Genomic DNA, 288,358 nt, shown 5'->3' with positions numbered 1-288,358 from the left:
CTTTCATATAAGCCTAAGGTGTTATGTCTAAAAAGTAATAACAGGAGAGGTAGGCTGGGGTGGAGGTGGGAAACGAAGGCTTGGGGCATGATACAGTTGAGCGCTGCAGAGATGTCCAGGTACAGCTGCCCAGAGGCAGTTTGCAACTGTGGGACCAAAGCTCTACAGAGAGGCCACTAGGAGATGAAGATCTGGTAATTTGTCCTGCCCATCCTATAAATTGACTTATAATTCAGAATCTGACAACTTTTCATTCCCTGATGCTGCTACCCTAGTCCAAGAAAGCATCACCTTCTGTCCTGATTGCCATGGATGCCTCTTAACTGGCTTGGCTGCCAAAGTCCTCACAAAGGCCTGCACAGCCCCACCTGGTGGTGCTGACCCCAGCTCTGTACCAGCCTTTCATTCCCAGACTCATCTTGCCCACTCAGCTCCTGGCTGTACCACAAACCTGCCTGGGTCATCCCTCTTCTGAGCCTTTGCCTCACTGCCTGGAGCACTCTCCTTCTTCCTGAGCCTCATGGTTCACTCCCTTCCCTTCTGTAGGACTTTGCTCTGTGTCCTTTTCTCCTTGAGGCCTTCTCCAACCCTTCTTTTTAAAATGACCTTGGTCCCACCCTTCACTGGAGCCCCCTCCCCTGCTTGGTTTTCCTCCTCAGCCCTCATCTCCATCTGACATTCTGTATGTTAGTTTTGTTTGTTTGCTTAGCTGTGCATGGACTGCCTCCTGCTTCTCAAAGCTCCATGAGGACATTAATGTATGTGTGTGTGTGAGCGTGTGCGAATGCACATGCATGGTGTGTGCATGTGCCTGTGTTCGTGCAAGCACTAAGAAAAGTGCCAGGCACACAGTAGGTAGTTAGGCAGTATTTGCTGAATGAATGCTAAATGACTGAGCCTGCGCAGACTATTAATACAGCTGTGAGATTACCAAGGGCAAGAATATGGGGGGGAAGGGCACCATGAACAACCTTGAGCTCACAGAGGCCACGTGGACCAGGGCCACACAGCTGAGCTGGAGGATAAACACATCTTCTGACTCCTCTCCCAGTCTTTGGCCAAAACCCCAAGCAGCCTCATCTCCCAGCAACCGGGATATAGTGAGAGAGACCCAGAGGCCGAAGCAGAGGACCACATTAACCTTAAGGAGCACATGTCAGATCCTAGGTGACCTTGGAAAAAGTAGAGGATTATTTTTCAATCTGTAGCAATAGATGCTGCTAAGGATCTGGTGATTCTGCTTGTGGGAGCCAAGATATAGATTATTATTTAATCATCACTCTGGCCCTATTATACCTTCTGGAGAAATGAAGGCTGATCTCTCCAGATGTGACTCGTAACCAGAACATTAGTTAATTTATGGGAACATTTTAATAGCGTACTAAACTGCTCCCTGGCAGCATCAAAAACCCCATATACTTTCTCCAGGAGCTTTAGCTGCCGCCAGAACTGAATACCACAAGTTAGTTTTGCTTCATGATGTCGTGACTATCCTGTTTCACCTGGCTTTTCCCTGAGACTCTTCTGGTTATTTGCCTGGAAATCTGACTGTACAGTGAAGGTGGCATGTGTCTTGAATTATGAAATGTAGCCAACTGTCCCCTGTCCAAAACCACAATATTGTTTCACAAGACATCAGCCCACCATTGAGTCCCTGGAAAACTTGTTCATTGAAAGAGAGATGTGCAGTGAATTGTCTGTGGCACTCCAAACACAGCTGTCAGACTCAGTGTTCAGCCAACCAGCAAGATCCCACTGTAAACATCTTGCTGATTGGCTCTGCAGTCAGGCAGTAAATTGGAAAACCAAAAAGTAGGGCCAGATAGGTGGGAAATAATTGTCCACTCAGTAGAGAATCTACACTTGAGAAGACCTCCCAAGAACATCATTAGAAGAATGGCTAAATCCTTGCAATCTTCAACAGCACTTGCATGTACCAGCCTTCATATGTGAGATAGTCAAGCAGCCTGAGGAGCTGAAAGTCAGAGCAGAGCTGGGACTGGAAGGGAAAGAGAATTGGAAGAGAAAGGAAACAAATACACAGCCATTTCAAGCTCCCCAAAGGGATTGATTCTGGAAAAAAAGAGTGATAACAAGGAATGCCTGGAAATGCAAACCAGTGGAAGGCTATGTGACAACAGATTACCCCAATCCTGGAGAGCTGGAGCCCACTCCCTCAGGCCAGTGAAGACCTTTGCTGATCTTCATATTGCCTCTGCCTGGGTCTCCCCTCCCCCACTCCACCTGCCTTTGCCCTTCCACCTGGCTAAATTTCATTCCCTACCCAGTCTCAACTTAAAGTTTTCTTCCTCAGAGAAACTGTCTCAAATTTTGTTCCCTGTACCTCCCCTTTTATGACATTCAGCATATTTGTTACTTCTCTGGCAACTGCTAGAGTCTAAGATCCATTAGAGCAGAGGTCCCCTCCCATGTCCAGGGATGTGCCAAGCTCCTACTACAAAGGAGAGGCCCGATAAGTAAATGTTTGAGTTGATTTGAATGAAGGCTTAGGATTCACTTGAATATATTCAGTAAATGCCATCATCAGATGATGTGATTTCAGAACAGAAAAATAAAATAGGAAAAAAAATCTGCACTCCATTTTGGAAGTGCTTCTAAGCTTTGCAACTTTTATTTGCTTTGGTTAACTTTTGAATGTCGTCCTCATTCAGGGGATTAGGATCCAGAATATATGCCAGGTTGGCTTCCCTTCAAAAGCTACTGAGCAAAACCCCATGATGCACAAAGATTTCTTGCTCTGTAACAAACCCACCCCAAAGCTCACTGACTAAAGCAATAATGGCACCTTCTTTGTCATTGTTTGGCAGGTATCGAGTGAGGTATTGAGTCGGGACTTTGTTGAGCAATTCTCTTCCACAAGGCACTGGCTGGGTCACTGACTCAGCTGACCTCAGCTAGCAGGTAGGCAGGGTTGGCAGTGCCTTAGTGTCCCTCCATGTGGTCTCCCTCTTTCCACACATCACTCCCCCTGTGACAGTCTAGCCTAAGCTTCTCTGTATTCATGGAGTCTGGCTGAAAAGAGAAAGAGGGAAAATGAAAGCTGTCTGACTTCCTTTAAGATAGAACAAGAAATAGCTGTGCCATTGCTACTGATTCCATTATTCCAAGTAAGTTACAAGAGCATTCGAGATTCACGGGAAAGGAAATGGACTCCTGGCTTCATGGATGGAGCAGCATGAGCACCCAAGGGGAGAAGGAAGTGGTGGCTGCCATATTTGGAGTCTCCATCCCACCCCACCACACATTGTCATGCAGCTAAGAAATTCTCTACAAGTAAACGTTCCCCTTTCCTACCCCTAAATTTAAGGCCAAATCTAGGTACTGTTTTGATTTGGGAGAGTGATTGTTTTATTTTTCTATTTGCCTTTAAACTGTCCCTACTTTAGGTTGAATCTGGAATGTCCCCCAACAGCCCGTGTGGAAGGTTTGGTCCCCAGCCAGTGGTGTTATGGGGAGGTGGTAGAACTTTTAAGAGGTGAGCCCTAGAGGGAGTTCAGTGAATCATTAGGGGTATTCCCTCATTTAGGGGATCATGGGACCCTAGTGTCTTGATTTCACATCCCAGTCATGAGGTGAGCAGCTTTGCTCTACCACACTCTTCCTGATGTGATGTGCTTTCCACAGCCCAAAAGCAATGGGGCCAACCAGTCATAGACAAAAAGTTCCAAAACTGTGAGTCGAAACAAACCTTTTCTCTTTATAAGTTGAGTATCTCAGGTATTTGTTGCAGTAATGGAAAGCTGACTAACATAGTCCTGAAGGAAAAATCAAGGTGATATTCAAAAGGCAAAAGTTAAAACAAAAATAAATGAATCTGTGTCAGATACTAAAGTTAAAAGTTCTTGCCTCTGACTTCCAGCTGTTCTGGTCTGGTGTGAGGATTCCCTGCAGTATTTCTAAATTATTGGTATTAATACGTTGCATTTGAGTTCTTAAGAGAGAGAGAGAGAAAAAACAAATAACAACAACAACAACAACAAAATAAGGCCTAAATCACATTTGAGTCAGGGATTGCATTCTCTACCCAGATTATTTTGTATTTCTAACCTGTTTGTGTTACTCAGTTAACAAGACTCTACATAGACTTCTGGCCCCCAGAGATCATGTAACATGGGCACCCTAAACATTAAACCAACGTGTACCTGAACAGATGGAAGTGCAATATGGTCCTGCGTGCGGGTCAGGCCGCTCTCCACCACTTAACAAAGCCTGAGATAACCAACTTGTAAAGATTAAAGTTTTTACTTTGGCTTACAGTTTTGAGGGACAAATATAAGTATTATCTAAGCCATGATCATTTGGCTCCATTATTTTCGGGCTTGTGGTGTGTGTGGTAGAACAAGTGTTTATAGAGCAAAGCTGTTATGGTTTATATATAAGGTGTTCCCCAGAAGCTCATGTGTGAGTTAATACGAAAATTTTCAGAGATGAAATGACTAGATTATGAGTGGTGTATCCTAATCAGTGGATTAATCCACTGATATGGATTAATTGGGAGGTAGTTTCCTGTAGGCAGGTGGTGTATAGGTAGAGGAGGAGGTGTGTCACTGATGTGTACTTCTGGAATTTACATTTTGTCCCTGGTGAGCAGAGCTCTCTCTCTGCTTTTTGGCTGTCACATCCTGAGCTGCTTTCCTGTACCACACCCTTCTGCCATGATGTTCTGTCCCACCTTGGGCCCAGAGCTAGGGAGTCATTGAACATGGACTGAATCTCTGAACCCTGAGCCAAAATAAACTTTCCTCCTCTGACATTGTGCTTGTCAGGTATTTTGATCAGAGTGATGCGACACTGCCTAAAACAGAATCTGTTCACCTTATGTGTAAGAGCAAAAAAGAGGAAGAGGGAGGAGGTGGTATCCCACTATTCCCTTCAAGGCTGTGCCCCCAATAACTTGAAGACCTCCCTCTAGGTATCACCTCTTAAAGGGGCCATTACCTCCCAATAGTGTCCCACTGGGGACCAAGCCTCTAACATATGACCCTTGAGGGAAACTAAAGATCCAAACTACATCAGTGCTTCTAGATCCCAGTCCCCTGAAGTGCAGGGAATCATACTCCCCAGAATTGTTTCCTGAAAATTACTTCAAATCACAGGTTGGAAAGGCCTACATTATCCAGCAGCATTTCCCAGCATCTCAGTCCCTTCTGGGTCCATAATCAGCACCTCCCTAGCAACAGACATACAACTCAGGGTGCCTTGGAAAGCTCCTACGTCCTGGGTTTAAGATTCACCATTGTAGTTTACTAATTGTGTGATCTCAAGTTCATTGTCCTTTTTTTCCCTCCATCTGTAAAATAGAGAAAATAATATGGACTCCTTGTAGAACTAAAGCAAGAATCAAATAAGAAAACAAATGTAAAAAGTACTTTGTAAACTGTAAAGCACTTCAACTCCTGATATTTTGTTCAATTTAAATATCTCTCAGCATGCATGTGCTTTTAGGATTAGACGGATGACCCCACATTTGCTTCTTGTGCACCAGTCACCATGCTAAACTCTAAATAGTAACTCATCTATTCTTCACAATAATGATGGAATGTATTGTTATTGTTTCCATTTTATAGATGGGAAAACAGGCATAATGAAGTCAAGTGACTGGTCCATGCATCCCAAGTAGAAAATGGTAGTACCTGAATTCTAATCCAGGGAGTCTGACTTCAGAGTTCATGGTCCTAACCACTGATTCAACACCATTTCATTATTCTAGATACTGTACTTGGTCTAGCAAAAGGGCACTCTGATAATTAGAGTGATTGGAATTAACATATGAACAGAGAGATAAAGGAGCTCTCTCTATATGGAACCAAGTCAGTCACAGCTGACAACAATCACTTCCATTGATCACACAGAAAAATCCTTCTGCAGAATGAAGACACCACACCAGGTATATTGGTGAGGGAGGTTACTTATTGTAACAAACATTCCAAATAAGGCTTTTGTTTGTTTGTTTGGCTGTGTAACAGTCCAACACCAATAATACTATTTAAGCAACTCACCTCAAAGCAACAACTTCAAGAGCCATTTCTATCTTTTTAATATTGAAAAGGTTGAATAACTTTCTGTTGGGTCATTCCACCTGGCACTCTAGATTTGGTTTAGATATACAGTTGAATAAAAGGCGAAGGAGATGTGGGCAGAGAACCAAAATTGGAACTCTTCATTCTCCTCTTTTTGCACTAAGGATGTCTGACCCCAAGAGAGCAAGAAGTTAATAGCTGGACATCTCCTTTCTTGACAACAGTTTGCCAGCTCTTTCCTCTTGCTCCCAAATTCAGGACCCCATCTTCTAATTGCCAATGGAGGAGAGTGGTGGGGTAGATAAGTCTAAATCAAACACCTCAATTGATTCTGAATCTGTAGAAGCAAAGACACAAAATGATCTCATTACTTCCATTTCTTTTTAACAAACTGCACTGACCTGGTTTCTTATAAAGTAGATGGCGTACATAAAAAACTAAATGTGATAAACCTACAGCAAGAGGCTGGGTAAACCCGCTGAGAAACCCAGAGGCAAATGAGGTTAATGAGAGCCTCTCAGCGATGTTGCAACCACCAATAAGCCCTTCCCTGGATCCAGGAGGAAATCTGTGGATTAGAAAGCTTCTGGGATGAGCTCCTCAATACCTTCCTGCTCCAACGCTAATAGCAAAGCTCTGTCTTCTGCCAGACTCAACAACACCAGAGCTTAGCTCAAATAATACAAACAAATCTAGTATCATCTCAAAGATATCAGTAATATCAAAGTGTTTCCAAGGAAAAATATAAATCGTAGTCAACGCTCACTAATTTAGGGGCTTTCTCAAGTGCCAAACAGCTCTGAGGCCATTTGTTTCTTTTTCTCCCCTATTTTACATCCCCCAAATGGACCAAGGGCATTTTTTTTCCACCTGTGATTCAGTGTTGATTCATTTCTTTGCTATTTCATGCAATTGTCCTTGCTGTTCTCTTTGGCTGAAGCTTATCTACATACCCCATCATTTTTTTTTTTTGAGGTTTAGACTTTCCTCATTCATTCCCAAATGGCAGTTATTGTATAAATGGCTTGCTTTATGAGACCAAGTTTGAATTATTGGCTATATTAATTAAACTGGACTCAAGGAAAAATGTGACTCACTCTAGCTGACGAATTGTTCAGTTGGGTTCCAGGCTCCATTCCCTTCCTTCCTCCATTCCTTTAAGATTTTGTGTTGGATGATGGCATCATTAATTATCCCCTTGAGACACTTTGAGACTGAAAGGGAGCACAACCAATAATTAACAAGCACTAGTTGAGCTACAACAGGTGTAAAAGCAAGAGGACCCTGGTACTGCAAGGTATAAGGTCCTCCAGATATTGTGTATCCTGAGGCAAAATATGGGTGTCTTTTGTCCTGGCCTGAATGGCCAAGGCCCAGTCAGGACTTTTAAGCCAGGTCAGTCAGACTGTGAGATTGTCCTGAAAATATTTTTATATTTATGCAAAGTTTTGACTTTCTAAGCATAGGAAACAAAAATTTGGTTTATAGGAAAAGCCTAGGAAGTTAAAGAGTTAGACCTGAGGCCATCCACTCCCATTCCTAAGATAATAAAACTTCTTTCTCCCAGGAGCCAAATATTTACATTCTGGAATAGGGACTTTACTCTTTCTCTTCCTAAAAGAATTTATTTCACTCAAATGATGATAGTTGACTGGGAAGCATAGACTTTGTCCCCTCTCTTGTGAAAGAGGGTGGGAAGGACAACTGTCCTCCTACGTAAGTTGACAGATGCATAACTTGAAGGTCCTCTTCTGTGGTGGAAGAAAACCCTTTTTGTGTATATGAAGAGATCGTCATAGGGATCACACAGAATCTGTAGATCAGTTTGGAAAGTACATATTCATCTTCACAATATTAAGCTTTTCTATCAGTGAACAGAGATGACTTTTTATTTATTTCAGAAATTCAGCAATGTTTTGTAGTTTTCTGTGTACGTAAGTCTTGTCCCTTTTTGATTAAATTTGTTCCTAAGTATTTTATTCCTTTTAATATTTGTAGGTGGCATTAGATTCTTCATTTGCTTTTTGAGTTGTTCATTGCTATAAAAATGCCACTGATATTTGTATGCTGGTTTTGAATTCTCCATCCTTGCTGAGCTCAGTTATTGACTCTCATAGGTTTGGGAGGGGGACTCTTTAGGTTTTAAAAATCTCTCAGACCATATCACCTTCAGATTGAGATTGTTTTACTTCTTTAGTTCCAGTCTGGATGCCTTTTATTTCTATTTCTTACCATAATGCTGTCTGAAACCTCCAGTGTGGGTTGAACAGAGGTGGTGGGAACAAACGTCTTTGTCTTCCCTGATCACTGAATGAAACTTTCAGTCCCTCTCTATTAAGTCTTTTAGCTATGAGAATTTCATAGTTGAGGGAATTCTCTAATATTTCTAGTTTGCTAAGTGTGTGTACTTTCTTTTTAATCATAAAATGATGTTGGATTTGTCAAATCATATATTTATCTATTGAGATTGTCATGTTTTCATTATTATCATATATTACATTAATTGATATTCATGACAGAGGAAACATTTGAGTCCAACTTGGAAGGAAGGAAAGGACTGTAGAAATGAAGTGGAGGTTGAGGGGTAAGGGCAGGCAGGGCCTTGCACCAGGGCATAAGGTGATTGATTGGTGGTTTAATAGCAGAACAGTGTCCGAGCAGGCTCCCCTAAGACAGGGATTTGAATACAACAGTTAATTTGGAAAATGACCCCCAGAAACTCAGCAAAATAGTGGGAGAGTGAGAGAGAAAAAGAAGAAAATCAACTTTGTGTGTCATAGGAGCAGGTTACTGCTGTGGATAGTTGGTGCTTTGTCCCACTGGGGGTCTGGAAGGCTGTTGAAAGGACCCCACACAGTGCTCATTCACATGGGGGTAGAGAAGTTGGAGTTTCTGTTTACCTCACTGTCATCATTGTGGGCTATTCTTAGTGGCAACAATGCTGGTATTCTGGTCTGCTTTTTGTGTAGGCCCATCATGCTCTTGGTTGGAAAATTCCTCAACAGAGTCACGATTTCAGCAGAAAGCCACTGATGTTGATGGGGACATTGAGTGCCAAAGGTTACACACTGTAAGAAACTGTGCAAAAAAAAATTGGGGCATATTTATAGGACAGTAAGTTACACAGTTAGGCAGGAACAAGGACATGTATAGAATTGGGCCACATGTAACTTTAAGGGCTTAGTAAATTATGTAAATAATTGCCTGGAGTAGGACCAGACACACTGGGGTTCTCTTGATAGTTTAAAAGTGGGAGCCATTACTCAAATCCAACTGATTGTAAGGATGTAAATCCAAGGTTGCCAAAACTCTCAACTCTCAATGCTTCAGAAACTGGAAATCCATAGTGTGTGTGTGTGTGTGTGTGTGTGTGTGTGTGAGAGAGAGAGAGAGAGAGAGAGAGAGAGAGAGAGAGAGAGAGAGAGAATAAATGCCTCAATGTTTCAATGTGAACAACTAATTCATACCTTAAGGAGTCTGATAACCAAACCAAGTCTACAGACAGTGAATAAACAGCAGCAGTAAAAGTGGGAGAGTGTAAGAAATATCTAATAAGGTTGAACTGGGGCATATTTTTAAAAAAATTGATTTCCAGACTTGGAAATTTGTGCTTAAATTGGTTTTCACTGGAAGGCCAATGAGTAATTTTGAACAGAAAATGAGAATGATAAAAGCTCTATTGGGAAAAAAAAGATTAATATGGTGATGGAGTGGAGAATGGGTAGAAGAGGGGGTGTGGAGAGGGATGGAAGGCTGATTACTTAAGAATCTATCTCTATATTTTAAATAAAAGATCATGAAAACCTTGGTAGGATTTGGGTAGAAACTTAAAACAGGCATTCAGGGAAAGGAGGATGAAGCACAATGAAATGTAGATGCATTGGTACAAAAAAATCCATTACACTCTTGCTGGAGAAAACATTCAGAGGTCCTAAGTCATCCCGAAAGTCTGAGAGCTGGGTGAGAAAAAAATAAGTAGGGTGTGAAGTGCTAACCTGCTTTGGTTTTGTGCCCCCTGCACAGCCATGTGTGTGGAAAGGTGAGCGTCACCCACACAGATTACCAAAATAGTAAGGGACCAAGCTGCCTAATGATGAGCCAAGAGTCAAAGAACTGAACGAAGTGACTGATCTAAGAGAGAATTGATCACGATAAGGTCAGGAAGAAGCTTCATACAATTCGGCACTATGCACAGTCCCACTCTCCCATTATCTTGATGGGATCCCTGAAATTTAGAAAGACCAAAAGGGTCTGGGCAGGGTCCAGACCAGCTGCGAGGAGTCCTCCATTTTCCTTCTGTCTCCCAGGGTTCTCAGACCCAGAGCTTACAACACTGAAACCTCACCTCAACTTTCAGTTCAACAAGCAGCCTCCTAGCCTTGTTCACTCTCCTCTTCCTCATGCTGTTGTCTTCTCTCCAGATCAACTGCTACGTGCTCTCCACCCTGTTCTTTCATTCTGGTCTAGATCACAGGATGAACCCACTGATGCAGACCCTGCTCCACCCACCTCAAGTCCACCTGTAGCTGCAGAGGACAGTCCTGTGCACTGTGTCCAATCTAGTACCCCTCCTTCTCTCTTCTGCCTGGGGCTTTCTCCTGGGCCATAGGAACTTGTTCAATCCATGCACACAGCATTCTGTGTGGTCACAGGATTAAAATCCCTAGGAGAAACTCTCTACCAATGAGTGATAGATGCCCGGGGAAAAGTGCCCAGTTTCAAAACACTAGTCCTGCTGTGCATTTCTCACATTTCTTTGGAGGGTCTTCAGCAGGAGGCAGCAAGCACAGTTGCCAAGAGCAGTAATTCTCTTTAACACAACTTCTGTTGGCTTTTCTCCCTTCGCTGTTTGACTTCCTATTACGTGTTCTATCTGTCAGCAGATCTTTGAGTTATTAGGTTGCACTTTTAAATTATACTTGAGTGCTTACTAATGCTTTTTGGAGAAATACCCTTTACTATAAAGGAGTGAAAGTAGTACTGATGATTTGGGACACAATTATAGACCAATATAGGAGATACTTTGAGACACAGAGTACCTATAAATAACCCTGAAGTACACCACTTAAACTCGGCACACTGAGTTTTTGCTCAGTGTGAAGGTGAGAAATGCACAACCATATTCAAATTTACAACCAAAGTGAAACAAATTTGAATTCAGCTTCCTTGCCTGAGCAGGCTGCCTCATTCATTATGCAAAAATATTAACTCCTTTTTCTCTATGAGGATCAAATTTGAACTGCAAATCATGAGTGCTATAGAGATTGAGGAAAGTCAAAATTGGCACACTAGGGACAATCATTGATTGATGACCTGCTATGAACAAAAATAGTTAAGAAATATTCAAAATGTGTCTATGAGCCCTAAAGTTGAATTTAAATGGAAAAAATTTAAAAATCCAAAATCACTTGCTAATTCTCAGTGTTTTCACAAAGAACATCAAATGTAATGTGCAGATAAATCACATTTATACTTAATGTACATTATACCCAGAATAGAATGGTACAGAAACCATCAGAGGATTGGCAAGTACATCATTTATCTTTACACAAATTTCTTTTCATGTAATTTCTATCATCTTTTTACCTGCTGGATTTTTATAACTTATCAAGCTATTGCACTCCATTTGTTTATTAAGCATCTGTCATATTAAAGAAGATACAATGTCAGATAAAGAGAGAATGCAGAGGCAAATTAGAGAGTGTCCTGGCCCTCCAGAAGCTCATGGATTAACAGGACAGTGAGCTAACATAAAGGAGCTTTCCATAAAATGCATATGAATCCGAGATCTTACCCAACATCGAGATTATTAACAATGCAAGGATACAAGGACACAAGCATTCAAGAAGCACAGACAAAGCAGAGGGAGGTGTGTGACATTCTCTGTGGCTCCCCAAGTCCTTCTTCCCATTTTCTCTCTCCATTATCTATGCTATGGCCTAGCATAGATAATGGAGAGAGAAAATGATCACAGCCCAGCTGTCCCAGGTCTTTCCTCTCCAGAGAAATAGAGCATGCACCCTAATATCTGCAAAACCTGACAGAAATTAGTAACTATTCTTAAAGGGTCAAGTAGTGACAAGTATGGAATTCAGGGGATGGTAGAGCATAGAAAACTACTGTCATCAATTTTCATAATGCACATGTTAAATTATATTGAAGTATGGCTTCTACCTAAGACCAGCACATGTGGGGAATCCCTGAGACAAGTTGTGTTCATTAATCGAAGATTTGAACCAACCATATGGAGATATGAAAGTCCAAAGTGTTTGGGGACAGGAGGCTTGGACAGGCAATTATGAGACTAGAGTGCTGTTAGAGTATATGACATTCCTTAAGCAACATCTTTTGGGGCGGGGGGGTATTAGGGATTAAACTCAGAGGCACTCGACCACTGAGCCACCTCCCCAGCCCTATTTTGTATTTTATTTAGAGGCAGGTCTCACTGAGTTGCTTAGTGCCTTGCTGTTACTGAGGCTGGCTTTGAACTTGCAGTACTTCTGTCTCAGCTTCCTGAGCTGCGGGGATTACAGGCTTCCACCACTGTGCCTGGCATTAAGTAATATCTTTAAGAGGTTTGTTTCTCCTCCTTCACTGTCCCTGCTTTTGGTCTCCTTCTTCCTTTTCTCCTTCTTCTTCCTCATTCACTCAAAGTCCTTGGCAGGAGCAGCAGATTTCTGGGAACTTCAGTCCTGATACAGCAGAGCCAGACCTGACCCAGCAGCATCTCCAGCAGGACAGGCTTATGAGCACCAGTGAGAGGATGCACACAGTTCCTGAATTCTGGTTTCACTTCTTCTTTCTTTATCCAGACCACCCCTACCCCACATCCAAACCTCCTCCATTTTTCCTTTGCATTTCCAACCCTTCCAAAACCTATGAAACGTCACTGTATTGAGATGTGTGGTGTTATGGGGCTTGGGGATTTTTTTTTTTTCTAACTGAGCCTAGTTGGCATGGGGCAAGGGATCAGAAATTCAGTTTTGGACTTGGTAATTTTGAGAAGTCTATTAGAAATGCAAGAGTTGATGTCAAGTAAGAAGTTGGATATATGAGTCTGGAAAAGACAAAGTTACCCTCTTTTCTTGGCTGGAACTATACTTTTTTTTCTGAGCTGGAATTATACTTTCTTTGCATTTTATGTGGTTATATAATGAGATGACTAAGTGAGTTAGTGTAGATCAAGAAGTCATCCACAGACTGAGCCATGGATATTCCAACATTAAGAGAAGAAAATTCAGCAAAAAGCCTGAAGAAGAACTGAAAGTAAGATTGAAGGAAACCATGGAAGTATGTGATTCTGGAGGTCTGTGCTTTCTTATTTAATCTGGCTTTTAAGTTCTGTTTTGTTTTTGAACATTGAAAAAATACTAACACTCTCATACTATCCTGAAAAATTATCTACTCTTCAAGGACCATGGAGCCCAGGCTGGGAACCACCATCAAGATGTACTGGGAAAGTGTCTGTGTGAGTCTATATTTTCGCCTCTATCACAAATTTATCCTGTAACAGAGAATATTCATTTGGCTTCCCTTTGCCTCAGTTTTTCTCAGATATAAAATGAAGAGACCTTTTCCACTTATCTACCCATAATGAATGTTGTAGAAGTATTTTTTAAATGATCATTTTTAAAGCAAATATTATTTAAAATAATTTTTGGACCAAGGTTTGCCACTTATAAACTGAGGTGGCCACTCACAGGCTGTAAAGTACTTTGGAGTATTACAGTCACTGTGTCCAAATGCCAGAATTTTCATGACTGAATTTAATTTATTAAACTTTCTTTTCATTTTTCTTACCTGTAACACACAAATAATGTCACTGACAGATGGAGGGCAACGAGAAAAAAAAATCATGTTTGCCATGAAGTTAATTCCATCCTCCCACTCCAAGTTCTTAAAAAATCTAGTAAGCAAATGACCGTATTTTAACATCAAGTGATTTCTAAATATAGAGATGATGAAAAGCCTGAATTGTTATAACGGGAGAAGGCATTGAACCATGAAATTGCGAACAATGTTCTCAGGAAGAGAATGCTAAAACAACCAGAACCTCAATTTGTCTGTTAAACTCAACCCAGGTCATGCCTAACAAGCAGGATCAAATGCTAGACAAAGAAATGGCACCAGTTACCCTGCGTTGTTACCCTGTTTGATTCTTAGTGTTCACTTCAATTGTACTGTTTGTTTTGAGGGGTTGGATGATTAACACCCCTGCTTTTCACTGTGTGTCTATTGTCCTTCCAGAGGAGATCTTTGTTACTAGGTCACTTTTTGGAGGTGTCTCACTTTCTTTGGTTCAACTTGGCAAACCCTGCTTGAAGAATCTTTGGAAACAAGGGGTCCAAGAAGATTTTATTTCCTTGCCCCTAAGGTGTGAGTAATCTAGGACTTGTTGCCTGCCCTGGGAAAGCCACTTACTGGAACAGCTCATATTTTATCGCTTATGCTCATATTGTGGGTGCCCCCAAGAGACTGGGACAGTGCGGGAGGGCTGTGTCAGTTTGCTAGAGTTGCTGTAACAAAGGATCATAAATAGTCTTAAATTATATAACTTCATTTCTCAGAGCTCTGGAGGCTCAAAGTCCAGGATCAAGGTGTAGTTGTTTCTTCTAAAGGCCTCCACTTGAAGATGGACACCTCTCACCATGTCCCCAGAAGATCTCTCCTCTGTGTGTTCACCCCTAACTTTTTTTTCAGTCCCTAACTTCCCTTTTAATCCAGTCAAACTGGACTAGGATCCATCCTAAATCTAATTTAAATTCCTTTAAAGGTCCTATCTCTAAATACAGTCCCATTCTTAGCTATTGGTTTAGAGCTTTAAACTGAATGTTGGGGGGATATATTTTAGGCCCAACCTAGCTGGAAACTGGTGAAATAAGATGTCATCAAGACCTTTAAAATATTGGGTGGTTTATAGACAGAGGCAAAAGAGAACTGTTTAGAAGGTAAAATTCTAGGAGTCCCGGCGTGTGCCGTCATATGAATTACTGAGTCAGTCTCAGAACCAGGTGTTCTTGTGAAGACAAGATGAACTGACCCTCACACACACAACCCTCTGTGTCCTTCCTGGGCTTACTGATTGCCTAGTACTCTCAGGGAAAAGTCTACTCTTCCAGATTGAGCCACCTATTTCTTCATCCATGGTCCTCTCACCTCTCCAGAAGCTATTGATGAATTTGGCAGAATTCAGCCTACGGAACCTGGAAATTCCCCTCTCCTGTGATTTTTCAGTGGGGGCTAGATGGTGGCCACCATACTTTCAGCTTTGGCCCGGGGCTGAGGAGCCCGCAGGGACTGCGTCTTTGAGCCTGCTCCCAGCGGAGCGTGCACCGAGCTCGGAGAGCTTGGAGCGGCCGGGCTCTGGCTCCCGGAGCTGCTTTGGCCCAGGGCTGGGGAACCTGCGGTGACTTCTTCTCGGTCCGGGTCCTGCTGGGTGCTGTGGGGGCCAGGGGGTCAGAGTGGAGCTGCCGCCTGCGCCCAGAGCAGGCCAAGTGACCCGCCGGCGTGGTATCACGACACCCCAACTGCAGCTGGAGCCGAAGAGAGTAGCCACCCAAGCCTAGAACAAGACCAGCGACCCGACGGCGCGGTAGCCAAGTCACCCCATTTGGAGTAGGGGCTGTACAGAGCCGCCATCTGAGCCTGCAAGGTAGGCAGACCTGTGACCCACTGGCAGGACAGGCCCGGTAGCCTGCCAGTGTGGTGGACACGTAGCACCGAGGCAGTCACGTCACACTGGTTGGAGTGGGGGTGGAGCAGAGCCACCGCCCGTGTCCGGAAAAGGCCCAGCAACTCGTTGGAGAAGCAGTCAGGTATCCCCATTGGGAGTGGGGGCTGAGCAGAACTGCCACCGGAGCCTGCAAGGTAGGCAGACCTGCGACCCACCGGCGGAACAGGCCTAGAGGCCTGCCAGCGTGGTAGACACGTCACACCAATTGGAGTAGGGGCCGAGCAGAGCCGCCGCCCACATCCGGATCAGGACCAACGACCCGAGGGCGTGGTAGTTACGTCACCACAATTGGAGTGGGGGCAGAGCAGAGCCGCCACCCGCGCCCGCAGGGTGGGCAGACCTGCAACCGACCAGAGTGGTAGACAGATCACCCTAATTAGAGGAGAAGCACAGCCACTACCCGCCCTGCAAGGGAGATTTTCCAACTATACAAGAGCAATATAAATAAATAGGGGGAAACTTTCAAAAACACAACAGTTTCGCCAAGCAGAAAGAAACGCGAGCAGTATGAAAAGACAAGGAAAGAAAGGACCACAAGCAATGCAGGTCAACTCAACTTTAGAAGAAGTAATAGCTGCAACAGATGGAATGTCAGATAAAGAGTTCAGGATATACATGCTTCAGATGATCTGGAGTCTCAAGGAAGACATGAGACAGCAAAATCAGACAATAAAAGATCACTTTGACAAGGAGCTACATAAACAAATCCAGGAAGTAAAAGATCAATTACACAGGGAGATAGAGGTAATAAAAAACAAACAAATAGAAATCCTAGAAATGCAGGAAGCAATAAACCAACTTAAAAACTCAATTGAGAATACTACCAGCAGAGTAGATCACTTAGAAGATAGAACATCAGACAATGAAGACAAAGTATTTCGATTTGAAAAGAACATAGACAGCTCAGCAAGACTGCTAAGAAACCATGAGCAGAACATCCAAGAAATAGGGGATAACATTAAAAGACCAAACTTAAGAGTCATTGGGATACAGGAAGGCACAGAGCTCCAAACCAAAGGAATAAACAATCTATTCAATGAAATAATACGAGAAAACTTCCCAGACTTGAAGAATGAGACAGAATCCCAAATCCTAGAAGCCTACAGGACGCTGAATGTGCAAAATCCTAAGAGATCCACACCTAGACACATTATAATGAAGATGCCCAACATACAGAATAAGGAGAGAATTTTAAAAGCTACAAGAGAAAGGAAGCAGATTACATTTAGGGGTAAACCAATCAGGATAACAGCTGATCTCTCAACACAGACTCTGAAAGCTAGAAGATCCTGGAATAACATATTTCAAACACTGAAAGAAAATGGGTTCCAACCAAGAATCATGTATCCGGCGAAATTAAGCTTCAGGATGGAAGATGAAATTAAAACCTTCCACGATAAACAAAAGTTAAAAGAATTCGCAGCTAGAAAACCATCTCTTCAAAAAATCCTTGGCAAAATATTACAGGAAGAGGAAATGGAAAATAACAATGAAAACCAACAGTGGGAGGTAGGACAGTAAAGGGGGGAAAGTAATCAAAGAGGAAAATAAATCAGGTTTAGTAACATTAATAAACAAATATGGCTGGAAGAACAAACCATATCTCAATAATAACCCTAAATGTTAATGGCTTAAACTCACCAATTAAGAGACACAGGCTAGTTGAATGGATCACAAAACAAGACCCAACAATATGCTGCCTACAGGAGACGCATTTGATAGGAAAAGATATACATAGACTGAAGGTGAAAGGTTGGGAAAAATCACACCACTCATATGGACTGCGGAAACAAGCAGGAGTGTCCATACTCATATCTAATAAAATAGATTTCAAGCCAAAGTTAATCAAAAGGGATAAAGAGGGACACTACATACTGCTCAAGGGAACCATACACCAACAAGACATAACAATCATAAATATATATGCCCCAAACAATGGTGCAGCTATGTTCATCAAGCAAACTCTTCTCAAGTTCAAGAGTCTAATAGACCATCATACAATAATCATGGGAGACTTCAACACACCTCTCTCACCACGGCACAGATCTTCCAAACAAAAGTTGAATAAGGAAACTATAGAAATCAATAACACAATTAACAACCTAGACTTAATTGACATATATAGAATATACCACCCAACATCAAGCAGTTACACTTTTTTCTCAGCAGCACATGGATCCTTCTCAAAAATAGATCATATATTATGTCACAGGGCAACTCTTAGACAATATAAAGGAGTAGAGATAATACCATGCATCTTATCTGATCATAATGGAATGAAACTGAAAATCAACGATAAAAGAAGGAAGGAAAAATCATGCATCACTTGTAGAATGAACAATAGGTTACTGAATGATCAATGGGTTTTAGAAGACATCAAGGAGGAAATTAAAAACTTCTTAGAGTTAAATGAAAACACAGACACAACATATCGGAATCTATGGGACACATTGAAAGCAGTTCTAAGAGGAAAATTCATTGCTTGGAGTTCATTCCTTAAAAAAAGAAAAAACCAACAAATAAATGATCTCATACTTCATCTCAAAATCCTAGAAAAAGAAGAGCAAAACAACAGCAAAAGAAGTAGAAGGCAAGAAATAATTAAAATCAGAGCTGAAATTAATGAAATCGAAACAAAAGAAACAATTGAAAAAATTGACAAAACTAAAAGTTGGTTATTTGAAAAAATAAATAAAATCGACAGACCCTTAGCCATGCTAACGAAGAGAAGAAGAGAGAGAACTCAAATTACTAGCATACGGGATGAAAAAGGCAATATCACAACAGACACTTCAGAAATACAGAAGATAATCAGAAATTATTTTGAATCCTTATACTCCAATAAAATAGAAGATAGTGAAGGCATAGATAAATTTCTTAAGTCATATGCTCTGCCCAGATTGAGTCAGGAGGATATAGACAACCTAAACAGACCAATAACAATAGAGGAAATAGAAGAAACCATCAAAATACTACCAACTAAGAAAAGCCCAGGACCGGATGGGTATACAGCAGAGTTTTACAAAACCTTTAAAGAGGAATTAACACCAATACTTTTCAAGCTATTTCAGGGAATAGAAAAAGAGGGAGAACTTCCAAATACATTCTAGAGGCCAACATCACCCTGATGCCTAAACCAGACAAAGACACTTCAAAGAAAGAAAACTACAGACCAATTTCTCTAATGAACCTAGATGCAAAAATCCTCAATAAAATTCCGGCGAATCGGATTCAAAAACATATCAAAAAAATTATACACCACGATCAAGTAGGATTCATCCCTGGGATGCAAGGCTGGTTCAATATACGGAAATCAATTAATGTTATTCACCACATCAATAGACCTAAAAATAAGAACCATATGATCATCTCGATAGATGCAGAAAAAGCATTTGACAAAGTACAGCATCCCTTTATGTTCAGAACTCTAGAAAAATTAGGGATAACAGGATCATACCTCAACATTGTAAAAGCAATCCATGATAAGCCACAGGCCAGCATCATTCTGAATGGAGAAAAATTGAAGGCATTCCCTCTAAGATCTGGTACAAGACAGGGATGCCCTCTCTCACCACTTCTGTTCAACATAGTCCTCAAAACACTGGCCAGAGCAATTAGACAGACGAAAGAAATTAAAGGCATAAAAATAGGAAAAGAAGAACTTAAATTATCACTATTTGCAGATGACATGATTCTATACCTAGCAGACCCAAAAGGGTCTACAAAGAAACTATTAGAGCTAATAAATGAATTCAGCAAAGTGGCAGGATATAAAATCAACACGCATAAATCAAAGGCATTCCTGTATATCAGCGACAAATCGTCTGAAACGGAAATGAGGACAACTACTCCATTCACAATATCCCCCCAAAAAATAAAATACTTGGGAATCAACCTAACAAAAGAGGTGTAAGACTTATACAATGAAAACTACAGAACCCTAAAGAGAGATATAGAAGAAGACCTTAGAAGATGGAAAAATATACCCTGTTCATGGATAGGCAGAACTAACATCATCAAAATGGCGATATTACCAAAAGTTCTCTATAAGTTCAATGCAATGCCAATCAAAATCCCAACAGCATTTCTTGTAGAAATAGATAAAACAATCATGAAATTCATATGGAATAATAAAAGACCCAGAATAGCAAAAACAATGCTAAGCAGGAAGTGTGAGTCAGGCGGTATAGCGATACCAGACTTCAAACTATACTACAGAGCAATAGTAACAAAAACAGCATGGTACTGGTACCAAAACAGGCAGGTGGACCAATGGTACAGAATAGAGGACACAGTAACCAATCCAGAAAACTACAACTATCTTATATTTGATAAAGGGGCTAAAAGCATGCAATGGAGGAAGGATAGCATCTTCAACAAATGGTGCTGGGAAAACTGGAAATCCATTTGCAACAAAATGAAACTGAATTCCTTTCTCTGGCCATGCACAAAAGTTAACTCAAAATGGATCAAGGAGCTTGATATTAAATCAGAGACATGGCGTCTGATAGAAGAAAAAGTTGGCTATGATCTACATACTGTGGGGTCGGGCTCCAAATTCCTCAATAGGACACCCATAGCGCAAGAGTTAACATCTAGAATCAACAAATGGGACTTACTCAAACTAAAAAGTTTTTTCTCAGCAAAAGAAACAATAAGAGAGATAAACAGGGAGCCTACATCCTGGGAACAAATCTTTACTCCACACACTTCAGATAGAGCCCTAATATCCAGAGTATACAAAGAACTCAAAAAATTAGACAATAAGATAACAAATAACCCAATCAACAAATGGGCCAAGGACCTGAACAGACACTTCTCAGAGGAGGACATACAATCAATCAATAAGTACATGAAAAAATGCTCACCATTGCTAGCAGTCAGAGAAATGCAAATCAAAACCACCCTAAGATACCATCTCCAATAAGATTGGCAGCCATTATGAAGTCCAACAACAACAAGTGCTGGAGAGGATGCGGGGAAAAGGGTACACTTGTTCATTGTTGGTGGGACTGCAAATTGGTGCAGCCAATTTGGAAAGCAGTATGGAGATTTCTTGGAAAGCTGAGAATGGAACCACCATTTGACCCAGCTATTCCCCTTCTGGGTCTATTCCCTAAAGACCAAAAAAGAGCATGCTACAGGGACACTGCTACATCGATGTTCATAGCAGCACAATTCACGATAGCAAGATTGTGGAACCAACCTAGATGCCCTTCAATAGATGAATGGATAAAAAAAATGTGGCATTTATACACAATGGAGTATTACTCTGCATTAAAAAATGACAAAATCATAGAATTTGGAGGGAAATGGTTGGCATTAGAGTAGATTATGCTAAGTGAAGCTAGCCAATCCTTGAAAAACAAATGCCAAATGACTTCTTTGATATAAGGGGAGTAACCAAGGACAGGGTAGGGACGAAGAGCTTGAGAAGAAGATTAACATTAAACAGGGATGAGAGGTGGGAGGGAAAGGGAGTGAGAAGGGAAATCGCATGGAAATGGAAGGTGATCCTCAGGGTTATACAAAATTACATATAAGAGGAAATGAGGGGTAAGAGAAGAATAATACAAATGGAAGAAATGATTTACAGTAGAGGGGGTAGAGAGAGAAAAGGGGAGGGGAGGGGAGGGGAGGGGGGATAGTAGAGAATAGGATAGACAGCAGAATACATCAGACACTAGAATGGCAATATGTAAATCAATGGAAGTGTAACTGATGTGATACAGCAATCTGTATATGGGGTAAAAGTGGGAGTTCATAACCCACTTGAATCAAACTGTGAAATATGATATATTAAGAACTATGTAATGTTTTGAACGACCAACAATAAAAAAAAAATCTATTACCTAGCTTTCTTTTCTTTTCAGTTTCTGCCATTCTCAACTCCTTAGAATAGGTTTTTCAACTTATTTTTAAAATTTTTTTGTAGTTGTAGATGGGTAACATGCCTTTATTTCATTTATTTTACTTATTAAGGATTAAATTCAGTGCCTCACACATGCTAGGCAAGAGCTCTGTCACTGAGCTACAGCCCCAGCCCTCAGCCCTTTCTTTAAAAGGTGCCTTTTCATGCATACTCTTTGAGGTAAGTCATACTAACTACTGTACCAAATAAGCCCCAAATGCCTGCGACTTATCATGTTAGAAGTACCTGGAAGGAGGTGGCCTCCCACATGGTCCTTCAAAGATTTATATGTCTTCCATTCTGTAGTTCTGTCCTCCAGATCTCAGAGACATCTATATCCACATGGGGTCAGGGGGGGTGCGGCAGGGAGAAGATTCACAGGTAACAGGCTTTTAGGAGTAAGGAAGTCCAAAGTGGCATTCTTCAGACCAGTCACATTTCATCTACTAGAGCTGTCTTATGGGCACATCTAACAGTGAGAGAGGCTGGGAAATATCAGCGATGACTGAGGAAGAGGAGGACATGGTATTCATGAGCACATGTAGGAAACTCTACCACTTATTTCCTAATATACTCCCAAGAACTTGGACACTTTATTTATATTAAATAAATATCAAAAAACAACAAAAAATATGAATATTCAATTCTTGATATAACTTGTTGGGAGTGCTCAGACATGATCTCAGAGCAAATCCTTTAGGGGTGCTTTTTAAAGTGCTAATTTCTTATCACTGGGAATTGAAATTTTCCAAAATATTTGAGCTATGTCTTTCTCATTATGGATCCTCAATTATCAGTACAACTACTATTGTTTTTTAATACCTAAAGGAATAATCCCTATTTGGATTTCACCAAAAATACAAATCAAATCAAATAATTAATTTTTAAAAACCCCTATTGTAAGTGTTCCACTTGGTAATTTTAGAAAAATCCAAAGTGACTTCTTCCCCAGCTGCTTATTAACAATTATAAAGGAGCCCAAAGTGTCCTAACATCTGGAGAAGAGCCCATATAATAAAGTCCCCTGATTGGGCTTTGGCTATCAGAGTGCCTTCTCCACAAACTAAAACCCCAGCTTTCTTGTAACAATCAGTGGTTACGTTGCTAAGCCCTTCAACTTATCCCACTTGAGCAAAGACTCTTTCTTACATGGCTGCATTTCTGAACTGACCATCATGTATTCAAACTTGGCATGAGCAGGAAGGTTGCCTGAGATTGTGACCCTCAAAAGGCTTCCTGGGGAGAAAAAAAGGTTCCTGCCAGGCTGAGTCTGGTCATTGGGAAGTGGCTAAATCCAGGGTCCACAGATTTCTAGAATGTCCAAGCAAAAGAGGCCTCAGGCACTGTGCTGAGTGTTTCACAAGCTCCCTGTGTTAGTGGGGTGGAAACTGAGGCTCCCAAAAGGGAAAGTGGCTTCTCCAGAATCACAACACTATTACCCACTCATATTTTCTGAGAAGACAACCTTTGGATGACACAGACCTAGACTCAACCTCCAGCTCCCCACTCTCTACTTATATGGTCCTGGACCTCAAGTTTCTTAACCTCTTTAGACCTGCAAAAATTTGCACCTGCAGAATCTTGATTTTATTATCTAAAATTTATAATAATGGCTCTTTTAGGTCAAGATTTTTTAAATGATTAAATAAAATCAGCACCATATGAAACACAGCCTGGCGCCGTTACCCATGAAGGGAAGCTATGATTATTAAAATAGGTAACAGAACCAGAATTAGAACTTCGTGTGTCTGATATCCAGGTCCAGTCTCTTTCTGCTATGATATTCATTAGAAACAGAGCACTTGATCTATACTGAACAGATAAATGCAAGCAGTAATTCCACCAATCTCTCAATGATTACACAGGTTCAGAGGATGGTGGGGCCCTGGTGAGCATCACTGCCTTGATCCCCAGACACATCCCTGCAATATATCGTATGTAACTCAATGTTTCTTTTACACAAGTTTCAGAAGTCCTATTGCAAGGGGTCCTAGTGAGGGAAGATATTTTCAGCAGCATCTGAGCATACACTGAGACCCAAAGAAATGGAAGAAATGGAGACAGAGGAAGCTTTGTTTCCTAGGTATCTACACCCTTCTTTGTTCAGATAGACAAAAATCTAATGCAAATTCAAGACCAAAAAATTAGACAGCACTTTTACTGCACTGGCAATAGTGGAATGATTTTTTTTTATTAATATTAATCAAAAATTATATTAATGAGTTTCCTGGGCTCAAATAGCCAAGAGAAGTTATAAAGAAAGTAGTTCTATAGCAATGGGGTTCTCATCCTTAGCTGAACATGGAATCATCTGGCAGATTTATAAGATACCATCCACTGCTTCCACCTAAACTCACTAAATCTAAATCATTGCCTGATCTTACTGTTTTTTAAGTGCTGGCATATGATTCTAATAAGCAGGCTACTATTCTAAAATTGGGACTCTAACAATGAGAAATAATTTTAGAGGTCTAACACTGCATTTCACATAAAAGAGCATTTTGAATCCATATTAGTTTCCTATTGCTGCTTTAACAAAGGGCCATAAATTTAGTAGCCTACAGCAACACAAGTTCATTATCTTACAGTTCAGTGTGTCAGAAGTCCAAAATGGGTCTTACTAAACTAAAATAAGGTGTTGGCAAGGCTGTGCTGCTTGTGGAGGTTCTAGGCAAGAATCCATTTACCTTTTCTATCTTCTAGAGGTTCCCTGAATTCCTTGGCTCTTGATCCCTTTCTGTATCTTCAAAGCCAGCAGCATATCTTTCTCTTTGCTTCCATTGTCACATTTCCCTCTTAGACTCTCATCAGGACACTTATAATTACACTGTGCCTATCCAGATAACCCAGGGTAATCTCTCCAACTTAAGGTCCTGAATATAATCACATCTGCAAGATCCCTTTTGCCCTCTAAGGCAAATTGTTCACAGATTCTGAGCATTAGGATATGGACATTTTGGGGTAGCCCACTATTCTCTTTACCACAGGATTTTTTTAAGAACTGGAGAAATTATAGTAGGGATAATCAAAATGAAATCACCTTCAGCCACATAAATGGGTCAATTTTTAAAATGGCCTAGGCCCCTGAAAATGAGGCTTCTAGGATTTTATCTTATCAACTGGAATATAGTGGAGAAATTTCAGGCAAGAATTCCATGATGACTCTCTGCTATACCCTACTTCTCTTATCCAATAAAGCTTATTCCCAGTAGATGTTGAATTTTCCTGCAGGCCACCTAACAAGGGACTTAAAGTTTTTTAAATTAGATTTAGGGGAAAACCAGAAAATTGTGTTTTTTACTCTTTTATCAAGTAAAATCATCATTTACAATGAGAGAGAGAGAGAGAGAGAGAGAGAGAGAGAGAGAGAAGGCCCTAACTATGTTAAAGAACAGCCACTCATTTCTTTCCTTAGCTGGTATATATACACACACATTGTCCTCCCACTGAAATCCTCTTAAAGAAGGAAAGGGAAACTTGTTATTCTCCTTATCATCATCCATAGGAATAAAACCTGCCAACAGGTGTCATGATGCAGAAATCCTTTTGAAAATTCTCCAGGATGATGATTCCATTTTTTCCCACCACTTCTAATTGCTCTCTAGATGAGGGATTCTCTTCCTCATAGAGTCCCACCTTGGATTACTTGCAATTGCAAAGGAGATACTTTGATAGATTACAGATTGTTTTCAGTAGTTGACCTAGACATAACATCACCACTTCCTGATTATATTGATATGTGTTTCTATTATTTGCTTATTTGTGCCTCCAGGAACAATTCTTTTTTGTTGTTTTACTGTAAACAACATTGCAAGGTCTCTGTATTAAATCATAATTATTTACCCATGCAGTTCATGCACCTTTGTCCCTGGGGAATCTGGTGACGTGAATTTACAGGAACATCAGGGTATTTCTCACCAACAGTTTCCTGTTATTGATATGCTTTTGTTTAGTTGTGATCTTTTTATTTTTTTTACTCATTCAATTTCTCAAGGGAAAAATAAACAGGCACGTGACAATTATCACAGTCATGGGATCTCTTCTGGGGACCTCACAAATATGTTTTCATCAAGGACTGGGTTCTCTGGCAAGGCCAACGGCTGTGGAATTGTGTAGAGGGACAATTGGTTATCATTCATTTGTTCTCTCAGTTTTCCCACGTGTGCTCTAGATAGCTATCTCAGTGAATGCACATGACATTATGTAGAAGAAATTGCATGTCTTGAAAGGGGTATTTACTTTATTTAAGAATAATTTTTTTAAAATACAAGAGATTTATCAATGGGACATAATTGATTTTTCTAAATTCTGAAATGCAGAAATTCGAGGTTTGTTTTTTTCATCTGCCAACTAACTACATTGATTAGAACTCTCATGAGCCTATGGGTTCTTGGCAACTAAGACAGAAGACAGTATTACATAATTACTAAACTGAGACTTTTCAAAACTCAGAAAGATACGCAATGTACCTAAATTTTTCCATCTTTCTTACTCAAACACACATTGTGATTTTCAAGGAAAAATGAAAATTTTTATCCTCAAAAGCACTCAGGAATTCATAGCTGTTTCTATAAATCCTCCTTTCTCTAACAATATGCTATTCAATGTGAGCTAAAGACTGACATCAGCCAATAACTTTCTAGCACTGTGCTCCCTACCGGGTAGCCACCAGTTGCCTGTGGCTATTTAAACTTAAATTAATTAAGTAACAGCAAAACTTCCATTTCTTTGTCATGCTACCCACATTTCAAGTACTCAGTGGGCACTGTAACTAGAGGCTATCTTAGGGACAGCACCTTTATGAAATATTCCCAGCATTACGCCAAATTCTTCATCATAATGATGCATTAAAATCCAGTAAATAGAAAGTCAATCCCTGCGGAGATGAACATTTTGTGGAAGAAATTGTGACTTACTTTTTATTATGTTTGAAAACTTTTTTTATTTTTATATTTCCTACAATGTCAGTGACCCTCTTATACTTAACATCTCTTCTCATTTCTCTGCCCCGTTTTGCTTTTGTCCCTGTTAGAAACAAGTTCATAAAGCATAATAGATCAGGTAAATCTGAAAAATGAATCAAGACTGTAAACATTTTTATGAAGCCACAGTGTATCTTGCATGAATGGTGCTCACTAGAGCCATCTGATGGTTTGCCTAATGCTTATTCATTTTCCTCTCCTCCCCTCCTTTTAAAACATCGAAGGGGTACAGGTTCAGGAGGTCAGGTGGGCATCCTGGCACCCAAATATGGAGAGTTTTTAAAAATTTTTGTTTTAAAATTTCGAAAATTCAGTTTTTGGAAATTCCCTTTATGAACTGTTTACCTTTAGCATCAAGCCCCTTCTTTCCATAATCTCCCAAATGTTATTACTCTGTTCCCCATCCTCCGACTCAGCTCCAGCCTGGTAGTTCCTTAAATATGGAAAAAAGAGAAGTGGAGAACATTCTTCAGCTCAGATTTTGAGTCCTGGATCTTCCACTTACCATGAGCCACATGAGCTCAGGCAAGCTACTTCACTTCTCTGAGCAATAGATTCTCAGGCATACAAAATGTGGGATGCTACTAAGAACACCCACTCCATAGGGATACTGTGAAGGCCCAGGAAGGTGACAGACGTTGACAGCACCATGGTGGTTATAAAGTACAATAGAAAGGCAAGCGGTTATTATCATCAGTTATTCTACATTCTTGGTCACATGTCATCTCTGAAGACCAAAGCACCAAGGAGTCACAGGGAAGGAGAAACTGAATCCCAACGTATAATAAAGTTCCAGGAATACCAGACTTTTTAACTCATCAACTCTCGGATACTCTATCAACATTGTTTTAGAGACCAGGAATCAACACTCAACATCTAAATGCTTGCCCAAGACACACAAGTCTTGGCCAGTTAGGTCCAATGACTGCACATTGAAATCCCTTATTAGAAACATCCATAATCTAATTATTAAAGTCATCTAATCTGAGAACTGTTTTCAAAACTCTGTTGAATAAAAAATAATACAACATGTATACATCACAAAATATGCAAAGTCTCAGCATAACAAAAAGGAACAGAGAAAAACATTTAACCAAAGAGACTATTTTTAATTTATAACATTTGGTTTTGTTTTCTCACTTAAGCTGCACTACAAGATTCTTTTCCAAGCAAAGAGAAAAAATAGATTTTTTTCTATCCCTTTTATACCTAGATAACTCAGATTTGGTTCTAAGGAGAAGGATTTCCCTGTTGAGGAAAGAATGTTTTATTTTCAAATAAATGGTTTGCAAGTGGTTTGCAAAATGAATCTCCAGCCAAGACTCTACCAGCCAAAGCAGATCATGCAGCAAAATCTCAGACCAGGCTTCCAGCAAGTTTCTGCTGCTCTTTTCTAGTGTTTAGAGACTTACATTGTCAGGGTGATAGTCAATCCCTGACATCTTCATGGAGCCATGTTCTCTGTTAAATCTTCATAGAGCCAAGTTCTCTGTAAAATTGCTCAGCAGTTTTTTTTTTCTATTTTTCAGTATAACATATCTTATCTGGAAGTAATTAATCTTGCTAGTCCTCAGTTTCTTCACCTGCAAATTGCCTATCTCACAAAGGACATTGTGAAAACTGCATGTACCAGCACAGAGCTTGGCACCTGGTGGATGTGCAATAAATAGATATCACTCCAATTAACAAGCTTTTGCTGAATGGGAAAGACCCAGCTAGCATAGGGATAAATAAAGTGGTCTCTGTTCTAGAATTGATTATACACAAACAAAACACAAACAACTATAATCCAAGTAAGAATGTGCCAATTGCCCTAGAAGGTAACAAATTTCTGTGGAAACAACAAGAAGAAGAGAGTGTTTGGCGCTAGAAAGCTCTGATGCTTTTATGGAGGAGGTGACAATGGCTCTGCTTTTTAAAGGATCATAAAAATGTCTGTGATGCAAATGAAGGAAAGCATTTTAAGTAGATAAACAGAAAGAACAAAACATAGGAGGCAAAGTGAGGGGTTTTAGGAAATAGGGTTTTGGGAATTTAAAAAGGGCTGTGCACAAGAGGAACTAAGAGAGGTCAGTCTGGAAGGGGGGGGTGCATGGGCAAGGATGTAACAGCCTGGAATGCCACGTGGAGTTTACACTTTGTGACCTTGCATAGGACCTCTTGTTTTCCCTATTGTGGCATTCATAAAACAACCATGTTCCTACAGAACACCAGAGAATTTGGATGAGACTGCCTTTGACTGTCAGCCACAGTCGGGAGCTGCCCAAATGGTCAAGGGATCAATATCTCAGCACATCTGTGACCCATTTGTGGCACACCTGAATCCCATGGCACATGGGAGTGGGAGGAGGAATCTCTGCTCTAATCAAGCTTTTGAACTGGGATGTTTTAGTCCGTTGTCAACATTCCAAACCATAAGCACACAAGTCAACTGAGGTCCAGAACTCAATGGATGTCTACAGGGGAAAAGATACCATTATGCATGGGACTTTGTTTAGTCTTCTATTTACAAAGCTAATTGTTTAAATGAAGGTGACTGACTTAATAATATATTTGACTACACAGAAGTAGCACTTATTTATATCCAATTTTCTAATGGGAAATGCAGGAGTTATGAAATTAAGACATGCTCATATCTGAATGGCCTGAATCAAATCATCACTTTTCCAGAATAAGAAAGTTACAGAAGCAAACTTGGTCATTATCCAAACTGCACTGCAAATTTTTGCTTAAGTTTGATTCTTTGGCTATAACATATAGTCTCGATTTTTCTGACATTTCTCTTTAGGGAAACTTTAAATATTTACATAAAACTGAAACGTATAAAGAAAAAAGTCTTTTACACAGCCTGAAAGAAACATCCAAGTTTTGCTTTTCCAATCCTTCACGTGTTGAGTAAATCTCTGCCTGCCTATGATGTTTAAAGGTTTTCCAGAATCCCTATTGATATTCAGTAATTTCACCTCTTCTTTTTGTCATGTTCTGCTGGCACCCCATGGGAAGGCCTGTCATACACAAATTTAATGAGTAAAAATAGAAAGCAGAGCTGGACTCCAAAATTAAAGCAGACAGTTGTATTTTACTTTTGTCTGTATGTCATCTTTAATGAATATAATGAAAACTAAATTAAAATATTTTTAATACAGAAAATACATATGTATCATGTTTTTGGTGTTGGGATTAAGAAAAGATAAATTCTTACTTAGATGATGCTGTCCTTCATTATTTTATCTCAGACATCAAAGATGCTTTTGAATGACCTGACTATTAGAAAAAGACTTAACTATGAATTGTCAGATTATCTCAGCAAAAATGTTAGATATACTAGATAAAATACAAGATGTATTCATGTATGTATGTATATATATTCATATGTAAATGTGCATAATAAGGATGCACTAGAGGCAGCTTCCACTGGCTCAGGAAAGCCGGGTTATCTATCTCATCCTCAATCCAAGTCCAGCAAGATCAGGCTGATAACTAAAAATTGTCCTTAGTAAAACATTTGTACCAAGGCAATCAGCAGAGAGCTGATTATTACACATTTACCTGCACACACTGAGTGTAAGCATATGTATATACATCTGTGCATACAATTTATTTGCGCTGAAGGTTAAATAGGATGAGAACAGATGAAGAATATAAGAGTTTTTATTATCAAGAAAACAACATGAACAATGACAAGGAGGGTGGCAGAGTACAGCATGTCCTCTGGGAACACGGAATCATTGGCTCTGGCCAGGATGAAAAGCATGTGAGGAAGAGGGTAGTAGGTGGTTCTGGAAAGGTTCCTGGGGACAGAAGGTAAAACACTTTTAACCTTTGCTAAGAATTTTATTAGTAACTGGTGCTCCACGGAAAACTTCCACAAGCAATAGAAATAACATCATCTAATCTGTGTTTTGTGGAAGTGAAGAAGTAAAACCAGTTAGGGATCTATTTCCACGTTCATATCAGTCTATGTCAGTCCATGTCAGAGATGGCAGTAGCAGGGAGAGAGAGGAAGGCACAGAGTTGAGAGTGATTTTAACCTTCAGTCAACAAGATTTAACATAGAGAATAAGGGAGGAAAAGCAATAAGAAATAAGAAAAACATCATAGAGAATGCAAGAGACCACTAGCTTTGAAAGGGAGTTTAAAAATCAGTTTGGATGTAATTAAGGACTAATATGCATTGGGGGTATTTAGACATCTACTCTAGATCACACAATTGTGTGATCCTCTTCTTAACACCATAGTAGTTAACACCACCAACATCTAACTCTACCTACCTAAAGGTCTCAAGTAGGAGTTGATCCCTTGTTGACAGTCCAGAGGGGCTGGGTGTTTGCAGTACTAGATGTATGAATGAATCAGAAATTCTGTCAGCACTAAATTTGTGGAATTGGAAAGAGCTGTTTTGTTTTCTTCTGCTTTTCAAAATCAATGTACCATGAAATCCCAGGCAAATAAGAAAGGAAATGGAAACAGGCAAAAGCTGGTGAATTTGTGACTGGAGGTTCCAGGAAGGCTTAAACGTATTGGTGTATGAATCACTAGTCAGATTGAAAGGAGAACAGGATGTAGTCAGGGAGCAAAATATCTAAAGTAGTGATTTCTGAAGGTAGAACAAGTTTGAGCGGTTATGGTCCAAAGTAGACCATGGACTTACTGGTAAAGAGAAGGTGAGAAGGCTTTAACAAAGTTCATGAGATACACCTTTAAGTGCTTCCCCTTCTAGCCATGCTGAGAGTTTCTCACTTTATGCTCTGGGACTTCTCCAACATTGTGAAGTTGGATACAGATGACAACAAGCCCAACCTGTTAATATAGGAGAGTTTGCCACTAAGGAGCCTCCCTTGTAATAGGTAACAGAGTTAATGGGTATGTGCTCCACTCTGTCACCTTCCAGGAGTACTGTTCTGAAATACACTTCATAAGGTTTCCATCAAGACCAGTGGATGGACTACCTGCTGCTCCAAGCTGTGGACAGTGTGATAATATGTTCTAATATTGCCTTTTCCTCATTCCTATTTTCTTTTCTTCTTCCCCCTACTCCCTGGAATCACTTCCCTAATGAATATTTGCATCCAAGACTGTACCACTCTGCTTTGCGGGGAACACAGGCAATTGCATAGGTTGTAGGACAAAATATTATGCCAAATAACCACTTGTTTTTATGGTGATAGTTTTGCCTTCCCTAATATTAAGATTTCCGGGCTGGGGTTGTGGCTTAGCAGTAGAGCGCCTGCCTCACGTGTGTGAGACCCTAGGTTCGATCCTCAGCACCACAGAAAAATAAATAAGTGAAATAAAGGTATTGCATCCAACTACAACTAAAAATTTTTAAAAAATTAAGAAAAGATTTCCAGTGTAAGATATTCTCTTTAATGAATGGTAGGACAAGTCACTGAAACTAGTATTTCTGCTGACAACTTAGTCCACAAAATATGTCACTGGCAACAACCCATTAAAAGCTAAATAATCAGAGACAATGTGAATAAAGTGCATTTTCATTCTTCCATATATAAGTGGGCTTTTAAATTATGATTGTTAACACATATTAATTGTACAAATTAATGGGTTTGACTGTTACATTCCCATACATGAATGCATTGTGCTTTGATCATATGTACCCTCCCTAGTGCCCTCTCTTGCACTCTTCCCTCTTTTACTTCCAAGTGTTCTTCCTTTTTTTTTTTTAGTTTCTACATGAGAGAAATAACTATAGTTTACAACTTATATTTTGCAAAGAACTGAAAAAGAGAAATTCATAGACTCTAAACACAAAGAAATAATAAATATTTGAGGAGAAAGAAAAGTGTCCTGATTTGATTATATATATTGGAATTATCACACTGTATGCCATCAATATGCATATTGTGTCAATTAAATTTTTTTAAAAATAGAATAGAAGACACAGAGACAAACCCACATAAATACAATTATCTCATACTAGACAAAGGTGCCAAAAATATACATTGGAGAAAAAGATAGCCTCTTCAACAATTGGTGCTGGGAGAACTGGAAATCCATGCGCAGCAAAAAGAAACTAAACCCCTATCTCTCATCATGCATGAAACTCAACTCAAATGGATCAAGGACCTAGGAATTAGACCAGAGACCTTGTGCCTAATATAGGGAAAAAGTAGGCCCAAATCTTCATCATGTCAGATAGGCCCTGACTTCCTCAACAAGATTCCTAAAGCTCAAGAAGTAAAACCAAGAATTAATATATGGAATGGACTCAAACTAAAAAGCTTCTTCTTAGCAAAAGAAGCAATCAATGAGGTAAAGAGAGAGTCTACATTTTGGGAGCAAATTTTTGCCACATGCACATCAGATAGAGCACTAATATCCAGAATATATAAAGAACCCCAAAAACTTAACACCAAAAACCAAACAACCCAATCAATAAATGGGCTAAGGAACTAAACAGACACTTCTCAGAAGAATATATATATATATTCAATCAACAAATATATAAAAAAATGTTCAACATCTCTAGTAATTAGAGAAATGCAAATCAAAACTATTCCAAGATTTCACCTCATGCCAGTCAGAATGGCAGTTTTCAAAAATACAGACAACAATAAGTTTTCGCGAGGATGTAGGGGAAAAAGCACACTCATACAATGCTGGTGGGACTGCAAATTGCTGCAACCAATCTGGAAAGCAGTATGGAGATTCCTTAGAAAACTTGGAATGGTTAACTTTTGTGCATGGCGAGAGAAAGGGATTCAGTTTCATTTTGTTGCAAATGGATTTCCAGTTTTCCCAGCACCATTTGTTGAAGATGCTATCCTTCCTCCATTGCATGCTTTTAGCCCCTTTATCAAATATAAGAAAGTTGTAGTTTTGTGGGTTGGTTTCTGTGTCCTCTATTCTGTACCATTGGTCCACCCGCCTGTTTTGGTACCAGTACCATGCTGTTTTTGTTACTATTGCTCTGTAGTATAGTTTGAAGTCTGGTATCGCTATACCACCTGATTCACACTTCCTGCTTAGCATTGTTTTTGCTATTCTGGGTCTTTTATTATTCCATATGAATTTCATGATTGTTTTATCTATTTCTACAAGAAATGCTGTTGGGATTTTGATTGGCATTGCATTGAACTTATAGAGAACTTTTGGTAATATCGCCATTTTGATGATGTTAGTTCTGCCTATCCATGAACAGGGTATATTTTTCCATCTTCTAAGATCTTCAATTTCTCTCTTTAGGGTTCTGTAGTTTTCATTGTATAAGTCTTTCACCTCTTTTGTTAGGTTGATTCCCAAGTATTTTATTGTTTTTGAGGATATTATGAATGGAGTGGTTGTCCTCATTTCCATTTCAGAGGATTTGTCGCTGATATAGAGGAATGCCTTTGATTTATGCATGTTGATTTTATATCCTGCCACTTTGCTGAATTCATTTATTAGCTCTAATAGTTTCTTTGTTGACCCTTTTGGGTCTGCTAGGTATAGAATCATGTCATCTGCAAATAGTGATAATTTAAGTTCTTCTTTTCCTATTTTTATGCCTTTAATTTCTTTTGTCTGTCTAATTGCTCTGGCCAGTGTTTTGAGAACTATGTTGAACAGAAGTGGTGAGAGAGGGCATCCCTGTCTTGTTCCAGATTCTTGATATCAAATCAGAGACACGGCATCTGATAGAAGAAAAAGTTGGCTATGACCTACATACTGTGGGGTCAGGCTCCAAATTCCTCAATAGGACACCCATAGCACAAGAGTTAACATCTAGAATCAACAAATGGGACTTACTCAAACTAAAAAGTTTTTTCTCAGCAAAAGAAACAATAAGAGAGGTAAACAGGGAGCCTACATCATGGGAACAAATCTTTACTCCACACACTTCAGATAGAGCCCTAATATCCAGAGTATACAAAGAACTCAAAAAATTAGACAATAAGATAACAAATAACCCAATCAACAAATGGGCCAAGGACCTGAACAGACAGTTCTCAGAGGAGGACATACAATCAATCAACAAGTACATGGAAAAATGCTCACCATCTCTAGCAGTCAGAGAAATGCAAATCAAAACCACCCTAAGATACCATCTCACTCCAGTAAGATTGGCAGCCATTATGAAGTCAAACAACAACAAGTGCTGGCAAGGATGTGGGGAAAAGGGTACACTTGTTCATTGTTGGTGGGACTGCAAATTGGTGCGGCCAATTTGGAAAGCAGTATGGAGATTTCTTGGAAAGCTGAGAATGGAACCACCATTTGACCCAGCTATTCCCCTTCTCGGTCTATTCCCTAAAGACCTAAAAAGAGCATGCTACAGGGACACTGCTACATCGATGTTCATAGCAGCACAATTCACAATAGCAAGACTGTGGAACCAACCTAGATGCCCTTCAATAGACGAATGGGTAAAAAAAATGTGGCATTTATACACAATGGAGTATTACTCTGCATTAAAAAATGACAAAATCATAGAATTTGGAGGGAAATGGATGGCATTAGAGCAGATTATGCTAAGTGAAGCTAGCCAAGCCCTAAAAAACAAATGCCAAATGTCTTCTTTGATATAAGGAGAGTAACTAAGAACAGACTAGGGAAGAAGAGCACGAGAAGAAGACCAACATTAAACAAGGATGAGAGGTGGGAGGGAAAGGGAGAGAGAAGGGAAATTGCATGGAAATGCAAGGAGACCCTCAGGGTTATACAAAATTACATACAAGAGGAAGTGAGGGGAAAGGGAAAAATAATACAAGGGGGAGGAATGAATTACAGTAGAGGGGGTAGAGAGAGAAGAGGGGAGGGGAGGGGCGGGGAGAGGTGATAGTAGAGAATAGGATAGACAACAGAATACAACAGACATGAGTATGTCAATATGTTAATCAATGGAAGTGTAACTGATGTGATTCTGCAATCTGCATACGGGGTAAAAATGGGAGTTCATAACCCACTTGAATCAAAGTGTGAAATATGATATATCAAGAACTATGTAATGTTTTGAACAACCAACAATAAAAAAAAAAGAAAACTTGGAATGGAATCACCATCTGACCCAGCCATCCCACTCCTCGAATAATACCTAAAGGACTTAAAATCAGTATATCATAGTAAGGCAGCCACACCAATATTTATGGCAGCTCAATTCACAATAGCTAAACTGTGGAACCAACCTAGATGCCCTTCAATAGATGAGTGGATAAAGAAACTGTGGTATATATACACAATGGACTATTACTCAGCATTAAAAGAGAATAAAATTATGGCATTTGCAGGTAAATGGATGGAGTTGGAGAATATCATGCTAAGTGAATTAAGCCAATTCCAAAAAACCAAAGGCCGAATGTTCTGATAAGTGGATGCTGATTCATAATGGGGGACACACATGGGAAAATGGAGGAACTTTGGGCAAAGGGGAGGGAGGGAGAGGGAGAGGATATGGGGCTAGATGGACATCATTACCCTAGGTACATGTATGACTGCACATATGGTGCAACGCTACATCGTGTACAACCAGAGAAATGAAAAATACTGCAATTGTGTACAATGATCAAAATAATTCTGCTGTCATATATACCTAATTAAAATAAATTAATTAATTTTTTAAAAATCTAAAAAATTTTAAAAATTAAGTTACAAGTATTACTCTTCAAATTTGTCTAATGTAACATTTTCCATTATTTTATTTTCAATCTCTTATGTCATTTTGTTTTAAGGTATGACTTTTGAAAGCAGTTAGATTTGTCTTTTTGTCATCTAATCTAATAACTTTTATTTCTAATAGAGGAAGAGGGAATCCATTTGCACTGTTTATAATTAATAATTAATGATATATTTATTTCTCCTGGTATCTTTTAAAGAAAATTATACAACAGAAGGTAGAAATAATTTTAAAAATGTACAGTAAAGTTCCTTTATTCATTCTCCTTTCTTCAGTAAGTTCTGAAGTTATTGGTTATATTTCATTTTTTTGTGCCTACCCTTATGTATGTTTTAAAAACTAATTGAATTATTCTTACTCCTTCAGAACAAATGAAAAGAGTTGAACATGGTTTAACTATTCTTTTAACGTTAACAGCAATTGTGATATTGTTGGGAAATTTAGTTTAACCTCTTTTAAACAAATGTACACATACAAGCATACAAGTAATGATCATTTTCATATATTTTTAATCATTTTTCAACTTAAAAATTTTGATTTTTATATTCCCAGTTGTATTTTTAATTCCACTTATTTTTCTTTGAAATTTCTTTGCCTTTTGTTGAAGTAGGTACAACAACAATTGTTTCACAGAGGACCTAAAGGTGGTTAATTCTTTCAGTCTTCATTTTCATATCTGAAAATGTCATTAGTTTCCTTTCATTCTTGAATGATAATTCATGTGAGTATGAAAGTCTTGTTGGTAGGCATTTTCCCTTTACAGTGAAGATATTATTCCAGTTTTTAGTGGCCTCTATTGTTGCCAATAAGAAATATGGTATCAAATCACTATTCCAAACCAATTGCTGTTCCTTTGAGTGTAACCTGTCATTTGTCTCTGGAAACTTAAATATTTTTCTCTCTCTCTCTTTTTTTTTTTTTTTTTTTTTTTGGTACCAGGAATTGAATCCAGGGGCGTTTAACCACTGAGCCACATCTCCAGACCTTTTATTTATTTATTTATTTTTTTAATTTTGAGGCAGGGTCTCATTAGGTTGCTTACAGTCTCGCTAAATTGGTGAAGCTGGCTTAGAACCTGTGATCTTCCTGCCTCAGTCTCCTGAGCTGCTGCGATTACAGGACTGCCCCACATCACCCAGCTATCTCTAATATTCTAATATTCTGTAGTTTCACCATGAAGTATTTAAATGTGAGCCTATGTATTTCTATTTTTACCTGAAGTAGATTTTCTGAGAGCTCATGTCTTTTTGATTCAGATTTTGACTCTTTATTTACTGCTTCTCTGTATCCCTACTTGATCTCTTCTAGCATGTCAATAAAGAAAAGGCTGAAAGACTTCCGTGTGGTTTTCCATTGCTTATTAAGGTTTTTATTGTCTTTATATGCTTCGTATGACTGAATTTCCAAGAACCATTATTTCAAGAATAATTCTGTTTCTGTAGCTGGGCTCATCTTCTGAATGGTTTACATTTTTAGATTTTCAAATTTTTTAACTAATTATCTTTCATAATTCTCTCAGCACATTTTTTTTCTCTTTGCATGCATGTGTATATTTCTGCATAAAAGTTTTAGTCTATTCAAAGTCCTTGAATTCTATAAAATTAATTTAATTTTTAGAAAGTTTGTGTTCCAACTGTTGATTTTGATTGGATAATTTTGATTGTTGTCTTTCTTCACATGTTTTTGGAATTCGGTATGCAGCCATATTTTTAAGAGAAAACTTTCAGATTATATTTTAGTGATTTGTTTTGCTTTGTTTTCTCTTTCTTTCCTCCTTTGAGTGACACTCCCTAGTAGTGATTTTGTACTTGACTCCATTGGGTACCACCAGCCCTGCACAGAAGCCAAAAGGCTGGGAACTTACACAGGGATGTGTTTCATAGCAACTGCAGATCTATTTGGCCAGCAAAGACACCGTTTAGTTCAGGGGGCTATTGGCAGGTTTTCTTGAACAGTAGCTCCTGGCAGGGGTTTAACCTTCTTTCACACATGCAGAAGCTTACCTTGACCTTTCACTCCAAATGAGTCTGATTCTCGGTCCCCACCTCACACGGTTGTTTTATTTTTTATTTATTTTTACTTTGCCTCATTATCCTTACAGAAGATAAATCTCTAGTTTCAACTCAGAGTTTAGCAGGTTCATAGCTTTAGCCTTCCTCTCCACAATCAAGTGTCTTTCATTTTATGAAAATTATTCATGGGGACATTTATCTTGCTTTCTTATGTCATGATATCTTTTTTTTATTTTCCCAATATATGTGTTTATAACAGAAGAGATTACTTAACCATGAACTTATTGAGCCCTTTTAATGATAGTTTTTGCCACTTTTATATTCAACAACAAATAAGCATATTCACGTTTTTTTTTTTTCAAGAAGTAACATATTCCTCTTACATCTTAGTGCTACTAAGGGAAAAAATGTGAACTGGGAGCTCAGTTTAAATTGTAGAAGATAACTTTATTTGGATTTTTGAATGTTTTTCTTCTGTTAAAGTTTTTGTTATCTCTGGAGACATTTCTTAAATGTTGGTGGCAATGTGGTTACACAGCAATTTTGGTTCTGGACTATTAAGTTATAAATATATCACATTTAAAAAAACATTCAAACACAAAATTTTAAAAACTGTTCTCTTAATACACTGTTTATGGAGTAAATACTAGGCTGAAAATTATAAGTATAAAGTTAATGACTAGTTTAGAAAGCCACAAAAATATATGCCAAATCTCCAATTAAACTGAAGGATAGGAAATTCAAAATATGTCTATCATTTGGCCAAACTTTTTCTAATACACCATTCCTTTGGCAAAACTCCAATTGGGGAAAATTTGAATGTACTCAAAAGAAATATGAAAAGTCTTTATTTATCTTTCTATTTGATAACAAACATATTTCAAGATTTTACTTTTTTATTTTTTCTTCTTTCACATTTTTTTCTAAAGTTAAACAAACACTCCAAATCAAAGAGCAGAATTTGGAGCAAATGACGCCTATTTTTTTTTCAATGAAGAACTTTATTCTCCCCTAGGATTTCTGCTTTCTTTATTCTGCTTGGCTGCACACTCTCCTTCTCCCTAATCTGGAATCTTGTTAAAGAAGACTCTGTAATTTTTCATGCATATCCAATCAAAATTAACAAAGCCTGTTGAAGATGACTGAGAGTATCAGGAATCCACATGTCTGTGGTCATGAAGCATTCCTGACATTCCTTCAGTACTCCTGAATATTAGGCCACCCCATGGGAGTGCACCTCCTGTTTGGGGTTGTTCCTTAATGAGTCTGCTAACCCAGTACCACATTTCTACAGTTACTATAGCTGTGCAGTGTAAAAGGGCCCACCTACAGTTCTTTGCCTTCCTGATAGATGGACCACTTTCAGCAACCAGAGATTTCTCCAGAGAGAAGATACCTGCCAGAAATCATCAAGCAATTTTAGATGTGCTGTTTAGATCCCTAGAGCCCTGGGGTAAAGATCTTTGTCCCAGACCATCTAACCTGTTGTTAAGATCCGAAAGCTATTATATTTAGAAGAGTTTTAAGGACTATAAAATTTTCTCAACATGAAAGAGCATTTATCCAGCTCTGGATATAATAAACAGCCCTGCCAGTTATGAATATGAGGTCATCTCACTCCATAAAAAATAGCCCAATAGCTCAGATATCCTCACTGTTTCATTCCTGGAATCTAGTTACCTTGGCAAAGTTCAGAGAACACTTTGTCACTTGCCATTTTGTGTCTGCTACATTAGTATACATGGTTGTAATTGAATTCATCAATATACTGAACTTTCCTTATGTCTTTGGAAACAGAGATATCACATAATGAAATCAAGATGCATTTAAAGAGGTCCACAGTGATTTTTTTTAAGGGGGTAGGGGTGGTAGTTAATGTAGCTTAGGAAAAGTATCTCATCACACAAAAATCTCCACAGGAGGACAGCCCTTAGAGTCATCCCTGCTCCGTGGGACTTAGGTCTCAGATTTGAAGGTTGTACATTTGACTCTGCTGTCCCTGAAATGCTGCCAGGCTTTAGAGGACTGGGTCCCATTCTCAATTCAGAGTAAACCAAGGATTTAGTTAAGATGATTTGTGCCACAATTAATAGAAAAAAAAACACAAACCAATTTACAATGATTACAATATAATCTCCATCTGTTGAAGATTAAAAGCTGAGGCAGAGCAGGCTCCCACTCTTTTCCTCTACCGCGGTCTTTGTCTCTGCTCACTTCTCTGTGTGGACTTTGTCCTCAGGCTGGAACAAGATGGCTGCCATGCCACCTTGACTACAACCAATGGAGAATTGCAGCTTTTCTTTCTTATAACCTTTCATAGGACTCCTCATTACCACACTCCTAGTAAATAAGTTTTTCACATTTCATTTGGTAGAGTTAGGCAATTTATTCACCCTCAATTAATATTTGGCAAGTAGAACAGGATTATCATGAGTGGTATGTACACTCATCAGCATTTTCCTCTGAACTGATATTAGGGTCATCTTCCTTGAGAGTGGTTACTTGGGAAAAAATGGGATTTTACTAGAAATTGAGAAGGGGGATATGGTTTCTAGGTAGACAACAAATAGCATCTAAATTGCTGATGTTTTCATCCAGAAAAATAAGGAGAAGTAAAACTATTGAACACCAAGCATTAATTTTTCTGGTCAGTAACAAATTCAGATTTGTAGCCACAGTCTCTACTGAGTTACAGACCTGTGTTGCTAAACATCTCCATCTACATGATCCATAGATTCTTACCATGTCTAAGACATAATTCATCTTGTTTCATTCTCATTCCCCAATCTACATAACCCCAATCATCAAAACATCCTTCTACATTCTCCTGGCATTCAAAATCAAAAATAAAAGCCATCATCACATTCTTGCCACCTTTGATCTACATCCAATTGCTCACCAAATTGGTTCCAACTCTTCAGTATCTGTTAAAAAAAATTTTAAGGACCAGAGTAACACCAGTGGTCCTCAAAACTGGCTACCTGCCTTCCTTTCTGATCTTCTTTCCACATAGACCATTATCACCATTATCACCACCATTTCATTCTTTGCTTCCACTTGCTTTCCACAGAAGAAAATCATGATCATCCATATAGTTCCAAAGATTTTCCACAATCTATCTTGAGCCTTCCTCTACAGCTTCATCTTCAATTCCTCCATCTTCTACACTGATTAGTCATAAAAATTACTTGAAATTGCTCATGTGCCCTGTTCTCAGAAATCTCCACGCCTTAGCCTTTGCTCTTCCCTCTTCCTTGTATTTTCCTTACCTATATTGTTCCTTATCAACCCTATAAAGCTATTAGAGATGCTTCCCTGAGACCTGGTGAGATGTGTGTCTACCTCCCTTCAGAGCTTAATCCCACTCATTTTTCCTCTCTGTAAAATTGTCTTTCTTCTCAACCGTAAGCTTCCTTTTTTCATCTTTATAGATCTAGTATCTGGTTCATAGAGTTGTTAGTAAATTTATTGAATGAATAAATCAGTAAAAAGACATCTTGTAAGAAGCAGGATTTTCACTGCATTCAGAAGTAAGCACTCACTGCTTTTCTAACACGTGAGTAATGTGGGACCAGGTTCATCAGGGATACAAAATGATCTCCCCTGTTCTTTGAGAAGTTTATGCTGTTTGGGTTAGTAATGCACACAAATTACAACTCAAGGTAAATCTTCAAACCCATCTTGCTGCTCTCAAGTCTGTTTTACAAAAGAATTTTTCAATTTTTACCATTTGGACACTTTGGATATTCCATCTAGAGTTTCTTTTACTTGGCTTAAAATTAAACTTAAGTACTCATAATGGAATTGTGGTGCCTTTTCTCTCTCTGGTTCCTGTCTATTTTTTGTCAAGAACCCATGGGTGAGCTATTGCAGTATCCAGGAGATGCACAACCCTGAAAAATATTTTTTGATGATGCCTAAATAGCAAATAGCAATGGATTGCTTGGGCATTTTCCTGTGATCTCAGGAGCTACCTTTAAATATGAAAAGTTATTTCCATTTTCCCTTTTTTTTCTCCTTCAGATTAACAAAAACCCAAGGACCTGAGCTCTAATGAACTACCTATGCAATTTCCTTTTAATTTATTTTTTCCCTCAAATTCAAGATACTATATTTCACTTTCGTGTTTTTTTCCTCAGAAATATTTTTATCTTCTTTATAGTTTAATCCAAACACATCATAGACCTGCTCCCTGGAGATATGGAGCTTGATTTGGCAAAAGACTCTTTCTAAAGGCTTAATCCAAATGGTAAAAGAATAACCTCTAGACATATAAATTACAAATGTGGTTCCTTCCAAATGATGAATTACACAAAGATGCCCCCTCCAGGGAAGAGGCATTGCAAAAAATATATATACTCCAAGTAAATGATCATGAAAAGGCGACTGTTACAGTCTCCACTGGGTTACAGACCTGGTCTATAATGAAACTCCAGTAGCCCCAAGGTGGATGCTTGTCTCAGCCTAGGTTCCCTGGGAAGCCACTTGCCGTAGTTTAGATATTGAATGTCCCTCCAAAGCCTCTGTGTTAAAGGCTTGGTCTCCAGCCTATGGTGCTATTGAGAGTTGTGGAACCTATAAGAGGTGGAACCTAGTGGGAGAAAGTTAGGTGCACCCAAAATATGGAAGTGTGCCCTCGAAGGATAACTTCCAATCCCTTTTTCTCTCCTTCTCCCTTCCTACCCACTCCCCTCTGCTTTCCAGCCACCGTGAGGTGAACAAACCTCCTCTACCATGTGCTACGGTCACGATTCCACCACAGGCCAAGCAACAGCAATGACCATAGACTAAAACCCTTGAAACTGTGAGTCCAAATAAACCTTTCCTCTTTTAAGTTGGTTGTTTCTGGAATTTTATCGCAATGATAGAAAGCAGACTAGCACCCCTACTCTGAGATTGAGATTGGCAAGCAGGTGGTTTATTAGAAAATATTCTTAAGAGTAACACCTGTGAAAGAGAATGGAAGAAAGGGAAGGAGCAAGACGAGCAGAGGTAAAATGTGAGCTGTGATGCAATCTCCACAGGGGCCTCAGGGGACCCTGCTAGAAGTTCAAAGCCAGGGGAAGACCATTCCTAGATGTTCTGAGCTGGAGCATGGGAACTGGGTCTTTAGATTCCCATGTTGGTTAATCTCTGGATGCAGGCAGCTCTGTAGAAAGATTCCCTCCAGCAGACACAATCCTAAAAGGGGAAATGAGGGCATCTGTCTGCTCACAGCACACCCAGAAAATGGGTAAGTCCTTCATTCCTGAAGGGGTCTCTGGGCAGAGTGTGGGAGCTTTCACTGTAGAGCTGTATAATCATAGTCCCTCATTTTAGCTTTGGATGGCCCTCCAGCACTGCCTGTCAATGCTGTCCATATTAGCGTGTTCCTTGCCTCCAAGAGCCATGACTGTCTCTGGGATGTGTCAGCACCACAGCAAGTAAAGACAGCCTCAATATAAACTTGCTCAATACCAAGTGAATACCAAGACCCGCAATAGAAGTACTGCGCAGAGGAACCGCAGCTGAGTGTGGGGAACCTGACTTGCAAACTCAAAACAAATAAATCACAGCCTAAGTGTCTTGGAAACATAAAGGAGAAATGAAACTCAAATCTCAAGTGTCTTGGCCAGGAGGAATTCTAGGGAAAGGCAGGATTTCCCATTTTTCTAGTGGGGAACTGAAGAGACACTCATTCTAAAAAGAAGCCAAAGCTAACCAGGGAGGCTGGAGGGAGGGGAAGGTCTTCACTCAATTGCTGGCTGAGTTGGGTGAGACAGAGACCGAACTGGTCCCAAGGAGGTGCAGCTCAGGGACCAAAGAAAAAAGAAACCCTAGTTGAGGTAGGCTGTCAGATGGGGTAAATTCTGGGTTATTTTTAGAATGAAGAGAGTTCCTGGGCCATGCACGTGAGAAGGAATATAGAAAATGAAGTTTTGTGTCTCAGAGGCTGAGTCTCTAGGCCACAACACCAACATCCACATTGGATATTTAGGACCACAGTAGGAGCCCTGAGAATCAGCCCGGATGCTAACAAGCACTTGAGATTTAGTATTTCATAAAATACTATTTTATGGATTGTGACTCCACCCCAGGTCATGTTTAGTATAAATTACTACCCAAGCATATCCCCAGGCCAACATTTGTCCTTACCTTTCAGATATGAAAACCTCAAATACACAGGAAAGAGCTCTGAGGGATAAAATCAGGATATGTAGGAAAGTAAAGATATGCTTGAATGAAAGGGTAGGTGTGTGATTTCAGCAGGAAAAACACAAAACTAGCGTCAACTGCAGCTCTCAAAAGAAGGGGCCTCTTCCACTAAGAGAAGTCTGTGGGCTCATGCCCACTGCCACGAGAGATCTGCCGTCTCTCTGAGATATGCCTAGATTCTGAAGATGGAAAGAAATGAGGCATGCCCAAATATCGCCATCGCATTCTGCCGTTGTGTCTCTTTTTCCGATGGCACTGGTTTCAAGGATCCAGAGGTTACAGTTCTTGTCTGTACAGAGACATGTGGATGAAAGGCTCTGTCCTGCCTCTCATGGCCACCATTAGCAACAGCCCATTTCTAGCTTTGATCACAAGCACCAGCTAACACAGAATCACACCCTAGTATTGTGAAGATAGCCTTTCACGTCTCGCCAAAGGAAGGCTTGATATGGTGTCTCCGATGACAGTCTTACAAGATCATTGGAGTTTAGAGTTTATACTGAGTTAGTAAATCTCAAAGGAAAAAATCCTGCTGCTCTTGACAAAGTGGAAGAGAGCAAGTTCCTGGAACCTTCTTTAATCATCTATTACTTTTCTCAGTCAATTGTAGACCACACTTGTGAAGTTGAGGAGGAATCCACAGAAGAGAAACGTTCCCATGCACAATTCTCTCTGATGTTCAAGTCACCTTAAAAATAAAAAAGTCACAAATGTCTGGGTCCTTACTACAGGCCAAGCATGTGTTTCTTCCCCCAGACAAGTGGGACACCAAGTTCCTCCCTTCATGGTGTCATGAGAAGACCAAGCATGTGGGCAAATGACACAGGCGCAGCTCCCCTGGACATGCATAATGCTTGGAAAGCAGATCAGAGAGAGATTTAGCCAAGACTTGGAGGCTAGCAAACGTTTCCCTAAGAAATGAACGGTTGGGGTGAATATGAAGAATGACTATGAGATACAAGACAGGAGTCAAGGGGACATAGGCAAGAGGACAAGAGGCACTGAAGCCAGTGTGAGTGATTAGGGAACACTGGATAAGCACAGTGGGAAATAACTTGGATCTGTCCCAAAACCCAAACATGTAGCAAAGCCAGAATGTCAGGCACTGTGACAGGGAAAGAGATTTAAGGTCAAGTGACAGTTATGTTGTCACATGTGCTGTCTTGTATGTCCAAATTGTGTTACATGGGAAGCCAGCAATGTAGTATATATGCTCTTGAGTCTACCCAGCATACTCCCTGGACTCAGCCCTTCCCCTCTCAACCAGAATGGGCAAGATCATTACAGCTCAGATGGGTACAATATAATTTAAGACCCACAAGGTAGAATAATAAGAGTTTTACAACTGAAAGTGATCCCTAGAGATCAATTAGCTATACTCATTTTTTTGGAAGAGAAAAACAAAGTCCTTGAGATTGAATTACTTGTTCAGGCCCCTTGTTAGTTGTGCAACAGACCAGATTCATGTCTCTTGGTACCTAGGAACGTTCTTCCTCTCAAAGTCAGATGCCTCCATGTACTTCCCTGGAAATGCCATGCCGGCTGTCAGGTGTGATTTGGCCATTTGCCCCACCCAATCCCTCCTATTAGAGACTTTTCCTTCTGGCTACAGCTCTTCACCTCCTCCCTTCATTTGGCACCATATAACCTGTATTCTACTTCACTACAGGACAGTGCATTTTGAGAGTTGGAGCCCTAGAATTAATGAGCATTGTCTCTGCTGCTCTACATTCTGACACCCTTCCCACTGTCCTTTCATTTCCAAGTCCTTCTTTCCATGGAAAATTCTTTCATCACCACTACCAACCCTGACCTAGTCACTGATGCTATCTATCCCATCAGGGAACTTCCTAGGACTTTTCTGCTGTAACTATTGGGAAAGTTCTGCAGTATGCCAGACTAGATGGGCGACCTACTCCTGGGAGCCGAGGAGTGCAAACAGAACCCTGACAAGGGAAACGTAGCCCCTGGACACAGCCCAACCTGAAGCCAGCTAGACACACCTCAGTCACAGGAGACAATACAGATGCTCAACTTATGATGGGATCTTATCCTAATAAGCTGAAAATATCTTTAATTTGAAAAAGGGTTGAATATATCTGATCTTCCAAACATCTTAGCTTAGCAATACAGTACACCATAAGAAGTCAGTTGTCTCCCCTCATGATCATGTGGCTGACTGGGAGCTGTGGCTTGCTGCCACTGCCCAGCATCACAAAGAACACCATCCTACCAACTGATAGTCCTGGAAAAAATAAAAAATGGAAATTCAAGGAATAGTTTCTACTGAATGCATACATTTTTACACCATTGTAAAGTTGAAAAATTCTAAGTCAGACTGTTGTAATTTGGAAATGATCTCTTAAATTTCATTAAGGCAAATCTAAAAATTTACTTTTGTCTTGAATTTCAGAATCACAACCCTGGCAAACCATACAATCATATTTTATGTAAAATGGTTTTTATATTGGGTTTCACCTTTTGATGTCACCTTGCCACCAAAAAAAATGTCTTTGAACATACAATGAAAGAGCCGCGGTAGATGAGCTTTTTTTCAAAAGACAAACAGTAAAACTTTGTAGTAATGCAGCCAGAGGCCAGGTTTTAGGCAGCCAGTGTGTTAGAAGTCAGAAGATAAAAAGGTTATGTAGGTCTTAGGACAAAGTCACTGCTGGAGCATGGAAAACCTGTGCAAGCCTCAAACTGCGTAGAGGAGCAGGTCAGCAGAAGAGAAGAAAGGAAGGATCAGGCTCCTGGCATTACATTAAGGAGTCCTCATTAACATTAACTGGAAAACATTAGGAACCCCACGTAGCCACAGATCAATGGTCCTTCTGCAAGCAGGATTTGCCTTCTCACCCTTCATCAGAGGCGAGGTCTGAACCTCAGCGCTGCCACACACTGCCATCCTCAGCAAGTTGCTCTACCTCCACAGGCTGCAGAGTGCCCATCGAGAAATGGATACAAAACTAGTATCTGCCTCATGGGGTTGTTGTGAGAACGGAAAAAATGAAGACAGGTAAAGTAATTAGAAGAGAGTTTGTGCAGATTAAATTCTCAATAAGCGTTAGCTATTACTATAGGAGGTATGCTGTCTTGTTGTTGTTGCCTAAGCAGAAGAAGCCAATTGATAAAAAGGATAAACGGTGACAGAATCCTGGAAAGTAGTGATCACCTCGCCGATTCCCACAGGCCAGCCATACTTCCTATCTCATTATGATACCCACCTGTCCCTCCCTACCCCCCCTTTTAATTTCAGTCCTTTTGAGTGGATTTCCTACTTCTTGCAATTGCACAAACCTAGACAAAAGCATTGTGTCCGCAGAACACAATGCAGCCCAGACCAGATGGCACTACCTGGTCAGCACCCTGGGTTGTTCTGAAGCCATGCCACCCTGTTCCACTCAGGATATGAATCCTCCAGTGTGTCCATGCTGTGTATGCTACCTGCCCATTAGTCACTTAGCAACTGAATCAATGATTAAATTGACTATTACAGTGTTGCATGCTTATGTTTAGATAACCTCTATTTGACTTAATAATGGGCCCCAAAGTGCAAGAATAGTGATGCTGGCAATTTTATTATAGTATATTGTTAAATTATGTCATTTCATTAATTATTAGTTATTGTTGTTAATTTGTTACTCCACACAATTTATAAATTAAACCTTGTCCTACATATGCATTATAGGAAAAAGCAATGTATATATTGGACTCAGTCCTATGAATGACTTCAGGCTTCCACTGGATGTCTTCAAATGTATCCCCAGTTGTTAAGGGGGAGCTACTGTACTCTTTCCTCTCAAAATTCATCTTCTGCAAAATAACTTAAAAGCAAATACCTCTCTGATAGTAGGCACCAACCTCACCCCTATTTTTGGACAGCATGTTGTGCTAACCAGGAATTCTGGTCCAGTGGTGTGTAGGAGGGTAAAAGGGAATCCTTTCAACTTCCACCTTCACAGAGCAGGTAAATCATTTCCTTTACAAGGATCAGGCATCCAGGATTGCCATTCGAATCCAAAGTTGTGTCTCACACTCTCTGCGCTGAGTTCTATTCATAGAAAACCTTGGCCTGGCTCCAGGACCAAGTCACATTGTTTGTGTGGAATGAGGATGTACTCTGCTTTTTCAGAATAACAAGCCCATGTTTTCGAGTCATTAAGGGAAAAACTTCCCACAGCTTAATGGGCAGAGTCCCCTTCATCACACCCAAGGTGTGTCATTCCAAAAATCACAAATAAAATGTGCCCCAAGAAGAAATCCCAAAGCCACACACATTCTAGCTCCCTTGTCAGTAAACAGGGTGCCTGAGAAGACTTGCACAGATTCCCCTGGCTCCCATCCTTCCCCAGGAAATGCACTCCCTCTTGTACATCTTCTCTCCTTCCTTCAAAACACCCAGAATACTAAACAAGGGCAGCAAATTCACCCTCAAAGAAAAGAAAACAGACGCTAGATGAGTTGATAACTTTGGGCCCAGATTTTTTTTTTCAGTTTTCTCCCATCAAACAGTCAAACTTCACTAAGGCAAGTCTAAAAATTTGCATTTGTCCTGAATTTCAGAATTACAATCCTGGCATGACATATAATCTCTGTAACTGCCATCAATCCATGAAGATGGAAATCGATAAAACTGTTACCCCATCAACCACAGTATGTCTCTGAATATTGATCTTACTTGAATAGGAACAATACAGAAAGACGTAGTTAATCGATTCTTTTTACTGCCTGGAAAATGATCACACCAAAAAATAAAGACAAGTATTGACTAAATGTGGTGTTTTACAATGAGTCAAGGATCCTAGGGTTTCCGTCTACTCTGGAAACTCTCCCACCATTCCTGTTGTATTTATCTCACTTGGGCACTGACACTTCCCTCTAATCCTTGTCTTTCTTCTCTGCATGTGTCAGAGTCAGTTCACTTGGGTATCATGGGTCCTGCTGCACCTCTTCCTGCAATAGCAGGTGCTCCAGAGTTTTGGTGAGGTCCTGGCTTCTCCGCTGTGTCTGGGTATTGCCCCCGCAAGCCCATGCAGACTCAGAGATGGGGGAGCAGAGCTTAAAGGGCCTCTAAAGTCTGTCTGCATGTAACTGCTCCCGCAAGCACAGGTCATATAGGAAAGGGACAGCACCATCCCGGGCACATTTCCTAAGAGTGGCAGCTTCTCAAGAATTTTCAGACATGAGGTTGACATGATTGAAAAGATGGCCAAGGAAGAAGCATGGAATGGGTAAATGAAGTATTAATGACCATTGTCTTACAAATTTAATTTGACTTAATTTTAGACCTACAGAAAGTATCAAGAATGAAAGCAGGGGAATCCCATACCCTTCATGCAAATTCCCTAAATATTGACCTTTTTGTCACATTTATTTAACCATTGTCTTTATATAGATAGATAGATATAGATATAGACATGTATAGATATATTATTTTTCTGTGCCTTTGGAGCATAAGCTGCAGCCATTTAGATGATGTTAAAAGGAAGAAGGATTTAAAAATATACTTTAATTGTAGAGTCACTGATGTTAAATAACTGGATTTTGTTTTTTTAAAAAAAAAACCATTTTTACCTTTAAGCAATTCTACCTAATTTTAGGCCTTTGACATCAAATAGTCATATGAGATTTGTAAAAAAATCAATGATCAGACGATGAGACAAGTAAAGCATGACCTCTTCCCTCACCCCACCCTGAGCCCTTGCTTCACATGGCCCCTCCATGGTCCCACTCCCCACTGAGGAGCTTCATCCGACCCCAAGGACACCTGAGGAACACACCTTGTTCTTCTCCCAAAGTGCCAGTGACATAAATAACCTACGTGAGCCCCCATTTCCTAATTCCACACCAGAGGAATTCCTGACTTCCCCCCAAAGCTCCTTCCTGCCCAAATGCTGCTCCCAGTGGTTGTCAAACTACCCCAAAATATGACCGCAGGAGATGAAAGCATGCCTCCCCACATATGCATCTTGTGCGTAAGGACTGCTTCATGCTTATCATTTTGGGAAATAACAGACACAGGAGTGGCTCTGAAAAGTTGCTATTATGTGAGGGAAATTTCCATGGATAAGGTGTATCTCTGTGTGAGGGTGACTTCCTTACTCTCTGTGTAAGGGTCTCTTCCTCTCTGCAGTAGGAAGAAAAGCCTGGCTAAATCACAACAGACTCTTCCATTTAACTTTCTTTCTGGCAGTGCTAGGGATCAAACCCAGAGAGCAGCACATGCTAGGCCAGTGCACCCAGCCACTGAGCCACACCCCAGCCCTCAGCGTGGGCTCTCAATCAACAGGGAAGGCACTGACAGCTCTGCACATACTTTTTATGGTCACCTTCTCCCCTTGCTTCAGCAAACAATGTCATTTAAGCCTGAAGTCAAAGACAACCCTTGAGATCTACTCTAGAGATTTACTAATTTCTGAGGATTACTTTCTATGTACACATGAAGTAGGTGTGTTAATAAACCTCTGTTTGTTTTCCTTGTTAATCTATCTTCTATAAGAGGAAGACCTGGCTATGAAGTATGAGGAGTAGAGAGAAAATTAATTTTCCTCTTCTCTACACATCCTGGTTTTCACCAAAATGGTATGGCCCATATTCACCAATATGTCATTGGCCAGACAGAATTCTGAATAGCTTTGGCTACATTTAAAAAAATGAAATCCACCTACAAGGGAAAGATATCAGCCACCACTGAGGTCTACTCTAAAATGGGCCACAAGACTTGAGGCCAGTCTCCCAAAGAAGAGTTTTCAAGAGGCTTGGAGCAAGATGTGGCACCAAAAGATGATAACAATCACCACACTTTGTCTCAGAGATGCCCTAACAAGGATATCAACCAGCTCAGCCACCTGCACCTCCCAGGCTTCCCTGCATTTTCCAAACCAGTTAATTCAACAAATATTTTGTTTTCCATTTTTGTGAGGCATCCTATGTCCTACCAATAAATTTAAGTCAGTTGTTGTTGTTTTTTTTTTTTACTTGCAACCAAGGAACCATAAACTACCACACATGATTAAACTCTGCAATTATGTGTTTCAGTTTTGTTTATCCAACCTCTGCGTTTTCTCTTTAGGGTTCCTTAGAGACAGAGACCCTGTTTATTACCTCACTGCTCCTGCTGTTACCGTGCACATTGACACATCTACAGTAAGACTCACTGTGCAGAGAGAAAAGGTCTACTAGCTCTAGACATACTGGGCTTTTTCATTTTTAAAACGGAACATTTTGCTTTTATTAATCCATCAGTTCATTTTCAATTCCTCCAGATCCTACTGGAGTCATGAAACAATTTCATGAAAATGGTATTCCAAATCTACTTGTCTCTCATCTCCGATCCAAACAAGAGCTCTGATACATTAAATAACTAGAAAGTAACCCAAGATCCTGGGTTTTCTAGGTTGTTTTCAAACCAAGAACTTATCTGTTGCCAAGACTATCAGGAGTTCCTGAACTGGCCAACATTCCTTGGGTTTCCTTTGAGAGGTGGAATTTTTTTAAAAGGCAGCTTAAAATGCATTATATAAGAAATAAAGGTATGAACAAGTCAAGGGGAAGCCAGAAAGGAAGCGGGCCAAGTCCCAAAATAAAAGGCAGGAATAGAAAACTAAAAATAACACACAGGGAAGTGTGCCACATCTGTAGGGCTCCCTTGCAGTCTCCTGAGACATTGTACCTTTTTTTTTTCTTTCTTCAGGAGCATGCTAATAATTGTTTAGAGATTTAAATAGAACGCTATTATTTGCTCTTTAAAAATAGTCACTTCTTTTGTAGAATTGTGAGAGTTTCAGACGATGTTAATTGAATTTCACTCATTGCTATGTACCTTTTATGGATATAAAAGTTTGGTTAAAAATTGCTTTCCTTTAATCTGTTTATTCATCTTAAATAGAATGCATGAAATATTTTTTTTAATATCTCAATCTTGCAGCAATTAATAGACAACAAAAATTTGTAAAAGACCAATGAAGTTGGCTTTTATAACAATACAAATTATCTACCGATGTCAATTGGAAGGCTTAATGTGTGCAGACGCAGTGACAGAATCTAGTGGCATACACAAAGCACCTGCAAAGATTCTCACATCTTTGCCCAAAGCCATGATACCCATTTTACACAGAGGACTCTGAGGGCAATCAAGGTTGAATGACATACTTGAGGTCAACAGTTATCAATTAACATCTGGCTCCCTCTGACTCACAACTCTAGGGTCCTTGTCCTTCCATGGTACTTTAAGATGATCAAAACTACCTTTAAAATAGGCTAACTAAGGGTAGTTAGCTCAGAGCCATCAATACAATATTTATTACTTCCTTAATCAGTCCTGCTTATTTTGGAATAATCTTATGCTCCTAGGTATAAGATTGATCTTCCACCACTCAATCAAATCTCTAATTATTAGAGATTACAGGCATGCACCACCACACCCGGCTGCTTTTTTTTTTAAGTGATAACTTTATTATAAAGTTTTTCCTAAAACATTCATCCTCAAAGTATTATGACAATTACTTTTCTCCCTTAAGAGAAGTATTTCATGGCAGATTTTAAGAAAATGGGTATCTCTCACTGGGAACTGCCTATATAGAGGTCATCCACGTCAAGTGTTTCATAATTACCTCCAAGTTGTTAATTCCTGTTTTTTCTAGACACAACAAAAACAGGAAATATTTACCAACTTCACAGGTGTCAGGAAATACTTTTAAAACCCTGTGGCTTGAGCCACCTGCTTGAAGCAGATAGCATTTCTGTGCATAGGTGCAGAAGGTATATTGTAATTTAAAATGTGTACATTTATTGTAGAGTCTAGAAGTCCCAGTAAATTTTAAATGGAAATGGTGCTAATGAAAATTGTGGTCTTATTCCTGATTTCAAAATTTCCCCATGAGTTATGTTTGTTGTATTTTATTTACATATTACAAATAATATAAACATTGTTATAAGCTTTATTAGAATAAAGAAGTTTTCTTTAAAAAAATAAAAACTTAAAAAGCACACTTTGATTTGGAAAATTTTATCCACACCAAGAATTCCTAAGCTTTGCTTCTGTTGAACCAAAGCTTTTTATTCCAGAAAAGAGCTACCATTTGTGCAAATGTGCTCTATAAGAAAGTACGATTATCCGTATTTTCTGTTTAAACTCCTATTTCCATATTTAACAGAGCTTCCAAATGATAAAGTACATCTCAAAACAACAGAAATATAGAATTTTAGTAATAATCACTTAAGTAGTAAATCACAAATTTGTTTTCATGCTGCAATTTTAATTTGCACAAATGGTAAGAACTTTATTCTTTTTTCCAATTATAAAGCTATAAATTTTTCATAAAATAGCTAGACATATAAAGAATAGGTATCCCTGTTAACATCTTGACTAACAGTCAAGAATTTGTTTCTTCACAAAAATTAGATCTATTTGTATGGCTTTATAACATTTTTTCCCACTGAATATGCAGTAGAAATTTTCCTCGGCAAACTCCACTGAAGTATCTCACTGAAATCACCATGTATCTTCATGTATCACAGAAAACTCTAGAATGTGTGGGCTGGGGTTGTAGCTCAGTGGTAGAGTGCTTGCATTGCAGGCAGGAGGCACTGGGTTCAATCCTCAGCACCAAATAAATAAATAAATATATTGTGTCCATCTACAACTAAAAAAAAAAAAAAACTAGAATGTTGATATCCATAGAGTGCAATGAATAATCCAGACAGGCAGACCTTCCTCTGGGATATACCTGACACTCACATTCCCACTGGTTGAATTAAAAAACATACTAAGAGTCTGTTCCCTTTATTCCCAAACCTGTTTGTGCCAGTTACATAACTTAATTATATATTATATAGATCAAAAGCTAGCAATTCAATAAGAGTATTGCTGTTCCTACAAAAATGAGGATGAATGTTTTAGGGAAAACTTTATAATAAAGTTATCACTAAAAAAAAAAAAAAAAGCAGCCGGGCGCAATGGTGCACGCCTATAATCCCAGGAGCTCGCTTGAGAGGCTGAGGCAGGAGGATCCCGAGTTGAGAGTCAGCCTCAGCAAAAGCAAGGCCCTAAGCAACTCAGTGAGACCCTGTCTCTAAGTAACATACAAGATAGGGCTGGGGATGTGGCTTTAGCGGTCGAGTGCCCTGAGTTCCATCCCTGATACCTCCAACAAACAAACAAAACAAAACAAAAAACAGCTACTCTCAAATCAGGGGAATGGGGAGTCATGAAAATCTAGAAGTCTGTACCATGATTGAAGTTTAGTTAAGAAAAGAATTGTGTGCTCCATTTAGTTGCCAACTCCAAGAAGCACTTATATTGTCTGTCATAGTTTGGATCCCAAATGTCGCCCAAAAGCCCTTTTGTTGAAGCCTTAGTCCCCAACCTGGCACTATTGGGAGATGGTGGAAACTCTGAAGAGGTCGAACTAGTGAGAGCTGTTCCAACCACCAGCAGAGTACCCTCAAAGGTGATGGCAGGGCTCCAGTCTCTGCCTATTTCTCATCTCGGCCATCAGGCGAATGGTTTATCTATTCTGTATGCTCCCACCACAATGTGCTGCAGTCCCTACCCCCACAAGCCTACAAGGAAAGGATCCATCTGATCATAGACTAAAATCTTCAACAGTAGGAGCCCAAATAAACCTTTTATATTTATGAGTTTATTTATCTCTGTTTTTGCTACAGTAACAAAATGCTGACTAACACATTGTCCCTGTAGCTTTGGAGTGAACAACCTCCACATTAATCACTATACATGCACCTCATCATTTTTACTGACTACACCATATTCAATTCTCAGTTATATTGTCATTTCTTCAACCAATACTGTATTGGTGACTTTTTCAACTTTTTTACATTTTTCCAATACTCTAAACCATTGCAACATTTGTTGTATATACATTTTTGCATACTTTAAAAATTATTTCCTTAGGATAAATTCATAAAAGTAGACTTGTAGGGCAGGGGATATAGCTCAGTTGGTAGAGTGCTTGCCTCTCATGCACAAGGCCCTGGGTTCAATCTCCAGCACCACACACACACACAAAAAAAAAATGACAAATCAAGGTGTATTGTTGCTGCAGAAAGTCTTCATTGTTTCTTACAGATAATCCTGAGCTTAGAATGGTATATCTCTAATCTTAGATGGGGGATAGAAACAAACAAGTGCCCGCCTAGTAAATATGGTTTCCCTCTTGCTGCAAACTAATTGCCCTGCCTCTTTCCCATACAACCTTTTAGAAAAATGCTCACCCACCATGCAGTTCACACCATTCAGTTACGCTTCCATCCCTACTGTGATCACCAGCGAACACTTAAAAACTCTTCAGTTCTACGGTTTTCTCTTGATGTTACATGACATTACTTGTCACTCTTCTTGAATATCTTTCTGTGAGAACACATTACCTGATTTCTTCTTAAGTCTCCAGTTCTTACATCTCCATCTTCCTTTTATGATCTTCTACCTGACCCTGCTATCCCTTTAGTTTAAAGTTTCTTTGACATTTATCAACCCTTTCAGCTGCTTAAATAATTAAAGATCTTCTTTTATTATTTTTTTATTTATATATGACAGCAGAATGCATTACAATTCTTATTACACATATAGAGCACAATTTTTCATATCTCTGGTTGTACACAAAGTATATTCACACCAATTTGTGTCTTCATACATGTACTTGAATGATGATGTTCATCACATTTCACCAACATTTCTAACCCCATGCCCCCTCCCTTCCCCTTCCTCCCCTCTGCCCTATCTAGAGTTTGTCTATTCCTCCCATGCTCCCCCTCCCTACCCCACTATGAATCAGACTCTTTATATCAGAGAAAACATTCAGCATTTGGTTTTGGGGATTGGCTAACTTCACTTAGCATAATCTTCTCTAACTCCATCCATTTACCTGCAAATGCCATGATTTTATTCTCTTTTATTGCTGAGTAATATTTCATTGTGTATATATGCCACATTTTTTATCCATTCATCTATTGAAGGCATCTAGGCTGGTTCCACAGTTTACCTATTGTGAACTGTGCTGCTATAAACATTGATGTGGCTGTGTCCTTGTAGTATGCTGTTTTTAAGTCCTTTGGATATAGACCAAGAGAGGGATAGCTGGGTCAAATGGTGGTTCCATTCTCAGTCTTCTAAGAAATTTCCATACTGCTTTCCAGATTGGCTGCACCAATTTGCAGTCCCACCAGCATGTATGAGTGTACCTTTTTCCCCACATCCTTGCCAACACTTATTGTTGTTTGTCTTCATAATAGCTGCCATCTGACTGGAGTGAGATGAAATCTTAGAGTAATTTTGATTTGCATTTCTCTAATTGCTAGCAATGATGAACATTTTTCATATATTTGTTGATGGATTGTATATCATCTTCTGAAAAATGTCTGTTCAGGTCCTTGGCCCATTTATTGATGGAGTTATTTGTTTTTGTTTTTTTGGTGCTTAGCTTTTTGAGTTCTTTATATATCCTAATTAGTGCTCTATCTGATGTGAGGGGTAAAGATTTTCTCCTAAGATGTAGGCTCTCTATTCACCTCCCATATTGTTTCTTTTGCTGAGAAGAAACTTTTTAGTATTAATCCAACCCATTTATTGATTCTTGATTTTAATTCTTACACCAAAGGAGTCATATTAAGGAATTTGGGGCCTAATCCCACATGATGGAGATTAGGGCCTACTTTTTTTTTTCTATTAGATGCAGGGAATAATTAAGGATATTTAAAACATTAAATGTACAACTGATTAATAAATAAAGCAAAGTATTCTTTTGTAAGGCCAAAAAAATGATTGTCATTCATACTCTTCTAGGTAAACCTAGCTTTCCCTGTATGGATGACTCTTAAAGTATGATCCCTGGATCAACAGCATCTGTATCACCTGAGAACTCGTTAGAATATTCTTAGGCCCCATCCCAAAACCTACTGAACCTGCAGTTTATATTCTAATAAGGCCTCCAGGTGATTCTGATGCATGCAAACATTTAAAAACCACTACTCTATATAATACACCCTTTTAATGTGAGGCATTAGTTTAATGACTAGGATAACTGAGGGAATCAGAAATAATTGAATTCTCCTTTTAAGTAGCTGTGTAATGTTGAATTACATACATGGATCCTTTATTCCTAAGGAGATCAGGGTAAAAGAAAGGACTAAAATGCAGGATAGAAATAGAAGTCCTCCCAAATTGCTTCTCACAAGAAATGAGAACCTAGTTTGGCTACATGGGAATTACCTTACCCCTTTTGCTACCACTGGTGATGTTCCCCAGTACCTGAGGGGAAAGTGCTCCCTTTGTTGCCCTGGACAATCTTATTTGCCAGATTCACTGACTCCAGTGGAGACCCCTACTTTTCACAATCACCTCACATACCAGCAGGCAGGATAGAGGGAGGCAGGGGAACTGGCAGATGAAAGGGAAGGGAATACTGTCTGCTTCTTAAGCAGCCACTGCTCTGGTGAAGGCAGAGGCCTGTTACTTGTGTGCCCTGGAAGGTTCATCTTCTCTCCAGCCCCTTCCTCACTCTCTCTGTTTCCTGGCCTCCATGAGGTGAGCAGCTTTCCTCCAGCCATCCATTCACCCATCCCACTTCCCTTTTGCCCTGCTATCCACCTATCTACCCACCCATTCACCCATAATTCTAGAAATACTGGTGTACCAGCTTGATTTCTCTCCAATGTCAAATGAGGTTGGACCTCATCAGAGACCACCAATCCATGATATTTTGTTTGTTTGTTTTGTTTTAGGGTTTTTGTTTGTTGTTGTTTTGGGTTTTGTTTGTTGTTGTCATTGTTGTATTTTTGGTTTCCTCAGTATTTCCCAGAATGGTCCACTGGAATGCAGAAAGAAAATCTCAGAACTTCTATTTATATTTCTTAACCCATCCGTTTGAAGTTTCTAGTTTGGGTGTGTGAGTGAATCACACACTATATAGCCTTTTGTTACTGGCTTCTTTGACTAAGCGTGTTTTTGAAATTCATCTGTATTATAACGTGAATTCGATGTATTAATACTATCATAAACATGTAATTTAAAAATGACATTCTCAAAAAATCAAAAAGTGTACAATCAGGGACATGGAGAATACAAATATTTTGGAGACCACAGCTATGAAGAATATGTTCAAAAGACCACAAGAGCAATTGAGGATACACAAGTACTCACTTTGGGAGTAAAGAGCAAGAAGAGGCCCAGTCACAGTCTTGTAAAACTGGACATCTAGAAAACATGGCCACAACCCAGTGCAGATGGGGCCCACCTTTGTTCCACGTTATTGTGTGTTATGGTTTGGATATGAGGTGTCCCCAAAAGCTTCTGTGCTAATGCAGGAATTGTTAAGAGGTGAGATGTAGGTGGGGCAATGGCTGGAGGAGGTAGGTCACTGGGTGTGTGCCCTGGAAGGTTTATCCTCTCTCCAGCCCCTTCCTCGCTCTCTCTGTTTCCTAGCCTCCATGAGGTGAGCAGCTGTCCTCCACCATGCCTTTCCAGAATGATGTTTGGCCTCACCTTGGGCCCAGAGCAATAGTCGGCTGTCCATGAACTGAATCTCTGAAATAAAGAGCCAAAATAAACTTTTTCTCCTCTAAGTTGGTCTTGTCAGGTATTTTTGTCACAGTGATGAAAAGCTATCTTATACACTGTCCAAGGTCACACAGTGGTTACTGCTGAGCCAGGAACACAGGCCAGTCATGCCCGAGTCTCCTCTTTTTTTACTGCCCACACAAAGGAACATGGAACTGGAGCCTGAACTTGAAGCCAAGATAGCAGATTCTTTAAGTAACCTCTCTGCCTAAGAGCATGTCCTGAAACTTCATTGCGTATAGGTGAAAGTAAAGATTTCAGTGATTTGTTTTAATTTAATAAGAAAATGAGGAACTTTCACTAATATAACTTTGTATCACATTCATACCATGTTTCTTCCAACCTAAAAAAAAACTGAATGTTTTTCCTTCATACAGACATAACTTTTTTAGCATATTACCAGTTCACTTAAAAGATTTCATCATTTGCCCATAAGGCTGAGTGAAGGTATGCCATACATGGATATAATACTCTCAAACTTCAAACCTGGAGTTACTCTCTTCTTTCACAGGTACAGAATGGTTTGTCTTTTGGCCACATTTTTAAAAATACAACCATTTTGAAAAATATTAGAAACAATACGAAAATAAAACACTGAGTAATGATTGTGAGAACACGAATGAGATACCAAACTGTAGAAAGTGGAAATAGGTTGACATTTTTAGAACTATAACCTTCAGCTAACAACTGCTTGATATTTACTATTGGAGGTTTCCTCACAGAACCTAGAATAAGGTGCAGTAGCTGTTAAATGGCAAGGTTTCTGCCTTCAAAGAAGTTGAAATCCAGGAAGAGAAAACAAAACTAAATATATTCTTACGTTTAGTATTTCAGTGTTGAATGAAGGAGCCATCAGTGACCTGGAAATCATCATTTCAGGTCCTAGATCTATAACTTCCTTATAACATCAGAAGTGATGGTGGTGGTGGTTTAAAAAAACCCACAGGGGTAGAAGTAAAACTCTGTAAAATGGATGAATCATATATAGGAACCTACTCTTTAGAAAGATCTAAAGGATGAGTAGACCAAAGATGTGAGGCAAAGAAATAAATATTCTAACCTCTTGTTTTCATGGAGGATGTTTATCTGTAGCAGAAAATGCAGCTGAAGAGCTTATCATTTAATATGCATGAAAGAGTTCTTATTCATTATATAAATAAGATTTAACAAATTAAAGTCAATTGACATGGAACAGCTGTGTCTTTTCATTTTATTGAACAATAATAAACTTGTCCTTTTACAACAAAACCTAACAGCTTATACTGCTTACATTCAAAGACCCTCCCACACGCACATTCACAACTCTGATGAAAATATAGGTAAATAGGGAAATAAATCTTAAATAAGTTCTTTACTCCAAATAAAACACTTCTGCAAATATTTCCTAGCAACATCTAGTACAACAGTCCTGTTTGTGCTAAGATCCTTCCAAGTGTATTCCTATTTCCACTTATCAATCAAGTTTGAAAACAAATATGAAAATACACTATATTTTAAGTTGATGTTTCCTGCTGAAATTGACTTTTCAGTTCCAAACCTCCTAATCAGTTATTGTCTACTTTAGATTTTAAATACATCTAAGTCATCCCACTTTCTTTTAAGTAAATTCCCTCTGTTGCTCACTTTTTGATATTTTATAAATCCAGAGTGACTAAATTTTTCATTTCTCTTGTACTAATTACTGTTACTATGCAATAGCTATTAATAATATATTTTCCAGCCTCAGATGTTTGAAAGCCTTATAGAGTTACACCTTTATTGCAACTATTTTAAACAAGTGGTTTTATGTTCATTGCCCCCAGAGGGTGATGAATATGAGCATGGAGGATGACTTGTATTAAACATATTTGTTTATAAAAATATATAAATATTTACCTTCATCCCTCCCCACCCCCCAGCAGGCAAAACACTCCCTAGTACTATCTCAGATGAGGCATTCTTTAAACACTGATGGAAATGTATTGTTGATCCTCTGCCCCAGAACCATCCTTCAACCCACCTGAGTGCTGCATTGGCAACAACCCCAATTCAAGGTCAAATACCCACAAGTTTTAAACATCACACATCAGGGGTTTTCTAGTTTGTTTGTTTGTTTCTTTTTAATTTCACCCCCCACCCATCCTATCAATTAAATTAGGTTCTATGAAGCTACCACAAGGAAAAGCTAAATATTATAATCCCCACTCTCACTCCCATCCCTACCTTCTCTTGCTTCTGCCTGTTCCTCCTTTACGTATCCTAACATTAATGTACATCCAAGTCAAACAACCCCCCATGGGGTCACTGTGGTCTTCACCTTTGACTAGCTTTCTCTTTGACCTGGCTCCATATAAGATTATCTAAATTGCATTTTTTAGTTCTTCATTAATACTATACACACACATTTAACAAATCTATATGCATTCAAATATTTAACAAACATCTAAATGTGTTCAATCATATGCATTTTATGGATTTTAAGTAGCCTACTTTCTTTTTTCTGAATCTACCCTGAATCATACTTGACCTCCAAAAATTATTTATCCATATGCTATAATCTAGACAATTTTTTAAATGTTGGCTGAGTGTTGAACAATCATTAAAATAGAAGCTTTTCTTGAAAATCCCACCCAGGATCAGCGTGGATTCAACCATTTCATTACAGGGGACTGAGCAGCATTATCTTTCACAGTTTCTTCTCTGACAGCATTGCCATCTCCAGATGCCAAGTCAAGCTCTGAAATTAGAAGGAATACAGATAATATCCACATGGCTATAACTCAAAGACCAAACACATTTTTTTTGTTTTTATTTAATTTTAATAGAGTCAAGATTCTGTGCTCTATATCAGTACCTCCTATCTAAAATAACACTTTTTGCATTATTTCTGTTTATAAACCTAATATTACCTGACATCTTATACATTATTTTTTTCTTTATTTTTTTCTGTATTATCTCATTCTACCACTATAATTTCAACTCCATGAAGGAGGGACTTTCTTTCATTTGCTCTAACATCCCATCATATACAACAACAATTGGAACATAGTAGGAACTTAATAAATATTTATGGTATGAGCAAATGCTGTAAGGACATATTTCTAAGTAGGATTTTATACTAACTTTAGAGAAGAGGGATTAACTTTGTGGTATGATTCCAGAAGGCAGATCAAAATGTATAATTTTTATATAGCTATTTCTTGCTTTACACACAAGAAAAGTTATAATATTTAGAATTTTCTAAAATGAAACTTTCTGCTACATGTCTTTGCTTCAGTGTGCACATACTGAAATGAAATGCTATAAGAAGATGAGTGTGTCCTAGGAGACAAATGCATATAAATTCATTATATATTTCAGATCTTAATCCCCACTCACCCCAGTAAAAAAATAAATTTTAAAAAGTTACTTGTGAATTCCCAGTCTTAGGATGCTAACAAAATAAACAAATAAAAAAATAAATAAATGGGACAACTAGGGTAAGGAAGCCCATCTGCCAAGAATGTTGGAGAAGACAACCTCAAGCAATTAGGGAATGGAAGGGACCTCTGAGAGAACCTATGCTGGTAAACCTTGGAGTCATTTAATCTATTCTCAAAAGGTGATGCCCTGTAAACTGTAGCATTCAAATCCAGAAAGTCTCATGTAGGAAGTGCACAACTAAGCAGGGGGTCCCTGGGCAACCTGTCCACAATCTTTAGAACTTTCTGTTCTCCATCTTGAACCTAAGGTTTACCAAGATGAATTAATAATCTTTAAATACTCCAGATCAGAAAAAGGAGAAAACCAAATGCTTTTTCCAAAAAATGTCTAATAAAAATCTCAATATTTATTTCTGGTATAAAAGTGAAAATATTTTTGTGCTGTCTATCATGAATGTCCATCAAGCAAAATAGTATCTGTTTCCAAGGCATCTGTATTTTAAATGTTCTACAATAATTATATATATATATATTTGGGGCATGGTGTGATATTTTGAGTGTATAATGATTAAATACAACTAGCAAATCAGTCACCTCTCATGCTAGGTTTTGGTGGTGGAAATATTTAATCTACTCTTTGCAATTTTGAAACATATAGTGCATTATTAATTATAGTCACCATTCTGTGCACAAATATGCTTTAGTGATACATGTCTTTTATTATTTTATTTGTTTAAATATGTGTCATTTTTAAATGGTCAATTTCAATTTAATAAAGCTCCATGAGCCAGGCCATTTATCAACTTGATAACCAAATATGTTCATGGTACCATCTTATTAGGTTATATATTCCTTATATTCTCACAACTGTGTAAGAAATGTACATGACCTATAAGCAGCATGTGAGCATAACTACAAATTCATTCATTTCCAAAATTTGATTTACAGTTAGTATTTCTTATCCTCTCCCAAATCCGTAAAAATACATGCTTGGAATGCTTCCATTTAAATGCTTCCAACGGGTTAAAAAAAAATGTTCTCTATTTTTTTTTTATCTTGGCTCTTAAACCTTATCCAATAAATTCCTCAAAGTACATTTTCTTTGTGAAGTTGGTTGGGAGAGAAATAGTTTTGTCTAGTAAATATATAAAACAGATCACTGAAGAATTTAAAGAACTTTGCATATCTCAGTTGGTTATTTTTATTACAGATTTTTTAGTAATCAATCCTATGTATCCTCCATATAAACTGGGTTAACTTTATGAGAAATTATAGTATATAATCTCAAAATTATTAATGGGATTATTTTAGAAAACAGCAACAGCAACCAAACTCAACTACCACCCACCTTTTCCTGAGTACAATCAAGGAAACAAGATCACTCAAATCAATGTTTTATTCTACTCACTGGCATTTTTTAAGTTTTAAAAACTAGAAATGAGATTACTGTTGCCATGCCAGACCAGAATCAATTCTTACCTGTGCTTGAAACAAATCTCCGGGAAGACTTGGTTGATGAATATGGGAAGAAAGAAAATTTCAGACATTTGCCGGTCACCCTGTCACATATGCCCGACTGGCAGTTGCAGGTTTCTTTGCATTCCATCCCGAAGGTGCCGTAGGGGCAGTCTGAGGGCAGAGGAAGGATTAGAGAGGTACCCGCTCATGTGTGTGTGCATGAGCCTCCATCCAAGCAGCCCTGCGTGATTGCCTGAGGATTTGAACCAACCTCATGAATCTTGAATGTACAATGAAATCCAATTCTTGAAAACCCAGGCTTTGAATCAACTTTTAAATTTACAGCTTTATAAAATTCATGAATTACTTTATAAAATGTGTAAAGTCATAAATTTTATAACTTTGGGTTATAAAAGTGAAATCACACAGTAAGATCGGACAATGGATGTTCCCGGCTTAGTGTAATGATGTAAAGGTTAACTGAAGTCAGCTACACACAGCCGGTCTCCTTGGACCTGTCTTAATTCTGTTTATTTTCTGCTTAGATGTCAACAGACAGATTCTCACAGGTTATCTCTGTAGTAGCTCAGTGAAGATGGGAAATTAAAGGCTGGTAGAGTGCTTGCCTAGCATATACAAAGCCCTGGGTTAAATCCCCAGCTCAAAAAAAAAAAAAAAATTGAATGGACATATACATCAGCTCCCCAGAGTTTAAAACATGTCATGCTGTCTTTGAATCCACTGTATTCACTGACAAGTTACAGTTTTAAATGTGTAGCAAAGGTCTTCAAACTAACCAGGGATAAGAGAACTGTCACCTCAGCTCATCAGGAAGCAATCAACCCCCAAACTGCTTCAACCCTGGTAAAGTTCCTTATCTGTCTGAATAAGCAGTCCAACCAACCTAACTCCTCCAGTTATTAGGAGGGTTCACCAGTAAAATTCTCAGCCAGGCTAAGATGCAAGATGCAAAATGAACAAGAAAGTTTAGCTTTTATAGACTTATCAAGAACTGGAAGCCTTTAGAGCTTCACTGTTTTCATACTTGGACTAAAACACACTGAGATAAAGAAGACAGTCATTTGTTAAGAAGGCACAGTTAAATGACATAAACAGCATCTCAGCTGGTCTGTAAAAGTCAGCAGAATAAATGTAGACTGTATATTCTCCTGGCATGAAAATATAAATGTACAATCACACATAGGTAGAGAAATAAGTTGTGAGGTATCTGGATCTTTAGCAACCCAATAATCCCCAGAATGATCAAGATGGATATTAATAAAATACAATTTTAAATTTTTTTTAGTTGTAGATTGACACAATGTCTTTATTTTATTGATTTATTTTCATGTGGTGCTGAGGATCAAACCCAGTGCCTCACACATGCTACAATTGAGCTACAATTGAGCTACTATTGAGCTACAATTCCAGTCCCATTAAGTACATTTTTATAAAGATTTAGGAGTGCTCTTTTCACCATCCTTCAGATTACAGAGGATCCTGCTTTTGTACACTGTCCTCTTGCTGGGAAGAAATCCTTAAAAGGAATCCTGAGAAAACCTCTAGGAGAAAAGAGCACAGGATTGGACTTTATGCTTGCAGTGAAATCGAAAAATAAAAGTTTAGCCAAATTTTCAGTTACACTTCTAATGTATCCCCTGATATATCCAACAGTGCTGGATGCATAGTAAGTGTTCAATAAATATGTGTTGGCTACCTAATTGTTATCTGAGCAGCCTAATAGCAAGCATTTGAATATTTAGAAAACATTTGGATATGCAGTTGAATTGTATAGTTTTATGGGTATTCTATAGAAAGAGAGATTTCTATAGAAAGGAGATTTCCTACAACAAAATGGAACATCTCTACCTAGAATATCTAAGTCTGACCTGTTCTCGTTATATCCAGCAGAGAGAAAAACAGAATTTGTCAACAATCTGAAGGATGCTAAAAAGAGGAATCCAAAAATAAATTTTTTAAAAATGTGTCTCATTAATATCATCCTCAATCATTCAGTAGAAATGAGAGTGCTAAAAATTCCAAGTACCTTACAGCTTGATTCTTATACTAATTCAATTGTACATGTATCATCACATTTACAAAAGGCATTTCTATGCCAAGAGAAAAAGTAATCCACTGTATATACTGGCTATATCATAAGCATGATTGTGTTAACCACTTCCTCCCTAATTTCCTTATGTGAGGTACTGTTTTCTTGACTGATAAGCACCGTGATTTGCAGAAAATACAGTTCCTACTCAATTGAAAGAAACAGAAGTGTATCTGTTCACCAAAGAAAATATTTACTCAATATTCTATGTCTTACTGGTTATAAGCAAAAATAATCTAAGCACAAAAACAAAATTCTCCCAATAGTCCAAGAATTTATTTTCTAACCTTTCATAGGTTTTACAGATTAATGTATTCACTTATAAATTATTTTCTAAAAGGAAGGAAAATGTATGGATTAGCTTAACTCTGGATGATTATCTCAGAAAAGAATACAATTGGATTAATACATAAGATATGAAAATTTAGAAATTTCTCAGAATTTTGACAAGTTACCTTTATTGTACGTCTGATATTGTTACAACATGAGTTGTGCCTTTGTAAAAGCTCTTAAGGAGATTATGAATGGAGCATTTTTAATCACCATTCTTTTGATTTTAAACATTTTTAAAATTTTAAACATTTCGAACTATAGTCATTAAGTTTTAAATAAACTCTACAAATGCTTAACTGTATCATTTAACTATAATTTCAATCTGATAAAGTTTCCCTTTAAGTCTATAAAACAGCTGATCTTATCCTTTATAGACTTTCAAGTTTTATTTTTCTTTACTGTTATTTTTGCTTTTCTTAGACCATCTGCTATTTTCCTAGTTAACCAAAATCTTTATAAAGTGGGATGAGGTTTGTTTTATACTCCCAGAGATTCCTGCAAGAAGGTGAGCTATTTCTTTAGATGACTTAAACCCTCCTTATCCCATCACACACATTAGCATTCGTCAGAAAGATTCGAACTGGAGCTCTCCTCTCCACCCTGTGGACCCTTTCAAGATCAAAGACTCACTAAATCTGGGGACTAGAAACCACTCCAAGAGGTTATCTGGTGGGACCTCTGTAATCTCTGCCTTGACAGGAGAGAGCACCTAAAAGCATTCATAACAGATTACTTGTTAAATTTCTAAAGTTTTCCAGAAAAAGAGGTAATGCATCTTCCATTGCAACTTTCTTAAATATCCTAATCATAATGGGTACAGTGCTACATTTCATTCCATGTTCCCTGCACACGGGTTTCTATGCTGGGTGTAGTTTTCCTCCCAGGACAACACCTGTAGGGGGACCTGCATCTTCCCTCTTCATCCTGAAGAGCAAAACCACCTCACCTCCCAAACTACCTACAAGCCCTCAGGGAGCCCTGGATGAAGGAAGCAAGGGGTCACTCTTTACCTTTGCAGATACCAAACTCTTCACCAAAATCATCCTCCTCACTGTAAAACTGACACCTCAGCCCCGGGCCACACTTCACGCCATCCATGCCTGAGACCGTGCGGTAGCAGGTTTCTCCCAGCCCTGCAGCGCACACCTGGCAGCAGCCACAGTCGTCCAGCACCATCTTCTTGCAGTGCAAATTGCTTCTGCACTCACTACTGTCACAATGTTCTGGGCAGTCCACGGCATACTTGACACTCCAAGCCACAGCCAGGTGCACAGGTACAAGGAGTGTGGTCAGCAGCAAGAGGCTCCTCATGTTTCTCTGTGGGCTCAGGCTCTGCTCCGAGTTGTGGTCTTTGCTGGTAGCAAGCAGAGTCCAAAGTGGTAGCTGAGTCTCTGCCTACACGTTTATGAGTTTTATACACTGGGTTGCCCGCATGCTTCCCCGTCATCAATTTCCTCAACCCAGCAGCAGCGCTGTCCTCCTGCCAGCCTCTCTTGTTTTAGTTTATGAAATCCAGGATGAAGGCTGGATTAACACACTGCTGCCATCCAGGAATTGAAAAGCCCAAGCTGATGTCATCTGTTATGTTTAGATGGTTGTTTTGCATGAGGGCTGAAAAACTCACTCACATCCGTCTCAAGGGCTCAAGGACGTCTGTGAAGGGGGAATAATAAAGAAGGTTGCACACCCCCCTTCAGGACAGGAATTGTTCTGACACCGGCATATCACTTGGGGTGTAGCTTTGTCTCAGAGTCTCTGTAGTTGGGAGGAAAATGATATCGACATGAATCATCAAGACCGAAGAAGCTTCTGTAAAAGAAAAAAATAATAATAAGCATTTGGTATTTCCCCTCAATAAATAGCTATGAGATCATTTGGAAGAAGAAAGGGTTATATTGTGCCTTTTCAATACTTAGAAGAAAGAAAATATTTTGATAGGGATTTTTTAAAAACCCTCTCTTCCTTCCTCCTGCCCTTCTCCTCCGAATATTATTTCTAAAGCAATTTGTGTCACATATGTCTAAGTCTATCGTGGATGTAGCTGTGTTTCTTAGTAAGATGTGGAACTGCAGCTGAGAATTTCCTTTAAAATCAACACGAAAAGCCACAAGAGAGGTAAAATCTTACTGGTGCTGTTTCTGGCTTACTCCATTCTGGAGAAACTTATCTGTTGGACTTCTCCTGACCCAAAACTCCCTGGAGAGAGGCTCATCCATCACTGAGTCTGCTCGACCAATGATCGAGTCCATCGGGAGCCCTTCCCTCACCTCCTGGCATCTATCAGAGCCCTTGCTAAAAACCGCCAAACAAAGCAGCCAGCCCAAGGAAACAAACGAGCCAGCAGGGCAATGAGAATAAGCTCCAGCAAGTCCCGAGAAAGGAAAAACATTATCCATCAGGAAGCAAGGTCTTCATGCTATGGAAGGTCACAGGGCATAGGTCCCACTGCAGAAAACAGAGGAGGTCTCTTGAAATATTGACTGGACCAGGGCTTTATTGAGCAAGGTTTGCAGCACAGAAAGAGCAAGATGGAAGGAAACAGAGGGGATTTCTTACACCAACCATGTGTTGGATTATAAACCCCCTTTCCCACTTGTCAAAATAGAAACAAACCCATAGCCATCTGGTAAATAAATGAATGACCCAGCAAAGTGGTCTGTTGAAATTAGCTGTGGGAAACCTACGGGACTCAGCTTCCTCTCTTGAGAATTGACAGTATTAGATTAGTCAACCTCTGAGATTCTCCAAAAGACGGGACAGAGAGGCCTGGTCTCTACTTTTGTGAATAAAATATTAGTGGGTGGAGGGAGCAGGAGGAGTGCAGGGAATTGAGGAAGTGGGAAAGAAGGCAAAAGTTTTAGCTTCCAAATTTCCCAAATTTTCCAAGACCATCTATTTTGAAATTCTTTATATTCATCTCTTTATCTTTAAATTCATCTCTCCAGAAACAAACATGTACATAATGGGTGGAACACTGATTGACTGTTTTCAATAGTGGATAATATTTATTGAGCATATATTATGTATCAAACCCTGTTCTCAAACATTTCACATGTTTCACTTGCCCCTCACTACACTATTATAAAGTAATTATTATCATGTCTACTTTTTGAATGAGAGGTTGAGTCAGAAAGAGGTCAAATAATTTGCCCCAATTCTGCCATAATGTCAGAGATTGATCAAACTATCAATTTAATCCCAAAGCCTCACAGTCTATTACTTATTATAATACAATCGAGTTTCCATGGCCAGTATCTCCAATGGTTCACAATTTAGGTTGATCCTAAGAAAGGTTACTTGTTCAAACTTTGTTGAACACCACTTTCTGAGGAGAGAGTGGCTACCTGAAATAGTAGTTAATAATAATACCTACCTAACCTTTGTAGAATTATTACTATGGATGAGACTCTATGCTAAGCACTTTATGTAGATTACACATTTAACCTTTAAAACAACATCCAGAACTAGGTACTATTATTATACCCATCTTTGAGATAAGAAAACTGAGCCCTGGAGAAGTTAAGTAACTCATCCAACAGCACATAGTTAATAAATGGTGAAGCCAAGACTCCAGCCCTGAGATGAATGGGCTTGGAGACTAGAAAAAGGATTTCAAAATCAAATATATACAGATGGCAAACAAGTGGCCCAGATGAGTAAAGTGGTGAGCAATACAAGGTACGATTCACAAGGCATGGAGTGAATTTTGTACACCTGAAGAGCATACAAAGTTTTAAATATTTTCCACTATGGACAAAGGGAAACCAAATTGATACTGCCTTTGGTAAATGACAACTAAATAGAGAAGATGAAAATTGAGAATATGAAATCCATAACAGTAAACCAACCAATGCCTAGATGAAATAACATCAGTAAAGTTCATCAATGACAGAACTATCTCAATTCATAGTATCTAACAACTGAATCATTTTAGGAAAACCTTCAATTCCTTCTAAAACCCAGCAAAATCCCTATGGGATTTTTATCCATTTTTTTTCTATCTTCCTATAACCTCAAGCTCAGATCAACCAATTCCATTAAGAAAATTAGGAATTAATAAAGGGATAGGAAGTCAGCGCATGAATAACCAAGAAGCCAATTTAATTTTCAGCCTCCCCCCAAAATTAAGGTAAAAGCAAAACTTGACCTTGAGCTCATGGTTGACTTGCTTTGTGCTGTGAACTGGCCCATCTCTCAGCTTGCTCTGCCTATACAGCAGTTGTACAATAAAGAATTTAAAAAAAAAAAAAGGACAAGTTTTCAAATTCCAAAAATTTAGCCAGGCTCAGTAGCACATGCCTACAATCTCAAGAGCTTAGGAGGCTGAGACAGGAGGATTGTGAGTTCAAAGCCAGCCTCGGCAACTCAGCAAGGCCCTAAGCACCTCAGCAAGACCCTGCCTTTAAATAAAATACAAAAAAAAAGGGCTGGGGATGTAGCTCAGTGGTTAAGCACCCCAGGTTCAATCCCTGGTACCAAAAAAAAAACTTCCAAAAATGTAAATTCAAGGGGCTGAGGTTGTGACTCAGTGGTAGAGTGCTCACTTAGCATATGTGAGGCACCCGGTTCGATCCTCAGCACCACATACAAATAAAATAAAGATATTATGTCCACTTATAATGAAAAAATAAATGTTTTTTTTTAAATGTAAGTTCAAGCTCTAGTGGGGTTACACCAAACCATCTCTAGATTCACAGGACACAGCAAGTGGTCTTTTGAATTGGGATAGAGAAATGATAAAACCAAATCTCTATTCAACCCAGCATGCCCATACATTTAAAATTCAGTGATTTTTTCCTTAAATTTGGTATTGTGCCAACCAAGAAAATAAGCCTACGTAATTACGCTGATATTTTCTACTTTAATTTGCAAATAGTGATTGACTGCAACCAAATGCCAAGGATTTATTTCTGATAGGCAAAGTTGATCCAGTGGTAAAAGTTCTGGGTAGGTTCCAAACCCTCAGGAGATGGTTCATGGTCAAGCTGATTATATCACATTAACTGTGCCTTCCTAACAACCCATCTCTACCCAATGAGTTTGATTTAAATTGAGTTGCAAAGGCAGCCTGGAAGGCAAACATTTCCAAGGAGCAAGAACAGATGTTTACAAGCAGATTTTTGATATGTGACACCTTTTAGGTATTTCAGTTTAGTTTTTCCTTATGTGTGTGTTTGCATCCAAAAGTCTTCCTGCTCTGACACCAGCTGTGACATTTTGGTATGTGCCTAGTGCAAGGTCTAGCATATTTTAGGAGCTTAATACTTAAGAAATACATATATGTAAACAGCTTTTCTCAAAATCATTTTCAGAGAGCACAAGTTGAAATGGGCTTAAATATGTTCCCCTTCTTTGTCTTTCCACCAAGAGAGGCAAAGGGAGCACCTGCTTCTTAGGAGGGCAGGGTTGACCTGCAGAGCTGAATATTTCTCTGTGGGAAGGAAGTAGAGGTTTTCAGAAATAGCAGAAGCCACTGGGCATTGAACAGAGTCTGAACAAAGATTGTCAGCTCTCACACAACTAACCTACTTGGTCCTCTTGACCTTTGGGGATTGGCAGTACCATGTGCCACCTGAGAAGTTCATGGGAGCCCTAGGAGTCAAGGGACTCTGACAAAATACATCTGTCGGAGGGCAGAGGATCATGGCAGGAACAGTAAGCAGTCAAAGGCTAGGGCCTGGGGAGTTCTAGACACAGCTCTGCCACTAGCAAGCTATGTGATCTTAGGCAAGTCACATGCCACGTACCTTAGCCCTCTTCTCTCTCTCTACCTCAATAATGAATTAAGAGGACCAAATAGTGCAACAGCCAAGAAAGTATCATGACCATTATCATAAGAATCTAATTTTTGAAGATTTTCTGCATTCTTAAGTGAACTTATGTCTTGGAGCAAATATTTCTCCAAAAGAAATACCTTTACAGTTCTCTAAGTTTCAATTTTTTTAATAAAGACAATTTTCAAAACTACAGGCAGTTTCCAAAACCTACATGTGTTCAGAAGAGTCAGTGAAGCGCACCTGTTTGAACCGGGCCTCCTGCCTGGGTACAGGCTCTTGGATTTGTACTAAGAAACAAGTCTACACTTTGGGCAGCTAGGGCACCCTCAGAGTTGCCCTTGGGACCCACAAGTATAGAGGTCTACAGGTGAGTGTGATAAGGACCTGGCATCCACAGTGTCTGCTACAAACCTCAACCCAGAATCTCTGGGCACTCAGAGAATTTTGTCTCCATAGCCACATCTTTGACTCCAGTGGAATCTGGGTAAGTTGCCAGATTCAGGTTTCTTTTTAACCCTGGTCAAATCTAGAAACTTCAACTTTGGGCTACATTGCTAGGAATTTGTTTAGAGCCAGGTGGTTTAGACTCAGGAACACGTGAGGAGCTCTCGAGTTGTCTCCAGATGTCTTTCCCCCTTACCCCAGTTCTGGCAAGCTCAAACATAAAAAGTGTCTCGGCAAGTTTTTCTAACAGCTGGCCCATTTTCAAATTAGGGTTCTGGATTTATGAATCCATCTGCAAGAGATTTCAGTCACGGAGAATCCCTCTACCTTCAAATATTAACCTATATCCAAAAGTGCCATGAACTGCTCTGATACAAAAAGAAAAAGAAGAAGAAACAACATGAATTGCAAAAGGAGCTCTGAACTCAGAACCAGAAGACCCAAGTTGGAATCCCAGTTCCACCATCAGTCCTGGTGAGATACCAATCAGCCTTCCTGATTAACATGAAGCCCTTTTTCTCCAGTAAAATATAAGAAAGAGAAATGCATTCCCTTTTTCAAAAAGATGTTTTGAAGATGGAAGGGGAAATGTATATGTGAAAACATGGTTCGACTCTAAATGACCATGCAGGTGTGAAACACTGTTACTTATTCTATAAGACAATTTATACCTGAAAGAAAACAGGCCAATGTGTATCTGCCTCAAGCGAGACTCACTCATTTCTCCATTCCTCTCACTTTTTACAAAATGATCCAGTTTTTCATTCACTTAATTCACAGAAAACCACAATGACCAAGTTTCAGCATTCTTCCTTAGATAAACTCGCCCACTCCTCTTAGGAGCCTGCCTCGCCCTGTTCCAGTTTGACATGACTAAACACTCACAAAACTCTTTTAGGTTAAAAGAGTTTTTTAAAACGTCGGTTTCCTAAAGTATTAGCTTAGGCATTGGAAATCAGTTAAACCTTAGAACTGTCTAACACAAGAGGACACAGAGTTAATAGGCCATGTTAGAAGTTACTACTAAGAGATTTGGAATTTTTACTAGGAATTTTTAAAAGATGGATTTCTGATTACCGTAAGAATCATAGGAAATGATTCTGCTACTTTGCTTGTCTAATACGTGGCACTTCCTTTGCCTAACCTTCAACTGACCCCTTTTATAAGTAATAAAATATAAATCAGGACCACCCTCAGTAGACTCATCAGCTTGTCTAGCAATGAGAGCATTAGCCTTTTATATGGCATGTGGGCTAAATAAATAATCAAATTTTTTTAAAAAGGCCAAAGTTAGTCACTTGAAAAACAGAAATAGGAAGGATAACTTCCAAGATCCTCATTTAGGACTTTTTAAGGAACTGGCAGTTTCAGTTTCAGCTCTTTAATCTGGTGTCTAAATCTCAACTCCTTTATTCCTGGGATGTTCAGAATGAAGGGCCACACAGTGACTTTCTCAAAAACAAAAGTAACTTGCTTTTTTTTCCTTTTTCTGTCTGCCATGGACTTTAGGAAGTCCCAAAGCCCAAGATCTGAGAGCTTGAGCATACATGACACTTGAGGGTATCATGAAGACAGGGCTCTGTTCAGTGGTTCTCAAAACAGTTCCCCAGATCACCTATATCAGAGCAACCTGGGAGCTTGTCCAAAAGGCCACAGCCAGGGATTCCAATTTGATGGGTCCAGGGTGGGCCTGGGAATGAAAATTTTTTACAAATGTACCAGTTGATTCTGAGAAACTGAAAACTTTAAGAAACCTCTAAACTGGTTTTCCCCTTCACTGTCTTCAAATTAGTAGAGTTAGTACTTAAGAATTCTGAAGATTTTTAACAGGAAAAGCCTATTACCTTTGAGGGATTGCCTAGGATTTTTAATTGTATCATGCACATGAGTTTTTCAGCATGTTTCCCTGATTCTAAGGTATATATCTTCCCATGTCAGTGTCTATGAAGTTCAGATTCAGCCATCATATTGTAGGTGTCATTGACCATGTGCACATTAGAACTTGCAGGTTGGGTACCAAGCATTTGGAAGACTCTCAAGGACCCTAGAAGAGCTATCTTTTGAGAAATGCTACATTACCCATGGTCTTATGACCCAGAGGCCAAGAGTCTGTAAAAAAAGACATGGCATTGGCAAGTGATTCAGAAGGATCAGCTATGAATGTGAATCATTTTAGGAAAATTTTAACAAACTCATTTAATTTACATATTTCCTCTTATGAATCCATGTCCAAACAAGCCTAAAAGAGTGCTTTCAATTAGTAAAAATTCTAGTGATATGAAAGTATTATCTCAGAGTCTAATGGAAAGAATATTTTCCTTGTTTAATGATACACACAGAATACTGGCAACATATTACCTGATGACATCTTAGATTCAATGAAATGTGGTAGTTATCAGTTTGCTTACCAGTAGAATATGTTCTGTTTTATCAATCTTTAATCCCCTAATAGGACACTACATGATGAAATCTAAGACCTTACCCTTCGAAGTTGCCTGACAAACATCATCCTAACTTGGTCTGACTAGAGGTATTTTTGAGGTTAAAAAATACGTGCTGTACAACCCAAGTTTAATATCCCACTCTCCATTCCACAGTGTGCACACACACCCCAGCATATGTTCCAAACAGTGGATCACCAGCCTGCTGGCCACGGTCTTCCAGACAGCATGCTGAGAACGCCTTCCTTTGTAAATATATTTAGGAAGTACTCGCTGAATAAAACACCAAACAATGTTCCCAAGAATAAAAGGAATCCAATGTACTTTTGGATTTCTGTATTCAAAGTGTTCTCAAGATGACAAATCAAAATTTCCACTTTCACGTAGCCTAGTTTAGACTGTTGGTCTGTGGGAGATTTACTATTATTACAAATGCAATGTTGGTGAACATTGACCCAGGCTGTATTTTAACTATTAATGTCTTCACTTTGCTAATTTTAAACAATGAAACTTTAAATAAGGTCATGAATGACCATCTTCTAAGAACCCCATATTCAGGTAAGAACTTGTACTGAAAATAAGAAAAGGTAGGGTCATCAGATCCTATCACGGAACACTTGAAGGACACTGTGAAGGGCCGAGAGGAAACCATTGAGTAAAACCATTTGAAGGGCTAGGTGGCATGCTTGTCAGATGACATCTCCCTAATTGCTGAAAACATACACACATTCACAATCAAAAACCAAAAAAGCAACACGGACAATAAAAATAACATGAGGAATTCACTCTGTCAAACAGTCCTCCGTGGTAAGCTGTTGAATGTGTTCATTTGTGATTGGAAAACAACATAAATCTGCTACAGGAAGACAGACGCCTTTCCCCTTTGAGGGACAGGGCACATTCACATTCAGTTAGGAGAGCTGAAGACCAAGACATAAAGCAAATGCTTTCCTCTGTATACAGTCCTACTTCTAGGGCAATTAGAATATATGGGTAACCAAAGACCCTCAGTACTTGAAAAGAGGAGGTAGGGAGGGCCCCAGAAAACTTCTCAAGTCCTAAGCACTTCAAAGTTCTGAGCCCAGAACTAGAAAAGGTCTGATTTAAGTAGTTCAGGGAGAATTGTTTACTCAACTGCTAAAACAACCAGAGCTTTAAAAATGTTAGATAACTTAGAATTCTATGATTTATTTTTTAACTAAATATTGTCTAAAGCTTTTTAGTTTTTCTTAATCTTGTTCTTCAGCAGTTATACAACGTTCATATTTACAGTTTAATAACTTGAAGATTTCTTTTCGTAGAAAACAGAACAGATCAGATCATAGGCAAATGTGGCCATGTCTTGGTCCATTTGGATTGCTGCAACAAAGTACCATAGACTGGTGACTTATCAGCAACTACAATTTATATATGACAGTTCTGGAGGCTGGAAGTCTACGATCAGGATGGCTAGATTCTGGGAAGAACCTTCTGGGTAGTAGACTACCAACTTCTATTTGTAGACTTACAAGGCAGAAGAGGGAAACTACTCCCATTTGTGAGGGTTCCACCCTTATCCCCTAATTCACCCCAAAACTCTACCTCTTATTATTGTCATATGGGGGTTGGATTTGGGGGAAGCCCAACAGTCATCCCACTGCAGTCCATAATCAATGGCAAATGTAGCCCCGACCTGTTCCTCTCCATTCATCTGCTTTAACTCTTTTCTCCACCCATCAAAATACTTTACCTTTCAAGACTAAAATGCCAGGGGCTCTGTGATCCCTTCAGTGATTTCCTTCAGGCAAGATTCATCCCTCATTTCAACTTTGCATTCTGGGAACCTTCTGGTTCCCAGGAGCAAAAACTACCTTGAGATCCTTGTCATGGTCCTCACAATGCCTGGCTCAGGTGCTACATAAACAAGAAGCTCACAAAGTGACACATTCTCTAGGAAGAAACAGACAAACTTTAGAAAACAGCCCTCCAAATGACGGTGAATGGGATAGCCCTCCAGCGTCCCAGCTTCCTCCCACCTGCCCAAGAGTTCAAGGAGTGATGGTTACAGAATGAGAATGTCCTCTCTCTCCACCCTCTTTAAAAATGAACATGCTAGAGGCCACTGTTACGTTCCATCATTAGCATATTCAAGAATCAGTTTATCTGCTCACTTTCCCTTGTCCTCCCCACCACAGATTCCTGCACCAAGCCCATCACTCCCTGCGACCCCCCTAGCTCCACTGTCAGAAATTAAAGGGGAGTAGAAGCCACAGATTAATTTCACCATACAAAGCATACACCTTGGGGTCAGACCACCTGAGTTTGAATCCTGAGTATAAAACTCATTAACAGTCCAAGCTGAGTACAATGTTTAAATATCTGAGCCTTGATATCCACAGATACAAGAAAGGACACGTGAAAATCCCCACTTTCTAGAGCTGGATCTATGCACTCAGTGCAGCACCTGGTAAGTAGTGACCACTCAAAACATGGCCTTTGGCTGGGACTCCAGTAGACACCCCTGCTGCCCTGGCTCTCCATGACCCTGTGACTCCTGGCTTCCTTAGAGCACCTAAGTGGATGGATACAATGGAAAAGAAGATATAAAAGGTCCCCAAGAAGTGACAGAAGCTCAGACTGTGTCTTCTACCTACTAAACCTTTTGACTCAATTTTCTTAGGGTGGGAGATGGTGGATAAATCTTGAGTTATACAACAAAAATCAATTTTATCTCAAACTGTTAAAGTAGTTTATTTTTATACACATGGCCTTGCGCATGTGGAAAGAGCCTGCAGCATTGATCCAGGGTTCTAGGGGCTCTGGGGACTACAGAATCCAGACAAGAGGCTGAAGGCCAGGAGTGGGCTTTATTTATAACCATCTGACAGTTTCCAAGGGAGTGAAACAACAAGACCTTGTGTGAGATGAGTCATACGGACTCTCAGGATCAGAGAAGTCACAGAGGATCAAAGAACGGATGAGCCTTCCAGCTCACTGCCCCTCTGAAACCAAAAGATGCATTTCACAGAGCTCTCTATAATCTGTTCCAACTAATTTTCAGGGATTGAGTCTAAAGGAAGATTCAGCAGCAGACTTAGTTGCTATAGCCACTTGGATCCCTGACAACGTGGGCTTTGGTGGAATAAAAAAAAAGCCACATTTTCCCACAATACCTTCCCTCAAACAAAATGAATGAAAGCCCAAAGCCTTATTTATGATGGAGGGATGAAAGACATAGTTGAACAATTTGCAAAGCATTCAGAAATAAATACGGACATCATTGAGCAATTTGCAATGCACCACAAATAAGTATTACTAATTTATTCAAGTGTACTTCTGTAACTGTGTTTTTCATACACTTTTCTATTCGTATTCTCTGTCCCATTATGATGACTGCCCACTGAGCCACGGCTGAGGTATAACAGTAATGTCAAACATGCTGGGTGTCATACCGTCCAATATTCATCCAATTTATCTTGCTTTGCAAAGCAATGTAGGTAAGGAATGTACTATTGGTTTGGCCTCATGAGCTGGCATGTGGTTGGTTGATCAAAGGAGGTGCTGGATAGAGGTCTGGGGAATGAGAAATGGACACACATCTGCTCTGGGACCCTTGCTGCCTCCCCTACTATTCTGGCCACCTATCTAGGTATCTGATAAATAAGGGAAAATGGCTCAGTGACCCACGTACACTAGATTTGACAGAGCAGAATCCACTGGGGAGATAGAATTGGTTCCCCTGTGGCCCATCTGCAGCAGTACACAGAAGCCGAATAGAGATAAACTTTGGGTTCCAGCTCCTGCCCTGGTGTGATCAGACTGGACACAAAAGTAACATGAACTTCAGCAGTATCCCACCACCTCATCCATATATTCTTGGGAGATGCTGGTCTTTCTTGGCATAATGGAGGCTGAGGACTGACCTTATAGCTCAGAATATAAGCTAGTTGCAGAATTCCCTATGTAGGGAGCATCAGCCCGTCTGCTAGCATGAACACAGAATGGCCAGGATTGATTAAGGAAAGCACTAAGGCATCCACTGGACACCTCTTCTCTAGGGAGGCCAACATGCTCACCTCTAACAGGTGAACTCTACCAAGTGTAAGCTGCTTCATACAATCACATACCTGCCACCCACACTGCCTGTTTGGGCTGTGTCTATGGCTAGACAAAGAAAGAATTTGGAGTTTCTCATCTGAGTACAAAGGATGGCTTTCTAAGGTATCAAGTAACCATTTATTCCATTTTCCCTCTACACATCACAAATCGAATCTCTCCACTTTGCTACCCTATTCTATTCCCTCCATTCACACTACTTCATCCAGGGTTGCTTTCTTTCTGACTTCTGGATGGGTTTGGCCTGGGAGGCAGGTGCTGCAGAAGATGGAAGGAGGAGAGGGGGACTTCTTCCTGACTCCTTCTTTGCTCTGGCCTTCATCTCAGGCAGGGGCTGTATCATTGTTCATACTTACAGCAGCTGTTGGGAATCCCTGCTCGACAGCACAGCCCTTGCTGGACTGACTCAGCTTGCTGGGCTAACAGCAGCAGCAACAGCTTTCTGCTGAGACATCTCCCTGGGTGCCTTGAGATCCTTAATTATTCATATACCTCTGTGAGAAGTCCTTTTATGAAAGTCTCTTCATTTGAACAACCTGAGTGAGATTCAGTTTCCTAATAGGATCTGGTTGGAACAGGCATCTTTCAGCACTAACATCCTGTGATTCTACACTTGTGGTCCAAGCAGGATGCAAAAGCAACATCCTGAAAGAAGTACAGTATGGGCACTAGAATCTTGACTTCCACACTCAGATGGGTTTTGATCAGGCCGGAACATAATCCCATATGAGCTGTTTCTCTAACTCAGGTCCTTAAACTATAACAGGATCTTGGGATAATAATTAAATCCAATTATGTCAAGTTTACTAAACAGTTGCCTTGAAAAACATATATATTAACATATACATATGTATATATACACATACTGAAATAATATTATGGTGAGGGTTCAGATACAAATTTTGTGTTCCCTATGAAGTAGAAAAAAGAAACAATAATCCCTGTTATAGACTCAAGTGAATTGAATCTTTTCTCTTACTTCAGTTGTCCTCATTGTACTGACTCTTCTATGTATGCTACATGTGGATCTGGTTTAGTGTCCAAGACTTGATTCTCTGTCTGTAAAATGGATTTCAGCAGGGTCTCAGCCTTTATTGCTAAATCACTATGGAGTCTTGTCTTCACTGCAATTCACTTGGCAAAATACTGGCTGCCTTATTTCTTGTTTTCCTATAGGTAGAATAGTCTTTACTCAATAAGTTTAAAATATAGTTCAAGATACCAATCATTGCCTACCTACAGTTGAAAATTGAGAAAAGATATTTCTCTCAGAAAAATCATTTTTAAAATAAAATGTAGGTTTAATATATATTGGTTTTTGACCCAGAGAATTTCTATCAATTTTCTGGTCCTTTTCTCCAAGGGTGATATACATAATCCATCTCACTATGGGTCTCTTCTATCTCTGGGTCTCTTCTGATACATTCTCAAAACAACATTCTAAGAATAAAAGGCTTAAGAATAAACAATGAAGAGTGTTCTAGATGTCTGGGTTGAAAAGCTGAGGTTTCTGTTAGGAGTATTTTCACTCTTTACTAAATTAAAAATTAGTAAAGTTCTCTGCATTGTCTAAAACATTTTGAGCACTTTGATTTGAATCCCACAACAAGCATCTTGGTTTTCATATGGGTTGATTTCTTTTCTGGCCTCTGATACTGCAACCTGATGTCCTATCCTTTACCAAATAAGTCACGAGGACACTTTTATAAGACTCCTGACTCCATATGACATTCTTCTCAAAACAACGTAGGAACACAAGAGAAGTGTCACTCAGGGATGAAGCTTCTTTCTTGACTTCATGCTATCTTACTGCTCGACTTCCTATGTTCTTGTCATTTATTACCCTGGAAATTGTGTTTGTGTGTGTGTGTGTGTGTGTGTGTGTGTGTAAGAGAGTGTTTGTGTACACACATGTGTATAATATAATTTCTCGAATGAAAACCCAATACCATTCCTGCAGTCCTAATTCTTTGTGCTCTTTGCTTCTTCAAAGAGATGTTTAAAACTCAATTTAGTGAGATTGAATGCCCAACTTTAATATATTTCTCTAGTCACCTCTCCACACAGCATACACACATTGGACAGAAATCCATTCACCTTGGCACTTCTAGTGTGACGATTTTATTGTCCCCCAGCAACATCAGCTTAAAGACTGATCTATGATCCAACAATATACTAAATCAAAACATTATCCCAGAGCCAGCTTCAATTACATACCTTAGAGTAAGTGATGCCTGTGTGGTGAGACCTAATAGGAATAAGGAACATTCTCTTATCAAACTGTCTCCATCCCTGTCACCACACCAAATGCCTCATCAGCCTCATCATTGAAGATGCTTCTTCTGAAGCCTCAGAGACTTTTTTAAGTTAAGAAATACTATGTAAAATGAGGGTGCAAAGAAAAATGGAAACACCTTAAAATGCTCTTCAGCAATAAGACTTTGGTGGATATTTGCTAACAATAAATCCTTGCCCATGTTAAGAAACATTAGGTAAAGAGCAGAGATGGAAGGGTCCCCATGACCAATTTCACCTGCTGTGGAATTTGGTATTGATCCTTTCTAATGATTCTAGTACTTGGGGCAAATTTCAAAAAGCATAGAGAGAACTAAAAGACATATACTCAAACTTCATTGTGTTTATAAGAGAGAAATGGGCAGAAGTATATTTTGAAACATGTTCTTTCCTGTTGACACATGTTCAAAGAATGTCTGGAGGAAATACTAAATTAAAATACAGACTGATTCAACTATTGGCATCAAATCACTTACAATGAAATATGGTTGCTATCTTGAATACGAAGGAAAATAAAAGAAGCTTCCCAACATTATAATTTTGTTGATGAAAACAATGAAAACCTTAATTTAGAATCTATTTCATGTTACTTTGATTTTAGCATTGTGAATTCCCTTAGAGACATTTACTCAAAGTGACTCTATTATATCCCTGGTTCCTGAGATCACTGGTGGAAAGAATATAGAGAGGAAAAGACTATAATATTTAAAGTAGTGAATTAGTAACTATAAATGAACAACTATGAATACTCCTCCTATAATGTTTTTAATCTTCCTCATAGAAAGTCAGGTAGCATAGTGGGCAGATAACAACTTATTAAATCTTGACAAAACAAATTATATGCATATATATTATATGGAACAATTCTCATGCCAATTCACAGCAAGTTTATAGATGTGCAATCTTCTCTGCAGGGGAGCTGAATAAGATCTTAAAGTGCAGCATATACCACTCCCATCTTGCTAACAGAAGGTATTTTGTTCAGGTCTCCATTCCTCATAGAAGATGACCCCAATTTAGTTTGATATCTGTGTTTGGACCAGTCCAGTGGGAAATCCCATTCTCTTGCCAGTGACTGACTTGAGGAAGACATTTGATCTTGTTGTGTCCAGTGAGATATGTAAGAAAGAGGTGTCAGTACACATCTCTCACTCCACGAGATTCTATCATATATTTACATGAACACTAGCAAGCAGGGCTGGCCCCTTCTTGAAGAGGTGTGATACCTGGTACCATGAGGTTAGTAAGTATGAGGGCTGAAGATGCACTCTTGCATCATGAAAGCAATGCTGAGACACTGAACTAACCAATCCTGGTAACACCTTATTCTGAGGTTTTTGTCAGATGAAAAATAGATTTCCTCATATTCTAGTCCCTCTATATGAGGTTTTCTGTTACTTGCATCTAAAAGCATTCCTTTCTGGTACAAAGTACATAGGCACAATCCTCAGGAAGCCAACAATCTCATCAATGAGTAAATAAATAAATAAATAGGGAATAAATGAATAGGGAACTATGACAAGTACTGTAATAATATTGAGCAAGATGTTAGTTAAGTCTATCACTTCTAAAGACTTCCTATGCTTTGAAAAGAGAAGAAAGCACTTTTATGTGAAGTACTCAGGAGGCATTCTGTGAAAAAGGTGGGATTTCTGCAAGACCTGATTAGTAATACTTGACCAACATAGAAACAGTGGGTAAAAAAAATCTATTTTTACTTGATAGTAAGGAGATCAGAATACAGAGGTAAAAGAAAAGTTAATGGAGTAATATTATAAAAAGAAGTCAGGGTAGAAAAAAATCCATTCTTGGGTTGATAGCTAAAGTTTTAGGAATGGAGGATTATATACAGTATTCTACCATGAATGGAATTCGGTTCTCTTGATACACCTTAGGAAATGTGCTATGGTCCAGCAAATTTAAGACAATTAGCATAATATACTATAGATATTACATACTATCCCCTTGGGTATTAACATTACCTCTTAGCTTTTAAAGGCTCTGAGAAGTCCTGAAGTCCATAACTAGCCCCAAACTTGGTTTAACTACTACTTTATGTTTCCCAAACTGCTTGAACCATAGAACTTTTTTTTCCCAGGACAACTATTTTCCTCACACTTACAGCTAGTGATCCATAGCACAAACTTTGGAAAAGTTTGGGTGAAAGAGAATAGAAGGGACTTAAAAAGAGAATTTATAGAGCAGGAGGAAGAAATGGAAGTAAAAAAGCCCACAAGATTCATTGGCAATGGATTTATGCCATGAGAAATAAAAACAATTTATCATTAAGACAATAGAGAGAAAGAATTTGATCATGAAAGAAAGAAAAGGGAGGGCTGGGGATGTGGCTCAAGTGGTATCGCGCTCGCCTGGCATGCGTGCAGCCTGGGTTGGATCCTCAGCACCACATACAAACAAAAATGTTGTGTCCGCCAAAAACTAAAAAATAAATATTAAAAAAGTCTCTCTCTTTCTCTCTCTCTCTCTCTCTCTCTCTCTCTCTCTCTCTCTCTCTCTCAAAAAAAAAAAAAAAGAAAAAAGAAAGAAAAGGGAACCATAAGTCAAGGAGCAAACATGTTTAAGTTTTCAATATCTTGCATGAATAGGTAAGTCTATATGCTTGCAAAATTAAATCTTGTGCTATTTGAAATTACCATAGAGATGGATAAATAAATGGATAGATGGGCAGACTGGTGGAAGAGCTTCTATTCTTTCCTTTATGGATATATTCCTTATCGACCAGAAAAAAAGATCAGCAGTTAGATAAAAAGACAGAATTTTGATGATAAGATGAGGAAAAAGTAAATAGATGGTAGAATATAGTGGAGTGAGAGACAGTGTTGGCTCAGGAAAGATGAAGAATGTCTGAGAGGGTTATTGTGGCTAGTGATGTAGATAATGAACAAAAAACGAGTGAAAGAATTTTGAAAGCAAAATGAACTCCCGGCTCTCAAGCTAGTGGCTAGCCGTCTAGGTGCTATGGTTTTCTCCAGAAATACTCTAAACTAGAATCTGAGAAAGAAATTATAAGAGTAATACAGGTTTTGGCAGTTCCGTGGTAAAAGGTTAAGAGGGCAGGGAAACCTGAAGTTGGCATGTGGACCTTGTTAACCTGATTATTTATGCAGACTGAAAAGAAGTTATATGTGTCCAGAAGAGAGTTCTTAGACTTGGCAAAACCACAAGGGAGACAGTTATTTGAAATTCAGGTGAGAACAGAAAGTTTGCACTCTGGATTTTGAAGAGGTGAATTAAGGAGGTTGTCATAGGAAAGAGGGCTTAGTTCAGGATCTAAAAGAAACAGCAGGATGATTGTTGTCACAACCCATCAACAGACTCGTCAATCAACAGTGAGAATTTAGTAGATTATGCTTTTGTTGATAGATCTCTTCTCAGCCTTTGGTCTTCTTATCAGTACTTGCCATGATAGTTGTATCCTTCATGTATCAAACTTAATACTTATTAAGCCTTGCAAAAATGTGAAATGTGCTTTCTTTTTTATGATATAATCACCAAATTATTTTTAATATTATATATAAGTTAAGTCTCTAATAAGGAAAGTTAACTAAAATATTCCATTTGTATTTATGTCAATTTACCTACATTTCACCCACTTATACTCTCATCTTTTTCAATTGATTTATAAGGGCTCTCTATATATTAAAGGTATTACCTTTAAGGGAAAATATTTCAATACAAATGACAAACATTTTATGATGTTTTTAGGTATTGCTTATAGTGTTTTTTTTCTCTTACAGAGGTTTTAAAGTTTTATATGGTATAACTTATTAATGGTTTCCTTTATTCCTTCCCTCTTAAACATTTTTAATTAACCATTTCATTTAATATTTATCATGAGTTTGTTTCCTTATAGAAAACATTTGTTCCAGCTGAATCAGCAGTTAGATAAAAAGACAGAATTTTGATGATAAGATGAGGAAAAAGTAAATAGATGGTAGAATATAGTGGAGTGAGAGACAGTGTTGGCTCAGGAAAGATGAAGAATGTCTGATATTTGTGATAAAAAGTAGGGTAAGGACTTAGAGGTCAGGTGGGGATGTGAAGTGAACATACACACTCATGTATGTTTGTGTGTACTTGTCATATTTCAAACTGCATATCAGTTTCTACTTTAATTCATTCTCAATGAAAAATTATGAAATACCAAATCAACTAATCAATAATATGAGTTCTAGAGTGGCCATAGCAATTACTGTTTCCCTCATTGGTGCCTTTGATTATCCCCTTCAAAATACTTACTATTTTGCCTGATGTGACTTCATTTTATGAACCATTCTGATTAGTTTAAAATTCCACTGCTTTCAACATGATCAACACGTTCCTTTCAAAGACCTGTTTCTATTATAAAGAGACAACATCATGTTTGGCATGGACACATCACAATATCTGAGAAGCTCAAATATAAATAGAAATTGTCCATTATAAGGCGTCCCATTCTCAAATGTGTCCTTCTTTCCTCGGCAATATTTCTTTCCCTTCCCTTCTTGCCTCCACCTGTCTTCTGGCTTTTATCCCCTTGTCCTTCTCTTGTCGTTTTCCCCTTAACTTGGCCTACATATTGATCCATTTCCTCCCTAAAACACCACTAGGTTCATATCGTCCCCTCCTTCCTCTCTGCAAGGCCATTTTCCCAAGAAGCCAGAGTTTGGGAGAGAGGTCAGGGCCAAAACCTTCCCTTTGCAGGTATCCCTGCTCACAGGATTCTCAGGCTTGTAAGGTCTGCAGACCAAGCTCTGACACTGCGCTGGAGGGCATGGCTTATGAATCTGATGAAACAGGTGTCTGAGTTGTTAAAGAAAGGCAGCCCCAAGGAATACCTAGGTGACCTTCAGAGCTTTGTGACAGCGGGTCTATAAGGGTCTTCTGAAAAGCAGGAGGGTCAAAAACAACATCTCTAAGAGCAGTTAACACATTGCAAAGGAGAACCCCGCAAGGGTACCCAGGAGGCGTGAGCAGCCTTGCACTTGCTCAGCCCGGCCCAGCTGCTGCAAAAACCATCCAAAGCAAACACGGCTCTCCCCACAGCAGACTCAACAGAACAAAAAACAACACCCAGATATAAATTAGATCGCGGAGCTCATCATGTTACACAGCCCACTGTCTTCAAATCCAGGATCTTGAATACAATAACAAACGATGCTATTAACTAACACATTGGTCTAAAGCCAAAACCAAATAACTCATTACTATAAACCAACATGATTCTCAGAATTTTCCAGGTCAGCTACAAGAGTTATGAGACTATCTTTTCAATTGAACTAAATCTCACCCATGTCTAATTGCAGGGTGCAGGCTAAATCCTTTTTCCCTTCTGCACAGCCAGCTTGTCTGCTGGAGCATCTAAGCCCTGGGGTCTTCTCAGAGCAGGACAGGCATGTGTTCAGGTTGAAAGAAACATGAAGCCTGAAGCCAACACATGAGGGTTTCAAGGCCACCTGCTAGCCCAGTAATCTTAAACCAGTCTCTGAGCTTCCGTTTCTCTATCCAAAAAACAAAATGACAGCTATCTCCCTGGAAATACAGGTGCAAATGTTTAGGAATTTGTAAAAGGCTATGGGGATTTTAGTGCTTACTATGGAGAAACAAGCAGCTGAGAGATGTTTTTAACCATGCCCCTACCATAAAGCTTTGTCTTTTCCACAGTTTATTTCTTCCCTATAGTTCAAATCACTTATGCATGTCACACACCATCTTTATGTTCCCAACATAATCACTGGGATTATAAAGGAGCTAGTATCATCATATGCACCTGACAACTTGAAAAGATGCACAAGAGGGATCTATCCAGGACACATCAACTGTGATAGAGATGACCTGAAAATTCAATGGCACATTTGGCAGAACCAAGAAGTTTGGTTTATTGTGTCTGTGGCTTTCCTTAAGCTGACTCCTCCTTGTCTCACCTTTTGCTCTTTCTGGCAGGAAGTCACTGATCTGTTTTGGTTTTGTTTATTCCTTTTAATATTCAGAAAGCTTTGCTGTGGCTGCATACTTATAAAACAAAAACAAGCTGCTTATCGAATTCTGTGCTCTGGAAGTGCACTTATTAACATATGAGTTTCTTCAGGTCGGGCAAGGCATTTGTTCCAGATCATACACTATGTATCCTTGGACAAATTAGCCTCTCCCAGCTTATTTCTTCAGTTATAACGTAAATATAATCATTGTCCTGCCTTCCTCACAAACATAGACATGAAGATATAGTGATCATGTAAATAGAATTTTTTGAAGTAACTGAAAGCATTTTACTTATATAAAATGTATAATATACAATATGATGTTATTTAATATTATTCCTACTTTCTTGTCCAAGGAAACAACAATTTGGTAGGAGTCCCTTACGACCTGCCAAGCATAACAACTCTGGATTTTAATTCTTTATGAAATAATAATGGAAGATAGATCGCATATATCTTAAAAAAAAAGAAGAAGAAGAAGAAGAAAGACTGTTAATTCCATGAAAATTTTGGTCAGTGTTTCTAGAAAGTATTGGGATTCTGGTGCCAGATTTATTCAAGTGTATTCATTTTATACTGTCTGTGGATCAGTACCCCATGTGAACAGAACAATGTAGAATCCTAAGTCTGTAGATACTTTTGTAGTGAAGGAGAGCTCTCATTTAATGGCCTGGCAGTGCATTGTTGTCTATTTTTAGGGAGAAGGATGAAATGCAGTTCCTCAACTTTTGAAATATATTATTCTTAAGGCCCTGGAGAGGCACATGGTCATTTTCAGTTAAAATGAGTAAAAGAAAGATTCTGAATTTTAAAAAAATAAATAAATAATGTTGCCAATGTTTCCCCTTTAATAATATTATTAAATCTCCAAAAAATGTAACTAAAATTCAACCAAATTTGGTCATATTAAGAAGAAAAGGCAGGACTAGGAATAAGTTTGCTGCAAAACATATGAGTTGCTCTGGATGACATTCAGACTTTAGCTAAGTCACATTGTAAAGTGACCATGACCTACACAGGGTTCTATGTCTCTTCTTCTTAAACCTATGTCCACATGAAAAATAGTTATTAAATGTGATAGGCACCATTTTATGCCAGGAAAAAACAGTAAGTATTGGTTTAGAACAATGATCATCTTCAAAGTCTGCCTGCAATTTTATTAGGTTCTTATGGCTTGGATATTTTTTATTCTTTCACCATTTATGACATGAGGTCTCTTATCCAGATACTGGAAATGGTTACCTCTAGAAATGAGTTCATTATCATAGTAGCACACATATCCCTCCCCCAAAGCACTAAAAGTGCAGGCCTGAAACTCCCCAAACTGAAATGACACTTTTAATATTTAGGTGTGAAACATCTTACTTCTAGAGCTCTGTGGTGAGAAAATGAAAACTTGCAAAAACAAAATTCAGTCTTCAGAACCTTCTTTGTTCACCAACTGGAAGGAAGTATTTCATCTAGGCTTCTCAAATACGGGGCATTAAAATGACTAGGTATTCTTTGTCTCTGTTTTTCTTAGTAGCTGGGGCTCACCTGATTCCAGAGTGTAAGTATCTCCTATTCCTACCACATGCAAACATTGAGTGAATTTCTAGCAATTATATTGTTACATTATAGATAAACCGATTTTCACAATTCTTTCCCCCCCCCACCATCTTATGTTTTATACTATTGTATATCAGTAAAATCACAGTAACTACTAGGTATAATTGCTATCTTTTAAACTTTGAAAATGTAGTGATTGTAATCAGAAGAATTATATGTAAATGCTTGGATCTTTTTTGTGAAATCTTTTGTTTTGCTTTTGCAGATTTCAGTATGGAAATTATTGGAGGACAGGAAGTACCACCTCATTCCAGGCCCTTTATGGCCTCCATCCAGTACAACGGCTACCATACTTGTGGAGGAGTTCTGATCCATCCACAATGGGTGCTGACAGCAGCCCACTGCCACTCTCGGTGAGTCCTTCCACATTTCCATGTGCCTATTTTTCTTTCAAGTGGGCTAGAAGAGGAGTTTGACTCTCCTGGGTGAGAGATCTGAACTGCCCTTAGCTTTTGTTATGGCTGACCAGCTGGTGGGGTTTTGTTGCCCTCCTGTACAACCATGTTTTCTGTCCTGGGTTTTCCTTTTGGAGATAATGGAAAGTTTGCTGCAAAACATATGGGTTTCTCTGAATGACATTCAGATTTCAGCTAAGTCATAATGTAAAGCAACCATGACCTATGCAAGGTTCCATATCTCTTCATCAGGCAAGATATTAGACAAATCCAAGTCCTCAATCTAATGCCTCAGGAACACAGCAATAATGGAAGCAGCAGTTTTCCTGGCCTCTCTAGACCATACTGCTCAGGAGGAGATCAGAAAGCTAGCTTTCCCTGTCTTCTTCATCTTCCCCATTTTACAAGTGGGAATTAATAATCATGGTACAGTGGTTCCCTCCTTATCTGTGGGGGATATATTTCAAAATATCCCTCAGATACCTGAAACCTCCAAAGATACTGAACCCTATATGTACTATTTTCTTCTATATATTCATACCTATGATAAAGTCAAATTTATAGATTAGACATAGTAAGAGATTAACACAACAATTAAATAGAGAAATTATAACAATATACTATTTAAAAAGTCACTTAAAACTTATGAATTGCTTATTAAGTTTAAAATGTTAATTTTCCAGCAGTTGACCACAAGTAACTGAAACTGCAGAAAGCAAACCTGTGTATCTATGAGGGGAGACAAACATACCCTGTTTCATGGGGTTTTGAGAATTAGATAGCACCAATTTAAGTATTTTAGCATGTTTTACATATTTAATAAGCACAAATCTATTACAGCCAATAATGTTAGTATGAGAAGTCTGATTTTCCAGTGGATATTTGGACTCCTTAGTTACTCAGGCCCGTCACTTAAACCAGACATCTGGGGCCCGCAGTTTGGGAAAAACATCCATAAGAGGTAACAACTATCCTGTGTGTGGGCGGGTGGGGGGAGTTTATAGAGGGTTTGTACAAAGAGAAAAATAGTGAGTTATTTTTCAGGGTTACTTAGAATGAAAGCTTTTCTGAAGACAGAGAATAACCTGCCAAACTTCATTTCACACTAGGATTATCTTGCTTTGGTTGATAAAGCTCAAAACCCATCTTAAGATGCTGCAATCATCTCAGGAGGAAAAGCAGTAGAAAATTAATTTGGTATTTGTTATTTCATTTGTGTTTTGTTGTTTTGTTTTTTCTGATTGATTGCATGTTTGTTTCCTTATGTTTCTTGCCTGGATAAGCTGAAATGGAGCCTCCTCCTTCCTAAGAAGCTTTTCAGCCCTTCACATGGTTTGCTGCCGTGGCTTGCTGTCTAGGCATCAGCTATGTCTAAACAGAATACTTGAACTGATTTGTTTCTCTTCATGCTTTGGGGTGTTGTCTGATGATCCCATGTTAATGGGGCTGTTTGAGCATAGAAGTTTTGAAGCCTGAAAACAGGAGAACTTCTGTTTTATTTCTAAATAGCAAGTCACTGATTTCCAGTTTCATGTGATTCCCTCATTTAAGTGGGGTTCTTGTCTTCATAAAACTCACCCCTATTACTTCTGTCCCTCTTTTCCTGACTCTTACCCCCTTGGGACCAGTGAGGCAAAGAATGACTATTAATAAAAGCATGCACATCTTCAAACATACTTATGGTACATATTCAGATGGACTATAAGCTCTCCCTGCTCAGAGCTTAACTTGTAAATGTTCAACAAATTCTGGATGGAAAAAAGGAAACAAACTGGAGGATTTTTTGTTTTGTTTTGGTTTGGTTTTTGTTAAGCCTGAAACATGATGTGTGAAGAACCATAAAGTGCTATATTGAGTGAATTTTCAGTTTTGTCAAGTGGACTTAACTCAAGAGAAGTGGATTCTCAAATTTGGGGGGGGAGGATTATTTTTTAAAAATTAAGAAAGAGTGGAGAGAAATCCTGGAGTTTAAAAAAGATTGCTAAATATCATTTTAAATGGCTGGCTAGCTAGCATATAAAGAACTCCAAAATATGTAGATCAAGTTTCCTCTACAGGACACTTGGGTGTAAAAATGTAGGCAGATCAGTGCTTACAAAAATATTAAGGCTTATGAAATTCCAAATATTTATGAAATAGTTCAATAGTGGCTGCCCACAAATGTACTCACACGTATCCTGTGGGAATGGTTTACTAACCTTGGGCCTCACTCTCAGCAAAATAGCAAAATGGGCCAAATCTGGGAGTGCTCTGTTCTTACCACCCTCCATTCAGCTCCTTCCTTAGTACTTGAGCCCCTTTATCAGTTCCCTGTCAAATATAAAAGGAAATGGGTAAAAGGTTTTCCGTATATGCTCATCTTCAGCATTTTAACTTACTAGCAACAAAACTCTCACCAGCTGTTGTCCACTGTCCTCCTAGGTATCCTCTAATGCCACCCTTCATTGCATGCTTCTCCCTCTCTCACCTGCTCAGGATGTTATTAGGCAGAACCTTCTACAGGGTCTTACTCCATCTCAAACACTCAAGTCTCTCTCCCCAAGTGAAATGACTTTGGCTTCCAATCAACTGACTCCTGATCCAGGCTGCCTGTGTAGCCTGGAGCCTCCACTTGATATCTATTTGTCAATTTGTCTGAACCTCAAATTCCTCATCATGAAGTGGAGAATCATCACCTACCTCATGGGGCTCTTGTGAGGCACTAGGGAAAATAGCACAGAACACAAGACCTTAATAGACATTATCAAGTATTATTGTATCATTATCTATGCCTTCCATGACAATAATCAAGGGGCTAATCTGATGATCCACTTGTATTCATGAGATGAGACTGGGAAAATCTCAAGTCTCTGAAGCAAGAGAGACCTCCAAGACACAGGAACCCTGCCTTTGCTGCCAGGCCTCTGGAGTGGGTCTAAACATAAGTCCTTCTCAGCATCATGACATGCTGACAGAGGAAATAAGAGGTTTGACGGGGCCTTGGCATGGCACTTAATGAGGAGTTGAGGAAAGAGCACTGGAATTGGAATCATAAAAGCTGGACTGGGGTCCTGATTCCCCCAGTTATGCAATGTGACACTTTAGAACAGTCAGAGAACACCCCTTTACTAGTGAGAAATATACCACTCAACAGTTTTAACAACTCCAAGAAAGGTATTGTTAGGATCAATTGAGACACTGTTTCCACATTGTGAGCAAATGGTGAAAAAACATTATTACAAGCAATACTATGGTTCTGCTCTATGCGTAATTCTGTTTCAGATAAGTTCAGGGTGGGATTCAGGAAGCTCCATTTTAAACAAACAGCTCCAGGTGATTCTGATGCAGCTCTGAAGACCACTCTTGGAGAAATCCTAAACTGTTCAAATAAATGAAACTTGTATTATTAGTTATCCTCTATGTGAATTCCAGGTTTAGCTAAAGAAATGGAGTCCTACAACTCAAGCAATTTCAGGTATCTAACGGACAGAAAAATTGACCTTGTTGGACAGAGTCTACAGTTGAAACGTATCTAGAAATTGAAAATTCAGAGAGCACAATGGTCTGCTTGGGTTGTTTTTGGTTTTAGCCTGTCCCAGTGGAAACAAAAATAATCAAAACATGTCCAAAGCAATAGCTAGTTAAGGAAATGAGTAAAATATGAAAGAAAACAAGAAATTTTCTTGACAGCCCTCCCTTCATCAGAATCCATCTTCCACACTCGGGATTTGTCCTTCACAGCCTTCCTTGTATGAATTGTTTATGCAGATACCCACTTTTCTGTGAGTGTTAATCCTGAGGATTTTATATCATCTTCCCCTCCAAAGTTCTGGGGTTAGTGGGTATGTTGAATTTGAATTTGAATCAGTCCTAAGAAATCCAATCTGTATCCTAAGAGAAATTTCATACCCATCCTGATTTTGCAATAGGCAAACTTTTCAACAAATAGAACTGGAATTCCCAAAATAAACTCTTTTGGTAGAAACCAAGAAGTGGTAATTCCAGGCAGTCACAGGTCTTACATGTACAAAATCCTGCCCACCAGAGTCATGTGCACATTCTCCCAACCTGAAACAGTCATTTCTTCCTTTGTCTGTATGTTTTGGTGCCCTTCTTAATTTTATGAATATTTAGCAATCTTTATGTTTGTGTGTTTTCACTGATTTATTTCTTGATCCCTTTTCAAATAGCAAAGAAATCAATATATGCAAATGAATAAATATAATTATTTTTATAACCTTCCTTGTACCAAAACAGGATTTAAGATGGCTTTCAAAAAGATGCACATTGCAAGGGACTGTATCTGTAGTATACAAAGGCTCTGAGATGTTACCAAAAACTATTTTAAAATCATTTCCATTTTCACCAGTGGCTATAAATATAACTTTATAAAACATACAAGTAAATCAGAAACACTAGTATTAGAATTGTGTCCAATCGGATTTTTTTTTTTCAAAAAGCAAAACAAACAAACAAAAAAAAAAAAAAACCTTTGTTTCTTCATCTGACTCCCTGGCTGTACCCTATAAATCTCCACAATGGAATCACCAATTGCTACTAGTCTTAAGATATCTTCATTTCAAATAGGCAAGTATTTCACCTTGAAAGTTTTTCTTTCTCATCCAAATCATGTTTCTAACTGCGAAGACAGGACTTTTGAGCATATTTGACTGCCATGTATTGGATCTCCTGATGCCTGAGATGAGATGTCAACATAGAGATGATCATGGATAGAGCTGAGTCTTTATCTTAATCATTTAAACACCTAATAATGGAAAGAGGGAAAACTTCTGGAAGCTGGGCTTGGTGGTGCATACTTGTAATCTCAGAAACTTGGAAGTCTAAGGCAGGAGAAGCACAAGTTCAAGGCTAGTCTTAGCAATTAAGTGAGCCCCTGTCTCAAAATAAAAAGAACTGAGAATGTAGTTCAGTGGTACAGGGATACTGGGTTCAATCTCCAGTATTGGGGTAAAAATTTCTATAGATGAATGATAGTGGTGGATAAACAGCTATATATACACATACACACATATTTTATGTATAAATCATTTATATATTTTTAAATGGCTAAAATGAGATATTTTGATATATGTGTATATATTGGCACAATAAAAAATCCCTTATTTTTTTATGTTGGCATAAATCTCAAACCACAAACTCAAGATGTATAATGTCCCTCATTTTTACATAAATGAACACAATTTTTTTTAAATTTTTTTATTGATTATTTAAAGCATTACGTAGCTCATGATATATCATCTTTCATACATTAGACTCAAATTGTGTTTTGAACTCCCATTTTCACCCCAAATATAGATTGCAGAATCACATCTGTTACATATTCACATTTTTACATAATGCCATATTAGTGACTGTTGTATTCTGCTACCTTTCCTATCCCCTACTATCCCCCCTCCCCTCCCCTCCCCTCCCATCTTCCCTGGAAAAGACTACAGTAAACAAAGACGAATGGGGGGAGAGAAACGGAGAGAGAAGGGAAAGCATATGGAAATGGTAGGAGACCTTCAAGGATACATAAAATTATAAGAGGCTATGAGGGGCAAGGGGGAGGGAAAATGAACACAATTTTATTGTTAACTTGCTCTAAGTCAATCAGGAACTCACTAGTTTTTTTTCTCACAATCAGGTCCAAGTTCTGATATTCTTTAACAACGCTGGGGAATTGGACTAGAATGGGGTTGCAGGCATACCATGTGGCTCTTGATGTCTTTCATTCATGATGGGATCCATTGATGCCTCTGCTACTCTACCTAATCCTAAACAGGTTATGTTGGAATATGTGCTTGGTTTTGTGTCTGTGACTCTCTCTGCCATCTCTGCTCCCCATCAGAGGATTCGGAAATCATTCTGTTACTGCCATTCTCTGCTTTCTTTTATAGGTTGGTCAAAGGCCAATTTCCCACAGTGGTTTTAGGAGCACATTCTCTGTCAAAGAATGAGCCCTCCAAACAAACATTCGAGATCGAAAAATTCATACCATTTTCAAGACTTAGATCAAATTCTAAATCAAATGACATCATGCTAGTAAAGGTATGTATCATTGTCTGCATCAATTTCTCCAACATTCTTATACAGTATAGTTCAGTTAATTGAAGGATCTACAAGGAAGCACTCTGATAGTACCCTCCCATGTTTGAGGTAATCATGATAAATTCTGTAAGGATTCATGTTACTCTATTCATCACCTTAAAAGAATGAGTCAGGGATGCAGGTACATGAGGAAAGCCAACTCTGAATCTCCATATGTAAGAGAGGAACATCCCCACAAGCCCAAGGATTCACAATAAAAGCTTTTTCCCAAATGCTTTTCTCATGAACAATTGGAAAATCAACAGTCATTTATACAAGAGCCAACCAAGTGACTTCACGGACTCAGAAGTGAGTTACAGCTTAGTCTAGACCATACTTTGTCTAGTCCAAATTTGGTCTAGACCATACTCAAGGGTCCTATTCAGCAGAAAACAGCCCAGCCCTAAAAGTCATGACCCGCGAATGTTATTTCACAGAAATCCATCCAAGGCAGGGCAAAGGCCACTTGCTTGAGACTGGGCAAAATTCCCTGAGCATCAGTAAATTCCACAGGGAATAGAAAGCATGTTCAGGAAAGTAACAACCACAAATGCAGCTGCAGGCTACCATCAAAGTAGATTCAAGAAGAAGGGATGCCCTTCTAAGACAGAGGGACCACACATTCAATGCACAGGCTAGTAGCAGAATACTGCTGGGAAACAATGATAATTCATTCACTTTTTTTCTGTCTGTCAGCTTCACAGGGCCGCAAACCTCAACAAGCATGTCCAGTTGCTCCACCCAAGATCCAAAAACTATATTAGATCTGGCACCAAATGCCAGGTTACTGGTTGGGGAGCCACTGACTCAAAAGTTTTCAGCATCTCTGATACCCTTCAGGAAGTCACTGTTACCATCATAGATCGAAAACTTTGTAACAGCCAAAGTTATTACAACCACAATCCTATTATAACCAAAGACATGATATGCGCAGGAGACACCAGAGGCAAAAAGGATTCCTGCCAGGTAAGAGTCTCTCATTCAGACAGGCATCTCCAGAGTACTGCAGTCAAGACTATGTGCCTACTAGCACTGAGGAGAGGCCTGGAGAACACAAAGCCACACTTCTAGAAATGTACTCTTCATTTCTACCCTCTGTTCTTTCACATATGCCAATTTGAATGGGAAGAACTTTCCCCAATGCTTAATAAACACTCATTAAATTGTTAATCAGGAAAGTAGACTGTATCTGACAATTTTTACAGGTGTTTTAGTCAGTTATTTCACTGCTGTGACTAAAAGATCTGACCAGAACAATTGTAGAGGAGGAAAAGTTTATTTGAGGGCTCATGGTTTCAGAGGTCTTAGTCCATAGAAGCCCATTACATTCCTCAGGGCTTGAGGTGAGGCTGAACATGGGAGACAACGGTGGAGGGAAGCAGAATACATGTTGATCAGAAAGCAGAGAGAGAGATTCCACTCTCCAGATACAAAATTTATATACCCCAAAGCCACGCTGCCCCAATTCCAGCCACACCCTGCCACTTCAGTTAATCCCTATCAAGGGATTAATTCACTGATTGGGTTAAGACTTTCACAACCTTTTTGCATTGTCTCACACATAAGCTTTTTGGGGACACCTCACATCCAAACCATAACAACAGGCCACTTATGAGGGGTGTTAGCATCCTGAGAACATCCATCAACCCTGAGGTTATGAGTGGTGATTAGAAGATGAAGATAACTCACCCCTCCACTTCAAAAGCAAAACAAACAAAACATCTTTTAAATCAATCAATGTGGAGGTCTTATAAGACTCAAGTGCAAAATGCTCAAATATACAGTATGTGTTTCTTAAATATATTGACTGCCTTAGTCTGCTTGGGCTGCTATAGCAACATAACTGTGAATACCCTGCAACATAACCTGAGTGGCTTATAAATAACAGAAATCTATTTTCACAGTCCTGGGGACTAGAAACTCCAAACCAAGGTGCCAACAGATTTGGGTTTTGGTGAGGGCTGCTTTCTGCTTCCTAGATATCTTATTTTCACTTTAACTACACATGGTGGAAGCAATAGAGGGTGTCTCTCAGGCCTCTTTTAAAAGGTCCTAATCCCATTCATGAGGGCTTCTGCTCCATGACCTATGACTTTCCAAAGACCCCACTTCCTCACACTATCACTCTGAGGGGTGAGAATTTCAACAAGTGAGTTTAAGGACCAGGGGAAGAGGCCATGAACATTGAGACCATCACACTGATTAACAAAAAGGAATAATACTCATTATATTTTTCAAAACCTTTTGTTTATAAAATTGGTAAGAAGAAATTGGATACATGTTTATAAGTGACTAATATGTAGCACAGGTGGATTATTAATTTTTAAAATATTAGAATGCAACATTTACCATATTAATTATTATTGGATGGAGGGTTATGATCTCTTCAAAGATCCCATGTAGCTGTTTTACCCTAAGAACATGAGCCTCCTGACCATGTAATCATGGCTGACCAGTGGACAAGGCCAAGCAGTTTCCATGTGGCCACAGCCTAGGCTGAGGCTGTTCTTCACATTTGAAAGCCAACTCTTAGTCTAAAAGGCCACACCACCCTCTTTATAACTCCCACTTTTCCTGACAGAATTCAGTTGCATGTTTTGTTGTTAGAGTAAGTCCTCAAAAATATTTTTTTTCAGCAATTGTATATATCCATGTGAGAATACAAAATAATAATGAAGAAGACAGTCCTTGCCATCTAGATATTTACCGCACTGTAACACTCTTTTCTGCTGGTCTCAATGTTACCTGGATTTCAGGTCCATGAGCACCAAACTGAAATTCACAACTTAGAAAATTTCTTTTATTTCAGTGAATTATTTCAAACTTCTTGTCCACCCACCCACTCCTCAACAAATAAAACTCAATAGTCACTGATTATCAAGGAATATAGGTATTCATTGACATAGATGGAGAAAAAGAGAGAGACATAGTGAAGACATACAGGCAAAGTCATAGTCATAGAAAAACAGAGACAAAGAGACAAAAACACAGTCCTAGAGAGAGAGAGAACCTATATTGAGTAAGAGGCTATGTCAGGCAATTGCAGGGCCCAGAGAACCCAAATACTCAGATTAGAATATGTTGGGCAAGAATGTTTTCTCTGATATAAGGAGGCTGACTCATAGTGGGGTAGGGAGGGGGAGCATGGGAGGAATAAATGAATTCTAGATAGGGCAGAAGGGTGGGATGGGAAGAGAGGGGCAGGGAATTAGCAAGGTTGGTGGAATGTGATGGACATCATTATCCAAAGTCCACGTATGAAGACACAAATTGGTATCAACATACTTTATATACAACAAGAGATATGAAAAATTGTGCTGTATAAGTGTAATAAGAATTGTAGGGGCTGGGGATGTGGCTCAAGAGGTAGCGTGCTCGCCTGGCATGCGTGCAGCCTGGGTTTGATCCTCAGCACCATATACAAATAGAGATGTTGTGTCCAACGAAAACTAAAAAAAATAAATAAATATTAAAAAATTCTTTCTCTATCTCTCTCTTTAAAAAAAAGAACTGTAATGCATTCCACTGTCATTTTTTAAAAAATCAATTAAAAAAAGAGAATACGTTGGGCAATCAACAATTGGTTAAAAAAAAAAAAAAACTTCAATAGCTTCTCACCACATTTCCTTCTTTCCAGGGTGACTCAGGTGGCCCCTTGGTCTGCAAAGGTATCTTCCATGCCATTGTCTCTGGAGGTCACAAATGTGGCATTGCCAATAAGCCTGGAATCTACACCCTATTAAATAAGAAATATCAGGCTTGGATCAAAAAAAACCTTGCCCCACCTCAAACATATTGAGATTGTAAATAATTTTCTTGGATCTTCCAGTTACTTGCTCTGTTTTGTCATGTGCTCACAGATCAACATTATCTTCAGATGTATGTGGATACAGATACAAAAGAGCTAAGTTGGGGTACATTTCTGTACCTGGAAGACTTATTTTGTAAAGGAATGAAGCTCTTTTTCATGCACATCACTAATGTATTTTTACCATGCTGATTTCATCCTAAATAAAATTTAGAAGATTCTTCATTTGTCTTTTATGGGTATGAAGTAATTTCCAAACCTATTACACCCACACTCCCCAAAGGACAATAAGGTAACTAAACAAGACAGTAATGCTACCACTTTAAACAGGTTTATGTTGTGATTTCTGCTGAATTGTGCTAAATTATTCAGTGTTTTATAATTGTTGTAAGAATACTTAACATGAAATCTACCATTTTAACAGATTTTCAGGTGTACAATAGAGTATTATTAAATATAAGCACAATCATTTACAATAAATCTCCATAAGTTGTTCATCTTGTGAAACTGAAATTTTATACCAGGTGAATAACAACTCCTCATTTTCCTCACCCTCAGTCCCTGGCAACAATTATTCTACTTTAAGCATTTATGAGTTTAGTTATCCTAAGTTGTATTTTTAAAATCATAAAGAGTAAATACAAATACCCAACTCAAGAAATGTCATTATACTCTAGGTCCATGTATGACTGCACATATGGTGCAATTCTATATCATGTACAACCAGAGAAATGAAAATTTGTGCTCAATTTGTGTAAAATGAACTGAAATGCATTCTGGTTGTCATATACAACTATCTAGAACAAATTTTAAAATTTTAAATTACATACAAGAGGAAGTGAGGGGAAAGGGAAAAATAATACAAGGGGGAGAAATGAATTACAGTAGAGGGGGTAGAGAGAGAAGAGGGGAGGGGAGGGGAGGGGAGGGGGGATAGTAGAGGATAGGAAAGGCAGCAGAATACAACAGACACTAGTATGGCAATATGTAAATCAATGGAAGTGTAACTGATGTGATTCTGCAATCTGTATACGGGGTAAAAATGGGAGTTCATAACCCACTTGAATCAAAATGTGAAATATGATATGTCAAGAACTATGTAATGTTTTGAACAACCAACAATAAAAAAATAAAAATAAATTAAAAATCAAGTTTTATACAAATATTTGAGTAGTATTATTTATGTCACATTTTGTTCCAGAAAGTGTTAATGCAATGTACAAAAATACCTGCAACAAAATAAAATGTAGACTTAAAAATAAATTGGTAAAAAAAACAAAATTGGAGACAATATTGGGGCAAAGGGGAAATGAGAGTACGAAAGAGGAGAGGAAGGCAGAAATGCTCATGTGGCACTCAGAGTGCAATTAAGTTTCTTCCTATACATTTGTTAGCAAGATTCACATTTGGTTCTATGCTTTCGCCTATGCAAAAATGAAGAATACAATCAGCTATATGAATTATGGTATCCAGAACAAAATAAAGAAGTATGGCCTCTGGTGCTAGAATTGAGCCTAGAGAGAACTTTCTCCCATAGTCCTTCTAAGAAGGACATTGGGATTAATGTATGCATCATTAAAATATCACATGGTTCCCTATAATATGTACAACTTTTATGTTCAATTTAAAATTAGTACAGAATAATATTTTAAAAAGGAAATTGCTGTGTTTCCCATATCCCTCCCACTGGCACCAGAATTCCCTGACATCCAGACTGCCTTGACCTTCTGTTCAGAAATTAAGATCGAATAGTCTTGAGGTGGGCCTAAAAATCTGCATTGTTTAAAAATAACTCCATTGGAACTTTAGATAGGGCAAAGGGGAGAGAGGGGATGGGAGAGGGCAAGGGATAGGAAAGATGGTGGAATGAGATGGACATCGTTACCCTAAGTACATGTATGAAGACACGAATGGTGTGACTCTGTGTACAACTAGACATGAAAAATTGTGCTCTGTATGTGTACTATGAATTGAAATGCATTCTGCTGTATGTATAACAAATTCGAATAAATAAGTTTTTTAAAAAGAGAAAAAAAATAACTCCAATGATCTTAAGTCAGGGAACAGAAGATGGTGGAGTAGAAAGGAGCTGCATTCCAAGCAGTGCTGTAACTCAGAACCAAACAGCAGGCATACAGCTTCTCAGCGAGGTGATGAAAGAGGGATTTCACTAAAATTCAATAAAAAAGTGGTTTAGGGACTCTGAAATGTGGGTACAATAAGCAAAGAAGAAAGAATACATCAAAGCCAATGTGGCTGCCTCACAGGCACTGCTGATGCAGATTCACCACGAACAAAGGGAGGAGGAACAGATTTAATATGGAAAAGTCTGAGATCAAAAATTCTGCCTAATATTAGCTGATCCAGACGCAGCACTGTGCCCTGGTCTGTCGGGAGCTGCCACAAAGGAACCAAACGCCCTTTAATCTTGAGCGATGAGAATGTAGATATGTGGCAAGTCAGCCATGGGCTGATGTGTGTGTGTGAACTATGAGCAGTGAGCACACGAAGTGGACTGAACTGACATCCCCCTTCTGTTTGGGCGGGCCTCACTCTGGTCTTTTCACTCGCTCTGCCGTGACCCTCACACAACTCGAGATGGGCATGGCCTTCCTAAATGTCAGTCAATCTGCTGACAGCACACATCACTAGCTAGACTCAACCTCTCTGAAACCTGACCCTTTGCCTTATTTTAATGGCTTCTCCCCAATAAAAGGGTTCTGCTCGTGCTTCTCTTTCCCTCTCTTTCCACGGACCCCTGAGGTCAGAGGGGCCGTCACAGACCCAAAGAAAAAGGTATTTCTCTGTCTCTGTGTGATTATTTCATGCCAGCCTAGTTCACCTGGAGTGACCTGAAGTGTTTAGTAATGGGATGAGACATTGGTACTTGAACACTGTGCTCTATATCTCAACTGACTGCAGAGAGCTGAGGCCCACAAATCAAGTCACAGCAGCAACTGAGAAAACTCAGAAGATCAGAAAAAAAAAAAAAAAAACTGCCACACTATCCAGGCAGGCAGGCAGGCATCTAGAGTGTGAAAACCTAGGCTGTGCCTGGTGAAACGGGCACTGAATAGACTGCACCCAGGAGGATTTAAGTTGGGAGGGGAAAGGGGAGCCTAACTTGCTTCTCCTTGCATCTGGTGGCTCACATAATCAGCTGAAGTGACCAGAATCTGAGCAGGTGGAGGTGATCTCGCTCAGGAACTAAGTGTGGGAAGGCTGTGCTCCCGGACTACACTGAGTGGAGGATCAGCCAGGCCTCCCCCGACACCACTGGGTTTCTTGAAAGACTCCTGAGAACCAGACCTGCATCAGAAATTGGCTCCTGTCTAGCCCTAGGGCTGGATCGATTTAATCTCTCCAAAGCAGGCACCACCCAAAAAAAAAGCCCCTGAGACCTGATTAGACCTAAGCCCCACCAGCTGGAACTCCCCTCACAGAATGCTGCAGAAGCCAAATGACAGTATGCCCTAACCCATCCCACCTCGGAATGGTAAGAAGGGAAGCTGAGTCTTACATCAAACAGCTTCAATCTTAGGCCACTCCAACTGGCAGCTCAGAGAACAAAACAAAAACAGGAAGAGGTTAACAATCCCCACCCTTTGTTCTATCAGTACATAACTTAAGAAGAATGGAAAGAAAAACTCGGTGGTCACATAGACAGTGACCACCCAATATAGTCAACTATTTTGACCATCTCAGTGGAGGGTTCCTTCATTCTCAAGTCAAGTCACAGCAGCAACTGTGTACACTAAGATTTTTTTTTTCTTTCCATGTGAGCTTGCACACACATGTGAATTCTTGTTGTGCTGATTGGTTCGGGTACATATATAGATAGACTTATTTGCTTCTTATTCTCTCATTTTTAGCATTTTTAATGTAATCATTTTTCTTAGCATTTATTTTCCTAGCATTTATTTCTCTTGGTCTTATCTTCTCCTGGCAATGGCCAAATTTTATTGTTCTCTCTCTCCCCTACTACTTTGCTTCCTCTATTTTTCCCCTCCTTCTGCGTAAACATCAGCAACTACATCTCTTCTGCATTCTCTCTGTTCACTTCTTGATATTGTAAACTCTTTTCTAACTTCCTAACACATTTTCTTTTCCCCTAATTAACTGTGCTTTTTTTGCTACCTTCCAGAAGTAATTGGTTCATATAACTCCTGCCCCCCACCATTAATGCTAAAACAATCATTACTGCTGTGGATGATACAATTAACACCTGCTGTTTGCTTCAAAGCCAGATCTAGTTAGTTCCTGGTTATTGTTTTTATTGTTGACAATTGCTGAACCCACCATTCCTGTTTATTGGTGGTAATTAATGTTGAAGACGTCACAGTAGGAACTGGGTATTTACTTTAATGCTGCATATTGTTTGCAACAGTTGCTACTATTGTTTATTTTGCTCCATTCTGTGAGATTCTGGGAACCTACAGAGACACTAAAAGTTTACAGGTTAGAGACTCTGTGGATGAACTAAACATTTCCTGACATTACTGAAACTCAAAGAAGTGAGGAGACAAAAACCCCAACCAACAACAAGGACCCAAGGAGAAACCATTAGATGTCACCCCTTGGCATCTACTCATACATCAAAATTAGAGAAAAGTCCCAGAACAAATAAGATAATTTCACACAAACGGACATATGCCAAAAAAAAAAAAAAAGTAGGGAAATCCACGTCAACTAATGCACAAGTTCAAGACCTCTGAAAACATGAGGAAAGAGAAAAACAAATATTCCCCCTAAATCCACAATCCCCCAATAAATGATCTGACTGATATAGAGGTGGATGAAAAACCAAAAAAAATATTACTTAAAAAATTGATTATCAAAATGTTCAATGAATTAAAAAAAGATCTAAGAAAGGAATTAAGAGAGCAATTACAGGAGATGAAAGATCACTTTAATAAAGAGACAGAAATAGTGAAAAGAAGTACTTCTAGAAATGAAAGACATACTGAAATGAAAATCTCACTTGAAGACACCATTAGCAGATTAGAATATGTAAAAACTAGAACCTCAGCCCTTGAAGACAGAATATCAGGCCCTGAAGACAGGGTATATGATCTTGAGTACACAGAATGCAATATAGAGGGGAAAATATAGAATAAGACCATAATATACAAGAACTCTGGGACAACATTAAAAGACTAAACTGAGAATTATTGGGATAAAAGAGAATATGAAGATACAAACTAAAGGCATAAAGAATATTTTCAATTAAATATTTACAGAAAATTTCTTTATCAGAAAGGAGATAGACATCCACATACAGGAAGCTTACAGGGCCCCAAACAAACCTGGTCAAATGAGAAGTTTTCCAAGACATATTCAAAATGCTTAAGATAGAAAATAAGGAAAGAATATTAAAGCCACAAGAGAGAAACATAAGGTCACATTTACAGTTAAATCTATAAGGCTCACTCCTGATTTCTCAGTTCAGACTCTAATATCAAGGAGGTCCTGGAATAAGATATTCCAAGTCCTAATAACTGCCAACCAAGGCTACTATACCCAACAAAGCTCAGTTTTAAATTCGAGAGGGAAATAAAAATGTTCCATGACAAGAATAAACTAAAAGAATTCATTGGGCTGGGGTTGTGACTCAGAGGTAAAAGTGCTCGCCTAGCACACGTGAGGCACTGGGTTCGATCCTCAGCACCACATAAAGTAAAATAAAGACATTTGTCCACCTGTAACTAAAAAAAAATATTTTTGTTTTAAAAAATGAATTCATGAGTACAGCACTACAAAGAATACTCAAAGATAAGCTGCACACAGAGGAACTAGAAAACAATTCCCAAAGCTCCCAAACAGAGGAAGTTCAACAAAAGAATAATCCACTAATGAGAATCAAGACAGAATAAAATGCAGCAAAAATTAAAAAAAAAAGACAGGAAACCACAAACACATATTTATGCTAATGCTGAATGTTAATGGTTTCAACTCCCCAATTAAATGACACATATTAGCAGAATGGATCAAAAACAAGATCCAATTATATGTGATTTACAAGAGATTCATATTATAGGCAAAAACATTCACAGGCTGGAGGTAAATAAATATGGTCAAAAAAAACAAGCAGGGGTAGCTGGAGTAGCTACTCTCATATCAGACAAAGCAGATTTCAAGCAAAAATTAGTCAAAAGAGACAAAGAAGGCCACTGTATCCTACTAAAGTGAAAAAATCCAACAAGAGGATACAATGAAAGTAAACATTTATGCCCCAAATATCAATGCACCCAATTACATAGAAAAAATACTCCTTGACATTAAATCCCACATAGACTATGATGCAATAACAATCAAGGATTTCAGTACACCTTTATCACCAATAGACAGGCCTTCAAAACATAAAATCAATAAAGATATCTCTGACCTAAACAACACTATTAATCAAAGGGATTTAATGAATATCTACTGAATTGTCTACACCAAAACAGCTGAATTTACCTTCTTCTCAGCTGAACATGGAACTTTTTTCCAAATAGATCCTATTCTAGGCCACAAAGTAAATCTTAGCAAATACAAAAAAAATAAATAAAGATAAAAGCCCAAGTATCATATCAGATCATAATTGAATGAAACTAGAAATCTACAGCAAGAAAAATAATAGATAACACAAGGAGATTGAACAATACTCTCTTAAATGAGTAATGGATAAAAGAAATGAGAAAAGAAATTCTTAGAAATGAATGAGAACAGAGATACAATATATCAAAATCTCTGGAACACTAAGAAAGCAGTTCTAAGAGGAAAATTTATAACACTAAGTGCCTACATTAAAAAATTAGAGTGATCCCAAATAAATAAGATTATGCTCTACATCAAGTCCTTAGAAAAAGATGAACTAACTAACCCCAAAGCCAACAGAAGACAGGAAACAATTAAGATCAGATCCAAAATCAATGAAATTGAGAATAAGAAAATAATACACAGGATCAATGCAATGAAGAGTTGGTTCTTTGAAAAGATAAATAAGGTTTATAAACCCTTTAGTCAAACTAACCAAAAGAAAGTTTAGAAGACCCAAATTAATAAGATCAGAGGTGGAAAAGGAGATATCATTACAGACTCTTCAGAAATTCAGAAGATTATCAGAAGCTAGTTTGAAAATTTATACTCTAATAAACTGGAAAATCTGGAAGACATTGACAAATTTCTAAACACTATGACCTTCTCAAATAGAATCAGGAAGATATAGAAAACTTAAACAGACCAATATCAAATAATGAAATTGAAACAGCAATCAAAAGCCTTCCAAAAGAGAAATGCCCAGGACCAGATGAATTCCCAGCTGATTTCTACCAATCTTTTATAAAAGAAATAATACCAGTCTTTCTCAAATTATCTCATGATATTAAAAGGAAAGAAACACTCACAAATACATTTATGAAGCCAGTATAACCCTGATATCAGAACCAGACAAAGACACCTCAAGGAAAGAAAACAATGGACCAATATCCCTGATGAACATAGATGTAAACATCATTAATAAAATGTTATCAAACCACATCCTAAAATGTATCAAACCAACACCATGATCAAGTGGATTTCATTCCTGGGATGCAAGGTGGGTTCAACACATGCAAAACAATAAATATAATTCACAACTTAAACAGAATTAAGGACTAGAATTACCTAATCACCTCAATAGATGCAGAAAAGGCCTCTGATAAAAAAAAAAAAAAAAACCAATACCCATTTGTGTTAAAAATGCTGGAGAAAGGGCTGGAGATATAGCTCAGTTGGTAGAGTGCTTGCCTTACATACACAAGGCCCTGGGTTCAATCTGCAGCAACACACACACACACACACACACACACACACACACACACACGCTGGAGAAGCTAGGGAACAAAGGAATTTACCTCAATGTCATAAAAGCCATTTATGCCACACCCAAAGACAACACCATACTAACTGAAGAAAAACTAAAAATATTTTCTCTAAAATCAGAAAAAGACAAGGCTGTCCATTCTCATGACTCCTTATTCAATGTAGCCCTTGAAACATTATCCAGAGTGATTAAGCAAGAAAAGGAACTCAAAGGGATACAATTAGGAAATGAAGAAATCAGACTATCTCTGTTTGCCAATGATATGATCCTATCTTTAGACAACCCAAAAAAACTCCACCAAGAGACTTTTAGAGCTTATAAACGAGTTTAGCAAAGTAGCACAAAGTAGCATGATACAAGACCAACACCCATAAATCAATAGCTTTCCTATACTCCAACAGTGATTCAGCTAAGAAAGGAATCAGGAAAATACATATATATATATATGGAATTAATCTAGCCAAGGAGGGAAATAAGCTCTACAGTGAAAATTATAGAACACTGAAGAAAGAAACTGAAGAAGACCTTAGGAACTGGTCTTCTTGGATACGCAGAATCCTATCTAAGAAGGATAGGATAGGCAGAATCAACATTGTCAAAATGGCCATATTGCCAAAAGCAATGTACAGATTCAATGCAATTCCCATCAAAATACCAACAATATTCTTCACAGAATTGGAAAAAACAATTCTTAAATTCATTTGGAAGAATAAGAGAACCAAAATAGAAAAAAACAACACTAAGCAAGGAAAGCAAAGTAGTAGGCATCACAATACCTGATCTGAAATTACACTATAGAGCTGTAGTAATAAAAAACAGTATGGCATTAGCATAAAAATATACATGAAGACCAGTGAAATAGAATATTTCAGAAAAATCCACATACCTACAGCCATCTGATATTTGGCAAAGGTGCCAAAAATATATTTGGAGGAAAGACAGTTTTTTCAACAAATGATGCTGGGAAAACTGGATCACTACATGTATAAAAATGAAACTAGATCCCTCTCTCCCCCTGTACAAAACTGGATCGAAATGGATCAAAGACTTAAGAATTAGACCAACAACATTACAACTGCCAGGAGAAAAATTTATTGTATAGATGCTGGCACTGATTTCCTTAACAAGACCCCCAAAGCACAAGAAATAAAAGCAAGAATCAATGAGTGGGATGCCATCAAACTAGAAATCTTCTGCACAGCAAAGGAAATGATTAGGAGCATGAAGAGAGAGTCTACAGAATGGAAGAAAATCCTGGCCAGCTTCTCCTCCACCAGGGCATTGAAATATACAAAGAACTTAACAAAATATACAAAGAACTTAATACCAAAAACCAAATAACTGAATCAATAAATGGGCATAAGAACTAAACAGAAAATTCCCAAAAGAAGAAACACAAATTACCAACAAATATATGAAAAATTTTCAACATCTCTAGCAATCAGGGACTTTGCAAATCAAAACTACACTAAGATTTCATCTCATTCCAGTCAGAAAGGCAATAGTCAAGAATAAAAATAATAATAAATTCTGGTGAGGTTGTGGGGAAAAGAGTACACTTGTACATTGTTGGTGGGACTGCTGACCAATACAACCACTCTGAAAAGCAATATGTAGATTCCTCAAAAAACTAAGGATGGAACCACCACATGACCCAGCTATCCCACTCCTTGATATTTTCCCAAAAGATCTAAAATCGGCATACTTCAGCAATGTAGCCACCTCATGTTTATAGCAGCACAGTTCACAATAGCTACATTATGAAATCAACCCAGATGCCTGTCAATAGATGAATGGGTTAAGAAATACACACACACACACACACACACACACACACACACACACACCACAATGGAATTCTACTCAGCCAGCCATTAAAAAGAATGAAATTATGGCATTTGCTGGTAAATGAATGGAAATGGAGAATATCTGCTAAGTAAAATAAGCCAAATTCAGAAACTCAAAGGTCAAATGTTTTCTCTCATATACAGAAACTAGAGTAAAATAAAAGAAAGGGGTAGGGAAGGACGGATGATTAAAGAACCAATCAAATATAAATTAATAGCTGACTGAAAGGATGTCTAGTAGAGTAGTGGAAGGAAAAGGGGAAAGAGAAGGGAGGGAAGGAGGGAAAATGGCAGGGATCATGAACTGAAATCAATTTCCATGCATGTATGGGTTTCTCAGGATGAACCCAACTACTACATATAGCTATAAAGCTCTAATTAAAAAAAAAACAGTTGATTCTGATAACAGGCAAATCTTGAAAGCCACTGACAATGAGGATCCTTAATAACATCTTACAATAAAAAAACAAACAATATGTGTTAAAGGATTTCTTTTTTGAAATAAAACCTGCATTGTGAACTGATGACATAAGACCAAAGAGCAACTCAAGTGAGATCACTGGAAGATCTGGGCTGTCTTGGACCATCATCATTCAGTGATCAGAGCAGCACAATTTCTAATTGGGTGAGGGAAGGCAGTAGGGAATAAGATTTCTCTTCCTTCATCAGTCAAAAGCCAAAAGAGTAAACCCAGCTTCTATATTTAATTTGGGTTTTAGGGGATAAACAGTGCTTATTTCCAGGTGATGTTATCAAGTTCACTTATGTACATATAGAAATGGATGATTTTGTTTGCTTATTTTTTAATGGTTTTTAGAAACCATTAATCAGCACTATAATGTACTATGAGTAATTAGGGAAGTGCAAGCACTGAGAAAAAAGTACTCTAACAAGAATTAAAGAATTGCTTTAATAATAAAGTAGGATAAGTTTTAAAAATATTCTATCATTATGATTCATTAAAAATATTATGAAAAATACAGATTATGAAATTTTAGACTATATTTTATAAGTAAAGAAAGTGAAAAACTGTAGATTATCTGGGCTTACCAGTAAAAACAAATAAAAATAACTCTTTATCTCTTTCCTGTAAATTTCAAATCCATGAAAGATCATGATAGGTCTATAACGAAAAGGACTGTTGAGATTGCCCTGATCCAGTTGAGGAATATCCTGAAAAGTTGTCACTAAAACCCAAGAACTGGTTTTGATTTTACACTCTATGTTGTTAACATACAATAGTCAAACCTTAGAAGACTGTCAGAAAGGAGACTTCTTTCAACAGCTATGGCAGAACTGGCAACTCTGAAATGGCAGGATAGACAGTATATTTTGACAAACAGCTGATGATGGATCCCATAACTGAAATGCATCCCTCATCCTTTCAGAGAAGTGGTATTTTGTTGAATATACCATTACCAACACAGCCTAAAGAAATATAGTATTTACTTTGGTATTTTAATTCAAAGAGTTCTGTGTTTGAGAGTTCAGTTGATTCCACCTGTGACCCCAAAAGGAAGTTGGGATTCAAACTGAGGCAAATACTCAGATCTTAAACTACAAAGATTTTAGAGGAAAATGATTTATCATTCTGAGTCATCCCATTTTCTATCTTCTTTGTGGCTGTGGAGACAGTGAATTTGCCTTCCTCATAGATATTAAGAAAGGATTCATGCTTTATCTTATGCCTATGCTTTTAATAAAGTGACAGTACTAATCCAAAATATAATACATGAAATAAATCAACATTGATTCAGATAAACCAGTCTCCCAAGTGGCAAAATTAATTAGTTCTCCTTCTCACTTATAGCCTTTATATATCTCATTTCACTCTGAAATGATAAGAAAAGCAGGGCTTCCAGCCTGATTGTTTTAAGAACTCTTGATTAAGAGGATAGTTCCAGGTCAATCAAAGAAAATCTTCCTTTTTGATTAAGCTCATATTTTAGGAAACAATATAAGTATGGGCTGAATTGTGCCCCCCCTCCAAATGCATATGTTGAAGTTCTAACCTTCAGTGTGACTGTATTTGGAAGTGGGGCCTGTAAGGAAGTATTTAAGGTGAAATAAAATCAAAGAGTAAGACGCCGAGTCAATGAGATCAATGAATTATTGGAAGAAACACCAGAAAACTCATTCTCCCTCTCTGTTATGTAAAGAAAGAGAGAAGTTAACCTTTTACAAGCCAGGAAGGCCAGCACCTTGATCTTAGCCTGCCCAGACTCCAGAACTGTGGTAAATGAAGCTCATTGTGTAAGCCACCCAATCTGCAGAATTTTTCAAAACCAGACAAAGCCAACTACAACAATCACATGTGAAGATAAAGAAGATCTGGTGCTCAACCTGCCCCAGGGAAATGGACCCAGATGTCTCCAAACAATGACACCAAGAAGCTATGCATGTGTCATCTGATGAGCTATGAGTACGCAGGGCGTCCTGGATGAACAACAGTTGGGCTCCTAGTATCTTGAATGACTCAGCCCTGCTTTTAAGCTTTCACACATTGACTTCCTGTTGACAAAACAGGATCTACTGTTGACTTCTTCAGTTTTTTTGCTGACTCCCATCAATCAATTCTAGATTGGCAAATGTTCCTCATCACCTCTCCTGCTTGCTATCCTGGGAAAGGATCCCACTCATTTTTCACTTTTAACTGTGAACAACTGTATAACAAAGTGTTAGGATCAGCATGTGAAGTTTACATTGCAGGTTCTCCTGAGAATTTACAAAAAGTAGAACAAAACTATCCTCCGAGAGCTAAAAATTGAACTCTCTATAGACCGGATCAGAGCAGAGGCACATAATATCATTCTGAAGAGACATGGAGGTTCCTGAGCCTGTGAGCCTCGCTGTCATTGGCTTGAAAGCTCACAGATCTCAGGACAAAGTGCCCCTCAGGACAGGAGGAGCATACCAAGGGTGCAGGAAGAAGAAGTCAGCACAGGGAGGGCACCTGCCCGGGGAGGAGGGAGGTTACCCCAGCCAGGGTTCCCGTCCTGTGGCAAGCCATCTTTGTTTTAGCCTGACTGCATCAGACACTCACCCTCCTTATCTAGTCATTTCTAATTCCATGCACCTAGCTACCTTCTATGAGCATTTTGCTCCTGTGACAGTTTCTCATTGAAAGTTAATAAACATTTTGATTCTCTACATCTATGACTGTTTTACCTCTACATTGGGGAAATTCACATTTCTTTTTGAGAGATGAATCCACTTTTAATATGCTGAGAAAAAAAAAATCAAGTTTCAATCCCTTCAGTATTGAAAGTCAAATCCTGAACCCTGATCAATTCACCAAGATCATGAATACTTTTTTTTTTTTTTTTAAAGAGAGAGTGAGAGAGGACAGAGAGAGAGAGAGAGAGAATTTTTAATATTTTTTATTTTTTTTTAGTTCTCGGCGGACACAACATCTTTGTTGGTATGTGGTGCTGAGGATCGAACTCGGGCCGCACGCATGCCAGGCGAGCGCGCTACCGCTTGAGCCACATCCCCAGCCCCATGAATACTTGATTACATAAATCCCAGGAGGTTTTTCAAGAGATTGACAGTCTACTTTTCCCTTAGGGTGTATCCTAGCATTCTTTCTTTGGTGTCTATGCATAAATGTTCCTATTAGTCCTCTAATTATCTAGTAACTCAAAAGTAACAGCACAATCCTTTAGCTGTGGTCTATTTGGCTGACTCGGTAGTGGAAACTACTGGTTTGCTATTCACTCATCTTCTCTTTTTCCTTGTAACAAAAATCTAGTCTTATTTGGGGTCACAAATAACCCACTTCAATCTAATGTATGAAATATGATATGTCAAGAGCTTTGTAATGTTGTGAACAACCAATAAAAAAAATACTGTGAAAAAAAACAAATAAATACCATCAAAAGATAGTATTTTCTAGCCTCTCTCACTGCCACTGTGGTCAACTGGAGAACTAAATGGCTGGGGGCTTCTAGAAAGCTTCTTTAAGGAGAGATGATTCAGCAGGAAGTAGTGTCATTTTCCTTTTCCTCCTTCCTACTATCTGGATTACAGATGTGATAGTCAGACCTCCAGCAATAATGCTGAACCATGAGACAAATTTGAGTAAGAGCCAAGTACTAGTGAAAGAGAAGGAGCCTGATAACTAAGGCACCTTCATGCTAATCCCTTACTCTTTACTAGGGGACTTCTTTTACATAATATATATATATTTACATAATATATATATATATATCTCTCCAAACAACAGTGAATGAAAAAATAAATATATATGTGTATATATACATATATTTATTTAAATATTATATATATATTTTTTTCATTCACTGTTGTTTGGAGATTTCTGTTATATGCCAGTCCTTCCTTATTTGAGATTTTACTTTCCACGGTTCCATTTAGCCATGGTCAATCATAGCCTGAAAATATTAAAATGAAAATTTCAGGAATAAATATTCCATAAGTTTTAAAGTGAATGTTATTCTGAGTTGTGTGATGAAATCTCACAGTTCTGCTCTTTCCTGCCCAGGACATGAATAATCCCTTTGATCAGCATTTCCAACTTGTATATGCTACCTTCCTGGTAGTCACTTAGTAGCTATGTCCAATCAACTATTGATTTTGCTCATACTACAGTGCTTGCATCCAAGAAAGCCTTATTTTACTTAATAATGGCCCCAAAGCACATTATTAAAATAATGCTGGCAGGGCTGGGGCTGTATGTAGCTCAGTGGTAGAGCACTTGCCTAGCATGTGTGAGGCACGGGGTTTGATCCTTAGCACCACATTAAAATAAATGAATAAAATAAAACACTTATTTTTTTAAAAATGATACTGGCAGTTTGAATGTGCCAAAGAAAGGCCGTAAGTTGCTTCCTTTAAGTGGAAAGGTGTAAATTCTCACCTTAAGGAAAGGAAAGTTCTCGCCTTAATGAGGCTGCTGAGATCTACAGTAAGAACAAGCACTCTGTGAAGTTGTGACAAAGGAAAAAGAAATCCATACTGGTTTTGTTGTCCCCACCCACCCCCAGCAAACTGCAAGAGTTACAGCCACAGTGCATGGTGAATACTTAGTTAAGATGAAAAAACACCCAGCTATAATTACTCTCTGTAATTTCAGGCATCCATTGGAGTTCTTGGAATATGTCTCTCAGGGATAAGGGTGACTACTGTATACATCTCTACCTGATCCTAACACTAAATTCAGAAACCTAAAATTTTTATCTTTTAGGTATGTTTCAAACAGTGAAAACCTTTATGTCCTAATGCCCAATTCCTCCCAAATCCTAAATGACTTTAACTTTCCACCTTGACTTATTTAAACAAGTATTGATTTTAAAAAAATAATATTTACATGTTGTTTAATCAATAAGCCATCCTCCCAAGATGATGGAATGAGACGGACATCATTACCCTAGGTACATATAAAATTGTATGTATAGTGAGTCTCTACACTGTGTACAACTAGAGAATTGAAAGGTTGTGCTCCATTTGTGTATGATGAATTGAAATGCATTCTGCCATCATGTACAACTAAGTAGAACAAATAAAAAGTAAATAAATACAGTTTTTTTAAAAAAAGAAAGAAAATAAGCCATCCTCCCTCACTGCTCCATCTATGGCTTCACATGAAGAAAGTGTCAGGTCTACCTGAGAGAATAATTTTATCCTAATCACATACTGCTGTACAGCAAACATTTTTGTTCCTATTATAAAAATAATAAATGGCAGTTAGCAGTCTGCAGTATTTCTTCCTTTTGTGCATATTTTGTGGATCTTTTAGGACTGTTTTTTGTAAAGTTCCATGAAAAGTAATGTTTTCTGGCATTTGAGGTTATTATTTGTTTTATTATTTCACAATCATTTGAAATAATATGGCAGTTTTTCCATTCAAAGTATAAAAGGAACTCTATTGGAAGGTAGTAGGATGCAGTGATATCCTGAAGGTTAAGTTTCATAAGAAATTGAACCAATCCCACATGTGTTCAGACCAATAAACAGCACAAAGAGTGACCATGGTAACAATCAATCAAAACAGACTCCAGGATTCCCACTATTTAGCATCCAGAGACAGACAGACAGAGATTCATTCATTCATTTACTGAGCCAACAATCACTTACCAAGAGCTTCTATCTGCTGATCACTGTAGAGTCTGAGAAGAAAAGAGACAACCTGTCCTAAAGGAATGCATGGTCCTGACATGTCCACATGGACATGCAAATAAACAAAGTTGTTTTGCTTCAATTTTTTTTATATAATGGAGACAAACAATATTATACTGGAAACATGTACATGAAACGGACCCTCATTCAAGTAGAAATCATTCCTGGAGGACAAACAATTTGCCCTAGAGAAAAAGGCCTAATTCCACAATATCCAAGGTAGAGAAAGGGAAACACTGAGATCCCTGGGTTTACTACTCACCTCTGATCAGATAAAAGCAAACAAGAGCTACACAATTGCTATAGTAAAATCATATTAATAAATTTGAGCATGTTGACTCCTTTTAAGAACTCAACTCTCTCCCCCATAGACCCTCCATTATAGAGACATCTGAGGCTAAGCAACAGGAACAGCAGAAGTGTCTCAGGAGGAGACACTCATCAAGGATGATTCAGCTTTTTCCATGAATCAAGAATAATGATTCATCTGAACTTGGTAAAACTTTGAGGACTGGAGGATTAAAAGAACATGTGAACCCCATAACTTGACATTGGAACTCTAGGGTGTACCCATCCCAAACTTTGCCTTGTATGCAATATCTGTTTTCTTAATCATTAAAAACAAAACAAAACCCACAGAGTGGGCTGAGGTATTGGTTTCCATGGATCTCCACCTGCCTCACCTAACAGTGGGGCTAGGGCTATCAGTCTCCTTATTTGCATAGTAAGATCGAACCATGTTAATCTGCATTAATTTCAGGTTTGAGTTGGTCAGACTCGGCAGTATTTACCCACAAGACTATTACTAAACAATTACTCCACAAGAGCTGGAACCCATATCTGTTTTGGAACCACTGTATAGCCAGAACTTAGCACTGGACCTCATAAGACGAAAATAAATAAACATTTGTAAGTGGATGGATGGGTGGGTGAATGAATGAATAGAATAACATATTCGTGAGTGATTGAATGATAAATTAATAAATTTCTACTTCTGGAATGATTTAAGAATATAATAATTATTTGCTTAAAATCACCTTTGAAACTTCTCCATAAAGGCAATGGGTAGGAACACTAGATAGGGCAAAGGGGACGGAGGAGAAAGGAGGAGGCAAGGGGGTAAAAAGATGGTGGAATGAGATGGACATCATTACCCTAAGTACATGTATAATGTCATGAATGGTGTGAATATGCTTTGTATACAACCAGAGATATAAAAAATTGTGCTCTTTACATGTAATATGAATTGTAATGCATTCTGTTGTCATATATAACAAGTTAGATTAGAAAAATTTTTTAAAGAAAGGGGTAGGAATTTTGTGGCATGTAAATTAGATGACCCAGATTTTCCCCAATACTAAATGGTTTTAACTTCCTACCTTACCTTATTTAAATAAGATTTGATTCAGGAAATGTAACATTTCAATATTTTATAATATGCAGAGCCTGGCAGTGCACACCTGTAGACCCCCATAGACTTCGGAGGCTGAGGCAGGAGGACTTAGAATGCAAGTTCAAGATCCCTCAGCAATTTAGTGAGACCCTGTCTCAAATCAAAAATAAAAAGGACTAGGGGATGTAGCTCAGTGATAAATACCCCTGGGTTCAATCCCTAGTACCAAAATATAATAAATAAATAAATAAATAAATAAAGAGATGTTATATAACCAATAAACCTTGATTATTTGACAGGGATGATTTGATAACGCTTGGTGGGAAAAAGTACCACAAAAACATTGAGCATTATTGTTTGTTTGAAAGTTCCAATGAACCATTCTCTCTATAAGACTTGATAAGTACTGTCATTGCTTTCTAATGAGAGTGGAAAAGGTTAGGAAAATAATTAGTACACTTGGTCTGAAAGAGATTACTTGGGGCCGGGATTGTGGCTCAGCAATAGAGTGCTCGCCTAGCACAGGAGGGACCCGGGTTCGATCCTCAACACCACATAAAAATAAAGGCATTGTGTTATGTCCATAAAAAAAAAGAGGTTACTTTCCAAGTTACTTGTTTGGGCCTTGCCAACAGTGTCTAAATACTATAATAGTCAGCTTTTAGAAACATTGAACCCTAAATTATGAATAATTTTTTTCACTTTCTGAAAATACTTTTTCTGTTCAGTGCATTACATGTTTAAAGGACTTAGAGATGTTAATATTTTCCAATTCTGTATACAACAATAAACTTTAAAGGAGTTTGATGAACCTGATGCAGTGTTTTGAATACAGAATTAGTAAGCCTGGGGCTAGATGTTGTTGGGAACACAAAAGATGCCAGATAACTTACCTTTAGCCCAAACCGGGGTTTTCTGATTTTGTTTAAGAATTAGTCATCAAAAGGGTTCAAAGTCTTCAACTTTGCAGAGAAATGATGTTTTGATAACTTTCCCAATAAAGTGTCATTTTATATAGCACTAATAATTATTAGGTCTGAACATACTATTCCTTATCTAGCCTTAGGTCATTGCCACAGAAATATCTGAGGCCAAGAGGATTTCTATCCTACACTGCACTAGGAGCTAAAAAATTCCTAAGATTAAATAGATAGATAGATGATGGACAGATGGATGGATGGAGAGATGGATGGATAGATAGATAGATAGATAGATAGATAGACAGACAGACAGACAGTTAGAGATATGTTAGAAAAATGATCCTTCAATTTTGGAAATGGAATTGTGGTTGGATATATGGGAAGTAGAGAGAGGCAGAAAGGATGAGAGCATGGGAGATCCCAACCAATTACTGTGGCCTGCTATCTTGGTGCAAGCTCCCTCAGAAGCAGACTCCGAGACACAAATTTGAGTGCACTTGGTCTAGTTTCAAGATGATAGCAGAAAATTCATAGAGGAATAGGGGAATGAGAGAGAAAGCATAAAAGCCAACAAAGGGTGCATTTTCATGCCATTCACCACCGTGGGCAACTGGAGCCCGACCCACTGGAGAACTCTAGAAGATAAGACAGAGCACCTCTCAGAGGTTAGCCCACCAAGGGACTAGATATGGGACACTAAGCCACCAACACCCCCCATCATTGTTGGAGAGCTACTCCAGGGTCATTAAGTTTTCAGCACTCCCAGCATGGGCTGGATGTACTCCAGCTAGGGGTAGGGATCCCCTCAGACAGAATTGTGGGATTTTTAGTAAGAAGCTTTAGTTGTACAGAGGTGAATGCCAACTAGATGTGGGAGCCAATGGAGTCTACTATAATGGCTTTACAGATATTCACCCAACCTCCCTCTATGTGCTTTGGACTATGATTTCACCACAAAGGCTTGGCTAAATTACTAGCTCACCCAGATGAATGAATTGAATGAGATGTGAATGGTTTCCATGATTACATTTGTTCTTTTCTAGATAACACATTTGATTGTTACATAGTCTTTAAGATCTTAATCCAGAGCAGAGACTCTCAGACTCTCTATTAGCTCTGGAATAAATATTTTCATACCCTGAAATCATACCCTGCAAATACAATCAGCAAGTAAGCTCTATTTGAAATTTCCAAGACACCTAATGATCTCCTGCCCAGTGGCTGCTTGCATCCAATGACCCTTCTAAAGTCACAGACAATATTTACTGAATAGTGCCAGACATTGGTCTAAGAATTTTACTTATATTAACTCATTACACATTTATATTATTTATATTAAATATTCACAATGAGACCATAATGCTATTATTAGAGTCATTTAATAGAGGAGGTACAGAGGATTGGTAACTAGTCCAAGGTCACACAGCTAGGGAACGTTGAAGAAAATAGGTTCAAACTCAAATAATCCAAATTTAGTGCCCGTTTATCCTGTCTTCTCCTTCTGGGGGCCTGAGAGCACATACTCATGCAGCTTTCTTCACTGCCAAGCACAAGGGGAAGCCTCATGAGATTCTTTCAATTGATTATGCCAGCTACTTTAGAGTCACACCAGTCCCCCCACCTGCAACACACACCTCACAGTCCTCTCTCCCCCTGTACTAAAAGGATGGGAAACTCCAAATTGCATTAGCACATGGCTCCAGAAAATTAATGGCATAGATTATAGAGTTTATACGGAGGCCAAAGAAACAAAAGTGCCACCTCCCCAGATGCAATGAGAAGGAAAGAGCACTGAACTCCAAAAATCGATGAAAATATGGGTTCTGAGCCCATCTCTGCAACTTTGACTGAGTGACCTCAGGCTTCCCATTCCTTCATCTGCCACATGAGTGATTTAGTCTAGAGAGGCTATAAGGCTCCTTACAGCCCTAAAAATCCATGATACTGGATTCAGAAATGCCTTTCAATTATTTTGCTGCTAGATGGAGGCAATATTTTCTTTTGCTCATAGTTGAGCAACTGACATACCCTGCCGCTGGAGTTCCCGCCTTTTCAGATGCACGTCATTTCCAAGCCACAGCCACAGATGGTGGTTGAGTATCAGTATCAGAGACCAAATAGCAGAAGCAGAGCCCTAAAGAGCAAGTCAGTAACCACACGAGGCTCCTCACTCCAGTCTCAGTTTCACAGGTTTGGCAGCCCCCAATTTTTCTTACTTTAGGGGAGCATAAGGAAAAAGTATCTCAGCAAAGTCATTTTTCTTTTTGTAATAATATTTGTTGGTATCTAAGGAAACGAGAACCAGATGACAGGTCCTAAACATAGACCAAACCTAAGTGAAACCAGAGAATGAAACTTGTGTTCAATAGGCTGCCTCTTTTTGGAATTAGCCTTTTTGGAATTAACCTCTTATTATAAAAAAATAATCATAATAACATAGAGAAACCACTATGCTGAGTCCTTAAACCCATCACCTCACTTCCACAATTTTTAATTCATCACCAATTTTGTCTCACCTCCACCCCACCCAGTTCCCCTGCTCTAGGGATTTTGAAGTAAATCCCCACTGTCGGATCATGTCACCTGTAAATAGTTCAATATATAGCTCTAAACGACAAGGACTTTTTCTTTTCTTTCTTTCTTTCTTTTTTTTTTTTGGAAGCATAATTGTGATACCATTATTGTGGTTTTCAGAAATCTTCTTAATTAGCATCTTTTTAAAGAATTAACATTAATTCTTCAATATCAAACAGTATTCAATGTCCAAATTTTCTCAATCATCTCATTTTTTAAACAAGTAAGTTTCAATTCAGTATCCAAATGTAACCTATATATTGAAATTGATTAATATGCGTCTTAAGTCTCTTTGAATATATAGGCTATTTGTTATCATTTTTTTCTCCTCATAGAAACTAAGGCATTTTTCCTATGCTTTCCCAGAGTGGACTTTTGCTATTGGAACCCCATAGTATCATTTGATATGTTCCCCTCTCTGTTCTACCTTCTCAGAGGTGATTGTGGGTTCTAGAGTCTTGATCAGACAGAGGTTTAGTTTGGGGCCAGGGTGTGGTTCGTATTTCTGTGAATTGGCTTTAAACAACTGTCTCTTTTGGTGAGATGGAAGCAGCTAGGTCATTACCTAGACCTATTAATTCAGTAGATGGCTCCTTGTTCTTGGATTTGTCATTGTTTCTAAACCTTTTCTGTGAACAAAGCTAGGGAAGGAGTTTGGTTTTGTTTTTGTTGGGGGTGTTGGTTTTTTAAGAAAACATACTGATACTTCCCACTTGAAATCAGGTCCACAGGATGTTCACTTCATTTCATTCTTATGCTCACATATACTTTCTCTCATGTTGTTAAAGCATAATTATTCATTTGCTTTTTCACAAAATACACATAATATATTTTGTCAAAGATAACATAAATACACCAAAAATACAATTACCGAAAACAACTGAAGGAGTGTTTTTTTCCAAAGATGAACACAATTATTTTTATTTTATTTATTTTATTTATTTATTTTATGTGGTGCTGAGGATTGAACCCAGTGCCTCACATGTGCGAGGCAAATGTTCTACCGCTGAGCTATAACCCCAGCTCTGTGTTTTTTTTGTTTTTGTTTCTGTTTTTGTTTGTTTTGTTTTGTTTGAGAGAGGCTTGTCTGATTATTTTGCAGGATTTTTTTTCTCTTTACAATATATCCCACTAAGGATTTATAGACAAATTCCTGTGACTTACAATCATTTAAGTTTCAGATCAAGAAATGTGGCTCTAATCCACAGATTATCCCTTCCCTTTCTACTAGGTAACTATGTTTATACATAATTAAAATTTATTTTTATTTTATCCTTTTTTAAGATTTTATTAACATTGGTTTTAAATTTGTCTTTTTACTTATACCTGTGTAACAGCATAATTCACATATCTTTACTCATCCTGCCTTATTTTGTTCCTAGTCAACACTAAGACCACAAAGCAGTGTGCAGAGGTGTTCCTCATTTCTTTTTATAGCTCCAGGGTACACATTGTATAAATATATCCATAATTTGTTGAACCAGTCTTCTGCTGATGGACATTTGGGTTGTTTCCAGTCTTTTCCAATTCCAAACAGTGGTAAAATAAACAGAGTGTCTCCTTTGGTTTTTTAATTTATTTTATTATAAATTTCTCAGAGTTGAGGGAGGAATCCTGCCTCAATTTTCAATCCTTGATGTCTTACTTCCTCACCTCTATGTCCTTAGGGTCTGGTACAGTGTCTGGCACATAGTAGATGCCCCTTTTGCTAAGAAAAGAATTCAGTCATTCATGGTTACAATTTACAAGTAAACCTGTTAATTATATGGATGGAAACTGAAAAAAATATATAGATGAGGCTAGTGCAGGCAGTATAAGCTTGCGAATATTTTGCATACTCAAAGACTTTTAGCTATTAAATTGCCATATTGTGATTCTGAACATTTTTAGCTAAAGCATTGTGAGAATGCATTTTATAAACAGATACTCTCTGCTCTGATTTGGGTGTGGTTGAAGAGCTCCCAAAGGATCCATTGTTATTAAAAGCTTGGTCCTCATGGTGGAGCTGTTGGGAGGTGGCTAGAATTTCTGGAAGGCAGGGCCTAGTGAGAAAATCTTAGGACAATGAGGCAGGAGGAGAATAAAGTATTTCTTGTGTGACTTTGGGAGTTCTTCTGAAAGGGTTGTCATAAAAAGAAAAAGAAAGGAGAAGGATTGGCCCCATGTTCGACCTCCCTTCACCCCATCTGCTTTCTGGTTGAAGCCTGTGATCATTGTCCCAACATAAGCTCCCACCAATGCCATCACCACCCACTATCCACCATCCATCATCCACCATAGGGCTCACCAGAGCTGCACCAATGCAGTTCTTGAGCCTCTAAAAACCATCAGGTAAATAAACCTCTTTCCTTTTAAGAAGACTATGACAGGCATTTTATTATAATGACCAAAAGTTGACTAATACACTCAGTGAATCATAGAATCTTTTTTTTAATTTTTTTTAAAGAGAGAGAGAGAGAATTTTAATATTTATTTCTTAGTTATCAGCGGACACAACATCTTTGTTTTTATGTGGTGCTGAGGATGGAACCCGGGCCGCACGCATGCCAGGCGAGCACGCTACCACTTGAGCCACATCCCCAGCCCGAATCATAGAATCTTGGATTCCCTTTCTTGACCAATTTTTTTTTACTGAAGGGATAGAAGTGTCAATCACCAGAATGGAAGAGAGGATAGTGTCTGGTTCCTGGGTATGTGTTTCTCTTTGAGTCCACCGAGCTTTTGAAGATACAAAATATTCATCAAAAGATTAATGATGGGATGTCCTCCCATCCAACTCTGCACTACTTAATAGCACTTTAATTGTTTCATTGTGCTATAAATTATTCATTTCTGTGAAGTTTGCCTTCCCTGTTAGACTGTAAGTTCTTCATGGGCAGAGACTATGTTTATGTCTGTCTGGTTCTTAGCTCTATCCTCCATGCCCCTGAACCTGGCACATGATAGGTATGCAATAAACATTTGCTGGGGGAAAAATGGGTGAATCCTTAACTGGAAACATCTCCTTCATATAAAAACCACAAAGTTACTGTGTAGCAAATCAGATTTAAAACCTTGTGTTTTAGCTGGCTGCTTCTGGGGTTGCTCCTGCAAGAGAAGAGGAGACCCCAGTCGTTACTGCCAGGTTCGGGTGGACTTGGACTTCCGCGCTCAGCTCCACGGACAACCACAGGGAGAAGGCCCTGCATTACTGCTGGGCGGAGGTGGTAGGTCTAGCTCCCACTGGACTTCTATAGATAATTCCAGACCAGGAAGGTTGGGGGGACACATTACTGTTCCCTGTGTTTCCTCTTGGGGCCAGGTAGCTCCCTACCACTTAACAGGAGATGAAGGTCCCAGCCCCCAGCAAAGGACTTGGGAAGACAAAGTCCAGACTGAGTAGAAGTCAATGATCCCCACTTGGTTTTTGCTGACTTGGTGAGGGGTAGTGAGGTACATAGTTTTGGTGGTGTTTCACTGGAGATGAGTAATTTTCATCTAAAAGATTTCTGTCTGGGCTGGGATTGTGGCTCAGTGGTAGAGCGCTCGCCTAGCATGGGTGGGACCTGGGTTGAATTCTCAGCACCACATAAATATAAATAAATAAGTAAATAAAGGCATTGTGTTGTGTCCATCTACAAAAAAAAAAAAAAGATTCTCTCTCTCTCTCTCTCAAAAAAAAAAAAAAAGATTTCTGTCTTGGTGGCTGGGGCTATGGTTCAGTGGTAGAGCGCTTACCTCCCATGTGTGAGGCACTGAGTTCAATCCTCAGTACCACATTAAAAAAAAAAAAAAAAAGATTTCTGTCTTGTGAGGCTGCTCCTTTCCTGGCCCCTTGATTAAAGAGCAGACATTTGATGAAGTTTTTTCATCTCTGCACATTCCTGTTGCCAACTTCTGCTACAATAAGTCTGGAATATATGAGACAGAAAGAAAACCAGAAGAGTTCACCATAAACTGCCATTGGTCCCAAGGTCTGACCCAGACCTGTCTTTTCTCCAACTTTTCATCTTTTTATGTTTGTGTTTCACATAATATCCAGGGAAGGAATAGCTAAAGTACATCTTCTCCAGAAGGAATTTTTTTAAGTGCTATTTGTTCCATTTTCTAGAAGTCTTGCATTGCATTTTTTAATCCCTCTTTGCTAACACTGATATGTTGGGTAACATTTTTATCACTGCAACAGTGAGTATAGATTTATTCATTTGTTAATCTAGTGAGAATTTATTGAGTGCTTACCACATGACCAACACCAAATCAACCCCTGAAAGTACAAGAGCCCACTGCTACAGTCCAGTGGACAAGACGATACGAAATGATGCAGACTCCAACAGAGGTGCAAAGAGGTAAAAAGCGACTCCCTGGGATGAAGTGGAGGCGAGGCAGAGTAGAGTTAGGGCAGAATAGGTGTGAGGTAGATCATGAAGGCATGAACAAGAAGCCAGAGTCAGTTTTCCTTAAGAAAAAATTCATGCAGACTACACTGCCCGGATAGAAAATGCTACACACTTCCTCTTTGGTTGAGCAGAATTGAGTTTTAACCCATACTTGGTTGTTTACAATTGCTCACTATAAGTATCTAAAATAGTCAAATTCATAGACTCAAAAAGTAGAAAGGTGGTTGCCAGTGACTGTATGAGGAGTAAATGGGGATTTACTAATCAACAGGCTTAAAGTTTAAGTCAAGAAAAAAAGAATAAACTTTAATGATCTTCAGTGTAACATGTACCTATAATCAACACCAATGCATTATACACTTAATTTGTTATAAAGGCAGATTTAACCGTCAAGTGATCTTAACCACAATAATTTTTTTAATAATACCCTTTTTATCCAGCCAAAGCAGTTTCTGTCAACAGTTTGTCAATTTCAGGTTCCCTTAGGCATTGCCACAATCATATCCAAAAAAGAAAGGACCATTACATTTCCTTCAACCAATTAGTGGTCCTTTTGGGTCTGCCAGAAGTTTAAAGTCCCAGAAACAATTTACCATGAAGTTTATTTATGTTACTTTTGCCCTGAAAATGAAAATGATAGAATGAAAGTGTGAGAAAGCAAGAAAATAAAAATATTAAGGCTGAAAGGAAGACCTTAAACTAAGGCTCCACACTTAAACTTATCACAAGTGGGAGACCCACATATAAAGAATGTGGGCCTGAAACTGATGGGCTTTGGCCAGAACACCATGTTCTTCTGACAGGCCACAGAGACAGGAGCTATAATCTAGGGCAGGATTTGACTCTCCAATGCCAATCAACACTGCTGTTGCAGACTCTCCTGGACTGGCTCTCCCCTTCCTGTGGGTTATTTGATAACCCTTTGACCCTAAGGCAGGGCCACAAACTCCACTTCTATTAGATTAACTTTATGTCATGCTTTGGGGGTAGAGGAGAAGAATAAAAACTACACAATGGTCACCCAAAGCTGCAGGCTCAACAACTAACTTTCGATGATGGTATTGGAATACTTGTTGAATGCACATACTCATAAGCTCAAAGACTCAAGAGAAGGAAGGTCTATAGTACCTATTCGTATTTTTGTTCACTATGTTCTTTCTTTCTTCCTGTTATTCCAAGATTCTTTCTTTTTATCACTTTCATCCTGTTTGGATAAATTCCTTTAGCCATTATTTTAGATAGGTCTGCTAACAACAAACTCTTAGTTTTTCTTCATTTGAAAATATGTCAATTTCTTCTTCATTCTCGAAAGATATTTGTACTGTATAAAGGATTCTTGGCTGTAAGTTTTCTTTCAGAACTTGAAAAATGTTGCACCACTTCTTTCTGCCTTTCATGGGTTTTGAGGAGAAATATCTGTTGAAATTGTTTTCCTTTCTTGCTGCTTTCAAGATATTAGTTCTTTGCCATTCATTTTAAAAATTTGTAATCTGATGGATTTTGTTGTGGATTTTTCTGGGTTTATTCTGTTTGGGGATTTCTTAGCTTCTTGAATCTATATGTTTATTTTGCCAAATTTGGGGACTTTTCTCTGAGTACTTTTTCAGGCCCACCTTCCTTCTCCTCTTCCTCCAAGACTCTGATGACACAAATATTAGATCTTTTGTTATAGTTCCACAGGTACTGAGGTTTTGCTCTTTCTTCCTCCTAGTCTAATTTCTATTGTTGTTCAGATTGTGAAATTTCTATTGTTCTCTATTCCAATTCACTGATTCTTCCTCTGTCCCCTCCATTCTGCTGGTAAGCCTATCCACTGAGATTTCTGTTTATTTTCCAGTTCAGAAATATCTATTTGATTTTTCTTTATGTTATTTCTTTGCTAAGACTTTCTATTTTTTAATTTTTTTCTTTTTAATATTTTTTTATTTGTCCATGGACCTTTATTTTATTTATTTATACGTGGTGATAGAATCAAACCCAGGGCCTCGCTCATGCCAGGCAAGTGCTCTACCACTGAGCCACAACCCTAGCCCAAGACTTTCTATTTATTAATTTCAACTAGTTTTGTAATTTCTAGTAGAGGTATTTTGGGATGGCTACTTCAAAATCTTTGTCAGATTAATCAAACCTCTTTTTCACCTCAGTGTAAGTATTTTTTTGTCTTTTCTTTTTTCAGCCTGAGATTTTTTAGTTCTTGGTATGATGAGTGATTTTGAATTGAAACCTGGACACTTGGGATATGTGCAGACTTCTTGTGATTTTATTTAGCTCTAAATTATAATACAAAGATGAATATAGAATATATTTCATGATCCTTTTAATTCTACTATAAGGAAAATAACAGTACAAGCACAATAATAAATGGTATTTAGAGTTTGTTCTCATTATTGAGAAACAATAGGAGTGGTGAGAAGTGTGGCAAACTGGACAGTGATTGCTCTCCTCAAAGGTTATAGCTGCCACTTGGCTCCTACTGATTGTAGATGAAGAGGATGGCAGGTCTAAAATGGCCATATATTCGTGATTTTCAGGAAAAGGAGACATTCCGAGTTTTTAAAAAATATTTATTTTTTAGTTGTAGTTAGACACAATACTTTTATTTTATTTATTTTTATGTGGTGCTAAGGATCGAACCCAGGGCCATGCATGTGCTAGGTGAACACTCTACCACTGAGCCACAACCCCAGCCCAACATTCAGATTTTTATGTGTAATATTTTTATGTGTAATATTCCTGTTTTAAAATGATTAAAAATTAATTTAAATTATTTAAAACAATATATTAGTCCACACCAATTTAGGTTGAAACTAAATTCAACAGTGATCAACATGCAGTCTATGTGTTGACAACCCCTTTCTTTAGAGAAATATTTTTTCCTAAAGAGGATTTAGTGCCTGAATTTATTTTTTTGTTGTTATTTTGTTTTGAAAAAAAAGATATAGGTTCCCATGTGAATTGCTTACATGGTCACAAGAGTCAAGATGTGAATCTTCATCATTGCTGGAACTGGAATTGAGTTCCTCCAGTCTAGAGGAAATTCAGCACTGTGGTCTTATAGGTGGAGTAATTTAAGAATAAATTATCCAGCTTTGGGAAAAAATACCAATAAAGGACTTGACTAAGCTTTAGGCTCTTTGCGGGCCTAAAGGCAAGACCACCCAAAATAGCAAGTAGGTAGGTTTTTTTCCCCGGAACAGAACAAGCGTTGACTCAGAATAGTACAGTGACCCATGCTGGAAATGGAAGATCCCAGAACAAGAAATGAGGAATTGGAGAATGGGCCCTAATGAAGATGGGGAAATGTTGCAAGCTGGCCCAATACAATGTGTCCATTACTCATACAGAAGGTTCTAATAGATAAAGACTTGCAGTCTCCAGTTTTGAGATGGAGGGAGCTGCTTCTCTCTATCTCACGACCTCCTATCAGTCAGAATTTTGCCACTAGAACAGATCCTCAGCAAGCAGGGACAAAATATTCAATATCTCCTGGAGGCTCAAGAAATCCCTATTTTCCAGAAATTTAAGCAAGCACATTGCATGAATGGTTCCCTCTTAGGCAAATCCAACAATTATTTTGAAAGCAGTATTAGTATAAACTCACACCATTAATTGAACTACACAGTTTGGACCCCACAGTTTTGCCTACTAGGATTAGGCTCTCTTAATTTTAGTCCTATTCATGCAAGAGCTAAGGGCCCTGAACAGTCTTTCTAAACAATCACAAATCTTAACATGACTCATTTCACCAATGAAAACTTATTTCTTTCATCTTTAAATTATCTAACCAGCACTTCTGTGCTTTAGATAATGATATCTGAAACACTCATTGCAGCCACCTCAGAGTGATGAGAACTCCTGATTAGAGTCCTTCAAATGGTAACTTCCCCTTGAATTGGGTGGCCCCATTCAGGATGTGGATTAATGTTAATATGCACATGCACACACTCACACATACACACAATGCATATGCACAAACATACACATTCATGCATATGTAAGTACAATTGCACACACATGTATACATGCACACACATGCCTGCATGCCTTCCCCCACACAAATACTCATAGAAATATGCATGTACACTCACTGTGACTACACAGGCTTCAGAGTCTTCTTTAAATCTGGATGTCCCCTTAGTCGAGGTCACTTACCCCTTCTATGTTTGTTTCATCTTATCTAAAATTGAGATAATAGTCTATCTTACAAGATTCTTATAAGGTTTAAATGGATGATTATATGCAATGTTTGGAACAAAACCTGGTATGTAGAAAACTCTATAGAAGTGTAAACTGTGGTTATCATTATTAATGTTAATTTTTTAGTTATTTTTTTTATTTTAAAGGAAATAAAAGGTAATATAACAATAAAGGACTTGTTACTCACTACAGAGTTTGGGTGGGCAGAAGAGTTGGTAGAACCTGATCCTGAGAAGTATAAATAAGCTTGATAGAGCTCCCAGTTGTGGGGAAGGGGACATTGGCCCCTTCTCCAGGGCAGCAGGCTAGATCTGAATAGGGACCAAGGTGGGGGATCCTGGGCCTATAATTCCCAAGGGTAACCACATCTAGAAGCAAGTTATTAGTCATGCTTCATGTTGTAATTTCCTTATCTTACCTATGTGTCATTAGTAAAATCTTATTAACAGTCATAGTCCAGCTGAGCAATTCCATGTGAATTAAGAGAAAAAGATAAAGTCTTCATGGTAAGGCCAAAGAAATGAAAAGGGCAGCAACAGCTTGAGGAGTTTGCAGGGAGCACCTACAAACTTTGGCCTGTGGCTAAGCCCATATCCAGGTGACTGCAAAGGCATAGCTGCAGTGGGGACACCTGCCAAACTATCCTCCAGAACATCAGGCTGGACAAGAACCTTGAAAAGAGAGACCAGAGATCCTGCTCTCACCAAGTGGAGGCACTCACACAGTAGCAGATATTCAGTTTACCTGCTAGTGTAATTCTCTTTATATCAGAGGGCTATTTGGTCCACACCATTATACAGTAAACTTAGGTTCAAAGGTAACAGTAGTAACAACAGCTGGTACTAACAACCAGTAAATAACAGTAGTAGCATTTGTGCCAAGTTGGAATGACCTCTGAATCTCAGTTGTGTTTACTAAAGGGGGAAGTAAAATTCTGGGGGAAAAAATGTGTAGTGGACAAGTCCTATTCAGTTAGGCTGTATGAATGGTGTGGAGGAAACTTCTGAAACTGGACACTCAGATGGTGCTACCTGAGGAGAAGACACCAGAAGCCTCCTCCCAGGATCTAGAGGGTTATGATAGAACTTACGTTCTGTAATTACAGAACAAGATCATGTATGTTGTTTCAAAACAATGATAGTCCATTAGGGAAGCAAAGTTCATGATTGTAGAAAAAATGAAAAGCACACCATATAGAAAGATAGCTACTTGCCAGGTGGATCCACAAGAGTTTTAATGGACAAGTTTCTCAGTCTAACCTAAGATTGTCTTTTGGCTACTGCCTTTTGTCATCTCTGACTACAGCTTCAATGTAGAGAAGAAATTGCTCTGAGCCACACAGTTAGTGCCAGCCAGTGGCCCCAGTACAAAGCCTACATGTATCTTGGTGTATTAATGCTGAGGTACTACCCTGACCTTCAAGATAACCCCCAGATCTCATTGGAGGTGAGATGGAAGTCTAATGCCCTTGAAAGCATGGCAGTAATAGATGTGCTGGCTAAATGGTTAGCAACTGACTCTTTGGGGAGAAAACTCCCAATTTGTATTATTTGCCAATTTCCATTGTCAAATAGCCATAGCTAATTCAAGCTACCAACAAGAACATCACTCCATGTGAAGTTGGGAAGATACACTTAGTAGCATACTATTACATGGTACAGATATTATAGATCTAAATAGCTTCAGCAACATACTTATTAGCAAAAAATAAAATAAAATAATTAAGAAGTATAAAATATGAAGCTCCAATACATCACTGGTCAGTGTCTTGTTTTATGAAGAAATATTTACTAAAAGTTAAATTAGTGAAGAGATAGGCTTTTTACAAAGGGGCAAATCAATCAAGGAAGTAACATGAAAAAAGCAAAGTAGTTTTACAGCAATTTCAGAATTTCTCTCTCTGAAAGTCTTAAATCTAAAATGTTCCACAACCTGAAACTTTGGGGGCATCAACATGACATCAGTAGAAAATTCCATACCTGACCTCATGCAACAAGTCACAGTCAAAATGCAATTACACTAAAAATATTTTATAAAATCACTTTTAGGCTGTGTGTATAAGGTTTACAAAAAAGTACAAATGAACTTTATATTTAAGCTTTGGGACAAGATATCTCATTATTTATATGCAAACACTTCAAAATTCAAAAAATCTAAAATCTGAAACACTTCTGATACCAAGAATATTAATAAGGGATATTCAACCTGTATCATGTCAGCATAGGTTTGTAAAATTTTTATCTAATATTTCTGTGTAGATTTATTCAACTTTAATGATTTCTTGAACTGTGACTTCTCCTGTCTACTGAGCCCTCTACAAAATATATCAAAGACTCAACCCATCATAATAAAACATAGTAAGTACCACCTTTATAGTTACCTGTCTCAAAATAATTTCAGTTGTGGGGCAGAGGGTTGATGGCTTAGCACCACTTCACTCTCAGAAAATTCCATGTTAAGTTGCATTCTGCTCCCACAGATCAAAGAAGCAAAAGGACAGATGTGGAAATCAGCAGGATGAACTTGAGAATTAAAGATCAAAGAGATCATTCTGCTTTTGAGGATTTTTTTTCATCAGTGTCCCCAGCAACCAACACAGTCTTCCGCTGTGCACCATAGACAGCAGGTGCTGGTGAATTGATCATCGATTCTCCCAACATTCAGAAGCAAGCTCAGTGCCCTCAGGTGTAGCAAGGGCACCAAAGAAGGAATCTACCCCTTAGAACAATTCAGCTCCCTGCTACAGAGATGCCTTTCACCTTTCCAGAGTTCCAAGGAAGAGCTTCTTAAGAATGTTTATCCTTGGGGCTGGAGTTGTGGCTTAGCGGTAGAACACTTGCCTAGCATGTGTGAAGCCCTGGGTTTGATACTCAGCACCAGATAAAACTAAATAAACAAAATAAAGGTATTGTTTCCATCTACAACTAAAAATAGTTTTTTTTAAAAAAATAATGTTTATCCTATAGAAAACCTTATAAGGAGCTTGTTTAATTATATATCTCACTTCTAAACATTAATGATTTTTTGTTTGGGGGTAGGCTTTTTTGTTTGTATGTTTGGTTTTGTACCAGGTATGGAACCCAGGAGCATCTAACCACTGAACTACACCCCCAGCCCCTTTTTATTTTATTTTACTTATTTATCTTTTGTACTTTAAATAAAAGGTCTCACTAAGTTGCTGAGGCTGGCTTTGAACTCAAGATCCTCCTGCCTCAGCCTCCCAAGCCACTGGGATTACAGGTGTGTGCTACTGCACCCAGCTAAACATTAATTAAGTTTTAAGGAATATCAGTTTACTATCATTTATTTTGTAACAACTGAATGAACAACCATACCAAGATAAGTTTCTCCTTAGACTGATAATGACTTCACCACTGAAAAGTTTAGTTTTTCTGAGTAAAGATTCATGTTAGTTTATAGGATTAATGGCCACAAACTGTAGTCTGCCACTGCTTGGCCCCAAATATTTAAGGGAAATTGTATTTTCCCACCTCTTCAGGATCTATCTTCTCTATCAAAGAGATCTCCTTCCTTGAGCTCCTGGCTATAAATTTCACCTGCTTTAAAAATTTTAGTGAATCTTCTGAGAAAGACATTGACTGCCGATAGCACCAAAAAGGGTAAGCTCCTTACCCACATATATTTCATGTTCCACATAAATCCTCCATTACAAAATATAGAATTCACTAATCCCCCTAATACACAGTTTCACTTTCCACAGTTTCATCCCTCATGGTTAACTGTGGTCAGAAAATATTAAATGGAAAATTCCAGAAAGAAATCAGTCACATAATTTTATTACAGTATATTATTATTGTTCTATTTTATTATTAGTTGTTGTTAATCTCTTACTGTGTCTGCTTTGTAAATTAAATTTTGTCATAGGTTTCAGTGTCATCTGTAGTTTCAGGCATGCACTGGGGATCTTGGAATGTATCCCTGCAGGTAAGGAGGGAATACTATACATAACCTACAGTGAGTCAGAATAACTGGAGGCTCTTCTAGTCACAGTTACTTCTTCTAGAAGTAGCTAGTCTAGGGATCTTTCAATCATCTTCCTTGTAGGCATCCACTAAAGTATCACTTGAGAATAAGAAATTTGGAGGAATGATCTAGCATAAGAAAATTTTTTAAAATTTTGCCCGTTACAAAGGCAGAGATTTGATTCAGTAAGATTTTCTAAAATTTCATAAATGAGATCTAATAGTACAAAAGTAAAGGCAAAAAGGGCAGAACTTCAAGACCCACTTGCCTTTTGAGATTGAGCATAGCTGGAAACAATGACATCCCCAGGAGCAAGCATGAGGCCACCTTTCCACAGTGATGCACGGAATGACTCAGATACATGCTCTGTAACCCAAAGCATCTCAGAAGGACGTGAGTTGCTCTCTAAGGGTAACAGTATTTATACACAATATACACAATATTTTCAAATGTTGTGTATAGCAGGAGGATCAAAACCTTGAAGTTCCCAAAGAAACTCATTTTTATTATATTTCTATTGCATATACAAATAACTCACAAGGAAACACATATGGAACACCTCCACGGTTGGTGGGGATCCTGTTTACATAAATGTATATTCTATCGTGAAGCTTATTTTCACATAATTTTAATCTAGGTGTAGTCTTTTTAATGTAACATTATATAATAAACTAGTCACCAACAAAGTTCATATAATCATTACAACTGTCTTAGGTGGTGGTGGGGATGTCCCTCCTAAAGCAGATGCAGAGACATGGACATGAATATAAAACTTTTCTAGGAAGTGATTGAGAAATGTACTTGTAGAAAATTCAGAAAATAAAATAGGGAAGGGAAGGAAGTCAGTGAAGGATGCACCACTGAACAGGCTAACACTGGCGTGGGCCCCCAGAGCTCAATCCCCACTGGGACTGCTGGGAGATGGTGTAGAACAATGACTTGGAGTTAGCTCCACCAAGGAGTAAAGCAGCTGGGGTATTAATCCACTAACTCCTGTCCATCAACAGATGAGTGATGCTAATCCCCAGCACTTTAAGGCTACCCAGCTTGTCAACTAAGAGGGCTTCAGTAGCTACAGAAAGCTCACAGGCAAAGACTGGCAGATGCTTACAATTTTTTGCTGGTTAGTAAACACAAGAAAAAGGAGACCTGACAGCCTGTGGTTAGTACACAAAGCATTAGGCACAGTAACCATGATATTTCATTCATCACATTACTATGCTACTATTTTTTATACTTCCTTTGAGAATATACTTCAATTTTTACAAAAAAAAAAAAGCCAGTTAGTATAATGTCCATGTAAAACTTAGAACTGGTGCCCGAGAAAAAGACATGAATTAAATTGTTTTTCCATCAAAGCTTTGGAAAGCTCATATATTATTGTTATTGTTCAAAAAGTGTTTACTCACTTCATATCCCTTAAGAAGGATAGAAATGAAAGAAAGAGATGAAGAAAGGAAGAAGGGAGGAAAGAAGGAATACTAGGAAGAACATGAAGCAATTAGAAACACGTGCTATGCTGGTGGGAATGTGAAATTCTGTGGCCTCTATGCAAAACAGCATGGCAGATCAGCAAAAAAATAAAAATAGAATGACCACATGACCCAAGAATTCCATTTCTGTGTATGTATCCAAAAGAATTGAAAGTAGGGACTTGAACAGATATTTATACACCCACATTCACAGCAGAATTACTTGTAATAACCAAAAGGTAGAAGCAACCTAAGCATCCATTGATGCATGAATGGAATATTATTCAGCCTTAAAATGGAAAGAAATTCTGACATACACAACCACACAGAATGAGGACATTGTGTTAAATGAATAAGCCAGTCACAAAGGGACATACGTTTCTACTTATGTGAGGTACCTAACGTAATCAAATTCACAGAAACAGAAGAATGGTGGTTCCCAGGGTCCAGGAGAGAAGGAAAAGGGGTGCTATTGCTTAGTAGGTATAAAGTTTCAGTTTGGGAAGATAAAAAAATTTCTGGAGATGGATCATGGTGATAGTTGAATAACAACATGGATATGTTTAATGACACTGAACCATACACTGCAAATGGTTAAAATGTGTGGCTGTTTGTATGCGTATGATAAATAAAATCCTGCAAACATTTTTAAAAATGACAATAATGGGGCTGTGATTATACCTCCATGATAGACCACTTACCTAGCACACATAAATCTCTGGGTTCAATCCCAGGCATGCGGGGGGGGGGGGGGGGGGGGGGGCGGAGAATTAAATGAATGAGTAACTTTTGCATGTAACAACATGTATAATTACATACATATATGTACATATATATATACGTGTGTGTATATATATGTGTGTATATATATATATATATATATATATATATATATCACATACACATTAATTTCTCCAACATCTGCTATGCTGTGCATACTTGTTTTCTGAAAATAGCATTGAGAGCCTGTGAAAATATCTTACAATAGCCATTCTGGGGCTCTCTGATGCTCTTGTCATCCTTACTGTAAACTCATACACCCAAGGATTTCCTGATGCCAGAATCAAGGCAGCATTAGAGTCAAGAATGCAACAGATTCACTTTAGGTCTTTCTCCAAGACTCAGCTCACTTAACAGCAGTGTGTTTCTAGCAACTGTGGAGAGAAGCCAGCTTAAGAAATAGAAGGGGCTAGCAGCACAGGTGGCCATGTTGAAAGCTGCTCACATGCCTCTTCAAATGCTTTCAGAATCCCAAGGGGGATGTCATCAAGAAAGGCAGCTTGAAGCTGATCTCCTTGGCAGGACTCAAAAGACTCTAGAACAGAGGATTACTTTGGTACTCCATTCCTTTCTCCTTAATACCAACTGAAGCAAGGAAACAGATGCTCTCCTCCACATGATGTGAATTCTTGAAGGTGTAGGGAGTGGGCAAGAGGAAACCCTATGGATGCATTTAGTTACCTGTGTTCCTGTCAAATTGAATCACTTGTTGTTTCTTAGACACTTTCCCAGCTTACTACATTTGTGCATGAGCCTCCTTTCCCAGGAGGGCCTCTGCCCTCTACCCAATCCCTGCATATACAGATCTGCTTCATTCAACACTCATACCGAAGGCCTCTCCTGCACCATTCCTTTCCAAGCGCACAGTGAAAAGTAATTTCTTCTTCCTGAAGTATCCCTAGAATATTACTTCAGCATCTGTCTCATAATAGGAACTCAGTAAATATCTCACAAATCAATGACTAAACCAATGAATAATTAATTGAAATCCTACAAGAAAAGCCCAGCAAGCCCGGAAAGAGATGTGCACCAATCTTCAGTTACTCAAATATCTCTGCTCCAGCCAAAGGTTAATTAGGAAGTGTCTTAGTTCCTCCCCATCTCTGTAGGAACCAGATGCTGCAATGGAATGTCATCACTGCCAAACCTCCACCTCTGCCCTTTGAACATGTGAAACATGGCATACAATAAGCCATGTGGCCTGCTCTCTCTGCATGTTCCCATCCCCATGCCTTATATCGACTTTGAACATGGGAATCCAGGTCCTACCAGGCAGGAAGACTGAGGATCACACATTTCCTTTCTGTTCCCCATAGTTCCAAACAGGCAAAAGAGCCACAAAGTGGAAGTGGAATGACAAGGTCTTCAGATCCCAGGTATACATACATACACACTTAGGTTGGGTTTCAGCCAGAATAGCTCTAGTGTCCATCTATTTCTTATTTTATCTACCCACAGAAGACTTCATGGGGAAAAAAGTTTCTCCCTTAAAAAAACAAAAAGATATTTGAAAAGCATTAGTCTAGCCATGTCCGTATGTCCTTCAGGCAAGCAAGGGAGAGATCAGAATCATACCACCATCTCCTAATACCTGGTCTGAAGCCATAGGTTAATTAGGAAGTGTCTTAGTGGCATCAGGCAAAAAAGTACCAATTGCCAGGGTCCTTGTCTGGCAAGTCCCTTCTTTGACCTTTAGTTTTCTCATTTTCAAAAGAACCAGGACAGTACTATCAAACAGACCTAAGCAGATGACACGTGAAAAGTAATTTGTATCTGCACTGCCCAGTATGAGAGCCACTGCTCTAGGTGAATATTGAACACCTGAAATATGGCTATTGTGACAAGGAACTGGATTTTAAATTGTAATTAATTTTTTTTATTTTAATAGCTGCTTAACAACAGCAACTAGAGGGCACAGCTCTAGAACATGAATTCTAAGTACCCTCAGGCTCTGACATTCTAGAATTCTCTAAATAACCAGCTTCAGCCTCACTGCTCCCACCACCAGGCCTTGGTCATTACAGTGTTCCCCACTACCATCACCACCACTACACACACAAACATACACAATTGAATTCAAAGAACTAAAGTTGGCCTTCCTCAAACCAAACAGTAGGTGTCTCTATTACCCAAAATATCCACCACTACAATTATGTCAGAGGCTCTAGTGAAAGCAGCAGACAAGCCTTGCCAGTGTGCTGTCGCTGGGCTGTAACCAGACCCACGAATCCAGTTCTTCTACAAGAAAATTCCAACTGACAGACTGGTGGGCAGTTTCCCCAGAGGACAGAGAGTCAGGCAGCTCACAGAGCCCCAGGCAGCTGCCCACTCAGTCACCTTGATTGGTTCTCCCTCAGCCTTTGGGACTCAGCATCTATTATTTCTTCAGAAATTCCACATTGTGCCCAAGACAAATCACAAGAAATATGTACATCGGTCTACATTTTCCCAAAACAATGTTCTGCTAAGTAATTTTACAAAGCATTCCTCCAGAGTGATTTCATGTCTAAATACCCTCTACCAAGGGGCAGAAACTGCAGCTGAAAAGTAAAATGAATGGATTGAAATGGGCAAAGCCCATAGGGCAATAAGAGTCAAGACTGGAAGCCATATTTTCTGAAATTCTGTGTCCACTGCAGATACAGGTTGATGGTTTGACCAGCTCCCTCATATAGAGAGATGGCTCAGACATTGCTGTTACATCTACATCTCTGCTGTACAGGCCTCACTGGTACACGTACTCTTGCATAGACATCACTATTCCATAGTCTTGTACAGACCTCACTATTGCATAGAAATTTGCACAGACCTTCCTTTGCATACCCATCACCATTGCAGACATTGCTGTGGTTAAGAGCACATGCTTTGGGCCAGGCATGGTGGCACAGACCTGTAATTCCAACTGCTTAGGAGGCTGAAGAAGGAGAAACACAAATTAAAACTGGACTCAGCAACTTAGCAAGGCCCTAGGCAATTTAGCAAGACCCTGTCTCAAAATAAAAAATAAAAAGGGCTGGAGATAAGGTTCAGTGGTTGAGTGGCTAGGTTCAATCCCTAGTACAAAAAAAGAAAAAAAAAGAAAGAAAGAAAAGAAGGAAGGAAGGAAGGAAGGAAGGAAGGAAGGAAGGAAGGAAGGAAGGAAGGAAAAATAGAGAATAGGCTCTGGAATCAGCCTGTGTTTGCATTCTAGACGACAATTCCCTAACTATAACCAGTAAGTGGACAGATGGGAACACTATAAGAGATCATCACCACAGTGACAGGTCTATATGTGTATATTTATTATTAAAGAAGACAAGTTCTTTAATAATAATAAAATAAAGTCACTCAAAATAGTTTAGAAAAAAAGAAGAAAAGTTCTTTCTTATAGCTCAGCTCTATTTTAAATGCTATTCCATCTTCTTCTTTAAACAAAGGGTGCCATCCTGGACACTTTCCTACACTGACCTCTTCTCATGAATTACCTCATTCATTATTTTCTCAGCTTAGTTGAAACCACATAAGATGTGGTTTTCAGCCTCTGAATATTTATTGCAGTAAAACGTGCAAAAACAGCCAAGGAGCTCTAACTTCCTGCCCAGCAGCTGTGCTTTCAAGTGACTCAGTGCATGACCACAAAAACTGTCTATATTGCTTTCTAGAAGCATTGTAGAAAGTCAAATATGCCTACATATTTCTTCAAATTCACTCAGACCCCCAAAAATCAGCTATCGCACAACTATTAATAAAAAAGACAAAGTTCAAATAATAAACATTAAATGGTAAGCTGGACTTTAAAGATTTGCTTACATTGTAATCCATTTTAATTAATTCAATTCTTTTAGTGTGTGCATATAGAGGAGCATTTGATGAACTGGCCAAGATCAATAAATCTCTATATATAAATGACAAAATATATTACAAGACACTCTTTTGTCTAAAATACAGACAACATAGGTAATGTTTTAAAGACAGAAAATAATACAGGACCTCTTAGAGATCCATCATCCAAACCCATTAAAATTAGTTATCAAATTTTACCAGTTCAGGACTTCTGATAGGTAGATTTATAAAAATCTTATATGTGTTTTCACCAAAAATATATAAATAGATAGATAAATAAATAAAGTACCATAATTGTTTTAAGGGCAGAGGATAAAACTAAATTAAGTCTCAGAGAAACGAGAAGAGAGTACTACCCCCCAGGAACAAGTAGGACCTGACTGCAAAGTTACATTTCTTTGGGCTAAAGCTCTTGCTTCAGGTGCTGAGTGAAGCTGGGAAGGAAGAATTACAAAACTGTAATCCCTGGGAAACAAGCTTTGGGCAGCTACAGCCCATCTTGGATTTGACTCTCTTATAATAGAGTCATAATAAAGATGTAGCCAACTTTACCCTTGAGGACTCATCTGGCAAAAATTATGATTTGGAAGTGATTCCAGGTTGAGTTGATGGGCAAGAAGTGCACTGCGTGCTGACTGTCAACTATGTGCCAGGCAACACTTTTTAGGAACACTTCTCTACCATGACAACCACTTTCCAATCACCTGGAAACTGGGGGAAATGCTCTGGATCAGCCAAGACCAAGTACTTAATAGTCAAGATGATTACTTTACAGGATAGTCCCCTAAACTAGCTTCTATTGTGTCCAGAGATGATAGATGTTAAATTATGAGGCTGGGATGTAGAGCAGGTCTGACTATTTAATGTAAAAATAACCACACTATTATGAGCACAGCCTAGAAACTTATAACCATTAAATCCATTTGGCCAGTAATTTCCATATCCACAGTAGATACTACAAAACCTTTCATTCCTTCACTAGGGATAAAAACCTTGACCCTGTTAATCATATTTTCTAATATTCTCTGTCCCCCTTGCCTGTCTTCTTAATGAGATTCCAGTTATATGACTATTCATTTGACATTGTCCTACAGCTCTTGGATGATCTACTTTGAATTTGGGTTTGTTTGTTGGGACTTTTTGTTTGCTTTGGTTTTTCACTTTTTTTTTTCCTCTTTGAGTTTCGGTTGGAGCACTTTCTACTGACCTGTGTTCAGGTCCTCTGTTTCCTCAGCTGATTGAGTCTACTACTGACTGAGCACATCAAAGTTATTGATTTCTCATCATGTTTTCCTCTCCATTTGGTCCCTTCTTATAGTTTCCATGTCTGTGCTGAAATCCTTTATATGTTCATTCCTGCTACACACCTTTTCCACTAGAGACTTTACTGATCATAACTATTTTAATTCACTTTCTGATAATTCTAACATCCAGATCATATCTGTGCAAGACTGTTGATGGCTTTGTCTCTTAACTGTGCTATTCTTCCTTGTCTCTGTGAATCTTATAATCTTATAATTTGTAATCTTATAATCTTATAATCTTAACTGTGCTATTCTTCCTTGTCTCTGTGAATCTTATAATCTTATAATTTGTAAACTACTAAGGTAGTTTCGTGTCTCGATACATGAGTATCTTTACTTTTTCTAGAACTCTACTGTGAGGAACTGAGTCACTCTACTCTGAAGTTCATTTTGGTTTGCACTTATTCTTGATGCTGTTACCCTCAGTTCACCACAGGCTTTCAGTTTGCAGGGCAGTCCCCAAATGACTACAATTAGGTTCCCTCGCCAAGGCTTCTTGCAAGTTATTTTTTAGTATGTAGCCAAGGTCATGAATATCCTGATTCAATGTATATACTCCAGGTTATATAAATTTGCTTATGAGCATGCATTCACTTAAGTAACCTGTTGGCAATGTGTCTTCTTTATCTGGAATATATATATATATATATATATATATATATATATATATATATATTCTTCTTTATCTGGAATAGATAGATAAATAGATAGATAGATAGATAGATAGATAGATAGATAGATAGATAGATAGATAGATAGATAGATATCCTACAGATATGGCTGGGAGTTAAATGGAACTGATGGGCTAAATGGAACTAATGGAGCAAAGTGGGACTGGAACTGGAGGCTGGGGCTGCTGCTGCTTCTGAAAAAAATAATATCTACTATCCCAACTGCATCTTGCATCTTCTTCCACCTGCCAGGATTCCAAATCTGTTTCCTGGCTCTGAGCCTCCCCACCAACACAATTCCTCTAATGACCATGTGCTTACAGTGGGTGGGGTTACCAGAGTTTTTCTCAGTGTTCTGGTCCACTTCAGCCTTAGGCTTTTCCTATGAGCCTGCACCCCGAAGAGATTATCTCTGTGTGTCTTTGCACCCTCCCCTTGCGGTAAACTGCTGCTGTTACTCAGTTCTTACTAGCCTGGGGTAGGCCATATTCTGTGACCCTGGCTTAGTCTCAGTCTTAGGCCTACACTGTGGGCCTTTGTCTCTCAGGTATGGAAAGACCTCATTGATACTATGCCTCCCCTAATGTCTGTCCACCAGAAGTGAAAGGTTGTGGGTTTCTTTACTCTTCCTCCAATCACAATATGTCTTTACATATACCCTAAAGGTGAGCTGCCCTTTCCTCAACAACATGGGGCTTTTGTTCTGTGAAGAAATAGCATCTGGGGAGAGCTTCATTCCTTTCCTGCAGTAAGGGCTGCCCTCCCCTGCCCCACAACAGAGGCTCTCTCCAGCCTCCTGCCTTACCCCCACTTCAGTCTTTCTGACAGTGAGATCCACAGAGAAAAGCTTGCTGGTGGCATGTATTCCACTTGTGTCTATAGATTCCATAGGTGCTATATTCTCATGCTAACGCTTAAAAACACTCTGCCCTTAAAAATTCACAATTCCCTGGGATCGGCTCCTGTGATCATATCCCTTCTATCATGTTTCACTCCAGGTCAGCAAGACTCATCTCTCCCTGGAGGTGCCTGACTTCTTATATTTCAGGTTGAAATCCTCTGAGAAGTTCAAGATTTTGTAGATTAAACAAATTTTTCTTTGTTGTAAGGGTGGGATCAACACTCTTTCCATCTTTTTTCATCCTAAGCAGAAATCAGAAGACTGATTTATGTTTTTAAAGGATCAGTATGGTGGTTGTTGATGAACCACTGATGTGCGTCAAGGTGGGAACAGAGATCTAGGGGAAGCTACTTCAGCGTCCAAGCAAAAGATATAAGTGACAAGGAGCATGAAAGCAGCAGAAGGTAGTGAGTGGCAAGTGGTTTATTTTGGATACATGTACAACCAACAGAATTTCTTCATAGTTGAATGTTGGATACAAAAAGATAAAAGGGAATTAAAATGTTTTTTCCCTAAGCAACTAAAAGAATAATTTACCATCAGCTAGAATTGGGGGAAACTATGGAAGGAGCAGGTTTGGGGAAGAAAGTCAAGAGTTCAATTTTAGAGATACTACATATTTGTAGTATTTGAAATATTTGGTAGACTTCCAATCAGAAATGTCAAGTAAATAGGAGGTCTAAGATGGAAATATAAATTTAAGGCCACAAGAAGAGATGACAGCATATAAGGATGAGTATAAAGAAATTGCTGTGTCGTGTACAAGTTTTCAACAATTTCCTCCTATGTAAGTACCCAAAGGAATTGAAAGCAGAGACCCAGATTCTTACACAGCATTAATCACAATAGTCAAAGGTGGAAACAATCCAAATGCCATCTACAGATGACTGGTAAGCAAAGGAATATTATTCAGCTATAACAAAGAAGTTTTTTGTTGCTTGTTTGTTTTTTGATACTAGGGATTGAACCAAGGGACACCTAACCACTGAGCCCCATTCCCAGCTCTTTTTATCATTTTTATTGTTATTATTTTTTTAATTTTGAGACAGGGTCTCAATAAATTGCTTAGGGCTTTACTAAGTTGCTGAGGATGGCTTTAAATTTGAAATCCCCCCCGCCTAGCCTCCCTAGTCACCAGGATTACAGGCATGTGCCACCATGCCCAGCAAGAAAGAGGTTCTTTTTTTTTTTCCAAGCCAAACTGTATCCAGCTTTATTAAAGATACTTTTCATAAACAATCATGGTATTTCAGGCAGGACATGGGCAGACAATCGTTAACAGTATACAACAACTTTCAAACTCCCTTCTTGAATGGACTACCAAAATCAGAAAGCCACTATAAAACCCAATGAAGTCTTCATTTGATGCTCTGAATAGGGAAAGTTTAGAGTGAGGGTTGACATTTCACATTTAGCATGTTGTTTAACAACTTTTCACAAGCCGACCCTGACTTTCAGGAAATGAAAGGAAAATGGCAAAAATTATTAATCTGAAGATCCACAATCTAGAAAAGGAACTGCTGCTCTTCTGAGGGACACTATTCTCAATGACGTCACTGGAAAGTCCAGATTGCCCCACACACTGGTAAAACCAACTGTTGGGAATCAGGTCCCAACAGGTTTAGGGGAGTTAAGTCTATGCCGATGGCAGAGAGGGACAGGAGGACATACAGATGAGTTTGAGTTTTTCCATACCACAAGGCATTTGTGCCAAGGTGGCTATGTGTGCCAACATCAGGGAATCCCTTCCTCTTAGGAACAAAGAGGAAGTCTCTCAAAACTAGAAGGGAAAGGTGTCTTCCCCCACAGCAATCCAGCTTTGGAGACATTCTACTAGTGACATTTGCTCTTCTCCCCCCCCCCCCAAACAACAATGAAGTGTTCTGTGTGCTAACAACATAGCTTAAAAAAAAAAAAGTAAAACAAAATTCTGCATTTTTATAAAACTTGATAAAAAATAGTATTTCAAACTGTACAGTCACCAGAAGTACACAGTTATCAAAAATGCACACACTTCACTTGGCATCTCCAGCACCTTCAGCTTTCTGTGCCTGGTCTGTTTTGGCATCTCCATTTTCTGCAGGGTTATTCCCATCCTTGCCAGTGTCAGCTTTTCCCTTTTTCCCTTTGGGTACCTTCTCTCCCTTCTTTGCAGGGGCCTTTTTAGGCTTGGGCTCTAGCTTTGGAGGAGCAGGTTTGGCAGACAACCTTGCAGATCTTCTCTGTGGTTCGTCTTTCACCTTGGCTTTATCTCCTTTAGCATCCCCTTCAGCCTTTCTCTTGGGCATGGTGGCGACGGCGGCGGGACGCAGGCGCTGGACGCAGGGATGCAGCGGCGCGCGGCTTTGGTCGGTCTGGGGGTCGTTCTTGCCTCTTCTTCTTCACACTGCTCAAGAAAGAAGTTCTTATACATGCTACAACAGGAATAAACTTTAAGGACATTGTGTAAATGAAATAAGTCATACCAATGGACAAATACTATTCAATTCCATTTATATGAATATATAGAAAAGACATATTCATAAAGACAGAGAGTATATCAGAGGGTTACCAAGGTCTAAAGGCAGAGAAGGAAGTATGCTTAATGGTTAGAGTTTCTGTTTAAAGTAATGAAAAGTTTTAGAAATGTATAGGAATCATGTTACACAACATTATGAATATAATCAATACCACTAGGTCATACAATTAAAAATGGCTAAAGTGGCAAATTTTATATTTTATGTAAAGTGATATTTTAAAATTTTTGTTACTATTCCCCAAATCATTGAAATGTACATTTTAAATGGGCAGATTGTATAGTATGTGAAGTATATATCAATAAAGTGGTTTTTTAAAAGAAAATGGCCAGGTATGGTGGTCTATGCCAGTAATCCCAGCAGCCGAGGCTGAGGCAGGAGGATCACAAGTTCAAAACAACTTAGCAAGGCCCTAAGCAACTTAGTGAGACTCACAGTAAAAAATAAAAAGGGCTGGGATGTTCCTCAGTGGCTGAGTGCCACTAGGTTCAGTCCCTGATACCAAAGAAAAATTAACTAAAAGAAATGAAATGAGGTATGGTCTTTGTGGTCACAGTAGATACAGGAGCAATGAGAGGCGGTGAGTGGTTTAGATAGTGACAAGAAGATGCAGAACTACATGCTGAGAATCAGGGGAGGCAGCTAGAAAACCCATCAGATAAAAACTTCTGAAAATAGACCACATCTAACTGACCAAACCGTGACCAAAGGATTTGGTGAGAACCCCATAAAAGCTTGTTCTCATAACCAAGTTAAATCTGAATCCACAGTTCAGAAAGTCAAACTAACTGTAATTACCCTCCCCCCAGCCCCACTTTAGGGAGACCCTATTCACACACTGGCCCATCTTTTTTTTTTTTGTGAAGCAGGGATCTAAATGTGTGACCCAGGTTGGCATCAAATTTGAATTTGGGATCCTCCAGCCTCAGCACCCTGCCCCCAGTAATGGTGCACACTCAGCACCACACTCCATCACCAATGGCAGGGGATGGAGCAGCTGCTGTCTCACACCACTAGGCAAGAGAAGTACAGGAGCCCATTGCTTCTCCACTCTCCAATCCAGCCCCTTGTCCTTGGGCCTGGCCTCCCTGTCCCCCAAATCTGTCTTGTTAAAACTCATTATCATCAAATCCTTCCTTTCCATCTCCACTGATGGAATCTGTCAATTCAGACCTTGACAATAATTTCCAGACTAATCACCTTGTGTCTCTCTAGGCTCACCCACTCCTCCATCACTGAACTTTCAGCCTCTCCCCATACTATGAGGCTTCTGCCATCCCCTCTGCTAAGCACCCCATTCTGAATAATCTCTTGCTCTAAGTTAAAACTGGATATTGCTATGAAAACATTGCTCCAAGACAATTTCCAAATTCCCAACTTCCAGCAGATTGCTGTCCCAGAAACCTCTTATGTACAGACACTCAGGAGCTGGCATTGCCTCCATATTGGTACCAGATTGGTCCCTCTTTAATGAAGACAGAATCCTGCGCCCACTTAAAACCCTTTGCTGGCTCCCACTTTGTCCTATGACAGTCCATGGACCTCATTTATCATGGTGCTAAAAGTCTCCATAATGTTTCCAGCTCTCTAGCCCAATCTCCAACTACTTCCCACACTGAGGTTCCTGAAACAGTAAGCTGGCTTTTTATTTCCCCACATAATCTAGGTCCTAAGGGCCAGGATGCACCTCTTCTTCTTCTTTTTTTTTTTTTTGTGTGTGTGTGTGCTGAAGATTGAACCCAGGGCTTTGTGCATGCGATGCAAACACTCTACCAACTGAGCTATATCCCCAGCCCCAGGATTCACGTCTTCATACAGCAGTGAGCCCAGTATATATGAGACACCTAATCAAATATATATTAACTGAAGCACTTTTTTGAAATCATATTATATATCAATTCCATACATACATTAACAAAATTATTCCACATCAGTTCCAAAATGGTATTTATCCTACCATTTTGATAATGCAATATTTACTTTTCAAGCTTATTGTAGTGCCTGGAATACAAGATACCCTCATTAAAGACTGGTGAACTGTGAATTGTTATGTGGGTAAAGGATGGACAAAGGGACAGAAAGACTATGAGAAAATATAAGTAACATTAAGAGAGCTTCCCTTCTGCATGGTGACATTGTGTGTGTGTGTGTGTGTGTGTGTGTGTGTGTGTGTGTGTATACATTGTAATGGTCAATTTTGATTGTCAACTTGATCTGGTATTAAATAAAACATGTTCTCAGATTTTTTTCCTTGTGAATTTTTACATGTATGTGTATATATACAACATAAACAAAATAATAATATTAGCTAACCAGTTTTGTATATAGCAATTACCTTCAAAAAGCAGAGCCTGAGGCACAAACTCAGATGCTGCTATTTTCTTAAGCAGTGTGACCACAGTGAAGCAAGGGCAAACGAGAGGCAGGCAAGAAGTCTCTGCAGGGTGTCCTGCCATGATGGCCTCCTCTGGTGTGAGGTGCAGTGATACTTTATCTCACTGGACCATTTTCTGGGTTCTATTTGAACAACAACCCCAATTTAGTCTACCTAGGGCAGGAAAATGAGAATTTTTTACACTGGTGGTCTCACTGTGTCAGTTTCCTCTCAGGGCATTTCCTGCCCTCTCTTCACTTCTGGTTTATGTGTGGGTACTAGGATGATACTTTGACACCCCACATCCCAGTGGCAATGGGGAAGGTAAGAGGCAGAAATGAGTAATATACTGTGAGGTTCTAGTTATGGCAACATTGGGTAGCATCTATGTGATGCTGGTTGTAACCCAGATGGAGCTGGTTGCTGAAGTAACAGCTCAGAGGGAGTAAGTGGCCCAGGCACATAAAACAGAGATCACCAAAGCTATACTCAAATGTATGTAATACACGTTCTTAGTGCCCTCCCATTATGACTGGCCTCTGTACAATACTACATGGTACCTCCATTTTTGAGAGAATAGGATTCCCTGGTACCTGTGAGGAGTTAGTTAGAGGGTGGTAGACATGCAGGCAGAGTCTCCTCCAGGTTTGTGACCAGTGACAATCTCTAAAAAGACTTGAGGTAAAATAGTAGGAAAAGCTATGATCTCTTCTGCCACCATCAGTCAATGAAATGCCTCATCTCCCTTCTCTGCCACCCAATCCAAAGTTTATCAACTGTAGCCAGCAATTTGGTTGCTCTTGGGTTCTCTCCTCATTTAATGACCCAGACCTTCTTCTACAAGGAACCTAAGTCCTTGCCTTTGTCAGGTCATGGCATTGCAACTGCTCTTTCACCATTGTCCTTGGGCACAGAAGTACCAGTGATACCCAGTGAATGCCCCTGGGTTCCATACACACTCTCCCATGTTCACCCAGCTCGCTTATGCTTCCCTTGTGATAAGCCGGTCCACTGCAATCACCCCATCCCAGTAGTGTAAGTCTGTTCTTTCCCTGCTACTTCACTGGCATGAGAACCCTAAATTGGCCCATTATTCTCACTTCCTGTTCAATAGAGCTCTCAGTGCTTTATTTTGTCCCAACAGAAGAGTCACCAGGACCTCTAAACCCATCAGAACCCAATGTCATAGAGGCAGAAAAAAAAATATGCAGAAGGTTCACAGGGGGTCTTGATGAGAGGAACCACTCCTGTGTCTTCATCCATAGAGATTCCCGTATTCTAGTTTTGGGAGACACATCATCACATGTGAGCCATTGTCTCAACATCTCAAACCCACCAGAAGTTTTTCCTCAGCTGCCACATTTCTTGAGCCTTTTTAGTCCATTCTTCCATTCCATCATGCTGGCTATTTTTGGATGGTGCCCACAATCTAATTTCTAGCACCTGTGAATGTTAGTTCACATAACAAAGAGCAAGATTGTGGGTTGGAATTAATATTATAATCAATTCACTTCAAAATAGGAAGATTATTCTATGCTATTACAAGGGTCTTTAATGCAATCTCAAGGACCCTTAAAAGCGGAAGCAGTAGGCAAAAGAGTCCGTGTCAGGGTAATATGATGTGAGAAAGACTCCACTGGCCATTGCTGGCTTTGAAGGTGTGATGGGGTCATAAACCAAGGAACATGGGCAGCCTTTGAAAGCTGGAAAAGCCCACGGCCTCCAGAAAGGATCTCTGCCTTGCCACACCTTGATTTGTGAGACCCAAATCAGACTTCTGACCTACAGACTGTAAAATAATAAATACACATTGTTGTAAGCCACCAACGAGTTTGTGGTCATTGTTACAGTAGCCATAGGAAACTAACACACTTACCCAATCCTTTGTTAATCCATTTAGATTGTTTTCAACTTTCTTTCATTATGAAAAATAATGCAGTAGAATTTCTTATACCTAAATTTTAATGTATGTTCCAATTTTTTTTCAAGTCATAGACATGACTTGTTAGGTTACACAACCGGTGTAATTTTATATCATGCACAACCACAGAATGGGAAGTTATACTCCATGTATGTATGTTACATCAAAATACATTCTACTGTCATGTATAACTAAAAGAACAAAAAAAAATTTTAAAAAGACCAAAAAACTTAATAGCCCTTTATATGCTACTCTCTTCCACCAAAAAGATAGTAGCAGTTTGAAATACAATCAACACACAAGAATTCCCAACCACAGAAAGTATTCTTTTTGTTTTTTAACCTTTCAAAATTTGTCAGAAAAATATAATACCTAAGAGTTTTAAATTACATTTTTACTGCACAAGGTTTTCTCCAGAAAAATGATGCTTCCCACTGTGTTATAATGCAGCAAGCAGACTCTTGCCAGATATGGGCAAGGACTTCCAGCCTTCAGGAATGTAGGGTAAAGTGTTTATTGTTTATAAATCAACCAGTCTCCAGCATTCTATAAGCAGCACAAAACATGCTAAGACAACTTAAATTTTCAGCTCTGAAATAAGGTCTTATTTGAAAGTGAAAAAGTTTTCAAAGGAGAGCAATGTCCTTTTTGGCAATTTTTTATTGAAACATAATCTTTGTACATCTTTGTGGTTTATAATAATATTATATGTGTATACAATGTGTAATAATCAAATCAGAGTAACGAGCACTTCCGTTCCTTCAAACATTAATTACTTTGTGCGTTAGGAATTTCATACTAGACAGTTTGAAATACATCATAGATTGTTTTAACCAGTTTTTACTCTACTTGGCTATAGAAAATCAGAATTAATTCATCCTGTGTTTTGGTGCCCCTAATTAACTTCCTTCTGTGCGCTTTCAGCCTATAGTGAACACTTTTCTACTTCATTCTATGAAATTCATTTTGTTTCCACAAATGAAAATAAGGGGTATTTGTCTTTCTGTATTTAGGTTACTTCACTTATCATAATGAATGACCTCCAATTCCATCCATGTTGCTCCAAATGACAGGATTCCATTGTTTTTATGGCTGAATAATATTCCATTTGTATTTATAGCACATTTTCTTATCCATTTATCCACTGATGGGCAACTGGGTTGATCCATATTTTAGCTATGTGGCAGTGCTGCAGTAAACATGAGTGCAAATATCCCTTTGGTAAAATATTGTCTTTGGATGCATATCCAATGCTGGAGCATATGGTATTCTACTATTAGTTTTTTAAGAACTCTCCATACTGCTTTCCATAATGACTCTACTAATTTATATTTCTACCAACAATGTATAAGAGTTGTCCTCATCTTTGCCTCCCTTTGTTATTTCTTGTCTTTTTAATGATTGTCATTCTGAGGTAAGACGAAATTTCACTGTAGATTTGTTTTGCATTTTCCTGGTGACTCATGATGTTGAACATGTTTTCATATGATCGCTAGCCATTTGTGTGTCTTCTTTTGACAAGCATCTATTCAGATCCTTAGCCCATTTTTTTTTTGGTCAGACCTTTATTTTATGTATTTATTTATACATGGTGCTGAGAATCAAACCCAGTGCCTCGCACATGCCAGGCAAGCACTCTATCACTGAGCCACAACCCCTTGGCCCATTTTTAATTGAATGGCTTCATTTGAAGAATAGTTTTCATTTTAATATTCTTAAGTTGACATGGTCTCATCACTTCACATTTGCCCTTTAAGGTCGGAGACAACTAAACCCAAAGGAAATGACCTTACTGTGAAACAAGTAAGTAACCATACCACAGATTAAGGTTGTGTTTTCCAGTAATAAAACACCAAAATCTTCAACACCACAGCAAAGAAGGAAAGAGAGAGAGAGAGAGAGAGAACCACATCCTGGGTGTTCATTATATATTATTAAAGTCTATACCTGAAACTGAGTGCTCGCCATAGTGTGGATAACACAGGCAATGAAAATGCCTTCTCTTTTCTCTTTCCTTACTGCCATCTTTCTTCTTCTACTTCCTGGAGGTAAGACATATTTTCATGTGATTTTTAGTTTCATTTGTGAGAAAGTGGGTATCTGATTGGTTTAATTTACATCCTATTAAAAGGAAAAATAAATAATAAATTCCAACCATTTTTAATGCAACCCTTTGTCTTCACTTAAAATCACTTTGGCTTTTTACGAAAATGTATCCTATGTAACCATAGCAAAATATGAAAACATTAACTGTATCTGGTAGCTCTTATAAATCCAGATCAGATCTACAGAGCAAAGTCTTTAAGTGAAAAATTGACAAAGCCATTAAATTAGATATGAATAGTTTACTTATTAACTGGACCTCTCAATCATACAAATATAATTGAATGTCATTGCTCTCAAATAAACCTTAAAACTTTTAATGTCAGTATTTGTTTGTAGATATGTCCATTTCTAGTAGGGAAGCAGGGTCCATGAAGAAAAACATTGGTATAAAATTACCTACTATAATGTGTGTGTGTGAATGCTTAATAAAACTCACAATTAAAATAGTAATATTCTAATTGATTTTCACATATTAACCCATTTAATCTTCTTAACTATTATTATCAGCCATATTTTACATATGAGGAACCAAGACCAGGGAGATTAATTAAGTAAATGTGTTAAGGTTTACCAACTAGCAATTAGTAGGGTTGGGATTTTAACTCAGAGTTCACATTCACATACTATGATATATATAGTTCAGTGATACCTTCAGAGCTGGGATTCCTATTGTGGGATCTATAAGTTCATTCAAAGCCATACTGAGGCATTAAAAATTCTGAGTCTTGACACTGAATGCAAATACTTACTTGAATATGTGTATTTTATTTTATCAGTTTTTCACAACTCTGTATTTAAAAAAAGAGACAATATTTTAAGAAGCAGTGATTAACAAGGGGAAAAAATGTGGATTTTGCACTATGCACAAGTGGGCTAGAACATCACTTTGCCATCACTAGCTGTGTGAACTTGGGATAGTTAATCTGTCTACTTCATCTTTTTTATATACATGGAAATAATAATACTCACTTTCTATTGTAGTATTATATCAAGTGTCTAACACTAACGGGTGTCTGGTATATCTTAAATGTCTTCATTACTGTTACCATAGTTGCTGATTTTTTTCTTTGTTTTTAATATAACTTACTAAACTATCATTCCAAATAATAACCTTTTATGGAATATTGTGAGATTTTTTAAGGCTAATAACACAGTGTTCAGCCTGAGATTGAGATAATCCTGTCCTTAGAAGTGAGAACCTTGAAGGGTAGGGAGTCAGGAGAAGGGGGGTCCTTCCCACGCTGTCCTGACTATGTGTTACTGGGTCTTTTTTTTTTCCTTATGTGAATAGATTTATTTTTTTATTGGTTGTTCACAACATTACAAAGCTCTTGACATATCATATTTCATACATTAGAATCAGTGGGTTATGAACTCCCATTTTTACCCCAAATACAGATTGCAGAATCACATCGGTTACGCATCCACATTTTTACATACTGCCATATTAGTGACTGTTGTATTCTGCTACCTTTCCTATTGTTACTGGGTCTTTAATCTTTTGGTTTCTTGATCTTTAAGAAATTTCTGAAGGGCTGAGGATATAGCTCAGTTGGTAGAGTTCTTGCCTAACACACACAAGGCCCAGGGTTCAATCCCCAGCCCCACAAAAAAACGAAATTGCTGGACCAGCCGGGCATGGTAGCACATGGCTGTAATCCCAGCATTAGGGAGTGAGGCAGGAGAATCATAAATTCAAAGTCAGCCTCAGCAATTTAGCAAGTCCCTAAGCAACTTAGCAGACCCTGTCTCAAAATAAAACATAAAAAGGGCTGGGGATGTGGTTCAGTGATTAAGTTCCTCTGGGTTCAGTCATTGGTACCAAAAAATGAAAAAGAAAGAAATTGCTGGACAATTCTTACCTGTATTTTAAGTAGTGATAAATACAGGAAATAAATATTATGTTAAAAATGTTTTAAATTATTAAGGAACAATTTAAGTTGGAGCTTAAAAATAAAAATCACGTCACTAACAGTTAAAATGTTAAGGACTAGCTCTAAGACACATGACAAATCTGTCCCTCAAAAGCATTTAAACATGATGAATTGTTAAATTTAGTCTAATGTTACTTGTAGATGATCTGCTTCACTCTCATAATGCCTGACCATGATGACTTTTAATTATATCACACCTAACTTGAAATCTCCTCTAGCTCCACCTGCTAAGGATATTATACCACTTTCCAATCTCCTTCAAGGAAAAAACATTCCTCACAGAGACCTCACCACCTTCCTGCCAAAGGCATTTTCTGAGCCCTGCAGCTCCTCCTGTGACTCTCTCCAGGCACTTTCGAGCATTGTCATTCTTTATGTATTTATCCACAGCTTTGTTCTTTGCATGTTTCTACTACTAAAGCTTGTCAATGTCAAGAATGATGTTTCATTCATCTCTGCACCATTTTAACAGTAGTTACTCAAAAATTATTGTGGAATAATTGCATGGAAAAAAAGGGAGTGTGAAGATTGGTTAGAAAAGAGATCCTAGAATGATTCCAAATGATTCAAAATGCAGGTTCCAGACGAGCATGGTGGCACAAACCTGTAATCCCAGCAGCTGAGGCAGAAGAATCCCAAGTTCAAAGCCAGCCTCAGCAATTTAACCAGGCTCTAAGCAACTTAGCAAGACCTGATCTCAAAACTTAAAAAAAGAAAAGAAAAGGGCTGAGGATGTTGCTCAGTGGTTAAGCACATCTGGGTTCAATCCCTGGTACCAAGAGTGAAAAAAAAGAAAAGAAAAGGAGAAAAAAAATGAAATGCAGGTTCTCTGGTACTAAACTAAACTCTCTGGAGATGGGTCTAGAAAATCCACATTTAAAGAAGTACTCAATTATGATTACACTAAAGTTTGAGAACAATAATAGAAAAAGGAGCATTTCTATACATTTATCTTTTTTACCCTAACATGACACAGAGAGAGAAATCAATTTGAACATGTGGCAGTAAAAAAAAAAAAAAAAAAAAAAAAAAAAAGCTTTAGGTCTAAAATAATAGGAATGTATGCTTATGATAAAATTAACACAAAAAACAAGTACTACATTTAATTCAAAAATACTGTCGCATATGAAGTGCTGCAGGGGATGCAATCACAGAGGAGAGTGCTAGAGAAGAAAGTACCCCCCCACCACCTGGACTGCTTGGTCCTCTCTTCATCAAAGTACATGGCTATGAACTCAAAGTACATGGCTATGAATCTATTCATTATAGCCAAGTTTTCTCAGGACAAGGATGACTGTGCAAGGTAAGATTTCACTCTGGATCACTCTTTTAGTTTTTCTAGAATCCTGCGAAGGAATCATAGGAGGAAAAGAAGTATCACCTCATGCAAGACGTTACATGGCTCTTATCAAAGGGCTGGAAATCTGTGCAGGGGCTTTGATCAAAGACAACTGGGTGCTGACAGCTGCTCACTGTGATCTGTAAGTAATCTCAGTCCCTCTCATTCTCAAGGTTGATGCAGGGAAGTGGAAATGGCTATCAAGTCCAAAACCAAAATTTAAGAGGGAGAAGAAAGCAGGCAAGCACATTCAGTGTTATGTCTTATTATAACATTTACCTCTGAGCAAAAGCCAGAATCTGAAGAGTAAGAATGAAATGCCTGACCATTTTCTCATATTATTTGTTATTTTTAAATTATAAATAACAGCATTATTGAATATTTTTAATAGGAAAGTTTAAAAGTAATAACACTTGATCTCATCAACCCCACACAATCACCATCAGTATTTTGGTATATTTTGTCCCAGACTTTTTTCATAAGCATAATTTACAAGGTTGAACAAATTAAATGTCATCTATGATTAGCCGGTCCATATGAAATTACTGCTATTTGTTCAACTTTAAAAAAAAACAGCAATTTCCTATGGCTTAGACAAATAGTTTTCCTAGTCATAATTTGAAAGGCAGAATAGTATTTATCATGTAGATATACTGCTATTTTCTTAACCAGTACCTGTTATTGGTAACAATACCTGTCATTTCCCTTTTCTCTCTTATACAAATTGCATGAACAAAAAAGATAATTAAAAATGAGCTTCTTACAAAGGAGATTCAAACAGATTTACATTATATTGTGTAAAATAAGAATTTGTCAGGGATGAATATCAGCTTAATTTACAGGAGGTGAGGGAGGGATTAGCTACTGATACACTTAAATAATAGGCCTATTTGATGAAAAGATTTGCCCCCCTCTTCTGTAATAGCTATTATTAATTTCATAAACTAGATTTATGGCTAGCTCTAGTTTTGCTTGCTTCTCTATGTGGTGTGTGTGTGTGTGTCCTATGCATGCATGTATTTATAAAAACCTGGCTTTAAATTTTAACTATAAAACCACTGTTCTGGGCCATGTTTGTAGCGCTAAATGGTAGCGTACTTGCCTAGTATATGTGAGGCACTGGGTTTGATCCTTAGCACCCCATAAAAATAAATAATAAAAAATAAAGGTATTGTGTCCATCTGCAACTAAAAACAAATTTTAAAAAATCCAAACCAAGATTCCTTTCTTCATTCCAGCCTCTAAAAAGCATGACTCAGGTCAACCTTTCTTATCTTTAAAGACTTCAGCAAGGCAAACTATTTCCCTAAAGCCCAGAAAAGTAAACCACGTACTTCTGCTTTAGTTCTTGAGTTTATTCATTTCCATTAGGTGTCAACAACCTAGAAGCCAATGGGGGAAGGTTTTATTCCACAAATCTAAAGCAGATGAAGAAACTGTCAGCTGTTCCTTCAGCCTCTAAATGGCAGAGCCCACCTCCCTCTCGTGGGGACCTCCAGCACTGTCCACCCCAGTGGAAGCCCCCACTCCAAGTCGGAGCCCAGCAACCTCTCCAGGTCTCTCCAACCAGTGCTCTTGCCTCTGCCAGAAGGTCTGGGCCTCCATTCCTGTTGTCTCCCTTGGAAAAAAATGCTCACCATCTCTAGCAATCAGAGAAATGCAAATTAAAACCACTCTAAAATACCATCTCATTCCAGTAAGAATGGCAGCCATTATGAAGTCAAACAATAACAAGTGCTGGTGAGGATGTGGGGAAAAGGGTACATTTGTACATTGCTGGTGGGACTGCAAATTGGTTCAGCCAATTTGGAAAGCAATATGGAGATTCCTTGGAAAGCTGGGAATGGAACCACCATTTGACCCAGCTATTCCTCTTCTCGGACTATACCCAAAAGACCTAAAAAGAGCATACAATAGGGACACAGCTACATCAATGTTCATAGCAGCACAATTCACAATAGCTAGACTGTGGAACCAACCCAGATACCCTTCAATAGATGAATGTATAAAAAAAATGTGGCATTTATACACAATGGAATATTACTTAGCACTAGAAAACAACAAAATCATCGCATTTGCAGGGAAATGGATGGCATTAGAGCAGATTATGCTAAGTGAAGCTAGCCAATCCCTAAAAAACAAATGCAGAATGTCTTCTTTGATATAAGGGGGGCGACTCAAAACAGAGCAGGGAGGAAGAGCATGAGAAGAAGATTACCATTAAATAGTGACGAGAGGTGTGTGGGAATGGGAGAGAGAAGAAGGGGAATTGCACAGAAGATGGTAGGAGACCCTCACTGTTATGCAAAATTACATATAAGATGGTGTGAGGGGGAAGAAAAAAGAGAGAGAAATGTGTCACAGTAGATTGGGTAGAAAGAGGGGAGGGGAGGGAAGGGAGGATAGGAAGGGCAGCACAGTATAATAGACACTAGTATGGCCCTATGTATAAACGTGGCTGTATAACCAATGTGATCCTGCAATCTGTACACGTGGAAAAAAAAGATTAAGATTACATACCCCATTTGAATCAAATGTATGATATTTCAAGATCATTGTAATGTTTTGAGCAACTAATAAAAAATTTAAAAAAAAAGAAAAGATGCAGTGAGGTTGAAGCAATGTCCACCAATACACATCTTGAGATTTGAAGTAGAGGCACTAAAACACCCAAGTCTTGCTGTGCTTATTTATAAATAGGGAGACATTTAAAAACATTGATTAAACTTGAAGAAACTAAGTCCACAATTTAACTTTATCCATTGTCATGCATAAGTTATATGTTGTTCTTCTTCTTAGGAAGGAAAATCCTCAAATTATTCTTGGGGCCCACTCTACATCCCCTAAAGAGAAACTTGACCAAGTATTTTCTATTCAAAAGGCAATTCCCTATCCATGCTATGATCCACAGACATTTGAAGGGGATCTTCAACTCCTCCAGGTAAATATGTTTGCAGTTTTGTTCAGTTGTGTTTTTTTTTCCATTAACTATTTTGAAAGAGTGGAAAGGTGGAAAGATCAGTGTAACCTGAAACCAATTTCTATACCCTTGACCTCACAAGGTTAGCTAACACCACGAGTATGAGGTTAAACAGCAAGGCCAGCACTATTGCAACAAGTGTTCCTTCCCCCTGTTGTGGTAGGACCTGGCCATCTAAAGAGTTGATGCTCGTTAATCAAAAAGCACCAGGAGTTAGCATCTGCATATCAGAGAAAACATTATGCCTTTGGTTTTTGGCTTATTTCACTTATTGTCTTATTTCACTTAGAAGCTAACTCACAATAAGGAGGTGGTAGAGAAGAACAAAAATAATTTGGATTAGACAAAGAGGAATGAAGGGAAGGGAGGAGGAATAGGAATAGGAGAGATAGTAGAATGAATCAGACATTACTATCCTATGTTTGATTGTGTAACCCATGTAATTAAACATCATTCTACAATCAGAAAAATGAAAATTAATACTTTCTCTATATATAATATGTCAAAAACATTTTACTATAATATAACTAATAAGAACAAACAAAAGAAAAAAAATTTTTAAAAGCACCAGGAACCCACCCAGAGTCAAACGGATTTGACTGATGCTAGTGAGGGTACAATCCATGCAGAAACAACTAGGGTGGGCACTCAGTTAGAGGATGTAATAAAGGGCTTATTTTAGGATTTGAGCTTGTGTCCAGCAACTTAGGGGAAGTTTCAAGGAAGTAGCAGTGTGCTGTGAATTGCAGGGTGTCAGCAAGAGGGACAATTCTATGATTATGCATCTCAATAAATCTTATCCAAGAGGCAGAAAGAACAGGAAGAAAAAAAGCTAACGTTGTAATTGGTAAAGATGCAACAGTCATGGATTTCATTCAAGAGAGGAGCATTTGTCATTTTTATAATATGAACAATGATGTCACTTCTGGAGGGGGCTGTCTTTTTTTTTTGGATTAAACAAAGGGGAATGAAGGGAAGGGGGCAGGGAATAGGAATAGGAGAGATAGTAGAATAAATGGGACATTACTTTCCTCTGTGCATATTTGACTATATGACCAATGTAATTCTACATCATTCTACAATCAGAAAAATATTGACAGTGGCTGCCTTTTTTTCCCTCCTATTTCATTAGGGTCACCTTGTTTGATAGTGACAATCTGTATTTATGAGCAACCGGAAAAGCAGAGACCCAGTTCTGAGTGCTTAGGTGTTAGTAGCAGCCTGCTTTTTTCTTTTTCAGAAGATAAATAGTAATCAGAACTTCCCCTGAAGGCACTCAATACTAGAGGGAAAGACAGACAGATCACCAGCTCTGATCTTAAGGCACTGATGGCATTTTGCTCATCAGTGACAAAGATAAAGAAGAGGGCTCTATGGGGGTACATGGGGAGAGCAGGGGGTCAGAGAAGTTTCCTAGGCAGCCAGGAAAAAAGTGGGGAGGGCCCCCAAGAAGGAAGAACAACATTATAAGAGGGGTCGCTTGGAGGAAGAGGAGAGAAAAGGGAGTTATGAATTTTGAGAAAAGGAAGTTAGCAGAATATAGACCACAAAGCCAGGCCTTGCAAACCTTGTTAAGAGTCTGAAAGGTATGGGGAAGGAAATGGGAAGGTGTTTTAAGCAGGGTAGCAACATTGTCAGACTTGTTAGAATAATCATTCTGGCTGCTGTGCAGAAATTAGAATAGGAAGACAGCTCTGGAAGATGGAGCATGAACAGAAGGATTACCTGGGCCTTCGTGCACTCTCATCATCAGAAGCACAGAGGGCCCTGGGACTCATGCACCTCTGACAAAACCTCCACGTTCCTTGCCCCCAATACTGACAACCTAGCCCTCCTCAGTATCCACCTGGAGACCATCAGGCCTGGCTTCACCCTCAGGCCTCTGCTCCTCCTCCATGCCCCCAGACACTACTCCCTCTTGGGTAGCAAAGGTAGCTCCCCTCCTGCCCCACCTGGCCTCAGTCCCTTCTGCACTTTTACCCAAAATATTTAATACCCTCTGTTAGACTTTAGGCTGTGTTGTTCCTCTGCCTCCCTCACTGGAGCATAAGCAACTCCATCTCCTGTCTTCTAGCTGAAAGGTAAAGCAACTATGAGCAAAGCTGTGGGAATACTTCAGCTACCCAAAAGAGGAGAAGATGTCAAACCCCACACCAAGTGTCATGTGGCAGGATGGGGAAGCACCAAAAAAGACTCTTGCAAAGTTTCACATGTCTTGAGAGAAGTCAATGTCACCGTGATAGACCGGAAAATATGCAATGATGCAGAGCACTATAATTTCAAACCAGTTATTGAAAACAGTATGATCTGTGCCGGTGGTAGCAAAGGTGAAGATGATTCATGTGAAGTAAGTAAATTAAAAATTTTAACCAGGAAATGAAAGGGTAAAAGAGTACCTAAGAAGAACGAGGTAGAAGTTGTTATTACCTTTCATGTACAAGGCCTGAGGACTACAGCTTGACACTGGTATGGTATCGTGCTACCTGGTGCCTTGTAAAACCCTCTGCTGGAGGGTGTTCCCAGCTTACTAATGATCACTTTCTGTATATGGTTTTAATCATGATGGGTGACAATTTTGCTGCTAGAGAATAGTTAGTTCCGGAGTAAGAACAAAGAACTGTACCAAATTCAACAACACTTTGATATGCCACTTAATTCTCACATAACACCATGAGATAGGCACTATTATCATCTGTTTTAAGATGAAGAAAAAGGTGTAGAAAGTTACTTAATTTCCTAATCCTGATTAGATTACAGTCTTTTTCTCAAAGATAACTTATTTCATTTATTGTAGATTTGCTCTCTTAAGTAAATTGGCTGGAATGAATGATTATATTGTCACAAAAATAGCACTCCTTTGTCACTCAGATATATACAAAGAGTTTCCCCTAAACTTTTTATTCACTCAAGGCTTTATTTCAATATGTTTTTTTAAAAAGTAAAGATTGATTACTATGTTGTATTAAAAATGAAAGTTTTGGGGACTGGGGATGTGGCTCAAGCGGTAGCATGCGCACCTGGCATGCGCGGAGCACTGGGTTCAATCCTCAGCACCACATAAAAATAAAATAAAGATGTTGTGTCCGCCAAAAACTAAAAAATAAATATTAAAAAAACTCTCTCTCTCTCTTTAAAAAAAAACGAAAGATTTTTGGGAAAGAAAAAAAAAGTTACTTGATTTCCCCAAGTTAAATAACCCAGCTATCAGAGGTTGCACCTGGATTTAACCAAGGTTGTCTGTCTCCTGACACCTGCACTGTTCTGCCTCTTACTGTGCCAAGAACAGACTTGACCAAGGTTTCAACCTATTTAGAATTCACTAAGCACAGGTGCTTGTCAGGTCAGAGAGAATATATAAATGGGAGCTGATGAATCTCTGGGCCAGGTGGAGGATCCCTAAAAACTGTCTGAAATATCACAGATACTCTCTGTCTGAGCTGGCTTAGCTAGTGCCCTCCTCAGAACAGGGAGTAGTTGAGGTCCCAACTCAAGTCTTCTAGTAGCCCCAACCTTCAGTTTCTCCCCCAGACATCTATTGACCAAGAAAAAAGGACATGCATCAACGGAAAGAAACAATTTTTTTTCATCACTAAAGGATTTCTTTTTTTTCTTGGTTCTTTTTTTTATTTTTTTACATATTTTTAGTTGTAGATGGACAGAATACTATTTCATTTCATTTCATTTCATTTTAATGTGGTCCGGGGAATCTGACCCAGCGTCTCATGCATGCTAGGCAAGCACTCTACCACTGAGCCACAACCCTAGCCCTCTTTCTTGGTTTTATTGATGAAGATGAGTTTGCACATCTCCAGAATTGCCTTCTTCAAAAGGAAAAAAGATTGGGTAAAATAAGCATATTTATATTTATTGGTGCTAAGTGCAGGCAAGTAATACGAAATTTAAAATTAGGTTTAATCTAGATAGACAATAGGGGTGGGAGGGAAAGGGAGAGAGAAGGGGAATATCAAGGATGGTGAAAGGAACCCTCATCATTATACAAAATACATGTATGAAGATGTGAATTTGGTGTCAGCATACCTTATATACAATCAGAGATATGATAAATTGTGGTATAAAGGTGTATTAAGAATTATAATGCAAAAAAAAAACAATAAGAGAGCTCATGTATAATGGCATAATTTGGCGTGAACATACTTTACATACAGAGTTATGAAAAATTGTGCTATGAATGGATAATTATGAATGTGATACATTCCACTACTGTCATGTATGTAAGAAATAAATAAAAAAATAAAATAAAATAAAATTATGCTTAAATAGGAAAGAGAAATAGAAGACATAGGTGAAGTGTGAATGAACAAATAAAATGGCAAACAAATACATCAGGAAAGCACTCTTATTTAATACATGACTTTCTATTCTAGGGGGATTCTGGAAGTCCTCTGATATGCAATAACATTTTCATTGGTGTCACTTCCTTTGGAAAATGTGGTAACTCCAAGAAACCTGGTGTCTACATTCTCCTTACAAACAAATATCTCAACTGGATAAAGAAAACCATTGCAGGAGCCATATGACATGGCTTCTTCAAAACAGACATCTGAGGTGACTTCCAGGAGACTCCAAGAAAAGGGGGCTTAAACTTGACCTGTCCTAAGAAGCACCTCAGAGAGCCTCCTAACTTTGTGCGTGAATTATAGTCTGTCTGAAGAGCCATCAGTCAAAGAAGTGGCTTCCTGCCGTCACTCCAGCATGCTTTGCTGAGATTGCATCTTCTTCGCACTTATTCTCTTTCCATAGCAAGAGACATCCTTTGGGGAAAAGTTCCTCTATTCAGAAACCCCTTGCTTTATTCAAAATTTGAGGACTGTCCCTACTGTATTTGCTGTTGAAAAGAATCTGATCCCAGAAAAAAAACAGAATATACTTCAACTTTCCAAAATTCCTGTGACCCTTAGAATTTAGAGCTTGAGATTTTATTCAATATGGAATTATGAAAGAGATGGAGGGGTATTTTTATTTCTTACTTTATACTTCTATATATTTGAACTTTTTACTAAATTCTAAACATAAGACAATAAGAAAGAAAGATTCAGTGTATGTTTTAGATATTTGAAAAATGTGAAGTTTCAAGCAAGCAATAGTTCAGGGAAATTGTATCATTTATTAGTTACAAATAGAATAAAGTTTCATCTGCCAGTAGGCCTCAGTTCATTCAACTTATAGAAAGAAGTGGATTGGGTCTTGGCTCTACACATGAGCACTAAACTTAGTTCTATGTTAATAAATTGATACACAGCAAAGAAAACTGACTTCTTTTACCATTTACCATTTGTATCTTATCTTTTTGTTTTGCTTTTTCTCCAAAGAGCTAACTTACAATAAAGCCACACTAATGATTCTGATTTGTCCAATTTAATTCATCAAACATTTCTTAAGGGCTCATATGCACCAGGCACTATGCCCAGCTCTGTAAATTCAGAGGGGGCTAAGTCATGATCACCATCCTCAAAGGCTCCAGGTCTAGATGAGGGAGAGACATAAATAAGAGGATACCTACTTCAGGTTCTGAAGAAAATATAACAAAGCATCCTAATCACCTCCTCAGATCATATATGTTATAATGGATTTACATATGAGTTGTAATCACATAAATAAATAAAGAACACAGAATATATAAGAACTTATACCACAATAATAAAAAGATAAATAACCCAATTCTGAAACAGACAAATGATTTGAATAGATATTTTACCATAGATATATGAATGCAAATAAGCACGAGAAGCTTAATACCATTAGTCATTAAGGAAATGTAAATCAAAACCACAATGAAATACTATTTCACACCCACTAGAATAGCAGTTATCAAAAAAAACAATATTGGTATGATATAGGGAAATTAGAACCTTCATAGATTGTTAGTGAGAATATAATATTACACAGCCACTTTGGAAGACAGAAGTTCCTCAAAATGCTAAATATATACTTACTATGTAATTACTCAGATACACAGTAATTCTACTCCTAGATATAGACCCAAGAAAAATTAAAAAAAAACCCATTATCTGTATTAAGAACTGGTACATGATCATCAAAGGAAACAATTGAGAGCATGAAGAAAGCCTACAGGATGGGAGAATATCTCTGTCACCTGCTCCTCATATATGGCATTAATATCCACAATATATAAAGAACTCAAAAAACTTAACACAAAAAAACCCAAATAATCCAATCAATATATGGGCAAAAGAACTAAACAGAAACTTCTCAAAAAAAGGAACACTAATGGCCAACAAATATATGAAAAAATGTCCAACCTCTCCAGCAATTAGGGAAATGCAAAGCAAAACTACATTGAGATTTCATCTTATTCCAGACAGAATGGCAATTATCAAGAATACAAATAGTAATAAATGTTGGCAAGGATGTGGGGGAAAAGGTACACTCACATTGCTAGTGGAACTGTAAATTATTGCAACCACTCTGGAAAGCACTATGGAGATTCCTCAAGAAACTAGACATGGAACCACCATATGACCCAGCTATCCCACTCCTCAGTGTATATCCAAAGTACTTAAAATCAGCATTCTACAGTGATGCAGCCACTTCAGTGTTTATAGTAGCACAATTCACAATAGCCAAGCTGTGGAACCAACCTGTGTCCTTTAAGATATGCATGGATAAAGAAAATGTTGTACATATACACAATGGAGTATTACTTGGCCATAAAGAAGAATGAAATTATGGCATTTACCAGTAAATGGATGGAAGTAAAGACAATCATGCTAAGTGAAATAAGCCCATCCCAAAAAGTTAGAGGTCAAATGTTTTCTCTGATATGCAAAAACTAATCCAAAATAAAGGAGTAGGGAATAAAAGTGGAAAAAAGGAAAGGGAAAAAAATGGAGAGGGAATTTTATCCAAATAGAGGAGAGCTCAATAGAGTAGATGAAGGGAATTAAGGAGGAAGGGACAGGAAAAGGGAAGAGCAGTGGACTGATTCTGACTGAGCTTCCATATGTGCGTGCATGGATGTGGCACAGTGGGTCCTGCCATTGTCCTGGTTGTTCCACAGGACACTTAAGTTTTAAAAAAAATTAAACTGTAAATGGATAAAAAAGGATTAGTGGGGTGGAGGGAGGGAGCAGGGGGGCTGGGAAGTGCTGGGGACTGAATTAGAGTGGGCTGTGTTCCATGGTTTTGTGATTATGTCAGGCTGTATCCTGGATGGTGAATATAACAAAATATTTTTCAAATGGAAAAAACAAACTTGTCCATGAATGTTCATAGAGGCAGATTCATAATAACTGAAAAGTCGATATAAGCCAAACATTCATCAACTGAAGAATGAATAAAATAAAATGTTATTTCTATTCAATGGAATATTATTCATCAATAAAAGGAAATGTAGTGATACATGTTACAATATGGATGAACCTCAAAAACATTATGCTAAATGAAAAAGTCAGTCACAAAAGACTATATTCTATATGGTTCTATTTTTTTGAAATGTCCAAATAGGCAAATCTACAGAATGTAGGTTAGAAGTTGCCTAACAAGAGTGACAGCTAAGAGGTGCAAGTCTTCTTTGGGGATGGTGAAAATGTTCTAAATTAGATTATGGTGTTTTAGTTTATTTACACAGCTTTGTAAATATACTGAAATCCATCGAAATGTGCATCTTAAATAGATGGACTTTATGGTATGCAAATTATATCATAAAGCTGTTAAAATCAACATAAATGGAAAATGGCAACCACAGGCAGGCACATAAAACCAGAATTGTCAATGTTTCCTTTAAGAAATTTTTAGTAGGTGCAGTCAATTAAAGTTTGACTTTTTAAAAGTGCACTAAAATTACTCACCAAAACCAGAAGCGTATCCCACTCCTTGTACTGAAAATGATTAAACTTTGATACCGTAGTAAGATCTGGAAAAAGGAAACAGGGTCTCCAAAAGGCTCCCTTGTAAGGTCATATGATTTCTAAAAAAGTAAACACTAGATTTGAAGTCATGAGAGTTTTGATTTCTTTACAAGAAAGGAGAGAAAGAGAGGAAAGGAAAGAAAGGGAGGGGAAGGAAGAGAGTTACCACTAGGGTAACGGGTCGAGGGTGCTAACCATGGGATTGGCAGCTCAACACCAGCTGGACTGACAGAACACATGACCACATGTATCACAGTAGAGACCACAACCTCTGCTCAGAAAAGGCTAAGGCATTCGGATAGCAAGCATATCCCAAACTGTTCCTCCAGGGACTGAGGTTGATTCTTTTCAGAGTGAGACATTCTCCAGTCCTGGAACAAAATATTCATGTCCAACTCCCATTTTCCTTCTCAACTAAATCTGGAAAGAAGGATAGATGGAGGGAGGGAGGGAGGGAGGGAGGGAAGAAATAAAAGAAATAGGTAGGGAGGAAAACTTGACATACCTTTAGTATCTAGAGTTGTGACCATAAAATGAATGTAGGCACACAGGAGGGCTGAAAAGGACCAGCAGTTCCTACACCACCATCCCATGACCCCAAGCCTGCCACAGACTCTAGGTAGAAGCACAATAAACCATTCTTCCCAAAGCAGGAAAGAGAAATCAAGGCAAGAGCTTAAGTGTACATAAACCTCCCCCTGACCTCCTCTTGCACTTGACCTACTAATTCTTATATAACCCAAGGAGATAGCTAGGAAAAAATTGATTAGTGACCAATTTAAGGATTTTTTTAAAAGCTCTAATTTTTAAGTCTTAAAAAAAAAACTTTCATTCATGGATACTAAAATTAATATTGCTGATGATGAAAAAGGATTTAAAATCTTAGCTGAGACATTTTGAAGTCCCTTCTGGTGTACTGTGTTCTGATAGGAATGTGGCTCCCTGACGCCCTGCTCTGTGGAGTAGGATGCTCTCTCTTGGCAGCATGCCCACTGGCCACCTTCACTGGCTGCTCTCACTTGAGTTTCATTTTCTAATGTAAACTTTGAAATTTCAAAGAAAGAGAGGGAAGGAAACCACATCCTTTGAACTCTGTTATATAAGACAGAAGTAGTCAAGAGCTGAAAACAGATTTTCATGTTGATTGATGTGGGACACCAGCCACAATGAGGAACTCCCGTACATTTCTTGCATCTTCTCTCTCAATTGTCATTTTTCTCCTGCTAATTTCTGAAGGTAAGACTGATTCTTATCATTTCCATCACAACCATTAAGCTAAATGGAGCAGAGAATCTTTGATAATATTACCTAAAATATTATATTGAGAAAAAAAATTTTCTCTAAGTCTTAAAATGTTTAGCATTCTTGTGTGTATGTGTGTGTATATTTAGCATTCTTATGTGTATGTGTGTGTGTTCTAAATATTTCTTTATTTTGAAGAAAAATATCCTTTTCTCTTTATAATTTCTTTTTTAAAAAAAGACAGACTCACTAATATTTATTGCTGCCAATCTATAGTTTGGAAATTGCCAAAACTGATCATGTAAAAATTAGCAGACAACCAAACAAAATACTCTTGAGTTAGGAAAACAAATTGTACCTTTTGGGAAAAGAATAGTAGTACCTTAGTCAGTTCAGCCTTTCTTGCTGCAGAAAATGCATAGATTAGTCTTAAAGACAATTAAGACAAAGCTGCCGGAGACACAGAGGTAAATCAGGGCTGCTTAGAATTCAGGAGTTATTTCTCTAGGCTAGATAGTCTCCAGGGGCATAGATCAGGATGTTGGGAAAGTCCTTACATCAGCTCAGGAGAGCTGGAGTGTTTTCTATTCAGTTACCTCTTTGGTGTGCTAAATGGTAACCAATATCTCTGCTTTTGTGTGAGTTCCACACACAACATGGGTTGTGATGCTGTAAAATGTATAGTGTTGTCACTGGAAGGCTATTAGTTCCTGAGTACTTCTAGATTTCCTTGAGGAACCTACCAGGAAACGAGAACTACCTGGGGCCATTCTTAAATATGGAGGCAGCCAGCGTTGCCCCAAAATCCATCAGCTTTGGTAGAAATGGAGAGTAGGGGCTTATGTAACAACCTGAATGCCAGGAATTTTCAGAAAGTTCCCTGGTTTATCTTGCACCTAAAAATTTTTTTAAAAAAATTCAAAAATAACAATGTTGCAGAACATTTGGGACCACACAGTAAGCATTAAAAGCATGGTATGTTATGACCACACTCAGGAGTGTTAAGCAAGAAACAGTGAAAATAGGACCATTTTTTTTTAATCCAACTATCTCTTTTGTTCAAAGGAAATAACAAAAGCAACTTTCTCTGCTCCACTCTGTTTCCTGTGTTTGAGAGCATAGTATTGTGCCCGTAGAGGGAACAGACACAGCAGAGCAGGGCATAATGCTCTGAACCAAGTGGTCTCAACCTCCTACTCATAGAACAATCTGAAGAACTTTTTTAAAATACTGACTTCACACTTGCCTCATAAATTCTAATTTAATTTAATTCTGAGGGCACAGAGATTTCAGTATTTCCCACTTACTTTAACCCCAACCCAGAAGAAGAAATACAATTGATAGAAAATATATGAAAAAAAATGTCCAACATCTCTAGCAATTAGGAAAATGCAAATCAAAACTATATTGAGTAGTGAGTTTCATCTCACTCCACTCAGAAAGGCAATTATTATAAATACAAGCAACAATAAATGGTGGCAAGAATGTGGGGGTGGGGAGATAGACTCATACATTGCTAGTGGGACTGCAAATAGGAAAGATAATAGTATGAATTGGACATTATGACCCTATGTGCATATATGATTACACAACTATTGTGAACCTACCTCATATATAACCAGAAGAACAAGAAGTTATACTCCATTTATATATGATGTGTCAAAATGCATTCTACTATAATATATAACTAATTAGATATGTGTTTCTGAGGCCAGTATATGTGTTCAACCAATCACAGAATTCTTCCAAGGAGAGTATTTATTGAGTTTGGGATTTTTGCAGTCCTGAAAATCCACAAGTCCAAAAGTGCACCTCTAAAATCTATCTATATCTGACTCACCCTAGGGGAAAAAAGGGAATGTGACTGAAGTTCTTTTAAAGTGTCCTAACCTTCTTATTTCTAAAGCCTAGAATTTTGCCTTCCTATTTCCCTTGTGGAAAATAGAGCCCTTGTGGTCATTCCTTTCCCCTTACCTTCACCCTCATCAAACCTTATGAAAAGCTTCTATGTTAACTTTCTATTGTTAACTTTCTGTGAATTTGGCAGTGAATTAAATTTAAATATGGAATAAGAGGCACTGTGACCTATTCAGGAAATATGAGTCTCAGCCAACAGTCAAGAGAAATATTTCAGATTTCAAGAATATCTGGTATAGAAAGTGGAGAGCCAAGAGTATGTGACATAGATACAGGTCCTCTTGACTAACATATGCCTGTGTTTAGGTCTCATTTTTCTCTATACTCCTAACCTACCATCATGGAAATTTTACTAAGAAGAATTCTCTAGTCGTGGCATCTCTCTCCCTTTCCCCCTATATCACTGGAAAGATCTTAGATTAAACCATGTGTGTTGGCTTTGAGATTGAAGAGAATCCTTCAGTGTAATAGATGATGTTCTCAACCCATGAATGAGCACAATGCAATTCAATAGCCTCACAGTAACCAAAGATCATAGCTAAAAGGTGGTGATATCAGGTTGTGTGCTGGGTTTTTTAAAGGGCCTGGGTTGAAAAGGTAAGTCCTCGTGCTTCCAAAAGCCCCCTCTACTTCCCCAAACTAATACTCAGCCCACAAGTCAGCACCACCACTAGCATGTTCCAAAGCAGCTGCTGGAATAGACCAAAACTCAGTTCTCTGCCTTCTACAGGGCCTGAGGTTAGAGGTTGGTGATAGATTTCCAACCTGTTGTCCCTGGAACACCAAGGGCATGGCTTCTGTGGCCACAACAGCAGGGAGCTTTCAGACAGTTCAACAGGACAAGATTTACAGTCAGATGTCTACAGGTCTACGTGGAGAAAAACAAGGGACAAACGCTCTCATCCATCCTTTCGTTAAGTGGGAAAAGCATGCTGGTGTCAGAAACACAGCTTTATGAAGAGCTCTTTGTGATAGGCATGGATCTGATTCACCTTTTTCTTTTGAGCAGATGGCTGTGTAAGAATTATTGGAGGAAATGAAGTAACTCCTCATTCGAGACCCTACATGGTCTTACTTAAACTTGACAAAAGCAACATCTGTGCTGGCTCTTTGATTGCAACAAACTGGGTGTTGACTGCAGCCCACTGTATCCTGTAAGTGCTTAGTTTTTAAAAACACTTTTGTGAAGATATCCTAATTTGGAGAAATAATAAAAAATCTCTACTAAGCCCCAGGAGATTCACATTTATTTTCAGATCACTTAAGTCTTTGGGTGTTTGCTTTAACCCAAAAGGAAATTAAGCCGAGACTTTCCACAAAGAATCAAGCCAATGTACAAACAGTATCCACAAACTCTTTCTGAAGGTATCTGCTACAGCTACTGGGTAGAGGTACTGCAAAACATTACCACAGCAGGGAAGGGTTAAAGTTCCACTGCCCAGCGGGCTGGTAGAGCCATCAGATAAAGAAAATCTGTTTCCAATGCCTTCCTGTGTCCCTCAGTGGACCCCTCTCTTTCCTTCAGCCATCCTTTAGCCCTTGTCAGCTATTACCTTGAAACTCTTCCCAGGCCTACTTTTTTCTCCACTCTCTAAACCAAGCCTCTAAACCTGGGCTGTCTAATATGAGAGCCACATGGGATCATACAAACTTAAATTAATTAAAGCTGAATAAAATTGCAAATTTTCTTCCTCAGTCCCACCCTAGCCACATTTGAAGTCCTTAGGTACCACGTGGGGCTATTAGCTACCATACAGGACCATGCAGATTTAGACAGCTCCCTGTGCTCTAATGAAAAGCACATTTCTAATGTCTTGAGTGAGACCAATCCCAGCTGATGTGATGGTAAAAGGACAGCATGAATATCAGTTGGCATAATTTATAACAGACTGTGAATGGTAATAGCACTAAGCATTCATTGTATTTTTAAGAGTATTTTGATTTTGTTAACCAGAATGAAACTTGGGCCCCTCGTTCAGATCACCATCCCTGCAATACACACCTCCTCAACACCATGCAAACAGGGGCCTTTCTGGAGCCATCTGTTGCTAGAAGTTGTTCTATTTAAGACGAGTTCATGGTTCTTTTATAAAGATCTCTTCCATGCCTTAACCTACAACTATATCTAGTGCCTTTTGCTTCTGTCACTGGATTACTGAAAATTTTCTTTTCCTATACTATTCAGCCTAATTCTCTATCACAGCTAAACAGGGTGAGGGGAGAGGGCAAACTGGAACACAGTTTGACTTTCCTGTCATGGAATTCTCGTTTGTTTTTCAATGAACCTAGTTTAGCTTTTTATAAATAAGCTGGTAGATGATGATGACTGTCATGGTTTGAATACGGTTTGTCCCTGAAAGGTTCATGTGCTGGAAATGTGGTCCCCAGTGTAACCATATTGAGAGGTAATAGGACTTTTAAGAGGTACTTGGATCATAGTGTTTCTACCCTCATGAAGAGATTAATGCAGCCTTGAAAATGAACTAATTACCACGAGAGCAGTTATTATAAAGCAAATTCAGCTTCCTCAACTCACTTTCTGCTTCCTCCATTCTGTACCTACACTTCCACACACCTGCTCATCTACACATGCCTGCTTCCCACTTTTCTGCCATGAGTTGACATGGCATGAGGCCCTCATCAGAAGCTAAACAGATGCCATGCTCTTAGACTCCAAAACTGTGAGTAAAAGAAAACCTCTTTTCTTTATAAGTCACTCAGCCTTGGGTGTTTTGTTACAGCAACATAAAACTAAGACAATGATGACAATGGATTCATAAGCATCTTACTTTCTACCCTTTAAAGCACACATTTTATTTTGAGCCATGAAGTATTTCTACAGAAATATATTTACAAACAATACAATGAAATTGATCAACACATAATATGCTCTGGTTCTGATTAAAGAATAAACCCAGTAAATAGTGTTGTTTCTATTCCAGGAGCAAAAGATCTCAGGTCATTCTTGGGGCTCACTCAATTACCAAGCATGAGACAGAAAAGCAGATAATGTCTGTCAAGAAAGAGTTTCCCTACCCATGCTATGATAAATACACACATGAAGGTGATCTTAAACTTCTACAGGTATGTGCCTTTGATCATGTTCTTTTGTTTTAGAACCCTCTTCAATATGGCCACCTTCATAGAAGCCTTTCCTCAGTGCCTCTACTGTATAATATCATGCAAGGGGGTCACAGTGGGTTGGGATAGAATTTCAGTTAAAAAAGTCAATGTTTGTCAGGCACAGTGGCACACACTGTAATCCTAGCAGCTGAGGAGGCTGAGGCAGAAGTATTGCAAGTTCAAGGCCATCCTCAGAAATTGAGGTGCTAAGCAACTTAGCAAGATCCTGTTTCAAAATAAAAAGGGCTGGGTATTAGCCTCAGTGGTTAAGCATCCCTGGGCTCAATCCTTGGTACAAAAAAAAAGTCAATGTTTATCTATTTCTATTAACTCATTATGCTTGTCATCCAACAGCTGAAGAAAAGTGCAAAAATTAATAAAAATGTGGCTATCCTTCAACTACCTGAAAGGGGGGACGATGTGAAACCAGGAACTGTGTGTCAAGTTGCAGGGTGGGGCATGGTTCACAATAAGTCACCTCCATCAGATACTTTGAGAGAAGTCAATGTTACCATCATAGACAGAAAAATATGCAATGATAAAAATCACTATGATTTTAAACCTGTGATTGGACTGAACATGGTTTGTGCTGGAAGCCCCCGTGGTGGAAAAGATTCATGCAATGTAAGTAAAATAAGATCTCACACATTAGCTATGGAGTAAGGCATGCAGATACAATGTAATGGCCTGCTTTGTCTTGTCACAACTTCTACAGGGTTTTAGTGATTTTTCAAAGAATTTGATAAAACCCCAGTGAAATATATTGATGTTCTCAGCTTAAATGAGCCATTGAAAATAAGAAGTTCTCTGCTAGTGTATGGTTGACCTACTACATCATCCTGGTTTTGTATCAAAAACCACTAAGAAGCAATGCTTTTTTTCTCATTTTTCATATTACCTTAAATAGATCTAAACTTGAAGATATATACAACACTGAGGAGAGTTTAAATCAGGACTCCTCAAAGGCCTTGGGTCTCCTCTCCATCCTCAGTACCACCCCAAAAGTTCCTCTGTCATTTAACCTCAGCGATCTTGAAAGCCTGTCATTCCCAAGCCTGTCTGAGGACCTTAGGCTAAACCTCAGAGCTTCCTAGAACTGAGTAAATTCCCAGCACACAACTTCCAAGTCTGAGCCACACCACAGAAAATGTAAGCTTCTATCCCAAGGTCCCCTGAGAAAAAGAGGGACAGACTCTGTTTAAAGACAGGAACAGAAAAAAATACTTTCCAGATTTTTAAGCTTAGGTACTGGTTTGTCATTTCCCACCTTTCACCAAGACCCTAGGAACTCTCAGAAGTGTGTGCAATGCATGACTGGAGAATTACCAGACACTGAGAGAGCCAGAGGTCTCTGTCTCCCAGGTACCATATCCTGCCTTCAGGACCAAGGCTAGCCAGATCCCAGGGAAAGATGGCATTTGTCTTTAGCACTCTTCTGTACTCTCTTCTTTAGCCTCCCTCCCACGTACTTCAACATACTCCACTTTGGGCACCCAGGAACCCAGAACTTGCTACTTTTGGATTTCATATACCACATCCTGAAGCTACAGCAGTCTCCCCAAATGCTAGTCCCCTCCTACCAGCCAATCCCTACCAATGGCACTTAGCAATCCCACCCTACTCTCTCAATACCCTGGGCTGCTCATTGATAAGTTAAGCATAAAAGACTAATTCTGCAAATTCCAGGTGCTATAACAGGCAGGGAAATCAATCTATTTAGGGAGGAATCCAATTTCTCAGATGGTTCCTTATTTTATGCAGTCATAAAACCAAGCTTCCAAAAAAGGATTTTTGTTTTGTTTTTGTGTGAAGACAGTTGTCTGCTAGAGGAACCAGAAAACAAGGCTTTTATTCCTTGCCTTATTGTATCATCTGCATTTGAAAACGTATCCCTTGAGTCACTAAGTTTTTAGGGGAGATGACAAATAGGAGGGGGCCTGGAAGCTACTATTTGTGCTAGAAGCAGAGAATCAACATCAAAATTTCCATTTTCAGAAGTGTGTTTTAAAATATTAAAATAATTCAAAGCATTTTTATTTTTTAAGCATTAATTTTCAGTTAAGTCAAGGTTGTCCTTTTTTAATATTTATTTTTTTAGTTGTAGCTGGACACAGTATCTTTAATTAATTTATTTTTATGTGGTGCTGAGGATCGAACCCAGGACCTCGCCCATGCTAGGTGAGCGTTCTACCGTTGAGCTACAATCCCAGCCCAAGGTTGTTCTTACCTCTATAATAAATGCTGTAGAATTTCCTCCATTTCTCTAGTCGTGTTTCACAAACTGACCCCAATCCCAACCCCTCTTGTCTTCCCCCAGGGAGATTCTGGAAGCCCTTTGCTATGCGAGGGCATTTTCAGAGGCACCACTGCCTTTGGCCTTCAAGGGAGATGTGGAGCCCCTCAAGGGCCTGGCGTCTACACTCTCCTCTCAGAGAAACACCTCAACTGGATAATGAAGACTGTGAAGGGAGAAGTTTAGGTGATCGTAATTTATTTCACTTGCTGTCACTTCCTTAATCATATTGCAAATAAAATCAACTTGTATGACTGTTTCTCTCCTACAATGTTAGTGGGTTTGAATGTGTTCCCAAATTTCATGTGTTGGAAAGCTCCAATGCAACTGGATTGGGAGCTGTGGTCTAATAAAAGGTGATTGGGTTATGAGAGCTTTGCCCTCACGAATGGATTACTGTCATTATTATGGGAGTCAGATGATGACCATGAGAGTGGGTCTGTCATAAAAGCAGCCCCCTCTTCTTTCTTGGTCTCTTGTGGGTGTCACTTTCACTTTCTGCCATAGGGTGACACCATGTAAAGACCCTCACCAGATGCCAGTGCCATGCATTTGGACCTCCCAGCCTCCAATACCATGAGCTAAATGAACTCATATTATTTATAAGTTAACCAGTTTTGGGTATTTTGTTATAGCAGACTAAAACATGGAGAAAAAGGAAATGCTACAGAAGAGCTATTTTAGAGGAAATAATATGCACACTTAATATAACACATAGCATGTAGGAGGATTTTAATAAGAATTTTTCAAGTGAATGGGTTGAGTTTGAGCTAAAGATTGAACTCTTTCAAAAAGGAAATATCTAGAAGCAGTAAGAAATATGAATTTGGAACTTAAGGGAAAAGTCGGATGGGAAAGAACCAAGGTTTGCTATAGATATTATTATGACTTCAGCAGTGAAAATCGATCTTTAAAAAGGAAGAGATAAAGAGAAGGCAGAGAAGGAGGAAGTCTGGGAGGAGGGAAGAGAAGGAAGGAGGGAGAGGGAAGCAGAGAGAAGACGTCAAGATGATCTCTAGGAGATGCAAAGAAAGAAGCAGGGCTAATAAAGTAGCCTGAGAGAGAAGGTCAGAGGAGCAGGCGTTCACACTGGAAAGAGCCCTTCATCATGTTGGATACTCATAACAATCACGTGGAGAACAAAAACCAGTATCACTACTCTCACTTAAAAGGAAGAAACTGCATCTAGGAAGGGTTGGGTGACTGGCAGCACTTCCACACCGTGGCCGTCCCATCAGCTGCAGCAGAAAACACCTGGGTCTGGTCTGGACTCAAGGCCAGGTGCAGCACTCTGCCTCTGTGACCTGGGAGAAGAAGAACAGTTCATATTCTCATATTCTATGTGTCCAGGGCTGTTGTTAAAGACTGTAGGCAACCTCATGTGGGGCCATACATTCCATCCAGGGGTAAAAGGCCTCCCCATTCCACCACTCAGAGCTGGCTCCAGTAAAGGCATGCTGGGAAACACCAGCCAGGTCTGACTCAGATGCAGCTCCAAGTGTCTGAGGTTTTGACAAGCATTTCTCCTCTAGTGCTCCTCCCCCATATCAATATCCTGGGGCTACCATAGCAAATGACCATAAACTGTGTGGCTGAGAACAAGGGAAGATGATCCTCTCAGTCTGGAGATGGGAAGTCTAACAGGTAGGGGTTAGCAGGCTGCACTCCCTCAGGGGACTGGGGTATGGCTTCTGTGCCTTGGCACTGCTGGTGTCTGGCAGCTGTTGGCAATCCTTGTTTTGTGGCCACATCACTCCAATTTCTGTCTCTGAGTTCACATAGTTCCTCTTCTGTGTGTTTGTCCTCTGTTTCTCTTAAAAGAACACTCTTCATTGGACTTAGGGTTCACCTGGATAATCCAGGTTGAACTCACAGTAATTACATCAATCTATTTACTGTATAGTTGGGAAATGCCATCTGTATCTCAAAGAACCACTTTTAGCGATTACCTCCCAAGTTCCAAGAATACTGTCACTAGACGCCTTGAAATGTTGTTTTGTTTTGTTTTTTTCATGTTGTTGTGGTCATAAATGAGACCACATATTGGCACATTTGCTATGGACTTCAGAAACCAAATCAAAGACCAGTTCTCACATGGAAGCTAGAAACTGACTACTCCTGTTTGAAAGCTTAGGAGTTACAATTATTTTGGAGGTAGGAATAATTATAAGTTATCTTTCTCCTGTAGTCAAATGGGTGAGGCCTCTTTAACTAAAATTACCCCCTACAGAATCATGACTGTGGTTAACAGTGTGAGGCTTAGTAAAGATATGACTATAACCTAGAATAGCTTTTTTTCCTCTTTGACCATTACTCACAGTCAAAATTACATTATATGCAGCAATCCTATATCTAGACAGGTAAATTTAGTGCATATCTCTAACAAAAATTTCACAAACCAACACCTATTTTTCTATTTTTTCCATTCAATTTATACTATCATATTCTATTTTATAGTATTCTATTTCATTTTTTAATTTTGATCTTAAATTATTACATTGATAGTCTAATGATTCACAACCCCAGGTTTAGAAGTCCCTAATCCAGGTCTTAGTCAAGGTCTCAAGATGAAAACACGTAGAAAGTAAACACCAGAGCAGTTCCATGCCAAAGGGCTATGATCCATAGAGTGGTTCATAGAACAAGTACCTCAGGGTGCACCCCAGATTTATTTGGAAAAAATACCAGAACCTCCTCTGAAAGAATAACACTACATATAATGTATCCAAGCCTTTGAGATATCCTTAAGAAAGAACTGTTCTCATTTAACCCAGAACTCCAAAGTCATCTGACCACATGATGTGTGCTTGTGTAACAATCATTGTGCTAAACACTTTTGGGAAATATTCCATATAAAAAGAACGACCAGGTTAGAAATGAAAACCAGTATCTCAGAGCTCAAAAAATATCCACATCTTCAACCACCAACGTTTTAAGAGAAGAAAAGGTTAAACAAACTATTTGAAGTTTTTTCTGATAATAGTAAAAGAAATCCCAAAGAATTCAAACTAAAGTACTTAACAGCTTGTTAAGGCCAATAAAGAGAAAAAAAATGTACCTGCATGTAATCTTTATTCCAAGAATAGGAAAATTGATTCAAATATCTATCCCATACCTCCACCTAGCTAAGGCCCTACCAGCTATTGGAATTGTAAAGAACCTGGTTTTAAGGCCTGATTGGAAATATTTCTCTGAAAAATCCTAGGGAGTTCTGTATCTTATGATTTAAAATAAGGAAGGGATCAATTCATTCACCTCCTACATTTGTACCTTGTCACCAAAGTAGCTCTGTCAAAAGTTGCCTTTCTTGTTTATCAGACCACACAGTGTGAGAGTTGAAGAAGAGTTCATTCTGAGGTTAACCAGGGGTCTGCAGGGCTGGCCAGCAGAGGCAGGAAGTCTATCTGATAAGAACATTTTGTTATTGCCAAATAACATTCTCACAATCTCCAAAGAGAGGTGTGGTATTAGCACTATCTAATTTTGCATATATTTGTTTTCTGTATGTCTCCTTTCACAAAGTGTAGCCTCCATGAGAGTAAAAACATCATCTCTCTCCTTTACCTGCGTATCATCTGCATCCCACAATGTTCTGGGAATATAGTAGAATTGACCAGAAGACAAGGTCAAGTGGAGAAAGGAAAAAATGAGATATACCATCAGAGATCTAGAGGAGCCAGTGCTCTGCCCCTTCTTCAGCCACCACTTTTGTCTTCCTGTCTCTCAGAGCTGGGTAGAAGCAGACACCTATTTGCCCCAGGCCCCCTCTAACATTCAAGTATCAAGACCCTGAGGACAGGACCTGGTTCTTTCCTCTATCATGATAAGTCTCAAAAAAGACCCAATATGGCAGTCATCAAGGATATAAATAATAATAAATGGGCTGGGGTTGTGGCTCACCAGTAGAGTGCTCACGTCTCATGTATGAGACCCTGGGTTCAATCCTCAGCACCACATACAAAAATAAACAAGTGAAATAAAGGTGTTGTGTCCAGCTACAACTAAAAAATAAATATTAAAAATAATAATAAATACTGGGGAAGATGTGGGGAAAAAGAAACACTTTTACACTGTTGGTGGTATTGTAAATTAGTACAACCATTATGGAAATCAGCATGGAAGTTCCTCTAAAGACCAGGAATGGAACTGCCATGTGACCTAGCTATACAACTCCTTGGTATTTATCCTAAAGAATTAAAGTCATCATACTACAGAAGGGGGAAAAAAAGACACAATAAAAGTTTGTAGAACTAAATTGAGAAAGAATAAAGGTCTGGAGCTGGGGGTTTGGCTCAGACATAGAACACGTGCTTAGTACACACATGGGTTCAAATCCCAGTGCCAAAATTAAAAAAAAAAAAATAAAACAAAAAAAATAGCAGTCTGCCTTGAAAGGACAGATATTCACAGAGGAAGCCTCATGAGTTTTAGTGGCTTCCCTGCATATATCAATTTCTCACCCTTTCAGATTTCCTTGATTCTACACTGCTAAGTTTTCTTCAAAATAAGATGTTATGATGCTAAATGTATAATCCATACAAAAATACAAAGAGAAGACTTGAAAATTTTAAATGATGAACAATTACAATCAAGTTCAGAAACACTAATCTATACACTCTCTAAGGTGGGGTAGATGTAGGACTTTTTCCTCTTTTGAAATATTTACATTGACAAGTCAGAAGGAGAAAAATTCTTCATTCAGGTTTTTTCCATCAATGATAACCCACTTTTTCATAGGTACATGGAATTTTATTTACCCATTCACTTACCAAAAAATCCACCTGACCTGGACAGAGAGGGATAGGTCCACAGAGTCACATCATTCTTAGGAGTACCTTGGCCTGTTGCAATCTCCTTTGTCTTAGGTAGCCAGATTAAAGAACAAATCTGCAATGATGATCATAAAATTTTAGCAATTTCTGATTCATTTTCAATGTACTTAAGTGGATTTTAGACAGTGTGCTCTTTCTACCACCCATCCCCCATTCGCAGCTGGTGTTAGGGAATTATATTAGTTTTAAGAAAGTTTATCCCATAGCAACAAAAGACCAAGGATATTAAGTAGGTTTAGAAACAATAAACTGATGAGTTTACATGAACCAGGATCACTGGCCAGGAAGAGCCAGACTGCTGTCAAGTTCCACAATCAAAGCAGTGGTGAGAAAGAAGGGAAATGGGGTGGTGGGGGATGAATTAAACTAACTTTGGACTTACAGATTAGGAGGTTTTACAAAAAAGAAACTCTTGAAGACTGAAATTCCCTATGGACTCAGTAGGTGAGGAGAAGTGTATTTGGGTTCTATGCTTTATCATAAATTATTTTCACCAGAAACTAGATAATTGGATTGAAATTGAACTCCAGAGGAGATTTTTACCTGTGAGTTTGTGCTTGGAGTCTGGATGCTCTTCCCTGTATTTATATCCAAGATATGCAAGCATCCGTCTTTCATTCCTCCTCCAACAGCAAGGACCGCAGACTGCCAGGGACACCAATCCATAGCCTTTAAAGTTTTGAATAATAGCACAGATAGGTCAGGATTCAGGGGTCTGCAGCAATGGCCGCTCTTCTGGTCCTGCCACCCAAAGGTAGGAGCAACAGCACCTTCCAGAGTTTACTTCTCAGGAACTAGAAGCCACTTCTGGAAGGGAAGGCACCCATTACAACTCTTCTTCAAATTACACTAACAATTGTGGATATTTTATTATAGAAAGATTACAACGATAAGATGTGGGGGAAAAGTACATGCAACACATGCTATGGGGCAAAACTCTGCTACTGGAGTGGCTCATGTGTGCCCCAGAATATGGTTCTGAAATGCATCCTTTCCCTAGTTTGTCTACCTGTGTCCTTGGGTTCCAGGTAGTGGTCAGACAAAAAAGAGCTACAAGTGATTACTCACAACTCAAAAATCTCAAAATGCATTTCAAATCCTGACACATTTCAGAAAAGAAAATTTATTTTATAAATGGCTATAGTTAACTCTGAAAAATAGGATTTGGCATCTCACATTTGTATTGATTATTGATGTGACTAGTAACAATAACTTTTAAAAATATTTAACAAACATTTTATTTATCTATATCTATATACATTTATCAGTCATCCTAAAAACTAATCTCATTTTTGCATATCATCTTCTGTACATGAAAATATTTTATAAAGTAGAAAACTCTGGGTTTATGCTATTTTAATTTTCTCTTGTTTATTTGATAAACAGTTTTTTATATTTTAACATACTTTTCATAGTTATCATTTTAATAATCTCATTATATATAATCATGTACACTAATTGATTTTGTTCTTCTAATGATGAAACCCACGTTGTTGTTTTTTTATTTTATTCTGGTTTGGTTTTATAGGGTTGTGTTGATTTTTTTTTAAAGAGGAGTGGAATTTTTTGTTGTTTTTGTGTGTTTCATTTGTTGTTTGCTTTTATTTTTTTTTAATGTAAGATAGTAATTCTTCCTGGTTAAAGATTACTTGGATTTTAAATTGCTAATGAAATATTAGTAATTTAAATACTTGTCAATGTAGATATTTCAATATCTAATGAAATTATAATAATTATAAAACAGATAAGGGGAATTTATTTTGCATTTCTCTTATTAACCATAATGAGCTACTTCCTATGCATTTGTATTCCTCTAGCACTTCCCCACATGAATTATTTATCCTTTTGTCCATCTAAATACCTGCACCTAAATGTTTTTCTTAGAAATTTGATTATATTTTCAAAAACATACACCTAAGTATACAATAGCTGTTCTCTTCGCCAATCTGCATTTAACCAACTTGTTAAATTTACAAAGTTCTCCATTACTTTAATAAAAGATATTTATTCCTACCCTTGATAAGCTTGTAGTTTATTCTCTAGAGTGCTCCATACCCCTTTTTCTGTGGATAAAACTGTAGATGTTATCTAGTCCACTGTATTTTACCAAACCTGTTTATGACAGGGGAGCTTGGTATTATATTTGTGTGATTTAATTAAATCATATGTAAATATGTAAGTAAATCATCTACTTCATTGACAATTAAAGATAGTTGTTATTTCTATGAAAACTAAGTAGAATATTTAACTTAGTTTTATATTTAGGAGCTCTTTTTAAAGCCTAGTACCAACTGAACATGAGAATGTGACCAAAGGCAGCCCAGAGTCCTCCCTGGCATTTTTCCACTGGAGTCACAGGAAAGTTGACTTTCTTATCCAGAGCCCATCTGGGAGAACCTGAATCAGAAGCTGCAATAGCCATGTTGCCCACTCAACAGAGTCTGAAGAAAGACTGGAACTAAACAGAGAGAAGCAGATCCAAGAGCCAAAGAGGCATGACTCAGATAACAGTGCTCAAAATTATCTTAGATCCAACCAAGATTTGAAACAACTGCATGTACCCAGGACTCCACAGTTACATGAGAAAATAAATTTACTTTTCTGCTTATGCTTGAGCTTGACTTTGATTTCAGTCATCTACAGCCAAAAAGTCTGACTTATGGGAAATATAAATAGCCCTGTCTCTCAGGAGAGTGATGACAAAATCCAAAACAAATTCTGGAAGAAGAAAAAATTTTCAAACTATTGGCTTAATGGTTTTCTTCTTATATATGAAGGATATTCAGTGGTCTCTGAGAAATGGAAATCTGGAATGGTTTTGGATTTTTTACCTTGACTGCTGTAGACTGAGGCAGTACTTTCAGTGGTTGGCCCCGTGCACTGGCACCCGGATCATAGGGCCATATTGTCAGCAGCCCATCACTACAGCCGCTAGAAAGCAACCTGCCATCCAGTGACCATTTCAGAGCACAAACAGCTTGCTTGTGGCAAAGTGTTCCAACATGATGCTGGGCTATACGTACATCGTGATGATATACATGTCCCAGTCTCGACCCACTGCATGGGAGGTAAAGTAGCAGGTTTACATAACAGAAAAATCAAGACCTGTTTCTATATAAGCATTTGAAAACATGGAGGAAAGCACAGTTCAAGGTAAAACTACTGAAAGACCCTTTAGGACTCTTCCAAAGATAGATGGAAATTGTTTAGTTTAATAAAGATGACGTATTCTGTCCCAATGACTCTTTTCACAAGTGAAACAGGTTTTTCTGGCAAAGTTTCACTGGCATCAAAACGTTATCTTTTGGGGCTAGGATTGTGGTTTAGTGGTAGAGCATTTGCCTAGCATGTGTGAGGCACTGGGTTCGATCCTCAGTACCACATATAAATAAATGAATAAAATAAAGATCCATCAACAACTAAAAAAAATTTTTTTAAAGAAAAGAAAGAAAAATGTCTCTAATGGCTTTAAAATAAAGTAGTCAGTCATAGAAAATATAAATTTAGGCTACCAGACCTTCCCAGCAAGTAGTTTATATACTGGACCCGTGAAATATTACTTCTCCAAAACTCAGAATATTTCATTTTCTCACTGAAATGGTTTTAGAATATATTTATAGTAAAGTATTAGACATAAAAATTTATTGTTTCCTTTTTCTAAAATGTATATTCCTACTAATCAAAAGATCTACTCTTAGTTTTGACAATAAATTCCTTTTACTAAAATGTAAAAGGAATTTAAAACTAACAATGTCATTGTAAACTGCAATGATTCAAAATCAGTGGATAAAGTACCTACTCCCAGTAAGTTAGATCCAAACAATGATGAAGATCATACCACTTTTTCCAAGATAATGAACCCTTTCAAGGCCAATTTGATGTTCTCTAAGGAGCAGGAAAATAACTTCCTACAACTATATTTGGAATTTCTCAAAGCCCAAAGTCACTTTTTAAAATTTATTCAGGCACAACACTGACTAGCATTCTGATTTACAGTATGGGCTCTGGAACCATAGTGGGTTCAAATCCCAACTCTGTCCCACATTAAACATGTGACTTCCATTTAATATCTCAGTTTATTCACCTAAAAAAATTAGGGATTAGAAACCACTTTATAGCCAGGCATGGTGATGCACCCCTGTAATCCCAACAGCTGAGGAGGCTGAGGTAAGAGGCTCATGAGTTCAAAGCCAGCCTCAGTAATTTAGCAAGGCCCTAAGCAAGCAACTCAGCAAGACCCTGTTCTCTAAATAAAATATTTTTAAAAAAATAATTGGGGATGTGGTTCAGTAGTTGGGTTCAATCTCCAGTACCAAAAAAAAATCACCTTATATTGTTATTACAAGGATTAAATCAAGATTTTACACATAAAAAATATAGCACAATGCCTGGAATAGAGCAGTTAAAAATATTTGCTATCATTATAAGAAAGGATCTGTTTATTCTTTTTATGAATAATGAAACTAATCTTTAACAATGAAGACTACAAAAGGAAATTTAGTATGGAATTGAACTAACTTAAAGAAATTGTTAAAGGCTTATGTAACATAAGTCTACCTTAGTAAATACACTACAGAGATGAATGGCTATTGTTAATAGCAAATCTATTTAAGCCTATTATGTAGGACCATAGGAACAAATCACTTTACTTTTCTAGTTAAAAATAAGCAATTAGACTACATTAGCAGTTTCCAAAATGATGCATCATCATAACTTGGGAAACTAGAAGTACAAATGATCAGCCCCCTCTAAGAGCTAATGAATAAGGAATTCCTGGAGTGAGGAGAGTGATTGGTGTTTTAAGGAGTTCTCTAGATGATTCTGATTCACACTCAAGTTTGAGAATCACTGAACAGGGTCATCTATGAGGTTCCTTCCAACAGACTTTAGTGGGTCTGTATATTGGAAATATACCCCAGAAACCTAACATATTCCATAATATTGATGCCAATGGAAATAAACACTTGATTTTAGCAAAATGTTACTGTAGCAGATACTACTTGGTAGAGAAGAGAGTTTTGCATTTTATCTGAACAATCTGAAGACACACAGCTGCCTTGGTGTGTGTGGGCACTGGAATATGTATACTACAGAAGGCCTGAATACCTGAGAGGGTGGGCTCAGAACTGAAAAAAAAAAAAAAAAAAAGCCTAATGTCTCATTTCATTCCATTTGGTTAGGGTTTTAAATATTATAGTTCTCTTCACAGTCCCCATAATCAATTGATGATATAAATACAGATGGCTCAAATAAGACACTTCTTACCTGCTGAGGAGATAATGATTCCAGCTCAGGGCCCCAACTACTGACAAGTGACCAAGCATATTCCTCAGCCGCTTTTTAGTTACCACATCCCATAACTGAAAAAAAAAAAAATGAATGAGCAGAATTATGTAGCATTGACCTTCTCATAGCGCACTGTCTTCTTAAAGACCTGACCTCCAATTGCTCTTAATGTAGCCAGTCTGTTATCAAATAAGTGAAAATTCAGCACCCTAACTATAACCAGAAGTTCTCAGCTCTGTCTGCATGCTAGGATCACCTGGGATTTTGTAAAATACTCTGGATGCTGGCACTTCTGATTTAATTGGTGGAGTAGAACCTGGGGATATGGCATTTATTGTTAAAGCTCCCTGTATGAATGTACAACCAAGGGTTGATAGTCATCACACACTTCCAGCTTCTTCTAAGCCATGGGACTTCCAAACTTTGGAATCCAACTTCAGTTACCAAAATATGTATGAACAGGTTGAGCATAGAATTTTTACCACCTGAGGATCCCAAATCCAAAACTCCAAAATCCAAATTCTCCAAAATCTAAAGTTTTTTGATTAATTGCATAAATAAAATTTTGATGCCTGAACACTTCCTCGAGTCAGAAATTTAATTTACTGCTAAGAGATTCCTTTCCTACTCGCCACAGATGATAATATGTCCCAGATAAGGAATGACAACTTTGAATTAAGAAGAAATCGTGACATGACCTTCACAGCATCCTCTATCATTGCGAAGATAAGGAACAGGTGAACCCTCTGTGGCCCTCCTAGATCATCTAGAACATGGGCAACACTGTGTAAACCATTGTTAATAAACAATAAGAATGATATATAAAAAATTACATAGATGAAAATTTAATAAATTATCAGCCTATCAGGAAAAAGAATCCATTCATTTCACATAGCTCTACTCCAAATCACAGCTTCAGGTAAAAAAGAAGTGAAAGGGCTTTCTCTCTCCAAAGTTCCAAAACTAAGGAGTCTACAAATCCAACTTCAGTTTGATAGAAAAAATTTTTCAAAAACAACAATAAATTAAAAATGACAGAAAGAAATATTGTGGAGGAAACTAAGCAGAGTACCCTTAAGTCGGATTGAAATGCCATTCAGAGAAAAAAGGAAAAAAACAAAGTGGTATCTCCCCTTGCTTCCCACAGCCCTACGTGCCACTCTAAGCTAGTTTCTCTATACATTAGTGACATGTTATAAAAGTGAATTTTAGTTTTCTGATAATCACACAAGAACTTTATGAGAAAAGAAACTGTCCCATACTTGCACTTCTCCCTCACTGGTGCCAACTGCCAGGCACGTTCCCTCTTTTATCCAGGATACAGAAGACACATAGTTGCAAGTGAGACCCAAGTCTATGTTTTCAACTCCATTGTGGTTTTCCCCATTCCAGATGTACACAGCAGATCCAAGGGCTATAGCAACAACATTTTTAAAACTCCAGTCCAGGATATTCAGATCTATTTTTTAAAAAAAAAAAAAGGACATTTAAAATTAGGGTGATTATGTAGCCAAAGAAAAACTTCCCAAGTAAATAATTTTGTTTATAGATTATGGGAGAAATATTAAGATCTTCCCATGGTCAGTCATAAAATAGAATTACAAATCTAAGCATATTATTAGAAGTTCAAAAATAACAACTGGAATAGAATCTGGTTCAAGACTCACAGGGAATGACATTGGCTAAATTATATTGTTATATTGTGTGCATGTATAAATATGTAAAAACAAATCCCACCAGTATGTACAATCATAATGCACCAATAAAAAGTTAAAAATTACACACACACACACACACACACACACACACAGACTCATTGTCTAATAAGCAATAACACTTATTACTTATGCTCAAAGATACCAATCTAGAGACATTTAAAGAACAGGGCAGATTCATCATGCATACATGAATTCTGTCTAACACATCATTAAAATATGAAAGCAAACAATTATTTTGGAGTAATCCTTAAACCTAGGATATTTATGTTGGAAATGCCATCATCATTTCTAACCAAAAGTCACCAGAAACTGAAGTACATCTAGATGAGATGGTGGCTCATTTGTGGCACCTATAAGTTCTCTGTAGCATCCTCCAGCTCATACTAACAAGAATTCTGACTGGTAAGAGAAGCCATATTTTTATAACCACTTATTAAAATGTACTCTTATTTCTTTTAAGGCAGAAACTCTTATCCTGACCAACACATATCAGTATAAAGTTATGATGCACACCAGTTCCATTACAGTGAACTAAGCCTCCTACAACATATTCCTCCCATTAAAACAAATATGGACTCTGGACAAAATGTAAAACACAAACACCTGAGGACCCTGGAAAGGTAGTGAAATCAGGTAAACTAAGTAAGGAGTCAAAACATGGAAAACCTGCCCAAGTGAGAGTGTCCCACCTTTTTCCTCACTTGGCTTTGCCCTGAGGGCAAGTGCTCCAGTCACTGAGCACCACCTGCAGCAAAGATGCTGTCAGAGAGCCCACCATCTTTCTTATCCAGGAAATCAAGAAAAGGAGTTTAAGGTGGCCAAGATGTGAGAGGAAGGTCTAAAGGGAAGAGAACCACAGAAAAATGTCCTCCAGCTGTGAGTATATGAACTCACAGACACCTCAGTCTAACCCCTAAGTCATGCAAGTGCAGGGGAAACTCAGTAGCCTAGCAGAGACTTTCAGAAATGAACCGAGATTTAAAACATTCATATAAGTAAGTCTTGGCCTAGACTTAGGTCCACATATAGGAAGGCAGACTCAAACCAACATAGTCAAGGATTAAGAAACTAATCTAAGATTTAAAATACAACACATAAATGGCAAGATAAAACTTAAAGTGTAACTATGACAAAACAATAACATTCTACACAAATCCAAAGTAAATACATAATAGTATAATGTCCAGAACACAATTAAAAATTACTGGACACATATAGAGAAACATATCAATAGATGAAAACTACAAGATGACCAAGAAAGAAAAATTATCAGACAAAGACTCTAAAGCAACTATTATACTTTACATAAAATAAAATGCATTTGAAATTAATGAAAAGATAGAAAACCTCAGCAGAAAAATATTTTTTCTAATAAATAAAATAGAAACTATAAGACAAAACAATAAAAATAAAAGGTACAAAAACTATAAAATGGAAATTTTATCACTGAAAAATACAACATCTCAAAAATTTCGTGAACAGGTTCAACAGCAAAATGGAAATGATAGAGGAAAGAGTGACTGAATTTAAATACAAACCAACATAAATTAATAAGGAAAATATGGAGAAGAAAATGAAAAGGAAAAAAATTAATGGAGCCCCAGGAATTTGTGGAATGCTATCCAAAAAATCTAATATATGGGTAATTGGAACCACCAAACCTTGGAAGCAGGAGAACAAGCCTTCAAATGATCATGAGTTCTCACCAGAAGCCATGGAGACCAGAAGTCAATAGAACAACATCTTTAAAATATTGGAAGGAAAATCTTCCAACTTGGATCTTCAAGGATGAAAGAACATTGGAATTGGTAAATATTTTTCCCTCTTAAGAAATTTAAAATACTTTTTCAGTTTTAACTGTTTAAAGTAAAATTTATAACAATGGTGAGGTTTTCCAGTGGATATAGGTATAAAATACATGACAACTCAGTAACCTAGAAAACAGGAAGTAGGAGAGACCTGTGAACTACAAGATCTTTATATGCATCTTGAGTTAAATGTACAATGGTAACTATAAATAGACTTGAGAAACTTTGGACTACACTGAAATCCCTACAGCAACAACTAAAAAAACAATACAAAGAAATACAGCCAAAAAGACAGAAGTAGAAAAGATGTCCAAGAAATGAGCATTGGGCACTCCAACATTAGAGTGCAGGGAGGCAGAAGGGGAAGAGAAGGAGGAAAGTAAGGAAATAAGGGAGGGAGGGAGAGAAAAAATAAAAGACCAGAAAAGACAGAACATAAAACTAGGAAGTTTATGTGTCAATTAAAAAAAAAAACCTAGGGGCAACCCAAGAGAGGGGAATATCAAAGAGGAGGCACAGATCAACGGTCTCAGATGTGGATGACAGGGTAAAGTAAATGAGCTTTAAGAAGCAACTGTTGGACTTAACAAGGAGGGTTTCTTTAGTGATACTTGGAATAGCAGTTTCAGTTCAACAGTGAGATTTAAAACCAACTACAATGGGCTCAGGACAATGTGGGGAAATGGGAAATAGTATAAACACCTTTTGACAAATTTGCTGTGATGGGAGAAAAGAAAGCGGCTACAGCTTGAAGGAAAAGTGGGAATGAAAGAGGATGTTTTGCTTTATAATGTTGTGGTTTGTTTTTCTTGAAAATTTATCCTCCTTAGGTGGTCTTGACAATAAATTCTCTTGGAAAAAGAACTACAAAACAAAAGAGGACAGAAAAGTGCTCCCTTTAGTGATTTTGCCTCTTACTATTCATTCCTATCTGTAGATGTTTCCCTTCTCTCTGCTTCCCACTCCTCTACAGAGTTCACACTGGCCCTTGCCTTCAACCTTAATCATCCAGCTTGCATGCTGGTTCATTCTCTCTTCTAACTTCATTTATCATGATAGGCCAAGCCTCTGCCATGCCTCACTGCCTCCTCTACTATGACATTCCAAGAACAGTTCCCCCCACCCTCTAGAATACCTCCCTGCACCCTGTCTTTCAGAGACATCACCTCTCTTCTGCTTCAAAAACATAGAATCATCTTAAATTCATCCATCTTGCCCAGTATTTTTACTCATGGAGTATAAATAGACCCTTAATCTTTAGTAATTCTCTGCTGCTAAATGCTTTCTGTATACTCTACCATGAATGTTCCTTTACATTTTTCCTAGTCATCAAGTCCTCAAACAAGTATAGGTTTCTATACCTGACTTTTGAATTTCTTCATGATCTGCATAGATAGGTACATACCTACTTATGCACCAGTCCCCAATGTAGCATCTTCATTGCAATTAATTATCATTAATTACCAATATTTTGTCTTTGATCATGCTGTTAGCAGTACCAAAATTTCTCTTTCTCCCCTCCACACTTACAAATCCTACCCATCTTTCAAGACCCAGATGAAGTCTGAATATCTCCAGAGTCTTCCTGGACAACTGTAGAGCTCACTTATCCCCTTATAGCTCATTATATTGCATAGTTCATTATTTATATTCCACATTGGCATGTTGGTATCAGTTTCATGTGAGTTAGTACTGTCTTCCTAAGTAGATTATAAGTTAGGCACTTAATAAGCACATCCAATGTGGTAACTGATTTGATTTACCCATGTTAAAACATGCATAAGAATAGGCCAACATTAGTATAGTTCATTCTAATACAATAAAACAAAAATGTATTTATGAGCCAGGTACTATGGCACAAATCTGTAATACTGCCAGCAAATCAGCAGGCAGAGGCAAAAGTATCACAAATTCAAAGACAGCCTCAGCAACTTAGTGATACGTTGTCTCAAAAATATTATTTTAAAAGTCTGGGGATGTAACTCAATCGTACAGTGGACCTGAGCTCAATCCCCAGTATGGCAAAAAAAAAAGTACTTATGAGTAAAAATCCTCTTGTTCTTCTACCAATAAAATAACACCCTTTGCTGAACATCGAAGTTGCACAAGGAAAAACCAACTACATTACTACATTAACCTTAGTTGCATGGTACTTCATTGGAATATGAGACACAAGGACTATCTGATTCTTTCAGAATCAAACTTTTAGTTTATGCCAGAGCACAGAAAATATTGTCATTTCAATTTTTTTTTTTTTTTTTTTTGTACCAGGGACTGAACTCAAGCGTACCAAATCACTAAGCCACATTCTCAGTCCTTTTTTGTATTTTATTTAGAGACCAGGTCTCGCTGAGTTGCTCAGGGCCTCGCTGAATGCTGAGGCTGGCTTTGAACACATGATTCTCCTATCTCAACCTCCCAAGCTGCTGGGATTACAAGTGTACACCACCACGCCCAGCTCATTCAACTTTTTAATTCACAATCCAAACAATAACTTACAGTAGTCATTTCGAAGACCAGTAAGATGAATCTTCACCTCTGGTTGACATATGGGATAGTTTTTATCACAGAACCTTTTAAGATGAAAGAATTCATCTCCGACTCCATATTGGCAACCTACAAAGAACAAACATTTAGAACAAAGTTCTAAATATCTCTAAAAGTCTGAAAATATAATGTTTATCCTTGTAGGTATTAATAGAATACAAAGCAAAAAAAGAAAGTGGTCATCATTATAGAAACTGTAGTACAAAGAACTGGGGAGAAAAAAAATGAAGAGGGGAACTAGGGTTATGACTCAGTGGTAGAGCGCTCACCTCACATGTGCAAGGTCCTGAGTTCGATCCTCAACACCACATATAAACAAAATAAAGTTATAAAGAAATAAATAAATAAAAATGAAGAGGACTTCAGTATTAATTTAAACAAGAACATTAAAAATTATCCTGTGGCACATTTTAATAAAAAGTACATGAGTGCCAGACTTGAGTGTAGATAACAGGTCTTCTGGGGAACACACAGAAATACTACATCAGGCTTGAACATTTTATTCTATCACATGAGATTTTAAAACTAAAGTGAATTTTGTACATCAATGTTCATCACACCCATGCTTACCTGGTGGACATACACCCTCCTTTAATTCTTTGTCAATAAATATTTGTTGATTCATTGATTTTAGCTTTTTCTCTATTTCTGTACCAAAGCATACAGAGTTATCACTTTGGGCTCATTTTACCAGGACTACCTAAGTCATGATGGCGTCTTTTGTTCTCTTTTCTCATTAAAAGACTCCACTAAGTTCAAACCACAGACCACTGTCTTTTCATCTTCAACCACTTATTTATCATCAAACTGAGAATGAAAGAATCAATAGGAACCAAGACAAACCAGGTGATTTGTGGTCACTGTGACCCAAATGGCTTCTGATAAAGGCATGAGAGCTTCACAATGCTATACCGTTACACCAAATTATTACTCATAAATTCCTACTGCAGGAACACAGATGGTCTGCAACTTAACAATGGTTCTACTTAATAATTTTTCACATTTACAAAGGTATAAGAGCTTACCCACATCATTATTCTGTTTTTCATTTCAGTACAGTATTCCAACTAAATTTCATGAGAGTTTCAACTCTATTTATATGTTTTGTGTTAGGTGACTTGCCCAACTGTAGACTAATTTAGTGTTCTGAGGATGTTTAAAGTAGGGCAGACTAATAGATTATGTTTGGTTTTATTAAATGTATTTTCAACTTACAAGTCAAGGAACATCTATACCTCTGAAAATGCATAAAATATTGTTATTTGAGAAATAAGACAAGAAACATGAATAGATTACTGTTAAAAAGGGACATTGCAAAGAAATTACTCTTTAAAAATTAAAACTAGGATAACCAAATTAAGATTTAATAAGGCTGTTGGACAGGACTGAGGTAATAATTCAGGAGACAGAAAACAGGTGAAAAAATGGAATAAAAAAGATAGAAAAGTGAGAAAACCAATACAGAAAGATCAACATAATAATTTCAGTAAGAGGGCTGGGGCTCAGTGGCAAAGCACTTGCCTAGCACATGTAAGGTACTGGGTTCAATCCTTAGCACCACTAAAAATAAAATAAAGCATGCTGTCCATCTATAATTACAAAAAATTTTAATGTAATTTCAGACAGAAAAATTAAACAAAAGTGAATAAATTAAAGAATAATTAAAGATACTTTTTAAGAACTATAGACTATGAATCTCTAAGATTGAAAAGGTTCACCAAGGAGTATTATAGCCTGAGGTGTTTCCCCAAAAAAAGCTCATGGTGTTAGGCGTTGCAGAACTGTTCCAAAATGAAATTATTAGATTATGAGAATTGTCACCTAATCAATGGATCAACCCATTGATGGATTAATAATTTGAATGGATTTCTGGGTAGTAATTGAAGGCAGGTAAGGTACAGCTGAAGAAGGTAGGTCACTAGAGGTGTGCCCTTGGGGATTATATATATTATCGTTGGTTCCTTGCATATTCTTTCCCTCCCAACCCCCTGCTTCCTAGCTGTCATAAACTGAGAAGCTTTCCTTCACCAAGCCCTTCCACCATGATATTCTGCCTCACCTCAAACCCAGAACAATAGAGTCAGCCAACCATGGACTGAAACTCTGAAATTTATCCTCCTCTAAGTTGTTCTTGTCAGGTGTTTTGGTCCCAGCAATTGAAAGCTGAGTAACACAATAGGTACTGAGAAGTAGGTCATCATTGTGACTAACCTGACTGTGTGGTTTAGAAACCTTTGGAACTAATTGTTGGAGAAGTTTAGAAAAGTTTGGAGTTGCAAGCTGGAGAAGACTTAGACTATTGTAAGCAAAGCTTAATAGTCAATTCTGGTGTGAATTTAGAAGAGCAGAATGCTAACAGAATGTAGACACTAAAGACTGCTCATGAAGCTTCATGAGAAAAAAATCTACTGGGAATTGGACTAGTGGACATTCATTTTACATTCTAATAAAGAAGATGCCTACATCTTGTCCAAGTCCTTTCTGTGAGTCTGAATTTTAAAATGATGGATGAATTCATCTGGTGGAGGAAATTTCAAGGCAGCACAGCATTCAAGTGGTGGCATGGGTTTTGCTGGTGGCTTTTAGCTAAATTTACTGTGATAATCAGGAGCAGAAAGCAGATAAGAAATATTTGAAAAACTTACAGTTTGCAGAAAAAAAATCATGTTTAAATTGGACCAAAGAAGGTGTGGTTGTTGAAGAGATTACTGTCACTACTGATTCTGCAGGAATGCAAAATGCTGGAGTTAAGGATTTCAAAGAAAGGCCTGGGAGGCCAGGCAGAGTGTGGCAGTATTGTAATCTCTGCAGGTAGCCCCTGAGAAGGCAATGCAGGAAGCTATAAGAAGGATGCCAAACCTGGAACAGAGACTCCATAAATTAAGGCATGCCAATAATGTGAAAAGTCTACCAAGAAAAGCTGCTAACTGTGAACAGAGTCAGTCCAAGAGAGAGATCAGGTGGTGTGTGACTGTCAAGATCAAAAGGGTGGGGCTGCCAAAGCCCCCTGGGGATCATATCTTGCCATCATGTGTCTCAGAAGCCAGACATGGAACTACAGAATTTGTTTGCCCTGCTAGGTTTCAGTCTTGTTTTGATCCCATCCCTTCTTTCTATGTGCCTATTCCTGGGAATTTTATTCCTTAAAATGGAAATGTTTATTCTTTGCCATTAAATATTGGACATATAACTTGCTTTTTGATTTTTATAGAGAATCACAACCAACAGTTGGCCTTGAGACTCAGATGAAACTTTGGACTTAGACTTTTGGGCAACGCTGGAACTGTTAAGACTATATGGACTCTTGGAGATAAGCTGAATGCATTTTGGATTATGAGATGAACATGAGTTTTTGGACTCCATATGTGGAATGTTATGATTTGGATATGAGGCATCCCTCAAAAGCAAGAGATGAAATTATTTGATTATGAGAGTCATAAACTAATCAGTGGATTAATCCATTTTATGGACTAATGATATGAATGGTTTACTGAGTGGTAACTATAAGCAGGTAAGTCAAGGCTGGAGGAAGTAAGTCACTGGTGGTGTGCCCTTGAGGATTTTATATGTTGTCCCTGGCTTTCTCCCCCATTCCCCCTTTTCCTCCCCTCTCACTCCCTTCCCCCCTCCTCTCCTTGGCTACCATGAGCTGAAAACTCTCTTCTGCCATGCCCTTCTGCCATGATGTTCTGCCTTACTTTGGACCCCAAGTAATGGAGTTGACTGAACATGGATTAAACCTCTAAAACCATAAGCCCAAAATAAACTTTTCCTCCTCAAAATTGTTCATGTCAGATATTTTGATGATAGCAATGAAAGCCTAACTAACACAATGAGTACTTTTTTTAAAAGAGAGAGAGAAGAGAGAGAGAGAGAGAGAGAGAGAGAGAGAGAGAGAGAGAGAGAGAGAGAGAGAGAGAGAGAGAGAGAGAGAGAGAATTTTTTTAATATTTATTTTTCAGTTTTTGGTGGACACAACATCTTTATTTTGTTTATTTATTTTTTAATGTGATGCTGAGGATCGAACCCAGCACCCCGCACATGCCAGGCGAATGTGTTACCGCTTGAGCCACATCCCCAGCCCATGAGTACTTTTTTTTAATACCAAGCTTCCTCATCCTGAAATTTTAGAGCACTGGTGATAAGAGATATTTCTAACAGCATCCAGGGAGAAAATGATAACGGCATACAAAGTATTGGAAATTAAAATAACATATGACTGCTCATCAGCAACAATTAATGCTAGAACACAATAAAGTTCAAAGTTCTAAGCAAAACTAGAATTTATAGCCACTTGAACTATGGATCAGGTATAGTAGTAGAAAAAGGACATTCTCAGAAATAATGGACTTAACATCAAAGAAGATAAGTCCCAGGATTATAACTGTGCAATTGGCTAAGGGAACAAGCAGCCTGTTTAGCAGGTTCAGAAGGAGGTTACTGAGGAAAACAGAATAAAGTAACCGTATGGAAAATGTTATCAATAGTTGTAGAAAAAACACTGGAGGGGCTGGGGATGTTGCTCAAGCAGTAGCGCGCTCGCCTGGCATGCGTGCGGGCCCGGGTTCGATCCTCAGCACCACATACAAACAAAGATGTTGTGTCCGCCAAAAGCTAGAAAATAAATATTAAAAATTCTCTCTCTCTCTCTCTCTCTCTCTAAAAAAAAAAAAAACACTGGAGCATTTAGAGGAAACATTAATAGTTTATGGACATCTGTTAAATGAGGCAAGTAGGAAAAACAAAGCTATATTTAAAAAAGAAGAATACATATAGTATACTACTTGGCTTGGTGGTGAATATAGTTTTATAGGAAGATAATATAAACACCAACTACTAATTTGATTTTTAAAAGTATGATGTGGCCATGTCCAGAAACCAAAGAATGAAGCAGGAAGAGAACCAAGTTCTTATCTACTATACTAGGAGGTCATGATAAAGTCCAAAATTATAAGAAATAAAAGTTTGCCAATATTATGCAAAAATATATGTAAATATCAGGAGAATCACTGGAAAAGCTAAGGGTGGTACCCTCTAGAAAAACAGGACTTCTGGGCTGAGGTTGGGGCTCAGTGGTAAAGCACTGGGTTCTATCCTCAGCACCATGTAATAAATAAAATAAAGAGAGAGAGAGAGAGAGAGAGAGAGAGAGAGAGAGAGAGAGAAACATTTGCTGTCATTTTAATTATTTATTAAAAATAAATAAAACTTGGGGTAGAGGTGGTTAAGGTAGAGGATTATGAGAAGCATCCATATCTTACAATAACGTTTAACCTAATATATTTTAAAACAAGGAAGAATTGAAGGATGCAAGGTAATAGGAAAGAAGGACAAATGAAAAGTCTTTGCCTCATACCTTTCCAAATACATTGGGATTTATCACAGAGCTGCATTTTCCCATCAGTTTTCTGAACCACTTTCTGGGCAGAAAATAGTTGGTTTGGGCATTTCTGAAAATAAACACACATAAAGAGAATGCATCTTTAGAAACACACTTGTACATCTCAGATGCAATAAACGAATACAGAGTTATAACTGATGATTCACTAAGAAGTTCAAAGATTACACATTGCTATAGCTAACACCACAATAATTACTATTATTTATTAACTAATCACTGTTCAATAAAAAATGCTGAGGGTTAATAAAAATATATATATTGCATATATATATATATATATATATATATATATATATATATATAATCTCAACAACCCTTATAGCAGATATTAATCAGCTAAATTAAAATTATTTTTTATTTTTTAGCCTAAAAATCTACTTAGCCTATAAACCAATCTCATACTATTACACCTTTACCAACTAAAATACAGACAGAGATCTTAAGAAATTTGTCCAGATTTTCATGAGCACAAAAATTGTTATTAAACTGGGCCAGTATATAAAGCACATTTCTGACATTCCTTCATCCAACTTAGATCAAAACCAGCTAGGACAATTAGCAATAAATAAATGGAAAGAAAAAGGCTTATTGGAATTTTCTATAAACATAATAATGAATAGTTAAGGCAGATAAAATTCATTTTTGTTCCTTCACAACAGCATCTTATATGTATGGCAATACCCAAATTTCCAATGATTCAGACCAAAATCTCTCTGACAGGCATCTTTTTAATATTTTGGTTTCTCTCTCAGTCTTATCGGACATAATAAACATTGCCCATCAATGAATCATGTTTTTTTATATATATGTCCAAGGTAGAAAGATGCATTTGGGGTAAAGAATTCATTGTTGTGGAAACTATCCTAAGCACATGCTTGGCAGCACCCTGGCCTTTACCCACAGGAGGCCCCTCTTTGAGCTGTGACAATCAAAACCATTCTCAGACATTGCAAAATACCCCCTGAGGCACAAAATTACCCTGAGGTGAGAACCACTCATATTAAATAGCATTTCTAAAATGGCCTGCTGTTCAGTAGTAGCTCAATGTAACTCTTTTTTTTTATTCTTTTTTTTTTTTAGTTGTAAATGAACACAACACCTTTATTTTATTTACTTATTTTATGTGGTGCTGAGTGCCCCATATGTTCGAGGTAAGCACTCTGCTACTGAGCACAATCTCAGCCCCTCAATGTAACTCTTTACAGATTCATTTATTCAGAATCCCATAGAATCCCCAAAGTTGAACAAGGCATTTTCCCACACATGCTTCTCTGTTCTGTCTACTCAGAGGTGCTCATTACTAGTGAAATCTACTTATTACTTTAACTAACAACCCAGAGCTCACCGATATGATTTCTCAAAGACTCCACTGCTAGTCAGGCCCTCACTGTAGAAACATTCTCCAGGTGATCAATGAGGACTGCATGAAGACACATGTGTTTACTGGAAAGTGTCTTTACCACACTTGGTGCTTTTTGACTTCCTACTGGTCATGACAACAGATGCTCTACATAGAGGTGTAAAACAATTTCTACTATCCCCTGCCAAGGTCCCTCAGTGATGTACTAGCTGGCATGACAATTGCTGTAAGAAAGATCTTTCCAACACCACTGTGAGCCTACAGAGCCACCAACTTTTCTGCCACCAACTACCAGACGGGATATGGGGAAGGAAAAGGGAATTTTTGAGGGCCTGGAGAGTAAAAATTTCAAGCATCAGTGTGGATGCTAATGACCTAGTCCAGGGTGATTTCAACACACCTCTCTCACCATTAGATAGGATTAGATAGGTCATCCAGATATACACTTTGAAGATAATATACCATGACCAAGTGGATTTCATACCAGGGATGCAAGGTTGTTTCAACATATGCAAATCACTAAATTCACCACCTAAATATAATTAAGGACAAAAATCACATGATTATCTCAATAGATACAGAAAAAGCCTTTGAAAAAATCCAGCACCCATTCATGTTAAAAATGCTGGAGAAACTAAAAGTAGAAGGAACTTATCTCAACATTATAAAGGCTTTATATGACAAACCCAAAGCCAACATCATACTGACTAGAGAAAAACTGAACACATTTCCTCGAAAATCAAAAACTAGACAAAGATGTCCCCTCTCACCATTCCTATTCAATATAGCCCTTAAAACTATAGCCAGATCAAACAGGCAAGAAAAGGAAATTAAAGGGATAAAAAGAGGAAAAGAAGAAGTCAAATTGTCTGTTTACTGATGGTATGATCCTATAACTAGAAGTCTTAAAAAAAAATCCACCAGAAGACATCTAAAGCCAATAAACAAATTCAGCAACGTAGTAAGACATAAGATCAATACCCATAAATCAATAGCTTTTTTATATTCCAGTAATGAATCTGCTGAGAAAGAAATTGGGAAAACTAACTAACCCATTCACAATAATCTAAAAAATACATATACCTAGGAGTAAATCCTCTACAATGAAAACTATAGGACACTGAAGAAAGAAACTGAGGAAGATCTCAGAAGTTGGAAAGACCTCCTGTGTTCTTACAAAGGCAGAATTAATATTGTCAAAAATGGCCATACTACCAAAAGCATTAAATAGATTCAATGCAATCCCCATCAAAAAAAAAAAAAAAAAAACAATGAAAAAGCAGCCTAAAATTCATTTGGAAGAATGAAAGACCAGAATAGCCAAAGCAATACTGAGCAAGAAGAGCAATATTAGAGGCTGCACAATACCTGATCTCAAATTATATTACAAAGTTATAATAATAAAAGAAACAGCATGATTTAGTATTAAAATAGACATGAAGATCAATGAAACAGAAGACACAGAGACAAATTTTTAATAAACTGATGGGAACAATTGTTATCCTTATGTAGACACATGAAACTAGATCCTTATCTTTAACCCTGGACAAAAGTCAAACCAAAATAGATCAAAGACCTTAGAAATTTACAACCAGAGATATGAAAAACTGCACTCTATATGTGTAATATGAATTGTAATGCATTCTGTTGTAATGTATAACAAATCAAAATTTTAAAAATTTTTAAAAAGAAATTAGCTCAGAAACTTTGTAACTGCTAGAAGAAAACATAGGTTTAACACTCCAACATATTGGTGCAGGCACCAATTTCCTTAATAAGACCCTTATAAAGTTCAAGAAATAAAATCAAGAATCAATAAGTGGGATAATGCTAAATTCAAAAGCTTCTCAATAGCAAAGGAAATTATTAAGAGCGAGAAGAAGGATCCTGAAGAATGGAAGAAAACCTTTGCCAGCTATTCCTCCTACAGAAAATTAATATCCAAAATACATAAAGAACTCAAAAACCTTACACCCAAAATAAAATAAATAACACAACCACTAGATGGGCAAAAGAGCTAAGCAAACATTTCTCAAAAAAAGAAATACAAATGATCCACAGATAATATGAAAAAGTGTTCAACATCCCTAGCAATCAGAGAAATGCAAATCAAACCTACATTGAGATTTCATCTCACTCCAGTTAAAATGGCAATCGTCAAGAATACAAATAATAAGAAATGCTGGCAAGAATGTGGGGAGAAAGGTATACATCTACATTGTTGGTAGGACTTTAAAGTAGTACAACCACATTGGAAAGCAGTATAGTGGTGGGACTGCAAATTGGTGCGGCCAATTTGGAAAGCATTTTGGAGACTCCTGGGAAAGCTGGGAATGGAACCACCATTTGACCCTGCTATTGCCATTCTCGGACTATTCCCTGAAGACCTTAAAAGAGCATGCTACAGGGATACTGCCACATCGATGTTCATAGCAGCACAATTCACAATAGCTAGACTGTGGAACCAACCCAGATGCCCTTCAATAGATGAATGGATAAAAAAAAATGTGGTATCTATACACAATGGAGTACTATGCAGCAATAAAAAATGACAAAATCATAGAATTTGCAGGGAAATGGATGGCACTAGAGCAGATTATGCTTAGTGAAGCTAGCCAATCCCTAAAAACAAATACCAAATGTCTTCTTTGATATAATGAGAGCAACTATGAACAGAGCAGGGAGGAAGAGTAGGAAGAAAAGATTAACATTAAACAGAGACATGAGATGGGAGGGAAAGGGAGAGAAAAGGGAAATTGCATGGAAATGAAGGGAGACCCTCATTGCTGTACAAAATTACATACAAGAGGTTGTGAGGGGAATGGGAAAATAAACAAGGAGAGAAATGAATTACGGTAGATGGGGTAGAGAGAGAAGTTGGGAGGGGAGGGGAGGGGGGATAGTAGGGGATAGGAAAGGTAGCAGAATACAACAATTACTAATAGGGCATTATGTAAAATTGTGGATGTGTAACCGACGTGATTCTGCAATCTGCATTTGGGGTAAAATTGGGGGTTCATAACCCACTTCAATCTAATGTATGAAATATGATATGTCAAGAGCTTTGTAATGTTGTGAACAACCAATAAAAAAAAGAAAAAAAAAAGAAAAGAAAAAGAAAGAAAGTATCACCCAGAGTGGGCATAGTCAGCTGGACCATTCAGAGGGAATGCCAGCTGTCTGGGGGCCCCCCACAGTAGAGGGTGTCCTGGCCCCTTAAACATGTCAGGTCTAGCCCTGATGGAGCATGCATCTGGTGGGTTTTGCATTGAGAGGCCTGTCACCAGGATCATGTGATCCCTTCCTGTATTAAGGCCACTCTCATCAGCAACATTCTGATAGTAATTTGACTTCCTGTGGAGATATGTCTCTGGGGAGGCATCCATACCACTTGATAGTTTTATATTTTGTTGTTTAGTTTGCATGTAGCCTTGTTATCTTTTCTGGTTTTTTTTTTTTATGAGATATATACGCACAAAATGAAAAACCTGTTATAAGAAATGGGCATGGTGGCATGTGTCTGTAATCCCAGCTCCTCAGGAGACTGAGGAAGGAGTGATATCAAGTGAGTTTCAACCCTCTGGAGCCTTGTCTGGGTTGTTGTATATGAGAATAAATGTGGATTGTAGCACATTGCCCACATAAGCAAACAGTATGAAAGCACAAGCACAAATAAACAAATTTAGAGACAGGGCCTTGCTAAATTGCTGAGGCTTATCTTGAATTTGGGATCCTTCTGCCGCAGCCTCTTTAGTAGCTGGGATTACAGGTATGTCCCACACTGCCCAGACCCAAATGGATGGAATTCTAAATAAATGGTTACACACTAAAAAAAAAAAAAAAATCAGGAATGGAACCACATTAGGGCCCAGCTATCCCACTTCTTAGTATTTATCCAAAAGAATTAAAATCAGGGGGCTGGGGTCGTGGCTCAGTGGTAGAGTGCTTGCCTAGTATACTTGAGGCACTTGATTCAATCCTCAGTACCACATAAATATAAAATAAAGATATTGTGTCCACTTAAAACTAAAAAATAAATATTTTATTTAAAAAAGAATTAAAATCAACATACTAACAGGCACTTCATATGTGGAAGCTAGAGCAAAATAAGAGGGGGAAGTAGGTGAGGAATTCCATGAAATAGAAGGGAGATCAGGAGACTAGAGGGAAAGGGAGGAGGGAGTGGGAGAAGGGACAGAGAAAGAGCAGAACTGTAGGATGATATTGACCAAATTATTCTATGTACATTATATGGACATACCAGGGTGAATTTCACCTTTATGTATATCTATAAAGCACCAATTAAAAATTATAAATAAACAGAAAGAATATTAGTAGAATTCAGGAAGGGAGGAGGGAAGGGAAAGAGGAAATACAAGGGACCAAAATGGAGCAAATTATATTCTATGCATGTATGGTTACATCAAAATGAACCCCACTATCATGTATAACTATAATGGAATAAAAATCACTTTTTAAAAATAACCTGGTCCAGTCATGAGGCTAACAACATCCTTAATTATCTCAGTAGAACTCTGTAACCATCCCTCACTCTATGCCCTACAATAAGGCATCCAACAAAAGACCTGCTCTAACACATTGATACAGATACACAAACACACACACACACATACATATATGAACACATATATGTATACATATGTATGTGTGTATATATTTGTATAAATATATATATAAAATGTATGTACGCCACATTATGTATATATATACACCATAGTATGTACAATTGTGCTATATTTTTGATCTTTACCTCACTGATGGTTTTCCTCATTTTCACTTTTTTGACTGGTTCTAACAACATGATTTGGTGGAATTTTTTTTTCTTAAGAAGTGCCTCTATTCATATTCATTTGCTCAATTTTTTCTGTCAATAATCTATCATTTTTTTCTTACTGAATTTTAAGGGCAGCTAAGCAGCTCTTTACTCACATTTGAGACTCAATTATCCAAGCTTCTTAAGCTGTAGGATCTTCACTTTTCTCTCTTACCTACCTGACTTTTAGAAGCAACGTTTTCCTTTACAGCTCTGTCCAAAGCATGAGGTGCCTCACAAACACAGAGAGCAGAGTTATTCCTTTCATAACCTTCTTTGGTAGGAAACTTTAGTGGCTCTTTGTAGATTCCTACAAGAAAGACACTTAGCTTTAAATTTGGTTTTTAATATAATAATCACTTTGCAGGTCTCACCACAGAATCTCCCACAATAAAACAGAATGTGAGGTCCAGCATGAAAACCCAGGATGGGGGTAAGAGAAAGGAGGAGAGAGGGCCTTACACAGAGCACTGGGTTCATAAGTGAACGCTCATGAGAAACTGCTTTAGTAACCTCTGAATCAGGGAAGAAATGCTGGATTAAAGGTCTGACTCCAACTGCAGCATCAGTGGTAGAAATGCTTCACCTCTTCATAGAAAGTACAGGCTTGCACATTTGAAGAATGGATGGAAAGAATTCAATAATTTAAAAAGATGGTGCAAAGACTATCTGATTTGCCCATACTATGATCATCCTGCAGAAAATCACTACAGGAAATTTTTGTGTTGTCAATCACTGGTGCTCACTGCATGATCATGAGAATATCACTGTCATCCCCCATCCCTTCCTACTGCAAAGAAATGTTGCAAAAGTCAAGTGAGATAGCATCAATGTAATACTAAGTTAAAATAACAGAAGTGTTATTTGCATTAATTATTTCACATTTGTGTCCTTCTCAAGGTTGAGAATGCCTTTTAACAGGTTTTTTTTTTTAAAGAGAGGGAGGGAGGGGGAGAGAGGGAGAGAGAGAGAGAGAGAGAGAGAGAGAGAATTTTTTAATATTTATTTTTTTAGTTTTCGGCGGACACATATCTTTGTTTGTATGTGGTGCTGAGGATCTAACCCAGGCCACACGCATACCAGGTGAGCACACTACCGCTTGAGCCACATCCCCAGCCCTTAACAGGTTTTTAACTGCACTGGCAACCTGTGAAGGCATCCTCTAAGACTAAATATATGCCATATTGCTTGTTTATCCGAGGGGCCAAGAAACCATTGGAAAATTGTGGCCTTTTGAATGTGACAATCCCTTCTTCATTTGGAAAACCATGGGCTTGGTAAGATGTTGCTAATGTTCTCAGAGCCTGGTACCTCGAGTCCTGTGATATTCAAAATCTAAGAGGTGTTATGTTACATTAAAGGAGGAGGAGGGATGAAAACATGAAATGTTCCTCAAAGCTTTATGTCCTATTCCTTGTCCTGAGAAAGTATGCATGCTTTCTTCCTTGTGCCATTTATACAAGGGTATAAAGTAGAAAAGGCTAGCTCTCAGAACCTCAAATGAAAAAGGAAAAGTGCACTTGGATGCAAGTACTGACAATCATCCCTCTCATAAACAAGAAGGTCAAGTCCATCAGCCAAAGAAAGCAGGGACCTCTCAGGTTTCATATGGTGAGCATAACTGCAAATGAACCTCTCTGTATGTGTCCCTTACACTTCTGAAACCAAGAAAAGAAACACCAGCAGCAAAACACTTAGAAACCAATTTATCTGAATGCCCAGTACTAAATTAAATAGAAAATAAAGTGGACTTTCTTGTAAAATCTTCTTGACTAATACATATTGTCTGAAATTTTAAATTTCTCACATAAGGTTTTACTAAGAAACAACCAATAAATTGATTTAGAACCTAAAAAAAAAGGAAAGCCCCCAATTTTAGCCAGAGATGCCCCTAAAACAATCAGCATAAAAACTGCTCCCCAATTACAATGGGACTCAAAAGATTTCTTTCAGAAGATAGTCATAACACTGATCTTTCTTAACCCTGTATCTCCTACCGCTGCATTCAGCTGATTTCAGAATTGATACTTGTCATTACAGAGGAATTTCATTGGTTTAAAATTATTTGGGTTCCCTTTCAATCTGTAGAACTACAGTGCCTCACTGAGAAGAATTGGCACAACTGTCAACATTTGTCTTTATAAAAATGCTGATAGTCAAAAATTATGTTCACTAGGGTTTTTAAAGGGAAGAACAGGAATTAAATCACTAGATGAGAGGTGGCAAATTTTGCTTATCAATTTCTTATTCAAAGGGAGGGAAAAGGTGGCTCATGGTGGTGTACACCTCTAATCCTAGCAACTCGTAAAGCTGAGGCAGGAGCATCACGAGTTCAAAGCCAGCCTCAGCAAATTAGCAAGAGGCCCTAAGGAACTTAGTGAGATCCTGCCTCATAATTTAAAAAAAATAGAAAAAGGGCTGGGGATGTGACTCAGTGGTTAAACACCTGGAGTTCAATCCCTGGGACCAAAAAAGGGAGGAGGGGAGGGCAAAAAAAGGGAAAAGCGGTTGACTAGATATGACATTAAATAGTTCTTTAAGGCAAAGATTCTCTCAGGAATACATTCCTTTTAACATTTCAAAACTAGGCTCACCTGGAGTCAAGGTGTCTTTCTCAGGTGTTCCCAGCACTGATTGAAGGGATTCAGGGATGTCAGTGGTGGAAAGCTCAGCTCCAAAGGAACAGGCCAAGTCCCCGGTTTGCCTTTGCTGCCATCTTGTGGCGATTGGGCTACTGGCAACAGGAAGCTCTGCTGACAGGCGCTTCAAAAAGTTGCTCTTGAAGTTAGAATATGTAGTAGTAACTGAATCCAATACCTGTTTAACAACAAAGAAAGCCACAATTTATAGCAAACTCAATGATGCAAAAATAAAAATTCCTTACAAGAGAATTACAAGTGAGTTATCTAATACAACACAGAATATGTGGGTATAAAATATTTTAATTTTTGTGACCTGGGAGAATATTAGATTGTTAGATAGACAGAGGGTGAGTCAGGGAGATCACAAGTCGAAAGCCAGTCTGGTCAACTGAGACCCTTTATCAAAAGGGCTTGGGGAGTAACTGAGTGGTGGAGAGTCCCTTGGTTTAACCTCTAGTGTGGGGGAAGGGGGGAACATACATGGGGCTGGGGCTGTAGCTCAGAGACAGAGCACTTGCCTAGCATGGGTGAGGCACTGGGTTCAATCCTTAGGATCACATAAAAATGAAACAAATAAAATAAAGGCATGCTGTCCATCTACAACTACAAAAAAATTAAACCCATTATATATTTAGAGCCTCTACTGAAGAATCTGTAGACAAACCAAAATAGTTTAGGAAGTAATTATATAGATTTCTCCATTTTTCCAAATTTTCAGCTGATTAAAGTTATTTTTTGAGATACTGTGGGACCAAACAGAGGATATCTGGGCCTCCGTAAGACTAGCCAAGCAGCTCCTGCCCTTGCAGGTGGAGGAGCCACCATCGCTGAAGATGTAGTTAATTTTGAAAGAAAAAATTAACTTGCTCAAGGGTTTCCTTGGCATCCTAGAACTTAAATATTCATTAAAAAATGATCCTGAGTTGAAAAGGGGGAAATAAGGTCCATTATCCTCTGGCTCAGCTCTGTCACTCTGTCAATCTTGAATGTTTCCTATTTTTGGATCTCCTAGCCCATCTTTACCAATATGCTCTCCAACAGCTCCTTCAGGAAAGCATCTCTGACCTTCCATTCCTATCCATTCAAGTTTCATCAGGCAACTTGTTTGGGGCCAAGTAATGGTCCCCAAAGATATCCAGATCCTAGATCCTAGAACTTGCTATTGTCACCTTACATGATAAAGGGACTTTGAACATGTGATTAAGGATTAATCTAAACTGAGATGGGAAGAATAGATCCTAAATTATCTTTTTGAGTCCTGAATGCAATTCCATGTCCTTCTAAGAGGAAGACAGAGGGAGATTTGGCTATACACAGACAGGGAGATGGCAACATGATCACAGAGGCAGAGGCCTGAGTGATAATGCTCCCACGTCAAGAAATGCTGGCAGTCATGGGAATCTGGATAGCAAGGCATGGATCCTCCCCAGGAACCCCTGGGTGAAGCAAGACCCTGCAGGCACCTTGGCTTCTGCCTAGTGAAACTGATCTCAGAACTCTAGCCTCCATAAGAGAATAAATATGCGTTTTAAGCCACCAAGTTTATAGTAATTCATTATAGCATTTGTAGGGAATCAATGTGCAGCCTGCATTGGACTTCCACAGCTGACCAGGTGTGCCTCCAAAACAGCACCACCACATTATATTATTAACAATAATATTTATCAAGTGCTCAATCAACAAGAGTGTAGAGCTAAGCGGTGCATCCAAGATTCAGGCCACTGCATACGGTTATACACACATTGCCTCCATGAGTGGCAGCCTTTGGAATATGCAGTGTTCAATCTTCACAATGAAGAAGGACGACCCTGCCAAGGTTTCAACTCTGTCAAATCAATCTAATCCCTGTGCTTTGAGCTCCTGGGCTCATCCTCCCACTTTTCTGCTTATTTTTATTTTTCTCCTACTATATTATGCACTCCTGAAGACCAGGGACTTTGTCTTTTACCTTGATAGCTTTGGGGCATAGAATTATTTATTAGCATCTCAGAACTCCATAATGAATAAATGAATGAATCTATTCTCTTAGAGACCATTGGTGCTAAAAAGGCACAAGGGATTTAAGAAAGAATCCAGAGGCAAGGAAATAAGGCTAATTTCTTTCTTCTCCATTAATAAGAACAATTTTCAAATTGGATGAGGTAAAACAAACATTTCTCTAGAAACTAGAGACTGATATAAATGAAGCAACAAGATGCATCTGGGCATTTTAAATAAGGGCAAGTCTTTAAAGCAGATAGCCGAAAAGCAGATAACCGAAAACCCTCCCAAAACCAATACTTGTTAGCGAGCTATGAAAAAATAAACATGACAAATAAGAAAATGCCCCTCCTACAGACAAACATTTTTCATAGTCTTCAAATAAGAAGAACAAGCAATAAAATAAATTTGCAGCCAGGGTCCTAAATGGCACATGTCTTCCTAATCCATGTTATCCTAAATACATTCCCTGTGATGGACTGCAGGTTTTGTCCCTGGCCATACACTATTTAACTTCATCAGTGGCTGAAGTGGACATTTATTTATCAAAATGGTTGATTGTTTTAAGTTAAAATATTAAAAGATAGAAATGGGATTCAGAATAAAATGTGAGATCAAAAACCAATAAAATTAAATGTATGGTTCTTTTCACTATACAAGCAAAAGATGGGAGAGAACCGCTTGCAGGTTAAGACCACCACCACTACAGTATAGGTCAACAGAGTAGTGAAATTGCCTTTTTTAAAAAAGAACAGTATAATTTTAGGAAATATAAGGAGAAAACAGTGTTTGGAACAGTAGCAAGCAAAATCCCACTGTTTCTGGACCAGTCAGAACTCATCTGGAGAACAGTTTCTGGACTCTGAACTGTGTGATTCAAGAAGGGAGATGGACATGACAGGATTCAAAACCCAAGTTCATTTGGAGGAAAGGAACCACAATCAGGGATCAGAGTGATGATAGTAGCAGAGTATCACCCCAACATATGTGAGGTCCTCCTTACATGAGGATGTTTAATCTAGAAGAAAGAAGACTCAAAAGGAACTGTCTTCGCATATTAAAATGATGCAATTTATGAAAACAAGAAAAACTTACTCTTCATTGCCCCCTATGGCCAAAACAGGACCAATGAATGAGGGAGATAAATTTTTATTCAACACAAAGAACTTTCAAAGAATTAAAGAACAACTTCTCTTAACACTTTGAATATAAAATAAAATTCTCAGTCCTTCCACTAGGTATATACTGTTTGTAGTGGTACAGATGAAAATGTTTTAATAGTTCCATACTTTCAATGTAAATGTTTAATGTTTTTAATTTTTAAGTAATGACATAAAGTTTCCCTTATTAAAAAAATAGCAAAATAAATGAATATATTCAAATAAAGATGTTAAGTAAATAAATTATATGCAATTATAAAAAAAAGTCAGAGGACTCATGCAAATGACCACAGCTCAGGAAACACGCTGTGGATTGTGCTATTTCATCTTCAATGTTTTTAAACTTTTGTTCCAGGATCTATCTCCTGGTGAGGAAATGCCTGTTGCATAGTTTCAAATGACTCAAGTATTTATTAATAGAGAGGAAGAGGAAGATAAGAAAAATAAGACAAAGAAGGGAAAAAGGATGAATGACTCCGTAGTACAGGCACATGGGTTCAGCTTGTTTACCCTGAGATTCTCATCACACTGACACTGTATCAGGAGGAATTCAGAGCACCAGGGCCAACAAATAAATAGAAAGGAGCCTAGAGAGGTTAAAAATAAGGTCAGGAAGTAACAAAATGAAACAACTAAGAAAACAGAAACAAATGGATCTATCTAATCTGACACACAAATCATTTAGAGGGTGGGGAAAACCTGGACATTCCAGAGGAGGCATGCTGATGTTGCTGGAGACTGTGAGAACCTCATGACAAAGTCTAAAGCAGCAAAGATAGCCTGTGGGCTCAGGCATAACCCCACCTGTCCTTCCTAACCTCCGAATGTCTGCCCTGCTGCCACCCACCATCAACCACCCTAGGAGCAGCATTCTGTTCACGAGACATCTCAAATTTAGGGTCTCAAAATTTCTGACCATTTGGATAAGTCAAAAAAAATCCTCTTCTTATATTTGAATCCCTAACTGCCTTGGCATCCTATTGGATGGACAATAAAACACAAGCTGAAACTGTCAAGATCCTACAGATGATGATAATGTGCTGTATATTTCAAACAGCTAAAAGAAAGGATTCTGAATGTTTTCACCATAATAAAATGATAAATATTTGAGGAGATAAAAAAAAGGTTTACTGATTCAAACATTATACAACATATACATGTATTGAAGCATCACATAGGTAGCCCATAAATATGAATTTTTAAGATTTTTTAATATTTTTAGTTGTAGATGAACACAATACATTTATTTTATTTATTTATTTGTATATGGTGCTGAAGATCAAACCCAGTGCCTCATACATGCCAGGCAAGTGTTCTACCATTGAGCTACAAGCCCAAGCTAATTTTTAAGTTTTTAAGTATCAGTTTAAAAATGAATTTAAATCAAGGGCTGAGGTTGTGGCTTAGCGGTAGAGCACTTGCCTAGAATATGTGAGGCAGTGAGTTTGAGCCTCAGCACCACATAAAAATGAATGAATAAGATATTGTGTCAAACTGCAACTAAAAAATCTTTTTAAATAAATAAATACATTTTAAATCAAAACCAACAAGACCATTTTCAGGTGGGAGGTACTATTGTGCTCCTTTGCCAATGCCCACCACGGGGGCTCCAGAGCATCTTTAGCATCCTTCCCTTTTCTTGCATCTCACTGGCAAAGGCTGCCTTCATTGAAACTATCTTCTCTTGACTTGTTGTTCTGCAGACCTCCTGGGACACCTTCCAGATAACTTCAGTACACATGGACAATTTTTTTGCTGCTGTTTTCCTCTTTCTCCCCTTTTTAAGCTCCTACAGTGATTTCTTATAAAACTAAATGTCTCCAGATGAATAAAACCCCTTCACCAAAGTACTGCAGCAATCTTGCCTCCTGTTTTCTTCTAAACGTATTTTATCAATTACAAAGAAATGCTTGAATACAGAAGAAATAATTTGAGTTATGAAGTTGAAAGTCCTAAACACCACTCCATTCACGAGTTCTGTGATCTTGGCTGAGTTATTACCTTCTTCCTATATCAAATGATTATTACAAGGGAAATAATGTGTATACTAAAGGAGATTACATACAGTATAAAGCTCATAAGGAAAAGAAATTTTGTGCAAGGGTCAATATAAAGCTAAAACATAAGTTATTTAGCACTCACTTATTTTCTGCCTTATAATTCTTCCTTGTTTCATGTATGCTCTCATATTTTCCAAAATTGCTTTTAGTTTGTAAGGGCCAGCTCATTCACTAACACTTTATTTATATCCTCTACAAAGCCTGAGTTGGTTAGCTGAGTCAATTGCTTTATCCCACTGTGGACTCCATGTCTTCCCCTAGACTTGACCTTTACTCTCTTCCTCTCCTTTAGGTAGGAAGAGTATTTGTGTGGGGTTGTGGCTCAATGGTAGAGCACTTGCCTAGCACATGTGAGGCACTGGGTTCGATTCTCAGCACCACATAAACATAAATTAAACAAAGGTATTGTGTCCATCTACAACTAAAAAAAACTTTTTTAAAATAGTATTTGCGGATATTTTTAGCATACTGTCACTATACAGAGAAATCTGCAATTTTGATATATAGTTTGAGATTAGTCTTTCTATAGGAAAAAAAACATGGAAAATGAGAACAGATCACCAGAAGTTGAGAGGTGATGTTGTCAAAACATATACAGAGAAAGATTCTGCTAAATGAACAAAGAGGTATATGCAGGGGCCAAATTTGTCTATATCTAGAAACAGAATTCTCCAAACCATTATTTAACAGACCTAAGTAAACATTCATATATTATGATTTCATTATTTCAGATTCTCAAGACTAGGATCATTTAATTACACACTGATTCTTATTTCATCCTTTATATACACTTTCAGAGTAGTGTTCATATTTAGTAAATCTCAGGTCAAGCCTACCTAAGCATCAGACTTGCATAATCATTCTTATTTATGAAGCACGCTGGCTTATACAACAATTATTGGCAAGTTTGTTGATGTTGTTGTTTTTTAAAGAGAGAGAATTTTTTAATATTTATTTTTTAGTTTTTTCGGTGGACACATCTTTTTATTTTATGTGATGCTGAGGAGGATTGAACCCAGCACCCCGCGCATGCCAGGCGAGCACACTACTGCTTGAGCCACATCCCCAGCCCTCATTGGCAAGTTTATGCAGTGTAAGTTTGGATCTCTCAGATTCATTCAGCTCTGGGTCACTCAATGCTCAATGTGCTTTTAAAACGATGGACCAGCAGCTATCATAATGAGTTTATCAAAATAATATCATCCCATGGGATCCTGCCTGGGGAACAGTCAGTCAACACCCTTCCCAGACATAAGCATTTTGTCTCCTCATCTCAAAGCACAGCTGTAACCTGACAGTTTTACATGTATAGCATGCATTCTATGAATTAACTTTTAAAGTGCAAGTCTTGAACCATTTGCTTGGACTGCCCAAGGAGTTAATTAAAACATCTAGTATATTCGTGGAGACCTGCAACATATCTACTGTGTAACCCAAACAAGATTGGAATGTAAAGGCTCTCAAACTTAAATGTTCAAAATCTATAAAACTACATGTTCTGATTCAGGAAGTCTGAGGTGGGACCTACAAGCCATGTTTCTTAAAAAATGCCCAGGTGATAGCCATGCTGTAGGCCCAAGAATCTCACCTGGAAAACAAGACCAGATAGATACCATAGCAGTTCTTGTGGAACAGGTAACACAGGGACATTAACAATTTAAACAACTCAGCCAGAATTCACCAAAGTAAACTACCATAGTTGAGATGTAACACAACACAGTTTTTGTACATTTTTGTTCTTTACTAGAAAAAATGTTTAAAAGAAATACTAAGGTTTGGGGTTTGTTTGATTTTTGGATTGATTTTTGGTTTTTGTTTTCCTATTCATTCTTAGGCCATAAAGGAAGTATTAAAATGGCTCCTCTTACTAAGCCCAAGCTCAGCTACCCCCAAACACACAGAAGGAGGGACCAGAGGAAGAGCAGGGCTTCCACCTGAGCAACAGTTCGAAAGCTCCAACACCCAAAAGGTGGCAGGAAGGGCACTCCCACAAGTTTCTCAGCTCACTCTGTGCACTTTCTGGAAACTCACCATAACACTGTGCCCAAGTGGACACACCTTATTCAGAACGTGCATTGTCTTAAACAGTGCAGATTCTAAGGTGACTGATGAACCATGAATTTTAGGCTATGCAACTATTTCTCCCCTTAAAATCTATGATCTTTAGCAATTGAAAGTCAGACCTCCTGAAACAGGCAACTGCCAGAAGAAAAAAAAAAGATGAAAAATAAAGCAAATACTTGAAGGACCCAAGTAAATGAGGGTTTGGGGGGTTTTGATAGAATTATTTTTTAACTGTTAAATAGATCTATTATAGGGGCTGGGGATGTGGCTCAAGCGGTAGCGCGCTCGCCTGGCATGCGTGCGGCCCGGGTTCGATCCTCAGCACCACATACCAACAGGGATGTTGTGTCCACCGAGAACTGAAAAATAAATATTAAAAAATTCTCTCTCTCTCTCTCTCTCTCTCTCTCTCTCTCTCTGAAAAATAAATATTAAAAAAATAGATCTATTATAGAGTTCAGTATTTTTAAATATACAGGTGACATCTGTTGGTGAATTGTGAAATCATTTTCATGGGCAGAATCAGGCTGCTTAAAAATGCAATGGACATAGTTGTCTTGCAGTTCAAAGGAGAAGTATTACATCAGGAAAATTCTCAGGGCAATTTATATGTGTATGTGTGTGTGTGTGTGTGTGCGCTCGCACTAAGTTATGCTATAAATGTCTTATTTTCTATTTACTTTTACTGCATTCTTCTGGAATTGGATTGCCTTAGCTAGATGAGGCCAGAATAAATAGCCTTTTCAAATATATCATTGTGCTTTCCACTATAAATTCCTTGAATTCATGTAATATGTTTAATCCATACAGATAATATAAAGTTCCTTCAGGTCATACATCATGTTCATAGTTCACACTTAATCTACATTCTATACCTGGGCATCATACCTACCCAGTTCTCAATAGTTCGATAAAGATAGGATGCTTACTAGGGCAGTTAAGATCTCAGTTTCCAAATTACAAGAGCACCATCTTCTGGTGAAATATTTTCTTTGTAGGAAAGGAGTTAGGGAAATACCAAAAATGTCCTGATTTTTCTGACAAAAAATGACAGTTTTATCACTAATAGGTTGAAATTCTGTAGTGCTCTTTATTTCATTTGGAAGTTTCACTACATCTGCCTTCTGATAAGTATTCTTCTACTCCTCAGCAGTGAAAGGAGCTAGTCTAATCCTTCCTGGTTTGTTAGATTAAGCGGGTTTCAAGTTTCAGCTCCTCCTTTGAATTCCAACCTGATGAAACTTCCCTGTAGAATCAACCAAAATGGAGCCTCTCGCTGCTCATCCGTTAAAATGTTCCGGGCCCAAAGTGAAAATATTTGCAGTTTTGCTCTCTATGGTTCTGTGCACAATGATGCTATTTCTCCTACAACTAAAATTCCTAAAGCCTAGAATCAACAGCTTTTATGCCTTTGAAGTGAAAGATGCAAAAGGAAGAACTGTTTCTCTGGAAAAGTTTAAAGGCAAAGTAAGTTGAATTTTCGGATTTTATATCTGTTGATTTTCCATGTCTCTGCTTTATCTCTTAGTAGAATCAATGCCTTGTCATTACATAGTTACTAGTTAAAATTTGGTCTTCAATGTAATGTTATTAGTACATCACTTTAGTTATCAGTTCTGAGAGTTTGTTTATATGCTTTCTAATTATCTTATTCTCAAAAATGCTCTAATTTTTGTGTTTTAAGTTGTCTAGAAAATGCTTATAGTTAGTAATGTGAATATAGTGATGATTACTAGTAAAAGTATCATCTATAATCTAACAATAAAAAGCACCCTATCAGTGATGATATTATCATTTATTTTTAAATAAGTTTTCATGCATCCCTAATGCTTTTTAATGGCAGTAATGTATCAGTCTGAACTTGTGCATTTAGGTATAGTTTTCAATAAAACTGGGTATGTCTAAAAAGCATGAAATCATCATCCATCAGAGGTTATATTCCCCCAAAATGGCTTAGGATTTTAACTACATGCAGGAGGGGAGGGGTTTTTTAATCTTTTGCTTCACTTTCCGGTTGGATGTTTTTCTTTTTCCGGGAGGTTTCACTAGTTGTAAACGTGGCTAGTGACTGCCAACTCACAGACAGAAATTACTTAGCACTGAAGGAACTGCACAAAGAGTTTGGACCATTCCACTTCAGCGTCCTGGCGTTTCCATGCAATCAGTTTGGAGAATCGGAACCCCGTTCGAGCAAGGAAGTAGAATCTTTTGCAAGACAAAACTACGGAGTAACATTCCCCATCTTCCACAAGATTAAGATCCTAGGATCTGAAGCAGAACCCGCATTTAGATTTCTTGTTGGTAAATATATTTGCCTCACCAGTATGTCTTTAATTGCTATTCATTCTTACACAAATATACCAGGACTATACTTTTTATTTCATTTGAAATTTTTTATTGGGAAAATTTTCATAAAACGATCAAAAAGACAGATTCTTTGTAACTTTCTAGAAGTTATGCTACCATAAAATCAGTATTCTTAGATGGCAAAAGAAGTTTACTCCAATGTATTTAATTTCTTACGACCATCTTCCTGAAGACTTTACTTGAAATATGACTGTGACTTTTTTAAAAAATTATCATAATTCTCCTTTTGCTTAACTAGAATTTTGGGGAAATGTCCCTCCCCATTATTAAATCTGCACATTTCATAACTATTGCTGAGGATTATCAACTGAACATATCTTTATGGTTGATTTTATATTTCCTTTCTTATCTGAGACATTATCCTCAAGGATGAATTTCTCAGTTTACCAGGTTTTTACTAAAATAAAACTTGAATTTTTTTTTCAGAAAGCATTAATATTAGGCTTTCTTTACAATTAAGCTAGCACACAAGAATTTATTTAAAGACTTCCTAAGGTTAGTTAGCATAAAGGTAGTGTAGATAGGGGCTGGGGATATAGCTCAGTTGGTAGAGTGCTTGCCTTGCATGCACAAGGCCCTGGATTCAATTCTCAGAACCACCAAAAAAAAAAAAAAAAACAAACAGGTAGTGTGGATAGAAACTTTGGTCTTACCTGGGTACAAACTCCTGCTCAGTTGCTTTTGCTGTGTGACTTCAAGCATACAACTTAACTTCTCTGTACCTGTTTCCTCATTTGTAAAATGGGGCTATAAGTAGCACCTACTCACTAAGTTTTTTGGGAGGATTAAGTGTATTCATAGTCAAACACACACTGCTCACTCTGTACCAGATACTACTCTAAATGGCACTCAGCTAATGTTCTCTTACCTTATACTGATGTCATCTTCAGACCTATTTTCACTGTAAATAATTTGAGTTTTGACAAAACCATGACCTCAGGCATATCAAGCTTCAATTCAACAAACAAGATATTCAATAATATTTTATGTAAGTAATAAGAAACTTCTAAAAACATTATATTCAATTTGTAGGGAAAGTTGATTTAGTGCCTAACATCATGAATACCAACCAGGAAGTCTTTATTCCTTTTATTTCTGGGGTTTAGTGAAAAAAAAAATCCAGAATACATGTCCTTAAAATAATCTTTCATCAATTATAGTAGCCAAATGCTTAGACATAGTAGCTCATAGGTTATTCCTCTTCATCACTAAAAAAGCTTGTAAGGGGCTGGGGCTGTAGCCTCATGTGTGAGGCATTGGGTTCAATCCTTAGCACCACATAAATGTAATATATACTGTGTGTTTATCTACAACTAAAAAAAAAAAAAATTTTTTAAAAGCTTGTTTATACAACTCCATTTAATCTGTACAATCTAAAAGATAATAGTTCACAATAAAAGTCACTACTCTGTATAATTAAAGTGCACTAATAAAAAAGTTGGCAGTGACTAAGCTTCCACCTGCACTTGGGAGAGGAAGGTAATAGTGCCCAGAGGTTAAGAGCACAAACACTAGAAGAAGGCCTGACTATCAACCTTGGCCCTGTCAATCACTAACCACATCATCTTCAGTGTAGGCCTCCTTCTCCCCATCTGCAAAATGGGGATAATTAATAATACCCATCTCAGAGGGGTTCTGTAAAGCTACAACAGGCTGGACTCTGTGGTCCAGGCCTGTAATTCTGGCAACTTGGGAGGCTGAGTCAGGAGGATAGCAAGTTGGAGGCCCACCTCAGCAACTTGGAGGCCCGCCTCAGCACTTGATGAGAACCTGGCCTCAAAGTGCAAAATAAAAAGGGCTGGGAATTTAGCTCAGTGTTAGAGAACCCCTGAGTTGAATCCCCAGTACTGGGAAAAAAAAAAAGTTTAAGAGCATCTATTCAAAGCACTGAGCATACTTTACTAGGCACATAGTAAGCACTTGATAAACTTAAAAAAAATTATATATATATATATATATATATTATAATATATATTTTATATTATATATATATGTATATGTATGTGTGTGTGTGTTGTAGGTGGACACAATACCTTTATTTTTATGTGGTGCTGAGGATCGAACCCAGTGCCTCACACATGCTAGGCGAGTGTTCTACCACTGAGATACAACCCCAGCCCCCACTTGATAAATTTTATAGTTATTATATCTTGTTCTGATGTACATCAGTGATATGAACATAAATTATGGATAATATACAGGAGGAAAAATCTACATTTCTTAGATTTATCAAAAGATTCATAATTTTTCAAAATAAAGTGGCTAAATTCTTTGTCATTTTCAGCTATGTAATAGTTTTAAAAACATTCATATATTTAACATGAAAATTAATTCCCACATTTTCATTACCAAGGACTTATTCTTTAAAAATTTTGAGTTAGTGACAAGGTCAATTTCTTATTTAGATCAACAAATCTAAAATAGACTGCTTTGGGGGCTGGGGGTATAGCTCAGTGGTAGAGTGCTTGCCTAGCATGCACAAGGTCCTAGGTTCAATTCCCAGAACTGAAAAGAAATTAAAAATTAAACAACTTTGTTTCATTTTATGGTTCCAGATCAGTAGAGTCATCAGTGAACCCATCGAGTATATGAAAACCTCATTACTCAAACTTGTGCTCTACTTTCTTTGGGTGTTTTGTTTTGCTTTCTAGAACCTGATTCTAAAGGTGTCACTTATGCAGATACAAAAAGAAATGAAAATCTTAACAAAGAATAAAGTTATGCTCATGAAAATATGTTGTGTATATTTTAGATTCTTCAAAGAAGGAACCACGGTGGAATTTTTGGAAATATCTAGTCAACCCTGAGGGTCAAGTCGTGAAGTTCTGGAGGCCAGAGGAGCCCATTGAAGCCATCAGACCCGAGATAGCAAATCTGGTTGGAAAACTCATCCTAAAAAAGAGAGAGGACCTATGAAAATACCATCAAGCCACTCTAATTCAGAGAGAAATATCTCCATGAGGATTTGATCTCTTTTTAAATACTTTGACAGCATTTACAGCACAGTATCTTGCTAGTCAATGGTAATGAACGTCCTCAGGACAGAGATGTAACCCAAAGCTAAAAAAAAAAAAAAAAAAAAAAAAAAAAAAAAAAAAAAAGTAGCCAAAGAATTAAAATACTTCATCTGATATACTAAAAATTTCAGAATACACAGTCACCAATGTGTTCCATACCCCAGTGTCCAACTTGACATTTTATTGGATTGTACTTTATGGAAATGCCAACACCCTAGACCACTGTTTGGATTTCACGAATTCTGTGTGACTGAAATTTTTGATGTAACTATAAATGGCTATGTTGATACAATAAAACAAATAATGAAAATGTAAAATACATTCAAATCCTTACATACCTTTGTTTCATGTACAGAATTTTGCTCTTTTAAGTATAGGTTTCTAGTGTGTTTTACTATACTTAGTCATTTTTATGATATTATAGTTATTTGAAAAAGTCTATCATTTTCAACATCTCTCTCTCCATTGTTTTCTGGAAGCAATCCAAATTCCAGACAGAACAGTTGAGTCTGCCTTATTTTTGAGTGAAAAATCCCAAGTGTAGGAAAAAGGCCATGAGCATGTGATCATTTAGCAACAACCTGCCAAGTTGGTGAAGGTTAATTACAACCTCATGAAATATGTATTCACTGCATAAAAGGATTAAAGACTGAAGCAAAATCTGTATGACAATGAGAGAAAAAAAATGCACTCATGTAAAATTTGGCTAAGGAGGAGGAAGACCTAATAGCCTGTGGTTTGACTCCCAAATTCTGATTTGATAGGTGATTTTTGTGGTGAATTCAGTAACACCACCAAAGCTTATAGTTCTGGGTCTGGATTAAGTTCTTAAGAAAACAAAAAATATTTCCTGGAGTACCTTCTGCTTTAAAGTATCCATGCAACTCTTCAGCTTCAAGTGTGCTTAGTGTAATAGTAGGTGGCGGTGGAGCAGTTTCCATCCTCGTGATTTACAGGGATAGCCTCAAGAACGCCAGATTAGTGTATCAGCAAACCTGCTCCCCTCTCAGTTACTATGTGACTTGTCATTTTAATTTCAGTTTCCTCACCTACAAATTAAGTAGAGGACGGAAAGAAACAGAGAGCCCCCTTAAAAGTCAATGAATATACTTAGCAGAAAAGAAATCAGAACTAGCCTAGATGTTGGCAAAGACACAGGAGCTATCTAACTAGATTTCTAGTAGGTATCCTTTGCAATTTACCCCAGAGTCTTAGCAATTGAATTCTGAGCCTCTAAACAAAAATTTAGTCCAGGTAACCCCTTCAAGTGTTGCTTCCAGAGCATTCTTGCCTCATGCCCCCACTTACTTCCTTGAGCTCCCCTTCAGCACAGTGGCACTGCCAGGGTGTTTTGGTGTGCCTCATTAAGGGTGTGAGCAGAATTGCATGTGCCAGCCCCACACAGGCAAGTCCCCACTGCCAGATGGTAACAGATGCACTGGTCTTCACTGTCCCCACAAATGTTATTCAGATGCCCACCCTGCCTTAGTTCTTTCCAAAGCCATACAAAAATGCACTTCTCATTTAAAAATTTCCAACCCTGGTTGCCTTATCCAACCTACTGCCTCTTCAATAGTCAGTCTCCCCTTAGGCTTTGGCTATCCACAGCAGACAGGTGGGGCTTTAAAAATGTGTCCTATGTATTTCCTTGAAAGAAAGGAAATGTGTCCATTCAAGATTCCCTAAGGATGAGGCTACATGTGCTGAGAGAGAGTGGAGCCATTTGCTGATATGCTGCCACCCTTAAGTCAAATGTTTTACACAAATACTGCTGAACAAACACATGCCGAGAAAAAGTCCCATCTTTTCTTAACTTAAGCAGTCCTCTTGTAATCTTGTCTGGAACACAGAATGCAATAGTATCCCTAAACTAAAGAGTATAACAGAAAAATATCAGGCATTACATAAAAGGGTATTTTATCTCTTCATGACAAAGCAAAAGGGCAAAATCAAATGTGTTTTAACTGAGGTAAATAATTTTGTATTTGTTCTAATTAGTTATGACAACAGAATGCATTTCAGTTCATTGTACACAAATGGAGCACAGCTTTTCATTTATCTGGTAGTATATGATGTAGAGTTGCACCATATGTGCAGTCATACATGTACTTAGGGTAATGATGTCTGTCTCATTTCACCATCTTTCCTATCCAATAATTTTACTTGAAGTTTGATAGTTTCATTGGATGGTGAAGAAAAATTTATAATAATTCCTGATCATCATTTCTTGGCAGATGTAACAAGAGAGTATTGGGGTCTGAAATAAATATGAATTTACCTGAAAGTTGTACTTCATTTTCTTAAATGTTTAATAATTTTAGTGTATCTATAGTATGTGGATATGTACATATATACAAATCTTAATTCTAGCATATATAGCACATCTATAGTGGTGGCTGGTGAATGTTCAACAAGAGATTCTGGAGGAGGAAGGAATCCTGGACTTTTGGAATTAGCCAATTTCCATGGTGTCCTATGTATTTCCTTGAAAGAAAGGAAATGTGTCCATTCAGGATTCCCTAAGGATGAATGCTCCCCTGTGGCCAATTTCAGTCTACCAATGGTTTATTTAATAACTAATTTGTAAATTTTCTGAAAATGTAATAATTTATTTTCACAGACCAATAATACAAACTGGCTCTAGCACATCAAAATTCCTAAAAATTAAGACTTGATCAAGGAATCATAAGGATTTCCAAAGAGAAAAGTCTAGAGCAAAAATCTATCATACATACTCTATTTCTGTTATATACTATTTTGACAGGTTATGTAAAAATGTAGGAGTATATGAAGTTACACTAAAATCTTTCAACTTAACTAGGCTGTCTGCAGATAAAAAAAGAAGAAGAAAAAGAAAAAACTCCAAGAGAATTGAAGGCAGAGAGGGAAGAAAGGACAGAAAGACAAAGCCCCCACTCCAAAAAAATTTTTTTTCACTATATTTTCTTTAAAAATATTGTGTTTCAGAAGACTGCCTTGTGTTAGGTGGTTTCTGAACAAAGTAGCATCTTAATTAGCAGTATTTCTTTGAAAGAAAAATAACAGACATTTGGATAAAACTGATAAAGGGATGTTCTGTCCATATTTATTCCTTAGACTGATGTCATCTTTTCCATGGAATAATAAAAGTCAACTAGCTTGGGGCTGGGGATATAGCTCAGTTGTAGAGTGCTTGCCTCACATGCACAAGGCCCTGGGTTCAATCCCCAGAACCACACACACACACACAAAAAAAAAAGTCAACTAGCTGTTACAAATACAGACTAACCCATCAAGCTCTTCTTCCTTTTGTTCCCTTTCTCCAGCTAAACTATTAGGGCCGTACTTTGCAGAGTTGAGACACATTCTCTTTTGGAGGAATAAAGAGCAGTAAGGAGCAAGAGATAAGGAAGCCAGTTAGAGGTCAGTGAAGGGGAGCATTTACGTTTTCAGCTCAGAGAACAGCATAATGGCTGCCCACGAGCAAATACTTCACCATCAGTAGAGCTTCCTTCCACTCCACCAATCCCTTTTCCCTCTACTTACCCCTTGACTTCCCAGCATGTATCCCTGGCTTTCTCTCATACCTTTGGAAACATTTTCTTTTTTAATTGATGTGTTCATCTTTCCCCTTTCCCATTGATCTCTTTAACTTATTTTTATTTCATTTTATTCCTTTTCTTTCCTTTCTCATCATCTCAATAATATGAAATTAAAGAAAGCTTAAATATGTATTCTGCTAATTGAGTACAAATACTGGTGTCTTGTGTCTTGCTCTTTAATTTAAAAAGAATAAAACACAAATGACAAGCCCTCTAAATTCAGTAGATTTTATTTTTATTGATAAGTCAGTGACTATCTACAGGAAATAACACATCAAAATGTAATCTTTTGAAAAAGATGAAAAGAAGCCAGACATGGTGGTACATGCCTACAATCCCAATGACTTGGAAACTGAGGCGAGAGGATTGAAAGTTCAAGACCAGCCTCAGCAACTTAGTGAGGCCCTAAGCAACTCAGTGAGATCCTGTCTCAAAATACAAAGTTTAAAAAGGGGGGAACTGGAGAAAGTAGCTTGGTGATAAAGCACCCCTGGGTTCAATCCTCAACAACAACAAAAAAATGAAAACAATATTTACATATTAGGCATCCTTAAACACAAAGACCCTAAAAATAGAATCAGATTGGGCAAATAACAAAAACAGAAATGAAATCTGAAAGTAGTAAGATGCATAAACATCAAATTACAGTACCTATTCAACCTATGTTCTTAAAATGTTTAAAATTAAATAAGCACAAAAATTACCAACTAACTTATAATACAATAATGTAAACATTATACTATATTTCTTATATTTCTCTTAGGTGTAATTAATAAATCAGATCATGAAAATCAGTTGCACTAACTTGCTGCAAATGTCCACATTAGGACACCATATGTTTGAGACCCAACATACATCTGACCCTGCTTCATAGGTCAAAATGGCCTCCAAGGGAATGAGAAAATATTTAAAATTATATTTATGGTCAGTTCTTCCTACTTCATAAGCTAAATCTCATGTATCTCCAAATATTACATAATAAATATATGAAATATAATTTTTTTTCAAAATGTAGGTAAGTATTCCAAATTCAACTCAATTTCCAGCAAAAAAAAAAATCCACAGTTTTCTTCATATTTTGAGTTAAAATGTTTTAGTCAACTTACTGAGAAATTCTCCCTTTAGCTGTATGTATACATGGTCATAGAGATCTATTCTACTGTCAAATTAAGAAACTGATAGTCCAGAAAGAATACAAAAGACTCAGTTGAAAACTTGGGGAAAGATAAAATTGTCTTTATGTTCTAAATATTTTATTTTAAAAATACATAATTTCACAATTACTTTAATATTGTTTAGTTAAGACTCCAGTCAAAAATATCACTTGAAATTTTTAAAGTAACTATGGTACTTCCCTCACCATTATGAGGCTGCCCATTGTGTTATAATTAAGTAACCAATAACAATAATTACTGTTATGGTATATAGTACACTGCTTCATAGCAAAACAATACACACATTACAGATTTAATTACACTCTGATGTTCATCGTATATGCAATAAGATAGCAGTTGCATGTTAGCTGATGCCATTTATATATCAACCAGCTAACAATACACTGCCAACCCATCACACACAGGTCACCAAGGCACTTCATTAACAAGAGGAATTTATCCAGAAGCAAGTGGCAGGGTAGCTGTGGCTGCTGACTTGACCAAAGCAGCCAGCTAACAATACACTGCCTACCTGATTCAGGTCATTGCTGCTTTTCACAGCCCATGAAGTCAGTGAGGCTAAATTCACAATATGAAATACAGAACAGAACTTTAATTTTACACATTTATATGCATATCTTATTTCTCACAACTACCACGAGAAATATCATTATTTACCTTAATCTAGGTAAAAACAAAGTTATGAAAAAAATTTAACTTTCAGAATACTTATGCTTAAGGTTTTTTTACAATTAAACGATTGGATAATGAACATACATTACTGCAACACAAACAAATTAACCAAGTTACTTACTTACTATAACTTTTCAAATTACTTCCACTTATTAACTAAAAGATAAGTTGTCTTATTAGGCAGTAAAATATCTAGGAGTCATAATAATATATAATCTGGGCATGAGAGACAACTCCAGCAAACTGGGAGGTGGAAATCAATATTAAAGTATTTAAAGTGGAATATTCCAGTATTTAACATTATTTTAAAAATTTAAAAGTTTAAACATCATTAGTTGTCTTCCACTATAAATAACAGTAGTCATTACATTCTGAAAGTTTGGCTATGTTTTCAATTTAGAGTGTCACACTTTAATATAGAAACTAAAATTGTAAATTATCTAGAAATTTTTATTAAAACAGTGAGAAACATGAAAAATGGTCAAAATTAGAGACTTAAAGCATATGAGGGTTGTTTATGTGGAGAGATTTTTAATGTTTTAGATTTTTCAGTGATTACAAGAGAAACTAAAAGCCTTTGGGTTAGGTTAATTTTTTAGATTTTTACAGCCTTTGGGCTGGATCTTTCAAGGGCAATGTATTATGCCACTTCTCCGCATTGTCCACGAGATGGCACCATTTTCATTTCTTTAGGAAGCATGTTTCAGAATGCAGCAGAGGGGAGTGCAACTAGCAACTGTTAAGATGAAATTCTAACAGCCAGCTAGCAATGCACTGCCTACCTGACACATCCAAGCTTCATCCTTTGCTACTGAGGCAAAACTACAGCATCATTCATATACATTCAGATAAAAAAACTAGACAGCACCATTCAGATACCATTATTTGTCAGAGATCTTCAGTTTCTTGAATTTTTAAAGGTATGTAATTAGATTCTGCACTTGAGATGATGGGGGTTTTTTAATTCTCATATTTCCTGACAAGCCCATACTTCCTCTAAATGCCTTTTTTATCAAGAATTGGTTTGCTTGACATCAGAATGAAGACAGCAAGGCAAGCCCTGGACACATACCTTGGGAGAAACTTGACTTCTCTTCTGCTTCATGTCATTGGAGAGCACCTTCATGACGTTCTCCTTTGAAAACAGGTAACACATTGAGAGAGAAATTGTTTAGGAAAATCATTTCAGGTGTGGAGTTTTTCTAGCTCATGAGTTTGTCAAAACCACATTCACCTTTTTGTGAGGCACCTCCAGAATTAGAAAACTCAAAATCAAGACTAGGTAATAGTTTCTTGGTTCTAAGCAGGTTACAAGCAGTGCCTTCGTCGAGAAGCCCCTTTAAAGCGTCGAGCGAGGAAACAAGAGGGCGTTACTCACCCACAGCATCTCTTCTTCCGTCCGGATCCGCCGCCGGGCGGTGCGCTCTAGTTTCCACTCCATCTCGGGCGGACTTCGCGGGACCCGAGTTTGGCCTCTTCGCGACCACTTCCGGCTTGACCCCACCCCCACCCCCGGGCTAAGCCAGACTTAAGGCCTAATCGTCAAACCCCTAGAGTCTCGTTCCCCAGGTCCCTCCTATTTCACCACCTACCTTCTTTTCCCCCATTCTTCCCACAGCTCCAGAAGCGTTCCCCTGGGTACCATTTAAAAAGCCGGGCCGGCGGCAGCAGGAGCGGGAATCCCCGTCTCGGGCTTCTCATTGGCCAGCGCTGCGGTGACGTCAAGCCCGGGAGGGATTCCCTCCGCTCACTTGCGGCCCCACCCGGCCGCCACCGGAGCTACGGCTGCAGCGGCGCGCAGGAGAGCGCCAAGCTCAGCCGCGGGAAGTGGCGGGCCCGAGCCTGGGACTGGCGCGGTGGGCTGTTCCCGCCGCAGGGGACCAGTGGTTGGCGGGCGAAGGAGCGGGTTCCCGCAATTCACCTGTCCTTTTTCAAAACCAAAACGTTTCGTTCTAATGGGCTCTGGTCCCTTTTCCTCAGCTCCATCTTCCTCCAGCCCCGTCTTGTCTTCGAGGGATCTTAGGGACCCAGTTAACCCGTGATCTTCTGCCCTTCGATAAAGATCACCGTTTGGGAAAGCTACTGATTCTTAGACCTGTTTCCCAATCGTGCTTATCAGCTCTTCCTCTCTTTCAAGCAGGGAAAAGGTAGCAAGACGTCTTGGTGGATGAGAAGGGAAAGCATTGACATATTCAATAAATTCTCAGCTCCATCCATTAGGAAGGGGTCAGATTCTGTCACTGGAGCTTTTGAGCTATCTTCTTAAACTAGAGGTTTCTGAGAGGGGAAAGAACCGGTTACAGAGATAAGGAGCGAAGAGCCAGTAAGAAAGCTGAGCACAGTAGGGGCTCGGTGATGGAGGAGAGGATGATGTTGGTGGTGAGAAAGGGATCTAGAGGGGAATGAGCAGGAGCCAGATGGACTGTTACTTTGGCTGCCCATCTGAGCTGCCGAGAAAAGCAAGCTGTGCCACATGGCAGGAGTGTAAATAGTGTCTGGGAAAACTCTATGGCCTGGCAGCCCACTTTTCACTCCTGCATCTCACACACACACACACACACACACACACAATTTGACATCAGATTGCATTTTGCTCTAATGCAGTACGTGAGTTTGTGCATTTTCTGGGGAAATGGTTCATGATTTTAAAAAAAAAAGTGAAAACTCATTCTATTGCTTTCCATGGTAGCAAAAAATAAGAAAGAAAAAAAAAAGCATGGCATCAAGATTTAAGACCCAATATCTCAGTTTCCCATACGCAATGACAAAGGTTAAGGAAACTGCTTCACAGGGTAACTTAATCTTCAAATGAGAATTTACCAAAATGCTTGATAGTCAAACAACTCAGATCAAAAGACCTCTAAGTTTTACCACAAAAATTCCACTTTCCTTGCAGTGCATTCAAAAGGTGTACTCATTCCAACTTCCAGTAAATCCTTTCAGCAAACATTGAAGCTAAATAAAGTGAACAATCATTGTTTGAGACAGATGCATTGTTAATTTAAATGATCAATTTTGCAAATGCCAACTAAAATTAATAGGTTGGAAATAATATGAAATTGTTTTTATCTTTGTTTCATTTTAAGTGCATTTTACATGTACATATTTTGTACAAAGAATAAAACCAACTCAATTATTGAGCTCTTAAATCTATGTAAATTGGGGTTTTTAGAATCCAAGGTCTTACAAGTACTAAGAACAGTAAATCATTCCTTAGAATAAAGTTATCTGTAATACATTTATAAATCACTTTTTAGTCATTAATTCCACAGCACACATATGCAGTGTCCAAATGCCTTTTTCTTTCAAGTGCAAAACAGGAAAAAAAATAGTAAAAAAAAATCTTTCTTTAAAATTAGTGTGCATTTAAATATTCAGATTTAAATTTCCATCATGATAGTAGAAATAGAAGAATCATCATTTGACAAATACTTCGGTAATCTGTTGCTATCAAGAATCATGAATGCAGAGCTGGGGTTGTAGCTCAGTGGTAGAGGGCTTGCCTAGTACATGTGAGGCACTGGGTTCAATCCTCAGTACCACATAAAAATAAATAAAATAAAGGTATTGCATCCATTGGCAATGCCGGACGCAGTGGCACACGCCTATAATCCTAGCAGCTTGGGAGGCTGAGACAGGAGGATCTTGAATTCAAAGCCAGCCTCTGCAAAAGCCAGGCATTAAGCAACTCAGTGAGACCCTGTCTCAAAATAAAGTACAAAATAGAGCTGGGGACATGGCTCAGTGGTTGAGTGCCCCCTGAGTTCAATCCCTAGTACCAAATAATAATAATAATAATAATAATAATAATAATAATAATAATAATAAGTGCTGAATTAGTGTGCATATAATAAAAATATGTGACCCCTAAAATTAAATACAAAAAGAAAACCCACAACTTTTCAATAAACAAACCTGGCAGATACTACCTTAACCAAGTGATCGGAGTTAGTCATCACCGTTAATGGGACCTATTGGTATTGTGTACCTCCTGATATAGTGCACTGAGAAGAGAACAACTCAATTCTGTAGTATTCTTACCCAAAATGCATAATCTGAAGTTAATTGTGAGAAAGTACTAGACAAATTCAAGTTGAAGGACATTCCACAAAATAATTGACCAGTACTCTTCAAAAAGCGTCACAGTCATAAGAAAGACTAAGAACTTTCACAGATTAAAAGAAACTATGTAGACACGTCAACTGCGTGCATTGTAAGATTCTGGATTGAATTCTGGATTAAGGGGCGGGCGGTGGGGTGGGGCGGAGTGGTTAGTCAAAAAATTGTAGACATTTGAATAATATCTGTAAATTAGTTAAAAGAGGAGTAGTCACGCGAATTTCCTAGTTATAATCATCGTCCTACAGTTATACAAATTGTCAATATTTGGGGAAGCTGTGGGAAGAAAATAATGGAATTCTTTTTACAAATTCTGTAACTTTTTCTAAGTCTGAAAGTGTTTCAAAATGAGAAAAATCTTAACATCATGTGGTCATTCTAATAAAAACATTAAGGCACACTATTTAGAAGGAATGGAAATATCCTATAAACATTTATCTCCATTTTTATCAAATATGATTTAGGAACGAAGTCAATTCAAATGTTCCTGTGCCTGTAATTAACTAGCTTCAAAATATCTCCTCCTTGAGAGTCGGATTTGCAGGGAGGATGAGAGAGGTCGGGCTGTGAGGGAGACTCTTTGGCAAAGGCGAAAGGGAAGGATTTCAGTGTCAGGAGAAGAGGTGGAGCGGTGAGGAAGAGAGAGAAAAGTGCAGAAAATTTTTCTTGACCCTCAAATTTGCTTTGCTGAGAGACTAAGCAGATCCCTATGGATGGGAACCAAGAGGGTATCCAAAGTTCCCAAATGCTGATTTTTTAACTACATAATTATACGTTCATTCTCAATAATAATGTTCAATGTGTCAGAAATATACAACGTAAAAAGCTAACTCCCTTCATCCGTTCTCCGGACCTCTTCCCTCCCCCATAGCATCCTCAGACCATTCTCGGTGCCTAAAACCCACATCCGTGGGTACACACAGTTTGGCCCTAGGAATCTACCCACATAAAATGGGATCCGTTATACTTATCATTCTGCTTTTTCTACTTCACTGTATTCAGTTACTACCACAAGTGCAAACGGGAGAGCTCCCCATCCGCGACTCCAACGGCCGCTTCGCGCGCCCCTTCTGCGCGCTGCTCTTCCCGCCGGCTCGAGGCTGGTCCCGCGCGCACTTGCGCCCGCGGGCTCCCGCCCCCCGACTTCGCGCTCGCTGGGCCCCCGCCAGGCTCCCGCGCCCGCCCGCCGCTGCTCGCGCCCCCAGCTCGCGCGCCAGCCCGCCCCGCCCGCGCGCGCCTACTGGACAAAAGGGACGGTTGGAGTTTGCTTCAACGGTACCAGGGGCACGTGCCCCGCCTGGATCGGGGGGGGGGGGGGTGCAGCAGAGCTGTGGGTGTCTGAGGGAGAGTGCCACGCGGCTGGGCTGGTACAGCTGCAGTGGGTGTGGGCTAGGGAAGGACTGGACCAAGGGGAAAGCTGCGGGCAGCCTCTCTCTGGTGAAGCGAGGAGGTCGCCACGAAGGGAAGAGAAGGGAAAGGAAATCCTCCTCGTGTCCCAGACTACCAAATTCTCAGGGCGCGTCAGCTCCCCAGCATAATATAGCTTAAAATAGCGCTACTAACAGTAGATCTCCCAAACATTGAACTTGCAATATATACGCTCCAGTCAAAAGAGTAGTCAATAAAGTAATCGGACACCTGGAGTTATGTGGCTTATTTTGTGATGGGGGTTTGTATAGTTAGTGTATATGCTATTCGATTACTCCCTGATTCCGAAGTACAGGGTTTGTCCTTTAAATTTTATTTCTACATCCATACCCCAGTTAAAGAAGACGGAGAGTCAAGTCTGCCCAGCTTTTAAAGCATGGTAATCAGATCACTTCACCTCCAACCCCTCATTTTCTTTAATGCTTTTCTCCCCCTTTCTCCTTAGGGTAGTTTACTACCCAAATAAGACAGCTCCTCACAATTTTAAGGCAATGTAAGGAGAACATCAAACTGAAATTGGTTCAAAAAATGTGTTAATGCAATAGATAAAATCAGACATAATATGAGGATAACTTCTTCAAAGAAAAGCTGGCTGGTGAATGCTCTGAACCCAAAAAATCTACATTTCTCCCAGCTACCAGAAAAACTGCATATTCTACCAGCACTTCAAAAGCAACTTAATCGAGGGAAGAATCTTTTCTATTCCTATTCTACCCAGATCATCTATCTATACCTCCTATGTATGTGCCCTGTTGCCAATAGCCAATTAACTATCTTTCTGATCAGACAGTCATTTTTCCCTCTGTGGTGTTGATTACATCTGCCATCTTCTCAGACAATAACAATAACGTGATAACTCAACCTCCAGTCTATTCCTTTTCCAGTCCATTAATTTAACATATTTATTTGCTTCTAGAAAGTGCCCTCCACTATGCAAAATAGTAGAGATCCAGAAGAAGAAGAAAATTGTTTTGAGCAATCTTCCCCTGCCGGATATCCTTGCCTTACATATAAAATTAAGTTCCTAGTTCTCTGACTCACACAAAAAGCCCTCTATAATTGAACTTATCTCTGCCATTCTCATCTCCCACAATGCCTCCAATACCTTCTATCCCCACAATGTAGTTGATGTCCAGTTCCCCCCTGCCTTCAGATCTTTGTTGATGCTGCCTCACTTTTTGACTTTTTCTCCATATTCTCCTGGCAAAATCTTTTTATTCAAATTTCAGCTACCTTTTCCAAAAAGCCTTCTCAAATTCTGCTAGCTAGATTTTTTATCTTCTTTATGCTCCCATAGCCTATTATTTGACCTCTAATCTGCTTAATTCATGTGTGTGTGTGTGTGTGTGTGTATGTATGTATGTGTGTATGTGTGTTCCCCACTATATTGCAAGGTCTAAGAATACAGGATCTTTTCTACCCATTTTGTCCTCTTTGGAGATTGGCTCAGTACTTTGCACATAGTGAGCTTTGCATTTGGTTGGTGCTCAATAATTTGTTCCTTGAATCAATCTGGATCTTTGTAGAATGGAAAGCAAAGGTTCCATGGAGTAAGGCAGGTCCCAGGGCTGCTACTTGCTAATTGTGTAACTTGAAACATGTTATTTGGCTCCTTTAAGTTTCAGGTTTCTCAACTGTAAAATGAGATGATTATTATATACTATACAGATTTATGATGAGGATCAAAAGAGAAAATATAAAATCCCTAAAAGTATAAATTTTATTCTTTGGGGATGAAGTAATGTTGGTTAAATGATGAACTAAAAAGGGCATTTGGATAATAAATATGTCATTATAAAGCACTTGTTGGGGCTGAGTTTGTAGCTCAGTGGTAAAGTGCTTGCCTTGCATGTGTGAGGTACTGGGTTCAATCCCCAGCACCACATAAAAATAAAGATACTGTGTGTTCATATACAACTAAATAAATATTTTAAAAATAAAAAAGCACTTGTTGAGAAGACAGATCTGCACATTCAGAATTTACATGTAGTTTAAGTGTCTGACCTAATAGGTGGTCAGTAAATATTATGAGTGATTTCTAAACTTCCACACCAATTTTTAGATAGAAATTTAGTAAATCAAGAGTAATCTGTATGGCTGCTTTAGTTAGATGGTTATGTCACTATAGAGATTACACATTTACATGTAAATGTATTCAGTTCTGTGTTCACCAAGCAACTGATTTATGACTTGAGCTGAAGCCTGGGAAGACTTGCCCCTAACAAGGAAGTACCCCTACTCTAGACATCTATATGTTTCTTAATTGTAAATGAATTCATTCCAGCTTTTTCACCAGACTTGAGCTTACTTAATGTAAGTACCCCATAATTGCTATTCATTAAGAACACTTCTGGAGAACTAGAATTGAACTGAAGTGGTGAGAACAGTTGGGTTTGGCTCCAGGAAATGCTCTGTCATTAACTTTTTTGTTTTGTTTTGTTTTTTGACATCAAGAAGGCAGAGAGAGCTTTATTCTGCAATATGGAGGAAACATGCTTTGCCCACTTGCCCCAGACATAAATTTTGCAGTGTGATAACTGGTCTGGTTACTCCTCTCTTAAAGTCTAGTTACTTATAAAGGAGGAGACAAGAGAGAAGGAGCTCTGCCCTCTCATTGCAGCTAATAAATTACCAAGTAGTGTTTCCTCACAGTACTTCCTGACTGGGAAACTGTCAGGAATCAGTCAATCAACCTCTTAACACACATGATCAGGACAACACTAAGACCCACTGAAAAAGTAGCCCCCAACACATGAGAAGTTTGCATTCCTGAGCTTAACATACAGGGAGCTCTAGAGTACCACCTGAGGAGCAATTTGGAGCCTGAAGCACTAAAAGTCTTCTTTTACAAAGCCATAAGGTGAAGAGTTCAAGGGGCAGTTTAAATAAACCCATGCCAAAATTTGATTAATTTAAAATCCAGCTTTCTCTTTTTTAACTATCGTGTGACTGCTTGATTGTGTACCTTCTTTTCCCAAGTTTTCCAGGGGCTACAGAGACTTTTAGATACAAACTTTTGGGTCTGGGATTTGATTTTATCCTAATTATAATCTAATAAATTAGCCTAATACTGTTTCATGGAAGTTAGCAGAAGATACACGAATCCTGGGTCAGAGACAAAAAGCTTTATTACAAAACAGCAAGAGGCATGAGCATCTGATTACATCAATTCACTTTGCTCCCATATCCCACAGAGGTGATGCAGAAGGCCCAAATATATATGCCTACTCCCACTGTAGACTGCATTAGAGAAGAGAGGAATGCTTAGCTTGGAGAATTCATACTTTTATAGTAAGCAATAGCAAGGTTGTTTTTTGTCCCAGGTTACTTCAGCCCTCAGGGTGCCTTGCTGCAAGTCAATTCTGAGAAACAATAAAGGGTCATCCTTAGCATATCCAGCAAGACATGTACGAATGCTAGAGACCCTGAAGAGCATCTTCCAAAACATATGTTAGGTTTCTGCTTTTTATTTCTGTAGAATTGTATTACCTCCTTTAAGCCTAGACTGACATAAAAATCACACCCTCTGCCCTTTTGCTCCTTTGTAGCACAGACTTGTAGACTTGTAGAAAGAACAGGCTTTGGAGTCATCTACTAGCTGTGTGAACTTGGCCAAGTCATTTAACAATCCCTTCTAAAACCTCAGTTTCCTCATCTGCAAAATAGCAATAATAATACACATGTTGGAATGAATATCAAGTGGAAAAGAAATTTAGGGGAAAACTTTGCAAAAGGTAAGAGCCAATCACCAAAAATTGGAAACAACTAAAATATGCCAAAATTTCCTTCATCTGTTTAAAAATTAGCTGGAAGTTATTTGTAATAGCAAAAAGCTGGATACATACAACCCAGGTGCCCTCCCACAGGTGAATGGTTAAACAGTGATATATCCATACCATGGAGTACTACTCAATAATAAAAAGGACAAACTATCTTTAATCTCCAGGGAACTATGCTGGGGGGTGGGGGGGTAGGCCAATCCCAAAAGGTTATATACTGTATGACTCCACATAGATAATACTTTTGAAAAGACAAAATTTTGGAACTGGAAAGCAGATTGGTAGTTCTGAATATTGAATTTGGTGGTAAATACACAGAACCTACCCATGTGAAAGAATGTATAGAACTAAATGCATGTGCATGAAAATGAGTATTAGTAAAACTGGGAAAGACTTGAATAAAGTCATTGAATTCTATCAATGTCAATGGTTATAATATTGTACTGTGGTTTTGCAAGATGTTATGATCGAATAAACTGGGTAACAGATGAACAGAATCACACCATATTTCTTAAAACTGCATGTGGATCTACAATTATCTCAATAAAATGTTTTATTTAAACATAGTTAGTGAAAATGGTTAAGCATTTTGCTTTCTAGGAATGAATATTATCCATACCCTTAGGTAACAGAATATCATGAGAGCAGGGAACTGAGTCCTATATGGCCACAGAATTTTTGTTTCCCTTTATATCATTTTCACAGTCTGACTTCAAGATATCTACAGATAGCTCTTAATTTGTTTGTTATAAAGACAGAGTCTTGCTAAATTGCTGAGGCGGGCCTCAAATTTACAAACTCTCTTGCCTCAGCTTTCTGAGTAGATGGGATTACAGGTGTGCACCACTAGACAGGCTAGAAATTTAGATGTCATTGAAATTTTGTTAACCCACAGGGTTTGTAAAATATTAACATCGTTGAAATTATTACTTCAATTTCCTGACTATTCAGTTTATTAAATTTATTTCTAAATAGTAAAATCATTTAACTACCTTCATTAAAATTCAGTTAATTCAAATATGACATATCAGAATCAAAAAGCCCAAAAATGCATTAAAATTTTGCATTCTAAATAAATAAAACTTACATTGCTTGAGGATTTTGTTGTAATTCCTTTTAAGCCATTATACCTCCTTTATTCTAATTGAAACCATGTGTTCAAAGTACAACTGGCCTATAATGTTCTAATTTCTGATACAAAAAAATTATGTTCACTTATATTTTGCTTACTACATATATTTTAGCATTAATGAAATATGTCATATCAAGAAAAGCCTTTCTCTTTGATTTGTTTTTGTTTTAAATTCTGTACAATCTTACTAGGCAAACTAAGGCATTTTCAAAGACTAAGCCTTTGTCTTTTATCCTTTTAATAATTTGTGGGATGCAGTGGTAGACAGAAAAGAGGGAAACTTAGTTTTTCTTGAGTAAAGAAGGAAGTCTCACTCTGAAATCTCTAGACTGATCATCTCCACAGCCTGTAAGAGCTTCACTAACTCCTTCTCAATTTCATTTTCAGTTTGTTCCACTTTCTTCATCTTTACTCTTAACACTAAGATCCAGAAATATCAGAATGTATTATGGTTTTATCATTTCTTCTGTTTTTTAGTATACTGATCTTTTGATTAAATGAGGTTTTTCCCTCATGAGGATATTAGCTATTTTTTAAATTGTTTTAGATACTGCATTCAAAACACAATTTGAGCCAAATGTATGAAAGATGATATATCATGAGCTATGTAATGCTTTAAATAATCAATAAAAAAAAAGAAAAAATAAAATTATGTCATTTGCAGGAAAATGGATGGAACTTGAGAATATTATGTTAAGCAAAATAACCCAAATTCAGTAGGTCAAAGGTTGTATGTTTTCCCTCATATTTGGAAGCTAGAGAAGAAAAAGAAAAAGAAAGATCGGGTGGATCTCATAAAAATTGAGGATATCAGTTGAGGCAAAGGACCATGGATAGGAAGGAGGGGAAGGAAAAGGGAATGACTAGAGAGTGATATTGTCAAATTATATTGCTATATTGTGTGTATGTTCAAATATGTAACAACAAATCTTGCTATTACGTACAACTATAATGCACCATTAAATAAAAATACCAGTAAAAAATAAAAATAAAAAATAAAAATTGAAATTATTTTTAAAACTATAAGTTTACCTTTATTAATTTGAACATGAGAATATCTCATATCTTTGAAAAAACTTAATCCATATATAGTACTTAAGTTTTTAAATGTTCACTCAAATACATAAGTCTACATGAATCACAACACAAATTAAATATGACTGGGATCCATGTAGAAATTATATCTTAAGCATTCTAAAAAAACATTATTTGAGATCAAATGAGGTATATGGAATAATTAATGGTCCAAATTTTACCCTTAGGGCTGGAGATGTAGCTCAGTGGTAGAGCTCTTGCCTAGCATTCATGAAGGCAAGGGTTCAATCTCCAGAACCACACATCTACACACAAAAAAAAGAGAAGAGAAAAATTACCAAATTTTTTATTATTTATTTAATTATTTATTGGTACTAGGGATTGAACCCAGGGGTGCTTAACCACTAAGCCACATCCCTAACCCTTTTTAATATTTTAGAGACAGGGTCTCACTGAGTTGCTCAGGGCCTCACTAAGTTGCTGAAGCTGGCTTTGAACTCAGGATCCTCCTGCCTCATCCTCCTGAGCTGCTGGGATTACAAATGTGTGCCACCTGGCCGAATTTTATCTTTGAAAAATTACATGTAGGATATTATAGAGTCAATCTTTTCAATTTAGTAGCTAGCCCATTAGCTGTTATGGCTTGTCATTTGTATTTTATTGTGTATTTGTTGTTTCTAATATATTTTTCTATCATCCCAAATATTTATATGATTTGAAAAAGAGTCAACATGTCTGGGAGCAATATCAAAGTCTAAAACAACTTTCAAAGGCTATGAGCAATACATCAGTTACCAAAATAACACTTCATTGGGCCAAATATAAAAATCTGTATTATCCTTAAAAAATCAAAAACATGTTCTTCCAAATATTGTTATGGAGGAAGGAGAGAGGTAATGATTAAAAAGCACCACCATATATTCATATGCAGAACAATAATACTACATTCCTATTGTTCTCTCATCAGTTACAAAAGTCCTAAGACTGTATCCAAATGTGTGGCATTTTCCCTTAAGTAAATCCATGCCATGAAACTGCACAGAGGCTGCTGGAGGTGAACATCACTTGCTTCTAACAACAGCCATAGCAGCCTGCTTCCGACTCTATTTTTTTTTTTTTTAACAGTAAAGCCCATAGTGATCTCATTTAAGAGCAGATTAATAAGATCATGTCACTCCACTGTTTCTGACTTCCCAAAAGCTAGAATCCTTGGTAGAGCACTCGCATAGTATGTACGAAGCCCTGCGTCAGTCCCCAGGAGAGAAAAAAAAAAAAAAAAAAAACAAGTGAGCAAAAAAGCAGATTCATTTTAATAAGACCTAAAAGCCTGCCTCAGCAGCCTGCTCTGGATCCACACTTGCCCTTGCATTCTCCCTTGAAAGAGTCGTACTCCTTTTCACCTAGAGTTCATTGTGTATTTTTCCCTCTTAATGTCCCTCCTCCTTGACCTAGTTAATTTCTGCTCTTACCCATCACTTCCTCTCTTGATCTTTCAGAACATATCCACCCCTCAAATCATTTGCTCTCCTGACAGTCTCATCTTTTCCTGCTTAGGATGTATAAATGATTCAACCCACAGCAAATGAGGATATAAGTCACATGAGACTCAACTACAATAGATCTCAGTCAAGTCACCTAACTTTTCTTGGCCTCATATCTCCCAGCTATTGTGAGTTTGAATTAAAATTTCTTCTCTATATTTTTCTGCATTCTATGATTTCAAGTAAAGGTTACTCCAGATAGGGCTGGGGATGTGGCTCAAGCGGTAGCGCGCTCGCCTGGCATGCGTGCGGCCCGGGTTCGATCCTCAGCACCACATACCAACAAAGATGTTGTGTCCGCCGAGAACTAAAAAATAAAATTAAAAATTCTCTCTCTCTCTCTCTCTCTCTCTCTCTCTCTCTCTCTCTCTCTCTCTCTCTCTCTCTCTTCCTCTCTCTCTCACTCTCTCTTAAAAAAAAAAAAAAAAAAAAAAAAAAAGGTTACTCCAGATAGGTGTAGAGTGTAGTCTAGAATAGAATCAAATTACTTCAAATACCTATTCTACTTACTAGCTATGATATCTTAAAGAGTTATTTAATGTCAGCCTCAATTACCAGGTAAAAACAGGAGTAATCAGAGAACTTTACCATACAGCTTTCTTATGAGCACTTAGTACAGCACCAAACACATGTCGTGTGCTCAAAACACCTATTGTGATTGAGTGCTGCTTCCACTATAATTCATATGCCCCAGAGCATAAGTGGCAAATAGAAATAAAATTTAGGCCACGTATTTAAACTTGTGATAGCCAAGGTTTTATAAATATATTTTAATTTTATATTTATGAATATAAATATATAAATATTTTATAAATATAAAATTAAATAGGTAAAATTAATTTTAAAACACTTTATTTAACTGAATATGTACATAAAATATTATTATTTCAGTTAGGCGTGGTGGTGCATGCCTGCAATTCAAGCAGCTCAGGAGACTGAAGCAGGAGGATTGCAAGTACAAAGCCAGCCTCAGCGATGGCAAGGCACTGAGCAACTCAGTGAGACCCTGTCTCTAAATAAAATACAAAATAGTGCTGAGGATGTGGCTCAGTGGTTGAGTGTCCCTGAGTTCAATCCCTGGTACAAAACAAAACAAACAACAACAACAACAAAATATATACATATATATACATACACACACATATATATAATTCCTACATGTCATCAATACAAAATTGTTAATGATATATTTTATTTATTTTTTAGTTCTTCAAAATCCTGTGGGTATTCTACAATTACAACACACCTCAATTCTTACCATCTGGATCGCAAGTGTTCAATAGCCACAGGTGGCTGGTGGCTACAGTATTAAAAGACAATGCAGCCCTAGAGAGTTCTAGTAGCTTTTTCCCTTCTCTTCCCTCAGGCTGTCTGCTGTCTAATCTGACTCACACTGGCCTCCTCAACTAATTGTTCATTCACTGGGTACCATTTCTGGTATTTAAAGTGAGTAATTGCTTAATCCCATTATTTATATAATTGAAGATTTCCTTATGAGACTGGTTAAAAGAACAGATTATCAATGGAGACCCTTAAATCTCCTGGAGATTTATAAAATTCCCATAATTTACATATGATTATCTAAATTTGGTATTCCAAACAGAATAAATTAGAAATCATATACATTTCATCTCTAACCCATTTTTTTCAATGCCTCATTGCAAAAGTTAGACTCACAGGTTGTCCTTCTAAATTGAACACAGTAAGGCTGAAAGATTGAGAATAGACATTATCAGCCGGGAGCACTAGCACACACCTGTAACCCATCGGCTCCGGAGGCTGAGACAGGATGATCACGAATTCAAAGCCAGCTTCAGCAACAGAGAGGCACTAAGCAACTCAATAAACCCTGTCTCAAAATAAAATACAAAATAGGGCTGGGGATGTGGCTCAGTGGTCAAGTGGCCCCAAGTTCAATCCCTGGTACCTCCCAAAACAATGAAATAACAGACATTATCATGACAAACTAAAACATTATTATTATCACACCTGTTTAGGTACTTGGTTTAGCCTCCTCAAAGGATGCATATGGAATAAATTAAAAGAACACTTTTCTTTCCTGAAGGTGGTGCTGTGAACATAAAAAGTCCTTAGCTCTGTTCACTATTTTATTTTGGAATTATAAGACTATTTTATTAGATTTTTTAAAGGTAATATAATAAGCATCTCAATTATTTAGATGATTTTGATAATCTTAATCAAAATGGAAGGGAACTAGGCAATTCTTTTTCCTTTCCTTTGAAAATCAAATGTATTGTCTATAGTAACTGTACCCACATTAACTTTTTTCTTTTTGTTTTTTGTTCTGAAACCTTGCACACACTAAGCTTCAGCTATACTCCTATCCCATCATTAACTTTTTTTGAGTGAATTTTTAATGTTAAAATACTGTTTTTTAAAAATCTAATGGCTAAAATTTATTGAACTATGTTCAGACACTGTACTAAGAAGTAGTGGAATTCAGAAAGGAGAAGTCAATTTTTTTAGTTTGTTGACCTTTATTTTACTCACATGTAGTACTGAAGAATCGAACCCAGTGCCTCACACATGCGAGGCAAGTGCTCTACCCCTGAGCCACAACCCCAGCCCGGGAGGAGCTGTTTTAAAAGAGTATTTGAGCCTGGCACTGTGGTATACACCTGCAATCCCAGTGACTCAGGAGGCTGAGGCAGGAGGATCACACACAGTTCAAGGCCAGCCTGAGCAAGGCCCTGTCTCAAAAGAATTTTTAAAGGGTTGGAGGTGTATCTGAGTGATAGTGTCCCTAGATTTAATCCCCAGTTTCAAGGAAAGAGCATTTGAGTCCTATAGCTTTAACTTAATTTGATTTTTGTAGAGAAATTAAGAGTTTATAAACTTGTTTCTCTGCTTTTTTTTTTTTTTGGGGGGGGGACAACATATAAGGAAACAAAACATCAAGTTTTTATTAAATGAAGATCTGATTCTTTTGTTACCTGTTACCAAAAAGGAGAAAGGGAGGGAAGGAAGGAGGAAAGAAGGGTAGAGGGAGTGAGAGGGGAAAGAAGGAAAGGAAAGGCAAAGGGAAAAAGAAGATCAAATCAAAGACAATTTCTGTTTTCTTTGAACAAACAGCCACTAACAATGCTAGAATCAGACCTAGTTTAGCAAGGTATAAACCAGCCAAGAAATTTTGTCATCCAATATGGGAAGTTGTGATTCAAACAACCCAAAATGTTGCTGCTCAAGAGACTAAAATTTTACAATATCGCTGGAAATTTAAGGCAATATAATTTGAATACATGAATTTGGTATCTCCTAGATATTTACTCAAAAACAAAACAAAAACTTGATTGACTTACATTGAAGTGTGGAAAACTTACCCTTCAGCTGCACCACAAGACTAGCAGATCATCACACTTAAATGAAACACTTCCAACTATGCTTATCCAGCAAGTAAACATACCTGTGTAAATACAGAAGCATTTAGTTAACATTTCATGAAGTTCATATTAGCACGTGGGTCATTATTTCAACAAAATGTGTTGACATTTCAGTACAATTACACAGAAAGACCTGATTTATTAGAGCAAGAGAGTGAGGAAAAGCCCTTAAATAATTATTCATGGGAGTAGGAAACAAATAAGAGCATACTAGCAAGATTTATGGTCACATTCCTGGCAATGCCTTTAGAAATTCATACAAGTTAACATTGTGACTAGAGGCAGGACCAAAGTATCCCTGCTCTCGTCCTTTGAAGTATCATGATTATATTCAACTTGAGTTTTTTAAAAAATATATGCTTCAAACAGCACACACTGCATGGGAAATAGAAAATAATTTCCTCTGGGAGATCTTGGGTCAGAAGGGAAAAGGTATTTAAGATAATTATTCTAATATGGACAGAATGTGACAGTGATATAGTGAAAATACAAGGTGCTATCAGGGATTATAGGAGTTATATATTATAAATGTAACTCTAACCATATTTAAGCTTTCTGTTCTTAAGTTTAAATAACTTCAATTTATATTTCTCAATGCTTTGTTTACTGTCCTCCTCTGAATCCTCAGGTTTCAATATTTATCTTAGATTATAGAACTAAAAATTGTACCACCAGGTTCAAAGGTTGAATTTTGGAAGAAATGTCTTGCTTACTTTAGTTTGCTAGCATTTCATTCACTTTTGAAATAATTAAGTAAATGTTAATGATCCAAGCTGGGTGCAGTGGTGCAGGCTTGTAATTCTGAAAGCTGATTTAGTAGGTTTAAAAATTCAAAGCTACCCTCAGCTACTTAGTGAGATCTTGTCTCCAAATAAAATACAAAAAAAGGGCTGGGGATGTGGTTCAGAGGTTAACCGTCCCTGGGTTCAGTCCGTGTACTAGAAAAATGATGATGATGATCCAGTGCATATTTGTTAAATAGTCAGGGCAAATTGATTAAATAATATCTATATAATGAAATGAAGTCATAAATTATGTCAGCTGAAGATACAGCTCAGTGGTAGAGTGCAGTTTTAGCAGGTATAGGGCCCAAAGTTTGATCCCCAGAACCAAAAAAAAAAAAAAAAAAATCAGAAAAATCATAAAAGAACCATAACCACTGCTAGTTAGAAGAAGGCACACAATGGGTTATGATTCCTATCCTAATTTACCAAAATTCTATTTATATGTATGTATATGTGCTTTATACACACAAGAGTCTGGAAGTGCCAGGTCTGGTGACACACATTTGTAATCCCAATGACTGGGGAGGCTGAGACAGGAGAATTTCAAATTCAAAGCCAGCCACAGAAACTTAGCAAGGCTCTAAGCAACTTAGTGAAACCCTGTCTTAAAATAAAAACAAGGACTTCGGGTGCAACTCAGTGTTACAGCATCCAGGGATTCAATCCCTGGAAGAAGAAGGAGAAGGAGAAAGAGAAAGGAAGAAGAAGGAGAAGGAGAGGATCTGGAGGGATCATCATGGCTGTCTGGAAGTCTCCTTCAAAATGGAAGGAATATGAATGTTTTATGTTGACTTTTTTTTTTGCTTTATTTTGAAAGAAGACAAAACTAAGATACCTCATAATATTCAAAGTTAAAGTAAATTATTAGCATGAGATCTCATAAACCTAAAAAGTATACATTGTACAAAGGAGATGATTCTTAAATTTTAGAACTTTTAAGCTAATTTTAAAGTAGACACATTTTGCATACCAAATACTAAGCTAATCACCAAAAAAGTCAGAACCATAATAATTGGAACAGGCCTCTCTAATAATGTGGTTGGGGATTTTCCAGTGTTTTGGATGCTACAAGTTCTTTTGGTTTTTAAGATTTTGCTTTTAACATGGAAATGTCCTTGGCTGGGTCACATTTTTTAGCTGATACACAACAATTTTACATATTTATGGAGCAAATACCAGGCAGCGTTTTGTGACATGCATACATTGTATAATGTTCAAAACAGGGTAAACCCATCTACTCTTCACACTTATTAGAAGAACGGACTGTGAAATTAGGTGAAAGCAAGAATTAAATAGTGACAAACCCTGGGTGTTATGGGTGGAGGAGTGGTAAGAGAGCTCCAGATGTGAGCAGAGCTTTGAGTGCCAAAAACAAGTTGCTCAAAACATTACGGAGGCAGAAGGAAAGAAAGTTCCCTGGAGTACTTGCATTATGAAATGAAAAAATGTATACGAGTGTTTTTAAAATGTTAGAGTGCTCTACAAATAATAGCTAACATTTATTAAGCACACTGATCAAGAATGCTGTTCATGAGCTTATTACTACAGTTATGCATAAGGCCTGTGTGCATATCTACCTATAAATGAAGTAGGCCATACCATTATCTCCATTTTCCAGACAGCAAACTGAGGCACAGATAGGATAAATAACATGCCCACCATCCCACAGCTAGCAGATAGTTAACCCAGGTTAACACACAAGTGGTCTTCCTCAGGGTACCTCTTAACCGAGTACCTCTTAATTTTTAACTGAATGGTAGTGTTAACTTGTGCTTTCTTCAGAGACGCCAATATGTTAAAACAACTTTACTGAAATGTAATTCACATAGTATAAAATTCACCATTTAAAGTGTATGATTTAATGATCTTTAGTGTATTCAGTGTTGTAGAACCATAAATGCAATCAGTTACAAAATATTTTGATTCCTCCAAAAGAAATTGCTTACCATTTAGCAGTCAGCCTCCATTCCTACTTCTCCCCGGCCTTAGGCAACCACTAATCTATTTTCTGTCTGCATAGTTGCTTATTATGGGACATTTTACATAAATAGAAATATGCAATATGTGGTCTTTTGTGACTAGTTTATTTCATTTAGCATAATTTTTCCAAATTTCATCTATGTTGTAGAATATATAATACTTAATTCCTTTTTATTGCTGAATAATATTCTATTGTATGTATAGACATACCATATTTTATTTATCCATCAATTGATGCACATTTAGGTTGTTTCCACCTCTGGACTATTGTAAATAATGCTGCTATGAACATTCATGCAAAAGGTTTTGTGACAGCCCTTTATGTCTCTATTTCTCTTAGATAAATACCTAAAAGAGTAAAGCTAGGTCATGCAGTAGCTCTGTTTTTAAGGAACTGCCAAGCTGTCTTCCAAAGCAGCTGTACCATTTAACATTGCCAAGAGTAGTGTATGAGGATTCTAATTTTTCCATATCTTGTCAACACTTATAGCCATTTTAGTGGGTATAAAGTGGCATATAATTGTGGTTTTATTTGTATTTCTATGATAGCTAATGATGTTTGCATCTGCTATGGGCTGATTGAGTTTCTAGAAACTCAATCCCCAATGCAACAGCACTGGGAGACAGAGCCTTTGGGGAGGTGTTTAGGTCATGAAGCCTCTGCCGTCCTAAACAAATGCAATGCTACTGTAAAAAGGGCTTGTAAGAGGGATTCTCTCTTCTTTTCTGCCACATGAGGACACAATATTCCTTGTCTCTGGAACATGAAACAGTCAGGCACCTTTCTTGGAATCAGAAACAAAGGTGCTAAGACAAGCACCTTAATCTTAGACTTCCCGGCCTTTAGAACTATAAGAGAATAAAATCATTTATTAATTGCCCACTCTGTGGTATTCTGTGACAGCAGCACAAGATGGTATCTTTTCATAAAACACTATTTTTTTATTATTTCTAAAACTTGGAAAATTAAAACTTGTCCCAATAATAATATGGGAAAGACCCTAACCAAGGGACAAGTTTCTAACAATAGAATCCTGGTCTCATTCATCTTGTAGACATTCGCAGCACAAAGGTCCATTTTTACACAGTAGAGATGGCCCATAAATGTTTGCTGAATTACCTCCCTGATGTTCTTTTGTAAGTCAACTGCATTTCCCTACAGAGTTAACTTTATTTTTTTTTAGAGAGAAGAGAAAGAGAGAGAGAGAGAGAGTTAGTTTTTAATATTTATTTATTTATTTTAGTTCTCGGCGGACACAACATCTTTGTTTTGTATGTGGTGCTGAGGATCGAACCCGGGCCGCACACATGCCAGGCGAGCGCGCTACCACTTGAGTCACATCCCCAGCCCCCAGAGTTAACTTTAGAAGGTGTATAAAATTAGTTCACAAAAGGCTTTTCAACTTATAGCAGAGCCATGGTAGTAATTGCCAAGCCTGAGTCCTAGTGCCTGTGAACAGTGAGATGCAGCTCAGGAGACAGCAGAAGAAACCAACTCTAAGCCTCTCCCACTGGAGCAGAAGGGCAGCCCAAGGGGAAGCATCACTTTTTTGCTGATATATAACTCCCATCAAGTGTGCTAATCTGAAGTGTATAGCTTGATGATGATTCTCCTGTGAATACACCTATGCAACCAGCATTTAGATAAAGATGAGGTTTCTTCATCCTCTTTCCCTGGTCAACACCTCTCGCCAATGGTTACTCTGACTTCAACACCCTCAGATTTACCTAGGAAAATGTCATACTGAGGAGTTCTTTTTGGTAACTTCCCCCCTTTATTTCTGTACTCGTTTCTCTGATGATCTTGGAAGATGTAATCCTCATGCTTTTCATAGTTCTGCCCTGATCTGTCATATCTCCCCAAGTATTCCAGGGTTCTCCCTCTTTGTCAAAATTCTCATCCTTTGGTTGATAGTTTTTCCCAAGTTGTCCACGAGCTCCTCAAGGACCAGGCTTCTGCCTTCATTCAAAGCACCTGTCAAACACAATATCTTGGGTAGGTAGGAAGAGAGAAATAACCTGGTATAAAAAAACTGCACTAAGTCAGGAATGCTGTGAAGTCTCATGTTCCTTCTTTGAAGTTGTCAAAAAAAAAAAAAAAAAGCTGTGTATTTATGGGAGAGGTATGTTAAAAAGTGAAACAAAATTGCTAAGTGTTATTGACTGGATAATCACAACTATGGGGAAAATAAAACCAATAGTTATCAAAAAACAATATGAAATGCACCAAAATATTAACAATGATTGTTTTGAAGGTGAAACTAGGGAAACTCTCTATTTTCTAAGACAATATTAATGAACACATACTAGTTATAATGGGGGAAGTCATATTTTTAAAAGAGGCTATTTATTAACCAAAATTAATTATTAATCAAAGGAAAGTCCAACAATGTGTCTGTCTAAAAGAATTGAAAAGACCTGAAGGAGGTGTACCTGGGAAGGGCAAGAGGTCTTCCCTGGCTTGACATGAGATTTCCTAAGCAAACAGTGCTTTTTACAATTCTTTCTCCAATGCCATTTTTGAATCCAAAAATGTTTCCAAAATACCCACCTGTTTCCACAACATAAAACCACTTTACAAATTGAAGATTCCCCAGACCCTAGTAATAGTAGAAATTTCCCATAGTTTACTTAAAAGCTAAAATTAGAATAAGGAACTCCATTACAAAACACCTTAGATGTTGTCTTTGTATAGGCAGGAAGAGGGGTCACTGAGCAATTTTCAGAATTTTGCAAGTCAAAATTGATTTTGTGGAAAACATCTAGAGAATCAGTTGCCTCAATTTCACTTTATGTGTATAGGAATAGCCTTTGTCTTTCCAATTTTTCATTAAAACTCTTCTGTATTGACAAAATTCACCTGAACTTTCAACAATGCAGGCATCCACACTTCATGTGTTGACCTTATAAACCTCATTACTACCCTTGATAGGAGTAGTCTTAAATCCAAAACATATCTCAATCTGTTTTTTTCTTTAACTTATGCTTTTTTTTTTAAGAGAGAGAGAGAGGAGAGAGAGAGAATTTTTTATTATTTATTTTTTAGTTTTCAGCGGACACAACATCTTTGTTGATATGTGGTGCTGAGGATAGAACCCGGGCCGCACGCATGCCAGGCGAGCGCACTACCGCTTGAGCCACATCCCCAGCCCCTGCTTTTTAAGTTATCTTCTCAACATTTATATTGGCGATAACTCAGTCTTAAGACAAAACCAAAATAACCATGTGTTTTTAAATGTCATTCTACATACTTATAGTGGTCATTACTTTGATTTAAAAAAAAAGAAAATATTTTCTGCTTGCATTAACTTAATCATACCCCCTTTTAATTCTTAAGGATTGTTTATGAATTTATCTCTGATCATAGAGGGAAATGCCCATAAGGCCTAGTCTCTTTTTTATCTTTTCAGGTGAGGAACAAACCCAAGGTTTGTTTACTCAATTACATAATCTCTGAAATAATAAAAAAAAAAAACATTTCCTGTTAACACTGAGCCTAGAAGATTTTTTTTCTTGACTGAAGCCAAGGCAATTTATAAAACCTCTTCTCATGCAGCCAGTGATAATTTAATTGGTTCATTTTATAGACAGAATAAATAAGTATTAATAAGCATTTACGGAATAATAATTTAATAATTCTACTGTATTAATTATTCATGTTGATAATTTTTAATCCCACCTAAATTTCCCATACCATACAAATTTGCAGAATAAGAAATAAAAACATAAACAGACAACACTGTGGAGTATCATTAATGGATTCTCCCTCGTTTAGGTAGAAAAATCTATAATTGAAAGAGCAACTGTGAACAGAATGCAAATCCTGCAATTAGCAGATTATTGAAAGAGCCAGTCAATTTCAAATGAACTAGTGTAGACTATCAGAGAATACAGAAATGGGAAATGATATAAAAGAGGAAAAATTTTTAAAAGAGGAGGAGATAAGCAGGTTATATTAAGTAATTCTGGCCCAAGGTTTAGTCATTACCTTTGTGGGAAATGGCTGGTTATCAAGTGTGCGGACACACAATGGAGCTATCAGCCCTTTGTCATTCACTGTGCAAATGCATGTACTTGTATATAAATCATGCATGATTTATTTCATCTGGTTTGGAGATTTTCTTCAATTAGTTTTCTTTATAATCTCTCAAAGTAAAAGAATCTTTTCAGGCATTTTTAAGGAGAAGCACTAAAAATAATGAGTAGACCCAACAAATATCCACAGATACTAAATTAGTTAGCTTTTCATTACCGTAACAAATAAGTGAGATAACTTAAAGAGAAAAAGTTTATTTTGGCTCACAGTTTAGAGGTTTTAGTCCTTGATCAGTTGACCCCACTGCCTGGGGCCTATGGTGGCACATCATATTGGAATCTCACAGTTAAAGCAAAATCCGTCACCTGGTGTCAGAATAGCAAAAAATAGAGGAAGGGCCCTGGGTCCCACTATCACCTTGAAGGGTACATCTCAGATGACCATATGACCTCCCTCTAGACTATACCACTTAAAAGTTTCCATCATCTCCCATAGTGCCAAGTGGGAACTAAGCTTTTAACACACGGGCATTTGGAGAACTTTCCAGACACTATCCTGGTCAACATACCATGTCCAGCCCAAATCTTCCCACTGTAACTATATGTCAAAAAACTCGGGGCTGGGATTGTGGCTCAGCGGTAGAGTGCTTGCCTAGCACCTGTGGGACCCAGGTTCCATCCTCAGCACTACATAAAAAAAAAAAAAAAAGGCATTGTGTTGAAAAAAAAAAAAACTCAACTAGCCAAGCACAGTGGCACATGCCTGAGGCTTAGGAGGTTCGAAGGAAGATCACAAGTTCGAAGCCAGCCTCAGCAATTTAGCAAGACCCTGTCTCAAAATAAAAAATATAAAGGGCTGGGGAGGGACTGGGGTTGTAGCTCAGGGGCTGGGGTTATAATTCAGGGTTCAATCCTCAACACCACATAAAAATAAATAAAATAAAGGTATTATATCCATCTACAACTAAAAAAAAAAAAATTTAAAGGGCTAGGGATATAGCTCAGGGATAAAGTGCTTCTGGGTTCAATTCCCAGTACCCCCCCAAAAAATTACTAAAAATGACAGAGTTGATTAAGTAACAACACTCTGTGAAGTGGGGGCCACACAAAGAATCAATTTTTGCAGCAACTAATACATTTGTTGTCAGAACTTAGTAATGGCACTTAACTTTTGTCTCTTCATCTGTGAAACAAGATTAATAGCTCTATCCTATAGGCCAAACTCTTGAAAAACTAAACAGTAAAAGGAATAGAGAATTTTATTTTAATATTTTAGGTAAAAAGTCAAATATTAGTAAAGATGAAGCAAACATAATGGCATTATTCTATTTAAATTTTGGCATAAAGAAATAACATTTCATTCTAGATTAAGAAACAATATTAAGCCTTATAGAACAAGGTCATATTTTACTGTTTTCCTTGTTTAACCAGGAAAGGAAAGGAAAGGAAAGGATGGATGGATGGATAGATAAATAGATAGAATTAAAATATGAGTGTCTGGGGGATAGGAGACAAATTTCCTGTGCAAGAGACCTCCAAATAATTTATGTACATGCTGTGTTCCAAAGAAGAGGATGTCCAACCCCTCACTTCTAAATCAGACTACATATAAAGATGTCCTCCCAAAGAGTACAGCAGGGAAAGGGATAAGAAGGTATAATTACAATGGCAAAATCTGACAAATAATGTTCCATCAGGTAATCAAAATGAATATCAGTCATCATAAATTGTGTTGATAAGAACATACTCCTGATATGATATACTCTTTCTCTGAAAAAAATATTATTCCAATCTAATAATCAGAAAAATATCAGAAAAGTTTTAATAAAGGGGCATCCTACAATATACTTGACCAATGCTTCTCAAAACTTATCAAGAGGGCTGGGGATGTGGCTCAAGCGGTAGCGCGCTCGCCTGGCATGCGTGCGGCCCGGGTTCGATCCTCAGCACCACATACCAACAAAGATGTTGTGTCCGCCGAGAACTAAAAAATAAATATTGAAAATTCTCTCTCTCTCTCTCTCTCTCTCTCTCTCTCTCTCTCTCTCTCTCCTCTCTCACTCTCTCTTTAAAAAAAAAACTTATCAAGAATATAAAAAATAAGCAGGGCATGGTGGCACCAATCTGTAATCCCAGCAACTTGGGAGTTTGAGACAGGAGGATCACAAATTCAAAGCCAATCTCAGCAACTTAGCAAAGCCCTAAGCAACTTTGTGAGAGCCTGTCTCAAAAGAAAAAAGAAAAAGGCTGGGGATATGGCTCTGTGGTTAAGCATATCTGGGTTCAATTCCTGATACCAAAGAAATAAAGAAGATGAAAAATAAGAAAAAGCATTAGAAACTGTCACAGCATATCCCTCCTTTGCTAGCAGGTACTTGAGAATAATTATCAATAGTACTTTTTACTTATGGTTATGGTGGCCTCCATGCACACTTGTGGTCTTTTCTGATAGTTATTATCAAGCAATCATGCATAAGTAGCCTTCCTTTATAACCTCCTGACTTTAATTACCTGTTGGTAAGGTTGACACAAGTAACTTTTTTTATTTTGACAAATTTTACAATTTTTTACATTTCTTCCTTTCATTTTCTGAAAACATCAGTGATCAACAATCTTATCCATGTTGATTGTCCATTGCCAGGATTGACCTGTCCTAGTTGTTGGTCTGATCTGGTCCAACATTGCCTGTAATGCCAGCTACTTAGAATGCCAAGGCCAGTCTTGTCAATTTAGAGAAACAATGTCTCCAAATAAAATATAAAATGGACTGGTGGTGTAACTCAGTGTAAAATGCCCCTGGGTTCAGATCCCAGCACCAATAAAGAAAATAAGTAAATAAATAAGATGTGCAAAGGTCAATAGATTTAACATAGATGAAAGGTTAAAAGCCATTTCATGTAAACTCTACAAAGTCAGCCTAAGAATTATTTTAAAGGTGTTCAGTAAAAAATTTTAAATTAGGCATGCCAATCAAAATATTTTTCGAAATGAAAAGAAATTATGAAAACAAGCCATTAAAAAAAAAAAGACAGAGGGGAAAAGTGAAGGATTGTGGCAAATTTCCCATCAGAAATGGTACAGCAAGAGATAGTAAAATGACATCATTAATGCACTTTAAGAAAAGAAAAACAGGAATCTGATATTCTAACCTCAATGAAAATAACTTTCAAAACTGAAGGGAAAATGACTTCATCTTCACAATCTGATGCAGTTCATCACTAGCCCACCTGCAACATTAGAGGGAATCTGGCTGTGCACTACCAAATAAAACTGATCGATTCGTGTTGCATTTCACCTCCCAGACTGGTGACCTAAAGCAGGTATTGATAATGCCTAAACAAAGAGCAAGATGAGTTGAGTTTCCTAAATTTCATGAACACAGAACCATACAGGTTTATAACTGGGTTGGGCAGAGGACATCTATTCTGATCAAAACATATTAGGAGTTATCCGGTCCCAGCTCAAGTAGTGCTGTCATTTCCGTTATTCAGTAAACATCTGTTTAAAAAAAAAAAATAGCTATGCTGACCCAAAAGTGAATTTACCAGGAAAAGGCCATAAAATATTACCTTAAGCTCAATTATTTTAAAAGTATAGGAGAAATCCCTGCCAAAAAACGGGGAGCAGCCATGGAAACCTCCACCAAAACTATTCCTAGGAATCCGGGAGCAGATTATCTTGATGAATTAGAACTGAATTTTGCCTACTGTTGTCTGCGGGATACATTTTGTGAGAAGCTTATCTGGAGCAAGAGTCAGTTCTAACGAAATGTCTGGGGTCTGGTAACATACTACTTATGGAAATTCCTTTGCAGAGAGTCTCCAAGAATCCAGGTATTCTGAAAACTTAAACACCAAGAGGTGTGGAATAGCTCAAGGTGCAGGGGAGGCTGCCTTAGCATCTCCTGTTTTCCTCCAACCCAGAAACAAGATGTATTCTTCTTATGTGGTTCCCTATGAGACTGCTTCACAACATGGGTAAGTTCTGATACCTCCATGAAGATGCTAGTCGCCTAGGGATACCCAGAATGGGACCCTTATGGATATAAAGTTCTAATAGGACTGTCGCTGTAGCCATCAAATTCTTAGCCTCTATCAAGCCAATTATCACAGACTAATAAATTTATAGACAAGAGAATATGTAAAGCAATTACTGTAAACCAGAGTGCATTTTTTGACCAGAGCAGAACCAGACCAGAGATCCCAAGGAGTGTGAGAGACCATGAGATCAGGTGTGGTCTAAAAATTAAAGAGATCTCCAGCCATTTCTTTAGCCTGGGGAACTACTGTGGGTCCCTTACCGCACAGGTGCCATGTTAACAACCCCCTCAACAGGCATTCCTTCCTAGTTGGGACCCATTGAGTACTCACCAATTCCAAAGGGCAGTCTTTTTTCCCACATTTTTTGAGGGTGCTGGATATTGAATTCAGGGGCATTCCACCATGAGCCACATCCCCAGCCCTACTTTGTATTTTATTTAGAGATGGGGTCTCACTGAGTTGCTTAGCACCTCGCTTTTGCTGAGGCTGGCTTTGAACTCGCAATTCTCCTGCCTCAGCCTCCCAAGCCACTGGGATTGCAGTTGTGCACCATTGTGCCTGGCTTTTCCACATTTTAAAAAAATATTTTTAGTTGTAAATGGACATAATACCTTTATTTTTTTATCTTTATATGGTGCTGAGGATCGAACCCAGTGCCTCAAATGTGCCAGGCGAGCACTCCACCGCTGAGCCACAACCCAGCCCCCATGTCCCACATTTTTAATTGGTGCATTATAGTTGTACATAATGATAGAATTTGTTGTTACATATTTTACATGCGCACGATATAACAATATAATTTGGCCAATATCACTCCCCAGCACTCACCTCCTCTTTCTCTACCTTCCACCACTTGGGTCCCTTTCCTTTACTGATCTCCCTTTCTTTTTTTAGAGCTTTATAGTTATGCATAGTAGTTGGGTTTATCCTAAAAAACTCATACATAAATGGATATTGATTTCAGTTCATGATCCTCCTCCCTTTTCCCTCTTCCTTTTTCCCCCTATCATCCCCCCAACCATTTTCCTTCTACTAGACTTCCTTTCACTCATATATTTATTTGTATTTGATTGGTTCTTTGTTATTCTATCCTTCCCTGCCATTTATTTTATTCCAGCTTCCATATATAAAATAAAACATTTGAACTTTGAGTTTCTAAGTTTGGCTTAGCATGACATTATCCATTTCCATCCATTTACTGGCAAATGCCATAATTTCATTCCTTTTGATAGCTAAGTAGAACTCCCTAGTGGGCAATCTTTAATTTTTTTCTTTTCTTGGGGGGGGAAGTATTATGGTTTAGATACAAGATGTCCTTCAAAAGCTCTTGTCTGAGACAATGCAAGAAAGTTCAAAGGTGAAACAATTTAAGTTATGAGAGTTTTAACCTAATCAGTACATGAATCCCCAGATAGGGATTAACAGGGTGGTCAATGGGGGCATGCCTTTAGAGTATATATTTTGTTCTTGGTGAGAAGAGTTCTTCCTGATTGTCATGTCCTGGGCTGCTTTTACTAGGGCACACCATTCCACTATGATGTTCTTCCTCACTTTGGGCACAGAGCAATGGAGGTGGTTGTCCATGGACTGCGACTTCTGAAACCGTGAGATCCAGATAAACTTTTCCTCCTCTAAAATTGTTCTTGTCAGGCCTTTTGATCAAAGTGGTGAAAAAGCTGACAAAAATAGGGGGCTTATGGGCTGGGGTTGTGGCTCAGTGGTAAAGTGCTCTTCTAGCATGCATGAGGCACTGGGTTTGATCTTCAGCACCACATAAAAATAAAGATATTGTGTCCACCTAAAACTAAAAAATAAATATATAAAAATAGGGTGACTATCAAGAATTAAAGAAAAAAGAAGGCAAGGCTCCCCAAATATTAAGAAGCAATAAGCAGTGGAAAGGAAGCAGATGTTAGCGGTATCTTAGCCAGAGTCACATAAAAAAATGGAGAACTAAAAAGGTAATTGCAAATATATCTGTATTGACCATGTACTCTAGTGTCTTTGGCACCTTCCTGGGGGTTGACTGGGAGTCCTGGTCCCTTCTTAGATCTTAGCCCTCAACTTCACAGCAGCGACATCTTTCTTTCAGTGACCCAAGAATGAGTCCATTAGATTTCCTGTGGCTTTGGGGGTTGCTAATTAGCTGAGAACAAAAGCTGTCTTACCACTTGGTTGCAGTTCTTCCTGGTCTTGAGTCCCTGGCCCTAGAAAAAGAAGGCCAAGGGAAGGAAAAGTTCAGTGTTAAGTTGTGGGGAGCCATTCTGACACGTGATTGGGTGACTCCCGTTAAGGGCCTGAGGCACTCTGGCTGTGTCGGAGTTATCCCGACCCTTTCCTGATGAGAGAGCCCATCCGTGTGGGGGTGTGCGTAACCACTGACCCTGGAGACCCAATCACTGACCCTGACCTTGGAGTACAGCCCCCCCTCAACCTTCATTGGATGGAATTCTCCCCTGAATCTCTTGTTTCCCCCAAATAAAAGGCTGATCCCCGGCGTGTTCGCTCTCTCTCTCTCCTGCTAGCCCAGAGTAATCCTCGCTGCCCTGCTGAGCGGCTGGAGGCAGGGAAACAGGGAGACCGAGCCGTCTCGGACCTAGCATTAAAATAAGGTACTGTCTGTGTGTTTTATTTTGATCTCTTCTAACTAACTGAATGCCAGAACCTCATTAATGAAACCACTGCGCAGGCCGCGTGGTAGAATTGGCGCCCAACGTGGGGCATTCTGAATTAGTTAGATTGAGTGGGAGCGCGCGCTAAAAAGATTAAGGGAAAGAAATAAAGAGAAAGGAAGATAAGGAAATAGAAATAAAGAAATAAAGAGAAAATAAAGGAAAGTAAGGAATAAAGAATAAAGAAAAGAAAGAGGTGACATTTGGGTCACAAAAGTAATAAAGAGGATAAAGAAAATAAGAAATAAGATAAGAGAAAGAAAAAAGTGACATTTGAGTCACAAAAGTACCAGGAAATATTGAAGGAAAGAGACGTTAATTTACTTAAAATGGGAAATTCTACTTCTTCGGATAAGGAAATATATCTAACTATTTTAGACAGTATAATTAATCAGAAAGGAAAACAGATAAAGAAAACTCAGTTATTGCAATTCTTAAAGATTGTAGGTAAATATTGTCCTTGGTTTTGTGACCAAGAGTCTCCAAATTTACTTACTTGGGAGAAATTAGGAAGAAAGTTACAGAGAGTTTGTCTTTCTACTGAAATACCTGGAGGCATAGAGAATATACAGAAAACTTGGACGGCCCTAGAAATTTGTCTCTTTGAATACATAGACCAGAGTCCGTGGCCACCAGAAGAGCTTCTAAGAGGTATTCAAAGAGCCATTAGGTCTATTCAAATGGAAAATCAGCCTGAGGCTAAGTTAATTTCCTTTCCTTTGAGCCGTTTTAAAACAAAAGCGCTAAGAACTAAAACAAAGGTTAGAAATGTGCAAGCTAGCCCGCAGACAGATTATACAGAACAGCATGATAAAGAAGAAGCATCTCTAATCTTGGAGAGCCCTCCAGAAGTGGTAACCAATCTTCCTGGAGAGGAAAATACAAAGGAAACTCCTAGCGGGGCTCAGGTTTCTTCTCAGCCACGTGAGTTAGAAACCCAAATTCCAAATGGCGATAGTACAGAGTCTGATAGCAGCTCGCAGTCTGAGGAAGAAGAATTAGACATAGAAACTCAGGACTTAGAGAGAAATTTTAATAGATTGCATTTAGCACCACCTGCCCAAGCTTTTAAAATTCAGCCGATACCTGCTAGAAGAACCAAATTTAACAGGTGTGCTGAATTAAAGATGACTTTTCTTACCCCAGTTCAGCAAGGTATTAAGAAGGCTCAAGAAATGGGGGAGGATACTACTGGTTTTCACCTCTTTCCAGTTTTTGAGCAAACTGATGAGCAAAATCAGAGAGTTAGAATTCATGCTGTAATTCCATTTAAAACTATCAAGGAATTAAAAAATGCATGTGAAACGTACGGCCCAAATTCGCCTTTTGTTCAGAGTCTGATAGAAAATATCTGCTCACAACCCCTTCCTCCTAGTGACTGGGTTTTTTTAGCCAGATCTTGTCTGAGCGGGGGAGATTACTTACTTTGGAAAACTTACTGGACTGATTTTTGTAATGAACAGGCAAAAAAAAACAGAAGACAGGGCATAGAAACGCCAGTAACGATGTTTTTAGGGACTGAAGATTTTGCTGATTTAGAAAGACAGTTAAATTATGATTTTGTAGTGTACAATCAAATAACTGATTGTGCAAAACGTGCCTGGAGGCAAATTGTCCCCAAGGACCAGTCCAATTTAGTTCTTACCAAAATCAGACAAGGTGCCAGTGAGACTTATTCAGATTTCGTAGCCCGACTATATCAGGCTGCGAACAGGTCCATCGGAGACCCAGGAGCTAGCGAATTTATTGTTAGACAATTGGCTTTTGAGAACGCAAACAAAATTTGCCAAGATGTTCTCCGCCCCCATCGTAAGAAAGGAACAATTTCTGAGTATATTCGCTTGTGTTCTGACTTAGATTCCACTCAGTTGCAAACGGTAGCCTTAGCAACAGTATTAAAGGAAACTTTGGGGCCACAAAATTCAGTTCAGAAGTCCCACAGCAAGTGTTACGTTTGCGAAAAACCCGGTCATTTCGCCTACGAATGTCGCCAACGCAAATTTAGGTTTCGGGCTCCATCTACTGGCGATAATAGATATTGCAGGACTCGGCGCCACGTGGTTGATTCGGGTGGCGCGGATGAGCCCGCCTTCTCGCCACAAGTATTTCCTCCTAGCGAGGGGACAAAAAACTTCCGTTCGGCCCCTCCCCGGGCCCAGAAACAATATGGGGAGACGTCGCACAGTGTGACGTCACTAGCGGCGCCGACCAGGACAGTCCGCGATTTTTACCGGAACAGAGACATGGATCACAGACAGTTTTCTTAGGACCTTCAGAGACAGTTGAATTAGATCCTGAAACGGGACCAACACAAATCCCTACTGGGATTTTCGGGCCGCTTCCTAAAAATACTGTAGGTTTAATTTTGGGGCGTAATAATTTAAAGGGAGCTATTGAAGTAATACCTGGTGTGATAGATTCAAAATTTAAAGGGCAATTATATGTCACTGTAAGATCCAATTATGCCCTAAGACTCACCCCAAAGGATATTTTTGCTCAATTAATATTATTGCCTTGTGTCTCAGAAAGGCACCTGCCGGCAGATTCAGTTTCTAAACCGCCGGACAGAGTATATTGGTCCCAGTTAGTGCGACAAGAACGCCCTTTATTAAAACTTAGAATTAATAATAAAAATTTCCTAGGAATAATTGACACAGGGGCTGATAGTTCAATATTGTCCAGCCGATTTTGGCCCAGGCAGTGGCCTCTGCATACAGCCTCAGCTAATCTAGAAGAAATAGGAAAAATTTCACAGCCTGCTCAAAGTGCCAACTATCTCCGTTGGGAAGATTCTGATGGGAACAGTGGAATATTTAAGCCTTATGTGTTAGAGTCTTTACCAGCTAATCTATGGGGAAGAGATATACTAGCCAAAATGGGACTGCTACTAGTCACCCCAAATTCTATAAGGTCAGTTGAAGAAATTAATCAGAGGTATTTTCCTGGAGATGATAGGGAAAACTTTCAGGAAGAATATCTGTTTACAAGCCAGTCTACACGGCAAGGATTAGTAAATACTTCAGGACAAAATTTTTATTAGGGGCACTGAGTACTTCCCCGATCCTTAAGACAGCTGAAAAAATTACATGGCTCACAGAAGAGCCTATTTGGATTTCTCAGTGGCCCATCTCAGGGAAAAAACTTAAAATAATTCATAGATTAGTTGAGGAACAACTTCAAGCTGGTCATATTGAACCAACACTTAGCCCTTGGAATACACCTATTTTTGTTATTAAGAAAAAGTCAGGAAATTGGAGATTATTACAGGATTTAAGGGCAATAAACCAGGCAATTCGGCCTATGGGATCATTACAGCCAGGACTTCCCTCCCCCACAGCCATTCCTTTAGATTACAGCTTGATGGTAATAGATTTAAAAGACTGTTTTTTCTCTATAAGGTTACATCCTGAAGATTGTGAAAAATTTGCTTTCACTGTCCCAGCAGTTAATTTTAAGGAACCTGTTAAAAGATACTGCTGGAAAGTCCTCCCTCAGGAAATGCGTAATAGCCCTACCCTGTGTCAAAAATATGTTGATCAGGCAATAGATCCCATTAGAAATAGCTTCCCTGATGCATACATTATTCATTTTATGGATGATATATTATTGGCCCATGCTAATTCAGAAGTACTTTCAGAAATTTTTACTCAGTTAGAGACCTCACTTACAACTATGGGTTTAAGTATAGCTCCTCAAAAAATTCAAAAGGTATCTCCTTTTCAATATCTAGGTCAGATAATTCAAGGGAGTACAATCCGTCCTCAAAATCTTCAGATAAGAGTTAAGGAGTTACGTACCCTTAATGATTTTCAAAAACTATTAGGAGATATTAACTGGCTAAGACCATCCTTAAAGTTAACTACTTCTGAGTTAAGTCCTTTATTTCAGATATTACAAGGAAATCCTTCTCCAACCTCTCCACGTCAACTAACTTTGGAGGCCAAAGCAGCCTTAAGGAAAGTGGAAATTGCAATTAAAAATGCACAGCTTACTAGAATAGATCCTAAAAAAATACTGTATTTATTAATATTTCCAACTGAGCATACCCCAACAGGAGCCATATGGCAAAGATTAGGAGTTATTGAATGGATTTACTTATCTCATTCCCCTCAAAAGACATTAATTCCCTTTCATGATTCTACAGCTCAATTAGTGATTAAGGGTAGAACTAGGATTTTACAATTAATTAGATCTGAGCCTGATATCATAATTATTCCATTTTCTGTTCAACAGACTAATTGGCTTTTTCAAACTTCTAGTTCATGGCAGATAGCTTTTGCAGATTTCCCTGGCCAGATAGATAGCCATTATCCTCGTGATAAGATTGTACAATTTGCATCATTAACATCACTTATTTTTCCAAAGATTGTACTTTCCCATCCAATAGAGGGAGCTTTATCGGTGTTCACAGATGGTTCCAGCTCTGGTAAGGCAGGTTTCTTCAGCCGTGTTCACACAGAGGTAATACAAACTTCTTATACTTCAGCTCAAAGGGCAGAACTTCAAGCCCTGATTTTGGCCTTAGATTATTTTTCAAATGAGCCTATTAATATCTATTCTGACAGCTTATATGCAGTCAGAGTTACCAAAAATATTGAAACCTCAGTTATTGGGTTTACTTCATCACAAGAGTTATTTGAATTATTTCATAATTTACAAAAGACAGTGCTAATGAGGAAGTACCCATATTTTATTGGACATATCCGAGCACATTCTAGCCTCCCTGGACCTTTGGTTGCAGGTAATGATAATATTGATAAATTAGTAGCTTTTTGTCAACAGATGTCTTCATATGACTGTGCCCTAGCTTCCCATTCCTTGCATCATCAAAATGCTTCTAGCTTACGTAAAAAATTTAGTATTACCAGAGAACAAGCTCATCAGATTGTAAGCCAATGCCCTAAGTGTGTTATTTACACTCCATCTCTGCCATCAGGGGTAAATCCCCGTGGTTTAAAACCAAATCAAATATGGCAAATGGATGTAACTCATATTCCTCAATTTGGTAAACAATGTTATGTGCATGTCATAGTGGACACTTATTCTAGATTTATTTTTGCCACAGCACGTACTAAGGAAAATACTCAACATGTAATTTCTCATTGCTTAGCAGCTTTTTCTGTTTTAGGGTGTCCTATGCAGATTAAAACAGATAATGCTCCAGCTTATGTAAGCTCTGCTTTTCAACAATTTTGCCAAGAGTTTCAAATTAATCATAAAACAGGAATTCCTTATAACCCCCAAGGTCAAGCCATTGTAGAACGAGCTCATTTATCTATTAAGCTTCAATTACAAAAATTAAAAAGGGGGAATAAGATAATGACTCCCCAAAATAGCCTTAATCATGCCTTATTTGTTTTAAATTTTTTAAACTGTGACACAGAAGGTCACACAGCTGCTGAGAGACAAATGTCTCCCTCAGTGACAGGCCCATTAGGCAGAGTTCTGTGGAAAGATTTACAGACTGGTCAGTGGAAGGGCCCAGATCCGGTAATATCATGGGGCCGAGGGCATGCTTGTATTTTTCCAGAAGGTGCTTTTCGTCCTATCTGGGTGCCTGAACGTGCTATCAGACATGGAGGAAATAGAACTCAGACTCAAGCGACTGAGGATAGACACGGAGGAGCCACAACCCAGAAGGAGGAGATATCGGAAAAAGATGAAGAAAGACCAGATTGAACCAGCCGAGAAGCTGATTTCATGGAAAGATGTGAGGAAACTGACAACCCAGGCTTCCCAAATACTTCGACGCCTAGGAAAGAACAGGACACCAGTCTTGATGGTAGCGACAGTAATTGCCCTACTGGGCTGTCAGGTAAAAGGGAATCAAGTAGACACTTATTGGACTTATTTCCCAGATCCACCCCTGGTACACCCAGCTGTGTGGACTGGAGAATCTATTCCAGTATTTACTAATGACTCATTCATGATGGGAGGATTTACAGATACTCATATTACTCCCAGTCATGTGACTAGATTTAATTATTCTGGCTACAGTGCCCAATTGCCTTTATGTTGGTCACGTGATAAACATGCTGGCTGTCTAAAAGTATCATTTGAAGAAAAGACAGCGATTGGTAAACCTAGACTGACAAATAATTCTATTTATGGAGACTTAAAACCTAATACTAGATCAGTAATTAAGATGGGACTTTCCCATAACAAGCCAGTCATTTCTGCAAAACCTCCACCAGTACCCCACTGTCCAAATAGTTCTATAATTGAAATTGGCACCTTTCCTAAATGAATGGATTGTGTAAATACCTTTCCTGTACAACATAAGGTGTCTAAAGCTAGTAGGTATATTCTAGACTGGTCTCCAAAAATTGATGAGAGACAATTACGAAGAAATTCTGCTATGACACCTGCAGGATTTGTTAGTAATATTTTGACTTATAGTGAAGGAGGCATTCAAAGAGATATTTGGCGTTTAATTGCTGCCTCAGAGTATTTACATTTTACAGATAAACCTTTACCAAAATTTGTTGGCAAGAACTGTAAAGAGGGATCTTACTATGGCTTAAGAGCCTGTGTCCAATCTCCTTATGTTTTAATTATTGGAAATGTAAAAGTTAGATGGATAGGTGATAGATATTTTGTTACTTGTAATAAGTGCAACCTAACCAATTGTATTTCTAGGTATAATGGAGGAAAAGGAGTGCTGATACTTCATCAGCCCTCTTTTATTTTATTACCTGCTAATATTTCAGAGCCATGGTATGCTGATGCTGGTTTACAAGTCCTGCAACAAATTCATGCCCAGCTAACAAGACCTAAACGTGCTATTGGAGTCATAATTGTTGGTGTCTTAGCACTGGTCTCATTTATTGCCTCAACCGTCTCTGCATCTCTGACATTGTCTCAAAATATTCAGCATGCAAAATTTCTTAATAATTTAGCTCAAAATACTTCCAAGGCTCTGCGTAATCAAGTAAATATTGATGAAAGGATTGAGACTAAGTTAAACGCCTTAGAGGCGACTGTTATTAACATTGGTAATGAACTTTCAGCCTTAAAATTTAAGGAAAGGCTTAAATGCCATGCTAATTATAAGTATGTATGTGTTACAGCTGCCAAGTACAATGCTTCTCTCTGGGATTGGGAGAAGGTTAAAACCCATTTATTAGGTATTTGGCAAAATAGTAATAATAGCTTGGATATTCTGGAACTTCATCACCATATCCAAGACATTCAAAATAATAGAACTGATTTTTCAGATCCTTCTTCTTTGGCTAACCAAATATTGAAGGAGTTAAATAGATTCAACCCTGGAAATATTCTTAAACACTCCGCTTGGTACATTATTGGATTATTCTCTTTGCTGTTAATTCTCTTTTGTATTGTAACTATAGGATGGCGAGTCTTCCAATCAAGAATCCGGGGACTCCAGAGAGTAAACCGCCGCCTCATTGTTAAGAATAAAAAGGGGGAATATGTGGGGAGCCATTCTGACACGTGATTGGGTGACTCCCGTTAAGGGCCTGAGGCACTCTGGCTGTGTCGGAGTTATCCCGACCCTTTCCTGATGAGAGAGCCCATCCGTGTGGGGGTGTGCGTAACCACTGACCCTGGAGACCCAATCACTGACCCTGACCTTGGAGTACAGCCCCCCCTCAACCTTCATTGGATGGAATTCTCCCCTGAATCTCTTGTTTCCCCCAAATAAAAGGCTGATCCCCGGCGTGTTCGCTCTCTCTCTCTCCTGCTAGCCCAGAGTAATCCTCGCTGCCCTGCTGAGCGGCTGGAGGCAGGGAAACAGGGAGACCGAGCCGTCTCGGACCTAGCATTAAAATAAGGTACTGTCTGTGTGTTTTATTTTGATCTCTTCTAACTAACTGAATGCCAAAACCTCATTAATGAAACCACTGCGCAGGCCGCGTGGTAGATTAAGTAAGACAATCTTGGGGTACCTCTCAGTCATCGAGCAACAAGGCTCCCTCCAGTTTCAATAACTTGACAGAATTAGTCCTGGACAAGCTGCTGCTACCCACTGCTTGTGCCACCACTGGGAGTCAGAGAACTCCTGGAAGCTTAGGAGAACCCTCCAATCTGGGAGGCTTGGTAGAGTAGCCAGAAATCTGTTATTGAAGTTGAAGCTTATTTTTCCTACTCAATAAAATTAACAAAAGTAGATCCTTATTAACAAAACTAGATCCCTATCTTTCAACCTATACCGAAGTCAACTCAAAGTGGATCAAAGACCTAGGAATTAGACCAAAAACTACAACTTCTAGGAGAAAATATAAGGTCAACACTCCAAAACATAGGCACAGGCAGTGATTCCCTCAGTATGAATCCCTAAAGCTCACAAAATAATGCCAAGATTTAATAAGTGGGATGGGATCAAATTAAAATTCTTTGGCAAAACAAAGAAAACAAGAGTATGAAGAGAGGAAATCTTTGCTAGCTACAGGGAATTAATATGTAGAATATAAAAGAATGCAAAAAACTTAACAAGCACACACACAATATTAATAATCAGGTAAATGAACTTTAAAAAAATCACTTCTCAAAAGAAGAAATACTAATGGCCAACAAACATGAAAAAAATGTTGAATATCCTTAGCAATCAGGAAAGTGAAAATCAAAGCTACACTGAGATTTTTATCTCATTCAAGTTAGAAAGGCAGCCATCAAATACAAACAATAAGGGCTGGGGTTGTGGCTCAGTGGTGGAGCACTTGCCTAGCATATGTAAGGCCCTGGTTTCGATCCTCAGCACCAAATAAAAATAAATAAGCCAAGCATGGTGGTGCATACCTGCAATCCCAGCAACTTGGAAGGCTGAGGCAGGAGGATTGCCAAATTCAAAGCCAGCCAGCAATTTAGCAAGACCTTGTCTTAAAATAAAGAATAAAAAGGGCTCAGTAGTTAAGCACCTTCAACCCCTGGCACAAAAAAACAAATACAAAGAATAATAAGTGCTAGAGAATATGTGGAAGAAAAGGAACATTTTCACTCTATTGGTGGGATTATAAATCAGTATGACCACCATGGAAATCAGTATGGAAGTTCCTCAAAGAACTTCCAAATATGGAAACAAAATATGACCCAGCTATGCTACTCCTCAGGATTTGTCCTAAAGAATTAGCATACTACAGGGATACCTGCATGCTCATGTTTATAGCAGCATAACTCACAAAAGCCAAACTATGGAACCAACCTAGGTGTCTGTCAATGAATGAACAGGTAAAGAAAATGTGGTACATATACACTATTAAGTCTTTTTTCATTCTTTTTTCTAGTGATAGATGGATGCAATATCATTACTGATTTTTATGTGATGCTGAGGATTGAACCTAGGGCCTCAAGCATGAGAGGCAATTGCTCTACCACTGAGCTACAACCCAAACCCATACTATTAAGTTTTATTCAGTTATAAAGAAGAATGAAATTATGTCATTTCCAAAAATGGATAGAACTTGAAAACATTATGTCTAACAAGCCAAACTCAGAAGTCAAGAGTTATATGTTTTCTCTCATTATGTGGAAGTTACAAAGAAAAAAGAGGGAAAAAGGCAAAGAGGGTACTGTGGTTTTGATATTAAGTGTTCCCCATAGCTCCTGTGTTAATGTAGGAATGTTCAGAAGTGAAATGATTGAATTCTAAGAGCTGTAACTTAATCAGTCCATCCTAGTTTGAACAGATTGGGTGGTAACTATAGGCAGGTGGGGCATGACTAGAGGAGGTAAGGTCACTGGAGGGGTGCCCTGGGAAGGTTAATATTTCTTGCCACACACCCCAAAACCATGAGTGGAGCAGTACTCATCCACCCTGCCCTTCCACCATGATGTTCTTCACCTTGAGCCCAGAGCAATGGAGTCAGTGGTCTATGGACTGAGACCTCTGAAACAATGAACCAAAATAAACTTTCCTCTAAGTTGTCTTTGTCAGATATTTTGGTCATAGTGACAAAAAGCTAATGAAAACAGGGGGAATGTCATGAGCATAGAAGGGAGACCAGTAGAATAGAGGAAAGGTATGTGTGGGAAAAGAAAGGGGGAGGTTCTAAGGAATGAAACTGACTAAATTATATTGTTATATTGAATGCATATACAAATATGTAACAATAAATCTCACTATAATTATATGTGCTAATAAAAATTGTTAATCCTAAAATATTTTTTAAATGCTATTTGTAAATAACCAAAAGTTCTGGAATAGATGGGAATTTCATTAATGGTTAATAAATATTGGTCTACAGGCACTTTCTTCCCAAGCAGGTCTGGGTTTTTGTTAGGACTGAAAAAGCATTGTATATATGCCATCATCAGTTTTTCACTGAAAAGAGAAGAGATTTCCAGGAGTCAAAGTGGCCACTTCTTTTCTGTCATAAAATTTTGGCATGACCAGATCTGTCATGGCACCAGCAAATGTGTTTTTATCATTACAATGAGATTACAATGAATTTAAGGTTGTCTAGAGTGTCAATATGGCATTTGAATCATATGCAGCCAGTCTGGAGTTCCTTTGTTATTGGGAACATATGAAAACTTGATGGTCAGCAATTGGGATCATATGGTTTTCCACATCCAGTTTTATCTTTCATACAAAATAGCATCTGTAAGCAAACAGAGCTGATAGGGCAATAGACTATCAGTAGTTTGGGGGCTCAATCTGGTATCACTATGATTAATATTTTGAGGGATCTAACAGATAAAATACAAAGCATGCAAGAATACGTGTGCAAGCTGGGCACAGTGGTGCACGCCTGCAATCCCAGAGGCTGAGGCAGGAGGATCACAAGTTCAAAGCCAGCCTCAGCAACAGTGAGGCCCTAAGCAACTCAGTGAGACCCTATCTCTAAATAAAATACAAAATAGGGCTGGGGATGTGGCTCAGTAGTCAAGTGACCCTGTGTTCAATCCTTGGTATCAAAAAAAAAAAAAAGGTGGGCAATGTAAATAGCGAGATGGAAACCCTAAGAAAGAACCAAAAAAGAAATGATACAGATCAAAAACAGTATATCAACAATGTAGCCTGCCTTTGATGGACTTATGAGTAGACTAGACACAGTTGAGGAAATTCTCTGAGCTTGAGACTGTATCAATAGATTAAGTTCCAAAACTGAAAAACAAAGAGGAAAAAAAGAGTGGGAGAACAGATAACAGAATACCCAAGGATGTGGGACAATTGGAATACATAAAGAAAAGAAGCAGAAAAAATATCCAAAATAATAATGACTGAGGATTTCCCCCAAATTGATGTCAGACACTAAACCACAGGTCCAGGAAACTCAGAAGACACAAATCAGGATAAATGCCTGAAAAACTTACCTAAACACATAATTTTCAACTTAAAAAAATTACCTATAGAGAAACAAATAATCACATCATATCTGATATCTGATATCATGACCCTTTTCCTCTGAAAATCATGAAAGCAAAAAAGAAAATGGAATGAAATATTTGAGAGTGAAAAGAATAACTTATAATTCTTTATTTTACAAAATTATCCTTCAAAAGAGGAGATGAAAATCTTTCCAGAAAAATAAAAATGGAAGGAATTTGTTGCCAGTAGACCTGACTTGCAAGAAATGTTAAAAGAAATTTTTTAGAGTGAAAGAAATTATATAGGTAAGAAATTTGGATCTATATCAACAAAGGGAGATATCAGAAAATAAGTGAAGGTAAAAAAATTATTTTTCTTATTTTTAATTGATATTCTAGTAAGAATTTGTCCAAAATGTATTCAATATATGTGTACATGTGCTTATGAATGCTTATGTATAAGTGAAATTAATGGTAGCAATAACATAAGGGAGGAGAAGGAGAAATTACAATAATTTTGTTATTATAAGGTATTTCCAACTATCCACAAACTAGCATATGTATTATTTGAAAGTGGTCATAGGTTATTTGTAAATATACAGTGCAAATTCTAGGGTAACCACTTTAAAAAGCTTTTTTTCAATGTATGATTGATATACTAAGAAAGAAATAGAATCATATAAAATACTCAATTAAAACCACAAATGACAGAAAAAGAATGGAAGGCAAAAATAGGAATAAAGAATAAAGGCAATAAATAGAAAACAGTAATCAAAATGACAGCTACTAATACAATTACATCAATAATCACTTTAAATGTCAGTGATCTAAATATACTAACCGAAAGACAGATTGCCAGAGAGAATCAAAAAACAATACCCTCAACTATATGTTAACTTATCTTAAAAACCAACTTTATTGATACAGATATGTAGAAATTAGAATAGATTGACATACCATGTGGATACAATAAAAAATGAGAATGTAGTCATTTGACGAGGTGCCAATAATACACAATGGGAAAAGGATAGTCTCCTCCATAACTGGTGCTTGGGAAACTGGATGTCCACATGGAAAGATTGAAATTAGACCCTATCTTACATCAGTTACAAAAATGGCTTAAAATGGATTAAAGAATTAAATGTAAGACCTGAAACTATTCTTAGAAGAAAACATAGTAGAAAAAGCTTCCAGATATTGGTCTAGGTGATGATTTTCTGAATATGAACCCAAAAGCTCAAGGAACAAAAGCAAAAATAAGCATGGCTTCATCTAGCTAAAAAGCTTCTGCATAGCAAAGGAGAATTCAACAAAATTAAAAAACAACTAATAGAATGGGAGAAAATACTTACAACCATATATCTGATAAGGGGTTAATATCCAAAAAATATACCTCACAAAAACCCAATGGCACTGCTGAGCACTTCCATGTGAACCCTGCTGTGAACACTGAGGCTGGCCACCATCTGCTTCTGTCTTGGCAGCTGGACTTCTTTCACAGCCAATAGATGCCTCTGTAGGTGCCACCTACTCCTCCAAGCTTGGGGAGGGCCAAGGACATCCCCTTCCATGCATGCTGACTATTCAGACTTCTCAGAGGATTAATTCAATGATTGAGTTAAGGCTCTCAAAACCTAATCATTTCACCTTTAAACCTTTTTGCATAGTCTAATTCGTGAGCTTTTGGGGACTCCTAGTGAATAAACCATAACACATCTTCATCAGATAGCAATATCTTCTTCATAACTTGCTGCAGCTTCTACATCAGCAGTTGCTTCTTCACCTTGCACTTTTATTTTATGTAAATTGGGCCTCTTGCCATAAACATCATGAATCAAACTCTGGTACCTTCAATTTTACGAAACTTTTTCACATCTCTTAGCATTAAAATAATCTAAAGTTACTGTTTTCTCTGGTTTTACTTTGGCTTAACAGAATGTGGTTTGTAGCAAAAAAAAAAAAAAATCAGGAGCCACTTGTCAAAAGAAACGAACTTTATTTTTAGAACACACACACCACACCACACAGCTCCTCAGGAAAAACCCTCAGAGCCCAACTGCCACCACCGGCTTCCCACAAGCCTCTCAACCTCCCCACCTCCTCCTGCTCTTGAGGCCAGTTGGCTGGGTCGCGTGGGCAGAGTCAAAAAAAGTCCCCCAATGAGCAGCTCTGTGGTCTGAAAGGGCAGGGAAACAACCCAATGAGCATCACCGCAGAGGAGCCAATCAGTTGGCAGCTAGAAGTTTGCTGGGGCCACTCTGAGCCAATCATCAGCTGGCAGCTGGAAGTTTGCTGGCAGCTGGAAGTTTGCTGGGGCCCCTTCGGCTGTGGCTCTCAACATCTCCCCCTCTCTGTTTAAACAACAAGCATGTGGCTTAGGGACTGTGCCTGCCTTAGGTTGTCCAATACTACATATGGTTCTTACCCATCATCAGATGAGCTGACCTCAAGGCGTCAGCCTCCTGTCTTAGGTTGGTACCATTGCAATTGGATCTTACCCGTCATTGATTACTGGTCCAGCATACAGCCACACCTGTGGATAGGTCTTTGTACCATGGGGGGGGGGGTGAGGTTCTTTGCCTCACCTCTGTTGGCCCCAAAATTTTAGCTGAACGACCATCACAAGCAGAAGGGAGGAAGATACACCAAGCCAATTGACGGCTCCTTTTGGAAAAAATGTACCTACATAGATATTTCTCCAAAGAAAATATACAAATGGCTAACAGGCACATGAAAAGATGTTCCACATTACTAATCAATAGGAAAATGCAAATAAAAATCCCAGTGAGATATCACCTCCCACCCTCTTAGAATGGTTATCTAAAACAATTGGTGACGATGTAAAGAAAAGACAACTCCCTTATTCTACTGATGGCAATATATGTACAGCACTTTTGGAAAACAGCATAGTTTTCTTTAAGAAATTAAAAATAGAACTACTGAGCAATCCAGCAACCCCTCTTGTAGGTATATATCTGAGGGAAATGACAATCAGTAGCCTGAAGATATATCTTCATCCCAAACTCACTGCAGTATTATTCACAATAGCCAAGGTACGGAAACTACTTAAATGTCCATTAACAGAAGAATGGATAAATTGTGGTAATATATACAATATATGATTCAGACGTAAGAAGAAATTGTATCATTATATAATTTGCATGTAACAATGGATCCCAATATTATATGTAATTATAACCCATTAAAAATTTTATGAGGCAAAGCTGGGTGTAGTGGCACACTGTGGCCCCAACAACTTGGTGGGCTGAGGCAGGAGGATCACAAGTTCAAGGCCAGACTCAGCAACTTAGTGAAGCCCTAGGCAGCTTAGCAAGACCCTGTCTCAAATATTTTTAAAAAGATCTGAGGGGCTGGGGTTGTAGCTCAATGGTATAGCACTTGCCTAGCTTGCATGAGGCACTAGGTTCGATCTTCAGCACCACATAAAAATAAAATAAAAATATCGTGTCCATCTATAACTAAAAAATATTTAAAATTTTGTTAAACCAGAGTGACTAAATTAACTTCAGATACTGCAATCTTCAGAGCAAGGACAGTTATCAGGGATAAAAAAAATAAGGATAATGGTCAGTTTACCAAGAAGACATAACAATCCTTAATATGTATGGGTCTAATAACAGAGCCTCAAAATATGTGATGCAAACACTGATAAAACTACAAGGAAGAATTGATGGACCCATTATTTTAGTTTGAGGCTTCAATACCCCCTTGTCAAAAATAGACATATCCAAAATGTAGATTAGTAAACACATAATTGAACTCAGCAACACCAGTGGTCCACTGAATGTAATGGACATCTATAGACTACTTCATCCAACAACAGGAGAATATACATTATCAAGCTCAGATGGAACATGTACCAACATAGTCACAGTCTGAGCCATACAACACACCTTAACAAATTTAAAAGAATAGAAATCATAAAATGTCTGCTTTCAGACTACAATAAAAATTAAATTTGAAATAATTATCACATAACTTGGGAGGTCTACAACTACACACCTTTGTTTTCCCTTTTTTCTCTCTAGCTTCCACATAAGAGGAAACAGTACAACCCTTGACAAAATTTTTGAGTTTAGCTTATTTTTCTTAACCATAATGTTCTCAAGTTCTATCCATTTTCCTGTAAATGACAACTTCATTCTGCATGATGACTGAATAAAATTCCATTGTGCGTTTGTGTATGTGGAACATATAATCACATTTTCTTTGTCCATTCATTCATTGATTGACATCTAGGCTGCTTCCATATTCAGCTGTTGTGAATTGTATTACTATAAACACGGGTATGCTGACCTTAATTTTTTAGGATAAATACCTAGTCTTTTGAGGAACTTCCACACTGATTTCCATAGTGATTGTACTAATTCACAATCCAACAATATAAAATTGTTCCTTTTTTTTCCCATATCCTCTTCAGCATTTATTATTTGTATGATGGTTGTCATTCTAATAGGAATGAGATAAAAGTGTAGTTTTGATTTGCATTTCCCTAATTGCTAAAGACATTGAACATTTTTTTCATATATTTGTTGACCATTTGTATTTCGTTTTTTGAAAAGTGTCTCTTTAGTTCATTTGCCCATTTATTGTGTTATTATTTTTTTGGTGTTAAGTTTTTTAAGTTCTTTATTCTGGATGTTAATCCTCTGTCAAACGAGTAGCTAGCAAAGTTTTTCTGCCATTCTCTGTTTACACTCTTCTTTCCTTTGTTGTGCAGAAGCTTTTAAATCTGGTATTATTGCCGCAGTCTTGGCTGGGCACAGAATCACGAGCCACCACAGCTTTGTAGATTCAAACAGCAATTCTTTATTCCCGAACTCACACCGGCCTCCACACATGCTCTGGGGCAATCCCAGTTCTGCTACCACCCAATTCACCTACTCCACGAGGCTTTCTTCCCAAAAATACTCTCTGAATCTCACGAGAACTCAAAGGGAGCTCAGGTAGCAGGAACGCCCTATTTCCAGCAGCAATAATCCTCAACATCGAACTTCCCTAAAACCCAAGGTCTTAAACTGGGAATGCCCTTAACCCAAGGAGCGGGATACTTCCTCAAACTGCAGGATACACCCTAATCCTGGATCCACCCTGGTCATTGAGCAGGGTCACCTTTCTCAAACACACATGCAAGGTCACAGCAAATTTCCAAGGCAAGTCCATTTAACATGTGGTACGCTGGCAAGGAAATATCGATGCATCATTCCTACTTGGCAATGGCCCTCAGCATCTCCCCCCTTCTGATTAATTAAACAACAAGCAATGTGGCTTAAGGACCGTGCCTGGTAGGTTGTCCAATTCAACATATGGTTCTTACCCATCATGGGAGAACTGACATTTAGGCATCAGCTTCCTGTCTTAGGTTGAATTCACTGCAATCAGATCAACCCGTCACTGACTACCGGTCCAGCATTCAGCCATGCTTGTGGATAGGCCTATGCACCAGTGGGGGGGTGAGGTTCTTGCCTCAACTCTGTTGGCCCCCAAATTTAGCCTTGGTGCCAGTGGGGGGGTGAGGTTCTTTGCCTCACCTCTGTTGGCCCCCAAATTTTAGACCATCACTAGTAGAAGGGAGGAGGATACAGAAATGCCACGACACCAAGCCAATTGACGGCTCCTTTGGAAAAATTGCGTCACTGGTGACACCATCAGCAAAGATATGCCAGCATTACCACAATAAACATGGGGTGAGCTGGCAAGGAAATTGCATCACTGGTGACACCATCAGCAAAGATATGCCAGCAGTACCACAATTCGCTGCACCACACGATATTTCACAATGCATGCAACTGATATATAGTCCAGGAAAGTTCTGCAGGCAGTTCAAATCGGAGGAGTCTATCAATATGTCCATTTCCTCCCAAAGTAAATCAAGTCCTTGATTGAGCATTACTTGTTGAGTTATATTCATTGATGCATCAGTTTATACAGTTTACTGTGATGGCTATCATAGAAGCTGTAGTTTGGTTTTATCTTAGTCTTCACCGGCACTGGGATGGAGATGGGAATTCTGGCAATGATGCTACAGAGACATTATCCTGAACAGAATTATTAAATATAATGAAAAGGAAAGGTGAAAGTAAACAAACAGATCTGTTAACCTCCTTAAAAAACAATCCTTAACAGCTGTTTACCTAATTTAAATTAAACCATTTAAATCACATGAATAAAAAAAAAATTCGGATCCATTTTTTCATGAGCGCTCCTCATATATGAAATAGACATACACACATACAGACATACAACACAAAACAGTGCACACATAACATACAACACATAAGACAATAAAGGCCTTGTAGTTTTACCTAGGTGAAATCTCCATTGCAATGTTTAAAAACTCTAGTCAAAAAATAAAACACAGTCAAAAAATAAAACTGATCAGAAAAATATTAACCTAGGTTTGTATGAGCTCAAAAAATAAAATAGAACTTTACGATGTGGGAAAAATGCAATAATAAAATAGATATTGAAAAAAGCACCGTGGTTAATCACTGTCGCAGATGTAAGAATAGCCAAGCTGGAGCTCTGGATATCAGCTGTTATGGATTTGAGTCAAATCATCTTTTTCTTCTGTAGAAATTGCTTTAGTTAATCTCTCTGGAATCCAAATCGGCTGCTGTTCTCCCCGTGGAAACACACAAACGGAACCCTGACTCCAGACAATAACTGGATCAGGGCCTTTCCATTGTCCTGTTAGAATATCTTTCCAAAGTACCTTAGGCTTATGTACATTTTTTGGATACATATGTCTTTCCGCAGCACTAAGTCCTGATGAATCCAAATTTAGAAAGTTTAGAGTAAAAAGGGTTATTTTAAGTTTATCTTTGGGGGATATATACCCCTTCCCAATTCCCTCTTTTTGCTTTAATAGGTATGTTTTAATAGTTTGATGAGCTCTTTCAACTATGCCTTGTCCCTGTGGATTGTATGGGATTCCTGTTATATGAGTAATACCAAATGATGAGCAAAATTGTTTAAAAGAGGCAGAAGTATAACCAGGACCGTTATCAGTTTTTAACTGTTTAGGAACACCCGCAGTGGCAAAATTTTGTAAGCAATGAGCTATAACATCTTTAGTTTTTTCTCTGGCATGAAGGGAGCCCATCAAAAATCCAGAAGAAGTATCAACTGTAACATGTAAATATTTTAATTTCCCAAATTCTGGCAAGTGTGTGACGTCCATCTGCCAAATATGGTTAGGTATCAGTCCTCTAGGATTGACTCCAAGATTAACTTGTGGTAAAAAAGTCACACAATTTTGACATTGTTTTATTACATGCCTGGCTTGTTCCTTAGTTATTTTAAAACGCTTTTGTAAAGTATTAGCATTAACATGAAACCTTTTATGAAAATTTGTAGCTTCTTCTAATGTAGAGAAAATATGTACATCATGTGTAGTTTTATCTGCTAAATCATTGCCCAAACTAAGGGCTCCAGGCAATCCTGTATGTGCCCTAATATGTCCTATAAAGAATGGATCTTTTCTGTCCCAGATTAAACTTTGTATAGTGGAAAACAAAGAGAAAACAGTAGAGGAAGGGGAAATCCTACCAGCATCTTCAAGGGATATAATAGCATTAACTATATATTGACTATCAGAAAATAAATTAAATACAGAATCTTTGAACATCACAAAAGCTTGTAAAACTGCATTAAGCTCTACCTTTTGAGCTGATTGTTTGGGTACTAAAAATGTAAAAGTTTGATCAGGGGTAACTACAGCTGCTGTACCATTATTAGACCCATCAGTGAATATATTTGGAGCATTCATGATAGGTGTTTTCCTTGTCATTTTAGGAAAAACTACAGGATGCTTAGACCAAAAAGACAACAAAGGATTCGATGGCAAATGATTATCAAATGAAACATTAGATTTACACATGATTATTGCCCAAGTATTTGACTCATTAGCTAACTCATCAATTTGATCCATAGTATATGGAGTAATAATTTTATTGGGAGAAATTCCAAACACTCCCTTTGCTGCTCTTATTCCTTTGAGTATTAATTGTCCTACAGCCTCAGGATACCTAGTAAGAATAGTGTTAGGAGAATAAGATAAATGTATCCACAATAATGGACCTTCTTGCCAAAATACTCCTGTAGGAATATTTTTTGTTGGTAGTACAATAAATAATAAAGGCAAACTTATATCAATTCTATCTAGATGCATATTTTCCATATATGTTTCAATAATTTTTAATGCCTTTCTAGCTTTAGGAGTTAACATTCGGGGTGAATTTGGATCTGATGGACCTTTTAGAATATCAAATAAAGGTCCCAACTCTCCTGTTGGTATGCCTAGATAAGGCCTTATCCAATTTATGTCTCCCAATAACTTTTGAAAATCGTTGAGTGATTTGAGTTGATCTACTCGTATTTGAATTTTCGGTGGACGGACCATGGTTGAGGATAATAGAACTCCTAAATAATTAATTGGAAAATTTAATTGTACTTTATTGCTATCTCTAGATTATAATTTTTTAACAAGTTTGTAAGTGTGGCATGACATTCCAGCAATATGTTTTTATCTTTATGTGCTAATAATACATCATCCATATAGTGAAATATTTTTAGTTCAGGATTTTGATTTCTAAATGGCTGGATTGCTTTATTAACATAGATTTGACACATAGTTGGACTGTTAGCCATTCCTTGAGGGAGTACTTTCCACTCATATCTCTCATCAGGACCTTCATGATTTAATGCAGGGATAGTAAATGCAAAACGTGGACTATCCTCGGGATGAATTGGAATCGAAAAAAAACAATCTTTAATATCTATAGCTAAAACATGCCACGTTTTTGGTAAAGCAGACAATTGAGGAATCCCTGATTGAGCAGGTCCCATAATAACCATCTCATTATTAATGGCTCTTAAATCTTGCAATAATCTCCATTTACCCGATTTCTTTTTGATAACAAAAATGGGAGTATTATGGGGAGATACGGAAGGTTGTAAATGTCCTTTCGCTAATTGTTGTTTGACCAGATCATGGGCTACTTGTATCTTTTCTTTAGTCAAGGGCCACTGAGGTACCCACACTGGTCTTTCTGATTTCCAAGTAATTTTGATTGTCTCAGTGGCCCTTTCTGAAAATCCGACCCATGTCTGTCTGTTCCTTGATCTAATTGAATTGGTGCTGCTAAACCTTGTTCTTATTTTCCTAATCTTTTTTCTCTCCTAACACCTTGTCTATCCCTAGTAGTGGGCGCATTAGAATTGATGTTATTTGTTAACATCAAACCTAGTTGATCCAGGACATCTCGTCCCCATAAACTAATAGGAAGGTGATCCAAAACATATGGCTGTATAGTTCCTTCACATCCTTCAGGATCCTTCCAATCTAATACCATAGCACTTCTATGGGGATTAGTCGCCACTCCTAGGCCTTGAAGCGTTTGAGTGGCTTGTTGTAATGGCCAATGTTTTGGCCATTCTCGACGAGATATGATGCTAAGGTCAGCACCTGTGTCCAGTAGCCCATTAAACTCGTGACCTTGAATATTTAGTTTTAGCATTGGGCGAGAATCTAAATTTAAAGACAACATAGCCCAATCTACACCTGTGGAGCCTAATCCCTTAGAACCTCTTTCTACATTATGACTAGAGAACTTATTATGTAGGCTGGGTATTATTAACAACTGTGCTATTCTATCTCCAGGTGAAATTACTGATATACCTCCTAGAGAACTAGCTATAATTTTTATTTCACCTACATAATCGGGATCAATTACCCCAGGACTTATCATAAGTCCTTTTAATGTAGATGAACTACGTCCCAATAATAAGCCTACTGTTCCTTGGGGAAGAGGTCCTTTTACTCCTATAGGAATGATTTGAACTCCCATCTCTGGAGTTAATACTGCTCTGGCAGAGGCGCAGATGTCCAACCCTGCGCTCCCTCGGGTTTGTCTGATGAGGGATTTAATGGACAATGTGTCCTGGGCACCACCTTGATGGTGTTGCTGGGTTCCTCCACTGCCCCGTATATTTGTGGTTGTGGGCCCCGGAGCATTGGGCCCCCCAGTCCGTTTTTTGGCAATGAAGCCTGATGCCTTTCTCCACAATATCATGGGTAAATACCTGATCCTTGTCCGTTTTTTGATAACGGAGTACCTTCTATGGTGGTTTGAGAACGGCATTCATTAGCCCAATGTCTCCCTCTATGGCATCGTGGGCAAATACCCGGTATTCTATTCCTTTGATTTCTAGTTTTGTTAAAACCTCCTCTTATGGGGCAGCTCCTTTTAAAATGTCCTGTTTGTTCACAATTATAGCATGTTTCTGGCCTGGCATCTAAAGCCTGTTGTACTGCAGCTGCCAAGACTTGCCCTTGTTCATTAATATCTCTACATAATTTAATATATGTATTTAAGTCTTCATGTCTCCATGGTCTAATAACCTCCCTGCAGCAACGATTTGCTTGGTCATAAGCCAGTTGTTTTATTAATGGCATTGCTTGATCTGTATCCCCAAAAATTTTGGCGGCTGTTTGAATAAGCCTATCTACAAAGTCAGCGTAAGGTTCATTAGGTCTCTGTATTACCTTAGATAGCTGACCTTGTAAATCTCCATGTCCTTGTAAAGTCTTCCATGACCTAACTGCGTCTGCAGCAATTTGTGCATATATAGCAGGATCATATTCAATTTGTTGCCATTGACCCTCATAAGGTCCTTTTCCTAAAAGCATATCTAGATTTCTTTGAGGGTAACCGGCTGCTGCATTTTGCCTAGCTGTCTCCGTGCAAAATTCCTCATTGGCAACTTTCCATAACAAATATTGTCCTCCATTTAGCACAGATTTACACATGCTAGCCCAATCTGCTGGCGTCATGTCCAAGTTAGTAATGGATTCGACCATGCTTACCGTGAAGGGAGCTTGGGGACTGTAGGTTGTTACAGCCTCCTTTAACTGCTTCACTGTTTTAAAATCTAAAGCATGGTGAATTCGCTGCCCTCCTACCTGCTCAAGTATAGGGCATGCTAATCTTTGAGGTCCTGTCTCAGGATCCCACTTATCAACTATGGGGTTTGAGGGCCACTCAGCTGTTTCCATCAGTGGGGCTGTTGGTTGAATTACGCCCTCGGGTAATAAAACGGAGTTAGTAACAGCCTCTTGTTGTGGCCTTTTTCCTAATAACCCCTTTTCCTTTAAATTTTCTTCCTCTCTCTGACTAGCTCAAGAGATCTCTTTTGCTTGATCTAAAATGTCTTTCTCCATGGCCTGAATCTCTAACAATTTACTTAACACTTTTTCAGTTTCTTTTTTACTAATTTCTAATCTTCTATAAAGATAACGCAACCCAATAAGATAACACAAAACAAAACCGCAACTGAATGAAACAAAAACTAAATAAAAAATCGTTGTATCAAATTTCTCTTCCTGGGTGCCCTTGACCTGCAGTAGCAAGTCATTCTGCACCAGCATGCACCAAGTACTTGAGGTTCTTAATAAAGGTACTATGAAAGAACATAAGACAGGAAAATAATTAAATATTTTTACTGTGTTTTCAATAGATCTTTGTATATGCAGTGTTGAGAATCAAACCCTGTTCTTCACATGTGCCAGAACCATGAATTTTTGTTTTCAAAAGTATATTTATTGAGAGAGCGGCCGGGGCGGCGCTGGCTGTGGAGGCCGCGGAGGAGCAAGGCGCGGGAGCCCGAGGCAGACACACCGGAGGGAGTGGAGCGAGCGCCCCGCCATCATCCCGAAATAGTGAGAAGAGGAAGATGGCTGCGGGAAGTGAGTAAGCCGCTCCGTGCTCCGCGCCCCGCGCCACTGCGTCTGAAAAGATGAGACAAACAGCTGTGACTCAGCATTAATCCATCCGGCTGAAACAACTGATCAGCCCTTCTCATCATACGGAGGTAAATGCCTACCGAGCCTTCATAAGTAGTGGCCACAGGTTCCTAACGGGGCTTGAGAGAGACAGTAAGGACCCACCCGTTGCATTGGTCGCCCGGCAAAGGGAAACGAACTGTCGCCATTTGCAAGAGACACCACTATGGCAGAGAACTGACGTCACCAGACTGCGGCGGAGGAGATAACTTCATTGAAACCTGCTGCTACAGGTGTGTAACCCCATAGCTTTCCCTCTCCACACATCAGGGAAACCTTAAGGGCCCCTCCCAGTTCTCCCGTGAGTGCTACAGCCAGCCCGAGGGAATCAGGGGTGGTGCGGGACCCGCGACGCGGGACTACCGCTCCCACCAGGGCTGACTGGTGAGGTCTCTTGCACCAGCTACGGGGGAGTGGCTACCGGAGTGCAAGTAAAATTCGCTGAGGATTCTCAGCCCCAAGCTCTACAAACTTAGGGTCTGAGGGAATGGCAAACTGGAAGAGTGAGCCCAGTCGTTCATGAAAACAGGGCTGCCGGGAGCAGCAGACCTGGCGTGTAGCCAGTATTGTGGTGAGAGGGGCCTGGCTAGAGGAAAAGTGGGAAGTGACTAGACACAAGAGGAGGCCCTAGGCACTCAGGATTGGAGACTCACCCAGTCTGGGAGGAGCTGCTGCACAGAGATTTGTTCCCGTGTACTGACAGGAGAAACTTGACCTGGTGGGCACAGCGCCACCTACTGGAAGAGAAGTTAATCAAACTCTAAGACGGCATTTATTAGTTTTTTTTTTCTTTTTAATTTTTTATTTATCTTTTATTTCTATATCACAGCAGAATGCATTACAATTCTTATTACACATACAGCATAATTTTTCATGTCTCTGGTTGTATACACAGTATATTCACACCAATTTGTGTCTTCATACCTGTACTTTGGATAATAGTGATCATCACATTTCACCATCATTAATAACCCCATGCCCCCACAAAATCATATTTAAATCAAGGACATGATGAATGTGGTAAAGAAAAGAAAGAGATTTTTCACTGTATGCTTGTTTGTACTTTGATTTAAAATTTTGTACTACATAATTAAAAAAATAATTCATTTTTTAAAAGATTATCTAAAAAGAATAGGTGTGGTGGTGCATGTCTGTAACCCCAAAGACTTGGGAGACTAAGGTAGAAGGATTGCCAAAACTTAGTGAGACCCTGTCTTTTTTTTTTTTTTTTAATATGTTTCAGTTGTAGTGGGACTCAGTACCTTTATTTTATTTACTTATTTTTATGTGGTGCTGAGGATCGAACTCAGGATCTTGCATATGCTAGGCAAGGGCTTTACCGCTGAGCCACAACCCCAGCCCAAGACCCTGTCTTTTTTTTTTTTTTAATTATTTTATTGTTGGTTGTTCAAAACATTACATAGTTCTTATTATACCATATTTCACAGATTGATTCAAGTGGGTTATGAACTCCCATTTTTACCCCATATACAGATTGCTGTGTCACATCAGTTACATTTCCATTGATTTACAAATTGCCTTTCTAGTGACTGATGTATTCTGCTGTCTATCCCATTCTCCACTGTCCCCTCACCCCTCCCCTCCCCTCCCCTCCCCTACTCTCTCTCCATCCCCTCTACTATAAATCGTTTCTTCCACTTATATAATTTTTCTCCTACTCTACAGGGTAGAGACGAAGAGCTGGAGAAGAAGAATAACATTAAACAGGGATGATAGGCGGGAGGGAAAGTGAGAGTTAAGGGAAATTGCATGGAACTGGAAGGTGAGCCTCAGGGTTATATACAATTACATATAAGAGGAAAGGAGGAGTAGGAGAAAAAATTTTTTTTTTTTGATTTGGGATTTTCTTTCATCTTCATTTTTCTAACTCGTTGTTTTTTTTTTCTTTCTTCTTCTTTTTTCTCTTCTAATTTTAATTTCAATTTTTTTAATTATTATTATTATTTTTAAATTTTTTTCTTTTTTTAGTTCCTATTTCTTTCTTCTTTTGTCTTTTCATTTTTCTTATCCCCCCTTCCTTGAATTCTACCTGCCTACTCTCATTCTCTTTACTGACTTCTTCCCTTCCCTTCTAATACCTTTCCTCCCAAGCATCAAATAAATTTATAGGAGTAAACAGTAACTCAGCAGTCAAACAGAACAAGAAGCAACATGAGCAGCTTCAAGAAACAAGGAAGAAAAGGAGTACAAACAATGCAGGACAGCCTAAATATTCAGGAGGACCTAGAGTCATCAGAAAAATGGTCATATGAAGACCTCAAGGAACACCTTAGACAGATGGAATGGAACCTTAAAGAGGATACAAGACAGCAAATTCAAGCAGCGAAAGAACACATTGAGAATGAATTACATAAACAGCTAAAAGAAGAAGTTAAGCATCTCTATCAGGAGATAGAGATTATAAAAAATAATCAAACAATAATTCTAGAAATGAAGGAAACGATAAACCAAATTAAAAACTCAATTGAGAGTATCACTAACAGAGTGGAGCAAGTAGAAGCCAGAACGTCAGATAATGAAGACAAAATATACCATCTTGAAAAGAGTCTAGCCAACTCAGAAAGGCTGGTAAAAAATCACGAGAAAAACATCCAAGATTTATGGGATAACATAAAAAAACCAAACTTACGAGTCATCAGGATAGAAGAAGGTACAGAGATTCAAACCAAGGGAATGAGAAACCTGCTGAATGAAATAATTACAGAAAACTTTCCAGAAATAAAAAAGGAAACAGATATACAAATTGAAGATGCATACAGGACACCGAGCACACAAAATCACAGTAGACCAACGCCAAGACACATTGTTATGAAGATATCCAATATACAGAGCAAAGAGAAAATATTAAAAGCTACAAGAGAAAGGAGACAGATTACATTTAGGGGTAAACCAATAAGGTTAACAACGGATTTTTAATCACAGACACTGAAAGCAAGAAGGTCATGGAACAATGTATTTCAAACACTGAAAGACAATGGATGCCAACCAAAAATTCTGTATCCAGCAAAATTAAGCTTCAGGTATGACAACGAATAAACATCTTTCACGATAAACAAAAGTTAAAAGAATTTGCAGCCAGAAAACCAGCATTGCAAAGCATGTTGAGCAAAACACTACACGAGGAAGAAATGAAAAACAATAACCAAAACCATAAGTGGGAAGTGCCTCAGTAAAGACAGAGGGCGAGGGGAAAGATAATCACGGAGAAACAAACTAAATTTTTTTTAAAAAAAGGATAAACAATCAAACATGGATGGAAGTTCAAACCATATATCAATAGTAACTCTGAATGTTAATGGCTTAAACTCTCCAATAAAGCGACATAGGCTGGTATCATGGATTAAAAAAACAAATCCAACAATATGCTGCCTCCAGGAGACACATCTGATTGGAAAAGACATACACAGGCTGAAGGTGAAAGGATGGGAAAAAATATACCACGCACACAGTTCTCGTAAGCAACCAGGGGTGGCCATCCTCATATCGAATAAAATCGACCTCAAGACTAAGTTAATCAAAAGGGATATAGAAGGTCATTATATACTGTTAAAAGGAACCATTCACCAACAAGACATAACAATTATCAACATTTATGCACCAAATAATGGTGCTGCGACATTCATAAAACAAATTCTCCTCAAGTTCAAGAATCAAATAGACCACAACACAATAATTATGGGTGACTTCAACACACCTCTCTCACCATTGGACAGATCCTCCAAACAAAAGTTGAATAAAGAAACTATAGAACTCTTATCCCCCAAAAAAATAAAATACCTGGGAATCAACCTAACAAAAGAGGTGAAAGACCTATACAATGAAAACTACAGAACCCTAAAAAGAGACATAGAAGAAGACCTCAGAAGATGGAAAAATATACCCTGTTCATGGATAGGCAGAACTAACATCATCAAAATGGCGATATTACCAAAAGTTCTCTATAAGTTCAATGCTATCCCAATCAAAATCCCAACAGCATTTCTTGTAGAAATAGATAAAACAATCAGGAAATTCATATGGAATAATAAAAGACCCAGAATAGCAAAAACAATGCTAAGCAGGAAGTGTGAATCAGGCGGTATAGCGATACCAGACTTCAAACTATACTACAGAGCAATAGTAACAAAAACAGCATGGTACTGGTACCAAAACAGGCGAGTGGACCAATGATACAGAATAGAAGACACAGTAACCAATCCGCAAAACTACAACTCTCTTATATTTGATAAAGGGGCTAAAAGCATGCAATGGAGGAAGGATAGCATCTTCAACAAATGGTGCTGGGAAAACTGGAAATCCATTTGCATCAAAATGAAACTGAATCCCTTTCTCTCGCCATGCACAAAAGTTAACTCAAAATGGATCAAGGAGCTCGATATTAAATTAGAGACACGGCGTCTGATAGAAGAAAAAGTCGGCTATGATCTACATACTGTGGGTCAGGCTCCAAATTCCTCAATAGGACACCCATAGCGCAAGAGTTAACAACCAGAATCAACAAATGGGACTTACTCAAACTAAAAAGTTTTCTCTCAACAAAGAAACAATAAGAGAGATAAACAGGGAGCCTACATCCTGGGAACAAATCTTTACCCCACACACTTCAGATAGAGCCCTAATATCCAGAGTATACAAAGAACTCAAAAAATTAAACAATAAGATAACAAATAACCCAATCAACAACTGGGCCAAGGACCTGAACAGACACTTCTCAGAGGAGGACATACAATCAATCAACAAGTACATGAAAAAATGCTCAACATCGCTAGCAGTCAGAGAAATGCAAATCAAAACCACCCTAAGATACCATCTCACTCCAGTAAGATTGGCAGCCATTATGAAGTCCAACAACAACAAGTGCTGGCGAGGATGCGGGGAAATGGGTACACTTGTTCATTGTTGGTGGGACTGCAAAATGGTGCAGCCAATTTGGAAAGCAGTATGGAGATTTCTTGGAAAGCTGGGAATGGAACCACCATTTGACCCAGCTATTCCCCTTCTCGGTCTATTCCCTAAAGACCTAACAAGAGCATGCTACAGGGACACTGCTATATCGATGTTCATAGCAGCACAATTCACGATAGCAAGATTGTGGAACCAACCTAGAAGCCCTTCAATAGATGAATGGATTAAAAAAATGTGGCATTTATACACAATGTAGTATTACTCTGCATTAAGAAATGACAAAATCATAGAATTTGGAGGGAAATGGATGGCATTAGAGCAGATTATGCTAAGTGAAGCTAGCCAATCCTTAAAAAACAAATGTCAAATGTCTTCTTTGATATAAGGGGAGTAACCAAGGACAGGGTAGAGACGAAGAGCTGGAGAAGAAGATTAACATTAAACAGGGATGACAGACAGGAGGGAAAGGGAGAGTTAAGGGAAATTGCATGGAATTGGAAGGTGAGCCTCAGGGTTATACACAATTACATATAAGAGGAAAGGAGGAGTAGGAGAAAAAATATATAAGTGGAAGAAACGATTTATAGTAGAGGGGATGGAGAGAGAGAAGGGGAGGGGAGGGGAGGGGAGGGGGGACAGTGGAGAATGGGATAGACAGCAGAATACATCAGTCACTAGAAAGGCAATTTGTAAATCAATGGAAATGTAACTGATGTGACACAGCAATCTGTATACGGGGTAAAAATGGGAGTTCATAACCCACTTGAATCAATCTGTGAAATATGGTATATTAAGAACTATGTAATGTTTTGAACAACCAACAATAAAATAATAAAAAAAAGAAACTATAGAACTCAATATCACAATCAATAACCTAGACTTAACTGACATATATAGAATATATCAGCCATCATCAAATGGATATACTTTTTTCTCAGCAGCACATGGATCCTTCTCAAAAATAGACCATATATTATGCCATAGGGCAACCCTCAGTAAATATAAAGGGGTGGAGATAATACCATGCATTTTATCTGACCATAATGGAATGAAACTGGAAATCAATGATAAAAGAAGGAAGGAAAAATCCTACATCACATGGAAAATGAACAATATGTTACTGAATGATCAATGGGTTACAGAAGACATAAAGGAGGAAATCAAAAAATTCTTAGAGATAAATGAAAATACAGACACAACATATCGGAATCTATGGGACACAATGAAAGCAGTTTTAAGAGGAAAATTCATCGCCTGGTGGTCATTCTTCAAAAAAAGAAAAAACCAACAAATAAATGAGCTCACACTTCATCTCAAAGCCCTAGAAAAGGAAGAGCAAAACAACAGCAAATGTAGCAGAAGGCTAGAAATAATTAAAATCAGAGCGGAAATCAATGAAATTGAAACAAAAGAAACTATTGAAAAAATTACAAAACTAAAAGTTGGTTCTTCGAAAAAATAAATAAGATCGACAGACCTTTAGCCATGCTAATGAAGAGAAGAAGAGAGAGAACTCAAATTACTAACATACGGGATGAAAAAGGCAATATCACAACAGATGCTACAGAAATACAGAAGACAATTAGAAATTATTTTGAAAACCTATATTCCAACAAAATAGTAGATAGTGAAGACATCGATAAATTTCTTAAGTCATATGATTTACCCAGACTGAGTCAGGAGGATACACACAATTTGAACAGACCAATATCAATGGATGAAATTGAAGAAGCCATCAAAAGACTACCAACCAAGAAAAGCCCAGGACCGGATGGGTATACAGCGGAGTTTTACAAAACCTTTAAAGAAGAATTAATACCAATACTTTTTAAGTTATTTCAGGAAATAGAAAAAGAGGGAGCTCTTCCAAATTCATTCTATGAGGCCAACATCACCCTGATTCCGAAACCAGACAAAGGCACCTCAAAGAAAGAAAACTACAGACCAATATCTCTAATGAACCTAGATGCAAAAATCCTCAATAAAATTCTGGCGAATCGAATACAAAAACACATCAAAAAACTTGTGCACCATGATCAAGTAGGATTCATCCCTGGGATGCAAGGATGGTTCAACATACGGAAATCAATAAATGTTATTCACCACATCAATAGACTTAAAGATAAGAACCATATGATCATCTCGATAGATGCAGAGAAAGCATTTGACAAAGTACAGCATCCCTTTATGTTCAAAACATTAGAAAAACTAGGGATAACAGGAACTTACCTCAACATTGTAAAAGCTATCTATGCTAAGCCTCAGGCTAGCATCATTCTGAATGGACAAAAGTTGAAGGCATTCCCTCTAAAATCCGGAACAAGACAGGGATGCCCTCTATCTCCACTTCTATTCAATATAGTTCTCGAAACACTGGCCAGAGCAATTAGACAGACGAAAGAAATTAAAGGCATAAAAATTGGAAAAGAAGAACTTAAATTATCACTATTTGCAGATGACATGATTCTATACCTAGAAGACCCAAAAGGGTCTACAAAGAAACTACTAGAACTAATAAATGAATTCAGCAAAGTGGCAGGATATAAAATCAACACGCATAAATCAAAGGCATTTCTGTATATCAGCGACAAAACTTCTGAAACAGAAATGAGGAAAAACACTCCATTCACAATATCCTCAAAAAAAATAAAATACTTGGGAATCAACCTAACAAAAGAGGTGAAAGATTTATACAATGAAAACTACAGAACCCTAAAGAGAGAAGTAGATGAAGATCTTAGAAGATGGAAAAATATACCCTGTTCATGGATAGGCAGAACTAACATCATCAAAATGGCGATATTACCAAAAGTTCTCTATAGGTTTAATGCAATGCCAATCAAAATCCCAACGGCATTTCTTGTAGAAATTGATAAAGCAATCATGAAATTCATATGGAAAAATAAAAGACCCAGAATAGCAAAAGCAATTCTAAACAGGAAGTGTGAATCAGGTGGTATAGCGATACCAGATTTCAAACTATATTACAGAGCAATAGTGACAAAAACAGCATGGTACTGGTACCAAAACAGGCAGGTGGACCAATGGTTTAGAATAGAGGATACAGAGACTAATCCACAAAGTTACAACTATCTTATATTTGATAAAGGGGCTAAAAGCATGCAATGGAGGAAGGATAGCATCTTCAATAAATGGTGTTGGGAAAACTGGAAATCCATATGCAACAAAATGAAACTGAATCCCTTTCTCTCGCCATGCACAAAAGTTAACTCAAAATGGATCAAGGAGCTTGATATCAAATCAGAGACTCTGCGTCTGATAGAAGAAAAAGTTGGCTCCGATCTACAGATTGTGGGGTCGGGCTCCAAATTCCTTAATAGGACACCCATAGCACAAGAGTTAACAACAAGAATCAATAAATGGGACTTAATTAAACTTAAAAGTTTTTTCTCAGCAAGAGAAACAATGAGAGAGGTAAATAGGGAGCCTACATCCTGGGAACAAATTTTTACTCCTCACACTTCAGATAGAGCCCTAATATCCAGACTATACAAAGAACTCAAAAAATTAAACAATAAGATAACAAATAACCCAATCAACAAATGGGCCAAGGACCTGAACAGACACTTCTCAGAGGAGGATATACAATCAATCAACAAGTACATGAAAAAATGCTCACCATCTCTAGCAATCAGAGAAATGCAAATCAAAACCACCCTAAGATACCATCTCACTCCAGTAAGATTGGCAGCCACTATGAAGTCAAACAACAACAAGTGCTGGCGAGGATGTGGAGAAAAGGGTACACTTGTACATTGCTGGTGGGACTGCAAATTGGTGCGGCCAATTTGGAAAGCAGTTTGGAGATTCCTGGGAAAGCTGGGAATGGAACCACCATTTGACCCTGCTATTGCCCTTCTCGGACTATTCCCTGAAGACCTTAAAAGAGCATGCTACAGGAATACTGCCACATCGATGTTCATAGCAGCACAATTCACAATTGCTAGACTGTGGAACCAACCCAGATGCCCCTCAGTAGATGAATGGATAAAAAAAATGTGGCATCTATACATAATGGAGTACTATGCAGCAATAAAAAATGACAAAATCATAGAATTTGCAGGGAAATGGATGGCACTAGAGCAGATTATGCTTAGTGAAGCTAGCCAATCCCTAAAAAACAAATACCAAATGTCTTCTTTGATATAATGAGAGCAAATATGAACAGAGCAGGGAGGAAGAGTAGGAAGAAAAGAGTAACAGTAATCAGTGACATGAGATGGGAGGGAAAGGGAGAGAAGAGGAAAATTGCATGGAAATGAAGGGAGACCCTCATTGCTATACAAAATTACATATAAGAGGTTGTGAGGGGAATGGGAAAATAAACAAGGAGAGAAATGAATTACAGTAGATGGGGTAGAGAGAGAAGAAGGGAGGGGAGGGGAGGGGGGATAGTAGGGGATAGGAAAGGTAGCAGAATACAACAATTACTAATAGGGCATTATGTAAAATTGTGGATGTGTAACCGACGTGATTCTGCAATCTGCATTTGGGGTAAAATTGGGGGTTCATAACTCACTTCAATCTAATGTATGAAGTATGATATGTCAAGAGCTTTGTAATGTTGTGAACAACCAATAAAAAAAAAAAATTCTCTTCCTCAGGGCGGACAAACTTCAAACCTTGAGCCAACCATTTTTCCCAGTTTGCCTGAGAAATTTCTAGGGACAGGCAGCTTGAAACAAAAACGAAATAAATCAAAACAAGAACACATTGTTTTTTAAAATGGTCACCCATTCTCTCGCCTTCCCTCAGGGGCGAGCAATTTCACTTACCTCCAAGTTTCAGACGCTCCCCGTACGGACCACCAAATGCCGCAGTCTTGGCTGGGCACAGAATCACGAGCCACCACACAGCTTTGTAGATTCAAACAGCAATTCTTTATTCCCGAACTCACACCGGCCTCCACACATGCTCTGGGGCAATCCCAGTTCTGCTACCACCCAATTCACCTACTCCACGAGGCTTTCTTCCCAAAAATACTCTCTGAATCTCACGAGAACTCAAAGGGAGCTCAGGTAGCAGGAACGTCCTATTTCCAGCAGCAATAATCCTCAACATCGAACTTCCCTAAAACCCAAGGTCTTAAACTGGGAATGCCCTTAACCCAAGGAGCGGGATACTTCCTCAAACTGCAGGATACACCCTAATCCTGGATCCACCCTGGTCATTGAGCAGGGCCACCTTTCTCAAACACACATGCAAGGTCACAGCAAATTTCCAAGGCAAGTCCATTTAACATGTGGTACGCTGGCAAGGAAATATCGATGCATCATTCCTACTTGGCAATGGCCCTCAGCATATTATCCCATTTATTAATTCTTAGTATTATTTCCTGAGCTTTAGAAGTTCTATTAAGGGAGTCATTGACTGTGCTTATATGCTGAAGTGTTGGTCCTACATTTTCTTCTAGAAGTTCCTTCTAGTTAGAATGAAACTTATAGCATTGAATTCATATGTTAGAGAAGAAAAAATATAAGAAACTAGAAGAAGAGCAAATTATTATTATTATTTTTTCATGTCTTTATTTAGCCCAGATACCGTTTCTTTTTTTTAATTTTTAAAATATTTTATTTTTTAGTTTTAGGTGGACACAATATCTATATTATTTTTATGTGATGCTGAGGATCAGACCCCGTGCCTCACGTGTGCTAGGCAAGTGCTCTATCACTTGAGCCACAACCCTGGCCCCCAGGTACCATTTCTTTACTGTGGAGCTTTGGTGGGGAGATGAGGCCTCCCCCCACCCAAATCTGAGGTGTAGTCAGTAGCCTGTTGGTCTCTAAAACTAGTCTGGAGATGGGTGGTGGTGCTGTTCAGGGACTCTCTGGGCTGGGCTCTGTAAGTACGTAATCCCATTGTTTTTCAGAAGCCTCTGTGCACCTGCACTCCCCAGAGCCAGCAGGGCCCCCTGGAGAACCCATGGCCAGAGGAAGGTGCCTGGAGAGCAGTCACCAGGGAAGGGAAGGCGACAGAAATCAGCTCAAACACTCCATGCTGGTCCTGGCTCGCTCCATCTACAGCAGGAAGCTGTAGAACTGGGGCAGGGTTAATTCTAGGTACACATTTTCAGTTTGATTTCCTTTTTTAACCACCAACTTTAATTGTAAAAAAGTACTGCCCACTTTTTCTAATTCACTGCTTCCAGATGTCACTCCGAACTTCCACTCCATGTCGATAAGCTGGTTGATCATCAGGGTCTGCCCCAGGGCCCACTGAGCAAGGGTGGGGGCGTTCTGTTTCCACTTTTCAGAAAAGTAAGTGGCTTTCTCCTCGCTGAGGCCCAGAGTTAGGAAATCCGCCTGGACCTGCTCTGCTGTGAGACTCCTCTTCAAGGCACCATTGGGAACCAGGAGGAGGCTTTTCACGACGCTTCTGAGAGGGCCCAGACTGATCTGATTGGTGGTGGCAAATTCAGACAGTTGAGCCAGAAACCTTTCCACCTCTTCGGGCTCGATTAGGAAGTGGAAAATTACTTCTGTCAGGGCTGAGAACTGCTGCGCGCCCAGCTGGTTCAGCTGCTGCATGTCGCCGCCCACGGCCTGGGGCACCGCGTCCTGCGTGCAGTGCAGGCGACCCATGGCCCCGGCCGCCCCGCCGCCCTTGCCGCGCTTCCTCCTCCGGCGGCCTCGCCGCGCTTCCGCAGCCGCACTTTCGCCACGGCCGCGCCGCCCCCGCCGCGCGCGCCCCCGGCCTCCTGCGGCTCGGAGGAGGGCCGTGCGCAGCGGCGCGGTCACGCGCGGGAGTCCCCGCCAGGACCGGGCTGCGGACCCTGGATAAGGCGTCTGGCCTCTCTTTACTGTCTGTAAAAGGACCCCGGGTGGCTGCTCAAAGGCGCCCATTCTGCCAGAAAGCTGAGAGCTTCGCCTCCAGGAGGTCTTCCATCGTGGCTCGTTGCTCTCAGTGTCATCACCTTTGTTATTAATCATTCACAAAACTTTATTTCTTGCGGTGCTGAGGATTGAACCCAGGGTCTCACTCCTGCTAAAGTGCTCTACCGCTGACTTAGCGTGAACAGCCCTCAGCCAGGGTCGCATGCCCACCCGACGCCAGGCCCTGGGACTAGAGGTGGGAAAGACCACAGGCAGGCATGGCCCTCAGGGAGGAAAGCCACAGCTCCCAAACTCTCAAGAAGAGCAAATTAAATCTGCAGAAAGCAAAAGAAAAATAATACATATTAAAGCAGAAATCAATGAAACCAAAAATAAGAATTCAACAGAGAAAAATCAATGAAACCAAAAGCAGCTGCTTTGAAAAGTTCAAGAAAATTTATAAACCTCTAAGTCACAAAAGAGACATAAATTAAGATCAGAAATGAAATAAGGAAAGCTGGGGTTGTAGCTCAGTGGTAACGCACTTTGGAGAGGGAAATAGACAATCTAAATGAGCCTATATCTAAAGACATTAAATCAAGAATTAATAGCCTTCTAGCGGCTTGGTGGCACACACCTGCAATCCCTGTGGCTCAGCACTCATTTGCAATTAGTGCAAGTGATCCAATCATATCAATAGAGGCAGAAAAAGTATTTTATAAAATTTATCAGTCATTCATGATAAAAACTCTCAGTAACTAGGAATAGGAATAGAAAAGAACTTCCTTAACTTGATAAAGATATCTACAAAACTCATAAGGCTAACATCATACTTAATGGTGAGAAACAACATTCTCACTAAAATCAGAACAAGACAAGAACATCTCATCTCTGCTTTTGTACGTCATACTGGTAGTCCTAGCTAAGGCAATAAGATAAAAACAGGAAACAAAAGGTATATACGTGAAGAAAGAAGAAACAAAATTATCTTTCTTTGCCAAAGAATGATCATCTATGTTGAAAATCTTGAAATAACAAAACAAAAACTCATGAAGCTAATAAACAAACATAGAAATGTTGCATAATACAATATTAATTTATAAAGAAATCAATTATTTTCCTATACACTAATAATGAACAAGATGCAATGAAGTAGAATTTGAAGTTATTAACAATACTATTTACATTAGCCCCCCACAATGAAACACTTAAGTATAAATTAACAAATGTGAACAATATCTAAAAAAGCAAAATTATGAAACTCTGATGAAAGAAACTTCAAATAAATGGAGAAATATTCCATGTTCATGTTAGGAAGACTACATTGTCAAGATGTCGCAAGATTGTCAGTTTTTCCAACTATCAAAAAGATTCAATATATTCAATATATTGGAGTCAATGTAACTCCAATCAAAATGCCAGCAAGTTATTTTGTATATATCAGCAAATTTATTCTAAAGTGTATAAGTAAAAACAAGAGATGCAGAAATGGCTAAACGACATTGAAGGAGAAAATTAAATTGTAGAACAATTATTACTCAGGGCTGGGGTTGTGGCTCAGTGGTAGAGCGCTTGCCTAGCACCTTCAAGGTCTTGGGTTCGATCCTAAGCACCACATAAAAATAATAATAAACAAAAGTATTGTGTACAACTATTAAAAAAAACAAATACTACCCAATTTCAGGATTGATCATAACATTACAGTTTATCAAGACAATGTGGTATTGGCAAAATAATAGACAAATAGATCTCTGAAACAAAAGAAGGAGCTTAGAAATAGACTGACACAAATATAGTCAACCGATTTTTTCCAAGGAGCAAAGTTATTTCTACTGCTACCACTGTAGAAAAGATAGATTTTTCAAAAAATGATGCTGGAAC

The 288,358-nt window shown here is 38.2% G+C and overlaps 8 protein-coding genes across 9 annotated transcripts; 4 read left to right on the top strand and 4 right to left on the bottom strand.

Moving 5' to 3' along the window:
- Nucleotides 1-60,258: 60,258 nt before the first annotated feature.
- Nucleotides 60,259-67,898, bottom strand: ESM1 (endothelial cell specific molecule 1). Its single transcript, XM_081296312.1, has 3 exons — nt 67,375-67,898; nt 63,943-64,092; nt 60,259-61,778 (listed from the first exon to the last, which is right to left on the bottom strand). Exons 1-3 carry the CDS (start codon nt 67,673-67,675, stop codon nt 61,678-61,680), a joined length of 552 nt encoding a protein of 183 aa, XP_081152438.1. The 5' UTR covers nt 67,676-67,898; the 3' UTR covers nt 60,259-61,677.
- A 20,929-nt stretch (nt 67,899-88,827) lies between these two features.
- GZMK (granzyme K) lies at nt 88,828-100,141 on the top strand. Its single transcript, XM_081302049.1, has 5 exons — nt 88,828-88,943; nt 89,208-89,355; nt 95,277-95,427; nt 96,163-96,432; nt 99,104-100,141. The coding sequence occupies exons 1-5, from the start codon at nt 88,883-88,885 to the stop codon at nt 99,263-99,265; spliced, it is 792 nt and encodes a 263-aa protein (XP_081158175.1). The 5' UTR covers nt 88,828-88,882; the 3' UTR covers nt 99,266-100,141.
- Nucleotides 100,142-138,753: 38,612 nt separating this feature from the next.
- On the bottom strand, nt 138,754-286,320 carry LOC308645585 (COMM domain-containing protein 7-like). The gene is made up of 2 exons (XM_081287804.1): nt 285,413-286,320; nt 138,754-138,769 (listed from the first exon to the last, which is right to left on the bottom strand). Exon 1 carries the CDS (start codon nt 286,244-286,246, stop codon nt 285,683-285,685), a length of 564 nt encoding a protein of 187 aa, XP_081143930.1. The 5' UTR covers nt 286,247-286,320; the 3' UTR covers nt 138,754-138,769; nt 285,413-285,682.
- LOC308654197 (non-histone chromosomal protein HMG-17-like) lies at nt 143,361-143,845 on the bottom strand. Its single transcript, XM_081303278.1, has one exon. The coding sequence runs from the start codon at nt 143,782-143,784 to the stop codon at nt 143,512-143,514; it is 273 nt and encodes a 90-aa protein (XP_081159404.1). The 5' UTR covers nt 143,785-143,845; the 3' UTR covers nt 143,361-143,511.
- LOC308650415 (granzyme A-like) lies at nt 150,244-161,987 on the top strand. Its single transcript, XM_081296436.1, has 5 exons — nt 150,244-150,355; nt 153,681-153,828; nt 156,486-156,627; nt 158,741-159,013; nt 161,052-161,987. The coding sequence occupies exons 1-5, from the start codon at nt 150,295-150,297 to the stop codon at nt 161,202-161,204; spliced, it is 777 nt and encodes a 258-aa protein (XP_081152562.1). The 5' UTR covers nt 150,244-150,294; the 3' UTR covers nt 161,205-161,987.
- Nucleotides 165,691-173,321, top strand: LOC308645683 (granzyme A-like). The gene is made up of 5 exons (XM_081288010.1): nt 165,691-165,791; nt 168,724-168,868; nt 170,657-170,798; nt 171,192-171,461; nt 173,155-173,321. Exons 1-5 carry the CDS (start codon nt 165,722-165,724, stop codon nt 173,314-173,316), a joined length of 789 nt encoding a protein of 262 aa, XP_081144136.1. The 5' UTR covers nt 165,691-165,721; the 3' UTR covers nt 173,317-173,321.
- CDC20B (cell division cycle 20B) lies at nt 174,316-223,075 on the bottom strand (the record flags this gene model as incomplete). Its single annotated transcript, XM_081304842.1, has 12 exons — nt 174,316-174,434; nt 177,900-178,017; nt 178,506-178,631; nt 180,794-181,019; nt 183,228-183,322; nt 184,511-184,707; nt 189,274-189,390; nt 194,678-194,771; nt 201,096-201,226; nt 203,511-203,733; nt 222,707-222,769; nt 223,013-223,075. 12 exons carry the CDS (start codon nt 223,073-223,075, stop codon nt 174,316-174,318), a joined length of 1,572 nt encoding a protein of 523 aa, XP_081160968.1.
- GPX8 (glutathione peroxidase 8 (putative)) lies at nt 211,891-216,543 on the top strand. Of its 2 annotated transcripts, XM_081304853.1 has the most exons (3): nt 211,891-212,289; nt 212,862-213,123; nt 215,942-216,543. In XM_081304853.1, the coding sequence occupies exons 1-3, from the start codon at nt 212,086-212,088 to the stop codon at nt 216,103-216,105; spliced, it is 630 nt and encodes a 209-aa protein (XP_081160979.1). In that variant the 5' UTR covers nt 211,891-212,085; the 3' UTR covers nt 216,106-216,543. The 2 variants fall into 2 exon arrangements, with proteins under 2 accessions (XP_081160979.1, XP_081160980.1); XM_081304854.1 differs by lacking the exon at nt 212,862-213,123 and having other exon boundaries at nt 211,908-212,289; nt 215,942-216,120.
- Nucleotides 286,321-288,358: the final 2,038 nt, after the last annotated feature.

This window comes from Spermophilus citellus (assembly GCF_964194105.1).
Source record: "Spermophilus citellus genome assembly, chromosome: 1".
Lineage (NCBI taxonomy): Eukaryota > Metazoa > Chordata > Mammalia > Rodentia > Sciuridae > Spermophilus > Spermophilus citellus.
Note: the sequence above shows the minus strand (reverse complement) of the source record. Positions and strands in the feature narration are given on the sequence as shown.

Coding starts and splice junctions, on each gene's coding strand:
- ESM1 (XM_081296312.1), bottom strand. CDS start 67,675: ATGAGGAGCCTCTTGCTGCTGACCACACTCCTTGTACCTGTGCACCTG. Junction 64,093..67,374: donor AGAGTTTGGTATCTGCAAAG/GTAAAGAGTGAC, acceptor CTCTGCCCTCAG/ACTGCCCCTACGGCACCTTC. Junction 61,779..63,942: donor GAGATTTGTTTCAAGCACAG/GTAAGAATTGAT, acceptor TTCTAATTTCAG/AGCTTGACTTGGCATCTGGA.
- GZMK (XM_081302049.1), top strand. CDS start 88,883: ATGACTAGGTATTCTTTGTCTCTGTTTTTCTTAGTAGCTGGGGCTCAC. Junction 89,356..95,276: donor GCAGCCCACTGCCACTCTCG/GTGAGTCCTTCC, acceptor TTTCTTTTATAG/GTTGGTCAAAGGCCAATTTC. Junction 95,428..96,162: donor ATGACATCATGCTAGTAAAG/GTATGTATCATT, acceptor TCTGTCTGTCAG/CTTCACAGGGCCGCAAACCT.
- LOC308654197 (XM_081303278.1), bottom strand. CDS start 143,784: ATGCCCAAGAGAAAGGCTGAAGGGGATGCTAAAGGAGATAAAGCCAAG.
- LOC308650415 (XM_081296436.1), top strand. CDS start 150,295: ATGAAAATGCCTTCTCTTTTCTCTTTCCTTACTGCCATCTTTCTTCTT. Junction 150,356..153,680: donor TCTTCTTCTACTTCCTGGAG/GTAAGACATATT, acceptor TCACTCTTTTAG/TTTTTCTAGAATCCTGCGAA. Junction 153,829..156,485: donor ACAGCTGCTCACTGTGATCT/GTAAGTAATCTC, acceptor TCTTCTTCTTAG/GAAGGAAAATCCTCAAATTA.
- LOC308645683 (XM_081288010.1), top strand. CDS start 165,722: ATGAGGAACTCCCGTACATTTCTTGCATCTTCTCTCTCAATTGTCATT. Junction 168,869..170,656: donor ACTGCAGCCCACTGTATCCT/GTAAGTGCTTAG, acceptor TTTCTATTCCAG/GAGCAAAAGATCTCAGGTCA. Junction 170,799..171,191: donor GTGATCTTAAACTTCTACAG/GTATGTGCCTTT, acceptor GTCATCCAACAG/CTGAAGAAAAGTGCAAAAAT.
- GPX8 (XM_081304853.1), top strand. CDS start 212,086: ATGGAGCCTCTCGCTGCTCATCCGTTAAAATGTTCCGGGCCCAAAGTG. Junction 212,290..212,861: donor TGGAAAAGTTTAAAGGCAAA/GTAAGTTGAATT, acceptor TTTTTCCGGGAG/GTTTCACTAGTTGTAAACGT. Junction 213,124..215,941: donor CGCATTTAGATTTCTTGTTG/GTAAATATATTT, acceptor TGTATATTTTAG/ATTCTTCAAAGAAGGAACCA.
- LOC308645585 (XM_081287804.1), bottom strand. CDS start 286,246: ATGGGTCGCCTGCACTGCACGCAGGACGCGGTGCCCCAGGCCGTGGGC.